Source organism: Plecotus auritus (genome assembly GCF_963455305.1).
Source record: "Plecotus auritus genome assembly, chromosome: 7".
Taxonomy (NCBI): Eukaryota; Metazoa; Chordata; class Mammalia; order Chiroptera; family Vespertilionidae; genus Plecotus; species Plecotus auritus.
The window spans coordinates 42,070,198-42,358,555 of record NC_137774.1 but is presented as its reverse complement, the minus strand read 5'-3'; the positions used below and the strand labels follow the sequence as shown (position 1 = coordinate 42,358,555).

Here is a 288,358-nt window from a genome sequence, read left to right as displayed (position 1 = left end):
TTCATGGTCTCCTTTGCTGGGCAAAAGCTTTTTATTTTGATGTAGTCCCATTTGTTTATTTTCTCTTTAGTTTCCATTGCCCTAGGAGCAGTATCAGTGAAGAAATTGCTTCGGCATATGTCAGAGATTTTGTTGCCTGTGGATTCCTCTAGTATTTTTATGGTTTCCTGTCTTATGTTTAAGTCCTTGATCCATTTTGAGTTTATTTTTGTGTATGGTGTAAGTTGGTGGTCTAGTTTCATTTTTTTGCATGTATCTGTCCAATTTTCCCAACACCATTTATTGAAGAGACTGTCTTGACTCTATTGTATGTTCATGCCTCCTTTGTCAAATATTAATTGAGCATAGTGATTTGGGTCAATTTCTGGGTTCTCTATTTTATTCCATTGATCTATATGTCTGTTCTTGTGCCAGTACCAGGCTGTTTTGAGAACAGTGGCTTTGTAATACAGCTTGAAATCTGGTATTGAGATCCCACCTACTTTGTTCTTCTTTCTTAGGATTGCTGTGGCTATTCGGGGTCTTTTTTTTTTTTTTTTTTTTATTCCCGATGAGTTTTTGGAGAGTTCTTTCTAGGTCTGTGAAATATGCCATTGGTATTTTAATGGGGAGTGCATTGAATCTATAGATTGCTTTAGGTAGTATGGACATTTTGATGATGTTGATTCTACCAATTCATGAACATGGTATGTTCTTCCATCTGTTTACATCTTCCTCTATCTCTTTTTTCAGTGTCCTGTAGTTTTCCGCGTATAGGTCTTTTATCTCCTTAGTTAAGTTTATTTCTAGGTATCTTAATTTTTTGGTGCAATGGTAAATGGGATTGCTATTTCAGTCTCTCTTTCTGTAAGTTCACTATTGGTGTATAGAAATGCCATAGATTTCTTGGTGTTAATTTTGTATCCTGCTACATTGCCAAATTTATTTATTAAGTCTATTAGTTTTTTGATGGAGTCTTTCAGGTTTTTTATGTACAATATCATGTCAGCTGCAAATAAGGACAGCTTTACTTCTTCTTTTCCAATTTGGATGCCTTTTATTTCTTCTTCTTGTCTAATTGCAATGGCTAATACTTCCAGTACTATGTCGAACAGGAGTGGTGAGAGTGAACATCCCTGTCTTGTTCCTGTTGTTACAGTTCTGAAGAGGGAGGATCACGCCATGTCAAGCCACACAGGACCACATGGGGAAGTGCCAGGGGCAGCCAGGAAGCAGAGGGAGTGAGAGGAAAATGTGGCAGGAGCCTTTATTGTTGTTTCCATGCTACATAAGACAAGACAGAATAAGCACGTTTAGGATTGGCTACTTTTACTAATTTCAGTGGACTCTCTGGTGTGGGGTCTGTCCTTTAGATCTGGTACCGGGTCCTGGAGTAATTAGTGCCGGAGAATATTAGCCCTGAGTATGAGAGCCCAATAGAGGAGGTGGTGGAGCCTATTGGCTCTGGATTGGTTAATTTGCATTTAAAAGACTTTGAGGACAAGTCCTTCACTATCTCTAGGAATTTGCTGATCTTGGGAAGGGCAGTCTATTCAGTGTCAGCAAGGCCCAGATGTCAAAGCATCAGGATAAAAGGACATACTTAATACAGTAGATGCTATTATTACCATTTTGCAGATGATGAAACTGAAGCTTAGAGACATCTTGAAACATGCCCAAGATCACACAGCTATCAGAGGCAGAGCCAGGATTGAAATTCATTGGTGGATCAGACCCCAACCCTATGTTTTTAATCAGAAAACTGTTCTATCTCTCACCCCATAAATGTCTGTGTTCTCTTTACTGTGAATATGTAAAGAAGAGTATGAGTATGATAGGCAGAATAGTAGCCCCTCAAAGATAATAGGCTCTCAAAGATGTCAATGTTCCAACCCCCCAAACCTGTGAATATGTTGTTACATGGCAAAGGAGAACTAAGGTTGCAGGTGGACTTAAGGTTGAAAATCAGCTGACTGAAGTGGGGAGTTGATCCTGGGCTATCTGGGTGGGCCCAGTGTAATTATAAAGGGTCTTATAAATCGAAGATGAAGGAAAAGAGTCAGAATCAGAGAGAGATTGAAAGATGCTATGCTGCAGCTTTGAAGAGGAGGGAAGGGGCATGAGCCAAGGAATACATGCAGCATCTAGAAGGTGGGCAAGGCCAAGGAGCAAATTCCCCTCTGGAGCCCCCTGAAGGAATGCAGCTCTGCTGGTCCCTCGAGTTTAGCCCACTAGACTCATTTTGGACTTCTGACCCCCAGAACTCTAAGAGAATAAATGTGTGTTGTTTTAAGTCACAAAGTTTGTGGTATTTGTTACAGCAGCAATAGGAAACCAATAGAGTATCTCTGAATGTGTGATTTCTGTGTAGGGGAAAAACTGGTTTCCTAAGTGCATATGTCTTTTCAAAAGTCTAAATGTCTCTGAGTGAGAGAGGCCCCTTGGGTGACCAAACAGGGGTGCAGAATCCAGACGGTATCAGGGAGGGCTGCACACGTTCATCTATCCCTTTATTGGTTGACCACAGCCCAACACAGCACTGTAATTTAACTCTACAGGAGTGACATGTCAGAGGGTCTGAAGGTAAGTATCTATGTGACTGGCTGGGTGCATGTACCCGTGCTCAGGCGCTTACATGTGCATGTGAATATTCACCTGTGCCTGTGTGGATGGACACATGTAGCATTTTTATATGTGCATGTGTGTAGACAGATATCCTTATGTTTGTGCATGTGTATGCACATGTGCAGGCATGCTATACATGTATGTGCATGCATAAGGCACATACACCTCTGTATACAGAATGCGTGTGTATGTGGGTGTGGGTGTGCATATGTGTGTGCACACAGTATTCATTTGGGGGTCTCAAGCACTTTCCTGAGCCAGGCCCTGGGCAGAGAGGTAGCACCATTAATTTGCTTTTCTCTCCCTGGGGCTGGAGTAAAATGAAGCTTGTTTTCCATTTCTACACAAGGAGAAGAAGTGCATTGATTTTTCATCTCTTCTGATTGTTCACATTAGAGGCTTGTTTCTAAGTAATTGGCACCCAGATCATTTGTTTTACTGAGCAAACATATGGGTCGCTTTCCCCTTTGAGAACATAGTCCTGGGTGGACCTGAAACAAGTCCATTTCTTAGATCTGTGCTGCCCTGGATGGAGAACATCCCTCAAAAGCAAATGTGGCTGCTCCTGGTGACCCCCTTTCAATTGTGTATTTTTTCACCCAATACTTTGTCCAAAGATTGCACTGAGTGTCCGTGATGTGCAGACAGACTCCAGGGGTGGGATGGGCTGTGATAGCGGGCACCAGCAAGTCCTTGCTGCAGAACTATCGCTCTGGGACTGACATGCCAGCCTGGAGAAAGCCTCCCAACCTCCTTAGAAAGCAGGAAAGAAATTCAGGGCTGAGGGGGAAAGAGGAGAAAGAGGGAGAGGGCATGACAGAGTCTAAGCTCCAGGCCAGCAAGGTCCCTTCTAGCCTTTGCTCACCTGTGCTGACATCTCAAAGGATGCTGTCCATCTTCCCATCCAGTCTCCCCATACTAAAAAAGTGTTGGGCTTCTCTGGGTCCACAAAGTAGAAAGATGCCTCCCTCATCTGAGCCCCATTCCTCCCCCTCTTTCCTCACATTCTCAATTGGGTTTCAACACAAATTCCTTGTGATGCAGTTGCTTTGAAGACAGTAGCCACCCCTGATTCATCATTCTCAGCTTCACTGAGATGGCTATCTAAACCTCCACTTGGACACTCAGTTCCCCTTCCCCTGTGTAAATCCCCAGAGAGCACCTGGGGTGCTGACCATCTGTCTGGACACCTAGTGCTGATCCCCTCCCAACCCCTGGTTGTTGTTATCCCACTGAGGTCTTCTTAGTCTTATTCAAGGCTAATTTCCCTTTTCAAGGTGAAGCTAAGAGTAGCAGTTTCTTCTCCCTTTCCATAGGGAGCTTAGATTCCCAAGCTTTACTAGTTGTGCCACCTTCTGTCACCCAGTGAGGAGGAAAAGGGAAGATTCAGGCCCAAAGACAGGAAAGGGCTACAGCTTTTCATCACTCCCCCTAGGAGGAGGCTTCTTCCTGGCAGCCTGTGGGCCCTGAGGAACTGGGTCTGCCTTGTGTGCTCAGAGGAAGGTGGGCGGGTCTTCTGGGCAGCCTTAGCTGGTGCAACAGTGGTGGCAGGTATTGGGAAGGATCTCCTATCAGATGGCCCCAGGAGTCAAGGAATACTAACCTCTCCAATATTCATCCTTATATTTGTTCTTCACAGCAGAACCCCAATTCTAGTCCATGTGACAATGGGCCTAAGGAAAGGCCTAAGCTTTCTTACAGCTACAGGTGCCCAATGGGTTGAAAACAGAAGTGAAATACCATGTGCACCCACATGCACACACATCCTGTGCTCTTAACATAGGGACAGATAATGGCATGCGACTCTTTCCTCTCCTGTCCCTTTCTGTCTGATGTCTGCCTGGAATGCAGACACAGTGGCTAAAGCTCTCGGAGTCGTCTTGGGTCATGAGTGGTCTTGAGCATGGAGGCCGTGACCTAAGGGTGAAGGTGCAGAAAGGTTGAAGATTCCTGCTGCTGATTACCATGGAACACTTTCTGCTGCCTGTCTTGAGCCTTGTTTTATATGAGAGAGAAAGAAAGTGTTATTTCCAGTTTCTGTTACTGGTTTCTGATTGCAACTATGGATGTATGAGGCTATATAGTCATGGCTTTTATCAAGGATAGTCGGGCATTCAGAGGCTGGTTCACTCATGCACAAGTAATCCACCAATCTTTTAAAATTCTGTTGCTAAAACATGTTCTTTCACTTCCAGCAGAGCACTGGATCTAAAGTTAGATGGGTGTGCCATTATAATGCTGCACCAGCCTTTTTTATTTATTTTTTTAGTATATATTTTTTATTTTTTTTCTGACTAGTTTTTTTTTTCTTTTTAAAAAAATTTCTTTATTGATTAAGGTATTACATATGTGTCCTCATCCCTCCATTAAACCCCCCCCCCCTCGACTCAAGCCCTCACACCCCTGGTGTTTGTGTCCATTGGTTAGGCATATATTCATGCATACAAGTCCTTTGGTTGATCTCTCCTCCTTTCCCTCACCCTCCCCTACCTTCCCTCTGAGGTTTGGCAGTCTGATCGATGTTTCTCTGTCTCTGGATCTATTTTTGTTCATCAGTTTATGTTCATTATATTCCACAAATGAGTGAGATCATGTGATATTTATCTTTCTCTGCCTAGCTTATTTCACTTAGCATAATGCTCTCTATCTCCATCCATGTTGTTGCAAATGGGTAAGAACTCCTTTTTTACTGCAGCATAGTATTCCATTGTGTGGATGTACCACAGTTTTTTTTTTAAATATATTTTATTGATTTTTTACAGAGAGGAAGAGAGAGAGATAGAGAGTTAGAAACATCGATGAGAGAGAGACATCGATCAGCTGCCTCCTGCACGCCCCCCACTGGGGATGTGCCCGCAACCCAGGTACATGCCCTTGACCGGAATCGAACCCGGGACCCTTCAGTCTGCAGGCCGACGCTCTATCCACTGAGCCAAACCGGTTAGGGCTGTACCACAGTTTTTTAATCCACTCATCTGCTGATGGGCACTTAGGCTGTTTCCAAATCTTACCTATGGTGAATTGTGCTGCTATGAACATAGGAGTGCATATATCCTTTCTGATTCGTGTTTCTAGTTTCTTGGGATATATTCCTAGAAGTGGGATCACTGGGTCAAATGGGAGTTCCATTTTTAGTTTTTTGAGGAAACTCCATACTGTTTTCCACAGGGGCTGCACCAGTCTTCATTCCCACCAGCAGTGCAAAAGAGTTCCTTTTTCTCCGCATCCTCACCAACACTTGTCATTTGTTGATTTGTTGATGATAGCCATTCTGATAGGAGTGAGATGATACCAAATTGTTGTTTTGATCTGCATCTCTCTGATGATTAGCGACTTTGAGCTTGTTTTCATATGTCTCTTGGCCTTCTTTCTGTCCTCCTGCAAAAAGTATCTATTTAGGTCCATTGCCCATTTTTTGATTGGATTGTTTATTTTTCTTTTGTTAAGTTGTATGAGTTCCCTGTAAATGTTGGAGATTAAACCCTAATCGTTGATATCATTGAGAAATATGTTCTCCTATGTGGTGGGCTTTCTTGTTGTTTTGTTGATTGTTTCTTTTGCTGTGCAAAAGCTTTTTATTTTGATGTAGTCCCATTTGTTTATTTTCTCTTTAGTTTCCATTGCCCTAGGAGCAGTATCAGTGAAGAAGTTCCTTCGGCACATGTCAGAGATTTTGCTGCCTGTGGATTCCTCTAGTATTTTTATGGTTTCCCATCTTATGTTTAAGTCCTTGATCCATTTTGAGTTTATTTTTGTGTATGGTCTAAGTTGGTGGTCTAGTTTCATTTTTTTGCATGTATCTGTCCAATTTTCCCAACACCATTTGTTGAAGAGACTGTCTTGTCTCCATCTTATGTTCATCCCTCCTTTGTCAAATATTAATTGGGCATAGTGGTTTGGGTAGATTTCTGGATTCTCTATTTTATTCCATTGATCTATATGTCTGTTCTTGTGCCAGTACCAGGCTGTTTTGAGAACAGTGGCTTTGTAATACAGCTTGAAATCTGGTATTGAGATCCCACCTACTTTGTTCTTCTTTCTCAGGATTGCTGCAGCTATTCAGGGTCTTTTTTTATTCCCGATGAATTTTTGGAAAGTTCTTTCTAGATCTGTGAAATATGCCATTGGTATTTTAATGGGGATTGCATTGAATCTCTAGATTGATTTGGGTAGTATGGACATTTTAATGATGTTGATTCTACCAACCCATGAACATGTTATGTTCTTCCATCTGTTTACGTCTTCCTCTATCTCTTTTTTCAGTGTCCTGTAGTTTTCCGCGTATAGGTCTTTTACCTCCTTAGTTAAGTTTATTCCTAGGTATCTTAATTTTTTTGGTGTGATGGTAAATGGGATTGCTTTTATAGTCTTTCTTTCTGTAAGTTCACTATTGGTGTATAGAAATACCATAGATTTCTTGGCATTAATTTTGTATCCTGATACATTGCCAAATTCTTTTATGAAGTCTAATAATTTTTTGATGAAGTCTTTAGGGTTTTCTATGTACAATATCATGTCATCTGCAAATAAGGACAGCTTTACTTCTTCTTTTCCAATTTGGATGCCATTTATTTCTTCTTCTTGTCTAATTGCAATGGCTAATACTTCCAGTACTATGTCGAACAGGAGTGGTGAGAGTGGGCATCCCTGTCTTGTACCTGTTCTTAGGGGAAATGGTTTTAGTTTTTGTCCATTGAGTGTGATGTTGGCTGTGGGTTTTTCATATATGGCTTTTAGTATGTTGAGGTATGATCCTTCTATACCCACCTTGCTGAGAGTTTTTATCAAGAGGGAGTATTGGATTTTGTCAAATGCTTTCTCTGCATCTATTGATATGATTATGTGATTTTTATCTCTCAGTTTGTTTATGTGATGTATCACGTTTATTGATTTGTGGATATTGTACCATCCTTGCATCCCTGGGATAAATCCTACTTGGTCATGGTGTATGATCTTTCTGATGTATTGCTGGACCTGATTTGCTAGAATTTTGTTGAGGATTTTGGCATCTATGTTCATGAGGGATATTGGCCTATAATTATCTTTCATTGTGTTGTCTTTATCTGGTTTTAGTATTAGGGTGATGCTGGCTTCATAGAATGAGCTTGGAAGTGTTCCTTTCTCTTGAATTTTGTGGAATAGTCTGAGGAGGATAGGTTTTAGTTCTTCCTTGAGTGTTTGGTGAAACTCCCCTATGAAGCCATCTGGCCCTGGGCTTTTGTTTGCTGGGAGCTTTTTGATGACTGCTTCAATTTCTTCCATAGTTATTGGTCTATTGAGATTTTTAGAATCTTCCTGATTGAGTTTTGGAAGGTTGTATTTTTCTAGGAATATGTCCATTTCCTCCAGGTTGTCTAGTTTGTTGGAGTAGAGTTGTTCATAGTATTTTTTAACAATCCTTTGTATTTCTGTGGGGTCTGTTGTTATTTTGCCCCACTCATTTTTGATTTTGTTTATTTCAGTCCTCTCTCTTTGCTTCTTGGTGAGCCTGGCTAGAGGTTCATCAATCTTCTTTATCCTTTCAAAGAAGCAGCCCTTGGTTTCATTCATCTTTTGTATTGTTTTTTTGGTCTCTATGTCATTTATTTCTGCTCTGATCTTTATTATCTCCTTCCTTCTGCTCACTCTGGGCTTTTCTTGTTGCTCTCTTTCTAATTCTTTGAGTTGTAGAGTTAGATGATTTACTACCATTTTTTCTTGTTTTTTGAGGTAAGCCTGTAGAGCTATAAACTTCCCTCTCAGGACTGCTTTCATTGTGTCCCATAGATTTTGGATTGTTGTGTTTTTGTTGTCATTAGTTTCCAGGATGCTTTTAATTTCTTCTTTGATCTCATTGGTAACCCAGTCATTATTTAATAGCATGCTATTCAGCTTCCAAGTGTTTGAGATTTTTGGATTGTTTTTATTGTAGTTTATTTCTAATTTTATGGCACTGTGGTCTGAGAAGAAGTTTGGTATGATTTCAATCTTCTTGAATTTGGGGAGACTTTGCTTGTGACCCAATATGTCGTCTATTTTTGAAAATGTCCCATGTGCACTTGAGAAGAACGTATATTCTGTGGCTTTGGGGTGAAATGTTCTGAAGATGTCAGTTAAGTCCATCTGATCTAGTGAGTCATTTAGAATTGCTGTGTCTTTGCTGATTTTTTGTCTAGAGGATTTATTCAGTGATGTCATTGGTGTTTTAAAGTCCCCTACTATGATAGTATTGTTGTTGATCTCTCCCTTGATATCTTCCAGTTTTTTTTATGTATTTGGGTGCTCCTACATTGGGTGCATATATGTTTATCAGGGTTATATCCTGTTGTTGTATCGATCCCTTTAGTATTATGAAGTGGCCTTCCTTATCTCTTGTTATGGCCTTCACTTTGAGGTCTATTTTGCCAGATATAAGTATTGCTACCCCAGCTTTTTTTTTTTCATTTCCATTTGCCTGAAAGATATTTTTCCATCCCTTCACTTTCAGTCTTCCTGAGTCCCTTGTTCTGAGGTGGGTCTCTTGTAGACAGCATATATATGGGTCATGTTTTTTAATCCATTCAGCCACTCGATGTCTTTTGATTGGAGCATTTAGTCTGTTTACGTTTAAAGTTATTACTGAAAGGTACTTGCTTGTAGTCATATCTATTTTTGTGTCTGTGTTCCTTCTTACATTTTTATTTCTTCTTTTTACAGTATTCCCTTTAACATTTCTTACATTGCTTGTTTGGTGGTGATAAACTCCCTTAGCGTTTTTTTGTCTGCGAAGTTCCTGATTTCCCCTTCAATTTTGATTGATAGTCTTGCTGGATAGAGTATTCTTGGATTCAGTCCTTTGCTTTGCAACACTTTTTATACCTCCTTCCATTCCCTTCTAGCTTGATGTGTTTCTGTTGAGAAATCATTTGATAGTCTGATGGGGGATCCTTTGTAGGTAACTCTTTGTCTCTCTCTTGCCACCTTTAAGATTCTCTCTTTGTCGTTAATATTTGCCATTGAAATTATGACATGTCTTGGTGTGGGTCTTTTGGGATTGATCCTGCTTGGGACTCTGTACTTGTGTAACTTTTTTTTCCCCCATATCTGGGAAGTTTTCTGTCATTATTTCTTCAAATAGATTTTCTAATCCTTGCTGCTTTCTTGTCCTTCTGGCAGTCCTATTATACGTATGTTACTTCATTTCATGTTGTCCCAAAGTTCCCTTAGGCTTTCCTCCTGCTTTTTAATTTTTTTCTCCAGTTGCTGCTCAGATTGAGCTTGTTTCTGTACCTGATCTACTAACTCACTAATTCGGTCCTCTGCTTTTCTAGTCTACTGTTGAAACTTTCCATGGTGTTTTTGATTGTAGCTATATCACTTTTCATTTCTTCCTGATTCTTGCATAGGTTGTTGATTTTCTCATCCATCCGATGTATGAATTCCATAACCATTAGTCTGAATTCTTTTTTGGTCATGTTTCATGCTTCAATTTCACTAATTTCCTTTCTTGGTGACTCCTCATTTTCTTTCCTCTGAGGATTGTGTCGTCTCCCCATTCTGACTATCACCAGAAGGTTCAAACTTCGAGTTGTATGGACCTGGGCCATGTGCAGTGGAAGCTTCGTACCACCCGAATGTCATTGAAGTGCTCCAACACTAAGACATGTGGCTGCCATGGGTTGGTGGGAACTAGGCTCACCCAGGGTCAGTGTTACCAGCGTTCAGTGTGGTGTCATGTGCGCACTTAGAATCAGGGACCCCTCCTGCATTGTGCTCTTGGCATGTGCCAAAATGAGGCCCCTAGAGTGTTCCAGGAGTCAAAGTTTCCCTGTATCTGCACCAAGATTCAAGTATCAGAGTCTCTGTTGCCTTTTGCAGCTTCTCGCTGAGAATCAGGATCCCCGTGTGTGCATGCACCAAGAATTGGAGTCACTGGCTCTTAGTGTGAATGCGCTGTCAGTCAGGGATCCCAGGAGCACATGATAAGAAACAGAGTCAAGTCAGTGGTGCTCAGTGCTGCCTCTTGTCAGGAGAATCTGGGTCCCGGTCACCATGGGGGACTGGGTTGCACAGTAGCACTGTGGCGTGCCCGTGTTGCGGAAAACAGACTTCCGTCTGATTGCTTTGTGGGGAGCAGATTCCAGTGTAGCAGCGCTGCAGCCTGTGTGCGCGCTCCCAAGCTCAAATTCCCATAAGGGCGCTGTGGCCTGAGCGAGGGGCGGGTCTATCAGTTACTATGGTGCTATCTGCGAGCCTGCGGGGAGGGGAATAGGCTCTTTGACTCACAGAAATCTGAGGCCGGGAAGTCTGGATTCTTATTGTCTGTTGGTCTGAAGCTGTGATTGCAGTTCTCTGTCCCCAGTGGCTGCAGGGTCCTGGTTTGTGTCTGAGACGCGACTGGTGGTGCTGAGGCCAGGATCCTAGTCTCAAGCAGCTCTGTTTCTCAAGATGGCGTGGTCTCTGTGCCCACACTGGCCGCCCAGAAGTGTCTGCTTTGTGTGCAGGGCTCCATGGGCTAAGACTGCCTGGTTTGGCAGCCCCTTGGAGAACCTGCAGAATCTAACTGTCCCTAGCTTATACACACACACACCACACACGTCTACACTCTCCTCTATGGCTCCCTCACTCTCTCACACTCTCTCCCTCCCTACCTTCCTGTCGGTCGCCATCTTCCAGCCCTCTAGTATATATTTTTTTATTTCAGAGAGGAGATAGAAACATCAATGATGAGAGAGAATCAATGATGGGCTGCCTCCTGCACACCCCACACTGGGGATCAAGCCTGCAATCCCAGGCATGCTCCCTGACCGAGAATTGAACCTTGACCTCCTGGTTCAGAGGTTGACACTCAACCATTGAGCCACCCCGTCTGCGCCAGCCTGCTCTTAATTTAAGGCTTATAGGCATCTCACTAAATTGGGGATAGTCAGGTGACCAAAGGGAGTACGCTTTATTATAAAGTGGCAGATGCAAGGGGAGCCTGGGCCCGCCAGGGGATTTCCCCAGAAACTCATCCAGCACAGGTATTCAGAGCAAAGTAGTAACCGACATGGGCTGGAGGTGCCAGGCAAGGCAAGCAGCCAGGCGGTGCAGTCCAGCAGAGCCCACTCCACTTCATCTAGGCTGCATCTGAAGACACGTGGGGCTGATAGTCAGCACCCATTTTCCTGGATGGGTTGCTAAGGTCAGCATTTGTTCTGAATGGTTGATGTCTGGGCCACAATAGTTAACTATTTTGAATGTCACTCTTGTGTAATACAAGGCTTCTAAACCTGACAACCTCCTCTCTCGATGATGTATTACTTTATCTCCAACCTCACTCCAGAACCATGCATCCACCTGAGTTCAAACTATATGTTCATATAAATGATTTATCCTACACTTGTGCAACTCTCCATAATACTGACAAAGGAGGACAATGACCTGAGCGTGTATATGAATGGCCACAGAAGCCCTTGCTCCAAGTGGGTAATTCTCAAATTCTTTCTGGTATTTAATTTCCTATTTGGTTGTTTTTGATCATTACAGATATGATTTGATCTGGGATTAGTTCTATTCCACTGTACAGCCAACTTTTTCTCTGTGGCAAAAATAACGAGCTCTTTACCTTCAAACATAGACCACCACCTGTTGCATAGTGTTGTGTCCCTCAAATAGCATTCTGCCTTCTGAAATAGACATGCATTCAGCATGAGGAAGAGCCAGCCCTGTGCCTTGGCCAGTCTTCTCTGTATAACCAACCTGGCCATTCTCAGCCCCACCCAAGGCATGGTAGGGCTCCTTCTACTTGTGGCTTTAATTCTTCATTCCAGTGCCCTGATGCCTGGCTTCCTGGGTGCTCAGACCATTACTTCCCCATAAGCCTTGTGGGCTGGTTACAAAGAACTCTAAATAGCCTCTAACCAGGGGAGCATTCAGAGGCCCCCTTACCTGTTTTCTAGTGTGGCTTTGGGAAGTGGTTCCTCTGTGTCCCTTTAATAGTTCCTCTTGGGCAGAAGTGGAAGTTCCTATCCCTTCCAATACTGAGTTGTGCTGCTCATCCCTTTTGCACCACCTTGATTCCTAAAGGTCCTGTTCCCCTCGTTCCAGCCCAGAGAAGGAATGGAATGCATGCTCATACAACGAGGAGGGGACCTCAGAAAGCTTCCTGAGACCATGAGACTTTAAAGATGTTCCCAGAGGACTTTCTGTTCAAGATGCTGAACCAAGTCCCCATCGTATTCCCTCTCCTGCCACTAAAATGATGATCGAAGAATATAAATACTATAATTCCATAAGAAGGAGGACAATGAGGGGAGCAGTAGCTGAGAAATTTTAACAGATTTCTGGAAGGCGGGAAGTGCATAGAGAAACACTAGATGATGAAGCAGAGTGGAGAAACTCCCGGGACAGAACACATAGAGAGGGGGTATGGGTGAGAAGTGAATGAGATGAAGCCTAAAGAAGACCTTGGTTTTGGAAATGACAGGTAGATGTTAGGCTGGCCTGAGATGTGAGAGAGTGAGGCTGAAAACAGGAGAAATAATTGAAGATCTATACAAAAACCATTGCTGCTCACAAATCTCTCTCTCTTATTCCAATTGCAGACTAGATGATAGTCTGGAATCTACCTTCAGGACAAAACAGAAATTACTTTTTTTTTTAAAATATATTTTTATTTACTTTTTACAGAGAGAAAGAGAGAGGGATAGAGAGTTAGAAACATCAGTGAGAGAGAAACATCTATCAGCTGCCTCCTGCATGCCCCCTACTGGGGATCGAGCCTGCAACCAAGGTATATGCCCTCAACTGGAATTGAACGCGGGACCTTTCAGTCCACGGCCCAATGCTTTATCCACTGAGCCATACCGGTCAGGGCCAGAAATTACTTCTGAAGAAATTGTATGCAGCATCTGGAAAGAATTAGGGCAGTGAGTATGAATTGGGGTCCCAAAGAAATGGCCTGCTAGCATTTTGAAGGGGACTTGAATAAATGTGACTCCCTGATCATTCATGTGGATGAAGCCTATGGGGTGGTGTCATCACCCTTGGCTTCTGAGCTCCTGGTCAGGCTTCTAATCACTTCATTTGTAGAAGTAAATGGTTGAACAAGGATCCCCAAGTATTTTGGGGTAATCTGAATTAATCAAATGATAGAGTGAGGGAAATAGAAAAGTTGATGTCAGAGGAAACAGAGATGATTAGGGCAGAGAAGAGAACTTACACCTCCACTCCAAGCATCTACCTACTTCCTGAACGAATCAGACTCCTTGAGTGATCCTCCTGAAGGTCTTCTCTCTTGGCTCCATGCAGGAAATCTACACTTCTTGGTTTGACATCTCATTTGAGCCAAATGAAATCTATGCTGCAAAGTGGTAGCCATTCACTCCATGTGGCTATTTACATTGATTAAAATTAAACAAAATAAGAAATTCAGTTCTTCAGTCACACTAGCTAATTTCAAGTGCTCAATAGCCACATGTGGACAGCGCAAATATAGATCATTTCCACCAGTGAAGAAAATTCCATTGGACTGTGCTGATCTATAATGCTAGGTTTTAGCCAACACTTGCATTTAATTGTTACATAGATTTATTTATTTTTATTTTTTTTTCAAATTTTTATTAAGGTATTATATGTGTACATATCTTACCATTGCCCCCCCCCCCCACCCCACTCCCATACCTGCCCTCACCCCCCAATGTTTTGCATCCGTTGGTTACTCTTATATGCATGCATACAAGTCCTTCAGTTGATCTCTTATTTCCCCCACCTCTCCCTAACCTTACCGCTGTAATTAGACACTCTGTTTGATGCTTTACTGCCTCTGTAACTATCTTTTGGTTCATCAGTTTATAATGTTTTTCATTATCCCTAAATGAGTGAGATCATGTGGTATTTTTCTTTCATTGACTGGCTTATTTCACTTAGCATAATGTTCTCTAATTCCATCCAGGTGTCTACAAATGGTAGTGATTCCTTCTTTTTTATGGCAGCATAGTATTCCATTGTGTAGATGTACCATAGTTTTCTGATCCAGTCATCTGCTGACGGGCACTTAGGCTGTTTCCAAATTTTAGCTATTGTAAATTGTGCTGCTATGAACATAGGGGTGCATATATCCTTTCTGATTGGTGTTTCTGGTTTCTTAGGATATATTCCTAGGAGTGGGATTACTGGGTCAAATGGGAGTTCCATTTTCAGTTTTTTGAGGAAACTCCATACTGTTCTCCACAGTGGCTGCACCAGTCTGCATTCCCACCAGCAGTGCACGAGGGTTCCTTTTTCTCCGCATCCTCACCAACACTTGTCGTTTGTTGATTTGTTGATGATAGCCATTCTGACAGGTGTGAGATGGTATCGCATTGTCGTTTTGATTTGCATCTCTCGGATAATAAGTGACTTTGAGCATGTTTTCATGTGTCTCTTGGCCTTCCTTCTGTCTTCTTTCGAAAAGATTCTATTTAGGTCCGTTGCCCATTTTTTTATTGGATCATTTATCTTCCTTTTATTAAGTTGTATAAGCTGCCTGTAGATGTTGGAAATTAAACCTTTATCAGTGATACCATTTGCAAATATGTTCTCCCATACAGTGGGGTTTCTTGTTGTTTTGTTGATGGTTTCTTTTGCTGTGCAAAAGCTTTTTATTTTGATGTAGTCCCATTTGTTTATTTTCTCTTTGGCTTCCATTGCCCTAGGGGCAGTATCACTGAAAAAGTTCTTTTGGCATATGTCTGAGATTTTGCTGCCTGTGGATTCCTCTAGTATTTTTATGGTTTCCCGTCTTATATTTAAGTCCTGTATCCATTTTGAGTTTATTTTTGTGTATGGTGTAAGTTGGTGATCTAGTTTCATTTTTTTGCATGTATCTGTCCAATTTTCCCAACACCATTTATTGAAGAGACTGTCTTGACTCCATTGTATGCTCATGCCTCCTTTGTTAAATATTAATTGCGCATATTGGTTTGGGTCGATATCTGGATTCTCTATTCTATTCCATTGATCTATATGTCTGTTCTTGTGCCAGTACCAGGCTGTTTTGAGGACAGTGGCTTTGTAATACAGCTTGAAATCTGGTATTGAGATCCCTCCAACTTTATTCTTCTTTCTCAGGATTGCTGTGGCTATTCGGGGTCTTTTTTTATTCCAGATGAATTTTTGGAGAGTTCTTTCTAGGTCTGTGAAATATGCTGTTGGTATTTTAATGGGGAGTGCATTGAATCTATAGATTGCTTTGGGTAGTATGGACATTTTGATGATGTTGATTCTACCAATCCATGAACATGGTATGTTCTTCCATCTGTTTACATCTTCCTCTATCTCTTTTTTCAGTGTCCTGTAGTTTTCCGCATATAGGTCTTTTACCTCCTTGGTTAGGTTTATTCTTAGGTATCTTAATTTTTTTGGTGCGATGGAAAATGGGATTGCTTTTTTAGTCTCTCTTTCTGTAAGTTCACTGTTGGTGTATAGAAATGCCATAGATTTCTTGGCGTTAATTTTGTATCCTGCTACCTTGCCGAATTCATTTATTAAGTCTGTTAGTTTTTTGGTAGAGTCTTTCGGGTTTTTTATGTACAATATCATGTCATCTGCAAATAAGGACAGCTTTACTTCTTCTTTTCCAATTTGGATGCCTTTTATTTCTTCTTCTTGTCTAATTGCAATGGCTAATACTTCCAGTACTATGTCAAACAGGAGTGGTGAGAGTGGGCATCCTTGTCTTGTTCCTGTTCTTAGGGGAAATGGTTTTAGTTTTTGCCCATTGAGTATGATGTTAGCTGTGGGTTTATCATATATAGCTTTTATTATGTTGAGGTATGATCCTTCTATTCCCACCTTGTTGAGTGTTTTTATCAAGAAAGGGTGTTGGATTTTGTCAAATGCTTTTTCTGCATCAATTGATATGACTATGTGATTTTTATCTCTCAATTTGTTTATGTGATGTATCACATTTATTGATTTTCGGATATTGAACCATCCTTGCATTCCTGGGATAAACCCTACTTGGTCATGGTGTATGATCTTTCTGATGTACTGCTGGATCCGATTTGCTAGAATTTTGTTGAGGATTTTGGCATCTACATTCATGAGGGATATTGGCCTGTAATTCTCTTTCATTGTGTTGTCTTTATCTGGTTTTGGTATTAGGGTGATGCTGGCTTCATAGAAGGAGCTTGGAAGTGTTCCTTCCTCTTGAATTTTTTGGAATAGTCTGAGGAGGATAGGTTTTAGTTCTTCCTTGAATGTTTGGTAAAACTCTCCTGTGAAGCCGTCTGGCCCCGGGCTTTTGTTTGCCGGAAGCTCTTTGATGACTGCTTCAATTTCTTCCATAGTTACTGGCATATTGAGCTGTTTAGATTCTTCCTGATTGAGTTTTGGAAGGTTATATTTTTCTAGGAATATGTCCATTTCCTCCAGGTTGTCCAGTTTGTTGGAATAGAGTTGTTCGTAGTATTTTTTAACAATCCTTTGTATTTCGGCGGGATCTGTTGTTATTTCACCTCTTTCATTTCTGATTTTGTTTATTTGGGTTCTCTCTCTTTGCTTCTTGGTGAGCCTGGCTAGAGGTTCATCAATCTTGTTTATCCTTTCAAAGAACCAGCTCTTGGTTTTGTTGATCTTTTGTATTGTTTCTTTGGTCTCTATGTCGTTTATCTGTGCTCTGATCTTTATTATTTCCTTCCTTCTGCCTACACTGGGCTTTTCTTGTTGCTCTTTTTCTAACTCTTTGAGTTGTTGGGTTAGGTAATTTATTACCCCTGTTTCTTGTTTTTTGCAGTAGGCTTGTAGAGCTATGAACTTCCCTCTCAAGACTGCTTTCGCTGTGTCCCATAGATTTTTGGATTGTAGTGTTTTCATTGTCATTTGTTGTCATGATGTTTTTTATTTCTTCTTTGATCTCTCTGGTAACCCAGTCATGGTTTAATAGCATGCTGTTTAGTCTCCATGTGTTTGATTTCTTTGGGTTGTTTTTATTGTAGTTGATTTCCAGTTTTATGCCACTGTGGTCTGAGAAGATGCTTGATATGATTTCTATCTTCTTGAATTTGAAGAGACTTTGCCTATGTCCCAACATATGGTCTATCTTTGAAAATGACCCATGTGCACTTGAGAAGAATGTATATTCTGTGGCTTTGGGGTGAAATGTTCTGAAGATGTCAATTAATTCCATCTGGTCTAGTGAGTCATTTAGGATTGATGTTTCTTTGCTGATTTTTTGTTTAGAGGATTTGTCCAATGGTGATAGTGGGGTATTAAAGTCTCCTACTATGATTGTATTGCTGTCAATCTCTCCCTTGATATCCTCCAGGAGTTTTTTTATGTATTTGGGTGCTCCTGTATTGGGTGCATATATGTTTACCAGAGTTATTTCTTCTTGTTGGATTGCTCCCTTTAGTATTATGAAGTGGCCTTCCTTATCTCTTGTTATGTCCTTCACTTTGAGATCTAATTTGTCAGATATAAGTATTGCTACCCCAGCTTTTTTTTCAGTTCCATTTGCCTGGAAAACCTTTTTCCATCCCTTCACCCTCAGTCTGTGTGCATCTTTTTTTCTGAGGTGGGTTTCTTGTAGACAGCAGATATATGGGTCATGTTTTCTTATCCAATCCATTACCCTATGTCTTTTGATTGGGGCATTTAGTCCGTTTACATTTAAAGTTATTATTGATAGGTACTTATTTGTCGCCATTCCTATTCTTTACACCTGTGTTCCTTCTTCGCTTCCTATTTCTTTTTTTTTTTTTTTTTTACAGCAGACCCTTTAGCATTTCTTGCATTGCTGGTTTTGTGGTAATAAATTTCCTTAGTCCTTTTTTGTCTGTGAAGCTCCTGATTTCACCTTCAATTTTGATTGACAGCCTTGCTGGGTACAGTATTCTTGGATTCAGACCCTTCCTTTGCATGACTTTGTATATTTCATTCCATTCCCTTCTGGCCTGAGTTTCTGTTGAGAAATCAGTTGCTAGTCTGATGGGGGTTCCTTTGTATGTAACTTTCTGTCTCTCTCTGGCCGCTTTTAAGATTCTTACTTTGTCGTTGGTGTTTGCCAATTTAATTATAATGTGCCTTGGCGTTGGTCTTTTGGGGTTCATTTTGCTTGGGACTCTGTGAGCTTCTTGGATTTGTGTGGGTTTTTTCTTCTCTATATCAGGGAAATTTTCTGTCATTATTTCTTCAAATAGGTTTTCTATTCCTTGCTCAGCTTCCTTTCCTTCTGGAACCCCTATTATGCGGATGTTGTTTTATTTCGTGTTGTCCCAAAGTTCCCTTAGGCTCTCCTCCTGCCTTTTAATTTTTTTTTCTAGAAGTTGCTCTACTTGGGTATTTTTTCCCATCTTGTCTTCTAGCTCACTGATGCGGTCCTCTGCTTCTTCTAGTCTACTCTTGATGCTTTCTATTGAGTTCTTTACAGCAGCGATGTCATTTTTCATTTCTTCTTGGTTCTTCTTCATTTCCTCTTGGTTCTTGCTCATATTGTCGAATTTGTCTTCCATTCTTTTCAGCCACCTTATGACCATTTCTCTGAATTCTTTTTCTGGAAGGTTGCTTGCTTCCATTTCGTTTACTTCCTTTTCTGGTGATGCCTGCTTTTCTTTCATATGCAGGCTGTGTCTTTGTCTCCCCATGGTCTCTCTTCTCTGGGTGTCTGGTTATGTAGTTCTCTCTCTCCTGCGTCGATTTAAAGGCACAAAATACAGCACTACCAGGTACAACACACAAGGCACTGAACAGAAATGTATTCACGATATTAATAACCTCCAATAAAGGTGACCACCAGAGAAAGGCAAATTAGGGGATAGTAGATAAAGAAGAAGAGGAAAAAGAAAGAAAGAAGAAGAAAAAAAAAAGGGGTGTCAAAATGAAATTGGGAAAAGGGAAAAAAAGAAGAAAAAAAAGTAAGAGAGACAAGAAAGAGACTAAGAGAGAAAGGGAAACAGACTATATATATTGGGGATAAAACTCCAATAGAACAATCACTTATCCCAGCAAATGCCAGCTACAAGTACCTGGGGATTAATACAAACTACAACACCAACTAATATTGAGTGAGGCAAGGGAAAACAGAAGCACTAAACAAACAAAAAAATAAACAAAAGAAGAATAAGCAAAACAATCTCACAAAAAAGCATAAAAATTCAATATAATCTACATTCAAGCGAACAACAACAAAAGGGCAGAGAGAAAAACAATTTTTTGGATAGTTAAGACAGCGAAGAGAGAGGTGTGTATGGACTTGGAGCAGGGGATTGGAGATTAGATATATAAGTAGGGTGAAATTTTAAAAGGGGGTAAACAGAAAGAATAGGGAAAATCTAAAGCAGGAAAGGGGTAAGATAAACAGGACACGGAAAAGGGAAAAGTGAGGAAGAGAGTGATGGCATAAAGGTAGATTTGAGATAGAGTAAAATGATGCTAAAGGAAAGATAAAAATAGAATGTAGAACATTAATCCCAAAACAAAATGAAGAGAAAATAAAATGACACTTAAAAAAAAAAAGATAAAATAGCAGTAGTAATAATACGGATTGAAAATAAAAATGTAATAATTAAAAAGGTAAAATCAAGTGAGGAAAAAAATTAGTTTCTTGAGTAAAAGATGCAAAAAATGAAAATAAAAAAATAAAAAATAAAAATAAAATGTGAAGTAGTGAAGGTCATTCACTTCCTCTGTTGTTCTGTTTGGCATGCCTGTTTCTCAGTCCGGACAGTATTGCAGTTCCCTGCGTTCCACTGCTCTTCAGTGATGTAAGCCAGTCCTGATTTTAAGCAGGCGGTGTGTCTTAATTCGTATTCCTTTATTTTTGATTACACAAGAGTCAATTTGTGATTCAGCCCCTGGGTGGCAGTGTTTCTGGATTGACTTCCGGGTTTATCTATGGCCTCTCTAGGGAGTGTTAGAGCCTTCTCTCCCCGTGGCACTCACTACCGGTTTGTGGGAGTGGGCTGCCTCAGAGCTGGCTCTCCGATGGTCACTCCCCGCTCCGATCCCCAGGTTCCAGAAAAACAACTTTCCCCTGCAGTCTCCCAGGGTGTCCCCAACTGGGTGAACCTATGAATTGGGCTTAGTAATCAGAAGCAAGAATTTCAAGAGGAAAAAGCCCAAGTGTGCGCACTCCGTGGCTGCGCGTAAGTCTAGCACACCCCTGAAATTCTTAGGGAGTCCCTGCACTTCAGATCAAAATGGGTTGCTTTTTAGAGAGCCCTTCCGTTAGCAGCTCTGAGGACCCCCTTCCACATTCACAGATCACGCCAGCCCCAGCAGCCACCGATTTTTCTAGGCACAGACTTCCCTGGTCCTCCAGCTCCCGCAAAACGCACGTTCCTCTCTCGCGCTGGGACCAGAGACCTCACCTTATCCTAGGCGAAATCTGACCTTTCCGTGGTGGAGTGTAGAGCTCCTCTGAACCCGTGTGTTTGCGCCAATTGGGGAGCGTTGTTCTGGGGCTCGCAGCTGTTCCGTGGGTGCCGCAGTTGTGGATTCTCAGGCTTCCGATAAGCTCCACTTTCTGGTTCCAGATGGCGGCGACTCCGCGTCCAAGCCCGCAGCTCCGGGAGGGGACCCAGCCGCAGTGGGAGCTGCCAGGTCAGGGGAACCCCGTCTAGCAGTCTCCCACCTTCTTCTGGAGTTCAGCTGTCCCCCAACTTGCCAACAAACACTCCTAGTGCGACCCTCAGCTGTTCTTTCTTTCTGCTCCGGGACAAGGCTCGGAACACGTCTGTCTATTCCGCCGCCATTTTTCTCCCCCCCAATTGTTACATAGATTTAAACACACACACAAACACACATCAACTACTTCTTTTTAAAATGATTTAATTTATTTTTTATACTTTTGAAGTCAGGCATAATTTATATATACTAAAATTCACAAATCTGAATTGTACATCCTGATGAATTTTTAATATGTGTACACCACTGTGACTACCAGTCAAATCAATATGTGGAATCTTTGTATCACTCCAGAAAGTTCCCTCCTGTCCCTCAGCAGTCAATATCCTATCTCCCTCTGCACTCCGTCACCATAGGTTAGTTTGCCTGTTTTTGAACATGAGATCATAAGTCAGATCATACATTATGTAATCTTTGGCGTTGGGTTCTTTCTCTAAACATAATATTTTTGAGATTTATTCCTGTTCTGCATGTAACAGCAGTTGGTACTATTTTGTTGCTGAGCCATGTTCCAGTGTATAAATAAATCACAATTTGTTTATCTGCTCACCTTTTGAGGGACATTTGGGCTGTTTCCAGTTTTTGCCTATAATGAACACACACACTGTGAACTTTTGTGGTCTATCTCTTCCTCTTTAAGATGATCTCTAGGGATTGTCCCTGTCATCATATGACTGCAGAGCTGACCTCAGATGGAGTTTCCTGGGGAAGAATTTGAAGCAGACCTTAGCAAAGCCTCTGTCTTCCAGGGCAAGTGAGGTGGATGGTGAGAAAAAAATTTAGCCAAGAGGAAAACAAAGAAAAACATTTGGAGCAGATTAATTGAAGGCTGAAAAATGGGTCGATGCCTTGGGTGTTGCTTTTGGCATTATTTATTAATAGGGTTTCAGTGTGAAATTGTGGGCTTTCACATAAGTCAGGCAGGGGGGAGGGGGCCTTGGGTCCCCCGAGGTCCTCAGAAATAAAACGTGTTATTGGACACCGGTGATGGAAATTGAAAAAGAAGGGTCTGCTATTTACTTATTTTGATGACCCCTGGTTCCTAATTGGCCCCCGTCTGGGTCCCAGCCAATTCACAAGACTACTCGTTTGTTTTCAGGTGGTGTCTGTCAGATCTCTCTCACTGAACTCCACTCTGGGCAACAGGGAACCGGGGAGACAATCTTCAGGCTTTGCAGAATGAGCAGCCATTCTTTCTGTGCAGGTTAACTCTGCTGCCGCCATGACCTATCTCCCTGGTGGATATCAGCTTCCCTCAAGCCAGCCTCAGTGCAGGCTCCCAGACTCTGAATTGGCCCAGACTCAGCTTCCTGCTGCTTAATCCTGGAAGCCCTGGAAATGTCAGCCACCCCATGATCCTTAGCCTTCATCTGCACTGTCTGTGCTGTAGGTCAGGCTTTGTCCCTTCTTGCCTGACCAATGCAGCAGCTTTCTTGAGGGTCTCTTTGAGTCTGGGCTGACAGCCAGAGAGCTCTTTCTAAGACACAAGTCTGGCCCTGTCACTTTCTTCACTAAAATACTTCAGTTGCTCCCTGGTGTCCACAGGACAAATATAAACTCCTTGTTACAGCACAGGAAGCCCTCTGTGATCTGGCCTATGGTTGCCTTTCCAATGCCCTTCTCTGACTCTCCCACGTCCGCCCCACATTGCAGCTCTGTGGAGGGCTCGCCTAGCTCCCTGCTATGCAACATGGGGCTGGGACTAGGACCAGGTGCATGAGCACTTGCCATAGGTGAAAAATTTAAGGGTGCCCCCAAACTCAGGAACCAAGATAAAAAATAGTTTAAAAAATCAGAATTAATGCAGAAGAATCCATGATGAACAAAATATCAGAATTTTACACAAAGACAGGCTCTGACAGTGTGGTGCTGAGTTATATTAGAGCTGAGGCAATGGAAAAATTTGCATTCTAATATGTGTGTTTATGCATTTTAAAGAGTTCATTTAAATATTGAAAAATAGAAAAGTAGGTGTATTAACACTCACAGCATTATTTTAAATTTAAATATTTTATTTTTACCCAAACCAGAATTTGTCATGCATTCACTTTTACCAGAAGCAAACATATCAGTGACATTTGCAAATTCCAGTGTGGGAAAGGTAGACTTTGCGTCAGGCTCCGCGGTGACTCTGCATAGTGCTAACATAATGATGTCCTCTTTTCCTGGAATGTCCCTGCCTCCCATCCAGGCAGCATGAGGTAGAGGTTAAGAACAAGATCTGGAGACTGGGCCACCTAGGTTCTACATCCTGGTTCTATGACTCACTAGCTATGTGATTTGGGTCAATTATTTAACGTCTCTGCACTTCAGTTTCTTTACTTCTAGAAAAGAAGTAATAATAATGGGAGTTCTCTATTAGGGCTGTTTTGAGAATTAAATGAGATATTCCACATAAGGCACTTAGAAAATTGTGAAGTCCAGAGTAAGTCCTCAAAAAAAAAAAAAAAAAAAAAAAAAAAAAAAAAAAAAAAAAAAAGAAAGAAAGAAAGAAAAAAAAGAATGAGTTATTATCATCCCCAGGTGCGCTCTTATTCATCTTGAAGATGCAGCATAAAGGGAAGGAGCCATGTCTGACTGTTCCAGGCAGAGCTTCCCCGTTCTTGGGCTTCCCGGACTCCTGCGCTTCCCTCCAGCATCTCATTGACCACACGGCACTGTCCTCACATGCTTATCTTCTGTCCCAACTACTGGCCACTGAGCAGTCCAAACACAGTAGCCACGGGGCATCTTCTGGAAAATCAAGGCTCAGCCATGTATGGTGAATTCTGGAAAACCAAGGCTCAGCCATGTATGGTGAATTCGCTCTGCCAGCGAGGTGCCCAGACACATGTGTGCTCAGCTCTGGCTGGCTCTGCTGCAAGGGAGAGAGAAGATAAGGTTTCTGCCCTAGGGAGGGCACAGTCTGCCAAAGGAGGCACAATGACCCCGAATTACAGGCCAGTCTGGAATTTAGTTTAGATGGGCAGGGTGAGGGCTCACGAAGGGTCAGGAAGGCCCGGCAGTGTCTAGGGCAAGGGCCCAGTAGCCCTGCCATACTCAAAGGCCCTTGATGCTGCTGGACACTGTGAAACGAGCCATTCTGAGGAGTTGTGGAAACTCTCAGAGTGATCCCTGAGGTCTGCACAACACCTCAGGCCATGCATGGGGCGGGGGGGGGGGGGGGGTTCCTGGGTAGGGCTAGTATTCATCTTATGGGCATTCTTATAGTAAAAAAGAGGGAGTGCCCACTGGTTCTAGTTTGTGGTTTCCCACATCCTGGGATGTGGGCACAGTTCTTCATCTGAGGAGGCTCCCACACACTGGTTCTGCTTCCAGCCTCCATTCTAGGCCCACTGGGGCTGCCTCTTCTCCTCCTTCCTTGTGTCAGTCAGATTCTAACGGTGAAACAGAAAACAGTAGGGTACATATACATTTATATGTGTATATGAATATGCATGGTGTGTGTGTGTGTGTGTGTGTGTGTGTCTTATTGCAAGGAATTGGTTTATGCAATTTGGGTGCTGGCTAGGCAGGCCAGGCCATCAGGAAGGGCAGCTGGAAGCTGAAACTTCTGTCCAGGGGTAGAATTTCTTCTTCAGAGAAGCCTCAGTTTGGCTCTTAATGCCTTTCACCTGATTAAATCAGCCCCACCAAGAGTATTGAAAATAATCTCTTCTTAACATCAACTGAATAGATATTAATCACATATACAAAATACCCTCTCAGCAATACCTAGATTACTGTTTGATTGAATAATTGGGGACTATTTTCTAGACAAGTCACGTGTAAAACTGATTATCTCATTCCTCTAATTTATTTCCTCTATCTATGGAGGAAGAAGAAAACTTTTGTATATATATTTTTTTTTTTTTATAAATTAAGTCTTTTGTGTAAACTAAGAGGCATGAGTAAAAGGAATTCCCATGGGTTGGAACCCATGTCTCTGATCAAATGGCTTATAGTCGGAGAGGTAACCACAGACTCCCCTCAATAATTCAAGCGGAAACCACACTTCCACAAAGCCAGTGTGGACATTCTCAGTCCCATAGACAGGAATAAGTACTTCCTTTATGTGATGGGAAAGGGTTTGGAAACACACATTTCCTGGCCACATTCACTGCCAGAGAGCAGATCCTGAAAGAGTCTTATTATCCCCAAAGCTCCTCTAGTAAGTATACTTCCTTCCAACAACCATATGTGGGAGCTGCCATGTCTCCTCTATCCACTCCTTCCTCTCTCCGTCCATCCACTTTCTACCCATCTACCCATATACCTATCCACCCACCTATTCAGCTATTCACCCATCTATCCACCCAACTATCCATCTATCCCTCCATCCACTCACCTATCTATCCATTTGCCCACCTATCCATCCACTCACCCACCTATCTATTTGCCCACATATCCATCCATTTACCCATATCTATCTATCTATCTATCTATCTATCTATCTATCTATCTATTATCTATCTAACTAACTATCTATCTATCTATCTATCTATCTATCTATCATCTTTCCATCCATTTATCTATCCATCCACCTATCTATTCATCCATTAATCCATCCATCCATTAACCCATCCATCCATTAATCCATCCATCCATCCATCCATCCATCCATCCATCCATCCATCCATCCACCCACCCACCCACCTATCCATCCGTCCACTCATCTGTTCATACATTCACCTATCTATCCATCTATCCATTTACCCATATATACACTCTCCATTCACCCACCTATGCACACTCATTTACTTACCTATCCATACATCCACTCACCTATCTATTTACTCATACTCCTACTCATTCATCTAATAGACATTTACTGAATGCCTACCATGATGCAGGCACCATGCTTTGTGTTGAGGATGTAATGATAAGGGAAACATAAACAGCTCCTACCCCGAGGGAGCTTACTTGTTCAGGAGACAGACATTAATTAACACAGACAAATGCCAAACTGCAATGAGACAAGAGCTGTGAAGGAGAGGTACCAGTGTTATAAAAAACTACAATGGGCGACAAACCTAGTCAGTGAGGTAAGGAGAGGTCTCAGCTTGAGCTAAAAGATGAGTCACAGTGGCTTGGTGAAAGCAGAGAAGGAAGAGACTTCCATGCTAAAGGAGGAATGCTAAGAACACAGAACAAAAGGTACTGGTACAGCTGGAGTACGGCATCCAAGGGGAAGTTAGACAGTTAGGGGCCATGCATTCAGGGCCAGTTTTAGTCTTTTTACTGAAAACACAGCATTTCAGGGAGGGAGTGAATCATCAAATTTGCTATTTGTAAAGATGGGTGGGGAAGGGGCAGAGGTGAGATGGGGAGACCATAGAGGAGGCAGTGTAGATGTTCTGTAGAGGGAATAGGTACCTGATGTCTCTGAGCTAGGGAAAGAGTGAATGAAGTGTTTAGAAGACCATACAGGTCCTGGGTCTGTTTGCTTTCAGATCTGGTCCTCTTATTTCTCTGCTCTACTCTGTGGGACCCCTGAAGGCAGCAGTTCCCAGCCTATGAGGGAGGCACTGGCAGAAAAATGGGGGGCTGGGATATTTCTTTCCACCTGCTCTGCTTTGCATAGTCTCCAGTAGCAGCTGTACTTCCTTTGTAAATCCAGCTTCTTTAAGGTGACAATAGATCCCCCTGGTCATGTGTCCTCTCTGTCCCTGTGGCCTGGGGAGGTGTGGCTTCCTGTCCTGCTCAGCTTTCCCATCACCTGTGTAGCCAAGTCTCTGCCTTCAAGTTCCTCTGCTTTTAACACTCGAGTAGGTTTTCTTTCCTGGCTGGATCCTGACTAATACAAGACTGAATTGTGGACTTGCTTCTCTGCTCAGGAGACCTTCTGGGGAACTTGCCACCTACAAACAAAGAAGAAACTCCTTTGGACACAAATGGAAGGAGGTGCCATTTGCATCTAAAAGAACATACTGCTGTTCTTCTAAGAAATAAAAGTGTAGGTAACTGTGCTGGGGAGAGGGAGTAGGATGAGGTTTGGGGGAATAAGTAATCATTATAATAATAACAACTTCCAAATATGAGACCCCTAGTACGTGCTGGTTGCCTTGCATACATTCTCACTAACCTTTCATACAAGTGATATCAATAGAATCTAAAAAACAAAATAAATGAACAAGTAGAACAGAAATAAACCCACAGATACAGAGAACAGACTAATGATTGCCAGATGGGAGTGGGGCTGGTGAAAAGGGTGAAGGGATTAAGAAGTGCAAATTGGTACTTACAGAAGAGTCATGGGGATGTAAAGTACAGCATAAGGATATGGTCAATAATATTGTAATAACTATGTATGGTGTCCAGATGGGTATGAGATTTATTAGGATGATCACTAGTGAAATATGATATCTAATCACTGGGGTGTACACCTAATACTAATATAATATTTGATGTCATCTGTAATTAAGAAATAAAAAATATTTTAAAAAAGAAATGACATTGGTCTCACTTGACAGATGAACAGAGGGACACTAGTACATGGCAGAGCTGAAATTGGGTCCCTGGTCTCACTCCCTCAAAAGCCCCTGGCCACCTGTGCAGGATGCGGAGAGAGAACCCTCACAAATAAACAGTAATATGTGCATTAGTTATATACGTCACTCTACCATCCTGTGCTCATCACTTCTTTCATTTGCTACTTCAGGTTCAACTCTGAGGAAGGCTCTTTGGGCCTGAAACTCCCTCAGGACTGAGTCATGGGTTTATACTGTCATCATAGGTTTTTTTCCATCTTTCCCTTATCTCCAAATTACCCTACACAGCCTTGCCAGATTTGTTTATAAAACATAGCTCTGACCTTATCGTTGTTGGATGAAAATTCTCCAGTGGTTCCCTATTGGCTGCAAGGAGGACTGGTTGATTTTTTTCTCCTCCTTGAAACGCTTTCCCTCCATGGTGCTCAGAACACACACTCTCCTAGGTTTCCTTCTATCTCAGCAACTGCCCTTTCTCATTCCTTTACTGGCTCCTCTCCACCTCTCAGACTCAGTCCTGGTACCACTTCTCTCTCATTAGCTACCCATGTTCACACCTGTGGTGATCTTATCCTTTCTCATGTCCTAAAACATCATCTACTTGCTAAGGATTTCTCAATTTATATTTCTAGCTCAGATCTCTTCCCTCATCCTAAACTTATGCATTCAAATTTCTTGGGTTGAAAAAAATGAGCTTGGTAAATACAGTCTGTTGTATAGATCTTTGCAAAGAGCCAAAATAGTGGATTGCATTTTCCCAGGATGGCTGTAACAATATCCCTCATGTCTTCTTACGATATGTCCTTGACAATCCTTCCATGTGGAGTCCACGTCCTTTCCCCTTGAACCTGGGCAGACCTTTGGGATTCTTGCTTGAAAGTGTGGTTGATGTGACGCTATGTGATTTCTAAGGCTCGAAGATAAATACGCCATGCACTTCTGCCCTCCTCTCTTGAGATGTGCTTGGAACCCCGCCATCATGCTGAGAGGGAGCCCAAATGAGCTCACGTGGAGAGGCCATGTGGAGAGGCCACATGGAGGTGTTCTGGCCAACAGCCCAGCGAGGTCTGGCTGAAAGCCTGCTTCCACCACCCCACATGTGAGTGAAGACACCTCTAGATTCTAGATGACTCCAGTCTCCAGCCATCATGGATCCCAGCCGATGAGTCTTCCCAGCAGAGGCCCCAGGTCATGGGAGAAGAGAAAATTGTCCCCACTGTGTGTGCCCTGACCGAATCTCTAACCCAGAGCACAATGAAATGGGTCTTTAATTCCAAGTCTTAGGGAGTGTGTTGTCCAGCAGCAGCAGCTGGAGCACCGGATCCACCTGGGTCCATGTCTGGCCTCCAGTCTCAGGCTCAGTGAGGCTGGCCCCTCCTCTGCATCTCCCCTTCCTTGGGTTTACTTCAGATATGATCTTCCTCATTGTGTCTTCCTGTAGTGACTTACCTCCTCCCCCAACCTCCTTACTTAGGCCAACCAGAAGGCCAGACCAGACCCTATGGACCCATTCTCTAGTCTCCCTGAGCCTGGACTCAAGCACTCGGTGCTACTTTATGAATAAATCTCCTTGTCTGGCTCGTCTCTCTCTACCATACCTCTTAACCTTTCAACCTGGAGAACTTCTACTCACCCATCAATGACTAATCTAACAGTTTCCTCCTTGTCAAGAAGGTTCCAGAAGGATCTAGACTCAAATGCCCATGAAGTGAAGTCAGAGCTGGGGTGTGGTGGGTGCTGGAGACCTCGGGTCAATCTCTGGGGCACTGTTACCTGGCCCTAAATAATTGTTGCCTCCTTGGATTGTGGACTCAGTGTGGCTAGACCTTCTGATTTTCATAGACAAGGCTGTGATTTTATGTGAAGTCTCCTGATTTTAAAATCTTTAAGTAGGTCAGACAAGCCAAGTTGCCTCTAGAGGCCACCAATTTGTGGTCCGAGCCCTAACCAATTAGCCACCTCCCACCAGAGCACATGTCACACAATGTTTCTAGAAAGCTTTCCAGACTATGTAGAAATAATTTAAAAATAATGACCTCAAAGCTGTGAACTCCCTGAGGGCAAGGGTGACCCTGGTGCCTGCCATCTCTGTAAACCCAGTGATGCACAGAGGGCCCGATGAGTGGCAGGATCCGGAGGCCATTTGTTCAGTCAGCACTGTGGTCTCCACAGCCCTGTTCTCTGGAACCAGGGTTCAGATGCTGACCTTCACTGTCTTCCTCATAGTGGCAGCCTGAACGGCTCCGAGCCCTGTCTCCTTTCTGATTCTGTCGCCCCTCTCATTTCCTTCTGCAGGCTGCTCTGCTCTGAAGCAGCTCTCTACACTCTGAAAGCTGCCCTCCTCCTACACCCCCTCCTCCTGCACCCCCTCCACACTCCTGCTTGGCATCTTGGAGCCTGAGACAGTCAAAAGCCCTTCTGGCTCTAGTGTGTAAATGTGCTCTGAGATGGGTGCCTCTCCAGGCCTGTTGTCGGAGCTGAAGCAGGACACTCACAGCTGATTATCTCATTCCCGCTGTGCTCATGTGCAGCTCAGATCCCCAGCGTAGACTGCCCAGCGCTGGGAAAATTAGTGCTTCAGAAGAGGCTGTCAGCCGCATTATGGATGCGCTGTCATCAGGGTGTTCCAATGTTCTCTCCAGAGGCGCTAACGTCGCTGACAACAGACATCGGACTGCCGTTCACTTCCATGCATTCAGATAAAAGGCGGCACATCCTGACGTGGGCACATCATCTGGTGATGGCAAAACATTATCTTTTCTCTATGAATAATAGAAGACACTGGGTTTGCTCATAATCTTTCAAAGACTGTAGCCATAGTAACGTGTTTTGCCCGTTAATTTGAGATTTCCCCTTCTTCAAGACAACAGCCTATTTCCTACAATGTGTTATCCCCTCACCAGTACAATATCCATTAGATATGCAACTTGGCAGAAAAGAGATAATAAAAAATTGTCCTTGCTACTTGTTGAGATTCTTGGCTATTATCCCCGTGGGGTGACACAAAAGCCAGATTCCTTTTGGCTCCAAATTGTGGCTCAAAACAAAAGAGAAAAGTGTTGATGGAAAGTATCACCAGTCATTGACACATCTTGGGAGGTGATCTGCCTATGTTTGCCATTTTCCACAGAAAAAACTCAGGTTTCAGGAGAAGTAACCAAAATGCAGGAGAGATTCCAGGTGTCTCTACACCCTAGGGTGTCCTTGCCTCTAGCATCCAGGTGGCCCTTCTGTGAGGTTGTGGGGGAAGGGAAGGGTGTTCCACAAACGTAGGGCATAGTTTCTCTTTCTGTAATTGACACACTTCACTAGGAGGATGGGGAGTGTGGAAGTTTGCCTCAGGGTCAGAATGATTGAAGGAAGTGGGGTTGATTGTCTTGGAAAGAGCAGCAGGTGGGTCTGAGGCCACGTGATGACTAATTTCTTTTCTTTTTTGGTGTGGCTTTATTGAAATATAATTGACAAATAAAATTGTAAGATTTTTAAAGTGCACATTGCGGTGATTCGATGCATGTCTACATTGTGAAATGATTCCTCCCATCTAGTTAATTAATGGTGATGGCTCATTATAAATTCCTGAGAGACTATCTTGGGGCAGAGGGATTTGAGCTGCTTTGTGTGGCCCTGGGGGAATGACTTGGTACATATGGATGAGAGGACACCACAGGGAGGCATATTTCAGTCTGAGGAAGAGCTTTCTCCTTGTTGTTGATGCCCAGACAAGGGGATGGGATGCATGAGCAGTTATGGTACCTTGGGTTAGGCTTCCTGGGACACAACTCTGAGATGTATTTATGGATGCACAAGTTTATAAGGGAGTGCCCTTGTGATCAGTACCTGGGGAAGGGTGGTGGAAGCCTGACTGGGCAGAGGGAGGAATTGAGCTGTGAGGGAGGTAACAGAGGCTTTGTCTTATCCCACAGGGAGCTGGAACAGAAATGGCCCTTTAGTGCCATCCTGAATTGAGGCAAGACAGCCAGCCCTTTGGAACCTTGCACTGCCTAGTCCGGGGGTCCTCAAACTACGGCCCGCGGGCCACATGCGGCCCGCTGAGGACATTTATCTGGCCCGCCGGGTGCCGCTGCCTGTCCTATTAACAGCCGACTTGTCCCGGGCCCACAGTGCACATAGGAATTTGTTCATAGTTGTTTTTTTAAACTATAGTCCGGTCCTCCAACGGTCTGAGGGACAGTGAACTGGCCCCCTGTTTAAAAAGTTTGAGGACCCCTGGCTAGTCACTGCATGCAGTTGTCTCCCAGGGAGGGGGATGACCTTGGATGAGGCGGATCACCTTAGTTGAGTGAAATTCCAGGAGAACAGTTCAGCTGAATCATGAGCTGCCTATAATCTGGGAAGCTGGAAGGATAAGCCTTGGGCCTTGAAGGGGGATCTGGGCAGTGCACCACGGGAACAACTAGAGATGGCAACTTGATGGGGACGTTGTGACCTCTCCATCACATGACTTCTAGTGATCTTTTCAGTTTTCACATTCTATAATAATATAAGGTCTACGGAAGATCCCATTTATTCCCCATGGGGCCTCCAGTGTGGGTCCTGGATGGAGATAAAAGTGCGTTTGCATAGCTTCTAGCTTAAAGCTTTTGGCTCCTGGACAGCATCTGCCCTGTAGTCTTTGGTTCCAGAAATAACAGTTCATTCATTCAACTTTCATTAAATAATAGTAATCAAATGCCTTCCTCTGGGTGCTAGAAACACAAGTATGAACCAAGTCTTACCCCTGAAGGGGTCATATTCTAATGGGAGAAACAGAAAGTAATAAAATAAAATAATCCTGGTCAGGAGAATGATTATGCACACTTACTCAAAGAGGGAAGTAGTGATACTGAAACTTTGAGTAGTGATACCGGAATAACCTGAATGCTATAAAGAAGTCATGTTTATGAAGATCTGGGGAACAGAGTTCCATGCAGGAGGAATAGCAATTGCAAAGGTCTTGAGGCAGAAACAACCTTGGTGTTTTCAAGAAGACTGGTTTGGCTGAGTAGGGAAAGGTGAGACTGTTTTCTGCAGGCCAGCTGCTTCATAGTTGCATTTGGGGATGTAAAAGGCATTTTCAATGTTATTAGTAAAAAACCATGCATGGCTCTCATAAGAGAAGACATCAGTTCTACTGCAGAGTACTGACGTGAGACTGTCCGTGGAAATGGACATGTTTTGTTGCCTCATCTGAAAAGTTGGGATGATTGCAATTTTCACCTTGTAGGATTGTTGTGAGGATCAAAGGCTGTGATGCATGGAAGAACTTAACTAAGAATCTGGCTCAAAGTAAGTACTCAATAAATGCTGGCTCTCATTTGTGTTGTTGATTCAGAAAGCTGAAGAGCTGGGGCTTAAACCCAAGATTTAAAATTCTATTCAAGTCTTTTCTCTAGGAGATCTCTCTCTCCCTTCTGACTTCCAATCTTAATCTTTGTCTCTCTTAGTCTTTACTTCTCTCTCTCTTTTTTCTGTGCATGTCTCTTAGTCCATCTTTATGACTCTTGTACTCTATTTCTGCTTGTCTGTCTGTCTTTATCTGTCTGTCTTTGTCCCTTACACTGCTTTTTGGTCTCTTTATGTGTCTCTGTCTCTTTGTCCTTCTCCCCCCCGCCCCCACCCTTTTGCCTCTGTTTCTCTCCTTCCTTTTTGCCAGACTGAGAGCCCAGCTGAGCTCCTGCAGGCTCAGGAGCAAGCAGCTCTTCATGGTGCTGATGAGGAGGGTAGGGTTCAGGCCTCCATCCCTCATTAGGGAAACAGAGATGGATGGCTGTGGTTTTCCTTGAGCAGCCAATCAGCAGGGACTCTCCATCTGGTGGTACAGGTAGAGGAACTCCCCTTAATGGGACCAGATTCCCTACAGCACACTAGACCGGCTTTGGTCATAAGAGCAGCTGTCTTTCTGCCTCCTTCCCAGGAACACACTTAATCATGCCTTAGTCTTGCCTTGTGTATACAGCCTCCATGGGGGTGGGGTGGGGTGGGGAGAGGCGGGTGGCTGGAGTAGCAGGTTCTTCCTGGCCTCTGAGCTGCAGTGAAGCAGATTGGAAGCACATTTATTTTTCCTGCTCTAGTGGTGCATCACAGCTCCCTGGTGAGGGAGCCAGGGCTTGCCTTCTGGAAACACAGACAGTTTCTCCATGGAAACCCCTGTCAAGGAGAATGGTGGCAAAAAGCTGTACCATTTCATCCCTCAAAGAAGCTTTCTTTAATGTTACCTAAAGTGAATGAAATGATGAGGGCCTTGGGATTTCATCACTCCTGATCCCTTTCAGCAGGGGATGGGTGGGAGAAGGGCTTAGGACTAGGGGAAGAAGGGAAATGTGATCCAGGAACTTAAAGCAGCCATGCACAGATTTCAGTTCTGGCCCATCACTAACTCTGCATGATCCTGGGCAAAGGATTGATCCATTTCCCCATCTGAAACTGGGGGCAAAAATATCTGCTTCAGCTTTCTCATTGAGTTCCTCTGAGGATCAAACAGAAAACAGGATGAGAGAATTTGGAAACTAAGAAACACCTTCAATAGCTCATAGTTTTTGAGTGCTTTCTAAGGCCAGACATGCTAAGCACTTTACATACATTATCTCATGTAATCTTTAACATTTTAATGAGGTAATTACTATATTGTCCCATTTAAGGAATGAGGAAATTGAGGCTCATGAGGAGTTGTGTCCTTCCCAAAGTCACTAAGCTACTGAGAGAGACAGAGAGAGATATAGATGGAGCTAGAGTAAGAGCGAAAGCAAGAGAGAGAGAGAGAGAGAGAGAGAGAGAGAGAGAGAGAGAGAGAGAGAGAGAGAGAATGCGTGCGAGAGAGATGGGAAATGGACTCAGGTCTGTTTGACGTTCTTGTGTCCTTCCCCATATCCCTGTCTTGGAGGATAAGCTGCACCTGAAGGTTCTGCAGCCCCTTGGTCCTGATGGACTAACCCAGGCAGATGGCAGGGTTTGAATTGGCAGATCCAATCTGAGACGTCCATTCAGCTGACCTTGGACACACAAGAGGGCACTTGGAGGAAGAGGGTGTGGAGTTCCTTACCTCAGGGAGGGCACCATCTGCTCTGTGCACTTTCAGATCAATTACCTTCAGAATCTGTGAATTTCACTGACACTTTTGGGCAGCAGAGGTTAAGGGGATCAGGTGTCTGCTGCCTTATTCATCCAGAGAGAGCAGAGATGTGCCCGAAAGAAGAGCTTCTCAGAGTCTAGGAGGCACCTCTCCTTGGCAACAAGGGCCCAGTCTGAGGATTCTGCAAATAGCCAGAGCTCTTCCTCCTTCTTCTCTCTGCAGCCTTGCCTTCCCGCTCCAAGCCACAGCCATCAACGGGTGGTACTTGTTTCTATTTTGAAGAAACCAAATATGCTTTTGAAATACCAGGTTCAAAATTTTAAGCAAGCCTTTCTGGGATAGACAAATACATGGGAACTAGAGGGGGCTAATCAGAGGGGATTCTAAGTGAGTTGAGTGTGTACAACTGGGACTGGGATGTCTAGCTTTATAAGAGTGGGTGTGAATATGGTCACATTTCATATTTTCAAATCAAAATGGATTTAGCAACCCTCCTTCACACTTGCCATATTAAAAAAAAATTCAGCAAATCTCCTGGAGCTTTTAGATGATAAAAAAAACCCCACAAAACAACCTTCAGAGTGTACTTTATCCAAAATGGTCAGTCTGGCTTCCACATGCTTGTGCTGGTAGAGCTGGGAAATCCGACCAGTCCACCAGCAGGCAGACCGAGCTTCAGCTGCCGTTGATGCCGGTGTTACCACAAGGATGGTTGTTGAAAACTGGTCCAGTACAAAGTGATGTTCTCCTGCCCATGCCAGTGATGCTTCACTTGCCCGTACAGGTCCTTGCACTGGGGTCGGTGATCCTCTTTCTTCAGTATTACCCTGGGCTCTGGGTGCTCCATGCTGGAACTCCTGAGCCAGCAGTTCCTGGGTCACCTTTGTGTCTTCAGCTACACTGCTGTCACATGGCAGCAGCCATGGGATTCTGCCACACCTGGTGCAAGACCAACTCTCACATTACCTTGGGTCGCCTCTCCTGGCTGCCATTTCCCTTAGGGAGGCTCTCAGCCCCACAGTGTCATTTCTGCTGTTGATCTCAGTCAGGAGCATTGAACTACATCAGAGATTCCAATAGGTTTGAATCTCAGAATGGAAGAGGGCAACATGGTATATTTGCTGAGAAGTTGTCCAAGGATTCAACCTCCAAGATCCTTTCTGCTTGCCAGGTGGTATTGGCAGCAGCAGCCAATACTTCGGCCAGAAAAATGCCCAGTTGCAGCCCTTCTCTAACAGACAGCAGGCACTTTCAGATCAATTACCTTCAGAATCTGTGAATTCCACTGACACCTTTGGGCAGCAGAGGTGAAGGGGGTCAGGTGTCTGCTGCCTTATTTGTCCAGATATAGAGAATTAGCTGCAACATGGAGAAGTAGCTGCAACATTTACATTTCACTCCCCAGAAATGTCTGAATTCTGCCTAACCAGGCAACCCATTGCACTTAGACGAAAGGAGGAAGAAGCTCTCACCCTTCAAGCCTCCACTTCCTGCTCTGCCAGGTTCCTGAGGCCAGGGCCTGGGTCTTCATTCAAGCCTTGGACTTGGTTTCAGCTCCAAGTTCTGGTGATCAGCTTAGTCCCTGGCCCCCTTCCTAGAAGGAAAGCCTTGCCTTATTCTGGCCTGTTTCCCATCTGATTGGCCCTGGTCTTGGTGGTGGTGGTGGGAGTGTTTCTATTTGTTTTTCCTTTTTAAAATTTGTAATCAAACTTTTATTTTGGAGAAATTCTAGGTTTACATAAAAGTTATAAAGGTAGTACAGAGAGTTCCTGTATCTCCTTCACTCAAGCCCTCTGATAATAACATGTTACATAGCTAGGTTCTTCTGTCAAAATTAAAAAATTAACATTGGCACAACACTATTGACTGAACTGTAGACTTTATTGGAATTTCAACAGTTTTTCTACTAATGCCTTTTTTTTTTCTGTTTCAGAATCCACCCCAGGGTACCACATTGTATTTAGGAAAAGCATCTGCTTTTATTACTGTGTCCCCAGAGTCCAGGCTAAGGCTTGGCACGGAACAGGCAGTGAGTGTGTGTGTGTGTGTGTGTTTGTGTGTGTGTGTGTGTGTGTGAATGAATGAGTGGGTGAATGCGTGAGAGACCAAATGCTAACCAAGAACAGCCCTTCCACCCTGATTAGTTGCTACTAAGATGTGCCTGGTGTCCCCCACACATGCTGGGAGACCCCAGTGGTTTACTAAGGTCCAACCACCTGAGGCCTGGTCACCTCTGCTGCTTGGGACAGCCCCTCAGCACTTGTCATAGGTCACCCTGTCCCTATCACTTTGGCTGCTCTGCCAGGCTGGGATAATAGTCCAAGACCTGATTCTGCATGCTTCCATCCCACGCCTGCATTCAAGTGGGTGTGTGGGTACATTTGATATAGGAGCAGCTCGGGAGATGGTACATCCTCGCAACACTGAGAAATGGTCACAGACCCCTGAAACTTGCTGCAGGGGTGGCCAGCATTCTCTTTCTCCCATGAATTCCCTTGATTTCTGCATCAGCTAGGGATCAATAAAACAAGAAGAAACATGTTGAGTTTATAGAATAAGAGATACATTATAGGAAGTAGACTAGGTGATTGCGGAAGGTGGTTAAGACCTCCGTGTAAGGGTGTTGCTTCTGTGTCTGGTGTTGGGTCTGAAGTCACTTTAATTTAGCAAGGCCAGCTGCTGAAAAGGAAAGCTGGATGTGCACTTGAGAAGAGCAAAGACGAGCTGGAAGCCATGAAGACCACAGGAACCAGTGGTGGTGGGGCTGGCTCGGATCCACCTGTGAGGGCTGATTATCAAAATTTCAGGAGTTTTGTAATCCAGTTGTTAAACACAGTCATGATTAACAATGGAATTATATAAATTTACAACGGAATAAATTACATTAAAAACAAAGGTGGTAAATACTCAAAATTCAGTACTTTCTAATTATTTTGCTGTCTTTTTATTACCTATGCTCTTGAGGTTATTTATGGCCATTATAACTGTATGGCGGAAATACTATTTAATGGCATGTTACTGCATACCTCCTATCAGCCTCATGTTCAGTGATGTGATGTTGGTAGCTCTAAATTAGCCCTAGTGGGACTATTTCTACCATAGACATTGATACATTCTACAAATTAGTCTTTGATTTATTATTTTGCTGATTGTCTAGACTTGAGAAGGTGATGGAGAAAACATTAATAAAGTAAATTAAACTTTAAAAGTACGTAATATTTGTAGCAGTGACATGGTGAAGAAAGGAAATAGTTGTTTGGTATTCAGAACTGTTTTCAATGTATCAAAGAAGTAGCTTACAACAATGATAAATAAAATTCCAACACACATCTTTCTCGTTTCACTTTTGTCTTTACGTGTTATCATAAGCAAGAACATCAGCCAACGTTCCTGTTGGAGCTGCACCCACAGAGCTCGCTGTCAAACACTTACCAGCACATTATCAACTGTGTCTGCTTCCCATGGCCTCCTTCCGATCTTGATGACACAGGTGACTTGGAGGAGACGCTGGCATCCTTGATGGCAGAGTTGAACATATACCTGGCCCAGGACTTGAGAAAAATGAAAGGAAGAGACCCATTAGGAGCTGGAGGATAAGCCAGGTGTTTCCGCACACCTGCCAGGTGAGCCCGCATTTGAGACCTTGTGGGTGAGCTGCAGCACTACCTGGCCGCTCTCAGTGATCTTCTGCGAGGAATGGCTTGTGCTTTATTTCTGCTTCTCCAACCTTGTGCACATTTCTCCTGGGGCTACCCTGAACCTGGAAGCAGGCAGGACAGGGCATCCCGAGAACATAGCTAGAGCTGAGCTAAGTTAACATAGTCCCACATCTTCCTTGCTTCCAAGGTGGGATGTGAGGTGGAGGTGTGGACATCACTGGGTGACACAGCTGGTTGTTGTTCACTTGTAGGTGGTGCATCCGCACATCTCACAGCTGGGATCAGGGCTGTGCCAGCACTCTGCCATTACTGTCTATCCAGAACTTGGGGTGGGCCATTTTGGGACCCAGGCTTCTGTAGGAACCAGTGGAACAACTCACAATTAGAGACATCTAAATATCAGGCTTTTTATGAGCACCCTGTGTTAATTGCCATGCTAGGTATGACCAAGTGTCTGAGCTAGGGCGGTATAAGGGAGAAACCACAAACTTCCTTCGTGGAGAACTGTGGGATGAGTGAGTGCTGGCGCCCTTCATGCACCAGCTGAGTTCCATCATCAGGGACGAGGCAGGGGGCTCACGGAAGTATCTGGACACTCTGGCCTTGGGAGCAGGCGCCCTGAATTCTACTCACTGGCTGGCTTTCAGACTGTTTGCCATCACCTGCCAAGGTTTCCGTGAGCCTCACCTGCTTTGCCAAGCTTTGCCTAGCCTGGCTGTCAAGGGCCAGGTCTTCATTTGCTTGGCTGTGAGCATAGTCAGATGGGCCAATGTCTGCTCTGGCATCGGAACTGGGAGCTGAGCGGAGTGGCTTCAGGCAAGCACGACGTTGGCCAGCTGGTGTTGGAGCCAGCCTAGCCAGGGGAGGGTAAGATAGTTCCTGGGGGCTGGGCCCTGGAAAAGCCTGAAAGAGGGCCAGAGTTGGGGGGGGGGGCGTTGGTTCAGCCAACCAATGTGATCATGTCCTGGATGTGCCTCACTTTCCTTCTCATTGAATGTGATCTAGAAACTCCCCCTGGTGCTCTGTGAGACCTCTGTGTCCCACAGCCAGTGGTGATGGGACTCAGGCCCTTGCCACTTGCCCCAAGGTAGGTGTTTCTTGACAGCATGGCCACGTGAGCCGGTGAAAGCAGGGGCTGCTGGAGGTGTATGCAGAGGTGCTGCCTGCTGCCTCCAAGTTCACCCCTCTTAGACCCAGTGCTCCAGCATCTGCCACCTGCCCATGACTGATGCCCCTGGATGACTTGGCTTCCAACCTGCTGTCATCCTCTTGGTTTGGGGTTCCAGCAATGATCATTCCCTAATGGGCTTTGGGCTGGGTGTCCAGAGCCTGCTACATGAACAAAACGTCAGCTCTGCACTCTAGGCCAGGCCTCCAGCACTTGGTCCTGCTTGGTTGTGTGTACTTTAAGGATGACCCTTAGAACAAAAAGACCTTTCTGAAAATCCTGGTGCTGCTGACTGACCAAGCTGGCCTTCTCATGGGGTAGACAGGGACTCATTTGTCACTTAAGGCTGGGAGAAGGTAGAGGGTGAGTGCCCTTCAGGAAGGCAAAGAACAGTCTCATTTGGGCTGAAATTCAGTCTGTTTCCTTCTTTCCTTTTCTCCTGTGATCTCTCGCCTTATCCATGATGCAAAGATATTGGAGTGCATGAGATGGTGTTATTGCTGGAGGACCCAGGAACTTCATTCACTCACATGTCTGGTGGTTGCTGCTGCCTATTAGTTGGGGGATGCATTTCCTCTTCATGCAGTCCACACGGGCTAGTGTGAGCACCTCATAGTATGACGGCTGTCTTCTCCAGAGCAAGCATTCCCCAAACAGTGTGCATTATGATAGGTGGAAGCTCTATCCTTCTTCTGACCCAGCCTCAGAAATCATGTGGCATCACCTCCACAGAACTCTATTGGTTGTAGCAACCCCAACCTGGTGAGTTTTAAGGGGGTGATGGGATAGGACATGGCATGAGGGACATGTGAGATGAGAAATATTTTCATTACTTCAAAAAATGCCATCTGCCACAGAGGCAAGATAACCCATTCTAAAGCAGCTGAGAGTTTGATACCGAAACCTCTATGCAGAATTCAAGTGAACTGGCAGTACCCTGTTGATGGCTTCTTCCTCCTAAGCTACTTAGGTCTGACTGGCCTCAGACCCAAGGCCAAGAGCGTCATGCTGCCTGCTTTATCCCTTAATGCTTAAGCCCAAATCTTAAATCCTATTGCTATGATGCAAGGAAAAGCATTTCCTCTAAGTTCAAGGTCATAAATATCCCAGGCTGTCCTCCCCCTGCCCTTCCAGGCCTGGACAGTAGCCCTTACTCATTCCTTACCTGACCACTGAGCTGGGCCACCTGCTGAGCCCTGGGCCTGGCTGCATGTGTCTTTCAGGCTTCTCTGGAGACACAGAACCTTGAGAATGTGTGTGTGTACACACACACACACACACACACACACACACACACATATATACACAAAATTATAAATAATAATTATAAGTATGTTTAATAATAATTATTGCTATAAGGAATTGGCTTATGTGTTTATGGAGGCTGACAATTTCCTTGATGTGCAGGGTGAGTCGGGAAGCTGGGGACCAGGATTGCTGATGGTTTAGCTTCAGTCTGAGTTTGAAGACCCGAGACCCAGGGGAGCTGATGTTTCAGTTGGAGTCTGAAGGCAGAAAGAAAACACCCAGTGTTAAGGCAGTCAGGCAGGAGGAATTCTCTTTCACTCCGGGAGACTCAGCCCTTTTTTCTACTCTGGACCGATCGATTGGACAAGGCTCACCCACGCTGGGGAGGGCAATCTGCTGGATTCAGTCTATTGATTTATATGCCCATCTCATCCCCAAACACCCTCAGACACACCCAGAGTAATGTTTGACCAAACATCTGGGCACCCCATGAACTTACCCATCGCACTTCTAGGCAGGAGAGAGGGTTTAAGGAGCAGAAGCAAGTTGGCTGACTTGCTTTTTTTTTTTTTCCCTAAGGATTTATTAAACATTTATACCCACTAAAATTACATGCTGCATCTACAAGGTGAAAATCAGTTATTCAACTGATTGGGGGTTAATAGTTCGCATAATTGACATTATGACATAGCAACAATACAAATAACTTGGTACCGCCCTCCTCTCTTCTAGAACTGGTCGGGGACTGGTAGATCTATCACTTTCTTTGTACTAAGAGAGACCTTTCTCAAAGACAGACTGGGAGGCTCCAAATGTCTGTGGCTCTCCTATTGGGGTCCAACATGAACATGTCACATACAGACTCCTTCAGAAGACCCCTGCTGAGACAGGAGATAATAACATTCATTGTCCAGGTGTTAACCATTCCTGAGGGTGGACCATCTTGGCATGAACTCACTCTGTTGAAAATCCTGCTCTAGAAAAATCAGTTTAATCACTGTCCTGAAATCCAATGAACAGACCAGGCCATTTCCTCCTTAGAAGAAACTTCCTTCCTCCTTGCATTCGATTCAGATCCATCCTTGTAGGGGAGACAAGGATAAGGAGGGAGGAGCTTTGGGCCTTCTGGCAGTCAGACTCATTCCTTAGCTGACCACCAAGCTGGGCCACATGCTGGGCCCTGGGGACCAGGAGATGAATCTGACCAGTCCCTGCCTTTGAGGAGCTCACAGTCTAAGGAGGAAGAGAGCTGTGATGGGAAGTAGAGAGAGATTGGCCTCCAGGATCTCCCATTTAGTCCTCCAAATGATCACCAGGTTATCTTGCCCCACTGTATTCCTCCAGAAAAGACAATGGCCCTCCCACTGCTCGTCCAGCTCCTTGGCATGGAGTCCCTCCCTTGATCCTCAGCCACTTGACTAACCAGTGTCCCTCCACTTCCCTGCCCACCTCCTCCCACCCACTCCACTCTGCTCTAAGGTCCAACAGCATAACCAGTTCCCTTGGCCTAGAATGTCCTTACTGCTCGCGCTCTGCCTCCTGAGGTCCTCTCATTTTCCCTGATCCAGCGCCAGCACCACCTCCTCTATAACCCCCGTCCCCCCATTCACAGCCAAACAATCGCCCTTTTTGTTTTCCTCCCACATGTTGTCTTGTGCCTTTTACTCAATACTGTTGATGATGTGTTTGTTGATGGCAATAGCCACCATTCGCAGGGAACCCAGTCTGTGGCAGGCACGGTGCCAAGCCCTTTATGGGAATTATCTCCATTTAATCCTTTCACAAACTCTGGAAGCAGGTGTTCTGATCCCTTTTCACAGATAAAGAAATGGAAGCTCAGACAAGTTCAGCGTGATGTCCCCAAGGTCACACAGCTAGTAAGTGGCAGAGCTGGAATCTGAACTGAGGTTGCTGTTAACTACATACTGCCTGCTATTTTTATTTATTTTTGTTAATCCTCACCCGAGGATATTTTTTCTATTGATTTTTTTTATTTTTTTTTAAGGAGAGTGGAAGGGAGGAGGAGAGACACAGAGAATGAAACATTGATGTGAGAGAGACACATCAATTAGTTGCCTCCCGCAGGAACCCCGACCAGGGCTGGGGATTGAGCCTGCAACTTAGGTATGTGACTGTGACCAGAATCGAACCCTCGACCTTTCAGTCCACAGGCTGACATTCTAACCACTGAACCAAATTGGCTAGGGCCTGCCTGATTATTTAGTATAGTAGGAGCTCCATGAATGCCAGTTCCCAGGGCTAAGACTGGAGAGGAAGTGGGACAGTTGGAGATTTGGTGGGTCTGTGTGAGTGGAGCTGTTTTTCAGAAGGTGGTAGGACTGTGGGCTGTGGCCCCCGGAGAGGACCCGTCCTTCTGGAGCATCAGTCAGCCATGAGGCGGCTCAGCTGCACAGCAAACAGGTCCAGCCCCAGCTGTTGAAGGAAACCAGCCTCCTTGCATTTGGTGTGAGAATGACTCCCAGGCACAACTCCGCCTCCCACCTCCTCAGGCTCAGACAGGAAGCCTGTCAGCCTCTTGTCTGACTGAAGACAGGAATGACATGTGTGTGGGAGGCCCCGAAGCAGGGGATCCCTTAATAGATCAGGTGCCTCTCAGCCCTGAGGCTTCATCTCTTCTTTTGGGGGAACTGCATCAATGCACATGCACAAAACTTGTCACCCTCTGCAGGGCGGGGATTAATGTGAGGAGAGTGACGCACTCACTGATTTTAAGGGGCACCAAACGCCTCAGTAATCAAGAGGAATGATGTTTTAACACAATATTTGAAAACCAAAATTAATGCAACATCTCTAGGACAGAAGGCTTTTCCTGACTTCTGAGGGCCACAGCTGTGTGATCTGATGAGCAGGTCAGCTGGTCTCCCACGGCTCTGAGTTTCCAGGGGCTTGGACGTTCTCCTGTCTGTTCCTCTCTGATCCTGTGGAACCAAACTGCATCTCATTCATTTGTTCACACAACAAGCACCTATGGAGTATTTTGCTATGCAGATAAGCATGCTATTTGAAAATAATGATACATTTATAATTATAGCTTCCTTTCTAGTTCTCTTTCTGTGTTTCTCTTTCTCCTTCTCCCTCTCACTCTCATTAGCCACACATCCAGTGCAATATTGAATAGTGTTGCCACTAGCAGGCACCCTCGTCTTTTTCCTGATTTGATTGAGAAGGGAGCTTTTGGTATGCATGCTTTATTGGCTTGTAGAAATTGCGTTCTCTTTGTATTTTGTTAAGAGTTTTCTCCCTTTAAAAAAAATCAGAATGGATGCTGAATGTTATTGAATGCTTTTTGTACATATTTTTGATAGGATTATATGATATTTTATCTTTAATCGGCTAATATATTGAATTATATGAACAGATTTCCTTATATTGAGCTGCATCTCCATTCCTGGGATAGCTCTATTGAGTCATATTATATTTTATATACTGCAGAAATGGATTTGTTGCTTTTTACTTAGTATTTTTAAAATCCACTTAACAAACAAATTTTGAAGTACAATTTTCTTTTTAACACTGTCCTTGTCCAGTTTTGGTAGCAAGATCACACCAGCCTTACAAAATGAGAAGGCCAATCCCACCATTACCCCATTCCTCAATTCTATGAAATAGTGTGTGTAAAATGGGAATTATCTGTCTCTTGAGGATTTTCTAAAACTTGCTTCTATAACTAGTTTGGTGTGTTTGGGAAGGGGAAATTTTTTGACTACCTATCGTATTTTAAAAATGTTATTGGTTTATTCAAGTTTTCTGTTTCTTCTCAGACAGTTTTTAGGATTTATGTTTTTATGGAAAATTGTCCACATAATCATCGTCTTGAAGTTGCCCATAGTTTTTCTTTTAATGATTTAAAATCTTTATTAAATCTTTTCCCCTTGCTTGAGGTTTGCATGTTTTGCTAATTTTTAGAGTCAAGTTTTGGTTTAATCTCTAATACTTCCTCCATTTTGTTAATTTCTGCTGTCATCTTTATCATTTCCTCTGATTTTCTTTCCCTAGATTCTTGAGTTAGATAGGAACTCATTTGCTTTTAATTTTTCTTGGTTTTCTTAAGTACACTGAAGGCTAATTGTTTCCTTTCGTAAAACTTTAATCACGTCCCACACATTTTACATGATGTATCGCCATTGCCATTTGCTTCTAAATATTTCTATTGTGAATTTCTTTTAATCCATGTTATTCAGGAGCATTTTTTCTTTCCCAAGTGCATTTTAAAACTACTTTCAATGTTGCATTTTGATATTATTGCATTGGTTGGAGAACATGGTCTGTGAAATGGATTCTTTCCAATTTGTCGATACTACCTTTGGGACTTGGTGCAAAATCAATTTTTATAATGTGCTTTGTGCCCCTAAAAAATTTATATTCCATGCTTACTGGGAGCAGGGTTACAGATTTGTCTGTCAGTTCAATCTTTTCATTATCTGCTTCAAATAATCTATATTCTTATTGCCTGATCTATTTGTTTCTGGTGGATGCACGAAACTCTTCTTCTGCAGTTGGGTATTTGTCAATATCTCTTAGTTCCTCTTCCAGTTTTTACTTTATATATTTTGACACAGGATATTTAGATTCACAGAAGTTCATGTGTTATCATGACATATTGTCCTCCTTTATTTCTCTGATTTTTTCCCTCCTCAAATTTTGTCTCACATTATTATTGTTTTCCTTGAATATTTACCTGGCACGGGTTTTTTGTTTTCTCTTTATTTCAGATTTTCTTTGTCACTTGTAAGCAATGAGTAGTTGGATTTTTAAAAATCCAAACTGATAGTCTGTTCTTTAACAGATGAGTTTAACCTGCTAACCTTTATTTGTTGTTATTATTGTTGTATTGTGTCTACCACCTTTTTTGTGTTTTTCTTTACTTCTGTTTTTCTACCTTTAAACTGTTAGATGGCTAGATTTTTTTTCCCATTCCTCCCTCCTCCTGTTGACTTGGAAACTATAAAGTACTAGTGTTCTTTTAGCAATGACCTTTATATTTTTAGCATTTCTATTTTGCTATTAATTTTTCTAATGAAGTGAAAGGTTATTTGCTATTTCTATTCTCTCTCAGATAGAATATCTTACAGAAACCTCAGGCCTTTTGGTCTAGAAATTATTATTTAGTAATTATATAGTAGTTAAATAGAATTATTTAGCAAACAATTAAATTTGTCCATGTGTTTTTACAATTTCTGAGTTCACCTTTGTTTCTTGCATGACACTTCCGTTGATTTTACATCTTGTTGCTTAAGTACAATACCTGCCCTTGTTTCATTTCCGTTTGCTTTGGCTCCACATTTCCTTATCGTTATGATCTATGTTATTTTCCCTTTATCCGTGTGGATCCTATCTAACCAGAACAGTTATTTGGTGGTCGCTCTATTGCTCTACCTTGGCCTGGGCGAATTGGCCTCCTGAGAACTGTCTTTCTTTCTTAGTGTTAGACTGCCTCACGTCTTTTGGAACTTGGCTTTGTAGGATTATCTTGAATGGGAATCCCATCCATTTCCCCTACACAAGCATTCACCTTTATAGTCATCTCCAACAGCCACTGAGGCCCCCATCAAAGGACCTGGTCTCATTTGGGTAGTTAAGGCTCCGGTTCTCTGAAGGGATGAAGAAGAGGCAGTTAAGAACCTGGCTGGGTTTCCCAGGTCCTGGCTGGAAGGCTGCACCTTCCTAGTCACAGAGCTTAAAGCAAACCCAACCCTGGGCCGGGGTGCATCAAAGTTTGTTCTTAACTCCTTTCTCAACCACCTGCCAGGCCCAGTGAGTTTGAATGAAAACCCCTGCTTTATGTGTGACATTTTTTTGTCCCTTGTACCTCATGGGCTAGAGCTCCCGGGCCACCTCTGCCTGCCTCTTGGCCCCAATCCCAGCACACCTGCAATTCAGCCAGCACCTCCTCTTGTTTTTGTCTTCTATATCGAATCCAGACAGATGTTTGCCTTGCTTTTGATAGTGGCTATGTCCTATTCATTCTCACAATTTATATTTTCTCTATGAGTGCCATGGGTCAGAGGGAGAGCCCAAAGCATGAACTTCAAGTGCCATCTTGGCTGGAGGCTCCTGTACTGCTTAAACCATTTTCAGTTTCTAACAATATTATTATTTGCAACCTTAAACATCCTTAACTGATAGAGGCACCTATCTGATAAGGTTGTTTAAAGATTACATGGGATTTTCCAATGTACATTATCTGAAATAAAGAAACGCTAAAAAGACAGCGATTGCTTTGATGGTTTTTATTATCTACTCCTCCCATCTTCCCCATGCTTCCACTCACTCTGGTTCAGCTCAGCAGAATCTGTAGGCGAGGCTTTCTGTTGGGCTATATCTGCCCTTTTTTCACCAAATGTACTAGTTTCTGTTGACTCTTCCTTTCTCTTTTCATGTTTGCTATTTCAGAATGAATGTTTCCTCAATTTCTAGATGATTGTTTGGAAAGAACAGTCACCCACGAGTCCTGAGCCGTTGCCTTCAGCCCCTCCCATGCTACCCATGGCAGGACCTCGGGAAGACCACCCCCTCCCACTCTCTCATTTGATTTCTGCGAGATGCTCGAGGTGAAGCGCTTGGCACACTGAAATGTTGTGCAAAGCTGAAGAAATAATTAGGTTCCCGTTTATGAAACAATGCATTATTTTAACTCTCAGACACCATACAGAACTATTTTTGTCCTTATTTTAATGAGTTAGGGTTAGAGAAGAATAGTGACTTGATGAGATGATTATACATATTTTCCATGTATTTTATGAATAAGAATTTAGGATTCCTCTTCCAAACTGTGGCAGAGAGGGTGTAAGGGAGTCTGAGTGGGACATTTGCTTGGAGTTAGGTCTGGGGACTGGTGGCTTTGAAGAGGGAACTTGTTGCTGAAGGACGTGGGGGCAGATGGCCCATGGAGCAAGGTGACTGCCGGCTGCCGTCTCTGAATTGTCCTGGTACGTGCTCTTCCTGTCTCTCCCAGAATTGCTATGGAAACCCAGTCTGAGTCATTCCCTCGGTGTCAGGCTTTTCCTGGGTGTTTTTACTCCTGACCTCAAAGCTTACAAATCATTCTTTCCTACATGGAGAGCGGGTGATTCTCCTGGGCCCTGTCTGGGAAGGTGACTGACAAGTCAATTTGGTCAGACAATTGCTTGGGCTGATTATTCTGCTGAAGGGAGTTCCTTGTTTTGGCTCTGGGTAAACTGGGTTTGAGCTAGAACCGGGAGCTGAAGGTTTGGAGATCAGAAAGGCCAGGAAGAGGACCCGAGTGGGGCCCTCTCTTTTCCAGGAGGGGCTGAGAGGGGAAGCTGAGGATCTAATATCCCCAGATGGGAAGCAGGGAGCTCGGGGCATGGAGATGGGGATGGTGGTAGTGGTGGCATTATTCCCATTTTAAAGATGACTAACAGAGGCCAGGGAGCTGAGCTACTTCCCCCAAAGCCACACGCCTGAGGCAGCTGAATGAGAACTTGAAGGCTTGGCACTGAGCACAGCACTCTTTCTGTGCCTGGGTCGAGGGAGAACTGAAAGTGACAGTTGCCTGATTTTTGGTGTCTTCCTCCTTGTGATGAGGAAGGAGAAGTAGCTAATGTTCATTAATCTGCAGCCGATGTTGCTCGAAAACCTGAGCGTGATTTTTTTTTTTCAAGAGAACTCATGACAAATCTGCATGTGAGGTGACCCAGGACTTTGGGGTGCCCTGGATGAAACCACCTGAAGGCCCCGCAAGCTCAGTGTGCCCACCTGCCGGACAGGGCGCTCACGCTGTGAAGGGGGCCGCTGAGGCCGAGAGGAGAAGACCTGCTCCTGGAGGACGGGAGAACTGGGTTTTCCTCTCACTCCTGGCCTGGCCATGGGACCCTGTGCAAGTCCCCAGGCCGCACTGGCCTCCCCAGAGTCATGTTCTCTGTCCACTCAAAACTGACCAGGAGGCCCAGCCCTGAGCTGCTGTGTTCTCACCTAGAAGTAGCTCTTACCAGCCTCGTCTAGAGAGAGAGGCCCTGCTGGGGTCCTGATCAGGGTCTCTTGGTCCTAGGCGACTTAGACCATCATTTTGCCATGGGAGTGATTGGCAGCCCCACATCAGGTTCAGTCCCAGCTCAGGCCCCAGAACCCCTCCACACCCGCCCAGGCTTAGGGAGGAGGGACTGAAGCCATTCTAGTGTCCCCAGAGAACTCAGCAACAAGGCTTTGGGTTGCTAGTCTGGTCCTGCCTTCATGTACTAAAGTTACAAATGTTAGTAATAATCATTCTAGGCTATGCCCAGCCGGCATGGCTCAGTGGTTGAGCATTGACCCAAGAGGTCATGGTTCAATTCTCAGTCAGGGCATATGCCAGGTGTAGGCTCAATCCCCAGTGTGGGTCGTGCAGGAGACAATCAATCAATTATTCTCTCTCATCGTTGATATTTCTATCTCTCCCGCTCTCTCCGTTCCTCTCTGAAATAAATAAAATATATTAAAAAAAATAATCATTCTAGGCCAAATATTGTGCTCATGTCACCTTAATTTCTCTAGCGACTATAAGAGGTAGGTTTTATTTCCATTTTATGAATGAGTAAACTGAGGAACAGAGTGGCTAAATGGCTTGCCTGAGATCCCCAAATGAGTGAGTGTTTATGGAGCCAGGAGTAGAGGCTAGTTGGTCTACATCTCGAATTTGTCCTCTGAACCACACACAGGCTACCTTATTCATTGTGCTCAGTTCACATACTCTGGCTGCAGCTCCTTGGTCAGTGTGGACCCACCTTGAGCCCCTGGTTGGGCGTGGGATGGAGTGGGCAGCACCTAAGGTTCTGTCACCATTGATGTCAATTGTCATGCTTCTGACAGTCTCATCTGCTGAGCATCCCCTGACTCTTGGTTCCCTGGAGTTAAGATACAGGCTCCTGGCGTCCATTCATCTGCTGACAGGTGGCATTGCCTGTTCTAATCCTTGGCCCTCTCTGGGCTGAATAAACTTCCAGCCCCAGTGCTCATGCTCTGATGTAGCAGAGTTCTGAGTAGCAGAGTTCTCTGGCCTAATTGAGACGGGCTACACAGAAAGCTTGCGGAAAGAGTCTTAGCACGTTAGCACACTAAGAAAGATACCTTCCCAGAAGGGAAAACACCTCTTATTTTCTTCCAGTAAATCAAGGATGGGAGGTGCATTTGTTTAATGGGCTCTGTCCACAGTTGATCCAATTTGGTAAGTGACTGGGGAGGGGGTGGGGAAAGATGCTGACCTGACACTTCAGAGAGTGGACTCAGAAAAGGGGCTTAGGCGGCGATACACATGGGAGTGTGAGCAGAAGAGGCAGAGGACCTAATTGTGGGCCAGCGTTTCCTGTCCCTCCCGCTGTGACACATACACAAACACATGCACATGCACATGGACACACACATGTGCACTTATGTGTCTGTGCTGCTTTTTCCTTCTGGCTCTTGATCTGAACTGCCACATGTCTTTCGGCCTGTCTGTCAGCCTGTTGGAATCACAGCTCACCAGGATTCAGAGGCCAGACCCACCCACCAAGGTAGGCAAATAATGAGCATGTTAGGGTGGACAGACATTCAGATTGAAGGATGAGAAGGGTGGTGGACAGAATAATGACCCCCTCCCCCCAAGATGTCTACATCCTACTCCCTGAAATGTGAATGTGTTACCTTACATAGCAAAAGATGTATTAGATGTGATTAAGTTAAGAGTCTCAAGATGAAATTATCCTGGATTATCAATGTGGATCCAAATGTAATCACAAGGGTCCCTGTAAGAGGGAGGCAGGAGGGTGAGAGCCAGAGAGAAGATGAAGTGAGGGAGGCAGAAGCTTGAGACGTGCACTTTGACGATGGTGGAAGGGGCCATGAGCCAAGGCATTGAGGCAGCTTTTGGAAGATGGGAAAGTCAAGGAAACAGATTCTCCTCCGAAAGCTTTAGCTGCTGACACCTTGATTTCAGCCCTATATATCTTTTTATTTATTTATTTATTTATTTATTTATTTATTTATTTATTTATTTATTATTTACTTATTTATTTATTTGATATGGAATCAGCTCGCATGATTATGGAGGCTGGTAAGTCCCACGAGCTGGAGACCTGGGAAGCTGGTGGTGTAATTGCAGTCCGAGTGTGAAGGCCTGAGAACCAGGGGAGCTGAAGGTATAAACCCCAGTCTGAAGGGCAAAGGAGATGAGATGAGATATCCCAGCTCAAGCAGTGAGGAAGGAAAAAGGGGGATATTCCCCCTTCCTCTGACTTTTGTTCTTTAGAGGCCCTCAGTGGATTGCATGAGGCCCACCCACACTGGGAGGACAATCTGCTTTAGTGAGTCCACCTACTCAAATGCCCATCTCATCAAAAATGCCCCCCCCCCCAAAACACCCAGGAATAAGGTTTCATCTGGGCACTCTGGGCCTGTCAAGCTGACACATAAAATTAACCACCACCGAGGGGGCTGTTAGATTGGAAGTCACGACTGGGGCAGTGGGCTTGACCCAGTCCATAGACACTACTGACATGTCACAGTTTTTTTTTTTTTAATATTTATACCAACTTTTAAATATAATTACATTTCCCATTAAGTGTGAAGTTCTGATTTATCTTAAAATGTGAGGTGAACTGCCAATACTGGACCCAAACCCCTGCCTATTTCAGACCCTCTCAGCCAATTCAGGCTGGAGGTGGAACCTTCCCCGGGGGGTGGGGGCAGGCCCTGTAGCTAAGGAGGTGCAGCCACAGTCACCCAAAAGGAGAAGTGTAAGCTTTTTAGATCTGGCCTCGAGGAGCCCCAAGAGAAGGCTCCTCACAGCACTCGGCCTCCAGATGCGGTTTGACAAGTGCCAAGTGCAGCAGAACCCTTAGCCACATTGATCCGGACACTAAACTCCTATTAATGTAGTCACAGAAGGCAATTGCTTTCTTGGCAGCCACTTGGAGCTGACAGCTGACAGCTGACACAGACCTTCCAGTCAGACAGAGGCACCAGACTGCCCCAGGGAGCTCCTGAACCTGACTTCCCTGCCTGGTGTCCAACTTCCAGCAGGCTCTGCTCTCTGACCTCGCCGACGTGGGCCTTCACCTCCGCTGCCCTTCAGTGCTGTCCTGCACTGGACCTAACCACGTGCAAGAGGGCTGCAGGATCCCGGTGCTGGGCTGAGAGTGTGCTGCCTGCCCCCGCCCCTGTGCTCACTTCCCTGATGCCCTGACCCTCTGGCTTCCTCTAGCACATCCTAGCGCCCCTGGGTGACCTCGTTGGGATGTCTTCCTGGTTCTCACTCCCCAGACTCACTCAGATGGACACGGTTCTGTTTCTGACCTCTGGCCCTAAGCAGCTTGGCTGAGGCAGAGCCAACCCTTGGCTCTTGCTACGTGGGGTCTGTCACCGGCCGGATCCCTCCTCAGCCACAGCAGCACGGCACACTCTCCTGCTGCCAAGGCGTGTCAATTTCACTTCCTGCTGTCTCTTGCATTTGTTCATTTCTCTCCATCTCCAGTCCTAACCAGCCTTCTCTCACTTGGACTGTTACCTGGCCTCCTACCTGGGTTCTCTGCCTCCAGGTGTTGCTCTGTCAACTCATTGTCCAACAGCAACCAGAGCGCTTCCTTTAAAGGCAAATCTGGCCACCGTCACCTGTTCAGAATCCTTCACTGGGTCACCACTGGCTTCAGGACAAAGCCGGGGGACCAGGCACTCCATGCCTTGGTCTCTGATCCCTCCTCCAGTCTCTTGGATCAGCAGCAGCCCCCTACCACTGCCTCATGTCCATTTCTAGCCACACTGGTCTATTTGCAGGATCCGTTGTACTGTCCGAAATGTGGACTTCTGTGCATATTATTCTCTTTGGATGGGATCTGCTCCTGTCCCACACCCTTCACCTGGATACTTAACCTTTCAGTGTGGGTGCCACTCTCTCCCCCTCCATCCCCCCAGGCTGGGATCCCCAGCCCAGTGCTCCTATGAGACCTTACCTTCTAGTCATGGCACTTGCCACCCTGAATGGCGATTGCTTCCTGAGTTGCCTGTCTTCCCCACCAGCTGTAAACACCATCAAATCAGGGACCATGTCTACTCTGCTCTCCATGGTATCCCACCACCTGGCGTAAGTCTGGACACAGCAGGTGCTTGCTGTATACATAGGACTGAAGGAAGGAAGGAGGGGTAATGAGGACAAAGCCAAGAGCAGAGAAAGCCCATGTGGGTAAATAGAGACCTTCCTGCATGTTGGTCCCAAGTCACCTTTAACTGACACCCTCTGGATGCATCCCGTGTAGGGCGTTCTCCCGGTGAGGGGTAAGGTGAGGAGCAGATTGTGGGAGTCTTACGAACTGCAACACGACCTTGTCCCCACTTCTCCGCCTTGTCCATGGAGAGAGCGTGGGAGATGTTACCAACTGCTCCGCCTGCCTTGCTGAGTCCGGGGACATTCCTGTGCACCAAGCCAGGGAGTGAGCTCGACTGGCGTAACCGTAACCAGTGTCAGGAAGAACAGACAATGCCAAGCTCAGCTGTGTTAACACTCCCCTCCTCCCTGAGAGACGGTGGGGATCCGGCTGGAGGTCACCTCCATGGGGGTGGGGGTGGGGCCCAAATAGCAAAGACCTGAACTCTAGTCTTCCATGTGGGGCTGTGTGACTTGAGGCAAATTTCCTACCCTCTCTGAGCTTCCTTTTCATGTTACCTAATTGACAGGGCCGTTCTAGGACTCATCTTTCACTACTGTGGGGCTGGAAAGGGGCAGGGCCCGGGCTTCTCTAGGTGGGGTTGCCTACTGCTCAGCATGTGGCCTAGCCCATTAATAACAGCCCTGAAAACGTGATTGTTAAGCTGAAAAGCTCTTTGCAGCACCCCCCACCCCCCCACCCCAAGATTCCGGACTTTAAAAATCCTTCATGAGTGAGGCGCTTGAGCCGGGCCCTGAAATGCACTCTGTCCTCACTAACTGGACAATTGCCGCATGTCACTGACGTGTGTTATTATTTCCTCTGCTGCAACGCGTGTCTTTTTAGAAGAAAATTAGGACTGTCAAGCACCATTATGTGATGAACCCCGTAAAGGGGCAGCCAAAGGCAGCGCATCAAGCTGACATCCCGCAGAGGTAGCCACGGGGAGCATTGTCTGGGGCCGTCATCTCTGATGTGAGGAGGACAGCTCCACGCAGAGGTTTCCCTCTTGGGGACTCCCTCTCCCCGCCCCCGGCCCCGTACCTGCAGTGGAGGGAAGAATTTGGTACAACCTCTGGCTTGAGGAGCAGGACCCACTTCTGAAAGTGCCCAGACTCTCCTGCCCGCCTCCTAAGCAGAAACCTGCGCAAATGAGAAAGACTGAAGGGCAGGCAGTCACTGTGATGGGAATGTCTCCCTCTGGACCCTCAGATGTCATGGCCCCATTGTGTAACCCTTAAGAGGTCGGTCCCTTTTGGATGTGAGCAAACAGACTTTGGAAGAGTCCAACCTGGCGCGTCTGCTCTCTCCTTACGCCCTGCTGCCTGCCTTGATGGGGAGGCCAGTGAGGGAGGGGCACGGGGGGGTCTTACCCAGGGCGGGAGGAGGCCAGCCTGGGACTCTGCGGATTGGCCAGGCACTCAGACACGGTCCTCCCTTTCTCATTGTGTTGGCTGGTTGCTGAAAGGGGCCACCCTCTCCTTGGCCTGGATAGATGGGACACAGACAATCCTGCGATGGTAGCTACGGAATGGCAGCTTCATGCTTTGTCCCACGGGCCTGCTCAGTGGCTGAGAGTCCCATAACCCCCACACTGTTCTTAGGGCTGCCCTGCCCATCCACTCCTCCTCCTCCACGTCCCTCCTCCCCTGGGACCGCACATGGAACTGGGAGAAGCGAGGGCCGGCCTCACATGTGAGGGAATAAAGGCTGAGCTGTGACAGTCCTGTCTGGCTCACAAAGAGAGGTTTTATGTAGTTTTTGGCATTTACAAATCCTTTGTGAAAAGGTCACCTGTTCTTGGAATCTTTTATTAATGCTGAAGACTGGCCCCGGAAATGTCATTCTTTTTACCATGATATTTACTCAAAAAAGTATGACTAAGCATCTGCACTTCTAGCGGCAGCTGGACCTGAACTGGGCTGGGGGATCCTCAAGGGACAAATGGATGCCGATCTCCCTGGAGCTGTTGGGGCTCCACCTCCCCACCCCGAGCCCGAGTGAGGGGAGGAGAGAGGGACAAGGGCCACACACCCTGGGCATCTGCTGCCCACTTCTCCCTGTCATCCTAGCTCTTCATCACCTCCAAGGCGAAGACCCACATGCTAGAGCTGAAAAGGATCAACGCCCTCATTTTACAGATGTGGAGACTGAGGCCCAGAGTGGAGGAGGTGCCTGCAGTGACCCCAGCAAGTAGGGGGCAGAGTGGAGACTAAGACCATGAGTCCTGGCTCCTGAGTCAGCTCCCTTTCTCCCAGGCTGTCACCTGGTCTCACTCTCACGCCGATCCTGGGAAGAGGCAAGAACTTCTCTTTAGGTCCGAGGTTCCGGGTCCTGCACCCAGGGTCCAAGGCAGTATGTGTTGGGGAAGCATGGGCATGGGCGACCCTATCCTATGCCCTCGCCTGTCCCCCCTTCCATCAATCTTCCTCCTCCGGGGCACGTAGTGCGGGAGGCCTTCCCTCAAAGTCCTCCCTGTTTCCCTTCCAGATGGTCCTGGCTGGACATAAGAGTGAAGTCAGGCTGTCATAACCAAATGCCATAGACTGGGTGGTTTAAACAACAGACATTTATTTTCTCATGCTTCTAGAGGCTGAAAGTCCAAGATGGGTGCCAAGCGTGTTGAGTCCCAGTGGGGACATTCTTCCTGGCGTGCAGCGCCCCCTGCTCACTGTGTCCTCACATGCCTCTTTGCCTCTGACTCTTTCTATAAAGGCACTAATCCCATCCTGGGGCCCCACCCTCATGATCTCATCTAACCCTAGTTATGTCCTGAGGGTCCCATCTCCAAATACCACTACTTTGAGGATTAGGGCTTCAACATATGAATTTTGGGGCAACACAAACATTCAGTCCATAGCACCTGCCCCTCCACAGGGGTTTCGGAGGGGCTTGGATTGAAGACACACCGACATCCCTGTAAAGTTAATGTGTAATCGGTAGGTTGTGTGCATCTGTACATTTTTATTGTTGTTTTACCTTCGGGAGGAAACCAGGGAGAAAGAAGAGCACGACTCAGCCCGCTCAGCTTCTCAGGGAGCCTGGTTCCATCTCGAGAGAAGAGTGAGCCTCCAGCAAGGCGACCCTGGCCAGGGGAAGCGAGAAGACATCCACCATCGATTCCCCCTTCAGATGATGAGACCAAGGTCTGAGCCAACCACCACATCCCGTTCCCCTGGCCACAGTTTTTGGTTCAGGAGTGGGAGCTTGACGCCTGGCTGTCTAATCAGGGTTTCAAGGACTTTTGCGGGGACTCATCTTTCCTGATGGTTTCGAACCAGAAAGATGGGCGACAATGCACATCTTTATGCATCTTAGTCTTCACGAGGGCAGGGGTTTTGCTCATATGCTAAGGCCACTGCCTGGAACATACATGTATTATAAGTATTTGCTAAGTAATATATTTTTGAACCCCTGTATCCAGTCACGCCTGTAGCCAGTGCTATTGTCTGAACTCTTTAGTTATATAAACTTATACATTCCTTTTTTTACTTAAACCATCTTGAGTCAGATTATTTGATCACTTGCAATTTAAAGAGTCTTTTTAAAATTTATTTTTATTTAATTTATTTTTTAAATATTTTTATTGATTTTTTAGAAAGAGAGAAAGAGAGAGGGAGAAGAGAGAGAGAGAGAAAGAGAGAGAGAGAGAGAGAGAGAGAGAGAGAGAGAGTTAGAAATATCCATCAGCTGCCTCCTGCATGCCCCCCACTGGGAACTGAGTCTACAACCTGGCCTTGTGCCCTGACCACAAATCAAACCAGTGACCTCTTGGTGCATAGGTTGATGCTCACCGTTCAACCACACTGGCCAGGCTATTTTTATTTTTTTAAATTTATCTTTATTGTTGAAAGTATTAAAGATGGCCCTCTTTTTCCCCATTGACAACCCCCGACATCTGCCCTTCCCCCAGTTCTTCTCTGTACGATTGTCTGTGTCCATGGGTTATAGGGCATGACGTGAAAGGCAAGGGCCTGGAGAGTGAGGTGGGAGTACGGGTGGAGTGTGGAGCTGCTCACGGAGCCTTGCAAAGCCCAGGGCAAGAGTCTTGGGAAGGTGTGGGCCCCGCTTCTCGGCCAGTCCTGCTGTCCATGGTGCATCCTTGGCTGTCCAAACCCAGCCTGGGATTCAGGGTGGGCTCCCTGTGCCTGAAGGCTCCTGGCCCGGCTCTGCGTGGGTCATACCCTAGGCACAAGCAGCTCTTTATGCCCTTTAAGGAAGCACGAGGCACCCAGGGTGATGGTGACTCTGCTCTGGGGGCTGCAGCAGAACCACCTGCACAGGAAATCAGCCCCTGCCATGGACAGACCCCTCGGCCATGCAGGTCCTGGGTGAGAGTGTGCTCGCTCAGCTCAGCCTGTCTCCACCACTGAGACACAGGTCAGGATGCAGGTCACGCTGTTTTAGGAGGGAGGGTTCTCTTCCTGTAACTTTCCAGTTGGGTTTCCCTCCTCTCCCGTGGCCCCGCAAATAAAAACAAAATAATAACGAGAAAATCATGTCTGCTCTTTTTATTGAGTCATGCATGGTGACTCTGAAGTAAGTATTCTTATTATTCCCATAAAACATGAGGAAAGGGGGATGCAGAGAACGCAGCATCCCGGAGTTCAGATAGGAATGGCAAGACTGGGCCCGGGACATGGGCTCATCTGAATCTGGCACCCCAGTTTCTAATTACTGTGTCAATTGCCACTTGACCCAGAGAGCACTGGGGGACGTGTGTGTGTGTGTGTGTGTGTGTGTGTGTGTGTGTGTGTGTGTGTGCGCGCGCGCGCGCGGGCGCACGCACCCCTCCAAGCTCTAGCTCTGGCACAGGCATATTGGGTAGGGTCCCTGATGGTGGCTTTGATGTTCCCCCAAGGGTGGTGTTGGCATGGCTGGGGTTTCCCCGTGGCCCTCCACCTGCTGACAAGGGCCCAGCCCCACCTGTGGCTATGGCAGCTGTGTGGGGAGGCCCTGATATGTGGGCAACTGAAAACCATGCAGGAGAGCGGTTTTGAGCAGGAATTCATGTGCTGTGTCTGCCAAAGTGGCTTGGGTGGGGCTGAAGGCCACTTCTGCCCAAGGCCCAGGGCCTGGGCTACACGTGCCACAGATTGGGAAGAGTGAGCAGAAATGAGGGGCCACGAACCTTGGCATTCTCTATGTGTGTAGATTACCCCAGGATAACTCAAGGATGCGGACAGCACCTCCCAGAGTCCCTGTGTCTGCCTTCCTAGCTGCTTCAGTGAGTGCTGATGGGGCTTGAATGCATCTCGCTTCCTTCTCCCAAGGCAGCGAGGTTGGGCCTGAGCTCCTTGTGCTGTGATTGGCTCATAGATACAGAGCATAGACTGATGGTTGCCAGAGTGGGGAGGGTGGGGCTACTGAGTGGAAAAGGTGAAGCGATTGAGAAGTACAGATTTGTCGTTACAAAACAGTCACAGGGATGTAAAGCACAGACTAGGGAGCATAGTAAATAATATTGCAATAACTATGTATGGTGCCAGTTGGATCCTGGAAATGTTGGGGGCATCACTATGTAAAGTGCATGATTGTCTAACCACTACACTGTGCCCCTGAAACTAGCATAAAATAACATTGAATGTAAACTGCAATTTAAAAATTTTAAATAAAAACAATTAGAAATATCCATCTATATCTATATCTATATCTATATCTATATCTATATCTATATCTATATCTATATCTATATATCTATATCTACATCTACATCTACATCTACATCTACATCTATCTCTATCTCTATCTCTATCTCTATCTCTATCTCTATCTCTATCTCTATCTCTATATCTATATATCTATATCTACATCTACATCTATCTATATCTATATCTATATCTATATCTATATCTATATCTATATCTATATCTATATCTATATCTATATCTATATCTATATATCTATATCTATATCTATATCTACATCTACATCTACATCTACATCTATATCTATCTATATCTGTTTGTGTTTGTGTAAGTCCGTATGTATATATAACATAAATGTGAGCTGAATGGTGTATAGAAAAAATAATTTATATATATAAAAGCCTAAGTGACCGAACTACATGTCACTATGATACACACTGACCACCAGGGGGCAGACGCTCAATGCAGGAGCTGCCCCTTGGTGGCCAGTGTGCTCCCACAGCAGGAGCATCCCTCAGCTGACTGATGGGTGCCAGACACTGGGCTCATGGCTGGCAAGTGCAGCTGCGGTGGTGCGAGCCTCTCCTGCCTCTGCGGCAGCGCTACCAGGTGGTGGTGGCAGGCACAGCTGGGCCAGGATGAGCGGGAGCAGTGCGGTGCCCTGCCTGGGCTCAGGCTCCTCGCCAGCTGCCTGCTGCTTCGTGCACTACTACATCCCTTGGGGGAAGTCGGACTGCCGGTTTTGGCGGATCCCCGCAAGCCAGTCTTGCCTATAGGCCGGGCCTGCGGGGATTGGGCCGAAACGGGCAGTCTGACATCCTCCAAGGGGTCCTGGATTGTGAGAGGTCACAGGCCAGGTTGAGGGACCCCACCAGTGCATGAATCCGTGTAACGGGCCTCTAGTAAAGAAATAAAATGAGAAGTTAATTTGGCTCTAAGAACTGAGCTGATCTGTAGTGATGGATCTGCCTTTCTGTTCCCTCAGCAACTGTGCCCTGAGCACTCACACTGGGTCCATGTGGAGAAACCACAGGCCCCGCCCTCTAGGAACTCACAGGCTGCAGGGAAGGTGGACACAACCAGGCAGACACAGTTCTGTGAGAGGGAAGAGCAGGAGCTGTGTGCAAAGGGAGCAGGTGCTGCGAGGAGGGCTGGAGGCTCCTGGGAGAGGGGCTGAAAGGCTGCACTGAGGTGGCATTTGTCTTCCCAGCAGCAGGACAAGAAGGAGCCAGCCCTGCACCAACTCAGGTGTAGTTAGCCTGGCGGAAGGCACAGCTGTGCAGACACTTGGAGGCAGAAAGTGTCTGGATAGAGAGGAGGTTAGAAAGATGGACGGGGTGGCTGGAGGGAACTGGGAGGAGATAATGGAGGGAGGGAGGGCAGGCCCAGGGCCTGGTGTGGGAGGACTGTGCTAGTGATCTATTGCTGAGAGTTCCCCCACATTAGAGACTTAACCAACACACCTTATTAGCTCACACGTGTGTGACGAGGAATCCCGCATGGCTCAGCTGGGACTACTGTGGCCTCACCTGAGGCAGGATCTGTGTCACTGAGGGTCTGAGCTGACTCGGGGGGGCGGGGGACTTTGGCATTCAGTTTGGATGGAAGTCCTGACTTCCTCTCCATCTGTTGGTCTCATTCAGTGCTAGGCCATGTAGGTCTCTCCAGGTAGCAGCTCACAGCACAGAAGCTTATTCCTCAGTGTGGCCTGAGAGAGAGAGAGAGAGAGAGAGAGAGAGAGAGAGAGAGAGAGAGAGAGAACACAGGTCAGTGTGAGCAAGTGTGCAGGTGCTGACTTTTAGAACCAAATCATGGAGGTCATGTTGGATCCCTTTGCCGTCTTCTATAGAGTCACTACTGACACCCACACTTAAGAGGAGGGCACACATTCACACCACAAGAGAAAGGTGAAGACCACAGGGAGTGCCTGAGGAGAGAACCGGTGACCTGTGAGGTCCATGCCTTGCCCAGGATCACAGACGGTCAGAATGCAGAACCTGATATAAACCCAACTGTGTGTCCTCAAAGTTGGGGTCCTAGGTGCACCCAGGTTTCCTCAGGGGCTCTGGAAAAGGCTGTACTGGTGGAATCATGTACCGAACTGGAGATGGTATGGGGAGAAGGTGAGCATTCAGTGGCCTAGACAGGCATTGGCCAGTATTTATCTGAAAAGGAGTCTAGATCTGGAACCACGGAAATGAACCTCTGTCCACAACCCACCCAGGGTGGAGAGATCTGGGCCCCCTTTCTGCTGGGCTCACATTTACACAGTCCTGAGTCACACTCTCATTGGATAGTTGGGAAACTGAGGCCCATAGACAGGCAGGGACTGTTCAGGGTACATAACATTCAGAGTCCAGAGTTCAGGAATGTTCAGACCTTCCAGGCCAAGGCTCCCACCTCCCCCACAGAGTTGGTTTGGAAATTAGAAATCCTGACATACTGGGCAGCTCCTGCCTGTTCTTCCCTATGTGGGGGCCGTTTTGTTCTGGGATCCAGAAAGGGAGTACTGAGGTGGCATTTGTCTTCCCAGCAGCAGGACCAGAAGGAGCCAGCCCTGCACCAACTCAGGTGCACACACACACAGTCTAGATCAGGGGTGGGCAAACTTTTTGACTCGAGGGCCACAATGGGTTCTTAAACTGGACCGGAGGGCCGGAACAAAAGCATGGATGAAGTGTTTGTGTGAACTAATATAAATTCAAAGTAAAGGAGCGGAGGGGAGAGCAAGAGAACCGGATAGAACAGCCGGATCCGGCCCACGGGCCGTAGTTTGCCCATGGCTGGTCTAGATGTATGTAATGACCTTGGGTGGGATTAGAAGAAAAGCAGACACAGAGGAGGTGACAACAGGAAGGTAAAAGAGGTTGGAGGCACTACCTACATGTGACAGTCCTCCTCTTACTTTACAGCTACTCCCCCACAGGATCCTGAACAGCCCTAAGAAGCACTTGCTGCATAACCCATTGTGCAGGCAGGAGAGAGACTGGCCCTGACAGGCACAATGACTTATCCAGGATCAAGAAGAGGTAAGAATGAGGGGTTGAGTCTGAGCCCAGGTCGGTTTCCTCAACTCTGGGACCGTGGCTGCACCCAGAGCTTCTAGGGAGCTAGAGGTGTGTTGGTGCCACTGTGTACAGGTAAGGTGTTTCATGGAGAAGAGGGGTCTGCAGACAGCAGCCCACAGGACTATTTGCATAGCTGTCATAAGATGAGGGGATTCAGCAAGACAATCCCAGGAACTGAGGTCACTATCCAATAGAACTTGGCACCCCCGTAACCAGGCACCCACATTAGCCTCACAGGCAGCTCACTTGCCAAGAGGCATTTGCCAGTGCAAGATGTTCTCTTGCTGTGTTCCCAGTGATTGGTGCTCTTGCTTCTGAAGACCCCGCAGTGAGAGCTTTTCCAGACGGTGCAGACATTGGTTCAACCCTCATCCCTGACGTATCTGGCTGTTTTCAAGAACATGGCCTCAGGTGACACAAGGTGGCCTGGGTCAGACCAGTCCTGGCTAGGCCACCTCTGTGAGCCATCCCTGTGCAGCCCACATACCCCGGGACAGAAAGAGGTTGCTGGGTCGCAGGTAACATAGCAGTCTTGTCATGGTCACACCCCAGGACAGGGCAGGCAGATGGAGGCAGATGGGCTTCCAGAGCGGTCTCTTATCTGTGCCAATGGGAATCATAGGCCCTCAGGTGATCACCCCATTTCCTCCCCTTAGGGGGTCTAAGCAGACCATGGTGTGTGTGTGTCTGGAGTGGAGGGAGGGTCACAAGGGGCAGAGAACCAGCAAAACAGGGCTCTGAGGCTTTTCCCCTGGTGACTGGGAACTGTCTTTATAAAGCTCCGCACAGGAGAACAGAGAGGATCTGACAGATGGGGTCCTCAACTCCATGCCCCTGCAGGAGGCACAGGTGCCCCATTCCTCCTCCAGCGTGCAGCATGGCTGCAGGGTGAGTGCAGGTGCTGAGGTAACCCAGACTCCAGGATCCCATGTAGTCAAAGGGGCCCTTGGGTTTGGGAAGGCTCCCTGCTACTCCCCTGAGATCCCTCCTGGGTTCCAGTTTCTAAAGGAATCTGGGTCCTCGTCTCCTCCCCCAACCAACTCTCACTGTTCATCCTCTTTCAGATGAGTTCAAAGTCACTGTCCACAAAGTTTTAGGAATATCAGAAGAGAGACTTTGTACCATTTTACTTCATGCTCAGTCAAGAGTATTTTTTCATTTTTCTACAGAGTTTCCCTTTTAAGACCCGTGTCCAATCCTTACACACCTCCCACTTTTACACATCATCATAATTAGTGAGGTTGCTTTTCCCAAAAGGACATGGGGCTCAAGGTACCAAGTATGTTGCTTTGCCATTTGCTGCCCTGAGGACAACATCTCCGTGGTCCCTCCCGGTCAGGAGCTGGGGCCTCTCTGGGCTGCACAACATACCAGGAGGGGGACCTGTTATCAGGGCTGGCGATCAATTTCTTCACTGCTGTGGGACCTGGATGTGATCCCCTTCTGTTGCCATGTCAACAGTGCTGCCCTGGACACCCCACTTGTCCTAATATCCAGACCCTCCCACCCCAGGAAAAGCCTCTGTGTTCCCATCTTAGAATGGGATGTTCTGTCAGAAATCCCAGGGTGACCTTGTTAACACAGGGAGGTGCTGTCCGTCCTCTGCTAAGAAATGACTAAGATACCAATGTGTTTCATCAGTCCCCACCTACAATTCTACTTTTCCTGTCAAGAACCCTTTCTCTTCTCAACGTAAGAAACATTCAAACCTGACAATTGCCAGGAAGCCAAATCTTAATGGATGGAGATAATGCTCTGGAGAATGGCAGTTTTGCACCTTATTTTAGACATTACAATCAAAAGAGGATACATATGTGGGCTCCATAAAATCCATTGGTGATAGATTAGGGAGCCAGGAGAAAGCAAAGTAGGGGAACCTCTGGGATTGGTTGAACAGTAAAATGATAGATACATACTTCTTTCACTTAGGTGTGCAGGGTAGTTAACAGTCAACAACAAACTCAATAACAATGAGGGGATGTGTGGTCTCTGTAGAGTAGTGACCATGCTTTGAGGGGTCTGACTAAAGGGAAATTCCTCTGACATCCCAAAGATATGTTATCGTAGATGCCAAAAGACAATAGACAGGCTCAGTAAAGATTGACCTTTGTCAGGGAAGATGCTGGCCTAGGATGTGACTATCCACCATAAATTGCTTTTGTTAAAAGTTTTCATTTCAGAACATCATTTGTAATAACTTTAGGTCTCTGAGTTTGCAAGAACACCATGCAGGCCTTCCCTGTGCTAGTCAGTGAGCATGTGGTCCCTTTTCGCACACACTGTCCTTGGATCACTCATGTCCCACCTCTTGCCACTAATCATAGAGTGCTTAGGGGTTCAGTGTGGGATGCCCCCAACCCACTTGGCAGTTCATGAGCTGCCTCTGATGGCATGTCCCTCCTCTGTCCCAACACAGGAAGAGAAACCATCAACCCTGAATAGTAATAAGACCTCTATGGTGCCTGCAGCTGCAGCTTTGTGGCTGCCCATGGGCCTGGCCAGCATGCCCACCACCCTATGCATGCCGGTGCCCTTGAACCTCTTCTCTACCTGGGAGGTGGACTGCTCCAGGCCCAGCTGCGTGCCCAGATTGTGTAGCCCGACTTTAAAGAAGCTGCTGATCTACAAGGAGCTGGAGAAGGAGTTCATCACTATGGTGATTTCCATGAAGATGCAGGGCTGCAGGTGCTTCCTTTGGTCCAGGGAGATTGTGCTGCCCCCAAGTGGACAAGTAGAGACCGACCTGGCACTGACCTTCTCCCTGCAGTACCCCCACTTCCTAAAGAGGGAAGGCAACAAGCTACAGATCATGCTGGAGCAGAGGAAGTGCAATAACAAGGGGACCATCCTGGTCTACAATTCACTTGCTATGGGTGCCATCGACATGGCTGAGGTGATGCAGCGACCCCTCGAGGGTGGCCAGATGCTGAGCCTCAGCAGCAGCATCAAGGGGTCCTCCACCAACATGGCTGAGGTCAGCATCTCCTCCCTGTCCAGTCATCCCATCGAACACAAGGACAGCGCCATGCAGTCTGGCTCCAAGGCCAAGTCCAGGGTTCATTACTCCAAAGGGGAACATGAGAACTTCTCTGAGCAGGAGGCCAGGGATGATGCCGTGTAAGGACAGGAGCTGGACGAGGACGACATCAATGTGGAGAAGCCCAAGAAGCAGTGGCCATCGATTATAAGAATGATGTCCATGACCAGGCATCAGTACATCAAGGAGAAAGTCGTGGCTTGGCTGAGCAGGGTCAAAGTGTCGGAGGAAGACCTGGACCCAGAGCAGGACCCTGCAGATCATGTCCCCGAGTGGAGGAGAACCTGTACCTTCTGTCTAACATGCTGGAGAACCAGCGACAGTAGCCCAGACAGGGAGGATGATGACAGCCTTCTCAGTACCACCAAGCCCAAGCTCAGGCCATACTTTGAAAGCTTTTCACACTCCAGCTCAAACAGGAGCATCACAGTGCCTGGAGCCAGGAGGAACCTCCGAGTCCGGCCTACATAACCAAGAAGATGTGGGCCTCAGACAGCAAGCAACTAAGAGATGTCTTGGACTCAGTGCCTCACAGAATGCCCACACAAGGGAGCATCCAGCACAGCCCAAGGATAGCCCAGAGGCAGAGACCTCAGCCCTGGACATGCTCACCAAGAAGCTGCTGCCCAGTGGGCGCATCACCAAGACCAAAGCTCTCATCATCCCCTCCACCAAGGCCAAGGGGAAGCATCCCAGCCACCATGGCCGGGGCAGATACCTGAAGGAGCGGCAGATGGCACAGCCACAGAACAAGCGGCCAACAGCCTGACAATGAGCGCTGTCTGGACCCAGGGAGCCAGCTGCAGATCCCCAGTAAGACCATGTACAACCAGCTGAACCACATCCTCATCTCTGATGACCAGCTGCCTGAGAACATCATCCTCGTCAACATCTCCGACTGGCAGAGCCAGTTCCCCTCGGACACCCTGCAGGGGCACACGCTGCCTTGCTGTGCACCTGCTCCATAGCTGACGTCCAGGCAGCCTTCAGCTCCATCATCTGGCGGATACAGAGATACTGTCACTATAATTCCCAGCCCCCGAAGCCGGCGAAGATCCTGGTGGCAGGGGCACAACTGCTTCAGCGCTGTGCTGCGGATCTTCCTGGAGCTGCTGTCCTACAAGATGCTGGACTGGCTGGCTACATGAGCTTCCTGGTCATCCCGCTGGGTTCCCATCCCGTGGCCAGGCACCTGGGTTCTGTGCATTACCTCTACAACAGCTTCTTCCAGGACCTGGCCTGGCGGGACCTGTTCCACAAGCTGGAGGCCCAGAGCGTTATGCAGGACACACTGGACATCGTGACGAGAATCACACAGTACATCACAGGGCCAACTGTGCCTACCAGCTGCCCATCGAGGAAGCCCTGCTCTCCGACAAGCAGAAGAGCTCCAATGAGGAGTCCTTATAGTTCATTCCCTTCGGGTGAGTGGGTGAAAGTTGGGATAGTGGAACAGTCCTCAGACACGTCAGGAGACTCAGATTATGGGCCCCCTTGGGCTGCAGCATGCTTTCGTCCTTCCCTCTGTCCACACCTCTGGTCGCCAAGGAGGCCTTGTCACCCTATTCTGCTCCCCGTCAGTGAGTGGGGCGTGTCCTCCCCCAGCCAGGGCGATGGCGCCAAGCTGATGGAGCGGCAGGTGGATTACTGGATGGCAGCCCAGCCCTCAGAGGAAGAGAGACTCAAGAAGAAAGACCTGCCTACAGCCAACAACATCCTCAAGTGCACCTTCCACTCTCTCCAGGTCAGCTGGCTGCACAGCAGGGGAGAGGCTGCAGCAACACCCACCATGTGCATGACAGGGCTCACCAAGGAGAAGAAAAAAGTGCTGTTTTTGCCAAAGAAAACCAAGGACAAAGTCATGGAGTCAAAAAGCCAGTGCCAGGAGGGCATAAGCTGCCTGGTCTGCAGGGCCAGCACCAGCAGAACATGCTGCGGGTCCTCATCAAAGGTGTGGTGTGGAATGACCTGAAGTTCTTCCAGCTGGCAGCCCAGGGTCCTCCCACATCCAGCACTTCCCCATCTGCAACTCCAGACACTCTGACTCCACCTTCCAGCCCTGCCTGTGGCCCTGCTGATGCCAAACACAGGAGGGCCCAACTGATTTTCTGTGGACGTTTCAGTTTAGTACAGAGACCGACCCTGGAAACACAAAGAGAAACCTTCTTAAGTGCGAATGTGCTCACAACCCAGAAACTAATGTGGTGCCCCCAGTGGGAGCCCCAACTGCTCTGCTTATTAACCAGAACTCTTTGGTGGTGGGAGGTCAGTGGGCAGTGCTGGGCTGGAGAATCAAGGAAGGTGAGTTTTGGCTTCAGGACCCCTAAGACCCATAGCGAGAAGGGCTCTCACCTTCTCCACCTGCCCTTCCTGGAAGCCAGGACTCTGCCCCCACAGGACTCAGAGCTGGTGGTCAGATGCCAAGGGCTGGCCTCCCAATGGGGGCATCCTGAGCAGAACACGGAGGCCAGTCAGCCCAGCCCTGGGCCCCAGCTGCCAACCAGCCCAGTGGCCCCAGCACCACCCACTCGTGGTTCCCAAAAAACTCCAGACTCACAGGGAATAAAGAAAAGGACCCACATAGTGCAGACCACCAGGCACACCAGCTGGACAAACTGAGCAGTGACCCCACTTTCATCCTCACCCTTCTGTGTTAATACAGAACATGTGCTACTAACCAACATGGGTGGGACCAACCATGTACCAGGTGAGCCCTGCCCCTCCACAGCACAGTGGTCACTCAGCCACCTGCTTGCTGTGAGTCTTCAGGTCACTGCATCTCTCTGAGTGTGTGTTCATCTGAACATGGGGAGAACCGAGGCCCAGGGTTATTGTAGGGGCCAGAGGGAGAGGTCCTCCCTGGAAAGTGCTCTCTGGGTGCCTGGACAGTGGAGAGGTCTGCTGGACTGGCTGTGGTTGAGCTAACTGGCCATTTTCTCTTTCTCTGTTGAAGCCTCTGCCTCATTTCTGACTTTCCTCAGGGCCTTGGGCTAATCTCTTTTCTCTTTAGATAAAGAGACTGGAGATTCTGTGAAGTGTCCCTGTCCTGGGTCAGTCCCTCAGAAAATCCATAACCCTACCCCTGCCTGCACCTCTATCCAGGGACCCTGCTCACTAATCTGGTAGAACCTCCTCAGTGGCAACTTGGCAGGTGTACTGTGCCCTGTGGGAGTTGAGTGTCAGGGGGAGGAGAACCACACAGGACAGCTAGTGAATTAGGCAGCATGTAGGTGCAGGAGCCAAAGCTCGAGGTGTTACGTGGGCCACGGGAAGCCAGAGCTGGAGATGAAGTTTGTTTGTTCATTGGCCACCTATTCCTGGAGCACCTACTGTGCGCCAATGCGTGCCATGAATACCATCCTCCCTGTCCTCATGGAGTTGACATTTGGGGTGGGGGTGGGGGAGAAGGTAGTGGGAGGGGACAGGGACACTGAGAGAGCATGTCAGGTTCCCCTGAAGAAGGGGGACAGGTGGTTCCCTCATTGATCCAGAGCTGTCAGTTAGGAGGGCTTTCTGGCACCCCTCCTGGGTGACCAGGCGCATCTCTGCCAGGACTGCCAGGTTGAAGGTGGACAAGGAGTAGGTCTGGCTTCTGGATGGGCAGGAGAAGCAGGCACAGGACCCCAGGCTCTCTGAGTGGTGCTCTGGGAGGGCTGTGTGGAATGAAAGGCCAGGGCCCACTGCTGTCCACCTCTCTCTCTCTCCAGGGCCATCTCCTGCACCCTGGGCATCTGGCTGGACCAGCATCCTCAAGATTTTTATCGGCCTCCAGAATTTCCCAGCCTGATCATGCTTTTGGCCTCCACAGAGCTCACCTTTCCAGTCCCAGACCTGCCAGACCAGGCCCAGTATCTCCCTCACAGCTGGAGCACCTGAGCCCACTGAGGCAGAGACACAGGAGGAGGAAGAGTCAGAGAGGGTGGTGTGGGTGAGTAGGGGTGGGAAGGGGCTGGGCCACACGGAGAAGAGCTCCCAGAGGCTGGGGTTAGGCAGGAGCTCAGAGCCACTCAGGTCAGTGCCCATGGCCTATAGTCTGGAGGACTTCCTGGGGTGGGGTCTTGAACTGGGACTTCAGTGATGGAGATGGGAGGTTCCCTTCCTTGGAAGGCGCACAAAAGTCAGTCATGGTGGTAACATGTTCTCTTCCTGGATTTACAGAAGCAGCTCCAGAGCAAGATGAAGAAACACCTAAAGAGGAAACGCCAACTCTGGTGCCCTCTCCAGAGCCAGAGCAGGCTCCAGGCACAGCTGTCACTGAACATCCAGATGTGGAATCACCTGCACCTTGTGGGCAACTCACCTCAGCTCCTGCGAGGCCTGTGGTGCCAGGTCCTGGCCTCAGTGTGTGTTAGCTGCCATGGCAGAGAGGGCTTCCCCTCTCCAATAATTGCAGTTTTTAAATGTTTGTGTTTATCTTACATATGCTTAGAATTTTAGTGTATTTTTCTTATACTATTGGGTAAAATAAAATGTACTTTAAATAAAATTTAATAAAATACTATTATAATAAATTTAATTTAAATGGTATAAAATTTAACTCTATGATCTTTCAAAGTGTCAATTCCAACATCATTAAGCACATTCACAATTTTTGACCACCGTCACATCACATTTTTATCCAGACCAACCCAGGTCCTGGTATTCCATCACTGCTCATCCTCCCTCCACAGCCCCTGACAATCCCTGATCTCCTTCTGTCTGCATGGATTTCCCTATTGTGGGTTTTAATGGAACTGAAATCATAGCATATGCAGCTTTTCAGGTCTGACCAGGTAATGGGGGAGAGGAGAAGACTGTGATTGTAAATCAGTGGTATTCATTGTTCTTGTCCAGTTTTCACTGACATGTGCAAAGTGGAAAAAATTTTTGGCTTTGTTAATCCTCACCCAAGGATATTCTTTTCCACTGATTTTTTTTAGAGTGGAAGGGAGGCGGGGCGGGGGGCGGGGAGAGAAATATCAATGTGAGACAGATATATCAATTGGTTGCCTCCCACATGTGCCCTGACCAGGCCTAGGGATCGAACCTACAACCCAGATACATGCTCTTGACCAGGAATCGAACCCGAGACCCTTTCATGCAGGGTGCTGACACTAACCACTGAGCTACAACAGCCAGGACAATTGGCACATTATTAACTGCATTTCATTGCATGTCTTCCATATATGGTAGCTTCATGGACATTTTAACGTTGAAGGTACGCATTCTTGTTCACACTTTGTAGATGAGGAAACAGGCCCACAGATGATGTTACTTGGGTCACAATTTGGTAAGTGGCAGATCCTTGTTTTTTCACTGTACCCCTCTGTTTATCATTAGGACCATGAAAATACACTTGCACAGCATCGAACAACTGTACAGGACTGTCATTATACTATCTCTCCAATTTTTAGTGATGCTTTTTCTTTTACTAGTTGAGCAAATACCTAGCCACTTGTGCATATCCACAGCAGCAGTGTTGCCTATGTGGCTCCTGCAGCCTCCTGCAGGACTGATAACAGATCCTCAGCCGCCAGTGACCACAAGCAACTGGGAGACAGAGGAAAGGGGGTTTTCCAAACTGCCTCAATTTTACTACCATTAGCCTACTGCCTGCGAAAATTCCAAACTTGTCTTTCCCCGCAACTCGAAGCCACTTTGTTGCACTGGCATAATTTCCTACAATAACATTAACATATCATCGGAGCTCATTACCTTTGGTGTAATAGTTCCCCACTGAACTGTGTCAGACTGATTATGTCAGTTCCTTTTTATTCCAGTTAGTGCTTCTCCAGAGAGTCGCAGTGCAGCACCGCTAATAATGATGAAGCTGCTGTCTGATGCCCCGCTGGACGTCCAAACCAAACGAGAAATGCCTTGCTGAAGATGGGACTCGACGCAGCCCTTGTACTTGATGCCATTTGGTGTTTTCAAAGCCATTACCTGGAGGTCATTTCCACACGACCATAGGGGTTGGTAGTGTTTCTTGGGGGCGGGGGAAAGGAAAGGCAACCCAGGCAAGGACATGGCTCTGCAAGGCGAGGCAGGGTGAGCAGGGGCAGAGGTGGCCCAGGTGCTTTCATTGCCAGTGAGCCCTCACGTTCTGATCAGAGCCAAGCTTTGCCACTCAGCCAGCGGGGGGTGGGGGGGTGAGGAGGGAGAAGGGGGTGGGGGGAAAGGGATGTCAGGGTGAGGCCAGGGTAATGAATCAGGACAAGCCAATATGAAATGCTTAGAGCTCTGTTGCCTGTGTCAGCTGAAGGAGCCCGGGGAAGATGGATGAAAATGAAGTCATTTTCACCTTCCTGCAGTCTCACACGGAGCTCTGTGCTGCAGCTGAAATCGAACATGCCTCTGTCTTTTTGCATAAAAGGGGAGGAAGGAAATCTTGCGCTTTAACAAGAACATCAACAGAAGGTTGGCGCTCCTCATCTCAGAGCACCCCTTCCTGATGATGACTGATGATCCTAATAATTGTAACCAGCATCTGCTGAGTGATTGCTTTGTGCCAGGCATTGTGTTAAGGATTTCCTATCTGCTGGCTCATTTAATTCATAAAATAACCCTATCAGGTAAGAAACCGGGATGCAGGGAGCGTAACTTGATCACCAGATCCCCCATATCTGACTCCAAAATCTGTTTGCTGAGCTGTCCTCCCCTTCGTTCAGTCAATCACTATGATTAGGGCCTGTCCATCCTCCAGCCTTGGCCTGTGACCCTCAGACATATTTTGAGCCTCATGGAGAGTCTTGGCCTTCTTGGGGCCTAGAGCTTAATGGTTCATTTCAGTTCAGGGTGATCCGTTCTATGACTGGGCAAAGGTAGAGGGCTCTGAGAACTCTTCACTCCCTCACAAGGATTTATTTGAGTGCCTCCATGTAGCAAACACTGCCCCAATCATTCATTCATATCTACTCAAGAGAAATGAAAACATACACCCTCAAAAAGGCTTATATGCAAATATTCACAGCAGTGTTATTCATTGTAGCCAAATGCCTGGAAACAACCCAAATGTCCATCAATCCATTTGTGAATGGATTCGCAAAATATGGCATATTCATACAATAGGATACCATGTGACTATAAAAAAGAATAAAGTACTGATACATGCTGCAATATGCATGAACCTGAGACACATTTTGCTAAGTGAAAGAAGCTGGACAGAAAAACCCACATATTGTATGATGCCATTTACATGAAATGTTCAGACCAGGCAAATCTACAGAGAGAGAAAGTAGATTAGTGGTCTCCTAGGGCTGGAAGGGAGGATGGGGAAGGGTAGGGGTCACTGCTAATGCACACAGCCATTTCTCTTTGGAGGGATGGAAATGTTCTAACATTAGCTTGTGGTGACGGCTGCCCAACTCTGTAAGTAAACTAATAATCAGTGAACCATATATTTAGATAGGCTAATTTGACGGTATGTAAATTATACCTCCATATCGCTTTAAAAAATAAAGGAAAAACACCTGAAACCTCTGAACAAGGTGAGCTGGGGGGTCCTTACAGTTCTCACTGAGGCTTCCCAGGGTCAGCCCCTCTCCCCCGAGTTGGTCTGTTTCTGCTTCTCATCTGATCTGAGCCAGCATTTTTGCAGAGCTTCAATCTCTGGGGGCAAAGTTCAACTACTTATTCACCATCGAAGGCATAGAATCCAGGTCAGCAGAAATGCAGCCCCCCTCCCCCGCCTAGGGAGTGAGGTCAAGGAGCAGGTGTCAGGCCAGCAAATTAGGAAGGAAGTCAGGAGGAGCAAGGCACACCATCTGCCTCTGGGCTTGGGGTAGGGGAGGCGCTCCTGTTCAGAACCGGGGAGGCTCAAGCAGGTGAGAACAAGTGAGTTGAGCTGGAAGTAGGAGCTTTTGTAAATGTGGGGCAGTGGAAGTTACTTGGTGCTGGGAGATGCCCAGGGAAGAGAAGGCAGGGTGGGAAGAGGCAGAGCAGAGGCCAGGGGGGTGGGGTGGTCAGAAGGCTAAAGAGGGGAGAGACACTGAGTTCACCTATGTTGGCTGAGAAAGTCTTTCTAGAATCAGACTGTTTTTCCCCCCAGGAGGAATTATTCTCCTTCCACCTCCCACTCCCTGAAAACTTCTAATCACACTGTTACTTACAGAAATGCACAAACTATGAGTGTATAGTAGGGTACAGCTTCATGGATTTTACAGTTCATGCAGCTGTAGTCCGCTCAGGCTGCTACAGAACACCACAGATAGGGCAGCTTCAACAACAGATACTGATTTCTCACAGTTCTGGGGACTGGAAGTCTGAGATCATGGTGCCAGCAGTCAGGTCCCAGTAGGGGCCTTCCTCTTCCTGGCTTGCAGATGGCTGCCTTTTCCCTGTGGCAGAAGAGAAACAGAGAGATAGCTCCCAGCTGCCTCTTAAAAAAAGTTATTAAGTTTATTGGGGTGCATTGGTTAATAAGATTATATAAGTTTCAAGTATAATGCATCATCTGTGATCCATTTTGAATTCATTTTTGTTTATGGTGAAAAAGAGGAGTCTTGTTTCATTCTTTTGCATGAAGCTTTCCAATTTTCCCAGCCATTTATTGAAAGCCAGCCACCACTTCTTATAAGGGCACTTAGCCCATTATTAGGGCTTCTTCTAAATCTAATCAGCTCCTAAAGTCCCCAACCCCAAATACCACTGGGGGTTAATGCTTCAACATATGAATTTGTGGGGGGACACAATTTAGTCCATGGTACACAGGTATAATCAGCCCCCAGATCAAGAAACTGAATATTCCTAGCACCCTGAAGGCCCCCTATGCTCCCTCCCTTCTAGTACCTCCCATCCTTCAGCCTTATTCCCCCATGGTCAACACTGACTGGATTCCTGACACCAGGTGCATCCATTACTTAGGATGCCTATCTGTAAACCTTATACAAATAGAATCAACTCAACATTATGTTTGTGCATTTCACCCCAGTTATTGTGTGTGGTTGTCATCCCTTCATTCTCCCTGCAGTGCGGAGCAGTCCATTGTGTGAACACACTACAAGTTACTTATCCACCCAGGTGTTGGTGGGTGGCTGGGCAGCTCCCAGTCTGGAGCTATTAAGAACAGTGCTGCATGAACACCTGGTGCCCGTCGTTGGGTGAGCAGAGGGTTACATTTCTGGTGGGGGTAGACTTGCTGGGTCATGAGGTATGTTCACGTGACCTTGAGGAGATGATGCCCAATAATGCCCCAAGGGGGTCTGACAAATCTGCACTCGCACCACCAATGTGTGTGAGAGAGAGGTCCACTCCATCTGTCCTCAGGTTATGGGCTCAATTACGACCCCGACTCCCAGATTCCTATGTTGAGACCCTAACCCCTAATTCCTCAGAATGTGACTATATTTGGAGGTAAGGTCTTTAAAGAGGTAGTTAAGTTCAACTGAGGCCATTGGGGTGGGCCCTGTTCCAATCCGGTTGGTGTCCTTGTAAGAAGAGGTGATCAGGACTTGCAGAGACACCGGGTATGCATGTGCCCAGAAGAGAGACCACATGAAGACAGTGAGAAGGTGGCCATCTGTGTGGCAATGAGAAAGGGCTCAGGAGAAACCAAACCCTGCCGGCACCTTGATCTTGGACTTCCAGCCACCAGAACTGTGAGAAAACATTTTTCTGTTGTTTAATCCACTCAGGCTGTGGTATTTTGTTACAGCAGCCTGAAGAAACTGATACAATTACTTTCTTGTGCTCAATGCACCCATTATCTCACTTAATCTCCACATCAGCCCTGTGAGGCAGAGCAAGTATAAACTGCATGTCACTGACAAGGATTGAGGCTTAGAGATTGATGACTTCCCCATGTCGTAACACAGGAGTCTGCCTGGGCCAGGACCAGAACTCAGGCCTACCCACCCAAACCTGAAGTCACACTCCATTTCTCATCCCGAGGTTATTAGAATAATGATTGCATTTCGTTTGCAGTTTGGGGTTCAGGAGGGAGAATGGGCTTGGGAAGCAGAAGGACTGGGTTTGAATTCTGGGTTCTTAGCCTTTTGCTGAGTACATGTGAGCCAGTCCCTTAGATCTGTGTCCTCCTCCACCAGGCCTCTTCATGGGCTGACTGTGCACCTCGAATGTGTGTATGGGAATATGCATTGTAAACTGTAAAGTGCTTGCAAAATGGTAACTGCTTCAGAGATCGTGTGAGTCTTGCTATGCTTTTGCTGGAGATGGAATTGTTTCTCCATCTATTCACATGTTGAAGCCCTGAACCCGAAATGAGATGGCATCTGGAGGTGCAGCCTTTGGGAAGTAAGTAGAGTTAGATGAGCTTATGAGGGGGAGCCCTGATCAGATGGGATTAGTGTCCTGATAAGAGGAGACATGGGGAACTTTCTCCTATCACACGAGGACACAGCGAGGAGACAACTGTCTGCATGCCAGGAAGAGGGCTCTCACCAGAAACCTAATCAGCTGGCACCTTGATCTTGGGCTTCCCAGCCTCCAGAACTGTGAGGATGTAAATTTCTGTTGTGGCGCTTTGTTAAAGGCAGACTGAGCAGATGAAGACAGCAGCAGGGTGACATGCTACTCTCTGTCTGTTTGCAGAACGTCATAAACACACACCACACACCCTAAAAAATGGAGATTTCTAGAAGATCAACTCTTTGGCAAGCATTCACTCACGGACTTGGCTGGGTGCAGGCCCCTGCAGTGGAAAATAGGTTGTACCAGTGTGTGTGCGCCTTGGGGCTGCTGCTTGAGAGGAGCCCAGTGTTCCTTTTTTGTTTGTTTCATGACCCAGGACTGCGGACCGCTCCTGTCCTGGACACTCAAGAGTAGAAAGGCAAGGAGAGGGCAGGGAAATAGGTGAGGGAGTGGGATGGCAGAAGCTTTTTCCATTTTATGAAGATGCTCAGAGTGGCAGGTTTTGCTATTGTCCCCATTTTACAGATGGAGAGAAGACTCAGGCTCAGGGTCTTGCCCAAAGTTGCTTAACCAGTAAGTTGTAGAACCAGGACTGATGCTGAAGGCACTGGCTTCTGGGTCTGCTGATTGCATGATGTTAGTCTGGATAGACTAGGTTAAGCTGTAGTAACAACCACAACACCCAGATCTATGGTTTATGGAAACAAAAGCTTCTTTTCTTGCTCATACTGTGGGTGAAGGGTGATGTTGCTCTTGTCCCTTCACTCTGAATCCAAGCTGACAGAGTGGCCAGAATCCTCAGCTGGGATTCCAGAGGGTCTTGGACCAACAATGAAATGCTTCAACCCAGAATAAGTGACATTTATCATTTTTGTTTTTAAAATATATTTTATTGATTTTTTACAGAAAGAAAGGGAGAGGGATAGAGAGTTAGAAACATCAATGAGAGAGAAACAGTGATCAGCTGCCTCCTGCCCACCCCCTCCTGGGGATGTGCCCGCAACCAAGGTACATGCTCTTAACCAGAATCGAACCCGGGATCCTTTAGCCTGCAGGCCGACGTTCTATCCACTGAGCCAAACCAGTCAGGGCAACATTTATCATTTTCAGCTTAATTCTGGCCCACACTCATTGGCCAGAATTTGACAGATGGCCCCAAATAAGTACAAGGGTTGCAAGGATGTTCATCCTATATGGGCCCAGAAGACAGACAGGGACATATTATTGAGTAGCATTGATGTCCATCACACGATGAGTGAATGCATGGATGATGAATTGAATCAATGAAGTGTTTGGCATCCTCCCCTGAGTTTGGAGGCTGTTGAAAAGAACCATGTAGACTTGAAACCAGCCCAGTGTCAGGGCACTTGGGTTCTTCAGGTCCTCATAATAGGTTTGAAAATGGTCACAATGTACTAGAGTTCTTTAGCTCTCCATCGTTTACAGTCCCCCATGCCTACATGTTCTCCCTTTCACCAAATCTCTTTGCCATTTACTGAGAGCTGCAGACCCACCCTACCCTCACAGGCCCCATTCTGGGGAGATTGATGATGCTGGACACACACAGATGGACACAGAAAGAAATTTCTGCTTCTTGCATGAGCCTCGGGCAGCTGTGTGGACGGTAATTTTTCACGGGAGTGTTAGCCTCAAGTCTTTCTCGGGCTTCTGAGCATAACTATGCCCAGACAGGCTCTCTGAGATGAAAAATAAAGCGTTGTTTTTATGGTGCCATGAAAAGCCGTCTTTTTCCTCCTAAAAAAGAAACTTATTTATTTCCATGTGTGTATGGCTTTGCAGTAAGTGTGGAAGGATTAAGCCTTTGAAACTGCCGATTTATATCCATGAGTAATGGGAAGTCTTTGTCCTGGAGAGGAGAGAGGCTTCCAAATCGGAAAAGAAAGTCAGGCTCCTTCTCGCATTCACTCAGTGGCTCATTCCTTACGTATTTCCATATATCCGAGTATCTGTCAGGCCGGGGTCAGGGGCTGGGTGTGCAGAGCCGTATAGGAGGACACAGTGCCTGCCTTCACTCAGTTTGCAATCCACAGCCAAGTGCTGAGTGCCAAGGGCATGGGGACACCGAGCAGCAAGTGGTGGGGAGGCCTCGCTGAGGACGTTGGAGGAAACAACCAGGTGAGGAGGGTGAAGAAGGTGATGCTGGCAGAAGGAGTGGCATTGTGAGAGGGGAGGAGGTAGATGGGTGGTGGTTTAGCAACTTTCTCAGGTCCTGGGACTTGAACCCAGGCAGTATGGCTTCCACAGTCACTGTCCTACCCATTATACTATATTCCAGGCAGGCAACCCAAGCTGGGATAGCATCGGTGTGGGGCGAAACACATGGTTGATTGCTGATTGGGATGGGAAGGGAGATCTATCCACTCTCCTCCCACCCATGGCCTGCTGTCCACTCCTGCTGGTTTCTTCACCAGCAAGGGAGCAGCCGAGCGGCCTGTGGCCTCAGTTCTCTGCCTGGGTCTCGGCGAGCTATGAAGACATGATGTGCTGAGAGGTAGGAAGCAGAAAGACAAAAGGAACACCTGCATTTGCTCTTTGTAAAAGCAATATAGCCACATCCTGAAACTATGGGAAATAGAGGAAAGGAGAAAAATTACCCATAGAGACACCATTTAACTACAAGCACGGTTAGTATTTTAGAGTATTTCCTTTTATTCTTCTTCAAAAGGAGTGGGTGTTTTCGTTGCATGTGGCAGAAAATGAAGGACTCAGAGGGTTTGGCATGTGTAGGTGATGATACGATGTTATTATGTGACAAGAAAATACAGGCTAATGCAGCTTCTATTTAACTTCTACATTCTCCAAAGTACCAGCTTTCCCAAACAATTCGGGGCAACAGATGGAGCCTGTGACAGACCACTAGGGACTGGGCTTCAGGCCGGTCTGTTCCCTCTGGGATTGTCTGCCTACCAGCCGGAGGGCCACCTAGTGGTTCTATCACCTGGTTTCTTGGTCACCAAGCATTTTGGTTGAACATCCCTCTTAGTAAAGAATATTTTAGCATCCTCTCTCAATATAGGCATAAACGTTTATAAATCATACTACTACCGATCTTCAGACTAAATATTAGTATCATACTTAAATATTAGTATGTTTAATGCAGTTTAATTTTTATTTATTTTGCTATTTTTTATCCTCACTGAGGATATTTTTATTGATTTTTAGAGCAAGAATAAGGGAGAGAGAGAGAGAGAGAGAGAGAGAGAGAGAGAGAGAGAGATACTGATGTGAAAGAAAAACATTGATCGGTTGTCTCCTATTTGTGCCCAACAGGAGAGCAAACTGGCAAGCCCCCCCCCTTTTTTTTTGGTGTATGGGACAACAATCCAACCAACTGAACCACCTGGCAAGGGTTAAATTTTTTATTTGTATATAAAAATAGAATGTTCTAATATTTTGTTCCTGCATTAGTTCTTGAGTTGCTCATATCCCATTTATTTTATCCAATTCAGAGACAGTTTCATAGACAGAAATGGTATCTTTTTGCAGGGTGAATAAATGTGTTACTTAACACCAAAATGGAACTTTGGCCTTGGAATGGGGGTTGGCACAATCAATATCATTGGGAAAACAAATCCCAGATCTTCCATTTAAAGAGACAGGTCTGTGGAGGAGGGAGGGGGTGAAGGAAGAGTGAAATTTTGAGGCCTCTGCCAGGCCCTGTGTTGGAGGATGACAACCCACAGAAGCCAGAGTGGCTCACTCTTTTGAGTTTTGGACTCGAGGGCAAGGCCTGGATCCAGACAGGGATGGGGTTGAGATGAGTTTTGCTGAGTGGAGGGTCTTGGGGGAGGAGGAGCTAACCACCAGCTGGAGCTGGCTTACTGGCCAGGGAAAACCCCAGGGGCAGGGCCCACAATGACAGTTTAAAAACTTGTGGTGGCCCTAGCTCAGTGGTCGGCAAACTGCGGCTTGTGAGCCACATGCGGCTCACGAGCCGCGGTTTGCCGCTCTGTTGACTAATGAGTTTGCCGACCACTGCCCTAGCTGGTTTGGCTCAGTGGACAGAGATTCAGCCTGCGGAATGAAGGGTTCTGGGTTCGATTCCAGTCACGATCACTCACCCTGTTTGTGGGCTCAATCCCCAGTAGAGGGTGTGCAGGAGGCAGTGGATCAATGATTCTCTCTCATCATTGATGTTTCTAGCTCTCTCTCTATCTCCCTTCCTCTCTGAAATCAATAAAAATATATTTTTAAAAAACTTTAAAAAATTGTGATAAAATAGACATAACATAAAATTGACCATTTAAGCATTTTAAAGTATACAGTTCAACAATGTTACCTACAGAAACCAAGATGGTGGCATAGGTAAACACCTAAACTGCTGCCTCGCACAACAATTTCAAAACTACAACTAAAAGACAAAACGGACATCATCCAGAACCACAGGAAGGATGACTGAGTGGAAATTCTACAACTAGAAGGAAAGAGAAAAGCACACTGAGACTCAGAGGAGCTGCAGGAGGCAGAGGTACTGAGACGTGCGTGCAGTGAGGATTGGCAACTGAGTGCGTGGCTGGCTTTCTCAAGCGGGAGGGAGACAAAAGCTCCTGACTGCACTGAACTCCAGTTCTGGGCGAGACTCTGGGGACCCAGACTCATTCGGGGAGAAACTGGACTGTCTGGCAGCGGGCGGAACTCGAGGGCGGCTTTCTTTCAGAGGTGCTTGCAGCGATTACCACAGGACACTGAGACACAGGAGCTTATTAGGGCAGGGCTCATGGGAAACCAATGCTGTCTGCTCTGCCCTGAGACTCCGCCCCATCCAAGCTGAGCACAGAGGCTCTTGCAAGTCTTGTCTCATAAGGGTGTCTCCAGCACAGAAGTTCTCCCAGCGTAGACACAGCTGATCCTCACAGCCAATTGGCCTGGAGCTCAATTCCTCCCAGTGATACCAACAACAATCAAGGCTTAATTACAACAAGACTGTGCACACAGCCCACAAAGGTGTGTACCAAGAGTGTCCACCTCAGGTAACTGGGGAGGCTGAGCCACTGGGCCCTATAGGACACCTAGCACACAAAGCCACTCTATCAACTCAGGGAAGCAGCCAAAATGCGGAGACAAAGAAACAGATCACAAATGAAAGAAATAGAGGAAAGCAAACGACTGGATATAGAGTTCAAAACCACGGTATAAGGTTTTTCAAGAATTTTCTAGAAAAGGCCAATAAATTTAGCAAGACCCTCGAGGATATGAAAAAGGACCAACTAGAAATTAAACATACACTGACTGAAATATAAAATATTATACAGAGATCTAACAGCAGACTAGAGGATCACAAGAATCAAGTCAAAGATTTGAAATACAAAGAAGCAAAAAACACTCAACCAGAAAAGCAAAAAGAAAAAAGAATCCAAAAATATGAAGGTAGTGTAAGGAGCCTCTGGGACAACTTCAAGCATACCAACATCCAAATTATGGGGGTGCCAGAAGAGAGAGAGCAAGATACTGAAAGCCTATTTGAAGAAATAATGACCGAAAACTTCCCCCACCTGGTGAAAGAAATAGACTTACAAGTCCAGGAAGCCCACAGAACCCCAAACAAAAGGAATCCAAGAGCACCACACCAAGACACATCATAATTAAAATGCCAAGAGCAAAAGACAAAGAGAGAATATTAAAAGCAGCAAGAGAAAAGCAGTTAGTTACCTACAAGGGAGCACCCATATGACTGTCAGATGATTTCTCAACAGAAACTATGCAGGCCAGACAGGAGTGGCAAGAAATATTCAAAGTGATGAATAGCAAGAACCTACAACCAAGATTACTCTACCCAGCAAAGCTATCATTCAGAATTGAAGGTCAGATAAAGAGCTTCACAGATAAGAAAATGCTAAAGGAGTTCATCACCACCAAACCAGTATTATATGAAATGCTGAAAGGTTTCTTTAAGAAGAGGAAGAAGAAGAAAAAGGTAAAGATAAAAATTATGAACAACTAATACATATCTATCAACAAGTGAATCTAAAAATCAAGTGAATAAAAAATCTGATGAACAGAATAAACTGGTGAATAGAATAGAATAAGGGCCATAGAAAGGGAGTGAACTGACAATTCTCAGGGGGAAAGGGGTGTGGGGGGTGCGGGAAGAGACTGGACAAAAATTGTACACCTATGGATGAGGACAGTGTGTGTGTGTGGCAGGGGGTAAGGGCAGAGGGTGGGGTGGGAACCGGGTGGAGGGGAGCTATGGGGGAAAAAAGAGGAACAATTGTAATAATCTGAACAATAAAGATTTATTAAATTAAAAAAAAAGAAACCAAAAAAACACACACAAAAAAACCCACAATGTTACCTACATTCACATTGTTGAGCAACCAATCTCCAGAACTCTATTCACCCTGTAAAAGTGAAACTCTGTCTCCATCTATACTAATAATAGAGGAATATGCAGATTGTCCAGGACACTGTCACAGTAATGACCGAACAGCAGGCTGCGTGGGGTGACCAGGTTAGCAGGGGGGTTAGTGAGGGATGACCAAATGACTGAACAACAGGCTGCGTGGGGTGACCAGGCCAGCAGGGGGGTTAGTGAGGGACGACCAAATGACTGAACAGCAGGCTGCGTAGGGTAACCAGGCCAGCAGGGGGGCAGTTAGGGGCGATCAGGCCATCAGGCAGAGGCAGTTAGGGGTGATCAGGCTGTCAGGGGGGGCAGCTAGGGGCAATCAGGCAGGCAGGCAGGTGAGCACTTAGGAGCTAGTGGTCCCGGATTGGAGAGGGTGCAGGCTGGGCTGAGGGGATCCCCCCATGCACGAATTTCATGCACCAGGCCTCTAGTTAAATAATAACTCCCCATCCCCCCTCCTCCCAGGCCCTGGCCACTGCCATTGTCCTTTCTGTCTCTCTGAATTTGACTGTTTTAGGAACCTCATATGAGTGGAATCATATGGTATTTGTTCTTTTGTGTCTGGCTTATTTCACATCACATAATGTCCTCAAGGTTCATTCATGTTGTAGCATGTGTCAGCATCTTCTGTTTTTAAGACCAATAACATTCCACTATATGAATGCACCACATTGTGTTTATCTGTTCATCCATTGATGGACACTTGGGTGGCTTATACTTTTGGCTATTGTGAATAATGCTGCTATAGACATGGCTGTGCAAATATCTCTCTGAGTCCCTGTTTGCAATTATTTTGGATATTATCTATACTAATAAAAGGATAATATGCTAATAGACCAGGTCAACTGGCCATCTTCTGGACATCCAACTTCCTTCTGGACAAAGTCATGGTGGTGGGGGCCGAGGCAGAGGCAGTTAGGGGTGAGATCAGGCTGGCAGGGGAGAGCAGTTAGGGGCATGATAAGGCTGGCAGGGGGTTAGGGGCAAGATCAGGCTGGCAGGAGGGCAGTTGGGGGTGACCAGGCTGGCAGGCAGGCTAGTAGTTAGGAGCCAGTGGTCCTGGATTGTGAGAGGGCAGTTGGATATCCCCCGAGGGTTCCCAGATTGGAGAGGGTGCAGGCTGGGCTGAGGGACCCCCAACCCCCGGGGAAGAATTTCATGCACTGGGCCTCTAGTGAAAAAATAAAATAATAGATATTGGTCTCTGTCCCTGAGTCCTGGCACAGGACTCCCCAGACCCTTGAAATGTCCTAAGTAAAAATTGAGTACTGGGGTCACTTTTTGTTCTAATATTTGCTCTTTGGCCCTGGTTCCTAACACAGAGTCCCTGAATCTCTTGGAATTTCCTGGGTGACACCAGTGTCCTTTGTTCTATGGAGGTGACCATGGGTGGCTCCTGCATGAGGGCTGGTCCCCAGGAAGACCAGGCCATGATTAGAAGTTTAGAATTTTCAGCCCTGCCCCCATTATCCAGAGGGGGTAGGGGCTGGAAGTAGAGTTAATAATCAGTGATTCCTACTGAGGAAGCCTCCATAAAAATCCAAATAATAGGGGTTTGAAGAGCTTCTCAAATGAACACATCTATGTGCTGGGAGGGTGATGCATCCCAACCCCACAGGGACAGAGGGTTCTGGCTCAGGACCCTTCCAGACCTCCCTCACCCTTTGTTTTTCTTCATCTGGCTGCTCATCCTTTATCTTATCTTTTATCCTATCTAATAAAAGAGTAATATGCAAATTGACCGTACCTTTGCTACACCCATAAGCCACACCCACCAGCCAATCAGGAGTGAGTATGCAAATTAACCCAACCAAGATGGCTGCAGCTGCTGTGACCGGTTTGGCTCAGTGGATAGAGCATCGGCCTGTGAACTGAAGGGTCCTGGGTTTGATTCCAGTCAAGGGCATGTACCTTGGTTGTGGAGATATCCCCAGTAGGTGGTGTGCAGGAGGCAGCTAATCAATGTTTCTTTCTCATCAATGCTTTTAACTCTCTATCCCTCTCCCTTCTTCTCTGTAAAAAATCAATAAAATATATTTAAAAAAAAAAAAAGATGGCTGCAGCCACGGAGAGAGCAGGAGGCTTGGGTTTCCCTGGCAATGGAGGAAGCCAAGTTTTCTGCCTGCCCTGGCCTGCCTTGGCCTCTGCTTAAGGCTACAAAGTTTCAATTATAGAAGATAAATAAATCCCAACAAAAATGGCTGTGGCCACGGAGCGAGCAGGAGGCTTGGCTCCGCTCAAGGCTACAAAGTTTCAATTATAGAAGATAAATAAATCCCAGATACCAGGGCCTCCGCTTGGGTCACCGGGGGAGGGGGGGTGGCCAGCCTGCAAACCACCACAGGCCCCTTGCCCAGGCCGCCCCATGCCCCAAGGGAACCCCCACCCTGATCCGGCAAACCAGCCGGCCCCTACCCGTGCACCAGGCCTCTATCCTATCTAATCCTATCTAATAAAAGAATAATATGCAAATTGACCATCACTCCAACATACAAGATGGCTGCCCCCAGGTGGTCAAAGATGACTGCCCCTATGTGGACACAAGATGGCTGCCACAAGATGGCCAGCAGGGGAGGGCAGTTGGGAGGGACCAGGTCTGCAAGGGAGGGCAGTTGGGGGTGATCAAGCCTGCAGGGGAGGGCAGTTAGGGGTGACCAGGCTGGCAGAGGAGGGAAGTTGGGGGTGACCGGGCCTGCAGGGAAGGGCAGTTGGGGGGGACCCAGGCCTGCAGGGGAGAGCAGTTGGGGGGGGACCAGGCCTGCAGGGGAGAGCAGTTAGGGGTGACGAGGCCTGCCGGGGAGGGCAGTTGGGGGTGACCAGGCCTGCAGGGGAGGGCAGTTAGGGGCAAACAGGCTGGCAGGGGGGCAGTTAGACATCAATCAGGCTGGCAGGGGAGTGGTTAGGAGGTGATCAGGCTGGCAGGCAGAAGCGGTTAAGGGCAATCAGGAAGGCAGGCAGGCGAGCAGTTGGGAGCCAGCAGTCCTGGGTTGTGAGAGGGATGTCTAACTGCCCGTTTAGGCCCGACCCTACCAGAATCGGGCCTAAACAGGCAGTCGGACATCCCTCAAGAGGTCCCAGATTGGAGAGGGTGCAGGCTGGGCTGAGGGACACTCCTTCCCCCTGTGCACGAATTTTGTGCACTGCACCTCTAGTTATGTAATAAACCAGTAAGTGTGTTTTCCTGATTTCTGTAGGTTATTCAAGCAAATCATTGAATTCAAGGGTCGTGTCGTGGGAACCTCCAATTAGTAGCCAAGTCAGAAGTTGTGGGTAACCTGGGGCCCTCCTACTTGCAATTGGCAGCTGAACTGGGGGCAACCCTTAACTTGAGGGGCCTGCGCTAACTCCGGCTCCTGTCAGAATTGAACTGAACTGTGGGACAGCCAGCTGGTGCTGAGGAGAACAGCTTGGTGTGGGAAAGGGGCCGCATGTGGTATCGGAGGTGTAAGTGGCAGTAGTGAGTGAAGGAGAAAGGCCACACATGGCATCAGACATGTAAGTGTGGCAGTAGTGTGAGAGTGAAGGGGGCCACACCAGAACAGGAGAGGAAGGTTTGTTTCTCTCCCACTCAGTGTCCACCCAGAAGCAGAATTTCTGGGTCCTTTAGTGATTCTGTGGTTAATTCTTTGAGGACCCGCCACACTGTTTCTACAGTGGCTGCTCCATTTTACATCCCGTCCAACAGTGCACGTGCCAGTGATGTGCAGAGAGGGGTTCACGCTTATGCTGCATGGTTTCAGGACATGAATGCTCTCTACCGCCAGCAAAGGTGCTCAAGTCTTGTGCTCTGAGTGCATCGTTTGGGGATCACATCTGAGTCAGGCCGGAGGAGAAGGGAGGAAGCAGGACAGAGAAGCACCAGAGGGTAGGAGCTTGGGCTCTGGGGCATAACCGCCTCAGGATGCTGGCTGTGTTCGTGGGCAAGTCATTTAACCTCTTTGTGCTCCTCATAGGGGCTTGCGAGGAGCATATGGTCTAAGATGCACAGAGTGCTCTGCAGAGCTCAGTAAATGTTAGCTGTTATTTTTGAAGCAAGCGTAGCTGGAATTGGAAGCTGCCATGTGGAGCTGAAAGTCACTGCGAGAGCTTGGCTGCTGACAGCTCAGGGATTCTGCTCTGGGCCAATGTCATCCAAGTCTGAATGGACGGGACAACCCCAGCGACCAGCTGACTCCCTGTGGTGGCTGGGAATGGGCTCCAGCTGCACAGCCCGTCTTCTTTCCTGATGTGATGAAGTAATGGGAGAGGTTTGCTCTTCTAGTTGGGAGGGAGCCAGGCCTCTCTACCCCACGCGGTTCCTCAGGGACTCTTCCAGAAAAGTGAGTATTTGTAAAGTGCTCTACAGATGACGGAGCCCCGGAATAACCATTATCTGATTTGATTATCACAACAACACTATGTCCCTTTTAGAGTGAGGAGAGAGAGAGAGAGAAAGAGAGAGAGAGAGAGAGAGAGGGGAAAAAAAGGGTAGGTAAGTAATGCGAGACAGGCTCTCTTCTTTTCTTTTTTGGTTGTTTTTGTTATTTTTTTCCTAAAAGTCTGGGTCTCTTTGGCACAGATTCTATGTGCTTCCTGCACCACCAGCTGGCAGTCAGGTGGGAGCAGTGGGCCCTCCTCAGGCTCAGGCTGGGGACAGCTGCTGACCCAGTTCCCAGCAGGGGGTGATGGACCCAGGAGCTCTGCTGCCCTGACCTTGAGCCACTTAGTGCTGAGCTCCAGCTCTGAGGCTGCTGACCCAGTTCCCAGCAGGAGACAGGTGGAACCAGGAGCACTGCGGCCCTGACCTTGAGCCACTTAGTGCTGAGCTCCAGCTCTGATGCTGGGTCTTCGCCAAGAGTAGGGCTGGGCTCCTTGGCTGGCCTCAGGCAGGCTAGCCATGATGGAAACCGCACTGTGAGCTGGCCTTGCCTTCCACACAGAGGTCATGAGTAATCACTTTATGAGGCAGATGTTAATCTCATCTCCATTTTACGGGCGAGGGAACTGAGTTTTGGGGAAATATGCACCATTGATGTCAGAGGCAGGCCTGTCTGACCTCAGAGCTTAACTCCACCCAGAGAAGAAGCTGAGGGAGGCACAGCCTACAGGAAAGGGTTATGGAACACGGCTCATTTGCCATCACGGCAGAAATAAATTAATTTTTAAACCCACCAAACTTGTCATTTGCTTGGGTTTATCCTGCTTTAAACAAGAACTGAAACAGCCTGAAAGACTATTTCCCTGCAAAGGGGAACAATATTCTGATTATTCAGGGATTCCCAAGAAGCCCAGGACTGCTGGTGGGGGAGCAGTTTTCAGACCTGAGGTGTGGGGGCAGGGGGGTGGGGAGGGAAGAGCTGAGGAGGTGAAGAGGAGGGAGGGGAGGAGCAGGAGAAGGGGCCGCCCTGGCTAAGCAGACACTGGCAGACTCTCCCCGGGGCCAAGGTCTCACTCTTATCACCGACTTGTCCCAAGATGCCCCTGGGCACAGTTAAATGCTTAAGTGGCAGCTCTGAAAAAGGCCATTTCCCGCCAAGACTATAAAGTGGAAAAATGGAGATGCCGTATTCAGGCAAAGAAGCAAATGTGCGGAGCCATCCACGGAATTTATAAATCAGTTACAGGGAGCATTAAAATGCCTTTTGCTGCACTTAATCTCCGGATCCCTTTCTTCTCTTCCTCCAACACCTAACACATCACTCTTGTTTACCGGCTCTGCTGGACTCTTCACTGAAGTCTGTTCCTGTTTCAGAATAAACATGTGTTTTCTCTTCTCTGACTCAGCTTGACTGTGAAACGAACAGTGATCCATACTCCCTTTGCTCTCTGGGTAGGTAGGAGGGTGGCATGGCTGGCCTTGGGGCTGGATCTCCCTGGGAGCAAGAAACCAGCTGAGCCGAGCACACTGCCCGTTCTCAGGAGCAGGATCCCTGGGAATGTGAGGCCAGGCAAAGTGTAGTCTAGACCCGCGGTTGCCAACCACTGGTTCGCGGACCACTGGTGGTCCGTGAGGTCCAAAAGGTTGGTACCGCTGGTCTCGACAGAATGAAGGCTGAGTCGATAACGACGGGCCTACCAAATTGTACTCCAAGGTGCGTGTAAGACACTTGTGCAGTAGTAGTCAGCGCTTCCAGAGGAGCTCCCTGGGCCAGGCACTGTGCTAAGCACATTACGTTGATTGACTCAGTTTAATCCTCACAACAACCCCAGTGCTATTGCGATCCCCTATTACAGACAAGGAAATGGAGAGAGACCTTAGCTTTCCTAATTTCATACGACCGCTAAGTGGTGGCCTACTTCAGTCTGACCTTAGCAGCAGGCTCATCACCACCCTGGCCCACGGCCCTATGAAGCAGGCAAATTTCTCCATTGACCATAGTTGTGGGAGGATGCAGGGTTGCTGGCTTTCATGAGAGGGCAGAGCTGGTGCGAGCCAGCCTCCGATTTGGTTATTCCCTTCACATCTGTTTGCTGGGCTGTTATGTGGTGGGCTGTTTCTGTAGTCTCCACACTTTAAAACACATTTGGTCAAGTATAGAGAGGTTTCCGCTGGCAGGGTTCAAGTGCCGAGAGCTGAGGCAGCTCCCTCCTCCTCCTGTCCATTACTCCTGGGGGAAAGTTGTCCTGGGAATAAGCCTGGGTCAGGAGACCCAGAGGAGAGATTTTCCCATGACGAGTTTTGAAAAGCTTGGCTCAGACAAGAGAAGGCGAGGTGGGCTCAACTTAGACCGGGTTGAGGGACATTTCTAAGTCACCAGTGACGTGAGTGGGGTGATTTGGAACCTGGGTACCGGGCTGTGGTAAACTGGTGGTGTGGCATCCCTGCCTGAATTTCAGCTCTGGCTCTTCCTCGCAAGGCTCTCTCATCTCCCGGAGGACACCTGTGTGTGCCCCTCACCTGGTCAGGATAAACCTGCTAGACTTGGGTCACTCACCCTCCAGACCAGTTCTCTCTCCTCGCGTCCTGATATGGGCCCATGTGGGGCACATGATGGCTCCCTTCTGGCCACACCCACACCCAAGCATCTGCCCAGGCTTGTGGAACACTCAGCCTCAGTTTGAGCCACGTGCTCTCGGGGCCCTTTGTCCAGAAGGGATGGAGCGTCCTGGTCTGGTACCCACAGTGGGGCTCCCTGGCCTCTCTGAGCTTAGCTGGGGTTGACACCTGTGCTCCCTCATCTTGCAAGGGGGTGGATGTGAGACCCAATGAGATTGTCAGCAGGAGATGGCAGGAATTCTGTGTGGCCGGTGAGGGGGTGAGTACCAGAGGCCCATTGGGAGACCCGAGGACCTCACTGCGGGGGGTCTCTTCCTATTCTGAAACCCCACAATTCTAAATGGGAATTCAAATGGAAATGTAGACAGAGATGATCGGTTAGTGAGTTGGATGACAACCTCCAGCTAAACAGCTGAGTTGTAAGAAAAAATGGGGGACCTGGAAGACAGCAATGCGTGACTGGAAAGAAACCATGCCGAAGACTTTTCCTGGGAGAACTGGTAGCCTATTTCAGCATGAAAACGTGTAAAATTTTATAGTTGCATGCTACTTCCCAGTTTTTAAGGCATTTTCCTTTACTATGATCTCCCCATCCCCTGGCCCTCCCCCCTCGCGCCCTATAGTTCTGGGAAAGGCAGAGAAGTATAGCATGCCCATTTCATAGATGAGGAAAGGGAGAGAGGAAATGGGATTTACTAGGTTCACACAACTAAGTTATGGAATGTGGACCCAGACTCAGCCCTTTTTTCTCTGCTCAGGATCCTTCCCACAACTCAGCATGGTGTATCTTTTTATTTTTACTGAGAGAAAGAGAGAGAGAGAGAGAGAGAGAGAGAGAGAGAGAGAGAGAGAGAAGAGAAGAGAAGAGGAGAGGAGAGGAGAGGAGAGGAGAGGAGAGGAGAGGAGAGGAGAGGAGAGGAGAGGAGAGGAGAGGAGAGGAGAGGAGAGGAGAGGAGAGGAGAGGAGAGGAGAGGAGAGGAGAGAGAGAAACATGCAGACATGGATTGCTTGACTGGGAATGGAACCTACCTTTTGGTGTATGGGACGTTGCTCTAACTAACTGAGTCACCCAGCCAGGTCTGCATGGTGTATCTTGATTTTAAAAAAACATTTGACAATTTGGGTGATCTCCTGGAGGACCAGAGAGAAGAGTTACCAATGTGAAGGGAAGTATGGTGTGTTGAACATCAATAGCCTTGGCTATTTAATGGCTGAAGGCAGGGGTCTCTGGGCATGCCTGCCATAGGCCTCTTATACAGGCACTCTCCCATGGCACAGAGCTGTGGTTATCTTTGATGCCACCATGCCACGAGGGAGGGACAATTAATACACTGAGTGGGAGGATTGAGTGCAAAACAATTGAGAATGTTTGACGTATTGGAGAGGGCAAGGGCTGTGGAGTCAGACCAGCTGTGGGAACTTAGGCAAATTACTTAATGAGAGCAGATGTTCATGAAACATCCCTTCCCTCCGCCCTTCCTCCCTCTGGTGAAGAAGAGGCAAGATTGCTGCCTTTGGATGCTTGAAGCCCCATCCTAATAAAGAGGATGCTGCCTGCACCTGCAGCCTGGTGGCTGCAGCTCAGGCCCTGGCGCCTGGCAGCCTGGGTTCACACCCCAGCCCCACTGCACACTAGCTGCAAGATGCCATCTCTCAGGGCCCTCTTGTAACATGGAGATACTAGTAGCAACAGTGCCCATCTCCCAGGATTGCTGGGTGAAAGCATTTGCGATGGCAGCCAGCACATACAGTGAGTACTTTCAATGGTTGTCACTGTTCTGTGGCCCCAAAGGTAGACTGAAGCCCAATGCTGTAAATTATAAGGAATCAAATTGTTATTCCTTGTGAGTGACAACTGTTGAACACCTTTCATTTCTGCTTTGTTACCCTCAGAAGGAAGATAGACATCCTTAATGTAGCCTTTGTAGCCCTGCTCACGTGGCCCTACCATGACAGACTCCTCTCGCATCCCTTCAGCCCCCGCTCACCGCGTTCCATCTGCACCAACCTTCTACCGGGTCTCATAGGCACCATGTCCTTGCGGCCAGCCCCAGGGCCTTTGCACATGCACTTTCCTCTGCCTCTGGAACACTTTTCTCTCCTTTTTCTGGTAAATCTCTACCAACCCTTCAGTTTTCAGCTTAGGTGTCGTTTCCTCAGGGAAACCTTTCTAGATCCTCCAAGCAATGCTAGACCTCGTGTTACGTACTCTTGTAGAACTCTATTCTCCCGTGTAATAGCATCACTGTAGTAATTATTCATATAATTATTTAGTTTAATGTCCACCTCTAATGGGAGTAGGAACAATCTCTCTTTCTGCTCACTGTCTCCGCTGCTCTTAGCACAGTGCCCGGCACATGGGAGGCAGTCAGGAAACATTTGTGGGCTGAATGAATGCACTTCCTCACTGGCAGAGTTACACCAGGCTGCCTTTGGGGGCCATTGCAGATGTGGGACCCCAGCCTGAAGTCTGGGAGGCCAGGAGCTGAAGTACTGAGGTCAGCTGAGGCTTCCTGGCTTCCTCCAGGGAGAACTCACTGCCTTGTGATGTAAATAGGCTACCAACCTTCAAGCTCTAAGGCTGCAAAAGTTGAAAGTCACCAGCTGAGATGGATGGGAGTGGCGGGGCTGACATATTTCTGCAGTGAGGGGTGTCAGCTCCTGGGGGGCAAAAAGGGGGCTGGACACACCCAAGTGGAAAGGGGACAGCAGGAAGGCCTGGCTTAACAGCTGCCTGGTGGAAAATTCCTCGGCCCGTGTCTCCACCAGCATGAAGCCCCCCTCTTCCCCCCACGATTGTTAAGTCCTCAGAACAGTAGCCTGACCCTCACAGTAAAATACAGGGGCACAAGGCAAGGAAGGACAGGAAGGCAGTGTGAGCAGAGGCAGGGCGGGGCCTCCTGGCTGAATGGGGCGGGGCAGGGAGCATCCTCATTAGGCAGCCAAGAGCAGTGGTTTGGGCACAGCTAACCTCCTGGAGATCTGCCCACATGTTACCTATCACCTCTTGCTGGGGGACTCCCGCATTATTTATTTTTGTACCACGTCGGCCTCAAGCAGGGCATGATGACGGAACAGCAGCCCTGTCGGCCGCCCCTCTCCTGCCTGGCATGCGGAGAGTCCTACATCCCAGTGATCAGCCCCGGTCAGGAATTGCACTCGGGACCCAGCGACAACTTTCTCTCTCACCCAGAGACAGGTCTCTCGGAGGAGGGCCGGTTATTTTTGACTCTTCTGCACACACTTATCCCCCATTTCCAGGAATTGCATTGGCACCGGAGGCTCTTGCAAGTAGCAATTTACTAGAACAAAATCAAATCCCTAGTCAGCTTCAGAAAGCAATGAAATAAATAGAATTGCAGGAGGGTGGAGACACACCCACTCGCAGCTCGAAAGCACCCTGTTTGCTTTGGTCCTTTTAAAGAGACACCACAGATCAATCAGCCAGCACTTTCATTTAAAGCCGGGAGCACCAGGGAAAAGACAGGCCCAAAGCTCCCTCTCTCTTTCCAGGAGTCTCTGAAGCCAGCTGTTCCATTTCTTTCATCTGCAGGCCCCCCACGCCCATCCTCCCAATCTTTCTCCTACTTCTTTTCCTTGGGAAATATTCAGCACACAGGGAACATCTGGAAATACAGGTTTCCATGGAAAAGTCAGCAGGCTGAGCTTTGTTCTCATCTCCAGCTGATGGAAACAGCCCTTGGGGTGGTGGCAGGGAGCCACTGTCGGTGTTACCTCAGTGCTAGGCTTACAGAACTCCTTCATGCAGTGGGAAGTCCAGGGGACTGGGATGAGGGGGCAACCCCAGAGGCCCCACAGAGAGCCCCATCACTGACATTCAGAGCTCTGGGAATAATGCCTCTTTTAAGCCCTTAATGCCCAGAAGAGGTCACAGAACACACCTGGGTTCGGTTTTGCAAGACAGGCTGGCCAGGACCTGAGACCAGAGGAGGAGTGGGCTGGGCTTCCATCTCCCTAACCCACCTGACCAAAGTGTTGTCTCCTGCCCCCGAGCCGCCCTCACCTGACTTCCTCTTACTGGACCTTCACCATTCAGGTTACCTCCTCCCAAAGGCCCCCCAACCCAGCTGGGATCACATGGTCCCCTGGGCCTGGCCACACTGTGTTAGTGCCCTGACGTGTAAAGCGACTAGAGTCCCTCAAGGACAAGGGCCTGGCCCATTTCACCCCATTTCCTCCCCTCCCCCCTGAAGACTGGCACAGAGTCGGCACTTGGGACACACTGCTCCCAGGAGATGAACTGGCGCCTGGAAAGCAGATCAGTATCAGCCTCTCAGCCCAGAGGGGGCCCAGCTGCTCACACCCACAGAGAGAGTGGGTGGCTCATTAAGAAGAAGCCAGATGTGGGGTGGCTCTCCACTTCCCTAACCTTCCATCCCCTCAAGAGGCTTAGGACCCAAAGCATCACAAACACAACAAAGAGAACCATGGGGGTGTGAACTGGAAGAATCCCCAAGAACACGGACCCACCCATCCTGCCCCCGGGCCCTGAGGGAGCCAGGCACAGAGAAGGAGGGGCCCCGAGGGCACAGCAAGACCGGAAATATTATGTCAGCTCTGTTCATTTATGGCTCTGGGCAGCCAGTCAGAGGACCGGACTGGGATAGCCTTTGGGACCCAGGGAAGGATGTGGGGACCTTGGAGATGGTAGGGTCTTTAGACACGAAGACCCTCAGGCCCAGAGTCACACTGCCAGTCAGACACCTGGCCTCGGCTCCAGTTCAGTGCTCTGTCCATTGCTCCGCAGAGCCCAACATTGGAATCGGCCCTTCTGAGCCATGTCCTTGGTCGGGGAAGTGGAATGAGATGTCTGGCAGAGCCGGGCTCTGTGGCAGAATGACAAATGGCTCCCTTGCATTGCTAGGAAGTGGGTTCTGGGAACAAGGGCAGCCAACTGAGCCATTTATCCACCTCCCAGGCAGTGACTGGGCCATCAGGGCGGGGGTAAGGGAGAGCAGGGGGCGGTGAAGGCTAGGGGCTCTCCCACTCAGTACTGGCAGACACTGCCACCGGGTGGACCAGCACTTCAAACGTAAGGCCTGTTTGTCCGAAAGGCTAGGTCTAGGTGAAGAGCAGCCTTTTAATTTAAACTGCATTGAAAATCAGAGCTTTTCATTTATGTTAATTGCAACTCCAAGCCTTGCAATTACTCATCTATCCATAACATTTTTAAACGGTATACTATAGGTGATGAAAGAATAATGTTCCAGAGGACATTTGGCAAGTGTCTATGAAAACCTTAGGATATTTATACTCTTTGTCTCAGGAAATCCATTTCTAGCAATAGATCCTAAGAAAACGATCAGAGATAGAGATAAAGATGTTTATAGCTGCATTAAATTAGATTCCATCTTAATACCCTGCCATTAAGGCACAATGGTAAACCATGGCATATCCATTTGGTAAATTTTTATGAGTCATTTAAAAATGATGTAAAGAAGTACAACGATGTGAGAAATGCTTATGATATAATGCGAAATGAAAAAAGTAGGGCGTGCAACTATCTACACATATATTTTAACTGTTTATATTTTTATCTCCTTTTCCATCTCTTTTTCAATCTCTACATAATCTTAGAAGAAGGGTAAGAAGGAGCTATGTCAAATGTTGACAGTGGTTTTTCTCTGAAAGGAAGGCATTTGGGGCAATTTTAAACACCTTCCCAAATGTTCCATGCTGGTCTTCTGCTGTGTTTAATGATTATGAACATGTAGCAGGGGTTGCGGCTGGGCTGGAGCTGAGAGTTGGCTATCTCTGATGGATGGAGGTAAGCGACAAGCTCTCTCAGGTATCAGTTTACCTCTCAGGATCTCCTAGAGGCTGGCAGCCTGTGTCTTTGGCCTTCAGACAGGTGTGGGTTTATCTAGTGAGCCTGGGCTGGGGCCCCAAACCCTCCTCTCCTCCTAGTCGGCAAAGGGCCCCAGGAGAAGTCTAGCAAGTGGACAATACTCAGCAAGAGAAAGGCTATTCTGAGGAGCTGTGTGGTGGCTGTTACTTGAAAGCCCACCCTTCCCCCAACCTGTTGACCCAGTCACTATGGCAACCTGTGTGGAAAGATGTGATTGTCAGAAAGTGCCGTCACCCCTAGGGGCCCAAGCAGCCCAGCTGTGGGCCCATCTGGGTGCATGAGGATCAGTGGAGGGGGTGAGTCTCAGTTACTCTGCAGTGTGGCTAAGAGCATATGGGCACTAAAGGGGGGCCTGGGCCTGGGGCAGGGGAGCAGTCTGTTCAGTGGCGCCGGCAGAGGATGGGAGTGCAGGGCAATGAGCCGGAGACCAGGTCCAGGTGCAGAGCGGCTGAGAGAGGAGGACAGAGGGAGGGGTCTTGGGGAGAGATCTGGGAGCTTGATGCTGTGAACTGTGTGTCCAGAAGAGGGAGGTCTGAGGACCTGGGTGTCACAAAGACTGCTGGTGAGAGAGCACCAGCCACCACGGCCTGTCTTTGTAATGGTTGTGACACTCTGTGTGCTGAAAGGTCCAGAATGGAAGAGGAGTCACAAAGGCAAGTTCAAAGTGCAAACATACTTCATGGGGTCAAAAAAAATGGATACCTTTAGGCAGGTCCACCAACCCCACCCCTCCTACTGTCTCATATCCTCTTCACTTAGGTACATCACCCGCCAGAGCCCTGAAGCCACGTGAGTGAGTAGCCCTAGGTGGATGCTAAGGACCTTGCCAAATGTCATAGTACAAAGCACTTTCACAGTCCTGTCTCTCTCCTACCCTCCAGCCCATCCCCTCACCCTGAGCCACAGAGAACCACTTGCCCTTTGAACATGCCTCTTCTTGCTGGCCTTTGCTGAGCTGCTTCACCTGTCCACACCCCCTCTCTATCCCAGCGACTCCCCCCTCATCTTCCAAGTCTCCACTTAGGGTGCTTCAGCGTCACGTCTTTCCCGATCCCCTCCCAATAGTCCAGGCATTCCTGTCTGTGTCCCACTTTGGCGTGGGTCTGAAATGACTTCTATTCTCTGCTCCCTCCTCTGCTGGCCTGGGAGCAGAGCTGGCCTACATTTGGCTCAGTGCTGTTGGAGCAAAGATGTTCTATCCCAGAACTGCTGAGAGATCACAGGCTCAGAGAGGTATAGGAAGTTGTCCAGGGTCACACAGCTCAGTAGAGAAGCAGAGCTGGAACCAGAAATCAGGTCTTTTTCCTTCAAATGTCCACTGGTCTTTCTTTGCATCAGTTATTACAACTGGCTGGGAAAACCAGCATGTTTTAATTACTTGAAAGGGACAGGGCAATAGATTAGTGATAGCAAATAATGGATACAGCTGATACATAATTTTTTCCCACAGGGATGAATGAGTGGGTGCTATTCATAAAACACACCTGGGTTAGTTCTTTTCCCCAAAATTTGATTTCCTCTCTGGGCATCCTCTTCTGGATTGAGAGTTCTTGTTTCCTAAGGACTCCAAAGGAGTTAGCTCAGTACAGTGCCCTTGTTCAGTGTCAGGGTCGGAGAGAGGGATGTCCAGTTTAGTCACATGGGCACAGACTGCAGCCACACTGCAAGGTTCAAATCCCGTCTCTGCTGTGTGACTTTGGACAAAAGACTGTTCTGTGTCTCAGTTTCCTTACTTGTAAAATATGCATGCCAATACTTCCTGGTCTCATAGGGCTGTTGAGAGGATTACATCAGTTTCCAGGGGTCCTCAAACTTTTTAAACAGGGGGCCAGTTCACTGTCCCTCAGACCGTTGGAGGGCCGGACTATAGTTAAAAAAAAAAACTATGAACAAATTCCTATGCGCACTGCGGGCCCAGGACGAGTCGGCTGCTAAGGAGGACAGGCAGCGGCACCCGGCGGGCCGGATAAATGTCCTCGGCGGGCTGCATGTGGCCCGTGGGCCATAGTTTGAGGACACCTGGTTTAATCCATATAAAGTGCTTAGAAATAGACTCTAGCACACAATAAGCCCTTACATGAATGCCATGCTGCTATCACCTACCTTTCGGTGCCTTCAGATTTCCCACCATCTGCTTAGCCGGACACTCTTTTAAATTCTCCACTTGTTTCTCCTTCCACAAAATAATTAGCATCCATTTGTTCCTAGAGCTCGCTTCGTGACATGAGTCATTGTAGGAGCTTTCAACGAGGCTCACAGAAATTTCCATTTGATGCAAAGTTGAAAATGGCTTAAGTGGGACTCCACGGGGCCCCCCTCGCTTTTGCTGGCTCCCCAGCATCTGGTGCCTCCACTTGCTCCCTCCCACCCGTTCCTGTGTTGCCTGCTGAGAGGTGATGACAGGAGCAGAGCACACTGTAATGAGAGGGGATACTGCCCTTTGGGGCCTGTGCAGAAGGAGACTCATGAGGGGAACCCACCCCGGTGGGATGGGGAAGGAAAGAGCTCTTAGCACTGCAGCCACCAGGGCTCTTCCAGGGACGGAGCTTTGCTAAGGGAACGATTTCTGTGCTGAGCTGTGAAGAAGCTAAGGACATAAACCCAGTCCCAGCTAGGCATCAAATCTGCTGCAGAACAATGCTGGGACATATTTGCTGTAGAAAAAGAACACGCACCCTCGCAGCGCAGCCTGCCCCCTGCCCCCTGCCCCCTTCCCCAGCGCTCAGGGCCTAGTGCTTTTCTTGTGAGCAGCTGCCCTCACTCTGAGAACTGCGCTACTGCAGTCTGTGTCAGGTTATAGATTCCCGGCTGGTCCCCTGGCTCTCCTGTGGGGAATGAGTGAATGCTGGGCAAGGGAGTCCCCAAATCATGCCACATGCTCCCTGGGGTGCAAAACCCGCTCAAGCATGGTCTGCTTTGATCCCCCAAACAGCCTGTCAGGTGGTTATTAAGGTCCCACCTGAGACACAGACAGAGAGACCTGTTCTGTGATTCTGGGCCTCTCTTCGCTCATCTGTAAAATGGCCAGATTGAACAAGATGCTCTCTGAGGGGCTGTCTACATTCATTCTCTGCCACGTGGTGTGCATGGGACGGAGGCGTTGATCCCTTTGCCTGTCCACAGGGGGGATCCTGCACGGGACAGCACTGGTGGGCACTGGACCGTGGCAAGCTGCGTGGCATGGTGGGATGATACTAGTCTGAGACATATCTGGCTTTCAGCCCTGGGCTGGCTCTTTTTCAGCTGTCTGGCCTTGGGCAAGCACTTTGCATGGCTGGATCTCAGTTCCCTTCTGATCCTCAAAGTGGGGTCATCATCCCTTTTCTGCCTGCCTCACTCTATTTAATGCAAGTCAAATAAGCCCATCAATATGAAAATAAATGTCTTGTGGATCAGACAGATGTAAAGGTTTGTTTCTTTTGTGAAAATGATATATGTAAATTGTACAAGATTCAAACATGGCAAAAGGGTGATGAGAGATAAACTTCACTCTCATCCTGACCATGGTCTCCCACTTCTGCCCACCTAGACACAACCCATCATTAATGTCATGTGTGCTTTTGCTTAGAGAGTCTCTGTATGTCAAATATATATATGAAATGTGACATATATATCATGTATATTTCTCATATATAGATGATATTTAGAGCTTTTAAGAATAGTTGTTTGGCAAATGTTTATTTCTTCCTTTGATGTTAGGCTTGGCCATGATTTTCTCAGGCTAATGGGATGTTAGTAGGTGTGAGATGAGCAAAGATTTGAAATATGCTGACTTGGTGGAGCTCTCCTCTCCTGCTTCTGCTATGACCATGAGAGGAATGTGCCCCAGGTAGATGGTTGGTCTTAGAAAAATGAGAGACATGTGGATCAGAGCTGCACAGCCTCTCTGTAGTCCGGGGAAGTAGAGCTGCCTCAACTGAGTGCACACCTTTGAGCTGGATAATAAATGCTTATTTTTGTATGTCACTGAGGTTTGGGGTTGTTTGTTATGCAGCAATAGCTGACTGATACAGTGTATTCATCCACTTAAAAAAAAACTGAAAGGAGAGAGAGAAACATCGATGTGAGAGAGACATTGATCAGTTGCTCTCTCTCTTTCTCCCTTCCTCTCTCTTAGAAATCAATAAAAACATCATTGAGTGAGGATTAAAAAAAAAGGAACTGTTAGCTTTTGTGATAGTATGGGTAGACCTGGAGGATATTATGCTAAGCAAAATAAGCCAATCAGAGAAAGACAAATACCATATGATCTCACTTATAGGTGGAATCTAATGAACAAAGTAAACTGACGAACAAAATAGAACCACAGGCATGGATACATGGATCAGGCTGACTGACAGAGGTCAGAGGGGAGCGAGTGAGGGGACTGGATAAAAGAAGGTGAAGAGCATCAGCCTACCCATGGACACAGACAACAGAGTGGTGAAGGCCCGGGAAAGGGGGTGCGGGGGCTGGATGGAGGTGGGCAAATAGGGTGAAAATGGGGGACATCTGTAATAGGGTCAACAATAAAAAAATCAACATATAAAAAAAAAAGAAACAGGAGCATACTATGTATGCTATTATGCACCTTGCTTTCTTCACATTATATAAATTATAAAAATAATACACGTTGGAAACATCTATACTGGCACATGTACCTGCCTCTCATTCTTTTTAATGGCTGTAGAATCTTTTATTGTGTAGTGTGTTTCTTATTGATGGACACTTTGGTTGGTCCTGTCATTTCCTATTACCAAAAATACTGTAATGACCCACAATTATATTTGTAGGACAAATAACCCAGGAAGGGAAATTACTAGATCAAAGTTTATGTTCAAAGAAGTTGAACCAATTTACACTCCCTCCATCCGTCTAGGACAACTGCTATTTCCCACCCCAGGAATCACACTGTGAGGGAGGCTCTGCGCTCCAGCTGTGAGCCTTCTGACTCTCGTTCTGCAGCCCATGGTCTTCCAACCTCATCATGAGGTTTCAAAAAGGCAGTGTTTTCCCCAAGTGGTGTATGATTTTAGGTGGTAGCAGAAATGAGTTTAAAAGGTGCATGGACAAGACACTAACTAATATTGAATCACGTAGAGGGAAAATTACTTCTCAAATCTCTTCCACTCCTCGACTCCATCAGGGAGGAAGTCCCAGCAGGATGCTGATATATTTCAACACTTCTCTAGCAGTTGCTAATTTCCCTTCTTAACAAAGAGGAAAGAGGTCTTGAGCTCAGAGCCTTTGTGTGGGCAGCAGTACCTAGCTGTCACAGTGTTCTTTTTTTTTTTTTTTTTAAACCAGTTAACTTTATTTTCATGGCTAATGACTTTGGTCTTTCATTTTGGGTAATGAGAGCAAGTTTCCTTTGAAAATAAAAATTTAGCCCTGTCTGATGTGGTGCAGTAGTTGGGAGTGTCTGCCCGAGTACCAAAGGGTCTCGGGTTTGATTCCCAGTCAAGGGTGTGTACCTGAGTTGCAAATTCAATCCTTGGCCCTGGTTGGGGAGCCTGTGGGATGCAACCCGTCAATGTGTCTCTTTTACATTGATGTTTCTCTGTCTCTCCCCCTCCCTTCCACTCTCTCTAGAAATTACTGGAAAAAAAATCCTCAGGTGAGGATTAACAGAAAAAACAAAAATAAAAATTTATCTCATGAAGAAAAGAGCTAATTTTGAAAAGACATAAAATATATCTTACATACAGGGGTATATGTAACTTATACCGTTTAGGAATAATACAACAAAACACATTCCTAAAACAGTATCTTGAAGTTCCCTGTGATAAAGGGACTTTTCAATCAAAAGGAACACACCCTCCCCACACCCCCTCCCACCAACTCCAGTGCAGGGACCACCTGGGAAGCATTGACCCACTTTGGGTCCCCTGTCCACTGTATCAGCCTCAGAATTTAAAAAATAACCAGGACATGACAGGCCACCTCCTCTTGTACCAAGCCCCATACTGAGTATTCTACAATGGTATCTCACTTAATTTTCACAGCAACCGTGAGGTGCTAGCAGGAAAAAAATATCAGTTAAAAACAAAAAGTATGTGGTCAGATTCCTTTCACTTATTTGTTAAGATAGTATGGGGTATTCTCACACACCCTTCCCCTAGCTTCCTCCAACGCTGACATCTTACAGAACCATAGCACCATTGTTGAAACCAGAAAATTAATGCTGATTCAATGCTATTGACTAATCTACAGATTTTATTCGAATTTTGCCACTTTTCCCACTAATACCCCTTTTCTGGTCCAGGAGCTCATGTGGCATTCAGTAGTTCTATTTAATCTCCTCCAATCTGTGACAGTTCCCCTGTCTTTATCTTTCATGATCTTGACCCTTTTGAAGAATACTGGTCAGTTTTCTTCCTCCCTTCCTCCCTTCCTCCCTTCCTCCCTTCCTCCCTTCCTCCCTCCCTCCCTCCCTCCCTCCCTCCCTCCCTTCCTTCCTTCCTTCCTTCCTTCCCTCCTTCCTCCTCGCCAGAGGATATTTTCCTATTGATTTTTAGGGAGAGTGGAAGAGAGAGGGGAAAGACAGAGAGAAACATTGATGTGAGAGAAACACAGAGATCGGTTGCCTCCTGCACAAGCCCCCAGGAGGAGCCTGCAGCCAAGGTATTTTCCCTTGACCGGAATTGAACCGGGAATCCTTCAGTCTGTAGGCCGATGCTCTATACACTGAGCCAAACCAGCTAGGGCACTGGTCAGTTATTTTATAGAAAGCCTCTCAATTTGGGTCTGTCTGATGTTTTCTCATGAATACCACAGAAGTGATGTTTTGTCCAACTCATTGTATTACACGTGTGTGCCTGAAGTTTGGGAAACTCTTCTGTAGACGCCTGTGGCTTTGGCGATGTGGATTCATGTCTGCCAACAGTTCCCCACTCCCGGCCTCTATGTGAAGGCTGAGGATCCTCTGCCAGTGTCATAACTCATGGCCCAGCGCCATGGTGGCCATTATGGAAACCAGCATCCGCATACCCACCCCCTGCTTCTCGAACATGGTCCTGAATGGTGCCTGGGATAAGGCTCTGTTTAGCTTTTATCCAGTGCTTTCTGAGACATGCTCGTGCTGGCTCAGATGGACTGTGTGAGACAGCTCTTTGCGTTTGATCTTCCCTTGGATGAAGCTTTTTAGGCTAGAAAATAAAGACATCCCAGGCAGGTGGGAGTCTTCTACCCTTGACAGAGGCATCTCTGCAGTTTTTCCTTTCAACCCCAAACGAGATTTCCCCAACTGATCTTGTTCACCATCTGTTGCCAAAGTATTGCTTTGTCTGACTTACTTTCCCTTCATGTTTAGGAAAATGCACTGTGAAATCACAACCTCTCTTCCCTCTGTGATCTGAAGAAACACTGCTTTTGGCTTCTATCCCACCCAGGCTCTCTCCCTGGAACTCAAGAAAGATGCTGGGGGCTTGGATCTGCTGCTGACTCCTGGGCAGGCAACTTTGGTTCAGGTTTGATAATGTTGTCCTGAGGAGAAAAGCCAATTACTGGAAGCTACGACTGAACTAGCTCAGAGGGTCAAATCTCAGAAGGAAATACCTGACTCGCCTTAGGGTCTGTTTAATGAGACAATGGTCCACAGGGATGCCTCAGATGATTTCAAGGCCTGAAATGGATCCCACCACTCAAATCACATGGAATCTGGCTCCCAAATGTCACCTCTGCCTAACTTCTGGCTCATACACCAACTGGTTTCATATGTTGTCAAAGCTGATGGATGAAGATGAGAAATGTTAGTTATAATTTTTTTGTCAATATGAATCATTCTCTCATTTTTCTCTCTTGCATGCAAAGTCCTGGTTTAGGAACCAGAAATGCATAGGGGACTTTGAGGAGTTTTTATCAGATAGGGGAAGTCGGGGAAGTAAACAGATGGGTATAAGAGAATATGATTGATTGCTCTAATAGAGCGATTCGTTAACTCAGCAACTATTTATTGGGTATTCACTATGTGCGAGGCACTGTGGTTGCTGCTGGGGAGACAGCAGTGAACGGACTATAGATATGATCCCTGCCTTTTTGGAGCCTGGAATTCAGAGGGAATTCAGATAACAACACTGAAGAGTGATGAAGTTTAAGATAGGGTGCTATGGGAGTGAGGAAGAGGAGACCTAACCCACTGTGGGGGTGAGGAGTAAATTTCAAATGAGGACTTGAATGTTAGGTAGGAGTTACACAGCTGGAAGAAACAGAGGTGCAGTAGATATGTTTCAGGTGGGGCAACAGGACCTGATGCTCAGAGAAGGGAATGACAAGGTGAATTTGAGGAACTGTGGGAAGGTCAAATTAGAACCCAGAGTTCAAAGAGAAGAGTAGAGAGAGGTGAGACTGGGGAGGGAGGTGGGGAGTGCCTTGTAAGCTCAGGGGTTTTGACTCTATTTCTAAGAGCAATTATTATGATGTTCATTTCAGAACAACCAACCTAGATGCATTCTGTAGTCTGGAAAAAAGAAGGCAAGAATGGGGACAGAAATTGCAGAAATCCTGGGAAGAGGTGATGGTGGCCTGGGATCAGGTGGGATGGAGAGCAGGGAATGAATGAACTGAGAACAGGTCTTTGTACCACCCCCAAGCCCAGGAATAACAGCATGGGAAATACACTGAGCCTGAGTTCTAATAGGCCATATCCTGTTTTTTATAGACAGACAGGCATTTTTTTTGTCAACCTGAGTCATAATTTATTCTTTGAGGCAAAATCATGTTGATCAGACACTGAGTTCTGGCCAATGCAGTGTGGGCAGAAATGATGTGAACCTTTCCCATGGTTGGACTCATATTTTTCTTACCTCTTCCACGACACTTCAATGGTTTCCAACTCTCTTCATTCAGGGAAGAGTGAAAGGTCACATTGCAGACACAGATGAAGAGGGAACTGTTGGGTGTCCATGGGGTGGGTAAGGAGGTAAAGAGAGTCATGCAGATTCAGAAATGTATATATACACAGATATGAAAGGCCCTATCAACCAAGATACCTACACAGGCCCAGGAAAGCACCCAGTAATAATGATAATAATACATAATGATAAATGTAATAATAACATATAATAATACAATAATAAAAATAAATAAGAAATAAAATTGAAATTCTCTGAGCTAATATTTCATGAAACCTCATAACAACCCTACCAGATAGGTGCTATCATGATTCATTTTTTTTCTTTTTTTTACAGATGAGAAAATTGAGGCCTACAGAGGGTAAGTAATTTTTGAGGTCACACTGAATTTGAGCCCAGGCACCCTGACTCAGGAGGCTGTCCTTCTTGCCACAACACAAAGAAGGGGACAGGATGACAGAGAGCTGGGGATGGGGTCATGCACGTGCCTGCATGCTCACATGCACAACAGAGACAGAGAGAGTCTGGATTGTCCTTGTCCCCAGAGTGAACACAGTTCCATTTTCAGTGGTGACAGGAACAGAGCATTCCTCTTACCAAAGACTTCCTTTAATGAAATCCTCAGCTGGCTCAGGACATTTTGTTTCTCTCTAGAACACTTCCTGATGCTATCATTTTTGCATACCAGGTTTATTTCCCCTGCTCCATCTCTCCCTGGCCCATAAAGAAGGCTCGGCTGGTTTGTTTGATGTTCTTTAGATACAAATGGTCCTTCCCTGAATGACAAATAGGATGCACCCTTCAGAGGGATTTATGATTCCCCTCTTGTTCTTCTAGTTTCTAAATGGAATATTTGCCCAGTGGTGCTTCTTCCCCAGTCAACACCAAAACTTCTTCACAAATGTGTTGTCTGCTGAGCAGGTGGGTTTAGTTTTTCAGATTTTGGGCTAGAGGTTATGGTCTCAGAAGCTCCACTCTCCAAGAGTGGAAAGGTCATTAGCCACGAGCAACCCTGTCTTGGTATATGTATGGGTGTGGGGAGCACTTCCTATGGGAAGTGACGAAACTAAGTGTTTACAGGTTGGATATGACCCTAAAGGTCTTCTCTTCCAAACACCCATCAGTTCCAGTTGCTATTGCTGCAAACTGAGTGGTGTAATGCAACCCTTTCATGATGCTTACGGATTCTTGGGTTAGGAGTTGAGACAGGACCCATCAAGGACAGAGAGTCTCTGCTCCATAGTGTTTGGGATCTCAGCTGAGCAGACTTGAAGGTGGGTGATGGAGGAGAGATTGTCATCCGATGGTTGGAGCAGAAATCATCTTGAGATGTCTTCACTCATCTCTGAGATTGATGCTGGCTGCCACCTGGGCTGTGTGCCAGAGGACCTACACTTGGCTTTCTCATGTTGTTTCTCCTTAAAGGCTGGTTTGGAATTGCACATAGCCTGGTGACTGGGTTCCTAGAGTAAGTGTCCCAAGAGAGCAAGGCAAAGACCACAGCACTTTGTGATCTAGCCTTGGAGGCCACATAATGTTACTGCCATACTCTGTTGGCTGAGGCACTTAGAGAGGGCTAGCCAGGTTCAAGGGGGAAGGGACATTGATCCTACCATTCAATGGGGAAGTGGAGAGGTTCAAGAAGAGGAGGTGGGGTATGTTAATTGATTTTAGAAAGAGAAGGGGAGAGAGAGAGAGAGAGAGAGAGAGAGAGAGAGAGAGAGAGAGAGATCAACTGGTTGTCTTTCATAAGCACCCTGACCGGGGATTGAACCTACAACCCAAGTACGTGCCCTGACTGGGAATTGTACCTAAGACCTTTTGGTTTATGAACTGATTCTCCAACCAAATGAGCCACATTGGTCAAGGATGAGCAAGTTTTTTAATTGCTTCATGCTCAGTTTCCTCAACTTGCAATGAGGACATTAATAGTCGCTACTTCTTAGGTTATGTGAAATTAAATAAGATAATGCTTACAAAGTGCTCAGCCCAAGGTCCAGCACATCGTAAATCTTCAGTCAATGTTAGCTAACAACACCTACTGCATTACTGCAACAATTACTATTATTTTTGTTGATTGCTCCTGTGTCTAGTATAGGACCAGGCACAGAGTAGATGCTCAGTAAACAGCATCAAATGAATAAATAAAGGAACAAATAAATGAATGATTTCTACTCCAATGCAGTTCCCTGAAGCAATGAAGTTTCCTGAAGCCATCTTTAGACATATACATTACTTATAACTATATCAAAACAAGAAAAATCAACCTCCAAGAATCATAGAGCACTTCAGTATTGGTTCCATTCTCCTCAGTAATTGTTTCCTTTCTCTCCAGTTCTCACTCTGAAAAATGATCCCTGGTGTTGCTCCTTGGTAGAGTCCTTCACAAATTCTGCAATGGTAAACAAAGAACTCCACTCAGAGGAGGTGAATAATATGCCAACGAGATTGCATTCCCCATCAATTTTTGTGTCACACTTGATTAATTTTATATGTAGCTTCATTACGTCTCATCCCTCATTTCAATGGTGTCCTTCAGGTGGGACACTGGAGGAAGCAGAGAAGGGAGACCGAGCAGGGGACAAACTGGTGCAAAGAATTCATAAGCAACCAAAAAAGGTAGTGACTGAGATTTAACACTCTCAGAGCCCCGCTTCCGCTCACGGAATGAGCTCATTGCTGGCACAGCGGCATTTCCCAGGCTGGAGACACGGTGCCCCAGCCACCATGAGATAGCCACTTCAACACTATTAATCAGCGGAGTGGCCAGCAAATGCTGACCCACTTAGCTGTGATACCAGGCAGGTGACGGCTACTGGAGCTGACAGAATCTGGCCCCCGGGAACATGTCTCCAGGCGGGCTGCCTGGGGCTCTGTGATCTTTGCATGGGTTACAGTGCAGCAGAAGGTGACAAAGCCAGCTCATTGGCTAAGAAGACACTTAAAATGGGTCAGGGCAAGATTGAACTCTATCCGGTGAGCCTGAGTTCTGAGCCCTTTCTCATCAGGGCTGATGATATCCTCCTTCCCGTTCCTCCCTCTCCAACCCATGTCCCACCTCACCTTGGGACTGAGAAAGTATATAGCATTTATTTAGTTCAATTCACTAATTACTGATGGAGCTATGTAGCAGACATTTCACTTGTTTGTGTCATGTCTATTCCATTGGTCCACCTCTAATTTCAGCTATAGCTGTACAGATACATGACCATAGCTGGGACTATGAATCTTGGCCCAGACTGTTCCAATCATAGTCACAGACTGAGCCTCAACTCTCATCACAGACTGAGCTCTGATCACAAGAGACTTCAACGAGAGAATGACTGAGGATGGCTCAACCCAAGTCACCCCCACTTCTGTGGCCGCAAGTGGGAGCCATGCCCTCTGGTGGGACATGAGACCTGAAAGACACAGGGTGCAGGCATCCTGTTCGTGACCTTTATGGCAGCTTCATTCTTGGGTTTCTAACTCAGAAAAAGCCACTGCCATTCCAGGCAGAGTCTAATGAGGTTTTCAGAGCAGTGTTTTGTTTCCTTTAGCTCATAGAGGTTATTGAGTTTCGCAGGAAAATTAACTGGCAATTAAATTTCTGAAAAAGTGTTAGAAACTCCTACAAGCTGTGCCTCATTGTTTTGCAAGATTGGGTACACAATGAAATAATTCCATCTGCAAATTAATTTTCTCTCACTAATGGCTTCTGCTGTAACTGCAATGTCATTCATTTAGTTATTCATTCATCCCTTTACTCAGTGCACATTTACTCTGCAACCAATGGGAACTGGGCAGCCTGAGGAAGAAAAAGGCAGGTCAGATACTGTCTCTGTCTTCCAGGCAGCTCCCGGTCTAGAAGTCAGGAAGAATCTTCTCAGAAATACAGGTCCTGGGAGGCAGACTGTGAGAGTCCCATTAGGAGGAGATGAATAGTGCTTCGGACTTCCAGATGGGGGAGAAGTAACTCCTGACTCTGTTCTGTGCACCAAGAAGAGAAAGAAGGCTGGAGGCTACAGGAACTAGCCCTTCCTGTGCACACACTCTAGGCCAGACCATGGTGGTGGGTGTTTTGAATCAGGGATCTCATTCAGTCCTAGAGCAGTCCTGCAAGGGAGGTAAGGCCATTACTCCCATTTACAGATGGGAAAACTAACGCTCAGACTGGTTGGATGATGGGCTTGAGACCCTGTAGCTGGCAGATGTCAGAGTCTATGTTGGAACTCAGAATGGTCTGATAAAAATGTTCCTCATTTAACATGCTACTTCTCTAAGGACAACTCTTTTGCCATGTGGTTTGCAGCCTTCCTGCTTCCCATCAGCAAAATGAAGGCACTGAGGAACGTCTATATGGCAGCTATTGCAAGACTGAAGTGACATCTAAGTGCTCTGCAGGAGGAAGCTGCTGGGGCCGGAGGACAGGTGGCTAATCTATCAGTGTTTGAGTATCCACTCTGTGCCTACTTGGTGCTTTCCATACATTTGTGTATTAATCCTCACTTACTCTCTATGAGGTAGGCATGATTGTCTGCAATTTTCTAAGGAAATGGAGGCTGTGAGAAATGCAATGAGGTCTAACAACTGTATAGCTTGATTCAAGATCAGGGCTGTCTGACGCTGGAGTCTGACTCTTCATCTCACTGTGCTACTGTCCTGTGGTGTGGTGTATATCCAGCCTCAGAGGGTGGTGGGCTGCCACAAAGTGCACGTGTAAATGGTTCTCAGAAGTTTCTATGTTGAGGCATAAAGAATGTGGTTAGGCATAAAGTCGTCCTGAGACTCGACCCCTAATCCTGGTTCTGTGTCCCTGTGTCTTGCTGCATCCTTAGACAGAGCCAATCATTTGCGTGAGTTCTTTATATATTTGCTGTGCAGAAGCACTTAGTTTGATGTAGTCCCACTTGTTTATTTGAGCTTTTGTTGCCTTTGCTTTTCATGTCTTTCCCAGTACATCATTGCCAAGACCAACGTGAAGGATCTTTCACCCTCCGTTTTCTTCTTTTGGATAGCATTAGAAAAAATGTAAGTTTCTAAAAACCCACTTTATTGAGGTATTATTGACATATAAAAAACTGTACATATTTAATGTATACAGCTTGATGATTTTGGGGGTAAGTATATACCTGTGAAACCATTACCACCATCAAGGCCAAAATCGTATCTATCACTTCTTATAGTTTTCTCTCACCCACTTTACTATTAGTATTATTATTTTAAAAATGTAAGTTTGAGTAGATATGATAAAAAGCTAAAATGGCCAGTGGGAGAGTAAATTAAATATGTAAATTCCAAACTTGATAGAAACATGAAACAAAGCTGGTTTGATCAATTTAACAAAGCCAGAAAGGGAAAAACAAGAACAAGAACATGTGTGCCCTAGCTGGTTTGGCTCAGTGGATAGAGTGTTGGCCTGTGGACCGGGTTTGATTCCGGTCAAGGGCACATGCCTGGGTTGCAGGTTTGATCTCCAGTAGGGGGCGTGCAGGAGGCAGCCGATCAATGATTCTCATCATTGATGTTTCTATCTCTCTCTCCCTCTCTGAAATCAATAAAAATATTAAACACACACACACACACACACACACACACACACACACACAAAAGAATAAGAACATCTGGAAAACAAGAGCACTTGGCAGGAGGGACTCGAGGTAACCATAACAACGTGTTAAATCAACTTATTAAATGACAGAGACTCCAAACCAGATATATGTTATTTACATGAGAAATATTTAAAATGACAAAGGAATATGAAAAACAAAAATGAAAAATATAAACAAATATTAGCAAGTAAATCTGGAACAGTGATATTAATATCAGGCAGAATGGAATTTAATGGAAAAAGTATGATACAGGGCAAATTGAAGCAATGTTTACAGATAAAAGAAATAATCCATCAAAGAGTGATCACCATTATGAAGCATTTTGTGCCAACAATATAGATTTGAAATATAAAGCAAATCCAGATAGAAATACAAGGAGGAGCCCTAACCGGTTTGGCTCAGTGGATAGAGCATTGGCCTGTGGACTCAAGGGTCCCAGGTTCAATTCTGGTCAAGAGCATGTACCTTGGTTGCAGGCACATGCCCAGTAGAGAGTGTGTAGGAGGCAGCTGATCGATGTTTCTCTCTCATCGATGTTTCTAACTCTCTATCCCTCTCCCTTCCTCTCTGTAAAAAAAATCAATAAAATATATTAAAAAAAAAGAAATACAAGGAGGAATGTACAAAGCCACAATTATATATAAAGCTAAAAGAGAAAAGCAAGGAAAAATGGACAAAGCCTCATACTTCACTCATACATTGACATAGCAGATGGATAAAAAGTAGGTAATAGGGAATTCAAATAGAAAATTAAAAGTTTGGTTTTGTTAGTGCTGTGCCTAACAGAGAATATAGTTGTCTTTTCAATTACATTACTTGTAGTTATGTTTTATATTAAAAAACAACCCCAGTGGGGCCACAAAGGAAATCTCAATAAATTCTCAAAGGCAGAAACAGGCCATTTTCATATAGGCCAATCTATTTTCTATGCAAAATGCAATAGAATTAGATATTAACAACAAAAATATAACCAAAGAATCTTCTATACTTAAAAGTTTTGGAAAATCACACACACATTTTGAACTCTTCTTGGGTAAAAGAAGAAATCAGAACGGAAACTAAAATATCTTTATGTATCAATAAAAAGAATATTGCAGAGCAAAATGGGTGAGTTATAGACAAAATGGTATCCTTAGGAAAATTTTTAGCCATAAGTGCTTTTATAGGAATGAAAGAGAGCTTAAATCAGATTAATCTTTCAGCCCAAGAAGCTAGATAAACTACAAATCCAAAATTAAACTTGATTCCCTATTTAAAAAAAATCCTCAAACTATATATAGTAGAAAAAATGTCATTCATTTGGTAGAGGATATTTTTAAGAGCTCTACAAAATATCATATCTATATTTCTGAGATTTCTAATAAGCCAGGAACCAGAGGCGGATGTGGTCTATTGCCTCCACTACCTAATGTATCTGAGTCTCCTGAGTGGTTCCCAGTCCAGGTTGTCTATGGGAGTCTTAAAGTAACACCAGTGCTAAGATTGTGTCCCAGTCCACCTGAATCAGAATTTCTGAGGGTTGGGTCCAGACTTTGGAATTCCTATAATCCATATCCATATCCATATCCATATCCATATCCATATCCATATCCATATCCTATATCCGTGTCCGTATCTGTATCCACCTACACACACACAGTTCTGGAAGCATAGACACCAAACTGGAAACAATAGTCCCTTTAGGGAAAGGGTTTTGAATTAGGGGGTCATAGTCAAGGGAAGGTCGCTTTACTTTATCTGTAATGATTGAAATGACAAATGATTGTTTGTACCTGAATCATTATTTTTGCTTCCTGTTATAATTAGGAAGGCAGAAGAAGAATGTAAAAAGGTAACCAGGTTCTCCTGGGAGCGGAGGCTGCAGAGTTGCCATTAGGTTAGGCTTGACCTGGCTTCTGGAGTCGGACTCGGTTGACCTGATGCCCAGCTCCACCCCTGAGCAGTCAGGTATGTTCGCTGAGACTCTTCCTTCACATCTGCAGGGTTAGATGATAATACCCATCAAAGACTTGCTGAGATCTCGTCAGACAATTCATGGACAAATGCTTTGTAAATCCTTTTGGTGCACACAAATTATGCTATATACCTATGTCTGTATCTATTATATTGTATAGTTTATTATATAATTGTATGACAATTTACCACCATGTAATTATATCATAATGTGTCACACTTTTCAGTGAAAGCAGAAATAGAGGATAAAGAAATAGTAACTAATTTAATGTAGAAGTGCCCAGTAGAGTGCTTGAGCTCACACTGAACGTAACAGAGTTGAGTTTCAAACACAGGTCACCTAAGCGCAGAACTTTTCCCAGGAGATTGCTTTTACTTAGCCCACCCCCCTTTTCAGGCTCATTATGACATCATACATCTTCCCTGAATGGTTTTCTCTTTTCTTTTCTTTTTTTTTTTTAAATTTTTTTTTATTAAGGTATTATATGTGTACATATCTTACCATTGCCCCCCCGCCCACCCCACTCCCATACATGCCTCACCCCCCAATGTTTTGCATCCGTTGGTTACTCTTATATACATGCATATAAGTCCTTCAGTTGATCTCTTATTTCCCCCACCTCTCCCTAACCTTACTGCTGTAATTTGACAGTCTGTTTGATGCTTTACTGCCTCTGTATCTATCTTTTTGTTCATCAGTTTATAATGTTTTTCATTATCCCCAAATGAGTGAGATCATGTGGTATTTTTCTTTCATTGACTGGCTTATTTCACTTAGCATAATGTTCTCTAATTCCATCCAGGTGCCTACAAATGGTAGTAATTCCTTCTTTTTTATGGCAGCATAGTATTCCATTGTGTAGATGTACCATAGTTTTCTGATCCAGTCATCTGCTGACGGGCACTTAGGCTGTTTCCAAATCTTAGCTATGGTAAATTGTGCTGCTATGAACATAGGGGTGCATATATCCTTTCTGATTGGTGTTTCTAGTTTCTTAGGATATATTCCCAGGAGTGGGATTACTGGGTCAAATGGGAGTTCCATTTTCAGTTTTTTGAGGAAACTCCATACTGTTCTCCACAGTGGCTGCACCAGTCTGCATTCCCACCAGCAGTGCACAAGGGTTCCTTTTTCTCCGCATCCTCGCCAACACTTGTCGTTTGTTGATTTGTTGATGATAGCCATTCTGACCGGTGTGAGATGGTATCGCATTGTCGTTTTGATTTGCATCTCTCGGATAATTAGTGACTTTGAGCATGTTTTCATGTGTCTCTTGGCCCTCCTTCTGTCTTCTTTCGAAAAGATTCTATTTAGGTCTGTTGCCCATTTTTTTATTGGATCATTTATCTTCCTTTTATTAAGTTGTATAAGCTGCCTGTAGATGTTGGAGATTAAACCTTTATCAGTGATAACATTTGCAAATATGTTCTCCCATACAGTGGGGTTTCTTGTTGTTTTGTTGATGGTTTCTTTTGCTGTGAAAAAGCTTTTTATTTTGATGTAGTCCCATTTGTTTATTTTCTCTTTGGCTTCCATTGCCCTAGGGGCAGTATCAGTGAAAAAGTTCTTTGGGCATATGTCTGAGATTTTGCTGCCTGTGGATTCCTCCAGTATTTTTATGGTTTCCCATCTTATATTTAAGTCCTGTACCCATTTTGAGTTTATTTTTGTGTATGGTGTAAGTTGGTGTTTCTCTTTTCTTTATTCACCCTTTGACCTATGCCCTTATTTCCACACTGGAATTTCTTAGGTTGCCAGTAAGTTGTCATTCATTTAGTACAAACACTAAGATATTGATGAGTTGAATTAGGCCTAGGACCAGCCCACCTCTCCTGAAATAGAAGTGGAGTAGTTATTTTACAGGGTTGTCATAGTGTCTAGGGAAAATATGAATGTTTACTTTAAGGTGTGTAATAAACCTTTTGTGTTGAACATAATATCAATATCTTTACTATGAAGTTGATATTTTAACTAATTATCTGGGAATAATACCCATCTGTGAGCTTCCAGGATCTATCTTGAAAAGAAGTAGGGATCAGAGTCTGTGTTTGTTGAGCAGAAACTAGTGCACATGATGAGTATGTAATTAAGGGAGCATGAGAGAGTTGAAAGTAGACTTAGTCCCCAAATATTCTAATGCATGTGCTGGCCAGTAATTAAGCCATGTGCCTGGCAGCAAAGAACATCCATGTCAAAAATTTATTAATCAATACTTACTCAACTTTAAAAATTGCTATTGTCTCACTTTAGTATTCACAACAGAACAATACAATAAATTAAATGCATCTTCAATTATTCAAAGCTGCTCCCACACAATTATTACACCTAAATATTGTGCTTTAATGAACTGTACTTAATTTCTACACAAACAAGTGCCTGTCTATGCCACATTTTCCTCCCAGGGGTCTGAGACAGTCTGTACGCCGCTGCAGGCGACACATGGCTTCAAATTCGCCCTCCAAAGCCCCTCCTGCTCTCCTCCTCCTGTCCTACTAAGCCAGGCTCAGTGATACTCTGATTTACATAGGGTCCTGGGAGGTGAGACGGAGCAGGGAGGGAGCGCTGCTCCTGCTTGCCACATTGAGAGATCTTTGTCTAGGCGAGGATGAATGCAAGTCTGGAAATGGGGAACTCCTGTCTATAGGGAAGGAACAGCAGGTTCACACCCCACCCCTCCCCAGGGATCTACACCCAGGAATGGAAAGAAAGTAAGGAGGGAAAATCAGCACAGTTCAAAGTCAGCACGTTTTCATCGCTCACCTTTCTGTCCCAGGCACTGGGCACACGCCTGTTGGACACTCTTGGCTCACGTTCCACACGGCTCGGCTGTCCCACTGGTTTCTGACTTGTTCTCATAAACCAGAGCTGGAAAACTCACTGATGGCCTGTGAAACCTCCTTCTTTTTTTTCTTGGGGTTTCACACTGGGAGGGAGGCTAGGAGAGAGGCCATGACCTTAACACAGACTTGGGGCCCCCTTAGCCCACCTTCTGTTAGGGTCTAACATACAATTGTTATCCAGGGTTACAGTTAAGATATCTCTCTCTCTTTTTTTTTAAATAACACGTCATCTTCCAATATACTATTTATTTAATTGCTTATGTTTATTGCTTGTCTCTCCTACTAGAATATGAGTGCCTTAGGACCAGCATGTTTATCATTTGTTCACTAATGAATCCCAGTAGCTGCCTCTCTAAAATCTGTTGGAAAATGGGATGAATCACTGAATTCCTCCCTATATTCACGTGTCACTGCACATGCTCACCACTCAGACATCCGTCCTCCCCCAAGCGGCTGCCTTAGGCAGGTCAGGTTAGGTCATGGTGCAGAAAAATGAACTCTGAAGTCTCAGTGGTTAATATAACAAAGGTTAATTTCTCATTCGTGTTACACATCCAACCATGGTTGGCAGGAGTGGGGTCAGATCCACATGGTCATTCAGGGACCCAAAGTGATGAAGTTCTGCCATCGGGAACCTTGCTGGTCACTGCAGCAATGGGAGAGACAGCTAGAGGGCCATACCCTGGCTCTTCTATGCATTGGCTCAGAAGGGGCACACGTCCCTGCTGCCCACAGCCAATTTGTGATGGTCCTGCCTTATTACAAAAGTGGCTGGAGGTGGGGGAGTAGATGGAATATGAGGGAGCATCACTGGCTTTATCCTCTCAAGCCCTTCCATACTCACTCATATATACTCACACCCACCCACACCCACTCACACCCATGTCTGCTCATGGACACATGAGCTGTTGTTACCCACCCATAACTTCTCCCATAACTTGCTCACCCAGGCCTAACTCCTGCATCAGCTACACCCCTCCTCTACCACCCACTGTACCCATGGTGTCTGCTCATAGCCAACCCTATCTAATTGCCCAGACTCCATTCTTTGTGTTTTTTTATGAATCAAAGTGCTCTGGGGAGAGTACTGGATACCATCTTTGGGGATACAGGGACTCCTTTGCATGTCAAAAATGTTATAGATTCCCACACGTTAGCAGCAATATTTGTAGTAATTCTTGATTAAGCAAACACTTAATGTTAAAGAAGCCGCCATAAATTCAGTGATGCTTAAGCATTTATGCCCAGTAGGAGCATCATTGCGCATTGATAGGTAAGCATACAATTTCCTGAGGTTGCAGACAATGGTTGGAGCACACAATTGTGGTAAAATATTGCCACAGCCTACAAGCTGGAAGCCACTACATGCTAATGAGCAAGTGAGCCAAGTCCAGGAGGCGTCCACTTCCTCTCCCTGGCTGACCGGTGAGGCTGACCTCAGGGCAGGAGTCCAGTGTGGGCTCCAGCAGTGACTGGACATTGTCTGTAAGCCCCTGTCCGTAGCAGCACTTCAATGTAACCGCCTTGAGTGTCCTCTCCTATGGACAAACCCCATTTGCAATATAGATCTCTGCTTACAACTAATAGAAACCAATATCTAGAACATGCAAGCCATCACTTCTCCTGTTGGGCCCACTCACCACCAGGGTTTCATTTCATGTGTGAGGGTCAGTGGGGGTGCTAATGCGATGCCACGAGTTTTCTGAAAATGAAAGACTCATTTCGGGAGCTCAGTCAGAGGCGAGAAGAGATTCCATGAGGTGTCCTGACTCCTGTGTCTGAGGCTGGTTTCTCCCAGTCCACCCTCCACCCTTTCTCCTCCCAGACCACCTGTCTCATCAGCCTCAAGGACTTCCAGTCAGAGGTGTTTCCTACAAGTTCCCAAACCCTCGGCCTGTCCAAGGTTGTTCTGTCCTTCAAGGGTGCCGTCCCTTCTCATGTGCAGTGAATTTAGCCTGTGCACTCATCTTTAGAGTCGAGATTTCCTCGTAGACTCTGTGCAGCCCACATGGGTGGGTAGGGAGTTAACTCTTTTTGGTGAATCCTGAGGATGGCTGGAAGGGTCATGCCACCAGGCCAGGTTTCTCAGTAGCTGGTCTTCTGGATAAGGTACGAGCAACTACCCTGGGCACTGCTGTCTGCACCCCACGTCCCCACATCCACTGCAGTGACAGGTGGTCTCTCCACGTCCCTGTCCCTCTCATGTTGTCGTTTTTCTTGTGTGCTCCCGTACCCCAGCAGCCTACAGTCGCCTCTTCATCTTGGAAATGAAGATCCTGTCTCCTTCTTTTCCTTCTTGGAGAAGGTCGGCTTGTTCCCAGGTCTCTAACGAATCCCTCCCTAGTTTTCAAGTGTAGCTATGTACGGAAGTGTTTCTTTTCCTCTTTTATTTTCCTTGTCTTTAACTAGAATTTATTGGCTAGAGCAGTTTTAGGTTCACAACAAAATTGAGCGGAAAACAAGGGGGTGTCCCCACACAAGCACAGCAAGTCTATTTTTATTACATAACTAATCACATCTACATAATCTCTATGAATTTGAGGGAAGGGGTGGTCTGCAGCCTGAGTACCATCTTGAGACCAGAAGTTCATCCCATGGTGGGCAGGACACCAGCATCTCTCCTGGCACATCACGGCTTCCTGGGAACAGATCCAAAGCCTCTGCCTGCGCTGAGCTCTTGATCACTCCATGGCCTTCCTGAATGTTCTGTCCCTTTTCACCCCTGAGTTGACTCTCCGGGATCACATCACCTCACTGGACATTTCCATAGTTTCTCAGAGTGCAGAGGGCAAGGCTGTGTCTGAACCACAACTTATTCCAGGGTTGGGCCAACGGTAACGGTTCCTTTGAGGGGCAGAACAGTATAAACAGAAAATCCTCATGCACAAAGTTTCTGTGTTATTCCTGGACATAAGGCACTTCCACTGCCGTTCTTGTCTCATTGGGCTCCATTGCCTTCTTTCCTTCTCTCTGGCTTCACCCCCCCCCAGCCCCTCCCCCATTTCCCCAACTAGTTCACACAGAGCCTGTTGGCCACGTCTCTGTGGTGTCCAGGGCTTCCAGACTGCACACAGAGGGCCTCCTTTTTAAAACCCAAACCCACGGAGGTGTGTTGTTGTGCCAAGACTCCGCTTTATGAGAACTCATGGTCTGCTCTGTGTCTTTCCGCCCCCTTGCCTGTGATCCTTCTGTCACAGATTCACCGAAAGTTGGGCTGAGTGGGACCTCAGAGTCCATCTAACTCCCCATTGAATGCTCAAATTCCTTCCCCAGTCACTGAGAAGTGACAGGCCCTGCTCACACCCCTGTAACCTCTAGGCCCCTGTGGTGTGAGCCTTACCTGGAATGGCCTGTGCGCCATCTTGGTGGGAAAACAGGGGGGTGATGAGGCTGGGCCAGGAGAGGTCTTTTCTAGGGATCGGTGTGACTCCATGAGTTGCCTTAGAGAGTGGACTCGGCCTGACCATGACATTGACCACAGACAAAGCTGCTGCAGCCACAGGCTGAGCCCTGACCCTGGCCCCTCTGCCTGCTGGCTCTCACCTCAGGTGGCAGCTTGTCCTCACTCAGAGCCCCTTCCCATTCCAGGGCCTGTACCCACTGCTGGCAGCATTGGCAGCAGCCCGGAAGCTGGCAGATGGCACCTGTCTGCCTCAGCAGGGTTTCCATTCTGTCTGCAGCCCCCCTGGGATACGGCCAATGTTCCCAAGAGGGGCTGTGAAATTACTAGATAATTCTCAAAGTCAGATCAATTTTAATACATTTTCATGTAGAAATAGTAAGTGCTAGACAGCAATGCGTGGGGAAAGCTGGTAGCAGAAGGAAGTCAGGACATGAAGCCAGCTACCAGGTCCCACTGGGAGAGCAGGTGAGGTCAGCAGGCACCCCGATCCAGCTGTAGGGGCCCCACCACTCATCACCACACCTGCCATGGGGGGACCTGGGCCCACATGCCTGGAAGGCAGGGCCTGTGCTTTGTCCCTGCTGGAGCGTATTGCAAGCAGGGAATCCCAGGGACCTGAGGAGATGAGCTGGCTCCTCCCTGCCTGGCCCTCCTTCCCTTTCTCCCGACACTGGGCAGTTGGGGATTATTTTCAGGATGTCACTGTCTGTCTGAGTGGATTATCTGGAGGAAGGCAATGAGCTGTTCCTGATCTGATCTGAGGACCAGTCTCAGCTCAGAGTCCCTTGTGTTACAGTCTCCTGAAATCTCTCAGGGCCTTAAGAGATGGAAGAACAGCACCTGGGTGGAAGAGATAGAAGGGACAGGGTAGGAGAGAGAGAGAGAGCTAGAGCTAGAGCTAGAGCTAGAGCTAGAGCTAGATAGATAAGGATAGAGAGAGAGAGAGAGGAAGAGAGAAAGAGAGAGAGAGAGAGAGAGAGAGAGAGAGAGAGAGTACTTAGGTATATTCTGTGTGTTTTCTCTCTCTTGAGCCTGGAGGGACCACCTTAATAATTCCGTTCACCTGTCAGAATCTTCATCAAGGCTTAGAATCAATGAGATTTTCTCTTCAAATCTTCCTTGGTTCCCCTTTCCCCTCTCTGCCCGCCCCAGCCCTAGCAGTAATTCCTCCTGCTGCTGAATCCTAGGATAGATGGCATCTCCCCTCTTATGACACATTTCCTATGTCCCCCTCTATATTTAAGTGAGTGACTCATAGTAGAGGTTCAACAATAGTTGAATTAGCAGGACCGTTGGCAGTCCTGCCTAAATCAGCCCCGCTCAGCCACCTTGGGCACAGCTTCTCATCGGCCCTGTCTTACCAATTCCTTATGCTACCAGGTGCTCACTACCTGAGTCTACCCAGTTCTACATTCCCATGGGGCTGCTCTGTCCTTCATTAGTAAGAAAAGGGGGCTCAGCCTCCATCCTATGCATGGTGGGAAATCCAATGTCATGGTCCTGGATCTCTAAGAGTTTTCCAAAGTCTTGCATTTCTCCTGTCCTGACTCTCACTCTCACTCTCACTCTCACTCTCACTCTCACTCTCACTCTCACTCTCACTCTCACTCTCACTCTCACTCTCACTCCTATTCAAGTCAGACCAAACTTGGTTCCCCCAAAGCCCAGGAGCCCAGGAACAGAGTGTCACAGCATCTTATGAAAGGTTTAGGAGGGGTGGAGGTGCATTCTTAAATTGCAAACTTGAATAGCAAATTACTTAAGTTTGAATATTAGACATTTCTGAGTTTTGTGGGGGAAGTTTATTTAAAAAATTTTAAAGCTTTTCATTTTGAAATTACAAAATACTGCAAAAGTAGTACAAATAGTTCCATGAAACATTTACCCAGATTTCCTGTGTTAACATCATACACGATCACAGAACAATGATAAAAATCAGGTAATTAGCATTAATACAGTGTTATTACTTGAACTATCAACTTTATTCAATTTTTTCCATTGTTCGTTAATGTCTTTGGTGTGGCCCAGGGTCCGATCCAGATTCATATGCTGCATTTTACTGTCATGTCTACTTGGTCTCTATTAACTAGTCTCCCTTTGTCTTTGATGAAGAGTGCTGCTGAGCTGCTTTGTACAGTGTCCCTTGATGTGAGTTTATCTGATGTCTCATGATTAGCTCAGGTTATGTATTTTGGGCAAGAATATCACAGAAGTGATATTGTGTCCTTCTCGGTGCTTCCACTCAGGAGGCTGTGACGTTGAGATGTCCAATCAGATGTCAACTTTAACCCTTGGCTCAGGAGGCATCTAGGGTTTCTCATGTGAAGTGGTGATTTTCCGTCTGGTGCTTAATAAGTACCCCTTGGGAGGATACATTGTGGCTATGTAAACATAGTGCTTCTTGCCATGTTTTTGCCCACTAATTTTAGCACCCATGAATGATTCTTGACTGAAAAATTATTATTATGGTGTTTGCCAAATGGTGATTTTCTATTTCCATCATTCCTCCTATTTTTATTGGGATTCCATTGCAAGAAAGGGCTTTCCCTTTTCATTCATTCACTCACTCATTCATTCATTCGTTTGTTCATTCATGTTTTATTCATATTAGTACTGGCTCATGGACATATTGCAATCATTATTTATGTTACTCAAACTGTCTTATATTTGACCATTGTGAGCCTCTACAAGTGAGCACTTATGTCCTATAAATGCCCCATCAGCTTTTGAGCATTCCCTTACTTTCTAGTACCACAAGATGTCCCAGGTATATCTTGTACTTCCCAGCCCAGCCTCAGAATCTGCCATTCTTTAAAAGAGCCTGGGTTTCCTAGAGGACATCATTCTAAGTGAACTAAGCCAGGTATAGAAAGGCAAATACTGTATGATCTCAAGTCAAACTCATAGAACCAGTGGTTGCTAGGGGCTTGGGGAGTGGGAAGGGAAATGGGGAGATGTTAGTCAAAGGGTACACATTTTCAGTCATAAAATGAACTAAGTTTTAGAATCTAATATACAGTATAATAACTATAGTTAATAGTAATGGCATTTTTCTAAGAGAATAAATCTTAAGTGTTCTCATTACACATATATACAAATGGTAACTATGTGAGGTGATATATACTAATTAACATGATTGTGGTAGTCATTTCACAATGGATCAGTATATAAGATCCTCATGGTGTACATCTTAAAAAAAATAAAACCTTTAGTATCTTGAAAAGAAAAAGAAGAAGAAAAGGAGCCATGGTTCATTTAATGGAGAATGGTAGTTAGAAGCCAAGATCTGGTTTCTAGATGTGCTTATCGATGCTGGGATGTCATTTCTGCGATGCCCTTTCTGCAGACAGAGCTAGGAATCATGTGTATGCTGTGAGATAATAAAAGTTTGTTGTTTTGAACTGCCACATTTTGGGACACTTTTCATGTAGCAATAGATGACTAACAAGAAGGTTTTAAAAATTTAGATGGAAAGATCTTTTAAAAATTTGATTTTAAATTCTAATTTTTACACGGATCAGAGAGTGTTGTTAATATTTCTGCTTTAAGGAACTTACTGATGCTTTCTCTCTGACCTAATAAATACTCCATTTTTGTGAATGTTCTATGTGTTCCTGAGAAGAAAGCATATTCATTCTCATCAAAGTATATATATATATATATATATATATATATATATAGAGAGAGAGAGAGAGAGAGAGAGAGAGAGAGAGAGAGAGTCTACCTTCTTGGTTATGTCAATTAATTCAACACATTTTCTGGGTACCTACTATGTGCCAAACTGTAAACTGTATACTGGGTTCCAGGGACAGAGATGAACAACTCAGTCCCTGCTCTCATAGAGCTGACAGGTTTATAGAAATAGATAATATGTGTGATAGGAGCCATCCATTCCCAAATGTCCTCTGCCTTTTGTCAAAACAGCAAAACAGCAACAAAAACACCACAGCATCCAGACCATCATTCTCTCTCTCTCTCTGCTGGACCATTCCATATCCTTATCTTAAAGGGGTCTTGCCTCTCTCTCATGGAGGGAATGACCTCCCTGGAGCTGGCTGCATATCTGAAGGCATCTGCCCATCCCTGTCCTCACTGTACCTCTCACTACACACAGCTGTACAGCTGACCCAGCTGACCCACTTAAGCAGGCTTCATGTCAGAGCCATGTTTTCCAATCTCCTGACCCCCAGGCTGACTTCAAACAGAAACTGGCCTGCTTGGTGCCTGTGGTAAACCTGGTAGTTTCCTTCCCCAGATTTCCTCTATTCTTCACCCATGAGTGAAGCGGCTATGCAATGACCCTGCTATCTTTAGAGAATCAACCTAAACCTAGTTCCAAAAGTGGATTCTGATTTCTTTTTTACCCTAATCTCATCCCCCTTGTCACAGTGTCTTGTTCAGTGAGTCCAGGCTTAAGCCAGGCAGCACAAGGCCTTCCCCTGGCCAAAGAGACTAGCTCAGGGATGGGTATGTGACCCAAACTGGGCCATTGAAGTGTGAGGAGATGCTTCCCGTGGGGATTACGACAAAGAAGGTTTATTACTGCCCTGAGAGATCTACTGAAGCCTAACACTCCTCTCTCCAGATGGTGGGATGCAGAAGGGATACCTGGAATTGCTGCAGCTATTTTGCCACCATGAGGAAAACTGACACTAAAGAAGGCAGAGAGAAGAAATGAAAAAAAGAACCAGGTCCTGATGACACTGCTTAGCTACTGTATCTAACTAACTCTGAAGTCTGCTTAACCTCAAGAACTTCCAACTTCAGAGTGGACAAATCTTTATATTTTTAGACCAGTTTGAATTGGGTTTCTACTTGCAGCATCAAGATTACTGACAGGATCAGGGTCTATAGAGCTTTCTGATGACTGGTCCCCTAGGCCTCGCTCCCTGCAAGACTCTCCTCTATCCCATCAAGGAGGTGCCAGGATTCTGCTCTGCTGACAAGGCTGTGCTGCTGGCCCAGCATCCACCTGTATGTGTAGGGGCTTTGGATTACATGCACATGAATGTTCACTTCCCATCAGTGTCCCTCACAAGCTGCGTGGCCTTGGACGAGTTATCTAACTTCTTTATGTTTTCTTCTTTGTAAAATGGGATCAAATTAAAATTAATCCCATACCTCTCAGGGCACTTGTGATGAGATGTATATAAAATGAGACACAAAGTAGGACCACAGCTAATGTTGCCTCCACTTTCTTCTGTTCCTGTCTCTTCAGCATGGAGCATGCTTGCCTGTACATTGTCTGGAAGGAGATGCTGGCCCTCGGGATGTGGGCTTCTCCAACTTAGAATCCCAGTGATTTCCTGAGAGGAAACAAATCCCCTTTGCCAGAGAAGATGAACAGCTCAGCCATTTGCTAGAACAAATATTAGTCCAGCGCTGTCCAGGGAGAGCAAGCTGCTCCAAGAACTATTTGTGTTTGCATCCTTCAAGGAGCTGATGAACGTGCCTCCAAGGACAAACATCTTGAGGGGTGGGTGCGAAGAGGGGCAGCTGCTCCAGGAGCTCCCCTCCTGGCTGCTTGTTCCCCTACAGGTGTCGTTTATCTGGCATCGGGGTATTGATTCATCTCTGTCCTCCCTGTGTTTGGGGCTGGCACTCTGGCTACCTGGACCACCCACACCTGGGGCCTGGAACTGTCTTCCCGGGCCAGACGAGTTGCAGATTCAGACAGATCCTGAGAGTTTCCAGGGGAAGTTGACCCCTACTTATGGGTGTTTGTGGCACACATGCTCACCTAGGGCCATCAACATCGGCACTGTCGACATCTCGGGCCTGGTAGCTCTTTGTTGCGAGGGGCTGCCTTGTGCATTGTAGGATACTTGACAGTATCCCTGGCCTCTACCCACTGGATGCCAGTAGCATACCTCCCCCAGTGGTGACAACCAAGAATGCCTGCTGAAGAAAGCTATCACCTTTGGTTCAGAACCACTGTTCTCACCAAAGGCAGGGAGATCTCTGGAGTTAGGTGTGGCTTGGTTCAAACCCTGGCCATCTCACCCACCAGCTGTGAAATCTGGCTAGTTAACCTAAACTCTCTGAGCATAGACTTGCACACCTGTAAAGTGGGAACCACCACAGCACCTGTTTCATAGGATGGTGTGAGAGAGTGAAGTGAGATTATTTACCAGGAGGTATCTGGCACCCAGTCCCCCTCATCCATGGTAGCCTGCTTCTAGCAGATTGTAAACTCCACCAGGGCAGGATCATGCCTCATTGCTCATCACTGTGTCTCCAGCACCCAGCGCAGGGCCTGGCACACACTCGGTGCTCAGGAAACGGATAGTGTTCCTGGGGCTGTCCTGGACCTCACTGGGCTTTCATGTTACTGCTACGTCACACTCTTGGCAAACCCCTTCGGTCCCTGTGCTCCCCAGGGGAGGAAATCTCTTCTCCCTCTGGGTTTTATATATGAATCCTAAGCTGCAGTTTCTTCCCTTGCCTTCTCCATGACTCCCTGGAGGGAGGCCCTGGAAAGCCTGCTTTTGCCCTGGCCCATTTTCACCACCCCAGAGTCAGGGTGCATGATAGCAGCCTCAGGAGCATCCCTCTCCAAATCCCCATTGCTGACTCCCACTGCATCCTCCAGATCATGGATGATTGGTGAAGCAGAGATGATTGGCATATCTTGGGTCCAAAGAATAATCGAATCCTTTCCTGCTTAACCTTACCAGGTTTCCTTGGATGACCCCTACTCATAAAGGACATGCACGGGTGGACTTTGTATCACTTCTTTCACCCAGAGGCTAGTTTAAGAAGCATAACTATGTCCCCAGAATTATGCCTATTAAAGGAAAAAAGGCGTCTCACCTCAGTCACATGAATTTCTACCTGTACCAGAATCCTATGGGGACTCCGGAGGACAAGATAGGCTTCTCTCTGAAGGACTGACAATTACATAGATGAGTCAAGACTCATAAGGTGACAAAAGACATGTAAGCTCTAAATTGATTACAAGAAGCTGTACATGGAGGTGGAGAAGCTGCTCAGAAGCTCAGTGCTGTCTTTCTAATCCCGCCTCCCCACTCGCTTCCTCTACCACCTTCATCATCTCTGACCTGGACTGTTCCGATTGGTCTCCCTGCTTCCATTTCCCTCAAATCTGCCTCCACAGAGCGGCCAGGGTGATTTTTCTCAAATGCTAATGTGATTATATCACAGCATGTCCAGAACCTGTTTGAGGTTTATCATGGTGTTATCTGTAATCATGGAACATTGGAAACAATTGGGGAACAGTTCAATAAATGCTGGTACAAATGAGGAATATTTTATAGCCATGGAAACTCATGTTTTTAAAGACTAATTAGAGATATAAAAATATACTCATAATGTTATGAGAACAAAAATATGAATTCAAAACTGCGGCACAATACAGACTTAGTAACTATATATGTATATAATTGCATGAAATTGTGAGGTTGGAATTATGTATCTGGGAAAACGTAACAACAGCTATTTCTAGTTAGTAAGATACAAAAGATTTTTTATTTTTTTCTAGATATAAGCTTTATGAGGTTAGAGATCATCTATCTTGAGTACAATTTTCATAACTGCCAAATTTTATCCAGAAACATTGTCTTTGATTGTGTTTCCCTAGAAGCAGATGCTGAGACAAAGAATGAGTACAAGTAGTTTACCTGGGAGGTGGTGTCAGCTGGGGGTGGGAGGGGAGGCAGGGCACTGAGGGAGGCAACCTGAGTGTGTTATCCGGCAAGTTACACAGCGGGCAATGGCGGCGTGGTCTTGCCAGGCAGCTCTGGGAGGCTGTGGAGAACATGCTTTTAAAGCGGGGCATCAGAGCAAGGAAGCTGTGGATTTACCCTCCAGGTCCCACCCTCCACACTGAGGGCAGCACCTGGGGGAGCTGATCCCTCAGGAAGGCGAGTGCTGAGGGATGGACAGGGCCTGACTGGTTTTACAAACAAGGTGATTGAGAACTAATAAGGAAATGTTTTTAAACGATTAACATGAGGCTAGTAATGACCTATCTGAGACTCAGTTAACTCATCTCCGAAGTGGGTGGGGTGTGTGTGTGTGTCAGACTGAATGTTTATGTCCCCCTGAAATTCACATGTTGGAGCCCTAACCCCCAATGTGACTGCATTTGGAGATGAAGCCCCTCTATCTCCCCCACTCCCCAACTTTAAACATTTTGCCTGGCCAGTGTTTCTTTCCCCCCATCTATGGCTTGGGGCTGAGAGGATCAGGACAGCCCCAGTTTCCAGGCCAAGATGAGCCAGTGTTCTCAGGAACCCATCCCAATTTGCCTGGAACTCTCCCAGTTTTACCACTAAAATCCCGTGTCCTGGGAACCCCTTAGTCCCAGGAAGGTTTGTCACTGTACTGGGAGGGCAGGATGCATGCGGTGCCCGCTCACTTCCAGGCTGGTTGCACCAAGGGAGAACGCACTAGAAACTGTGTTGACCATGCTGAGCAAAGCATCATCTTCCTGAGCATCGGGAGCATCTGTCTGTATGCCCCAGGCAATGCCCACCTCCTGGAAAGAATGAATTCCTGGAGCCATCCTGGGAAGACCCCCGTGGGAGTGGCATGGGAAGGGCCCATCATCTAAGTACCACCAATGTGATCAGATGGCTGATCTGCTAATCCAGCCGTGGGCAAACTACGGCCCGCGGGCTGGATCCGGCCCGTTCGGCTGTTCTATCCGGCCCGCGGAGCCGAAAGAGCGGAGGGTTCTCTTGCTCTCCCCTCCACTCCTTCACCAGCAGCAGTGTTAACATGGCAACGTCGGGAAACACGGCCGCAGCTCCTTCTTCTGAGTGGGCGGATTTATATCCGCCCATTCAGTAGAAGGAACAACCTCTCAATCTTCCAGAGGCTCCTTGTAATGCCCGCAGACGCGTCCCCCGACATCACCCTGGGAATGCGTAGACACGTTATCGTGGTGATGTAGGGAGACACGCCCCTGGAGAGCACAGTATCAGAGCATTAGCTAAAAAGGAGACCAACAACACTGTTCCCACTGAAGTTGATGTTTTAAAGACCAAAAACCTTTCAACCCAGTCTACATTGCCATCTACATCTATGTCCCGGGCATAATTTGGAAGTTGCACTAAAGAAAATGTTTAATTTACTGTTTACACATTTTGTTCTTTTCTATTTGTTTTAGTTTTAAATTATTTTATTATATTTAAGTTTAATTTGAAAGGCTTTTGTACCTTTCCTTTGTTAGGCAATTTTATTTTGCCTTTGCCATCTTCAATATAAGGTATGTTATTGTGCTATGATTCCTCCATTTTTTGAAGTTTCAAATTATAATAATTAGTGTTTACATTCTTCTTGTTAAAATGTTTGAAATGAATAAAACTATTGAAATAAAAAAAAAAGACCGTACCCTTTTATGTAATGATGTTTACTTTGAATTTATATTAGTTCACACAAATACTCCATCCATGCTTTTGTTCCTGCCCTCCGGTCCAGTTTAAGAACCCATTGTGGCCCTCGAGTCAAAAAGTTTGCCCACCCCTGTGCTAATCTGATCGGTGATTTGATGAAGAGCATCGGGGGGCAAGAGCCCTGTTGGAAGTCTGTGCTCAGGGCTACAGAGTCAGAGGAGGGTGTGTTCCCCATTGTGAGCGACACAACCTGCTGCTGTCATTCCCAGGTGATGACTCCAAGGAGGGTCACAGCATGCCTGAAGGACGAGTAGCTCTCATTTGGTTCAAGCCTTGGCCCCAAAGTTTCTTAAGAGGTTCTTTGTACAGTCAAAGGCTGCAAGGTCAATCTCAAACTCCTCTGCATTGCATCTGGAGTCAGAGAGAGAGAGATGCAGCAAGAGATGAGAAACGCGTAGGAGATCTGCCGGGGAGCACGGGAAGGGAGGCAGGGAGATGCAGGAAATCAGAGGGAGAAAGAGACAGAGTCTCAGCCCCTCACTGCAGGCACAGGACAACTCGGTCCTGATCCTGGACATAGACTCGCCTCTCCCTTGCCGCACACTGACCTCTAACCTTGACCACACCCCAAACACTGACTGAACTCTGTTTTTTTAAAAAAATATATTTTTATTGATTTCAGAGAGGAAGAGACAGGGAGAGAGAGCTAGAAACATCAATGAGAGAGAATCACTAATTGGCTGCCTCCTGCACATCCCACACTGGGGATCAAGCCCACAACCTGGGCATGTGCCCTGACTGGGAATTGAACCGTGACCTCTTGATTCACAGGTCAATGCTCAACCCTGAGCCATGCTGGTCGGGCCTGAGCTCTGTCGTTTAATACTGAGTCTCTGACTGTAGACTGACCCTTGATCCCTGACCTCTAGGCAGCTGCCAGGAGAGTTGTGTGAGGCTCTTGCCTGCAAATCTCTCTTGGTTAAGAGCAGACAGTGCAGCTCCGTGTTTGTGTACCAGCGGCCGTCAATGCCCCAATTACCAGCAAACTGCGAACACCCGAAGCATATGAATTCCGCCAAGTGTGCGTTCATCAGGTAGCCCGGACCCCTGAGTGCCCCCTGCTGTTATCTGCTCTGCAGAACCAGGTAATGTCTGGGCTGGATTATGGTGGGAAGTTGAAAAGCAGTGTCAGCTTCTCCTGCTCTTAATTAGGTTGGACATTTTCCAGGAAGTCACTGATTATTATCAACGAACTTGTAATTTTATGTCCCAGAATTAGAGACTGAGGATGAAAGAGAAAACTGAGGGGTTGCAGTGGAAGCCTAGCCTCCATACATCTGGGCTTTCTTTTAATCTCTAATTTATTCCACTGTGACCTTTTCCTACCGCTTTGCTGAGACTTTCTGAATTGCAGCACCCGCTTATTGTGGGGCTGTTTCCCTTGGCTGTCAGCAGTGGCCAGCTCTCCCGGCTGGTGGGGAGTGAGCTGGGGCCTGTTTGGGCCCTAAGACTTTGTTTGAAGAGGACTCCCAGGGGCTGGACTGGGAATTCTCTTCTCTCTGCCTTGATCCCTCTTGGTCCTAAGCGAGCCCAAGGTTGCATCTGAGTCCACTGCTGGGGCGGCTGTACCCAGTGGGGCCAGAGCTCATGGGGCTCCATCAGAACCACACCAGGATGCCGGAGTCTCAGCCCTACCAGGCTCCCGATGCTCAGTTAGGACCCTGAAGCCCGTGCCGTCTGTGGGGCAGAGCTGGTAGTTTTACCTGCATACCCTCCACTTTCTTCTGCCACAGCATCTTATCCTGCCCCTCAGTCCAGTGGTGAGGGTGACACATTCTCCCACATTCAGGGACAGCCTTGGGGCTCAGCCCCTGTGGGTCATGGTCTGCACTCCACTGTGACCACCACGAGTGGCCCAGGAATGGGGAGGGCATCCAAGTAAGGTTTAATGAGACTGAGTGGAAAGGAAAGGAAAGTTATCTTTCTGCTGCAGTTGCTAAGTGGGGAGAGAGTAAGCGTGCACCTGCCAGTGTGCTGTTTGATGACTGAATTGAAAGATCATGCAAGAGGTGACATGCACAGGTGAGTATTGAATGCCTACTATGTACTTAGTCTTGAGAGAATTTGGGAGACAGAGAAGGAGCTCAAATATTCCTGAGAAGAAAGAATAGACTTCATGGAGGAGCAAAAGAAGGAATATTGGTAAATCTCTACATTAGTAGATTGAATAGATCTACTATCCAGATGGAGGCTGCTGGCTTGCTCAAGCCTGGGGCAGGGTTGCAACTGGCTCGTGGCCCACAGGTAGGTTCATGTACACCCCTCCAGCCCTGCTCTCCTTCACTTCCTTCCAGTAACTGGAGTTCTGCCTGGCCTCTCCAACCACATCTATCCCCAGGAGGTGGCAGGATGCAGTGGTCAGAGCAGTGAGGTTGGAGTTGGCAGACCTGAGTCTCCACATGGTTGTGTCACTAATAACTGAATGGCTTTGGATAAGTCACGTCTTCCCTTTCCTGTGATGGCTCTGCTTCCCTCCCTGGGTGGTGGTGAGCATCCAGGGAACCATGGAAACACATACAAAGGTGACAATGGACTGATGGTCTTGTGGCCCAATTCTTCTGAGCTCAGTTCCTGCCCGTTAGATGCTCCATCAGGGAGGCTCTGATGCTTGTTACTATGTCTCCTTCCCAAATACTCGGGCAAGTTGCTGTGAACTCTGAGCACAACTTGGATCATACATAGGAACTTGGGGAATCACCCTCCCCACTTCTTCTAACCATCACATCACTTCAAAAGGAAATTTCCCTTTGGATATTGAGGTCAATAACAGATTTAGATCAGCAAGGACCTGCCTGGGTCCTCCTTGATTTTTGACTTATTGAATCTTGAGTAAACTGAGGCTGAGACCCTGAGCAAAGCTTTATGTTGACCCCGCCTTTAGTGTAAGATGAGGTCTATGGGCAGAACATATGGCAGAGCTGGTACCTGGCCAGAGGACAAAGCTCAGGGTTGTCCGCAGCTTAAGCTGGAAGGTGCCCCAAGTCTTGGGCCTCTTAGCCTAAGTCCCTGCTTCTGTCTTGTCCTGAAGCCTTGATCTCTCATCTGAGGCTCAAACCTCATTTCACCTGCAGGCTCAGCCCCTCTGAGGGTTCCAGGGTCAATCCTGGGCCCAACCACTGGAGTTTTAAAGCTTTTGTCCTCTGTTCTGGGAAGCAGGGTTAGGGTGCTCTTTGCAGTCCAGTTCTGACCTCGTGTATCACTTCCCATTAGGGTCTTCCCCACAATGGGGTGATGCAGTGACGGATACATAAAGTGATGGATGCATACAGTGGTGGATGGCAATGATGAGCTCAGCTTGCAGCCCGGGCATCCTTCTCTGTCATACTCCAATGAATTGCCCTAGCATCTCTCCACAGCCAGCCCAACCCAGGCCCCTGCCCACCTGCCTGTGCCTTTGTCTGGTGCCTCCATTCAGGTACCTAGGGTGTGCTGGTAGGTCTGACTGGTTTCTGGTCCTCAAATCTGGCCTACCCTATGACACCTCTAGCAGCTCTAGACTTGTGGTCAAAGCTGGAGACATGCCTAATCTTCTCTCCCTCAGAACCCAGAACCAGGGCTTTTGGGAGACAGTGCACAGTGTGTAATACCCTCCTCCCATGAAGCAGGCAGCTCAGGGGTCTTGTGTTCCCAAGGCTTCTGAGGGGTTTTTCTAGGTCCAAGCCCACATTCCCATGAAGCAGTCAGTGGCCATCTCTCAAATGTGCCCATTACCGCCCACCTCTTTGACTCCCCATTAAAATGCTCCCATCGGACAACAGCCTCCTGATGAGTCTTGCTGCCTCTGTTACCTTGATTAGCTCACTATTAATGGGACGAGAGGAAGGGGAGCCAGACTCTGTTAAGCATGGTCAAGTGGGGAATGTGAGCCTGTTTGCTTCACCAGGAAGCCACAGCTTCACCCCCCACCCTTGGGAACCACCAGTCTGAAACCCCCCAGATGACTGGGGGAAGGGATGGAACAAATCAGAGCAGGGGAGGGTAAGCACATGTGCCATAGAAGTAAAAATGGCACAGGGGGAGGTGCTTGACTGCAGAGGCCTGTCAGTCTAACCTGGGAAAGGGATTGCTGGCTAGGGAGTGTACCCATCAGAAACCCTCGAAAGCTTGGGAAGCTGATTAGTTATTTTGAAAAAGCTCCTGGTTAAAACCCCAGGGGAACAAAGATTTCTCTCTATCTCTCTATCTCTCTCTCCCACCCTGGTCACACACTGGCCTATTTGTTTTCACTCTCTTGCCCGGGAACATGCGACTATGTGGGCTCCAAAGAACTAAGCTTTAACATGAAACAGAAACTCTGGACCTTTGTTTTGGCCTTGCTGAAGACACGGTTGGACTTTTTCCATGGTGGGGTGGATGAGACGGGACATTGGGAACGCAGGAGGGGGACTCCTTTGATTTTGCATCACGAATAAACTTTTCCATACCACAATCTCCCAGGTGTGTGTCCATGGAATTCTTTCCTCATGATCTGTGAAGAGCTTAATATCTACTGACAACAATCTATATCATAAAAGGCCCGTGGTCGTCACACTGTAATGCCATCACGACCAAACGAGCAGCGGCTCTCGCTGCAGGCGGGGCAGAGAGCTATGAGGGCGGGGCGCGAGCTACGAGCCGCAATGGGCTGGGAGGCCAGTTGAGGCAAGCAGAATCGAGCTACTCACGCACAATTTTGTGTGTGCTGGGCCTCTAGTTTCATATAAAATGAATCATATGACATGTGACCTTTTGTGTCTGGCTTCTTTACACAGCATAATGTTTTGGAGGTTGATTCATGTTGTAGCATAAGTTAACACTTTGTTTATTTTTTGTAGTGGAATAATATTCCATCATATGTGCATACTACATTCTGTTAATTAATTCATCCATTGATGGAGACTTGGGCCCATCTTTTGGTTGTTATGAGCAGTGTTGCTAGAGCATCTGTGTATAAGGATTTGTTTGATTTTCTGTTTTTAGTTATTTTGGGGCATATACCTAGGAGTGGAATTGCTTGGTCATACACTACTTCTTTGTTTTGAGGAACCACCTTGGCTGTGGTTCTTCTTCATTTTTTTTAAATTAAAAAATATTTTATTGATTTTTTACAGAGAGGAAGGGAGAGGGATAGAGAGTTAGAAACATCAGTGAGAGAGAAACATCAATCAGCTGTCTCCTGCACATCCCCTACTGGGGATGTGCCCGCAACCAAGGTACATGCCCTTGACCAGAATTGAACCTGGGACTTTTCAGTCTGCAGGCCAATGCTCTATCCACTGAGCCAAACTGGTTAGGGCTTGGCTGTGGTTCTTGATGTTGTTTAGACCCACTGTCCCCTTTCACTTCTCTGTGCCTTCCCACAGGCCGTTCTTCTTGCACGCTAGGTTTGTTCTCCCTCCTTCAACTGACACAGGGTATTCTTTGCACATAGGGATCCTGTCTGTATCAAGTTCACTTCCCTAGTGCTGCAGGCAGGTGCTTGTAAATTTTTTTCATGAAGAATGAGTAAATGGGGGTTCATGTGTGGGGCACAGGGTTGAGATTCCTGGAGTGTTCAACACAGAGAGTCTGGGAGGCTGTGGCTGGGCTTTTGCGGACCCGGGGTGCCCTAGAGCAGCACTAACATTTATTTTCTTCCTCACAGTGTGCAGTGGCTGTCTGCCGGCTCCTTGCTGGCCTTGTCATGCTTCATTAGGATTGCTTTTGTTGCTACGTGCTGAGGTTTCCACTGTTGCTAGGTTGTCTTTTGTTTCATATATATTTCACCATTTCCCCGCCCTGGCAAATAATCAGCACCCAATTAATTCTGAATTTCTCATTGTTTGCTCCAGCTGTTGGGCTCCTTGCACGAGCAAAGAATGATTGTTCAATGTTTTCTCTGTAATGAACTGTGAGAGTCTTTTGGGTCATTCCTGGTTTTGAGGAGAAGAGCAAGTGAGAGAGACTAAGACAGACAGAGATACATGGAGAGACTGAGAGAGAGGCAAAGAGAAAAAGAAAGAGGGGGACAAACAGACACAGAGGAAGGAGGAGATACAGAGAAAAAGGCAGAGGCACAAACAAACATAGAGACAAAACGATTTGGAAACAGACATTCATACATCAAAGTCATAGTCAGAGATGGGCATACAGAGATGTACAGAGAGAAACACATTGAGAGAGAGAGAGAGAGAGAGAGAGAGAGAGAGAGAGAGAGAGAGAGAGAATCACCCAACGTACAGAGACCCAGAAAATACAAGTTACACAGAAAGAGGGGGAGACACACAGAGGCAGTGCTAGAGAGACAAAGAGCGACAGAAAGAAACAGACAGTGACTGAGTCTGTCTGGCATAACAATGACAAGAACGGACCTCACTGAGTGCCCACCACGTGCCTGATGCAGTAACAGGAGCACCTCAGGCATTGCCTCCTTTAACACTCACAGCCTCCCTGGGACACAGGCACCATGAGCATTCCCATTCTCCAGGCAGGGAACCCGAGGCTCAGAACTATTAGCTAACACCTGCCGGGCCACACAGCTGGCAAAAGGCAGAATGACGTTTTGAACTTAGGTTTCTATGCCTCCAAAGCCCAAGCTCTTAACCCCTATACTCCAATGCTCCCCAGAAGACCTGCATTCGAATATCAGTTCTGCTGCTTAACAGCTGTGCAGCCACAGGCACATCCCTTTCCCTCCTCGGCCAGACTCCTGGGAGCTGCCGTGTGGCTGGCAGATTCCAGGGTCCCAGGATCTCCCAGAAGGTGTCATTGAGATTGTGCTCCTGGGAGTACCCATGCCTCCTGCTTCCCTCTGGGGGGCTCCTGCGTATTATTAGGAAACCCACTGTCACCCCCTCTCCCATTCTTTTCCCAAGACTTCCATTATGTCAGGTTGCAGGTTGCCTTGAGCAGAGAAAGAGGTGAGAGATTCATTCCCGGAACCAGGAATTTGTTGGCCTTGGGAAGAAGAGGGCTATTTGGGGGGAAGACATGTAAGGAGGATGAGAGAGCTCCAGATGTAAGACACATGAACGAGGGCCTAACGGAGCCCACACTCGGCAGGACGCCCTGTCTGCTCCGGGGCACAGTGGGTGTCGAGGAGGAGGAGGGATGAACTCCTTTCTGCTTCTGTATCTTGGGCCCAGGTGGGTGTGGCTTTGCTTCCACCACCCAGAAATGGGTGTTTGGCACATCGCTATCTAATGTACAATCTATTTTACTTAATCATCTGCCTTGTCTGCCTCTCTCTGTAGAAGATGAACTCCATGAGGTCATGGATTTTTGTCTGGCTTTCTTTTCTACCTACGGAGTCATCGTGGTTTGGTGTATAAGAACTACTTCATAAATGCTTGTCAGATGGATGCACGAAAGGTGCACTAGTGTCAGCCCCTCTGTTCCCAGAGTTTGCTCTCCTCTGGCTGAGGCTGGGTGGGGGAGACTCTGGAGGCTGGAGGACCCACATGGTCTCATTCAAGACAAATATGACAGAAGCTGGGCTGTAGCATTTGACTTGTGTTTTAGAAAGGTTGCTCTGGCGGGTGTGCTAAGGGCTGGGCCCTGAGAACCAGGCATGGTGTCAGCCGGCACCAGAGGCTTCAGGACCTGCAAACATGCTGTCAAATGGGAAAATGCTGTGAACTTAAAAAAAAAAAAAAAAAAAAAAAGCACACAAAAAAACCAAACTGTCAAGTTCACCAACTTATCTTTTTTTTTAAGTTAAAGATCTTGCTTGCTTGACTGGTTTTTCCAAACTCCCAGAGCTCTCGGGAAAGTCAGTCAATATGGCACTATTGTCATTTGGGGAACAGTAAACCTTTGAAAGATGCCTTTTGTGTACTGGATTTATGGAAACCGCTTGAACTGTGGTGAGTTTTGAAGAGCACTTAGACACAGAGTATTTTGATTTCCTCAATAATTTCCACAGGATCATTAGAAATGGGAATTCAAGAGCCGGGATGGATTTTTCCCAGAGGCCGCATGCTCGTCGAGAAGCATGATTTATCTTGAGTTCGGTAAGGACTCACGGAGCAGACAAAGGTGTCCGCTCAGCAGTGCTCAGGCAGCTCATTCCTGGGGCTGCGGGGCTGCCCAGATCCAAACGCCAAAAGGTCTGGGCAAGAGCCTGTCTCAAAGGGGGACAGGTTGTGTTCCGCTTGCCACTGTGGGGAGGGAGGGCATGGGTCTTTCACACCTGTGGTTGGGCCACTCCCACCCCCACCCTCCACCTCTCGCCATTGCCCAGAGTCAAATCAGACCAGGTGACCTTTGAGCACCCACTAATCCTGTAATGTTTGTGGATTTGGGGTTCAACTGCCAACTCATTTAGACCTTCCTTGTCGTGCCCCAGATACTGGCTTTGAGAACCTGGAAGAAGGTGGGGTTGACCAACGTCAGGTTCTGGGATGGGATAGGCTAAGGTGGAATAGGAGGGAATGGAAAGAGAACCAACTTACTTGTTCCCCCACTTTTTTCTTCTCCAAGTAAGGCTGGGAAGGGCATCTCCAAGGGCACGATGGCATCCATGGCTTTGCTAGCAGGTGCTGATGCAAAATCGTGGATGCCTGAGGCCCTGGCTGGGGTCTTGGGCATTGCCATCCCTAGGAAGCTGGGTTGCCATCCCCTAGGAAACCGGTCCCCCCTCCACACACACTCTGTGCATGATGTGCCTTCCCCTCAAAAGCACATGGGCCAAACCTGCTCATAATTTAAGATCCAGATCAGGGGATCCTCCTCCGTGCTTCCCAGGATGTGCCCAGCAGAGCTAGTAGCTCTGCCCACCCTCTGGACAGCCCACATCACACTGTAACTTTGTGTGTGTCTGCCTTCCCAAGAAGACGTGAGGGTGTGGAAAGGTCTTATCCATTGTCATAGCTTCGGAGAACTCATGGTGGACCCTCTGGGGAAGCTCTGGTGTGGTCCCCTCCCCAGGTATTTGCACAGTGCTACAGTCCATCTTCCTCACCAGCTCTCCAAGGTCACAGACTCCCACCAGCCATAGTGAGTGGTGGTTGAATTATATTGACCAATCTGGACTTGGACACCCAGACCTGAGTTTGAATATTTCCTCTGTTATTTTCTAGTTCTCTGACCTTGGATGAGTCACCTGGAAAACCTTCTGGAATATTTCCTCACCTCTGTACCTGACCTGGTAAAGGTCAAACAGATGGGGTGTAGGAATGGGCTCTTGAAACTGAAAAAACACCACATGGATAATATTTAACACTATGCCTGATTTGCCCTGCCAGCTTGGCTCAGTGGTTGAGCATTGGCCTATGACCCAGGAGGTCATGGTTTGATTCCAGTCAGGGCACATGCCCCAGTTGTGGGCTCGATTCCCAGTGGGGCCATGCAGGAGGCAGCTGATCAATGATTCTCTTTCATCATTGATGTTTATATATCTCTCTCCCTTTCCCTTACTCTCTGAAGTCAATAAAGAAATACTAGTATTAAAAAAAAAAGACTATGCTAGATATAGCTCTAAGCATTTTCCATATATTAATTCCCTAAATTCTCACAACAATCCTATGAGCTAGGTACTACTGTTAGCATCCTCCTATCCTATAGATGAGGAAACTGAAGTTCAGATATTAAGTCCTGTGCCTAAGATCATCCAGCTAGAAAATGGCACCACTGAGGTTTGAACTCAGATAATGTGGCTCCAGAGTCCATATGCTTAACAATAATTAAGCATTCCTGAGGATATTGCTATTTATTGCACCTACTGTGTGTCAACCTCTTTATTTCAATTAATCCTCACAGAAACCCAATCAGGGTTTCAATTAATCCTCACAGAAACCCAATCATATGAGAGATGAGGAAATCCAGACTCAGAAGCCTGAAAGAGTGTAGATTATCTGATCAAAGTTAAGAAGGAAGAGTTTGGGGAAGGAGAGAGGGGAACGAAAAAAGAGTATCAGCATCTGTTAAACACCTATTATGAGCTGAAACACCTACTAGGTGCTTTTCTTAGCTCAGTCACTTAATTCCCACAACTTTCTTGCGAGTTAGGAAATACTAGCCTTGTAAAACCTTTGAAACTGAGGCCCAAACTCTACACTGTTAATTGGTTGGGGAATGATACTTAAAATTGGTCTGGATGAGTCCACAGTCGGTGTTTGCTGTTTCCCATTCATGCTGTTTTGCTCTGGATTCGAACCTATGAGCCACAGGCAACCACCAAAGTGCTCTGATCAGGGCAACATGGTCGGAAATGAGTTCTAACAAGACGTTTCTGGCCTGGGGTGCCTGATGAATGGGAAGCCGAGTATCTGGAGGCAGATTCGGTAAAAAATGATGCCTGACGGAGGGCAGAGGGGGACAGTGTGTTAGTCATATGCACATATTATGTAATTCGTTCTTGAAAACCACAGTTGGAGGTATAAATTATTGTTGCCATTTCATAGATAAGGACATTAAAGTAAGTAACTTGGCCCAAGTCATGGGACCTGGTTCACAGCAGGATCTGAACTCAGGTCCATCTGCCCCAGAGCTCTCTCCCCTGGGCCTGTCAGAGGGCAGCTGGATGCCAGGGGGAAGAGGAGGTGGAGGAGCTGCTGAGGTTTAAGCCCTGGTGGTGGAGGCGTCCCAGTGGAAACACTAAGTCGGCAGCGGGACACTCCGGACTTTGGGGTCTTGGCGCCTGGAGGCTACACGTGGGGCTGTGGGGTGAGAATCCTCAATGTCAACCTGATCTCTGAAACAAAGGGAGCGAAGAGTGAGGAAGGGAAGAGAGGAGAGAGATGCTGCGAGGACCTCAGGGAGCCTGGTCAACGGGAGGAGGAGGGAGATGTGCGGAGGAGACTGAGGGTGGAGGCCAGTGAGGTGCAGGTGCATGAGGTGGAGGAGATGTCAGGTCAGAATGAAAGAAGAAGACGATTGCAGTCAAAAGCTGCAGAGAGTGGAGGAGGGTGCGGCAGAGCGGACGCCTCCCGATTGCCCATGGCTGGCTGGGGTCTGTGACCTTGGAGAGCTGGTGAGGAAGGCGGGCTGTGGCACTGTGCAAACGCCTGGGTGGGGACTGCACTGGCGCTTCCCCGGAGGGTCCTCCATATCAGGATGCTATATAGACAACGTCTCTATGTGCGAGTTATTTTTGCCGTTCCCCACGTGGTCGTGCCTGGTAATTATAGGGTAAAAGGAATTAAGAAAGCGTAATTTCTCCCCGGCAGAGCCTGACTGTTTTACATCTCCACCTCACACTGGCAGCCAGGCTTTCTGCCTGCACAGGTGCCACTCTGATTTCAGTCACGTAGGAAAGGAATTTGAAAGACTTTCAAAGTGATTAAAGAGAGGAAGCTATTGCAAATCTGGGCTAAATGCAATAATCGCATTAACTGTTTGTGGCCAGGGGTTGCAGGAGGGGGGTCCTTGGGAAAGTTGGGCAGTGGGGCTGGGCTGGGGGTGGTCAGAGTGGAGGTGACAGATGCAGCGATGGCATTGCAGGTGCAGATGGGGTGGACTCAGCTAATCATAACATTAATAACAATAATAATTATTATTATTATTACAGCTACTGTTTATTGAGCATTTACTACTCACCAGTGTCTCCCCTTTAACCTGCATGAAAGCCCCGAGGTGAGGGAGTTATGATTCTCATAACAAGGAAACCGAGGTCCAGAGAAGTTTAGTCTCTTGTTTAAGACACACACCTGGGAGTTGGCAGTTTGGATGTGGTTCAGTCCTGTCCGATTACATAAACCGATCCTGGTGGCGCCCTGCAATGTCCCTTTTTCATGTTCAGCAACATAGCCCTGGGCTGAATGGGGAGCCCTAGCTAATTATTTCCCCAGTGCTCCGGGACAAGAGGGGTTTTGTGTGGCTCCCCCCTCCATGGGGACACAGCTCTGAAGGCTCAGGGAGGGAGATAAAGGGCCGGATCCAGAGGACAGATGGGGACAGTTTACGGAATAAAGGGCCAGGTGACTGGGTCCGGAAGGAGGGTCCGTCTTCCTCTCCGATAGAGAGACTGACCCTGCATGGCACGGTGATGGCATTCCACCCTAAGCAATGTGGAGCTCTGGCTGTGGGTCCCGGAGCCTTTCCACTACCCCATGGCCTCCCCATATTGGGATCAAATTCACACATCTTCTCCTTCATTGATGTATCCAAGTGCCACCATTTTCTGGACCGAGTGGGAGTCTTGGGTGCCTTCATGAGCAACTTCAGCTTTCCCTCTTTAAATCCACTCTGTGGGCTGGTTTCCCTGCTCCTGATGAAACCCAGGTGGCCCCACTCTTCTCTGCTCAACGTGGGTCCTAAAATAACCTCCAGTCAGTCACCTTCACCCCCAGACAGTCTCAGTTCAGGAATCAGAATGTCCCATCGGGGGAATACCCAAAACTCCAAACTGCATTTAAAGATCACAATTAGAAAAGGGACCTGGGAGAGATTTCTCTCTCTTTGCTCTCTGTATCAGTTTCAGTTGCTGCTGTAACAAATTATCGCCAACACAGTGGCTTAAAACAGCACAGCATTACCATCTCCCAGTTCAGAAGTCTAACATGGGCTGGCATGACTGCATTCCTGGTGGAGGCTCTAGGAAGGATCTAACTCCTTGCCTTCTCCAGTTCGAGGCTGCCCACATTCCTTGGATTGTGGCCCCATGTCACTCCGACCTTCCATGTCACATCCCTTTCTCGCCAGTGCAGGCTTTCCTAGCAGTGATTCCTAATTTTAGCAGCCTTTGCAATGTGAATAGACTGAGATTTTTCTAAATCATTTCTCTCAACAATTCTTTTCTCTCTCATGTTACTATGAGCAGCAAGAAGAAGGCTGTATCTTCAACAATATGCTTGGGAATCTCAGCTACACATGCAAGTTCATCGCTTACAAGCACTGCTTTGCACACAAATGGAGGACACCATCAGCTACGCTGTCAGCCACCATACGGCAAAGACCCCCTTTCTTCGTTTCCAATGGCCCGCTCCTCCTTTCTCTCTGAGCCCTCGCCACAAGCATCTTTAACTCACATTTCTGCCAAGTCTGCTTGCGGTGATTTAAGTGTCCTCCGAGACACAGGTTTTCTTACCCTACTCCTCACTTCCTTCTAGACCCTCTCTGGCAGAGTCTCTAACATCCATATTCTTCTAACAGTGTGTTCAGGACAATCTTGCCTCTTTCTTCCATGTCTCTCAGTATTCTTCCATCCTTTGCCCACTGTCCAGTTCCAGAGCTCCTGACAAGTTTTGGGGTATTTCTGACAGCAGTATCCCACTTCAAGGTACCAAAATCTGTATCAGACACAGTTCTACCAGAGAAACAGGACCAATAGTAGATCCATATTAAGAGGCCTGTGGCTCAGAATCAACGGTGGGGAGCCTTTTTTCTGCCCAGGGCCATTGGGATATTTATAACATCATTCGAGGGCCAAACAAAATTATCAACTTAAAAATTAGCCTGCTATATTTGGTCAGACATTTAGTTAACTCACCCCTAGTTCCTTGGCAGGGTCCGATCAAATGATTTCTCGGGCCTTATACATCTCTAGGACTGCTCATTCTCTACCCCTGGCTTATATGATTGTGGGGCTGGGTGGGCAAGGCCAAGATGTGTACAGCAGGCCAGAACTGGCCGGCACGAGCTCTCTGCTCTCTGGACATGGAGTTTCTTCTTTAGGGAAGTCTCAGCACTGCCCTTGAGGCTTTTGGCTGATGGACTCAGGCCCAGTCAGATTATCTAGCACAGTCTTCCTTAAAGTCTACTAATTATGGACTTGAACCATGGCAACTCCTCCATCAGTACTTGTTTAACTGGGGATTGTAGCCTAGCCAAGATGACCCCTTAACCTGACCACCACACTCTCTCACTCTCCCCTCCTTGTCCGACTAGCTAATGAGGCACCTGGGTGGGGCCAGCAAGTGTGGGCTGGGAAAAAGGAGAGGTCAGAGGGCAGGAATGGTCTTCATGACTCGGGTGGGGCTCTGGCAATTATTTCCCCCTGGGCTTGCTGCTGTTCTAGCTGCCCCTCCTGCCCCAGTGCTTTGAAGAGATTTTGGAAGGCTGGCGCCATGAAGCTTTGCTGGATAATGTGCACAACAAATGGCTCCAAAGCAATGGCTTAACCACCTGCATTTATTGTCATAGTTGGTCACAGGTCTGCAGGTAGACTGTGATCTGCTAACACAGAGAGTTCCTTGCTGGTGGGTCAGTTCCAGGGTGTGAGTGTGGTTCCTGGTGCCTCCATAGTTATCCTGGGGCCCAGGTCCAGGTTCAGTGGTCACTCAGGCCTGTTCTTTCCTCAGCGGATCACTGAAGGGCAAGGGAGGAAGTCTAGCCGAGCAAGTGCATTTGTGGTCCCTGCTTTGGTAGTACACCTTGGGCCATAGTGCGTCACTGGCCGGCTCAACGTCGAGGGAGGGGTCTGACCGTCAAGTCTGTTCACCATGAGCCCATAGCCAGGGGCTACTGTGTCATCTATTCCAAAGGAGTGAGTACTTGGGACCTACATATAATTCAATGTATCTCTCTCATGTCAGTTCTGCCGTCTCTCCTACCAGTCCCTCTCTGGTGGGCAGTTATGGCACGCCCTTGGCCTCTGATTCCGGCTAATCTTTGTTCTCACAGACTGTCATTGGGGTCCCATTGTCCCTACAGGCAGCTATCTCGGGGAAAGTCCCTTTAAGACCACTCTGAGCCATTTCACTTAGGCTCTCTGCATTGCCACCACCGGCCACTTCAGCCGACCTTTTCCCCTTTAGATTATTTAGACACGAGTCAGACACCAATCCACTGTGTCCCCAAGTTACACAGGGATGTGAAGCAGATAGTCTTGAAGCCCCTTTCATTAGCTGCCCCTCTCCCTCTCCCTAGACATTCCTTGGTCCCCAGGCCTGGCCAGGGTTCCATTTGAGCAAGAAGGATCAATAGCCAAGTTCAGGGTAACTGGGCTTTTTCCTGCAGTCACAGTTGTTTTTCTCCTTCCCAGTCAAGCGTGTCCCCCGTGCTGCCTGCTTTTGGCTGGACACTGCATTTGTGTTCAGAGATGAGACGTTTCCTGTCAGCTCCGCTGTGCACTGCTGAGCTGGGCAAGTGTGAGCTGCTCATTACGACCACCTATTATCTCCGATTTCCTTCAGTGGCTCAGGACAGTTTATTCTCCTGCAGAAGGACCACAGTCTTGGCATCCCCCCGCCTCAAGTGCAGAGGCCTGGGCCACATGGGCACCATAAGATCAGGGCGACAAGTCCTGGCTGGTGGTTGGATGTGTGGTTTACCCCACGTCCCACACAGGATTAGTTTGGGCAATGGCAGGGGTGAGTGTGAACACTGATTACATCTGTAGATACCTGCCAAAGGAAATGAAGTGTAACTGTATAATGTTAGGCAAATTTAAAGGATTGTTACTTCTACTGGGCCAGATTGCTACTTCCTAGCCTAGAAGAGTAACCTCAAAGGTCAGATCCAAATTGCCTGTTTTATGCTTCTGTGAATCCAAGTACAATACACGAACACTCTGGGCTGGAGCAGCAGGTCCCGTGCCAGCAGCTGCGCCTCCTTACCGTTCCCCACCATTAAGCCCCCTCCAGTGGTGGCCTGGTGTGGCCCCGCCGGGCAACGTTCATCTTTCATCTGGGACAGGAGGAGAGGCTGGTCCCCCACGGGATGGGAGGGGGCTCCCCACCTGCTTCTGAAGTTGGAACATTTTCCGAATGTACATGTAATAGGTGTGTACTTTTTGGACAGTGGCATGGCTCAGCAGGCTCTGTGGCCTCAGCAGGGGACAGTTTAATGGCCTCACCTTGCCCGAAGCAGCCACTCATCCTTCAGGTTTCAGGAGGAATAATCCTCACCAAAGCCTCCCCGGCCACGAGGATGCATCCTCCTCTAGGCTGCCATGGTGTTTGCTCACCTGTTGGCTGTGACACAGAGTTACTTGTGTATTTATCTGTTTCTCCTTCCAAGCTGTGAGCAGCTCCAGGCCTGGCTCCGATGTCTCTTGGGGACCCCTGACACACAGCAGAAGCTGGCTAAAGAGGCAGAGACAAGAGTAGAGGAAAGGAAACATTGCCTTTCCCTTCAGCACCCCAGGCCCAACCTGACTTGCAGGTGCGGTTGAGATGCAGCCTCGTTGCAGCGTTTTGTGGCGATGCCAGATGGCTGGGTGCTTGGCAACGGCTTCGAGGTGATTAATTGGACATTGTTCTTCCCCGTCTGGGGCGTTGCAGCCTCAGCCCATCTCATCACAGCTTCCCCAGCCTGGTGGCAAAGCAGAGGGCTGGCAGAACTGACTAGCAGCTGACTGCCTCGAGTAGGCAACATGGTCTGCTGGATGGAATATTCTGGCAGCAAAACAAAAACAAAAACCTGTCAACTCATCCAAATGATGGGCTGACTCTTTTTAAAAAATCATTTTGACTCCTTCCGGAAGTTCATCGCGGGGCCTGGGGAGAGCTGGGTGTGGCCTCAGGGAAGGAGCAAGTCACCTCGTGGTGGTTCGGGGGACGGTCAGAGAGAGGTAGGAGTTCTAGCATCAGTTCTGTGTTGCTTCATGACCGTGAGCACTTCCTTGTCCCCTCACCCCCTCGGACCTGTATCCCTGTCTGTGGAGTGCAGCGGTGAAGGGTATGGACTCTGAGGCCAAATGGCCCTGGGTCAGAGTCCAGCTGGCTGCTCTCTAGCATCAGATCTTTGGAAAGTTCCTTTTTCTGCAAAATGGGCCCAATATTAAATCTACTTCATGGGATTATAGTGAGGGTTACATGAGTTAATCTATGTAACGTGCTTAGAACGATGTGGGTACCTAGTGGAGAGCTATCTACCTGTCCACTGTAGGTGTCTACATCACCGCCGTGGTCATCCTCATCAGCAGACCAGGTCATTAGTACCAAATGGGGTTCTCAGGACTGGGGCTGCGAGGGACACTCTCACCAGCTCGTCAAAGTAAGGACCGAATGTTCATGTGATATGTGTATAATTTTTGAAAGGTTAGCTTTTCAAAAACATATAATGTCCTACTTACTCTTTTAGTGCCGCATGTCATTCTTAAATGAAATATTAATAATTGTAGATGTTAAAAATGTCCTATCTGGCCAAACAAGAAGCTGGTAGCCACATGGAGGGTCTTGGACACCACTTAGTCCAGTTTACTCATTCTCTGTGTGAAGAGGCCCTGATTAGAGGGCCAGTGACTTGGTCATGGTCATGAGACAAAGCCTTAACCCACCGAAGACTTGAGGGGTAGACGTGGTCCTTGCTTAGGTTTAAAGGGGCTGCCTCCAAAGGAAGGAAGGAAGTGACTATGAGAACCAAGTGAAATTCTCTCCCAGTCATCAGTATGATAGTAAGTGTCACCAGGAGAAATTGTAAAATTTGATCAACTCCACTGAACTTCAACTGAGCACCAGTTGAGGCCATGATGCTTTATAACAAACACTGTCTGACCCCCACTGCCAACTCCCGGTCCCTCAGTGCCAGCGTTGGTCATGCACTTATGGAGCTCCAGTCAGGGTGCTGAGTACTTCACTCGGATCATCTCACGCTCTTCTCAGAAATAGGAGGTATCGAGAGCATTTAAGATCTTGCTTCCCAACGTGTTGTAAGTTTGGCTCAAATAAAGTCAAATAAAAATTTTAAAAAAGTAGGAGGTATGCACAATTAGTCCCATTTTACAGAGGAAGAAACTGAGACTTGGAGAAGTGCACGGACATGCTCAGGGTCAGAGGCGAAGCTGAGAGAGACCCAGATTTGGCTCCAAAGTCGGGCCTTCAACCCCACCTGATGCTGTCATGACAGGCACTGGGCTTGCTCTCCGGCTGCATCCCAAGTCAGTGATTTCGTGCATTCATGTGTGTGCTGACTCCATTCATGCCTACCCCAGGAGCTCCGCGGGGGAACAGAGAGAGAGTGCCTTTTGCTCATCTCTTCTCCCCAGCACCCAGCACAGTGCCTCACATAGGGTAACTACTCACTGAATACTCATCGATTGAATGAATGAGCAAATGAATGAATGTGCTGACAATCACCTAGGGAAGATGGTTAAACATCATCAGAATCCACCTCCTACCTTACCCCACCCCAAGATTCTAACACAGGAACTTGGAAGGGGGCATACAAATCTGCCTTTTAAGCAAGTGCCCGGGCAATTCTGATGCCCATGACCCACAGACTGCCCTCTGAGAAACCCAGCGATAGGGCAGTGGACTTTTCTGACCATCGTTAGTACTTTATTCTGTGGACAATGGGGAACCACTGAAGATATTCGAGGAGCAGAAGGGAAGGCATCCAGAGCTGTGCTTTACACAAATTGCCTGATGGCTGTGCTTCTCTCCTCGTCTTGTGATGTTTCCTCTCTCCCACCCCCACCTTTTTGTGTCAACAAGACTGAATCTGGAGTGGAGGGATTCATGACAAATCCTCAGGCTGCAGCCAGAGCCGTGGTTCCCTTCCAGCCTTCTGCTGCCTCTCTGACAGCAGGCGGGCCATTAGGGGCTCCCTGCCCTTCTGAAATGGCTTGTTAGCGCATTTAAGCCCTTTGTAGGAGGCTCTCCTCTGCCGTAATTGGGCCTTCACTGGGTTGCGCTCCCTGGCCACGGAGCTCATTAGCTGTCAGGCAAGGCTGGGGATTTATGGAATGGCCGATGAGGCTCTTTTCTCACAGTCAACCACGTGAACACCCCATGAAGGGACCCCCCACAACCCAATGTGCTGGATTGTGAGGAGGAGAGAGGAATTTGGGTCCAGGAATGGGGCATGTGACAGCATGGAGGTCTCACCCCTGGGGTGTCCATGGAGCTCAGTGAGGTTCCCGCACATTTGCTGATGTCTGTGCTTCAGTGTTGGGTTTGCCGCCAACTCAGTTATCACTGGGAACAGTGACAGCTTCTTCCAGTGCCTGCCTGTGTTTTAGAAGGAGGTTCACTGAGCAGTACGTAGCATGGGGGGAATGACCCCACCAGAGGGCAGCTGGCGGCTGTGTGGATTAGCGCCCAGCTCGTCTGCTGCCCAGGGAGAAAGCCTGCGCTTCCATGCTCTGGGCTCTCTGGCAGAGCGGACATGTGGACCCTTGTGCCTATCTGGGCTCCTAGATCTCAAATTTTAGGAGAGGATTTCATGTGTTTCCTTTCTGATTCTTTGCTGACACCACTGAAGTGCCTCCAGGCCCCATAAAGTTGCCTTGGACCAATAACTTAGGCAAAAAGAATGAGAGGAATTTTTGTCAAAAGAGAATAGAAAGGAATTTGCAAGAAGGAGAGAAAGCAGGACATTCTGCATACTCAGGTTTGCCAGTGTCCCTGCAGACTTAAGCTAGGACGGATGGATAGGGATTGTGGCCCTGGGTGGGCACACAGACTCAGGGGAGGGTGAGGTGGACCAGGAGAGTAGGTATTTGCTCATGTTTTTTATTCTCTGTGCCCACCACTGCACCCAGCCCTATGCTCTAGATCCATGCTCTGCCCTTCTCTGACCTGTTCTGTGCCTCAGGAGGCTGACCCATATGGAGGACACCACCCAAGGGTTCATTGGTCAGTGAGGTGCCAATAGAAGATTGGCAAGAGAGAGAAGACAGTGTATGCCTTCCTCAGACCCTCCCTGCTTTGGGCAATATTTCTGGAAGTTGCTGGATCCTTTCATGTCCTGTCTGATGGGCCTCTTCAATGGCTCCAGCCCTCACTGGGCTCCAGTAATCTATTTTCTCCCTCCGCCAGTTTAGGCTCATGGGTGGTGATGCCTTCCACTGCTGCTAGACTTTGGTGCCTTATGTTCCCAGCCACAGCACTGGGAAGTCCCTTCGGTTGGTCCTCTTCCTTTGCATTATCTCAGCTGTTTTCTGTGACCACTGAGACCTGGCTGAGCCTTGCTCCTGTTCCCTGGGCCTCCTCATCTTGGCTATGGCTTCGTTCCTCACATGATGAACTGGGTCAGACTTGCTCTGACCTTAAGGAAATCCTTGGCACAATGAAGGGTTTGGGTGGAGGCTGTGTGGGGATAGAGAGGCTGATGGAGGAGAGCTGAAGGGAGGAGCCTTGGGCCAGTCCGCAGGGCCAGGCCCAGTGGATCTCCAGAGCACTTCTCAAGAGGAGGCTGTGTGGTGCCCTGTTTTTGGCAAGCCTGGTTGTCATAACTGAAGATCCTTTTGAAGGAGGAAGGCCCAGATCAAAGCAACCTCCTGGGAAAGGCACAATTGGTATTTACAATGTCAGGGTGACATTTCTGATAAGAAACTCAGAGACCCATTGAAGAATTTTGATGTGGGAACCATTTCTCTTGAGGCCAGAAGCACAATACAAGCAATTAAGGCTGAAATGGAGAAATGGTAGGTTTGTGAGGCCTGTAAAGTGGTTTGCCTGTGGGGTGGCATGGTTGGGAGTACAACTGGGGAGCAAACTGTCCTTCCCTGAATGAAAATTCTGGGAAGAGATTCATGTGGAGTCGAAATGAATCCAAGATCCAGAAAGTTCGTGTGCCAGAGGATGGGAGGTGTGTCACATGTGAGGTGTGACAGCACCTGCTTGAGGAAGCCAGGAATGAAGGAATCTGTCTCTCCCTCCTCCTACCCCCCCTCTTAACTAGTATGGCCAGGCACAGGGGTACTTGATCCAGCTGCAGACAATAATGCTGCAGGTTCCATGGGGAGATCCAGCCCAGAATCTGATGGGCATGACAAACTTGGCCTCCATTTTGTCAACTTGGACTGGAGTTCCTAAAAGGAGGTACTGCATTCTTTAGCATTTTTCTTATGTCTGATGAACACAATGTCAACCATATTCAAGAGGAAAATGTGTTGTCCTCCAAATACATTCCAGACTTAATTGTTAAAAAAATCTTTTATGTTACCTACTTACCAAATATTTGTTAACTGTGTGGAAGACCTAGAACTGACTGGGCTTGATGACAGCAAATTCAGATGGTTGTTGCTTTGTAGAATAAGTTCTATTTTAGCCAAGTTTGTGGCAAAACAAATTTCTGTAAAGTGAATCCTCCCCCATTATCTTCTATTATTAAGTCAGAGATGTATTATTATGAGGATTTAATGACTGTTCACTGTGTGGACACACAGAGAGGGTAACAATGTGATGAGTGTGGGGTACTGATGGATGCTCCACAGACTGTCCCTGAATTCCCGGGACTGCGGCCACCAACCAGAGAGCAAGACACTCCCTCTACCACAGGTGTGGATTCTTTTCTGGGATGTGGGGCACACTTCACCAGTGAGGACCAAAAGAGACACTTAGGGAAGGGCAATGGCAGAACCAATTATCCTGATGGATTCCAGATTTCCAGATTATGGGGCTTCTTTCTCACAAGGACCCTTGCCAAGTCCTACTTGAAAAATGCCTTCACAGCACAACTTATACAAAATCTATTAGCGTAGGAATTACCTTCAGAGTACTGTCATTAAGTCACATCACATTCCCTTTTCTCTAATAATGCAACACATTATTTTTGAGTGGCTATTATATCATATTGTACTAGGTTCTGGGGTTATAACAGAGAACAATAAAGACATCTACCCTCAGGGGATTTATATTCTGGAGACACACATGGAAATGACTGAATAGATATATAATGGCAGGTAATAAGTGCAGTGAAGAAAAGTGAAGCAAGAGTCACAGAAATTGTTGCTATTTTAGATTCAGTGGTCAGAGAAGTCTCATCTGAGGAGGTGACATTTGAGGAGGGACCATGAAGCAAGTCATGAGAATACCTGAGAGAACATTTGGGGCCAAGGAAACAGCAAGGACAAGGGGCCTGCATGGTGTGTTTGAGGAAAGACAGGAAGGCAGTGTGGTTGTAGTGGAGTGGGAGGCAACAAAGTTAGAGAGACTACATCTCTTTCCTCCCCTTTTGCCATTGAATGCTTTAAGTCCTGAATATTAACATTCCCACCCCCCCTTTCTCTAGGAACCCTTGATTCTGGAGGTTTTCTTACTTCTGGGCACATACAAGTGGACCAAAAGTAGATTTACATTTGTGAGTACACAAAACTCAGAGTTTATTTTTGTATTATTATTGATTAATTATTGTATTATTTCCCATATGAACAATTGTAAACCTACTTTTGCCCCACCCTGTATGTGGTCTAATAGAGCTGGGCTGCAATACCACCTGTCACCAGGAGTTGCCGCTAGTGCACCCAATGCTTTTAGTTCGCTCATTCCCTCCACTTCAAAGCCACAGGCATTTATTGAGTGTGCCTGAGGCCAGACACTGCATTGGTTGCTGGGCTACAACAGTAGGTTAGACACAGTCTGGTGGAGTTGAAACTCAAGGTTCCAATGAAGTGACCCTTGCGATGATTGACCTCCTGCTTTGATGGGACAGACCAGGCTGGTGCTCATTCTACTTTTGTTATGCTCTTGAGGACAATGAATATCCTGTTCCTAATCTTCCTCCTTCCTCAGCCTAAACCTCAGACCACCTCTCAGTTAAGTCACGGCCTTTCTGCAACCTCAGCTACATAGCATCACTTTCTGGGTTGAGGTCACTCTTCTGGAAAAGCTCTCTTGCATTTTTTTCTGAAGAGCAGTAGAAAAGAACAATCCTTCCCACTTTTGTATTGTACCTTCCAAACCACCCTCCCAATCCCCACCTCACAATTCTCACAACCTTGAGAAGTGGGTATTATTGTCCCCATTTTACAGTTGAGGAAGCTAAGGCTCAGAGAGGCAAAGTGATGTCTCCAAAAGTATTATATTGGTTGCTAAGCTACTGCCTTTCACCTCCTGTCCTTCTGAACTCTGCAAAGCTGTGGCTGAGACTCTGCAAACCACATTTCACTTGGCCAATTGGTTTCCTATGGGGTTTTGCCAATAGGGGGTACTAGAGGGATATCAGAAGGCAGAATTAGGGAGAAGAGACAGGAGCCTTTCTATTTTGCTTGCTGCTCCTGTAAGTGGCCTGGCCTGAGATCTCAGCCTCTTGGGACATTTGCTGCTTTTCTGGGGTAGTCACCTCTTGGCCCACCTGCCACAGGTGCTAAAGGTCCCCAAGGCTGGTTCTGCAGGCTCTGGGATCCTCTCCAAAAGATTGGGGGAGGGGCGGTTTCCTCTCCTCCCATAGCTGCCTCGAAGTGCAGCAAATCCACTTGTTCTCTTAATTTGTGAAACCTCCTCAACTTGTGTGTGAAGAGCTCCTTAGAAACACCCTTCTCATTACAATGTTAAATTAAAATTTAGTAGACGAGGCACACAGCAGAATAAACTTTCAATTAAAATATACACACTGAGATGGTGAAGGGAGACTGGAGAGAACTTGCAGGCATCTTCGCCGCGAATGTGCTCAGGATTTCATTTTCCTGTGACATCTCCTCGGAATTACACTGCTAATTGATCACATTGTGTCTGTCTGTTAGTTAAACTTTCAATAAAACGAAGATTAATGGAAGGTGTAATCCTCCCGGGCAGAACAAATATTCCCATTGCTCATGTCAGGTACAGGAATGGAAACACTCTGCTAACAGCTTTTTGCATTCAATCTGTGAGCATGAAGTTAATCATGAAAAATGCAGTGATTCTTTAATTGCTTGAGTGAATTTTTTTCTGCCTGCCCCATTTCTCACCCAAAATAGCTGCCCTTGTCTGAGACTGGAGCGCAGTGGTGGGGAGGCAGAGCTAGGCGTCAGAGGCTGGGGTTCTGGGAGAGGCTGGCCAGGGTGGCGGGTGTCTGTGTCCCAGGGCAGCAGTGTGGCCGTCACCTGGAACTGGAGCTGGGAAGGCATAAAACCCAGGTACTAAGGGCACCCCCTAGCAAATTGTGATTTTGGCAAGAATGTGTGGTGTGTTGTGGGGAAAGAGCTTGTCTGCAGGACTCCTAGGTGGGGAATAACAGATGCTGGATCCATGAAGCCACGTGGCCAGAGACCTTCCAGGCCTAGTTCACGTGGGGAGCAGGACAATGCAGGAGCTACTCGCACTCCAGTTCTACCACCTCCTAACCAGTGACCTTGGACAGTTACTTAAATTCTCTGTGCTTCAGTTACCCCGCCTACGGGTGGGAATGATAACAGTCACTGTCTCCAAGGGTTGCTGTGATAGGGATGGTGATATATGTAAAACACGCAGAACTGGGCCCAGCCCACCTTACGTGCCACTCAAGCATTGGCTGCTATTAATCTGCTCTGCGCTGAGGCTTCGATCTTGTCCGCAGCATCTCTGCCAAGTTCAGTATCATTTAAGCACATACCTTGGAGTTAGAGGGTAGGGTCTTAATTCCCAGATCTCCTGTTTAACATGATCAAACTTCAATCTCCTTCCCTGTAAATCGGAGGAGGGCAGTCCTGCCTCCCAGAGTTGCTGTAAAGATAAAATATGTGTAGAGTGTTTATTTCGGTATTCATCATGCAGAAAGCACTCAACAAGTGGTAGCTGTTATAATGATGAGAAGTGCTTCAATCCAGGCCCTGCAGAATGCACCAGCCCCCTCACTTCTAAGGCAGACACAAGTATGGGCAACCCAGACTTGGATTTAGTGGTAATGGATCTCTCAGTAGCTGCCACCTACTTGTATTCCTTGAACCAGGTCTGGACAATGGGGCCACACAACCAAAGCCTATTTATTCTGACCAATGACAGCCTTTCTGAACCTCCAAGCTGGTGTTCCTGTTCTTTATCTTCCCTTCTTCAGGAGGGCACCCTCAGCTCCTCCACATGTTTTCAAATGCAGTGGATTCTGGTCCTTGATTTGCCTTACGCCATCCTCATTTGGTCAAGTCCAGTTTATCCATGTGCCTGCGAGGGTGTGGGGACTCAGTACCTCAGATGAGTCTGGAGTATGTAAAGGAGAGTCACATAGCCACCTCCCATATTTTGGACAGCATGCTTCTATTGATGTGGCCCAGATGACATGTAATCCTTGACAGCTATATCACACTACTGATGCAATGAAATTAAAGTAACTATTTTTTGTTGTTGTTGATCCTCACCCAAGGATATTTCTCCATTGATCTTTAGAGAGAGTGGAAGGGATGGGGAGAGACAGAGAGAGAGAGTGTCAATGTGAGACAGACACATCAATTGATTGCCTCCCACACAGTCTATCCACTAAGCCAAACCAGCTAGGGCTAAAGTAACTCCCCCCCCGCCCAGGTGTTTTCTATACATGTTGATGCAAAGTCATGTTCTTTGCATCCTGTGCTAATACAGCCAGGTTTCTGAACTCAAATGTTGGCCTTACGTTGTTCTTCATGACTTCCCTTATGATTTTACCTGCTAGTATTGCTTGGGCTCCTAATTCTCACATCCCTCATGTGAACATAACGTTTTTCAAATTCTTCAAAAGCATAACATGAATGGGAAGGGAAGGGAAGTGGAGGCCACCCAGGTGGCTTCCCAGAATCATAATCAGGTGTGAGCACTGTGTTTCCGGTGTGAGGCCTTGTGGAATGACCAAGGGGAACTCCTGTGTCCTTTCTGTGTCTTCCCATCCCAGGGGAGAACCACTCTAACTGTAAAAATGCGCTCCCTTTAGTTGAGCTGTGACCCACTGAAATGGCCTATAACCAGCCTCTTTCCTGTGGGAAGCTAGGTTCTTTCCAAATGTCCCGGTTGGGGCTTTTCTGTTGTGGTAAGCAATGGAGACCCACTGAAGCTGAGCCGAGGAAAGGGGATTTCCAGAGAGGATGGCAGAGGACCCCTGTTCTCTCACTCCTGCTCTCACTCTCGCAGCCGGTGTGCTTCCCTTCGCTTCCTTTTCTTTGCAGACTTACTCTACTGTGCTCAGTCAGGGCTCCTGCCGCCCCCACTCCCCCGACCCCGGACTTCACCCTACGTGACTCTTCAGCCCAGCACTGCAGGCACTGGCAGCTGCAGCCTCCCCTCCACGTGCCAGCACTCCTCCGGGTCTGTTCCCTCAAGTTCTCGAGGTGGAATCTGATTATCAAGTGCCTAAGCCCATATTCTCCAGGAGACAGCACCGGAGACAAAAGCTTCTGTGTTCTTGGGAAGTGCAACCTCAGGAAGCAGGAGTAAGGGGAAGGGGAGTGAGTAGAACATGAGAGGAATGAGCCACAGCTCCCAACAGGCTGATCTCTCTCTTAGGACAGCAGGTGATCATCAGAGGGGGTCGTATGGAACCACAGCAAGTTATGAATAGGCTAACAATCAGCTTGTGAATTTCCTGAGAACTGAAGAATTGGCTCTTGAGAGCCAGTATGAGTTGCTGTAGTGTGCAACTACATAGTAAATCAATCAGTTAACAAAGGAAGAGCTTAGCATGCCAGGAAGAGAGCTTGAAACACTAGTAAAGTGAAACATTACAGATCTTTCCTTTCCTTCTTCAGTATGACCTTCCCTTCAATTCTAAACAGCCCCCATCCTTCTGTGCACAATACCTCAGAGAAAGGACGGATGTGGGGGGAAGGAAATAGTTGTGAGTTCCCTTCCTGGATTTCATGTTCTAAAATAATGCTATTAGAGGGAACAGAAAGTGCTTTTGGACATTGAGACCCAAATGTTTAAGCCTAGGAGGCTGAGAGAAGTAGCCGCCATCTGGTCTCGGAAACAGAATAAATTCCAAACACTGGGGGAAGAAAAAAAAACAAACCCAAAATTGGTCCGGCCAACATGGCTCATTAGTTGATCATCGACCCATGAACCAGAAAGTCGCAATTCGATTCCTGGTCAGGGCACATGCCCGGGTTGCGGGGTCGATCCCCAGTGTGGGGTGTGCAGGAGGCAGCCGATCAATGATTCTCTCTCATCATTAATGTTTTTCTCTCTCTCTCCCTCTACCTTCCTCTCTGAAGTCAATAAAAAAAAATATATATATATATATTTTTTAATATATTTTTTATTGATTTTTTTACAGAGACGAAGGAAGAGGGATAGAGAGTTAGAAACATCGATGAGAGAGAAACATCGATCAGCTGCCTCCTGCACACCTCTTACTGGGGATGTGCCCGCAACCAAGGTACGTGCCCTTGACCGGAATCGAACCTGGGACCTTTCAGTCCGCAGGCTGACACTCTATCCACTGAGCCAAACCGGTTTCGGCAATAAAAATATATTTAAACAACAACTAATCCCCCCAGCTCCCGGCACCAAATGGTGGAGAAAAGGGTAAAGGCATTAGCTGCCTGTGTGTCCCAGGTGAAACTCCTGGTCCCTACCTCCTGGGATCTAGGAGCAGAGAGCTGACCCTGTTCTCTGGGTGCCCCAGGGAAGCACAGGGAAAGAAGACCCAGCTAGGATGACATTCCTGCCCCTGAAGTGGCTGAATGGCTCCTGGATTTTCGGACACGCCACAGAGCTATGGGGGAGCTGGAAGACCTGAAAAAGTGGAATGCATGGGAGGTGGAGCTTGTGAGGAGCAGAGAGGATGGGGGGCATCTCGGGGTGTTTGTGTGGCTGGCTGACCCGGGCTCACCCGACTGCCTTGGACTGTGCAGGAACATGGCCATGACCCAGGGAGAGGTAGGGGCCCCTAACTTAGCAGAATGGTTCATGCCACTCTGGCAGAAAGAGAGCTTGAAATAAAGTAAAATGACAAAAGTTAAGTTACATATTTCTTCATACTTAAATTTGTGGACTGTGATTGAAATTCTAGCCCTTTGCTCTAGACCAGCGGTCAGTAAACTTTTTCCCTAAAGAGGGCAGAGTAAATGTTTTAGGCTTTGAGGGCCTCATAATGGTGACACATGTTTTTCTTTTTTCTCTTCCCCCCCACCCAATCAACCCTTTAAAAATGTAAAAATTTCTAGGGCTGGGTGCGAGGTGTGTGTGTGTGGGGGGGGGTGGTTAGTCAATGGGGAAAATGGGGGACATCTGTAATACTTTCAACAATAAAGATAAATTAAAAAATAAAGTAAAAATGTAACGCTTTCTTAGCTCACAGGTTTGAGGGCCCCAGGTTCCTATTCCTACGTTGCAAGCAGCAGCCTGTTTACCCTTCCCCGGAGGCTCTGCTCCTGTCCACAGGGCTACACGGAAATGCTGTCCAGCGTGATTTCCAAAAGCCGGGGAGATCGCCGTGACGGGACACGGTTAGTACAAGACGTGCTGGCTTACCAGGAGGATGGCCCTGCTTCTCTGGTCACAGGCCACAGGATGACGCTTATGCCTAGTTGCAGAATGAATGCATCCTTAGCACAGCCAAAGGCTGCTACTTGTTCTATCTTTGGTCAAAACAGGGGCACATTTTCCTCATTCCCAGGGGACCAGGCCCTCTCCCTTGTTCTGCTCATCTGCTCAGCACCCACTTTCTACTCCAGTCCTGACCAGCAGGGTGATGATTCATGACAGGGCTGGGCTCTGGCTGGATGAGGGGGTACCCCCGGTCTCTCCTAAATGGACTCCCAGGCAGCTGGTCTCAGAAGTCCTCTGTGGGAAACAAGCCAGCAAGTGACGTTTCCCCTTTTCCTTAATTCTCGTTCATTGTGAAAAGCAGCAACCCATGGGCTCAGACAGAGAGACAGACCACCCAGTGGCAATGTCTGGGCTGTCGAGTCCCTGTGATGCTGACATGGGACACTGCTATCCCATCACACACTCAGATAACCTCCCTCAGAGGAGGTCCCAGGGCAGGACACACACTGCTTCTAGGGGGAGGTGTCAGGCCAGGCCTCTCTGCTCCAGCGCCAGGCAGGGCTGTCCTGCTCATTGACCACTGAGGGGCGGGGACACAGAGGGCCTGGATCTGGAGGAGCTGGCCTGGGCCTCCTCAGTCTGCGGTGAGGTTCTGGGGCCCAGGATGCCAGGCTGTCCCAGGATGCCAGGCTGTCACAGGATGCCTGTGAGGTTTAAGTGGTTGCATCCAGCCACAGGCTGAACTCCGACCCCAGCCTTGATCTGGACTTGGACTCTGGCCGTTGAAGGGGTCCTGATTTATACCGGGACAGAGAGCTCTGAACCACACTCCCATGAGCTGCAACAAGTGTGCATGTCACGCATGGCTTTGTGTGGTCTGTGGCCCCCATCTTGAGAACAGAGACAGGTTAGGGGGGTTGTCTCTATATGTGAAAGACAAGGTATTGGGAAGAGGCTAAGAATGTTTTCTTCTCAAGATGGGAGGTGAGCAGACCTGGCATTTTGATTTTACTTTCAGGAAAGTTTCTGCAAAGGAGGAGAATGAAGGGGAAAAACAGCCCCTTTAATTTTGAAACCTTTGAACCCCAGGCAACTTGAGTAATCATCAGTCAGCAGCAGCCAGTGAGCTCGTCACACCTGTGGACTACCATCTGCGGGCTTGAGCCCACGTGCCACTCTACACGGCGCTCGGTGGCCACAAGGGGCCCTGCTTGGGAGCAGCGTCTGTGAAGGTGGGCAGTGCAGTGTGGGCATCGTTAAGAACGTCTGGAGTCAGAGGCCGGGTGCTCAGAGGGGCTGCCAGAGTGCTGGTTGAGCGGTCAGTGAAGGCTGCAGGGTGTGATCTCCGAGGTGACCTTGACCCAGATGAATAAGCACATTTGGCATTAGCGAGCGCTGTTTGTCCACAGCTTCTCTGGACACCATGGGCTTGTGGACTCTGGAGCTTGCTGGTGGAGGCATGGGAACATTTACACTGAGCAGCTGGTCCTTACCGCCCAATATTGACCCAGCTTCCTAGCTCTCCCACTGGGAACTGCCTTGCAGGGGCTCACACGCCCTTGTAAATGTATCCTGTATTGAAGAGCACAGCCCCCAGAATTCTCTGCTGATGATATTCTTCCCTCAAGTGATTTTTCTAAAATAGGTTTGAACATGTCATTTTCTGAATGAATCTCAGCTAGATTTAGAATAAATCAGATCTCTTTATCATTGCTCTCCGTGCCACCCTGTCCTCCATCCCAACATGCACACGCGCACACATACACACTCACACATATATACAAACATACACACTCACACAATACACATACAATCACACACATGCTCACACACACAGACACACACACTCACACAATACACATACAATCACACACACACATATATTCAGACATACACACTCACACAATACACTCACACACTTGCCCCCCCCCGACATTCATAATACACACTCATGCACTTAGACACATTCACACACCCACACACATATCACACATACCTACACTCATGAACTCACTCATGGACATACTCACACACACACACACACACACACACACACACGAGCTCTATGTGCTTTAACATAGGAATGCTCTTGTTTAGCTCCTCCGGTGCAGGCTCTTCCCTCTGATTGAAGCACCTGCCTCTGGTCTGCTGGTCAACCCGTCCCCCCTTTGCAGCAGTGACAGTCTTCTGAAGCTTCCAGGCCTCTGCATAGGCTGTCCCTGTCCTGGGAGTCACTGGCCTCGTTCTCTTCTCTCCCAGGCCTCCCTCTCTCCACTGGTCATCAGGTAACACCCGCTCCTCTCTCAGGCCCAGCTCATGTGCCTGGGACTTTGGGACTCTGCCTGCCATGCCGCTGCCAACCTGCCCAAGATTCTCTTTCTCCTCCACTCATACTTCCGGATGCAGCTCCAAAATAGACACGTCTTAAAAATTAAGAATTAAACTCACTGATTTTTCCCATGTTACCAGAAAAAGACACTTTTGACTCAGCATCCTCTTTTTGGTACTCTCCGATCAAGTGAAAATGCCAGTACTTCAGGATAGTAGAACAAGAACTGTTTTCCTTTGATATTTGAGGTGGCACATTCTGAGATGGCCATGAATAAGAGTGCAGAGGACTAAATTATGGCACATCCATGTAATGGAATATTATGCAGCTTTACAAAGAGTGAGTTAGAGTTCTATGAAATGGCTCTAATAGACAGTTAAGTGTAGCACTTCACTGAGTAGGGTGGGTAGTATAATAACATTTTTGTAAACAAAACAAATTAAGCAAAACATCTACCCTATCATTGTGTGTATGCATATGAGCACAGGGAAAAGTGTGCAAAGGTGCATAGCAAACTGTTAACATCAGTAACGTTGATGGAGGAGGTGCAAAATTGATGGATGGGGGAAAAGATTATAGACTTTTTTTAAAGGCAGGTCTGCATTTTTTTTGGCTTATTGCAATCAACATGTAGAGAAGTAACAAAATCTAACAAAGGGGAACATTTTGCCATCATTATAAAGACTTAAATTCTCATATAGGTATGAGTCCTCTCTGTTCTTGGGAATCCAGATACGGAAGGGCACAAATCCCCACTTGGTCTTCTCAGCAGCAGCTATTCTCCATATCCATCTCGCTATAAACTTTCTATGCAATTCGGTACATCTTACGTATTTCATTTGGTCACTGTGCTTGGATGTTGTTCTGTACCCTGTTCTTTTACATGGGTGCACAGCACTCCCCTGATTTAATCAGTCCTTTATGGCCATTCAAGTTGTGTCTGATCTTCTCCTATTATCACTGAATATTTCTGCATGAATGTCCCTGCAAAAATCTGTGAACATATCTACCAGATGAATTTCTAGAAGCAGCACTGCATGTCACATTTAAAAATTTGTTCTCATTGACTATGAACCAGGAGGTCACGGTTTGATTCCCGGTCAGGGCACATGCCTGGGTTGTGGGCTCAATCCCCAGTGTGCAGTATGCGAGAGGCAGCCCATCAATGATTCTCTCACATCATTGATGTTTCTCTCTCTCTCTCCCTCTCCCTTCCTCTCTGAAATCAATAAAAAAATTAACAAAAATTGAAAGACATCAACAACTTTCCTTCTAACGAGGTTGAGCTAACTCATGCTCACCACCAGTAGTGAATGTGAGACCATGTTTCTTTTCACTCTTGCCAAAACTTACATTATCAAAGTCTTAGAACTTTGGCAGTTTTATAGATGAAAATAATATCTTCCTTACAATTTAAAATTATGAGTGAGACAGACACATTTTTACATACTTATAGGCCATATGTATTTGTTTTTCCCTATAGACTACCTCAGTGTCGTTTGCCCAGTTTTTTATTTTCTTATTTATTTGTAAATACTTGGTTTGTTTCATCTATGCTGTCAAATTTATTTGTACACAATTGTTCATTGTATTCTCTTATTATTTTTTGATGTCTGTATGTTAATTTGTGTCTTCCCTAATTTTGTTAATGATGCTAGAGATTTGTCAATTTTGCTGAGTTTTTTGTAGAACCAGCTCTTTGTTTTATTGGTTTTCTCCCTTGTTTTTCTGTTTTCAATTCATTGATTTCTGTTTTTATATTTATTACTTCCTTCCTACTGCATGGTTTGTGTTTCTTTTACTATTCTTTTTCTTGATTCAGGATGGAGACTTAGAATATTGATTTGAGACATTCCCTCCCATTTAGTTATATAACTTTCCCTCTCAGCCCTCCTTGAACTGTGTCCCACAAAATTTGATATGTTGTATTTTCTTCTTTGTTTAGATCAGTGTATATTTTTATCCTCCCCCAGAGTTTCTTTAACCATGTGTTACTTAGAAGTGTGTTGTTTAGCTTCCTAGTGTTTAGAGATTTCCTGTTATTGTGTTATTGATTTCTAGTTTGATTTCATTATAATTAGAGAACACACTCTATGTGATTTCAATTCTTTTAAATTTGTTGAGGTTTGCTTCATGACCCAGAATATAGGCTATCTTGGTACATGTTCTGGGGGAACCCTTGAAAGATAAATTTTGTTGTTTTGAGGTGGAATGTTTTAAAAATTTTGATTAGATCTTATTGGTTGATGTTCTATAGTTCTCTTGATTTTTTTCTGTCTAGGTGTTCTATCAATTGTTGAAAGAATAGTGTTCAAATCTCCAAATACTTGTACTTGTCTATTTCTTCTTTCAGTTTAGCAGTATTTGCTTCACATGTTTTGCAGCTCTAATGTTTGGTGCTTACGTATTTGTGATTGACCTTTTCATCATTACATAATGTTCCTCTCTCTCACAATTTTCTTTGCTCTGAAGTCACTTCACATGATATTATAGAGTCACTCTTGCTTTTTATTGATTAACTAGAGGCCCAGCCCAGTGCATGAAGTTTGTGCATGGGGGTGTGTGTACCTCAGCCAAGCCTGCACCCTCTTCAATCTGGGACCCCTACCAGGATCAGGCCTAAACGGGCAGTCGGACATCCCTCTTACAATCCAGGACTGCTGGCTCCCAAATGCTCGCCTGCCTGCCTTCCTGATTGCCCCTAACCGCTTCTGCCTGCCAGCCTGATCACCCCCTACCCACTCCCCTGCCAGCCTGATTGATGCCTAACTGCTCCCCTGTCAGCCTGTTTACCTTTAACTGCCCTCCCCTACAGGCCTGGTCACCCCTAACTGCCCTCCCCTACAGGCCTGGTCACCCCTAACTGCCCTCCCGTGCAGGCCTGGTCCCCCCCAACTGCTCTCCCCTGCAGGCCTGGGTCCCCCACAACTGCCCTTCCCTGCAGTCCCAGTCACCCCCAACTTCCCTCCTCTGCTGGCCTGGTCACCCCTAACTGCCCTCCCCTGCAGGCCTGTTCCCTCCCAACTGCCCTCCCCTGCTGACCTTATCACCCACAACTGCCCTCCCTTGCAGACCTGGTCCCTCCCAACTGCCCTCCCCTGCTGGCCATCTTGTGGTGGCCATCTTGTGTCCACATGGGGGCAGGATCTTTGACCACATGGGGGCAGCCATCTTGTGTGTTGGAGTGATGGTCAATCTGCATATTACTCTTTTATTAGATAGGATAGAGGCCTAGTGCACGGGTGGGGGCCAGCTGGTTTGCCCTGAAGGGTGTCCTGGATCAGGGTGGGGCTTCCCTTGGGGTGTGGGGAAGTCTGGGCGAGGGGCCTGTGGTGGTTTGCAGGCCAGCCATGCCTCTTCCCCCACCCCCCCGCCCCCGGCAATCCAAGTGGAGGCCCTGGTATCTGGGATTTATTTATCTTCTATAATTGAAACTTTGTAGCCTTGAGTGGAGCCAAGCCTCTTTCTTGCTCTGTGGCTGCAGCCATTTTTGTTGGGATTTATTTATCTTCTATAATTGAAACTCTGTAGCCTTGAGTGGAGTCCAGGGCTGGCCCGGGTGTGCGGTAAGCTTGGCTTCCTCTATTGCTGGGGAAACCCAAGCCTCCTGCTAGTTCCATGGCCGGAGACATCTTGGTTGGGTTAATTTGCATACTCGCTCCAGATTGACTGGTGGGCATGGCTGGTGGGCGTATCAGAGGTACGGTCAATTTGCATATTACTCTTTTATTAGATAGGATGTTTACATAATATATCTTTTTTCACCCTTTCATTTCACCTGCCTATATTGTTAAGTTTGAAGTGAGTTTCTTGTAGACAGCATAGAGTTAAGTCTTGTGTTAAAGTCTACTTTGCCAATCTCTGTCTTATAATTGGTATACTTAGACTATTTACATTTGATGTAATTGATACCTTAGGGCTTAAGTCTGTTGCTTTATGTTTTCTCTGTTTTTCATTTCTCTGTTCTTCTATCTTCCCATGGGTTACCTGAACACTTTTTAGAATTCCACTTTTATTTCTCTATAGTCTATCTCTTTGTATAGTTTTATTGTGGTTCTGTAGGTATTACATTATAGATACATTATATAGGGTGTCCCCATAAATGTATACACATACTTTGAATAATTTAAAGGCAGTGTTTGTTAAAATACATTTCATTTCCAAAATTGAGATATCAGCTATTAAAGTGTATATACACTTTTGGGATGCCCTGTATATACTTCTTATTGCAGTAAATTATGTTATTGTTTTTGCTAGTGTTGAGCAATCCTTGTATTGCTCGAGTCAATCCTAACTGTACATGCTGAAGCTTTCTTTTAATACACTAACTAAATTTAATTTGCTAACATTTTATTTAGAATCACTGCATCTGCATTCATAAGTGAATTTATTCATAGATGCTTCGGGTGTGTGTGTGCAGGCAGACGTAGTATGTTTGCGTGCTGTCATTTTCCGGATTTTGCTTACCTTCTTGAATGGTTTGAGAGGCTCTCCACTTTTCTCTTATGCAACAGAACAGTTTAAATGACACACAGTGCATTCATTCCTTGACATTCCCTATATAGCCATTGACCTTGGTGCCTTTTTTTGAGGGTGGTTTTTCAACAATCTAATCAGTTTCTCCTTGGCTTCCTAATCTCAGATTCTTCAGTCACCTGAGTCGAGTTTGAAATTTTTATTTTCTAAGAAAATCATTATCTCAAATGTATTGACAACATGGTGTCTAGTACTCTCTAATCATCTTCAATGTTTTTTATATCTCTATTCACTTTTTAAAAATAATGAGTATTTGTGTTTTCTCCTTTTTATTCTCTGCAGGCTTGCCTGATGTTTGCCCATTTTATGAGAATTTAAAAATAATCAGCTTTCAGTTTGTTCAGTTCTATAAAATTTTCTTCATAATTCATTCTTTTATTTTTGCTTTAAATTGCAAAGATTAAATCTTTCATTCTGCCTTTAAAAATCCTGTGGCTTATCATCTAACTTATTAAATTGAAAGCTGGTTTGTTTCCATTTTTTTCTTGTTTCATAATAAACGTATTTTGGGTGATCTGTGTTTCTCTGAGTTGGGCTTAGGCACTCATCCCACGGGTTTTATATATAGTGGCCTTCCTGTCTTTATCATTAAATTTTCTGGAAGAAGGATTTTTATTTACCTTTGAACAGTGCTTTTGAATTTTTTGTGATTAGTTTTTAATATTTCTGTTTTGTTAAATATTTCTTTTTTCATTATATTGCAGTCAGTGAATATACCCTGCTATTGCAATAATTTTTGGAATTTACCAAACTTTCCTTTGTTGTCTAGTCCTGGTCCATATTTGTAAGTGTACAATGCTTTGTTTGTAGGGTATGAAGTCTCATACATATCTATTGAATCTTCTTTGTTAATTACAATTATAATTGGTTTCTCTGTATTTTTTTGGCATACTTTGTGATATAATTTATGAGACATATGTTACTGTACCCCATTATGCTAGAAGTTTTGTCTTGTTTTTCTGAAGGATTTTTTTTTCTTTACATAGTATGACTTTTGGTGTATGAGGTCATAACTGTTACCTTTTATCAGTGGTATTCTTCCTTATTTTCCAATGTAGCCATGCATTTATCCTTATCTTTTTCTTCTGTCATTTTAATGAGCTTGGACAGGGAGGTGAGGTACATGTGCATACTCAACTGACCAACTTAAGACTGGATCAGCTGGTTTTTAAAAAGTACAATAAATGCAAATCACAGCTTTGTCTTTCGAGTTTCTTCATGAGAAGATGGATGCTGCAGTTTGGCCATGCGCCGGCATTCAGAGAGCTTCCTGTCTATGATCACACACTGGAAGAGTGTTTGGGGTGCTCTTTGTGGGAGAAAGTAGAAGATCTGTGACCAAATGCTTCTTTGCCATTGAGATGTTGCCAAAATGATGTTGCCTGAGGTTGTTTTTTTGAGTTACAGATCTTTTTCTGCATCCACTCCCCTCCCCTACAATCCATCGTCTATCCAGGGGTGGGCAAACTTTTTGACTCGAGGGCCACAATGGGTTCTTAAACTGGACTGGAGGGCCGGAACAAAAGCATGGGTGGAGTGTTTGTGTGAACTAATATAAATTCAAAGTAAAGGAGTGGAGGGGAGAGCAAAAGAACCGGATAGAACAGCCGGATCCGGCCCGCGGGCCGTAGTTTGCCCAAGGCTGGATACTCTAAACTGATGCAGGCGGGCTCTTTCTATAAAGCCCAGATCATATTGCTTTCCAGCTCAAATGCATGTATGGCTCCCTAGTACCCACAGAACAAAGCTCCACATTCTTGGCATTCAAGGTGGAGCTGTCCTTAGCTTCATCTCTCAGTATTCCTCTTCCTTGTCCCCTTGAACTTCTTGTCCCTCTTTCTCAGACATTCTATGCTTTGAAGGTGTCATGCACTCCCTGCCTTGGCATCTGCCCTGTTCTGCTGCCCGGGAGTGCTTCCTCTCCCCCATCCCTGCCTGATTGATGTCCTACTCATCTTTCGAGGCCAGATACCATGTTAATGTTTCTCTGAAACTTGTAGACACAGGGGATTAGTGGTCCCCTTCTCTGGAGACCTTTGCTGTGCCTGTTGCATTGGCCACTGTCCCACTTCTACTGGGGACAGGAGAGCATGTGATCGGCTCTCCCATTGGCTTGTGATTACTTTAGACAGGGCTGTGCCTGATTCACCTCTATGTTCCCAGGGTCTCAAATACAGTCCACCACATGCAAAAGGCTAGAAGATATGTGGCTGAGTCCATCAGGTTCTAGGGCAGGGAAGGGAAGGAGCATCTAGTAAGAGCTAAGAATATGGGCACAGGGAGTATTAGCTCATTACACAGCAAAATTTCCAGTTCTGAGCTGGATCTAAGAGCAGCTAGCTCCTCTTTGCTTCAAACAAAAGGGTCCTGACATGGAAATCAGACCGGCCAGCTTTGCTTCCCTCCTGCCTACGTCCAGCAAGAGGAAAGGCAGGGATTCACAACCCCAGTGGTGAGTAAAGGGTCCCAAACTCTCATTTATCCTGGGAGACCCACCGGTACCTGGGAAAGGCAGGGGAGGGGGACACTGGCAGCTGCAGGTCACTGAGCAAGCATGGTTACTTTTCCAGTCAGGTGGGACAGCAACCCTGCCTGAAGGTAATGGCTAGGTCATGGCCAGGTCATGGTGCCAGCCAATCTGCCCCAGAGAGCTGGACAGGTCCTAACTCTTCCTGAGAACAGCCAGGCAGCCAGTGGTGGGGCTGTTTTGCTGTAAGGAGCCCAGCAGTCCTTTTCAGTTGCATTTATTTTATATTTCAGGCAGAGTCTTTGCTTCTAGCTTCAAGCAGCTGCATTTTAATCAAGTTACATCATCTGTTTTATATTGAAGGCTGGTACATTTCATCTAACTTGGAAGACAGTCTGCTAGCAAAGGGAAAATACCTGGTTACAGAGTAATGAATGTAGGGCACCTGGTTCCCTAAAAGAGGTGTTTTTTTTTTCTGTAGACTTTCACCAAGGGCTCCATCACTTCCTACCCATGTGATCTAAGCAACTTCATCATAAGCTGGTCCTCTCTTCTGTAAGATGAAGATAGTAGCAGTGTTGACTGAAGATGAAATGCAACAGTGTAGGTGAAGCACCTAGCACAGCGCTTGGCACATAGTAAGCACTCGATAAGTATCAGTGCTTTCTGCTAATACTTTGCTCCGTGATGAGCACGGTGGCTGTGGTCATGCGGTAGCAGCCAGGGGCCAGGACCCGTGCAGAAAGCAGCTACTTGAAATTCCTTCAGCAGCCCAGTTTGTTGATGTAGGGTTAAATTAGGGCCCAGTAATTCATTGTGAAAACAAGCTTTCAGAAAAGGGCCTAGAATTTGTAGCTTCTTCTCCTGAATTAATGCTGCATGGCATCACTTGATTTTAAGAATAATAAATGCTAACTCAACGGTGGAGAAAACCCGCTGCTGCGTTCACGGGTGGCCAAGCTGGGCGGCTGCCGGTGCCGCCTGCTCCCTGGCTGGAAGCTGCTGCCTGCTTTCCCAGCAGGGACTCAGCCCAGGGCTGTGTTCCCAGCACACACTGCGGGTATGAAGTGGGCACAACTGCATGACTGGTGGTGGAGACATGATGGCAAGAGTGGTGCCTGATTGAGCTGGGTCTATGCCATCTCAGAGAACATACACAGCAGTTTCGTGAAGGTGCTCAGGGAGGCTGTGGGGGAGGAGACCCATGCAGGGGCCAGAGCTGCCAGGGGTCTGCGGAGAGCAGGTCTGCCTCCATCTCATTGGTCCTATGCTTTATCACAAAATCTTGTAACTCAGGGGCAGTGACGTGCCAAATGGACCCAAACCAAGTGCACAGAGGGAAGGAGAATCTGATCTACTGGAGTCATTTCACAATTGACAAATAATGCTGAATGGCCTCCAAGTTCAAGAAAGGTGCCTATGGTGATTCCTAAAAAGATAACTTGGAGTCGCAGACTGTGATAGCTGAAAATGCCTTCAGAAATCCACCCAAGTTAAAAAAAAAAGTATAATTTAAGTGTTTTAAATCAAAGTTACACATAATTTAAAGAGCCCAGTGGGTGTGTTAGAAACAGCCCTCCTCTCTTGTCTTCCATCCCCATGGCTACACCTTTCAACTCTTCAGTCCATTGTTTGGTATTTATCTCATCTTCAAATAGAGAGCTTGCAGCTAATCCTTGATTTTTCCATTTCAGGCGCTATCTCCTGTTTTCCCACAGTGGAAGACAAGTGTTTAGCTTGGCCACCTTCCCCACGGCAGCCCCGTTCCCTCTCCTGCCTGTGGATGGTGTGATTTTGGTGTGAGCGCTCCACACTGTCCCACCATGAGACCTCTGTAAGGACCCGCAGCAGGATCATGACATGCTCTGTGCCTCTTTTTCCTTTCTTGCCTGACCTCTGTCTTCCACACAGTGAATAATTGTCTTAGGTTTTTCATTTCATTGGTTTTCTATGGACTTTTCACCAACCCAATGGCAAACTGTCTGCTAACTGTCTAAATCTGTCCTCGAGGTGTTTGACATATTGATACTGTGAGCTACGTGTCCTTTCAGCCTGCTGTGAAGTTGATACCTAGGCCCTGGGCCACACCACCCTGGGGATTCCCTCTGCCTCTCTCCCCTGTGGGATTCCTGCTTCTCCATCTCATGCTTCTCTCTCTCTCTGTTTTACTCCCCTTGTGGGCTGGGACACTCCTCTTGTGTTTCCATGAGAAACAGTGCCTGGGAGGTAGATTTTTTGGCATATTGTATGTCTGAAAAGGTTTTTATTTAATCTTTACACATAACTGATCACTTGGCTGGAGAAAGACTTCCAAGTTGGAAATGCTTTTCCCTCAGGATATTAATGGCATTGCTTCACTGTTCTCAAGTTTTCCAGTGTTGTTGCTAAGTGTTAAGCTATTCTGCTTCTTGATCCTGTGTTTGAAATCCAGAACCTTGTGAAATCTTCCTTTTGTTCCCAGTACTGTTCGGGGCCTTGTGTCTTAGCCATGGTGTTATTTCCATGCACTGTGCTGGGCACCTGGTGGCCCCTATCAACTTGAGCCCTACAGTTTTGAGAACTTTTGTTCCGTTTTTTCTTTCATGATTTTCTCTCCTTTGTTTTCTCAGTTCTGTATTTCTGCACCTCCAATTGTTTGTGTGTTGGACCTTCTGGACTATATCTCAAATATCATATTTTTTCTCCCTTTTTTCATCTCTTTGTCTTTTGTTCTGCGTTCTGGGAGATCTCTCTCAACTTTATCTTCTAATTGCCTGTTGATTTTTAAATTTCTGCATAATTTTAGTTTTTAAGAACTCTTTGATAATTTTGTTGTTCCATTCCTATTTGGACTACAATCCTCTCCTCCCCACTATGATTGATAGCTTTTTTCCTTTTTTAAGTTATTTTTTCCTTGTCTCTGCTTCCTCCAAGTTGCTCTCCCCATGTTTAAGTTTTTGTTTTTCACATTAATGTTTTCCTCAGTTTGAGAGGCCCGAGTTGCGCTCACATTTAGAAGCTTACTGGAAGCTGTTCTTATGGGGGTAACTGGTTGCTTGTGGGCTTCACTGTAGGTCTTTGGGGGATCCCCATATTGGTATCTCTAGGTGTTTCCCTTTGGGATTGTTGAGAAGGTGCCCCTGTCCTGGTTGGCATCTCAGAGTTGTGGGAGGGGTGAAGGCTAGGTGGTTGGACATTGAACATGCGAGCTTCACTAATCACCCCGCTCTCAGCTGTTCCTGGTGGTCTACAACCCCTACGTTTTTCGTTTCCCTGAGAATAGAGCTTTCGGAGGTTAAGCCTTCGGCCCTCTATGGAATGAGGAAGGGGACCTAGAACCTAACTACCACTTAAATAGGCTGTCAACCAATGGCATTGTTTTGGTAACAGTTTAACCCCCATTTGCAGCAGTGGTGGTGGGTGGTCTGAGAGGTAAATCAGATTGCACCTTGGCTTTCCTTACTCTTAACTGAGAATTTAGATTTCTTAGTTACAACTCCTCCAGCTGCTTTCCAGCCTCCAAAATATTGTTGCAATTATATCCTTTCACTTAAAAACAAAACAAAACACCTTAGGCATTAGCCTTTAAAAGAAATGCTATTGTTGAGAGGGATCAGAACTAAGTATCTATGTGTTTAAACCCACCATTTTAAATGGGAAGCCTCTTTTTAAAATAACAAATGATACATGTTTACTGTAGAAAAACTAGACAATATGTAGTTAAGAAAAATAAGAAGAAATTATAATTACAGTAACAATGCTCTTACCCTGGGAAAATCATTGTTAGTATTATGGAGGTAGATCTTTCCATTATTTCATACATATAAATTACATATAAATATATGATATATGTACACAACAATTGAGAACCAATCAACATATTTTAATCTGTTTCCTCACTGAATACTTTATGGTGAACATCTTTCCAAGTCACTAAATATATTTCTAAAATTGTTTTAATGGTTCATATTATTTCATGAAATACTTCATAACGTAGTATATATTTTTTGCCCACTTCTCTATTATTGGACACTTGGGTTTTGTCTACCAATTTTTTAGGATTATAATAAAAACTCTAATGAACAATCCTATTCCCAAAGAATTCTGTAATACCTGATTATTTCTTTAGAGTAAATTTCTAGAATGATTGCACCAAAAGTGTACAGCAGGTCATCAAATTACATGGTTTCATTCAATATTGTTTTCTTATAATGTTGATAAATTGCCGTAGGAACTTAATGCTTGTTTATAACAATTAGCCTATGGTAAAATGGATTTCGTTATCTGTTGCTCTGTTAACAGTTGCAGAACCTATCAATGATGTTAGTGAGGACTTACTGTACTTAAATGATAATTATTTTAATCCTCATTACCCAGATATGCCTCTGAAAGATGGCATGCACTTCATCATCAATAGCAGAGGCTGGTTTCTTTGCTTTTGCCCAGATGGGTATTTGATTTTAAGATACCTGCCATAGAGGGGCTCAATTGGTGAACTACTGGTGTCCCGGTCTGTGTTTCTTTAATTACTGCGGACACTGAGCGACGCTTCCTATGCATCGGTGAGATGTATTTCTTGTATTCTGAATAGACCTCCCATTGGGTTTAAGATTCCTGGTTACCTCAGATGTGCAGAAATGGAACTTTCTTAATTTCTATAACTAAGCTTAACTCATTCCTGAGGTCCCCCATGTTCATTCAGCAGAAACAAACTGACTTTTTATTCAAAGTAATTTCCTGTTCAGTCATTTTCAGGTGAAGACAGTTCCCTCCCATTCAATTGTGAGAAGGGTGGTTGTTTTCTTTACCACCCTTAGGCACCTTGGTCCTTGGGGAGCAGCCTCTGTGCCTACCGCTGGCATTTCCTGTGGTCCAGGCCCCGCCCCAGTTGGCACAGAAGCCGCAGAAGCACACAAAGTTTGTGTGCAATAATAGCCTTTAGATTCCAGGCTTGGGACAGGTTATGAGCCACATGGAGGTGAGAACAACTCAGAGGAGGGCTCTCTGCCTCCACCTCTATCCCACTGACATTGTCCCCCCACTGCTCCAGGTGGTTGCCCGGGTTCCAGGGGCGAAACCTATAAAAGAGCCTGCTGATCTGGGGGCGAGGGTCTCCCTCACTTGATCTCCTTTCCAATTGCTCTCTCCTAAGATAATTTAATTTCCTTTGGAGAGGAAAACTGCTCTCACCTCCTGTCCAGCATCCTTCCAACCCTATGATATTGGCCTTTCAAACTTTGATCTTCTTGTGTGTGTCATTTAAAAAGAAAAACGCCCTGACCGGTTTGGCTGAGTGGATAGAGCATTGGTCTGCGGACTGAAGGGTCCCAGGTTTGATTCCAGTCAAGGCCATGTACCTTGGTTGCAGGCACATCCCCAGTAGGGGATGTGCAGGAGGCAGCTGATCGATGTTTCTCTTTCATTGATGTTTCTAACTCTCTATCCCTCTCCCTTCCTCTCTGCAAAAAATCAATAAAATATATTTTTTTAAAAGAAAAACTGTTTCTCTTGCAAATAAAAAATGTTCTGACTATTGTTACATGGAAGGGAGTGGGGGAAGGTGTTTTTAAAAGCTGTGTTTTGAGAGTTAAGCCTGGGCAATAACTTTTTCTAAACCAATGCTTCTCACCCTTGGATGCTCCTTTGGATCACCTGGGGAGCTTTTAAAAATCCTGATGCCTCGGCAGCAGCCCGGAACCCAGATCCCTGGAAGGATGTCCCAGGCCCCTGTATATTTTTAAAACCCCTCCCCGCTCCAGGTGATTCTAATATGTAGCTAAGGCAGAGAACTACTGTCCCAGGCCCCGGCTGCCCTCCCCATCCCTGGAGCAATGGACTTAACCTCCCTGTCCTTGAAGGTAGAAGGGCTCCAGGCCCCCGGAGGACAAAGGTGTGCTCTGCCCCTGGAAGGAGGTGCTGTCAACACCTGGGACTCACACCTGCATCTCAGGGTGCCCTGGAAGCAGAGGAGACTCTTGAGGTGGGGAGTCCTCCTCTGCTGGGTTGAGAAGCCTAAGATTGTGGCTCTGCAGATGGACCCCTGCGGGGGAGGGGAGGCTGACTCTGCCCTCCAGGCAGGAGGAACAGCAGGTCCTCATTACCTAGGCCTCAGCCAGGGCATCAGGGAATGGGCTTCCTCAGTGGCTGGAGCCTGTCAAGGACCAATATGTTCTGACATATGTTTTACGGCTTCCTGGGGGTCTCTGATAAACCTCTCGAGATCCCTCTATTTGTCTTCCCCCTCACCCCCCAAGGTTATGAAGCCAACTGTTTCCTTCAGCTTACAGATGTGCTAAGGCAGGGAGCCCTTTTCCATCAAAAAGGACTTCGGAGGAGGGAGGCTCCTGGGGGAACCGAGCACTCCTGTCCCAGGACAAGGTCGTTGGCGTGGGGCAGACAGGCACTGGGACCTCTCCTAGGCCACGATGTTTGTGCATGTAAGCTCCGAACCCAGGAGAGCAGGATTTCCCTGAGCAGAGCCCCCTCAGCCTCATTTCTTTCACAGCTGTGTGCCTTTGCTTTCTATGTGCAAGGCATTTTGAAGGAGGAATTAGGCACATCCCCTGCCCTCAGGACACTGGGGAGGTAGCAGGGGAGATAACACATAATGATACCAGCTACCATTCTTTCCAGCACCTGCTGCGTGTTGGGCACCGGTGATAGAGATAATACTAGTATTAGCAAAGCCTCCCACTTATTGAGCTCCTGGTGTGGTCCAGCCCCTTAGGATAATCTCTGTATTCCTCACAGGAATCAAAATGACTGTGTCCTGCTATTGGAAGTATGGTCTAGGACCAGTAGCAATAGCATCACCTGAGACCGTGTTAGAAATACAGACTATCAGGCTCACCCAGACCCACTCAGTCTGAATCTGTGTTCTAACCAGATCCCCATGGGGCTCCTAGGGGACTATTATCACCATTTTACAGACAAGAAAACAGAGGCACCCAGCTGGCGTGGCTCAGTGATTGAGCATCGACCCATAAATCAAAGGTCACCAGTTGGATTCCCAGTCAGGGCACATGCCCGGGTTTAGGACTCGATCCCCAGTAGGGGGCATGCAGGATGCAGCTGATAGTGATGTTTCTCATTGATGTTTCTATCTCTCTATCCCTCTCCCTTCCTCTCTCTCTAAAAATGGATAAAAACATATTTTTTAAAAGAAAACAGAGGCTCAGTGGGAATTGGGCAACTTGCAGGAGACCACGGGGTAACCAGAAGTTAAATGGGAACTGAACCTACATTTTGATTCTAAGACCTGCTGGTTTCCCACCCTGCAGTGTCCTGCACAGAACTCCATGATGTTGGTAAAGGCTAGGCTGTAGCACAGCAGGAGAGCTGAGCGCTGGAGAAAGAGTGCTCCCTAGATTTCAGCTGGGGGAACACTTAGGAGGGCTTCCTGGAAGAGGGGGTTATTCAGATCAGTCCTAGAAGGGTGAGCAAGACCTGTAGAGAATGGAGCAAGCCTATCTGAAGCAGAGGAAGCAGCATGAGCACAGACCAGAAGAAGTATCATTCACCAAAACCTCCATGGATGGCTCTTAAACTAACTAAACAAAGAGGCCATTAGCCTGAAGTGGATCGAATGCCTTGGCAGCGTAGGTAAGCAAACCAGAACCTAAGCCTGTCATGCCTCAAAATGAAGGAATTGAAACTTAAGGGCAATCAATCACAAATAACTAACTAGGCTCTCCCTAATACGGCCACTGTCGAAGCTCTAGCCAATCAAAGATTTCCTTGTCTGGCTTCCGTGTCTTCTCTATAAAAAGTTTGTCCCCTGGCGCCTGGCAGTGGAGGGTTCCTAGCCATTTCTGGTTTGATGTTGCCTAATTCGAATAGATTTTTGCTCAAATAAACTCTTAAAATTTAAATATGCCTCCGTTTATCTTTTAACACGGTGGTCCTCTACATTTAGAAGCAACGTGGGATGTGAGGCAGGAGATGTTGATTCAGGAAAGCTTTGACTTCCCATTGTGCCAAGGGGCTGGACACTCAGCTTCCTCCCAGGCTGCAGGGTTCTGGAGATGGGCCTGCCTGGCCCCTGCTTTTCTGGGTCTGGTGACCCTTTCCTCCCATGATTCTCTGCTATACCACACCCTCTCAACTGTCCCTGCTCAGAGAAGGGCCCACATAACCCCTGGCCCTTGGACACAGAAACCCCACTCTGGGCCATAACCAGCGGTCCAATTAGAAGGCACGTTGTAACCTTGTCTCCAGTACCTGTTCTGACTTTGGCAGCCAGTCAGCTACCAGAAGATAGTAACTAACAGTGGTGGTGCATGTCAAAGGCAAAACCAACTTGATACAAATAGGGAGAGCTCCCCAGCTCCGATGACGAAGCTGTCAGCAGTGACTTCTCCTAAGACTCCTGCAGGGAGCGGCAGGCAGGCTGTGGGCAGGGACATTGCCGTCAGGATTGTGTCTGCAGCCGGGGCGTCTCCGTCAGGCAACTGAACAGTAAGCGTTTATCTCTGTGTCTAACTAGTGCCAGGAGGACACACACTTCGGCTAATCATGTATGAGATGAAGAATGGGGATTTGGAGGGTCTGTGTCTGACCAGTCATAGGTGAACAGGGAGATCATCTGCAAGTTTTATTGTGTCGCATGGGAAAAGGTGGGTCTTTGTAGTAAGCTCTTTGTTTTCCCAAAAATGGGGCTGGGGTTGGGGTTGGGTTCTTAACCACTCTGCTTCCCAGAGCACAGGGCTCAGGTACATGTCAGCAGCATCATGCCAACATGTCTGTGCACAGGAGGCTAAAGGGGAACAACCTGGCTGGAAGGGGTGAGGGCCAGGATATCGCCTTGAAGTCACAGTTCCTTAGAAAGCACATTGTTTTTACTTAGATTATAATTAATAAAGATCTGTAAAAATGGCAGGGTTTTCTAAGGATGCTCTTATTTACATTTTACATAAGATTACCAAAGCATGAATTTTCCACATCAAAAATTGTTATTACCATCAACACATACTATTCTGGTAATAACTGACATGTATGTTAATAGTGGAACCAGGCGTGTGGAGAGTGGGGGTGCAGTTAAGGCCTCTACAGCCGCCCTCTGGTGCCATCACATGCCGCTTAATGGTTGAGAGTTACTGCTGGGAGTGATGACATGTTGCAGTGCAAGGTTTCCCAGATCTTGGTCCATGGACTATGTGTTTTAAAACCACCTGCCATGTTTGCTGAAAATGCAGATTCTTGGCCCCCATCGACTGCTGAGCCAGAATCTGGGCATGGGGTGGAGTGGTGCAGCCTGTGCATGTAACCATCTCCCTCGTCCTGGCTCGAGTTGGGGCAGGAAAGGTTTCCCTGTGGAAGAGACGATGAAAGTGATACCTGAAGAATGAGTTAGGGAAAGCATGAGAGAAGGAGCACTCCAGAGATGGGGAACATAATGTGCAAGGGCCGTGAGGCAGGAAGGAGCCTGGGACACATGCAGATCAGATAGAAGTCCCTGTGGCTGGAGAGCAGCTGGTGAAAAAGAGTACACAGGATTTGGCTACAGGGAGATTCCTGGCCGGGCCAAGCATGTCCTTGAAGGCCCTCCTAGCACTTGGGGTTTTGTCCTAAGACATGTGGGAAGTCATCAGAGTTCAGTTGGTGGAGAGGGATGTGATGAGACCTTGGCTCACCATACTCAAAGAGTCTAAAACTAAACTCATAATCTCAAACCAAATATGGTCAAGCTGGTCCTCAACCTGATCCCCCCGCCCCCCCACCCCGTGTCCACCAGTTCAGTGAGTGTCATCACCATTCACCTAATCAGGAAGCCTAGCTGTCACCTGGACTCTGTCTTGTCCCCAACATTTTTTGAGTCCATCCACTTTTCTCCATCATCCTCCCCTGCCATTGCCCGAGACTGGACAGCCCTTTCTCTTGCCTGGACAACATCAGCCATCTGGACTTCCTGTGTCCTGCCTCACCCACTCCAGCCCCTTCTCCCACTGAATAGCTAAACTTTCCCCAAATGATGATTGCCTCCTGACCTCAGAAACTGTTCTTAACACAACGTGCCTCATGAACGGGTTCTCAGGATGGTGCTCAGCCCCCTGGTCTCACCTCTCACCGCTGCCCACTCTTACCAAGTTTGGCAGGTTCTCACCTCCAGGCCTCACTACTTGGCCTGGAACTTGCTCTTGACGTTCTTCTGACTATCTCCACCACAACCTTCTTGTCCCAGGTCAATGTCACCATCTCGGGAAGCACTCCTTGTCCTTCCCAGGCTGTGTGAGGAGCTCCTGCAGCCCCCTCCTGCCAGCTGCGTTCAGTGGTGCTCATCACATCGTATTGCAAATGTCCACTCTCAGTCTCCCCATGAGACCCTGGCCCTCCTCAGTGCCAGGGTCTGGGTCTTTCTTCACATGTCCCCAGCACCCAGTGGAGCAAGTGGCATAGGAGGTGCAGGGTGAGACATTGTCACATAAGCCAGGGTCGGTTTCTCTGCTCCCCTAGTATTCCCTGGCATGGGGAGCGGGTGGGCGCATCAATGTGGTGGCTCCATCCGGATGGCTGTTACTTTTTGGAAATTCCCCTCCCAGGGCCTCACCTCCCATCCCACCTCCCAGCCTCTTCATCATCTAGCCTTTGGCTTCAATGCTTGCGAGACCATCTAGGATAATTAAGAGAGAGAAGTTTTATGTTGTTTATGGGGCTTTGATCAGAGATTTTAATTAACCTACCTTGCTTTAAGCCTTTTAAAGTTCATTCCCCAGGGCCGACCATTTGAAAATGGAATTAATGCTCTGGGCAGAGTGGGGAAGGGCAATGCGCAACAAGGAGAGTCTAGTGATGGTCTCATTAACTCTTTCCAAGAAAGATAGATTTCAGCTCAACATGAAGGATTTGTCTCAATCTGAATGAGGTGCTTGGATGGTGGTGAGAACCCTGTCCCTGGAGGCATGCTAGCAGATCTTAGCTCCTAGGAGGGATCTCAAAGCCATGAGTCAGTCATGGCATCACTTATCAGACTAGGTCACCTTCAGGGACTTGCCAGCCTGGCACTCAACCTCTCCCTCCCCAAGCCATGCGGTGCAGGACCTCAGCTTGCCTCACAGAGACACACACCTGGGGCTCTGGTTTGAGGCCATCCTGCAATCCTGATAAGAAGGCATAGATCAAAAGCTGCAAAGCCATGGAGCCAAACCCTGCAAAATCACCCTTGCAACCAACCAGCCTCCATCGAGCTGCAGCAGAGTGAATGTTCTCTTGTACAGATACCAGGTCAGGTGCCCTAACATGACCAGTGGACACCTGCGCAGACTGCTTTGGGGAGCTTCCAACTGATTGTACCTCTAGAGGCAGTTGTCCTGCAGGTGGGATCCTCGGCAGGTATACACAAGGCACCCCTCAAAAGAGCCCTCCTGGAGCACGGGCCCTGCTATTCTCAGGTGCCAGCTTCTCATCACAGGCCCACCTGAGTTGCTTGAGTTTTTAGGAGTGTGTATATATGAACTTGACTTTAACACATATATTTAACACTTGAAACAGTGGCATTTCTTCCCCCCCTCCAGAAACCCCTTACCAGAGGGCAGAAAGCCAGATTCCAATCGTTTGCTCATGAGCCTTGGAGGGGTGACCTCAGGTACACATTTAGGTGGCCTCGACTTTGAGAGAAACCCCTCCAAAGGGGTTTCAATTATGTTCAAATGCCTTCAATTATTCAGAGAGAAAAAAGAGCAACCATTTCCCCCCACTCTTTTTTCTTTTTGAGAGCAACCTTTCTTTAGGAAGCCATTTCTGGGAGAGATGTATGCTGGGTATAAAATGCCAAGTCAGACAAGGAAACCCTTCCAGGCCTGCATGTGAGGAGAGCAAGGATGGTTGGGGTGTGGTTTATATTCCTCCCTCTCCTGCCGCTGGAAAGGCCTGTGACAAAGAGCAGGGTCTTTGAGGCAGGGAGGGCTGACAGCCATCAGAGATGTGTGAGGAAGGTGCTCAAACACCTCTTTCCATATCCAGAAACTGGCCGCAAAGACTGAATTTTCCCCACGCCTTTGAGAAATTCAGATGAAGAAAAAGCATGGGCTCTTGTTTACAAGGGTAACATATACCTAGAGTTTGATCAAGCAATAAAGAAAAAGGGATAGTACTTCTAAGTATAATGTGCATTTTAATAAGTAGCTCATTTTTAGGGAACAATGTTGTAGACTGTTTGCTGTGGCCTAGAGCGTCACGAGTAAGAGCATGCTCAGTAATAAGACTGTTTGGGCTCAGTCCTGGCTCTTCCTTTCTTTACTCATGTGGCCCTGGTCAGGTCTCTGAGTCTCTCTGGGCCTCAGTTTCCTCATCTGTGAAATGGGAACAGTGATAACACCCACCTCAAAGGCTGTTGTGGGGGATTAAATGAGCTAATACACATAGCTCGTGTATTACCAGGTGCCTGGCAGATATTCCACACTCTGTAAATGCGAGCCGCTGCCACCATTACTGCTGTTACTGTCACAGAAGACCTGCTGTTGTGGCTGGGGAAAGCGAGCCAGGAGTGCGCACAGGCAAATCTGAAGACACCACCATTCCCTATTGTTTAAGTAGGAAAAAGCCCACTTCTGAGGTTCACCTACAGTTCCATGACCTCGTGAAGGCTGCATCTGCCGAAGCTTGGAGTTCTCAGGGGGAAGGAGATGGGGATGGCATGTAGCTGCCCTAGGCCGTGAGAAATGTGGCTTTGGTGAACTGGAAGGAAAGCCTTGGCGTATCCAAAGCAGAGTCTCATCGCTCAGCGTGCATCAGAATTGCATGGGGAATCTCTGAAATGCAGCTTCCCAGGTTCAGTGGGTTATTGGGTGGGGCTGCAGCATCTGCATTTTAACCCAACATCCCTGAGTAATTCTGATGCAGTTTCTGTAGAAGGCAGTCACATGGGAGACACGGCCCAGGCAGGTTCTGAGAGGAACGCACCTGAGTTCCCGCCAGCGCTGACCTCCTCCTTGGTGAGGGAACAGAGGGGCCAGGCTTCTAATCGGGGTTCCCAGTATCCTGGCTCTGATCTCAGCTAACCCATGACAAGGAACATACACTGAGTCTTTATTCTGAATGAGCCACAGGCTGAGCTCTGATCCTTGCCCTATACTGATTGTTAATCCTTACCTCATACTGACCTCGGCCCATGACCTCAGCCTAAATCCTGACTAATGAAGTCCTGACTGTTGTGGAGCGAATGCGAGTGAACGACCACTGGAGTCCAAACCAAATTAAAATTTAGGGAGCCTTTATTAGCCGGCCGGCAACTGCTCTGCCTTTCTCCACGCAGGAAGTCCAGAGAGCAGCCCCGACCCTTTGTGCAGGACCGCTTTTAAGCACATTTACCACATCCTGTTTTTGCAGAGCAGGCAATTTAAGATAAAACAGTTCTTAATGTCAGAGTCATGTTATTGATGACCATGTTATTTACAGAGTCATCCTGTTCTTCAGAAAGCTGGCAGTGTTCTATCTTGCAAGGCTATTTTGTGAGGTGCAGCTGGGATTCAAGGCTAAGTCGACTAGGAGGAAGCATGCTCAAAAATTTCTACTCTCTAACATTCCCCATTGGTTTTATGAACATGAGTCAAATCATTGACTCTTTTGGGTCATTGTTGGTGAGGGAGTTATATTGACCCATGAGGACTATAAGCTTGATAGAATTAATTCTCTGCTGAATAAAGTCAGTGGGCCTGTTTATAAGATAAGGACCTGGAATGAGGGCCAGGACTAATCTTTAGAGGTTCCGAAGAGTCCTGGACTCTATTTTGCCTGGGCTGTCTTAAGCCAGGTGTGATGAAGCCACGTTGGGATCCTGTCGGCCTTGACTGCTGTGGAGGTGGTCCTTTCCAGGTCAGTCCTTGTGTGGCAAATTTCTTTATCCAAACAGAGTTACCAGGGTGGAAGGATGGACCAGATCAGAAGAGTACCTTGGACATGCTTCTGGACTGCTTTCTGTGTAGACTGTAAAGCCTGTAAGAACTTGATTAAACGTTGGTTATGGATTTCAGCTTTTCTAGATTGTGTTTCCATGTAAGCTGGTGAGGTGGGTAGGTCAGGGTTTGGAAGAGTCACTAGAATCTGTAGAGGCCCCACTGGTTTTAGGGCAGCCTCCCAGGCTGCTTCATCTTCAGCCTCGTTCCCTCTTGCTTCTGGGGAGTCCCCTTGTCTTACATAGGTAGAGATGGAAAGACTTAATTACATCTGGTAGTGCTAGTTGGCCCATCGTCCTTGCTCTGCTCATGTCTGTCTAACTGCCTAATATATTACCTCAAGGATCCTGGCTCTGAATTCTTTTAGGGAAAATGGACATCGGTGGGCTCTTCTAGCTACTTCCTGCTGAGGCGGGTCAGAAGTTTCTCTCAGAGCCAAGAGATCCTTGCTGTCTGTCAGAGGGACAATGAGGCCTGGGCACAGAAGGAGCTGGGCTTGTGACCTGGCGGAGACAAACTGTAACAAATGGTCTGGTGGAAGGGAAAGAAAACCTTTCAGTTTTAATACTTAAAGTTCCTTTGCTGAATATTCCACCACCGCCCAAGAAGTACCCAGTAATCCCGCCCTGCCAGGCTCGGACAATGAGATTTTCTTTATGTGTATTGGAAGGGTTAAAAAGAAGAAAACGGTGCAGAGGAAGATCCACTGTGTTTTGTAGAAAGCCTTGAGCCTATCATAGTTCAGATAAGCAAGAAACCAAGGGTGCCAGCAGAGCGGGTTGTAGCCAGCAAAATCAACAAAAACCTATCTCTTCCTGCTCTCCCCGCCGACACCCCCCCTTTTCTGCATTAACCATTTACTCTGTCCTTAGCAGGGGAAATAAGGCAAGCGGTCTGAGATCCTGTATAACCAGGCTTTTTACACTTAAGGAACAGCTGCTCTCCCTCCCAGATTTTCCTTCTTTACTCCAAGGCCCCAGAAGATTTCAACCTTCACCACTTCTGATATCTCCTACCATCCCTCTGTCCCCCAACCTAGGGCTTCTCTATCTCAGCAGGCTGAGAGTGAATTCCACCGCCTCTACCCTTTCTCACACCTGCTCCGGAGCAGTCTTCAGCTCTTTTCCTCCCCCAGAGACCCACTGTAAATCTATCAGGAAGGGCAGGTAGGTCACAGTTCTCGGGACTACATGATTCTCTGTTTGCTAGCAGGGCTGAAAAAGGCAGCCTACAAAGCAGTTAATTATGACTAATCTTAACCCAACAAGCCTTTGTTTAAACTTCTCTGGATTGGCAACCCCCACAAATTTTATACCCTTAAATTAACTGTAGAATTCCAAAATTTTAAACTAACACAGCAAAATTAAAAATCAAGGAAAAGCAATTAAAAGTTCTCTACTGTCTTCCCTCTAAAGCAGGGTTTGCACTGTCTTTCACACAGACTCTCACACTCACATTTATACACCAGACAGTCTGAGTTTTTGACAAAATTTCTGTAAATCAAAAGCGTTAACGGAGGCTCCGTAGTCATCCGCTCGCCACTTGAATTCCTGAAAATTTTTCAAAAAACAGTGCAAGGGAGTACAGACAGAACATGAAGCAGACTGACCCATTCTAATGATAGACAATTAGACCACAATAACACAGAATAACAAAGACAATGACAACCAACTGAGGATCGCCGGGCAGTGCGCCGGGATCTGGTCTCAGAAGTAGCGCTGCGTCCAGCCTTCCAGAGACCCCAGATGGGCACCCACAAAACCAGAAATAAGTTTCTTACCGGTAAGAACCAGATCCAGGCGGCTCCGATCAGAGTCAATCAGGAAATTTAGTAGGTAGGATCTCCGACCTCTACCAGTCCCGGGGCTGAGGAACGTCTCTCCCTGGGTCGGAGAGTCCGGGGACCCTGGTGGGCTCTGGTCACAGGACCAGCAAAGGCTGGTGATCTCACTGGGGGCCTCCAAATGTTGTGGAGTGAGCGCGAGTGAACGACCACTGGAGTCCAGACCAAAATAAAATTTAGGGAGCCTTTATTAGCCGGCCAGTGACTGCTCTGCCTTTCTCCACACAGGGAATCCAGAGAGCAGCCCTGACCCTTTGTGCAGGACCACTTTTAAGCACATTTACCACATCTTGTTCTTGCAGAACAAGCAATTTAAGACAAAACAGTTCTTAATGTCAGGGTCATGTTATTGATGACCATGTTATTTACAGGGTCATCCTGTTCTTCAGAAAGCTGGCAGTGTTCTATCTTGCAAGGCTATTTTGTGAGGTGCAGCTGGGATTCAAGGCTAAGCCGACTAGGAGGAAGCATGCTCAAAAATTTCTATTCTCTAACACTGACCTCAAACACAGACTGACTCTTGCCTTTGATCCTTCTCCAGCATAGCCCCAGCCAGAAGCCCAGCACGGCCAGCTGACTCTCACATCCAGGGGAATGAGGCAGGGAATGTGGTGACCCTGGGCAGGGTCCTCCCCCACCACCAGAGACCTGGATGAGAGTCACATGTCCCCTTGGTGGTCTCTGGTGGGGCCAGGGAGGGGGGTCAGGAATCAGGGGCTGTGAGTGGCTTTCCAGGCCCTGCCCCAGCCTCACACTCAAGGCTGATTACGGTGCATTGTGTTTCTCTCCTGCCCCAAGAGCCTTCTCCAGATCATTGCCTCTCTGATGAACTCCTCAGAACAAAGTGCGGCACTTATGCGGAGACTGCCTGGGCGATCCCAGAGGCCTTCCCAGGCCGCTCCCCAGGCCTTTTCTGAGTGCTTGCCTACGGAGTGTCTGAGGCATCAGGAGGCCAATTCCCAGACCTCGGCAGAAAGCAGCTAACATTATGCCTTAGGGATGATGGGTTTGCTTGTTCTTGGGAGATGGCTTCAGTGACATTTGACATACTGACTTAGAGTTACTGATGTAGCCCTGGCAGGGCGGCTCAGCTGGTTGGAGTGTTGTCACATACACCAAAAGGTTGTGGGTTTGATTCCCGGTCAGGCACATATCCAGGTTATGGGTTCAATCCCAGCTGGAGTGCTTATGGGAGACAACCAACTAATATTCATCTCTCTCTCTCTCTCTCTCTCCCCCTTCCTCTCTCTAAAATCATTAAAAATTTTTTTTTTTTTTAAAATCCTCATCTGATCTCAGGATTTAAAAAAGAAGTTACTGATGTATTGGGTTAAATCTGTCAGTAGGTAGAAGTGGTTCTCCCTTCCAAAGACAAGATAGAGGTAGAATTTATCTTACCACCACCACCACCACCACATTACATCATCATCATCACTCCCTAAGGGGAAAATCTTTACCTGAATTATTTCATTTGCTCTTTAAATACCAGGAGTAACTTTGTGTACCCGAGTGTCACTACTGACAGGAGAAGCCATGCCACTCCACTGAGTTCACAGCCAGGAAAGCATGTAGTTTCCCATGTCTGGCCTCCAAAACACATGAAATTCATATAATTTCCCTTGTTTCCTTGGCTACAAAGAAATCTATAATTTCTTTCAATTGTTATAGCTTCCCTTGGCTGGAGGTTTCTTAATATACCTTTCCTCTACCCACATGCCTTTATTTCTTAGTTCCCAATTAGTTTTTAAAAACTCTTGTTTTTCTGACATTTGAGTCTGCAGTATAAGTATGTGCATAAACGAACCAATATGTTGAATATTAGTCTAAATCCAGCCTAAAGTTGGGTTTCTTGTCCACTCTGGTGGAGTAAGCACCTGACGGACTGCCCCTCCTTCAGACAATAACCTGGAAGTCTAGATAAAATATTAAAACCCGAAGGCTATGAGGAGTGACCAAAAGCAGGCTGATTTTGTAGGGTATTTGAGACTTGAAAGCAACGGAAGCCATGATACAGCACAGCTCACAAAAGCTCTGAGAGAAAGCACCATCTTTGCAGCCTGAAGACCTAGAAGACAGAGCCAGGGCAGGGGTGGGGGGGGGGTGAGAGGTATTCTGGAAAGGAGAGAATCAGAGAGGGGAGCCGCAAATTCTGGGGATAAACTCTACCCAAGTCTCCAGCTGATCCCGCCCAAGTCTGGCATGGTTCAGACTCCAAGTGGCTTGCAGCTAAGACCAAAAACTGGAATGGAATTTGATCTGCTGTCTATTGCAGACGAGGCGTTTGTAGTTTGAATCTAACTGATATTGGACGAAATGGCAGGTCCCCTTCCTCATGCGGTGCTGCTGGGGGTGGGCTTCTTAGAATACCCCGAGAAAAAGAATCTTCTGAGACTCGCCCAGGAGGAGTGATTTTCATTTGCGTGGAATTAAATGTCTGTGTTTCTAAAGTCCCATTTTCCTTAGTCCAGTCAGAGCAGATGTGTAGCTGGCCAAACCAGTGTCCAGAGTTTCCTTTCCGTGTTGGAGCCGGGTCCAGTACAGCATCAGTCTAGTGCAGTCCATCAGTCCCTTGTGTGTGGGGGTCCGCATGGCCATGGGCCACATGGGAGAATACCAGGAAGCCAAGTGTGAGCCATGAGCTAAGCCAAGAGGAGCCAAGAGCACAAGAGACGGAGCTCCTTTGTTTAGGGAATTAAGTGTCCCAAATTTCTACGCACCCAAAGTGGCCATTCTAGTCAATGACCTTTGTTCCCAGGTGTGACTGACAGGCAAGTATCTTTCCTGTCACTCCTACTTTACTGCATGCGTCTGTCTTCCCTTTGTCCAGCCCTCTCCCCCCAAGTGTTTTGCAGGAAACATGCCTATAATGTATGGCCTTCCCTTTGCTCCCTTCCTGTTATGAATAACTAGCTAATTACAACAGTATCATAACCAAGTTAGATGCCTGTTGAGCAAAGACATGAACTCTTCAGAGTAATATAAACAATCCAGAGTCTCTGCAACATAAGCCACAATATTTAGATGCAATGCAAAGTTCTTTGACATTTGAAAAACCAGGAAAATGGGACAATCCTCAAGGGAAAAGACAATCCATGTAGCCAAATCCAGATGATCTAGGAGTTGAAATTACCGAACACAGGCATTTAAGCAGGTATTGTAATAATGGGAAACATGCTTAAAATGAATGAAAACACAACAACAGAAAATCTCAGCAGGATGCAGAAGCTATAAAAAAGAACCAAATGCAAATTCTAGATCCAAAAAGTAAATATCTAAAATTAAAACCTCACTGTGTAGACTGAACAATACAGTGGAGGTAGCAAGAGTCAGTGAAATTGAAGACTGACCAATAGAAATGACTAATTCTAAAGACTGAAGAGAACAAAGGCTGGAAAAAACAACAACAAACCCAGAGCTTCAGGGACTGATCGGGCAATCCCACAGTCTCTAACATGTGAATACTTGGAGTCCCAGAAGCTGAAGGGGAGAAAATGGAACAAATACTACTTGAATAGACAATGGCCAAACCTCCCAAAATTTGGTGTAAGGACATATATTTACAGATTCAGTCATTTCAGTACATTCAATGCAAAATAAATAAGAAAAAAAAACAAAAACCACCATGCTTAGGCATATAAAAATTTAACTGCCAAAAGTATGTGTCAACCAGAAGGGGTTTTACTATAAAGGAATATATTTTTTATTCAATGAATATTTATTGTCATTGTTTGGGGGTGGTGGTGAGCATAACCTCCCTACTGCTTGGAGCAAAGGGAGGTGTGGAGTTGGCCCAAAATTGAGTTTTGTTCAGTAAGACCAAATTTATATGAAGAATACAAGCAGAGTAAAACTAGAGTCCAGGACATAGAAATAATTCAAGAGCACCAGACAGCCTTGAACGGAGCATTTTAGGAAAAGATCAAAGACTTTTGGGGAAACAGACTGCAGTCCCATGGGGGAAAAGACTTTACCAAAGACTCAGGAGATAAGGACTAGGGGGGAATGTTCTAGTGTTAATCACAAGTAATTTTTTTCCCCTCTTAAAGGCTTGCCTTTATCTAGAGGGAAAGATGGCCCCTGGACAGGGAGGCCTCTGGGAACCTTAACACAGATCATAACTAAGAGTGGGTGTCCTAGAATTGTTGTTACCTGTTAAGATAAAGAGTGGATGTCTGGTTCTGCAGAACTGGGGAAAAGCCTGCACATGTGTGTGCGTGCATATGCAGTGTGCATGCATGTGCAGGTGTGCATGCACGTGCAGGTGTGCATGTATGTGCAGGTGTGCATTCGTGCATGCATGTGTGTGTACATGTGTACACAGGCATTGTGCTGGTGGGAATGTGAGCAGCCATTTTAGCTGCTTCATTCTTCTGCTGATTGTATTTTGAGCACTGAGGCTGTGCAGACACTGTTGACACAATGATGAACAAGACAGACAAGGCCCCAGCCCAGTCTGGTAGAAAGACATGGAAAACATACAAGGAAACATCTTTTCGGATTGTGGAAGCTTCCTAGTTTGGCCCTACAACAAGGATGTGGGTGCTGGTTGTTGCTCAAGAAGCAAACCTAGGAGGCAGGGAAACTGAGGCGGGAGGAGAAAGCCAACACGTGAGTATTACTGAAGGGGTGCACTATAGGCACCTGGGACTCAGTCCAGCGGGGACACTGAGAAACAGCGATGTTCCACTTAGAGACAGGAACTGGGTGTTCATCCACTCCCACCCATCTCCCATGGATTGGGGGCTGGTGCCAAGGGTGCTAACTTCTCCATGCCCCTGGGTTGGGTCATGCCTGGTGGCTCTGGGCACCTTCTCTGGGGCAGAGGGGCCCTTAGGTGGAGAAGCAGAGAGACCCAGGCCCTTCTAGAAGGAGTGAGCAGGAACTGTCTGTCTCAGCTGCAGATGCAACCTCAGAGTGAGCTAGATCCCACTCCCCAGCCAGCCACTGGGAGGACTTTGGAGGTTCTTCTAAGTGCAAGGGGAGTCAGGGAAGCTTTTAAGCAGAGGAGTGAAATGCGCTTAATCCTGTTGCTCAGAACATCCAATGTAATGTGCAGGAGAGGAGGGAACCCCTGGAGAAGGTGAGGAAGAATGAAGTCCAGGGCACTGGCCTCTGCGAGGAGCCGGACACGACTTCATGGAGACAGGAGTGAGGGCCCTGCTGTGGGCACCTGGCCGGTTTGGCACGTGGAAAAGGAGAAAGTTCTGTGAATGGTTTTCTTTTATTCCTCCATGAAAAATGAGGTGCCCTCGAGGGCCAGAATGAGGGTGGAGGAGGTTAAAGGGGAGAAAATGTAGAGAACAACTTTCTGCAGGGCTCCCACCTCCTTCCCTCTCCTGTTTGGATTTTGTCAGAAGCATGACTTTAAAGTGCAACCAATCAGTTCATTTAGAATAGCTTTCTCTGGCAATGTTTAGCTGCCCTGGTGCTGGTGGATAGCAGGGAGACAGATGGGTTTAGCCAGCCTGGGGTTTTGGCAGGAGAGCACAGCCCAGGGAGTGGCCAAGGTGTGGGGTCCCTGCAAGGGAGACATGATCTGCAGGCGGGTGGAATCAGGATGGTGGTGGGGACCCAAGGCAGCACGGTGTCTATGTTACAAGGTGAACTTGGCTTTGATGATGGCCCTTTCCTTTTTTGGGTTAACAACCCACAACTGAAAATTCATTTATTTCCACACCATCCTCTCCCACCTCCCTCCCTTACCTCATTAGAAGAGCAGTGAACACCACGTGGACCGGCCCAGAATACCTTTCTGAATGCAGGAGCCTATTTTTAACATCAAAATGTTTTCTGAACTTCCAGGTGAGTTGTTTAATATCCACTGACTCAGAGGATATCTAATAAGAAGCGATACTTTGGGGACACTTATTTATATAATTACATATTTCATGGGTATTATGTTAATATGTTCTCACTTTTACAAGATTTAAACATTAGAGAGCAAACCACAGTAAATTAAAGTTTCCAGACCCAAGTTAAGGCTGGTTGCTTATTAATGAGGATCAAATGCAGATGGCCAAGGGAGAGAGCCATTCCAAATGGCCTGGGAGCAGGACGCAGGCCTCTTTCTCATCTCAGGCCACCGAGCTGGGTACAGGGTGCTGTTTGATGTGGTCATTAAAGCAATCCTATTGCTCTCGGTGCTGGGTTTATCTGCTCCTGAGCTGAGCAGGACACGTGGCATGAGTAATTTGGAGCCACCATCAGACATGACTCATTAATCACAAATACCAAGTCATATTTCTGCGAAGTAGAGGATAACAAATCGATCGGGGCTATTAATTGGATGTTCTGAGCAACAGGGCTTCATCCTTGACAAGGAGCCCATTCACCCCAGGGGTGTCAGCTCTCCGAGGCTCACGGCCCCGCCCTTCCTCAAACCTCTCAGAAAGGGACTCCAGCATGCCTTCAAGATGCTGAACACACAGTTTGCTTCAGTCTTGGTTTGGGCAAAACATTGCTTTCACACATGAAAGTCACCCTTCCTTTGCTCACTACTCATCCCCCTTCCCTGCAGATAACCTATGTCAGCACCTTGATGTCCATTCTTCTAATGTCTTTCTTGTCCTTTGTGTGTGTGTGTGTGTGTGTGTGTGTGTGTGTGTGTGTGTGTGTAAACATAAATGGTATCACACTATATAAAATAGTTTTCAATTTGATTTTACTTGATGATGGGGAGGAGCCTGCAACTGAGGTACATGCCCTTGACTGGAATCAAACCCGGGACCTTCAGTCAGCAGGCTGACATTCTATCCACTGAGCCAAACTGGCTAGGGTGGGAATGCACATTTCAGTGTGGGTTGATGATGCCTGACGGCTTTCAAATGGCCTCTCAAGTTCACACTGCTTCCAGCAGGTATCTGAAAGTACCTGTTCCCCCTTATTCTTGCTAATATTTTTTACCATCAATCTTTTTTATTTTTGACACAATAATGAGTGTGAAATCACACCTCATTATTGTTTTAATTTCCATTTCCCTGGTAGTAGAAGCTGTGCATTTTCTCCCACAATTATTGGCATTTGTATTTTTCTTCTGTGAATTGCCTATTCATATAATTTGTCCAATTTTTATTGTGTTGTGTGTCTTTTTTATTGATTTGTATAAGATCTTGATGTATATTGGCTATTAATTCTTTGTGTGTTAAATGTGTTCATATAATGTCTCCTAATTTGCTGCTTGTAATTTAACTTTGTAATTGTGTCATTTTTCAACAAAGTGTTTTAAAATTTTATGAGATTAAATGTGTTAATCTTTTATTATGTGCTTCTGAGTTTTGTGCTTTGTTTTAGAAAAGTCTTTTCAACACCAAATTATAACAATTACTTTATAGTTTTATTCCAACTCTTTTATAGTTTCTTTCTTTTTTTTACATTTAGCTTTTTAATCTAACTGGAATTTATTTTTTGTATTGTACAAGTTATCCATCTAACTTAATTTTTTTTTCAAACGGATATACAATTTTCTTTAAACTATTTCTTGAATAGTTCCTTCTGTCTTAGGGATTCAAAATGCTGTCTTTATAGCAAATACTATTTTATCACTCATAATAAGTGCATGTATTAAATTATTTCAAGTAGAACACTTTGAACAGTTCCTACTTCCTATGTTATCGTTTTCATTATAGAGAAAATTGCCATGTATACACAAAACCATTTCATTCCTGTAATTTATTTGTTCATCTGTCTGTCTCAGTCAGTTTGTGATTCTAGAACAGAATACCGTAGACTGGTTAGCTTAAAAATAGAAATTCACTTCTCACAGCTCTGGAGTTGGGAAGTCTGAGATCAAGATGCCAGCATGGTTGGGTTCTAGTGCAGACCCTCTTTCTGGTTCACAGATTGGCTGTCTTCTTGCTGTGTCCTCACAAGGAGGAGAGCAGAGAGGAAGCAAGTTCTTCTTATAAGGGCACTAATCCCATTGTGAGGGTTTCACCCTCATGACCTAATTACCCCCCAAACACCCCATCTCCAAGTACCATCACACTGGGAATTAAGGTTGCAACATACGAATATTGGGGTGGGGGCACACGTTTAGACCATAGCACTATTCCTACACCTACAACACATCATTTAAATAAATATGGCTTTAATATTTTTTCTCACCTCTTTGTACAAATCTCCCCTCATTTTAGTTTTCAGAATCTTCCTAGATCTATTCATACATACATGATTTCACTTCTATTCTTCTGTTGGTTGGAAGTTATAAACTGCCCTACTAATCTTTAATAATCTCTCTGGATTACAACATGCTCCATTGATTTGTCAAAGGCAAATAGGGATTGGTACTGTTACTTCCTGCTGTACCATGAAGACCTCAGAACAGCTTTATCCATTTACTATTGTCTTGACCCTAGGATTTTTAGATGGTTCTTTTTCAAATCTGCTCTGACATGTTGTGTTATTATGCCAGTTTGTTTCCATTAGGTTCTGTCAGGTGTAAGCAATCTTGAATCACCTTAATCCAATTTCAGGGTTTGGAATATTCTGGAACACCTGGGACTTGAAACCGAGAGGCAGTCTGTGTGAGGTTGGTTTACGTCTGGGTCGCCCTTACTCTCGGGATGGAGCTCGCAGCCTTTAGTGTGGGTGGTTCACTAACGTCCCTGCCCAAGGCCTGGACTCCAGCTTCTGTCTCCTTGCCTTGTGAAGTTTTCAGATGTGCTCCTTAGCTTATCAGTCACCTCTTCTGTATTTGGAATTGAGGTGACCTCCAACACCAGTCTCATCTCTTTAGATTTCTGTCTTCTTTCAGGTCTTGGTGTGCAAATTTCTCCCTCTCTTGTTAACTCTTGGATGCATTTAGAAAGCTGCTGTCAAACATTAAGCTCAGCTTGTTTTCCACCTTTGAGGTGGGGATGGAAAGGTTGGTTTAAATAAAAATGGTTTGCCATTATTGGAAGAGGGAGTTCTCAATTTTCTCTTTTATTTGCATCTTGAAAGCAGTTTTTCAAGTTCTATCAAATTCCTATTGGAATTTTGAATGGGATTCCTTTCTATGTATAGATTCACTGGAGGAGAATAAGCATATTTACAATACTAAGTGTTTGCATTCGGGAATTTCTCTTATGCCTTAGAAAAACTTTATACTTTTGTTAATAGATAAGTTGCCTATTTATAATTAATTTTGAAATACTTTATGGATTTAATAGTTCATGAGAATGGGATGTTCTATCTACCCCATAACTTGGCAATCTTTGTCTGTAAAAGGTTAGACAGTAAATATTTTAGGCTTTATAGTGATATGGTTTCTGTTTAAATAATAAATGTTGCCTTCGTAGTGTGAAAGCAGCCACAGACAATATGTAAAAAAAATCAGCATAGCTGAGTTACAATAAAACATTATTTATAAAAACAGGTTGTGGGCTGAGTTTGGCCTGTGTGCCAACTTCTGCTCTATTCCATTACACCTAAATTATTGTTTATTTCTGTGCATTTTAAAACTATTGTTTTAAAATCTTTCATCTTATAGTTATCAAACTTAAATTCTCTAATTAGTTCTAATGCCTTCTCATTTGATAGCCTGAATTTTCCAGAGAGACGATTATATGGTTTGCAAATGCTGACAAATCCCCCTCTTCCTTCCCAATAATTCCACTTTGCATTTAATTTTTTTGTCCTTTACACTGACTAGAATCTCAAGTACAATGTGCATAATTATGGTAATAGCAATCATCTTTGAATTTTAAATTTATTTTTTGAACAAAATATTTCAGATGTTTTCATCATTGATTGTGATGTTTTCCATAGGTTATTGACAGATGGGTTTTGTAAGATTAGGCAAGTTTTCTTCCATTCTGAGCTTACTGAGGGCTTTAAGAATGTTGAATGAATGTATAGGTGAAGATGATCAAAAGGAACAAACTTTCAGTTATAAAATTAGTAAGTTCCAAGGGTGTAATGTACAGCATGGTGACTATAATTAACACTATTGTATTGTATATTTGAAAGTTGCTAAGAAAGTAGGTCTTAAAAATGATCATCACAAGATAAAAATGTAACCGTGTGGTGATGGATGTTAACTACTAGTAGACTTACTGTGGTGATAATTTCATAATATATACATACTAGAGATCCGGTGCACGGATTTGTGCACCAATGGGGTCCATTGGCCTGGCCTGTGGGGATCGGGCTGAAACCAGCTCTCTGACATCCCCCGAGGGGTCCCAGATTGTGAGAGGGCACAGGCCAGGCTGAGGGACCCCACTGTGCACGATTGGGGCCGGGGAGGGGCCATAAGAAGGGTCCAGGATGTGTCCAGCCCATCTCTCCCAGTTTCGATGGATTGGACCCCAGCAGCAAGCTAACCTACCGGTCGGAGCATCTGCCCCCTGGTGGTCAGTGCACATCATAGCAACTGGTTGAACGGTCGAACAAATGGTCAGACACAGCATATTAGGCTTTTATTATATAGGACTAGAGGCCCGGTGCACAAAATTTGTGCACGGGGGGGGGTATTCCTCAGCCCAGCCTGCACCCTCTCCAATCTGGGACCCCTCGAGGGATGTCCAACTGCCCGTTTAAGCCTGATCCCTAAACGGGCAGTCGGACATCCCTATCACAATCTAGGACTGCTGGCTCCCAACTGCTCGCCTGCCTGCCTTCCTGATTGCCCCTAACTGCTTCTGCCTGCCAGCCTGATCACCCCCTAACCACTCCCCTGCCAGCCTGATTGATGCCTAACTGCTCCCCTGCCAGCCTGTTTGCCCCTAACTGCCCTCCCCTGCAGGCCTGGTCACCCCTAACTGCTCTCCCCTGCAGGCCTGGGTCCCTTCCAACTGCCTTTCCCTGCAGGCCTGGTCGCCCCCAACTTCCCTCCTCTGCCAGCTTGGTCACCGCTAACTGCCCTCCCCTACAGGCTTGATAGCCCCCAACTGCCCTCCCTTGTAGGCCTGGTCCCTCCCAACTACCCTCCCCTGCTGGCCTGATTGCCCACAACTGCCCTCCCTTGCAGGCCTGGTCCCTCCCAACTGCCCTCCCTTGCTGGCCATCTTGTGGTGGCCATCTTGTGTCCACATGTGGGCAGGATCTTTGACCACATGGGGGCAACCATCTTGTGTGTTGGAGTGATGGTCAATCTGCATATTACTCTTTTATTAGAAAGGATAGAGGCCTGGTGCACAGGTGGGGGCCAGCTGGTTTGCCCTGAAGGGTGTCCTGAATCAGGGTGGGGGTTCCCTTGGGGCATGGGGTGGCCTTGGCAAGGGGCCTGTGGTGGTTTGCAGGCCAGCCACGCCCCCTGGCAGTCCAAGCGGAGGCACTGGTATCTGGGGTTTATTTATCTTCTACAATTGAAACTTTGTAGCCTGGAGCAGAGCCACGCTTTCTGCTTGCTCCGAGGCAGCAGCCACTTCTGTTTGGATTTATGTAACTTCTATCATTGAAACTTTGTAGCCTTAAGCAGAGGCCTGGGCCGGCCAGGGCTGCAGAAGCTCGGCTTCCTCCATCGCCATGGGCAACCCTAGCCTCCTGCTCTTTCCAGCTCCATGGTTGCCGCCATTTCTGTTTGGATTTATATATCTTCTATCATTGAAACTTTGTAGCCTTGAGTGGAGGCCTAGGCTGGCAAGGGCAGGCGGAAAGCTTGGCTTCCTCCATTTTCGGGGAAACCCAAGCCTCCCTCCTGCTCTCTGTGGCCGTAGCTATCTTGGTTGGGTTTATTTGCATATTCACTCCTGATTGGCTGGTGGGCATGGCTTGTGGGTGTGGCAGAGGTACGGTCAATTTGCATATTACTCTTTTATTAGATAGGATATTGCATCATTACTTTGCATACCTGAAACTAACATAGCATCTATGTCAATTATTTATCTCAAAAAAAGAATGTTAAATTTGACCAAATGCTTTTCTACCCTCAATTGAAATAATTTTATGCCTTTATTCATTTACTTAATTGATGTGGTGACTTACAATGACAGATTTCCTAATATTAAATTGTTCCTCCAATTCTGGGAAAAATTTCTTTTTTATGATAATGTAATCCTCTTATAATACATTGATGTATTTGATATGCTAATATATCCTTTAAAAATTTGCATTTAAACACTTAAATGAGAATGGTTTACAGAATTTTGGGGGAATTATATTTATTCAGTTTGGGTATCATGGTTATGCTAAACCTTATGAAACAAACTGGGGTGATTTCTGTTTACTCTGGTATATTTGGTATAGTTAGATATTTTTTGTTTGTTCGAGCTTTTGATGTAACTGGCTCCCAAATCCACCTGGGGAGATATCTTTTGGGGAGGTGATTGTTGACTATTATTTCAATCTCTTCCACAATTAGTTCCTTCAGAATTTCTATCTCTGCTTGAGCACATTTAGGTGATTTTCCTAGAAAATTATTTATTTTATCTAGATTTTAAAATTTATTGACTAAAGTGATTAGTGTTCTCTTATAGTTTTAAAAGTCTTTCCCAGATCTGTAACTAGTTTCTCATTTAAAATACTATTTATTTTACCCTTTCTCTTATTTCTTCATTGCAACTGGAAATTTATACATTTTATTGGTATTTTAATGACAGTTTTGATTTTACTGATTAAGTCTACAATGTTCAGTTTTGGTTTTGCTTTCATATATCATGCTATTATTATGCCCAGAAAGAAGATGTTTTAGTATATTATTTTTGAAATTTTTATTTTGATGGTCAAAATTTAAATTCAAGCCATTTAATTAATTTTAAAGAGATACTTTATTTCTATTTGAAAGCTTGTTTGGAGTACCATTGAACTCTTGAATTTGTAGAGTTTGATTTCTGCCTTTCGTAGTGTTGGTTTTCATATCTACTTGGTGAATTTTTGCTGTTTGCTTGCTTCCAGAAATACATACCGGCCTGCCCGCAGTGCTTATGAAGGAGCGGTGGGAAATTGTCAGGAGGGAGGGATTAGCTGGGAGCGTGTTTTCCTGGGTGTGTAGGTTCCCGATTTCATGGTGCTCTGGATCATCCGGGGCCTCACCGTATACTCTGGACACAGCTTTACAATCTTGGCTTCATTTCTGTCTGCCTTGGGACAGGTGCAGGGCTGACCAGTCTGGCTGCCCTGAGTGCTGCTCTCCAGATAAGCCCTCTCTGAGTGACAGGGTTCCCACTCTCTTCTGTCGAACACCTTTGAGTTTGAAGTTCCCTGGAACAGCTTCTTCCTTTAAAATGGTCTTTTTCTTCAGCAGTTTTCCTCTGATTTAGATTCTTGTCAGAGTGAATCCTATTTATTTTCTTTTAAATTTCCTCACCATTTCTGAAATACTAGGATCGCTTTCTATTGTTTTCCTGGGCTACTATAGATTTTAAAAAATCTTTAAATTCATTTTGTAGAACTGTATATAGCGATCTTCACTAGTACAGATGCAATTGTACTTTTAAATAAATTCATCTTTTATTGACCTCAAGCATCCATAAACATTTGAAAAATAGTTGTATCTCTATATAAAAGTTATTTGAGATATATCTTATTTACCACATATATGAGTTTTTCTATGCACAGAGAATATTTAGTACCTCTGTGAGTTCAAGGCTTGCCAATGGTCTGTGGTCCACAGATTGAGAGCAATGCGCCAGACAGATAGGACAAATGGTGCGGCCACAGATTGGAATGCTAAAATAGGTAAATATGGAAATGAATATAATCCATTTGTCACTGTAATGTTCTCTTCTGAGATTTATCAATTTAAAAATTAACTTTTGGATATTAGTGTCAATGATATAAATTTCTGTATGGGTGGCAGTAAAAGAGATGCTGCATATCATTTAAAATAAGGAGAAAGGCGTTTGCTGAATTTGGGTTTTGTTGTTTTTAGCCTGTTTGTGTAACGAAGGTTAAATATGATACCTCTGTTGGGGTCTACAGAATCATCTCCAGGTCTGAATTGCTAGGAAGACTCACAGGAGTCAGCAGATAGGGATACTCACAGCTGCAGTTCATCACAGCAAAAGCACACGAAGAGAAGTCAGCCAAGGAGAAGTCACATGGACAAAGCCCGGAGGAAACCAGGCTCAGGCTTCCCAAAGTCATCTCCCAGCGGGATCGTACAGAATGCCTTTCATTCCTCCCGCAATGGCTTGTGGCAACACGTGTGGAATGTCTGCGGGGAAGTTCATGAGCGATTCAGTGCCCACGGTTTTGGTTGGAAGAACCCTCAGCGTAGCAAGTATCGACATTCCAGCCTCCCAGAAGGGAAGCAGGTGCTCATCGTAAGCCATATTGTTTGTGCAAACGACTTAGGCACAGGGAGTCACTCTTGTCTTTCAGGGGACGTTTTAAAGCAGTGTAAGGAACTGTTCACCGGTCAAGTTGCCAGATGCCAGCCGAGGGCCCACTTCACAGGCTTTTCCAAAGACAGCAGTCTCAGCCCTACTACGCGATCTCTTTTCTGCACAATTCCTAACTTTCGCTTTCTAATAGAAGCGATGAAACAAATAATATGTTGCTAAATCTGAAAGATGGGTTGTTGTTTTTTCTCCCCTTCTTTTTTCTACTCACAAGACAAGGAGGTGTCCGTCAGTAGCATATGGGATTCCTGGGAAGTATTTTTGACAAACATTTATTAAGCGTGTACAATGTGCCAGGCACTCTTGCTAAATGCTGGGGCTGCAAAGACCATGAGACTCACAAACCCAAGACCAGAGCCCTTTGCTGAGATGCACCATGGCCAGCCCTGCTTGTTGTCCAGCCCCGGGAGTCGTTATTCCAGGGAGAGCTGGATTTTTAGTGGAGCCCTTTATTGACCTTGGCGATCTGAGGCTCAGAGCCATGTGATCTCAGGAAGGACACACGGTTCTGTGTGGGTGAGATTCCTCTGCCAGGAGTAGCAGGCTTATTTCCCCTGACAATTTTTCATGTTTCCTTTGGTTTTATTTCACTGTCTGGGAAAGATTCCCCCCCCCCCGATGTCTTTTGTTTATTTTATTTTATTATTTTTCTTTTTGCTGAGGTGCTGGTGGAAATACTAAGTGGCATGAAAGGAATGTGCACAGGAGCTCTGAGGAAAACCGAGGTCCTGGAAGAGCCCCTTCGTGCTGGTTTATCTCCAACACCATCATTGGAGGCCGCACATGCTGCTCTGAGGTGATAAACCTCCTCTCTGCCAATGAACTGGAGCCTGACAGCCTTGCCATCAAGAAACAAATATAGCCCTAACTGGTTTGGCTCAGTGGATAGAGTGTCGGCCTGAGGACTCAAGGGTCCCAGGTTCGATTTCAGTCAAGGGCATGTACCTTGGTTGCGGGCACATCCCCAGTAGTGGGTGTGCAGGAGGCAGCTGATCGATGTTTCTAACTCTCTCTCCCTCTCCCTTCCTCTCTGTAAAAAATCAATAAAATATATATATATTTTAAAAAAGAAACAAATATAGCCCTGGTCAGCGGGCTCAGTTGGTTGAGCTTCATCCTGTGCACCAAGAGGTCACCATTTCAGTTCCCAGTCAGGGCACATGCCCAGGATGTGGGCTCCATCCCCAGTCAGTGCATGTGGGAGGCAGCTGATCGATGTTTCTCTATCACACTGATGTTTCTTTCTCTCTCTCACTCCCTTCCTCTCTCTCTGAAATAAATAACAACATATTAAAAAAAAACACAAATCTATGAGCTGTCCTGGGTCCTGAGTTCCATATTAAGGGAATGGACTTTGGAGGGCCCTGGGTGGAGGAGAGGTCAGCCCTCGAAGTTCCCAGTGCTGTCACCGACATCTGGAAAGGGGTTTTCAGTGGGGGATGCTGATGCAGCCCAGCCACTGACTTCATGGAGGAAGGTCAAGTTGCAACTAAAGAGCAAAAGGAAGTCACTGGAGCCAGGACAAGGAAAGTTCAACGAAGAAGCAGCACAGCGCTCGGTGAGAAGGAGGAAAATAGGAAGTGCTTGCAGAACTCAATCTGTGTCCTGCTCCTGGACATTCTGTGTTAAGAGTGGGGGAGCCTCTTTGGTGATCCTGGGTGATGGGTAGGACTTAGCACCCTTGATGCCCTTTCCTGGGACAGGCTGGTGGATTTCTTTCCAAGTGCATGGTTCTGTTGTGTCCGCTTAATGCTGCTGGTGGGAAAAGTCCAGGCCTGGCCATCAGCGGAAAATGCAGGGCATGTGGGCCCTACATCAAAAGACAGATGGCCCATTCAGAGACTCTCGCTGTGGTCTTTATATGTTATAGGTTTCACTTGGGCATTTTGGTTTGTTTCTGAATTGCTTCAGCCCCATTATTGGCCACAGGAAATGATGCCCTAGGGCCGTGGTCGGCAAACTGCAGCTCGCAAGCCACATGCTGCTCTTTGGCCCCTTGAGTGTGGCTCTTCCACAAAATACCACAGCCTGGGTGAGTCTATTTTGAAGAAGTGGCGTTAGAAGAAGTTTAAGTTTAAAAAACTTGGCTCTCAAAAGAAATTTCAATTGTTATACTGTTGATATTTGGCTCTGTTGACTAATGAGTTTGCCGACCACTGCCCTAAGGGATTTAAAAATATATATTTTTATTGATTTCAGAAAGGAAGGGAGAGGGAGAGAGATAGAAACATCAATGATGAGAGAGAATCATTGATCAGCTGCCTCCTGCATGCCTCCCACTGGGGATCGAGCTCAAAACCTGGACATGTGCCCTGACAGGAATCAAACCCTGACTTCCTGGTTCATAGGTCAACGCTCAACCACTAGGCCATGCCTGTCTGGCTGCCCTAAGGGATTTTTAATGAACTTTTGGTTTGAGGAAGTCTTGGGTGAAAGAGGCAGCCTGGGGCGGGCGGGGGGTGGGTGTGTGTGTGTGTGGAATGGGGAAGGGGAGGCCTCTAGGTGCTGCTGCTGGCTTCTCTTGTGGGTGGGACTACCTCCAACTTGTCAGGATCTTGGAGGACCAAAAATTATTTTTCCATATTCTAAGAGTGATCCAAAAGTTACCAGAAAGCCCAGCAATAAAATCAGAGTTCTATCACTAGAAGGTTTCTTAGAGAAGTTCCATCCAAACTAGGAACTTCTTCTCCATCATCCCTAAGAGGTGGCCAGTGAACCTCTGCTTATACAGCCCAAGTGATGGAGAGCTCATTACCACCTAAAACAGCTCATTCCATTTCTGGACATCTCCACGACTATTAAATTATTCCATCTACAGAGATGAGATTGGTTTCCATCAGGGGCTGCCAGTTTGATCCCACAGAGTTTATAGAATGTGTCATCCATTCATCTGCATCTTCTCCTCTCGAGGTTAAATGGCCCCAGAGCGAACAACTGCTCATTTAAACACATGCCTTTCAGTTCACTCCCCATCATGAGGGTCCTTGTTGCACTCTATTCTTCAGTTACGACCTGATTCACACACAATGAGCAGTTGGAAGCTTCTGCTGGATTCTGAAATGCCTTTGGAAAGACTGTTCGCTCACAGGTATATGCCAGGGAGGGAGAGGGCGTGTTTCATTCAGTCCCTCGGGTTCTGTGTAGGAGCATCTGGATCAGGTAAGCCATTGAGAAAGGTTTGGGCTGGCTCTGAACCTCTGGGCAAGAACGAAGGCCCCATTTACTGTCATCTCCTTCCAGGGCCCTTCTTAGGGGATGTCAGAGCAAACTTAGCCCCAGAGATAATCTGCTTCAACCTTTCATTCCCTTTTACACATGGGGACAACCAAGTCCCTGGGAGGGGAACAGGCTTGGCAAACGTCGTCTAGTGGAAGGAAACATTGGAGCCCAGCTCTCATGGTTCTCAAGTTCAGGGAGACTGCATTTTATCTGAAAGACAAATGCTGACGGTCCCTATGTGTCTTTGGCCCCTGTGGTCATCAGAGTGCTTTGTCCCTGGAAATTACCTGTTCTTCCCATTGTCCGCGCTTTCCTGGATGCTCCTGTGTCTGTATCATGAGCTCATGGGGCACTGCCTCCAGCCTTGAGCTCCTTCCCACCCCCATTTCTGGAACGCATGACCTTCGTAACACATGACCCCCAGCGCTTATCTCCACGAAGACACCATGAAAAGAAAATCTGTTAATATTCAAGCAAGTTTGCTAAACAAGCAAGTCTTTCAGGGTGACTATTTATTGCTATTTATGATGACAGATTATCTTTCTGATTTCTCCCAGCACATGTGTCCAGAGGAAATTAGATACAGCACTTTCCTTAGGCAGGGCCAGGAGAGAATGTTTCTATAAATACTTAACAACTTGCCAAGGGAGATTACAAATATTGGCACGTCCTTCACAATGTCATGTTGGTTATTGAGGCTGCTGTAAGGAATCAGGACGGTTTATTTTCTTCCTGATCTAAGGGCGTGCTACATTTTCTGAGGTCAGAGGAGGTGCTTCCAAAGACAGGAGCTCAGGACCAGACCTAAGGCCAGGATCCCTGCGTCCCCCAGCACTACTCTTTCCACCGGGGCTGTTAAGAGTGTGGGCTTTGCACTGGCTGGTTTGGTTCAGTGGTTAGAACACTGGCCCGAAGACTGAAGGGTTTGATTCATGGTCAAGGACATGTACCTTTGTTGACGGTTCCATCCCTGGCCCGGGTTGGGGTGCATTAAGGAGGCAATCAACTAATGTGTCTCTCTCACATCTCTCCTCTCTCTTTCTCCCCCTCTCCTCCCTCCCTTCCACTCTCTCTAAAAATTAATGGAAAAAGTATCCTTAGGTGAAGATTAAAAAAAAAAAAGTGTGGGCTTTGGGGCCAGCAGTCTGGCTCCACTGGCTCCACTACTTCCTGGCTCGGGACCATGGACCAATCCCTTAGCCTCTCAGCTCCTCAGTTTTCACTTCTGAATGATGACGATATTATGACTCATCTCAAGGTGTTGCAAATATTTAATGAAGTGACATGTGAAAACCCCCTCACATGTGGTGAGTGATCTGAAAATACAGATTTTGTTTTCTCCTCTTCCCAGTCCCCTGAGAAGACCTCACTCATCCGCAGACGTGGACTGCACTAAGCCCCCTGTTGCTTAGGAGACATTTGACATTAACAAGTACAATACTATAAATGCAGTTAATAAAAGTAAACGTATCTCCATCTCTTACAGTGTGTCAAGAATTGTTCTGAGGGCTTCACATGGATTCAGTCATTTAATCCTCATAGCAATTTTATAAGGGAGACATTAGTAGCATCCCTCTTTCACAGAGGGGAAAACTGAGGCAGAATAATAGGCTCCAGGTCACACAGGTGGAAGGAATGGAGCTGAGATTTGGCCTTGGGCAGTCAACATCCAGCTATGTGATCTCCAAAGGAGGGCTGGCTCCCTCTCCTTTCTGGTAAATTCTCTCCTCAGTATCTTTAAGAATTTTCTCTTTGTTCTGAGTTTTACCATCAAGGATCTATGTATAGCATTGTTTATTTATCCTGCTTAACATTTGGCAGGGTTTTCAGATCTGGGGCCTCTTGGTTTATTTAAGTTCTGTGAAATTCTCCATGGTTATCTCTTCAAAGCCTTCTTCTCTGTTATCTCTGTGTATCCTCCTGGAACTCCTATCAGACCTATATTCAAGCTTTTGGAGTCTCCTTTCATGCCTCTCATATTTTTAAATCTCTTATCTCCTCTTGGCTATGTTCTGTTTGATCTTTGTGGTCTCACTTCTTCACTCTTCAGCTGCGTTCAGCATTCTGGTCTGTCTCTCGATTGAGTTTTAAAATTTCATTAACTCTCTACTTCATTTCTAAGATCTCTAATTGGTTCCTTTGCATCACTATTTCCTTTTCATTTCATCGTTTTAGTTCTTGTGTCACGGTCACAGCTCCCTTCTTGGCTTCTTTCCGTCTATTACCATGCTTGTTACAGCCCTCGTCCTTCTGGAGGGCTCTCTCTGATCTCCTTCCCCTCAAATGGAAGTGATTTCATTTGTGGAGTCTGTTAGTCCTGGATGGCGGCAATTTTCCTCAGCGCTTTGTGCCTCCTGATTTTGTGTTCACCTGCTGGGTCCTGAGTGAGGCTGGCCTCCGCCCCGTCCCGAGGTCCTGTCCTCTTGGCGACCAGATGCAGGGGTCTCGGTGCAGTCCCGGGTGGAGAGGAGGCAGGTTTCTGATCCGAGGCCTCACCTGGGAGGTGTGCTCTGGCCTGCAACCCCCGGGCAGGCGGCATGGTCTTAGCCCCACTCCCTGCCACTTTGCTCCTTACATTCTCATGTTTCTTTCAGGAGCTTGGCTTTAAAAACTACAAGGATATCTCATTCTTATTTTTGAGCCTGTATGTGAGTTTTTCTCAAGACTAGGCATTTGCAGCAGAAAGTAGGGGTTTTAGCGTTGTCTTAGTCCACCATCTTGAACCAGAAACTCTCTCTCACAATTATTTTTGTTAAAATGAAGTAATTGATATTTGTAAAGAGTATATATATAGCATTGGCTATAAAGCATAATGATCCTATATACTAAAAGGGTAATATGCAAATGGACCCTAACGGCAGAACGACCAGAATGACTGCTCAACCAGTCACTATGAGGCGCACTGGCCACCCGTCGGTCCCTTTCCCTGGCCAGCAGGCTCCCATTTCCTGATGGCGAACGGGGAACTGGAGGTGGGTGGCGGCGGAGGGCGGGGCCGGCTTCGGGCAGCTGGGGAAGTGGCCCTGATCGCAGGCCAGGCCTAGGGACCATACCTGTGGGAGAATTTCCTGCACCGGGCCTCTAGTAAATAATAAGAGTGCATACACCTGTGAGCTGGGCCCTGCTTAAGTATTAGAGCATGGCCAGTGCTGTGGAAGCTCCTTTTGCCCCTTCCTGATTCCATCTCCTTGTCTCCCCTACTCCCAGCGACGACTCCAGTACTTTCTGCTTATCTTTCTCTTGCTTCCTCCCACCATTATTTTTCACCATTTTTCTATTCAAGGAAGTGCCATAACATTGTGCTTTAAAATTGTGCTATGAAGCTACAGAAATAATGAAAACACATTAGCACATAAATAGACCAACAAATCAGTGGAACAGAGAATTTAGGGACAGACTCCAGTTGTTAGGAAATGTTCTAGACAATAAAGGAGGCGTTCTAAATCAAGGGCAAAAAGGATGAGCTAGCCAATGAATTGGTGTGGGGAAACTTGTGATGTATTCGGAACAAAATTAATGTTAGATTCCTATTTCACTCCTCACATAAAAATGAATCTCTAATGGTTAAAAAACATAAATGAAAAATACATGTCACAATAGAACTAGAATAAAATTTAGGAGGATGATTTTATAATCTTGGGGTGGAAAATGCTGTGCTAAGCCATACACAAAACCTCAAAGCTATTAAGAAAGAAATTTATACACTTAACTGTATCAACATTTAAACCTTTGATGTAGCAAATACACAAGTATAATCCAAAGACAAGCACCAGAATGAGTGAGAATATTTGCAACATATGTAATGAATTAAAAAGTTACTATTCCATGAAAAAACAGAAGACACCTGTAATGCTACCACTTAGGGCCACTATTTCCATTTTAATATATAGTGTTTCAGACTTTTCCCCTTCTTATGCTTTTTTTCTTATGCACAGAGCTTCCATTACTGGATTACGCTATACACATTATTTTTCTAATTCCTTTTACTTAATATAATGTAAATGTTTTCTCATATAGGTACATGCTCGCAAATTACATTTTCTTCTGAAAAATTATAATATATATATTATACATTGTATAAAGGTGTTAACACCTGTTGAATAATTTATTTAAGTTTTAAAAGTCAATATGCCTAATATCTGAGGGACTCCTAATAAGTAAAAACCAAACACCTTGGGGCAAAGGAAATGAATAGGCCATCCCCCCACAGAAGATGAAGAAGAAAAACTGCCATCACCAACGAACAGGAAACTCCAATCTGTCTCACTAGTCATTAAAACATGTGAATAAAATACTTTTGATCTATACCACTGAGAAAAATTTAAAAGGAAGATGCTACTAAGGCTTGGTATGGATGTAGCGGAATGGACAGGCTCAGAACCTCTTGGTAAGTGGATATAGTATTTGCCGGGCAACTTGGCAGTATCTGCACAATTTTTTAAAGTGCCTGGCTGGGCTCTGACTCAGCCCCCTGCTGAAACCATCGCCTGAGAGATGGTTGCCGCGGCGATGTAGAAGGTAGAGGAGCGGATGGTGAGGATGGTGCTGAGACAGTGGCAGAGATTTCTAATTTTGATGAAATACACTTAGAAAGTGTAATTGGGGTTATGAGTATTTTAAAATATTTGTACATTTTTATTTTTCCTAATATAATTGTTAGCATAATTAGAAAGTAAACATTTTTAAGGACATGTGTACTAATGGGCAATAATTCAGTGGGTTTTTTTTTAAAAATATATTTTATTGACTTTTTTTTACAGAGAGGAAGGGAGAGGGATAGAGAGTTAGAAACATCGATGAGAGAGAAACATCGATCAGCTGCCTCCTGCACACTCCCCAGTGGGGATGTGCCCACAACCAAGGTACATGCCCTGACTGGAATCGAACCTGAGACCCTTGAGTCTGCAGGCCGACGCTCTATCTACTGAGCCAAACCTGTTAGGGCATAATTCAGTGTTTGAAATGCTTATACGACATATGCACTCACACAGAAATATGTTCCACACAGAAACAGTAGAAAAATAAACAAACCAAGCAAAACAAAAACAAAACAACCAAACAAAAAGCCCAAACCACACACTGCACAATAGACTGACAGTGGCCACCTCATTACCCTCAGAAAACATCCCAGTTCCATAGAACGACATTCAAAACCGGGAGGGATCTGGATCTGCAGCCCTCCCTAGATTCCAGGCTCAGCCTCTCTCCCCGACACTGAACATTAAGGCAAAGCAACTCGCAGCATTCCCTGGACGTGAACTAGTCTTTATTGACTGGGCTCAATGCACCTGCTTTTCCTGCCACCGGGGGTGGGGAGGTAGAGGGGGGTGGGTAGGGGGGCCATGCTTTCCAAGCTGCCTTCCCACCAGGTCACACCCCTGGAGAGCAGACACTGGCCTGACTGACCATCAGTCCTAAGAACTCAGCACAGTTGCCCTAATAAATGTGTGTGGATGAATGAGCACATAGATGAACAAATTCGTGAAGCTGAGCCCCAGGGTTTCAGCCAGAGACAGACCGAAGACCCCGGGGGCAGGGGCAGAGGCAGGGCCCTTCCCCACATCAGGCTCCTGCAGCTCCAGAATTTTTGTGAGGAAAACCTGGTAAGAACACAGAGAGGAGAGGCCTTTGGATGCAGAAAACAGGCCCTACAAGTTCCTGGTGTCTTTCCTGCTTTGGATCCCACTTATGACTCAGAAGCCCTGCCTGCCAGCACCTGTGCTGCGGAGCACCCCTTCTCTATAAAGTCTGTCCTGCCTGGCTGGTGTGGCTCAGTGGTTGAGCGTCGACCTAGGAACCAGGAGGCCATGGTTTGATTCCTGGCCAGGGCACATGCCTGGGTTACAGGCTCAATTCGATTGTGCAGGAGGCAGCCGATCTATGATTCTCTGTCATCATTGATGTTTCTTTCTCTCGCTCCCTGTCCCTTCCTTTCTGAAATCAATAGGGATATATATATTTTTAAAAGTCTGTCCTGCTGGAGGTCCTAATTAAACACAGGACACGATGGAGTCTGCAGAATGCCTTTGAGCGGGGAGAAAGCTAGGGCAGGCCAAACCGGCCATTTATCACCGTGCACAGGTGCACTGCTCAGCGGATTTGGGGCCACGTTAATAAATCACTCTGTACGGAGAGCAGCTGCACCCGCTCAGCAGAGCCACCCGAGCCATCTCTCTGTCCAGGACTTGGCTTCCGCGGGCCCTTCCGAAGAGTCCACTTATTTTTAGCTGTAATTCAAATCACAACATACAGTGTCACAGACCCCATTTTTGCTAACTGATGTGCAAGCAGTTTTTTAATGTACTAAAGTGACTACAAAAACTTTTTAATTTGGGGGTATTTCTAGTGTTCGAGCAGAAAGCCACCCTAACACTCATGGCAGATGACAGGTAGTCAATGCGGACAGAAGAACCCCACGCTGGCTCTGTGGATCCCTCTGTGCTCGTCGCACTGAATTACAGAACTAACAGGCTCTTAAAAAAGACTGACACTGCTACTGTGAGAAAGACAATTAAGTATGGGAACCCGCTTTCTCACTGCATTTAATTGTAACGGGAGGCTCTGAGACTCAATAAACCCCTTCCTATTTCTTCTCCACTTTCCATAAGTTCTTCGGAGAAGCACCCAGACCTTTTAGGCTTCTCCCTCCTGAGCCTCTCAGTCTCCTCATAAGGTTAAGGTTATGGTTTCCTCAGGAAATTTCTTAGGAGATCAAGGAGAATTCTAAATTCCCTTATAGTTCAGTCAATTCCTGGATGGTCTTCCTGTTCTGGTCTTTACCTCTTCCAAACAATCTAGGCCAGATTCATTCATTCATTCATTCATTCATTATCCATTCATTTATTCATTATCTATTCATTCATTCATTACCTATTCATTCATTCACTCACTTGTTTATTCACTTGGCAAATACTTCTTCGATCTTGCCTTCTCTAGGCACCAAAGTGGTTTGTTGGTCTCCTGCTCCAATTCAGTCTGAGAGAGAGGGGTGGGGGGAGGAGAGGAGAAAGAAAGAGAAAGAGAGAGAGGAGTAGGTGATTATATACCTGAGTTAAGAGCCTCAGAGGTGGACATGAAAGGAGCAGGAAGACCCGGAGGAAGAGCTATTCACACCTGGCTGCCCTCCTGCCCCCCTGGGCCCATGCCCTCCTGCCCCCCGCCCCTGCGCCCACACCTCCCAGCACCGTGGCCTCTGTCTGTAGGTGCTCAGCATGTACCTGGCATGAAATAAGCACCTGCTAAATGTGTCCTGACTTGAATCAATTTGTTAACCTTTCAGATGAGTCCACCCGAAGTTATGTATCCAACTCAAATTAGGCTGCTCTCTGCCCCAGATACTCTCATGATTAATTGTGACAAAAAATCTTTTTTGAGGGAAAGAGGAGGAATTTTTTTAAAACCCACTTTTCTCCCAGCCTCAGCTGTTCCACAGTCAGGCATTTGTCATATTTTAGTCCTTTAACCACTCGTCATTCCTGACTAATACCCAGCAGGCAGACATGGGGTATGATTTCCAAGATGATAAATGCTTCCCTTCTTATCTTTTGATATCTGGAAGTAGAAAATTTCAAGGAAAAAGGGTTTTACACCAAGACGACCATAAATCTCATTGTGTTCACAACAGAAGGCTGACCAGAGGAGTTTATTAAATCCGTAAAAGATTTGATGTATATCAAACTGTTACATAAAGTCAATACTTTGGAGAGAAGCAGACAATAAATACTCAGCAAGAGGCAATATTTCTATCAGGGAGAAGGCAATCGCATAAAGATTAGGGGAGCAATTTCAATATTGCGCCTCTCTCTGCAGGAAGAAGATATGTCTTGTTTTCCAGAATGATCTCTGGGGAAGGTGCGGGGGTGGGGCAGGTGGCCTTCTGGATTTGGCTAATCTCACCATCAAGCCCAAACTAGGTGCTGTGGACTAAATGTGTGTCCCCTCCAATTAATATGTTGAAGCCCTAACACCAGTGTGACTGGATTTGGAAATGGGGTTTCTAAGGAAGCAATTCAGGCTACATGAAGTCATTGAGGTGGGACCTAGACTTGAAGGTCACAGAGGTTCTTTGCCATGTGCATAGTCACCGCCACAGGCCTCTCTGGAGGTCAGGATGGAGGCAGGAGCAGAGTCCCCGCCACAGAGGCCCTTGCAACAGGTATTCCCGGGTCCACCCAGAGCTGTCTGGACCTGGGGATCTGATGAAGGAGGTTTCCAGGTGAACTGTTGTGTCCCTTGATTAAGAGCCACTGTATGGAGACTCTGCCTGCCAGACCTACTGTCCACAGCCCCAAGGCTTGCCTCAGCCACCTGGATGCCACCTTGACCCACATCTGCTGTTGATGGTGAACCTGATCTCACCAGCTCCTCTCCTGCCCTTGACCCCAGGGGGCACTTCTTTAGGCCTCATCCTTCCTGCTGCCTGAGGTGAAAGTTCTTGGGCTCTCTCTTCTTTGGCATAAATAGTCTTCCCTGGAAGCCCACACAGAGCAGCTAGGAGACCAGGGGAGGCTGCTGGTGAGGGGGACAGGGGACCCTGGGATTGACAGCAGGACCAGCAGGTGCAGCTGCCCCGGGCTTGGCCCTGAGTGTCCTTGGGGTAGACTGACCACTGTGTGCTTGTGCCAGGCAAGACCCATCACCCAGGTGGTCTCTCCAAGGGAGGAGGAAGTGCAAGGGTCACTTATTTCCCTGAGGCAGGAGCAGAGTGGAATGGCGGGCCCACTACTGGGACACAATGTACCTTGCGGGTGTGAATCCTGAAAATCTAAGTTGGGGAGACCCTGTCCTGCCAATGAGACCTCACCAAACCCAGGGGCCAGGCTCCGTCTTGTGAGATGCCCAGCTGTGCCCCACCTGCCCCTTACTCTTCCTTTGGGCGAGGCCCTGCCATTTCCAGGCAGAGTCACAGTACCTGGCTTGGCCCCTCATCTTACAAGGACCTCAGAGAGAGGAGGCCCCTGCTCACGGTCATCCTCCCAGCAGCGGGTCCGTGCTAGAGCCCAGTGTGCTGATCCTCAGCCCTTCCTGCTCATGTGCAGTAAGGATCTGGTGGAAGCTCTCTGTGAGCCCCCAGGTGGGTCTGGCTGGACTCTCCCAAAGGCACCCCTTTTCTCCCAGACACAGGAGTTGACTGTCCATGGCGATAAGCCTAGAGAGGCCGGGGCTGGGCCCGGCTGCCCCTCTTTCCCCTCCTGACTTCCTCCCCACCACGTCAGCTAGTGCCCTCTCTCCTGAACCCTGGTTGTAATACTGACGATGGACTCTGTGGAAAGCACTAGAGGGTTGATGGGGAGAAGGATCAGCCCACACCAAGGGATGGGAGCTGAGCGTGAGTGTCCCTGATCTGAGGGGTGTGCAGGGCACCTGTCACATGATGTCCGCCCTCAGATGTGACAACACACACATACACACATACAGCTACTAGAGGCTGACTTCAAAAGCAAACTCTTTGTATCAGTGCTCTGGGCTGTAGGCCTCACTTACCTATAGCTCTATTTTTTTCAAATGGGAACATGGAGGTGCACAACTCAAAAAGGGCCAGAGTGGAGACTGTCACTCCCTCCTCCGGCTCCTGTCACCCTGAGGCAATTGTCCCCGACAGTTTCCAATGTCTACTCCCAAAGGGATCCTGTGACTTTACAACTTCGAGCCCTATTGGGCAGTTTGACCTAAAAACACTCGGTAATTTCATGAGGATTGTCCGAATACAAACATGTTCCTATAGGTTTGAATCATAATCATCCGAATCAGAGATTTTAACACTAGTGGCAGGACCAGTGGTTAGTCTTTCTGATCAGGGATCTGGTCGGGGAAACCTGTTTACCTTCACATTTATCCCCTGTCCTTCCTCTTGCCTTTCCTTTATCATGGGGTGGAGTGGGGTGCAGGGTTGATTGGCGTCTGCAAACAGTATTTTCCAGGCTCCCTAGCCAACTGGCTTCCAGTTCGATTTGGCCATTGGCCACTTCTCACCAGTGATTGGTGGGAGACAGGGTGGAAGGAGGAGAGAAGCCAGGTACCTGCCTTCACTTCGCACCTCTGAAGCATCGCTGTCAACCACGTCTCCTCTGTGGCTTGGATCCCCTGGTGGCTCCAGCTCCCACAGGGAGCCCATGTGGAAGGCTCTTTCCAGCTCCTGCTAAAAACCCTGGCTCCTGGGATGGGAGACTCTCCCTTCTAGGTCCCTGCCACCCTGGGATCACAAAGGCTCCCCATGGTTGCCCGTTGCTGGGGAAGAGGATATTTTTGCCCACAACCTTCAGCTGGTGGGGCCAACTTAGGTGACAATCTCCAAGGGGCTGAGGGCACATGGATTCGCTTAGGGCTGGCCACAAGGCCCTGGTGGGAAGGGAATGGGAGCAGGGGTAGAGCTGGCTTTTTCTGAGACACTCAGGAGGTGTGGGGGACAGTGGACACTGCCTGAAAAACGGTATCATTAACCGTGAGAAGGGAGAATTATTCTGGGAAGCCCCAAACAGCAAGTATCCAAACAGCGACTTCCCTCTTGCAGAAGTGTCAGTGCTGTGCCAAACCCAGAGACAGGGACGAGAGGAAACAGATGTGGATGCCAGAGATCAAGCCCAGCATCCTCATTTACAGACAGAAAAGAAAGGGGACAAAAGGGCCCTGATTGCACACTAGGTCTTGGCGGATCTGGGGTCACACTTGTTCCCACGAGGTCGTGGCAGCATTCCCCACCCTGACGCACAGGGAACAGAGGGAAAGGGGAAGCCGAGGAGCCGCCCGCTCCCAACAGCCCACGCAGTGGATTGTGCTCACTGTGGCATTTACCTTGTGGAGTCAGAGTGTAAAGAGCAGAGGGCAAGAGTGAAAAAAGCAAACACTCCAAGTAGAAAATGGGCTCAACTCATGAAGAGACATTTCATTGGAGGAGATAAACCCACACAAAAAATGTTCAACACCATCAGCGATTAGAGAAATGAAAACCACATGAGATATTACCACATGCCGATCAGAATGGCTAAAATGAAAAGTAGTGATAACATAGAACACTGGTGAGAACTGGATCATGCCTACATCACTGTTGGGAATGTTCACTGGCACGTGGCTTATTCTGTGTTGAGATAGAGGCTCCTTGGCCCTACAAGGGAGAGGAAGCTTTTACTAGTAATAACCCAGTATTCCCTCTTTCCTTTTATTTTATTTTTTAAATATATTTTTATTGATTTCAGAAAGGAAGGGAGAGGGAGAGAGAGATAGAAATATCAATTATAAGAGAGAATCATCGATTGGCTGCCTCCTGCACGCCCCCTACTGGGGATCAAGCCTGCAACCTGGGCATGTGCCCCTTGACCGGAACCAAACCTGGGACACTTCAGTCCACAGGCCGATGCTCTATCCACTGAGCCAAACCAACTAGGGCCCCTCTTTCCTTTTAGAAATTCTCTCCTGGTGGTCCTCCAAATTAGTCTGAAGACTGGAAGGGTTGACAGAAGTTACCAGCCCTGGGGGTTCTCTGTGGCTTTCTTATTTCATCTGTCCCAGGCTGGTGCTACCTGAGAGTAGAGGAAGGAAAAGTGCCCAGTGCAGGGCTGGGGAGTGAAAAAAACACATGGTTTGGCATTTTCTTAGGAACTGCCATACAGTTCAGCAAATTGCACTCCTAAGAGTTTCTCCTGGAGAAATGCAAACTGATGTTCACACAAAATCTGGGCATACATGTTCGTGGCGGCTTTCTTTGTCATAGTCAAACACTGGAATCATCCCAGATGTCCTTCAACAGGTGAAGGGTTTAACATCTGGCACATCCCCACCGTGGAATACTACTCAGCAACGAAAAGGAGTGAGCATGATGCACGCCACAACTCGGGTGAATCGCCAGAGAAGTATGCTGAAGGGGAAAAGCCACTCCCTGAAAGAAACCATATGGATTCCTTTACCTGACCTTTTCTAAAATGACAAAATTACAGACGTGGAGAACAGACTAGTGGTTGTTAAGGGTTAGGGGTGGGGTTGAGATGCCCAGCTGTCCCCCACCTGCCCCTTACTCTCCAGTTGGGTGAGGCCCTGCCATTTCCAGGCAGAGTCACGGGGCCTGGTTCGGTGGGTGGAAGGAGGTGAGTGTGGTTTGAAAAAGGGAATAAGAGGGAAGATGCTGGTCAGTATCTTGACTGGAGAGTTGTCTACATGGACCTGCAAGGTGATAAAATCATATGGAACATAATACACACAAGAAATGAGTCCAAGCAAGACTGAGGGAATCTGAACAGGATTGGTGGATTGCATCATGGCCATATCCTGGCTGTAATGTTAGAATATAGTTTTGCAAAATGTTATCATTGGGCAAAACTGAGCAAAGTGGACAGGGCTCTCTGCGTTATTTCTTACAACTGCATATGAGTCTACGTTTATCTAAAAAAAAAAAAACAAAACAAAAAAACACAACCATTTTTTTTTTTTTTTTTTTTGCCAACGCATTTGCTTCCAGGACTTGGAGACAGGAAACAAGCTCGTGGTCATGGTTCTCCAAGAGGCCAGAGTAGCAGCCTCCTCTGATGATTGTCCCTCAGCTTCCCGCAGCCAGAAGCTGACGATGAGCCTCTGCCGCCTTAAGACACACCTGTTGCCTGTGATAAACTCATCCTGAATGGCCCCTGGGCTGCCGCGAGGACAAAATGAACAGCAACCTCTCATTTAAAGAACCCAAACCTTTCTTGAAAGAGAATTGGGCTGGAAAGTTGTTTTATTTTCCCAGAGTCCTTGGGAAAAAGACCCTGACATAATCACTCCCGGGCCCGGGATAAATGAGCACAGAAAGCGCTTGGAGAATGAAGTGAGTCTGATGGATTTCATTGATCGGCTCTTCCCTGGGTTTCCTCGGGAAATGCTTCGGCTCCCTTGCCTCTGCGCAGCGACGGACGTGATTGTTTTCATTACAGGAGGGCATTTCCCTGGGGTGAAATATGAAGTGGGGTGCATTCCGCTCTCACCTCGGGCCAGGGTGGCGCCCAGGCTCCGGCGGACATTTCATGATTTCCAAACAAATACCACCTTCAATCAAGTATTGGTTTTCTACGAAACTAGAGCGATCATGAGTGCTTTTTTGTCACCAGAGTAAAAGAACAATGAGCAGCCCAGGAGTCATTAATTTCTTCCTGAAAAGCGATGGTGTGTGAGTGTGTGTGTGTGTGTGTGTGTGTGTGTGTGTGTGTGTGTGTGATACAAAGAGCAAGGAGAGAGAGCCAGACTAAAATAGCAATCACCTTTTTATTCTGACTCTTGATGTTGCTGCTCCCTTTCTCCAGGCAGGGTGGCAGCCCTGCGGAGTTTGTTTCATATTTGGAGGAAAACAGAAATGCCAGGTGGTGCAGGGCTGGTGGGGTCTGGGAGATGCTGTGCTGAGGAGGTGGCCTGGAGTCAGCTCTAAACAACCTGCAGTGTGCCCTGAGCACACCCAGGCCCTCTCTGCACCTCCATCTCCTCACTGGCGACAGGAGGATGCTGGTTTACCTGGCCCCTGGGGTCCCCTGGCTCACGTGTTCTATGGCATTTGGACAGCTTGTGGGATTTTTCCATATGCCCTTTCCTTCAGTGAAACCCCCAAAGCATGAGGGGTAGCCTAGGCTGCAGGAACTTTGAGAAAGGCAACTGAAGTCCCTGAGGCTCTGACCTCTTCAGTCACCCACTTATTCGGTCTCTGCCACATCTTGATTTTCTTCAACCTTCTTCCAACTTCTTTTTTATTATTAATCCTCACCCAAGGATATTTTTCCATTGATTTTTAGAGAGTGAAAGGGATGGAGGGAGACACAATGACTGGTTGCCTCCTGCATGTGCCCTGACCAGGACCAGGGACTGAGCTTGCAACCGAGGTACATGCCCTTGACCAGAATCTAACTGGGATCCTTCCATCCACTGGCCAACGCTGTATCCACAGAGCCAGACCAGCTAGGGCTCCACTTCTTTCTTGATGTCAGACAACTGCAGCTCTGACTTTGGCTTGAACACCTCTAGTGACAGGGCTCTCCCTACCTTACAGATAGCTCAGTCTATTATCAGGAGGTTTTACTCTTGGACAGTGTTTTCTTAGGTGGAACAAAGAGGTTTTTTCCCTTTACTCTTCACATTGCTCTCTGCCATCTCACGGAGTAAGGCTAACTTTCTCCCAAAGGACCTTCACTCCTTTATTCCTCACCCTATACCCCAACCCGTTTGCAAGTTTTGTGGGCTCTATCTTCAAAATAAATCCAGTTCTGGCCCACTCCTACCACCCCACTGTTACCATCCCCAGTCCAAGCCACCATCACCTCTTTCCTGGAATACTGAACGCTCTCCTAACTGGTCTCTCTGCTTCTGTCCGAGTCCTCCTTCAGTTTATTTCCCACAGAGACTGAATCTTTGAGCTAAAATCTAAGTAAGAATAAAGCTTCTATAAACATCCACGTGCAGGTTTTTGTATGGATGTAAGTTTCAAGTCCTTTGGGTAAATGCCAAGGAGCACAAAAGGTTTGCTAAGAGTATGTTTAGTTTTGTAAGAAACCACCAAACTGTCTTCCAAGGTGGCTGTACCATTTTGCATCCCCACCAGCAATGAAGGAGAGTTCCTGTTGCTTCTCATCCTCACCAGCGTTTGGTGTTGTCAGTGTTTCAGATTTTGGCCATTCCAGTAGGTGTGCAGTTCTATCTCATTGTTGCTTTAACTCGCATCCCTTTGGTGACACACGTTATGGAGTATCTTTTCACATGTTTGTTGGCCATCTGTATATCTTCATTGGTGAGGTGTCTGTTAAGGTCTTTGGCCCATTTTTCAATCAGGTTGTTTGTTTTCTTACTGTTGAATCTTAAGAGTTCTTCATATATTTTGGATAACTGTCCTTTATCAGATGTGTCCTTTGCAAGTATCTTCTCCCAGCCTGTACCTTGTCTCATTCACTTGACATTGTCTTTTTCAGTTCATTATATTTTTATATGTTATAAAATAAACCACCAAAAAATTCCAACAACACCAAAAAATAAAGCTATCTTACCTAATAACAGACAAACATGTAAATTGACCATACCTCCGCTACGCCCACAGCTAATCAGGAGTGAGTATGCAAAGTAACCCAACAAAGATGGCGGATTAATTTGCATATGCAGGCATGGAGTGGCCAGGCGGGGCCAGACGCCTGCTATGAGGAGGAGGGGGTGTGGAGGGAGCTACAGGAGCGGTGCTGCAGCTGGGAGTGGGGACTTGATGGCTCCCGGGTGGCCCGTGGAGCGGGGACTTGCAGGCTCCTGGGCGGCCGGGAGCGAAGCCAGGGGAAGGAAGGCCTATTCTTGCATGAATATCATGCAAAGGGCCTCTAGTAGAGAGAAAAAGGCAAAGAAAACATGGGGGAAAGTATGTGACAATTTTCTCATCTTTTAGAGCAGAAGTAGGCAAATGAAGGCCTCTGGGCCAGATTCAACTTGCCACCTGCTCTTTTTTTTTTTGTTAACCACCTGTTTTTGTAAATAAATTTCTATTGGAAGACAGTCATACTCCTTCATTTACATATTGTCTGTGACTGCTTTCATGCTATCACAGCAGAAGCCAGGAGTTGTGACAGAGACCATATGGCCTGCAAAGCCTAAAATATTTACTATCGGCCCCTTTGTAAGAAAAAGTTGGCGACTCCTGTTTCAGATCAAGTAAAGTAATAACAACTACTAGATGATTAGGACAGACTTTGCGTCTGTTAACAATTGGTGTGAATTTCCAATTCACAAGAAGGAAAACTCAGACTCAAATAAAACAAACAGGACAATCTTTGTGGGAAATAATGGGCATCAATGAAGGATTTAAAGCAACAAAAATGAGTGTAAAGTAAGATCAGATATACTAGTATCTATTATTCAAATAAAATAAACAGGGCAAATTGTATATAAAAGATGGATTAAAAATTAAGTGATGCAAAAATTAAGAGTTAAAAGGAGGGACTTGTGGTTAAAATGACTAGACATTACCTTATCTTCCTCCAGAGACCTACTGAAATGACAGCAAGAGAAAAAGAAAGCATAATCAACCATGGCACAGAGAGTGGGTGAAGCCAAGGCAGTGGAGAGGAGACCTCATCAAACCCCTTTAAGTAGAAAAACAGAGATGGACAGTGCAGGAGGAGGAAACCACGAGGGAGAGCTAAGGTGGAGGAGGATTCAGGTGAAGAAGACTCTCATTTTCCTTCTAGAACCCGAGAGACTTGGCATCCCGAAACCCTAGGTAACTGAGACAACAGGTTGAAAGCGGGGATCAATTCAACATCCACACAGGTAACTCCTTCTCCTCTTCCCTCCACATATCCCCTGGCCCCTTTTCTGGGGAAACAGATCAGTGTCCCCTTGTCATTACATTGAGAGGCCTCAGAGAAGGTCACTTACTTTTTCTATCATTAAGGAACTTGCCATTGTTATGGCTACCTCCCTACTTAAACATGCTGAAGCAGCACCCACCAGTGGATAAGCCCTGCCCACATATTCAGAGCTTCTGGAAACTGTAAATGTCCTCATTCTTGAGAGAAAAATTCCACACAAAGTATAACCAAACATTTGAGGGAACCCTCTGTATGAATTACCTGTTGCCAAGTAACAAATGACCCCCCAAATTAGCAGCGTAAGGCAACAATCATTGCTTTCTCCCAGTTTTTATGGGTCAGGTATTCGAGAGTGGCTTGGCTGGATGGTACTCACTCAAGATCTCTTATGAAGTGCAGGTCTGAAGGCAGGAGAACCTACTTCCAAGATGCCTGGCTCTCAGGGCTGCAGGCAAGAGACCTCAGTTCCCCTCTGGCTGTTGGCTGGAGGCCTCAGTTCTGACCACAGGAACATCTCTACAGGACATCCATTCTCATGAATATGGCAGCTGGCTTCCCTGAGTTTATTGATCCAAGAGAGAGAGCAAGGAGGAAACCTTCATTTCCAGTTTCTCCTATCATTAGAAATCAGGCACTGAGTCCAGCCCACACTCATAGGGAAGGAAATTGGGCTTCACTTCTTGAAGGAAGGAGTATCGAATAATTTGTGAGCATATTTTAAAACTACCACAGAAGAGATAAAAATAAATAGATATCTAAAAATAACTTTAGAGAAAACTGAGGTAATACGGGCAAAAAAGGGAATATAAAAGTTTAATGAGTGTCTTTTGAGGTATTTGAGAGAATATTGCATTCATGAAACAAAGTGAAATGAATGTTATAGAAAACAAAATTAAGGGAATCAGAGATTCGGGCGATTAAAGCATGATTGCTGATTTTCTTCTTTTTTTCTTCACTTGCTTTTTATAAAAATTTACTTTATATTTCAAAATTTAGGTGGCCTGGGCAGTGTGGGTCAGTGGTTAAGAGTTGACCCATGAACCAGGAGGTCACAGTTTCGATTTCCGGTGAGGGCACATATGGGGGGTTGGGGGCTCCATCCCCAGTAGGGGGCGTGCAGGCAGCCAAACAATGATTCTCTCTCATCTTTGATGTTTCTATCTCTCTCTCCCTCTTCCTTCACCTCTGAAATCAACAACAAAAAATTTTCAGTGAAATTCACATAATATAAAAGTAACCATTTTAAAGCATACAATTCAGTGGCACTTAGTACATTTAAATGTTGTACAACCACAACCTCTATCTAGTTCCAAGACATTGTCATCACCCTCAAAGGAGACCCCGTACCCATTAAGCAGCACCCCCCATCTCATCCACAGACCCTGACGACCACTGACCTGCTTTTTGTTTCTGTGAGTTTTCCTATTCCGAACAGTTCATATAAATGGGATCTTACAATATGCACCTTTCTGAGTCGGCTTCTTTCACTTAGCATGCTGTTTTCCAATTGCTGATGTCTGTTTTTCAAATGAGTAGAAGGATAAGAGGCTAAATTAAAAATAAATCTCCAAGAAAGGAGAACACAAAGACAAAGTGAGAGAAAGATGAGAGAATAGCAGTGCTAGGGGATCAATCCATGTGGTCCAGTATCTAATATAAATTCCAGATGGACAGAGAAAGGGGGGAGAAGTTTATGAAAGAAATACCATATAAGAAAATTCATCAGAAATGAGGGACAAAGGTATCTAAGGGACCAGCATAATGAATGGCAAAAGGCTGACATTAACACAGAACATTGTGACATTTCAAATCATGAGACTTAGAGAAAAGATATTCAAGGTTTCCAGAGGAAAGGAAACAAAGTACATCAAAGCAAAAATGTAGGAGAATCAGACTGTGTCATTTTTCCCCTCACACGATCCTTAAAACCTAATCCTCATATAAATTATGCCCCCATTGTCTAATTCACATTATCCATTTCACAATAAAACTTAAAATAAAGACAATAGCATCCCTCACAAATCAACCAGCTGGAAATTAAAGAAAAACTCTCTCACAGAAAACTCCTGGGTCAAAGAATAAATTAAACCTGGAATTAAAGAATATCTGGAACATAAAAATGTCTGAGAATGAAAATACTACATGTTAATGCTGAGAAATACAGTTTGGAGAAGAATTTACTTTTAAAGCACTTACATAACCAAACAAGTACAACCAGTTGTGTTGAACAAGAAGGACTCATTTACTTAGAACCTTTCTTTCACTTTCTTTCTTTCTTTCTTTCTTTCTTTCTTTCTTTCTTTCTTTCTTTCTTTCTTTCCTTTTTTTATAGTTCCTATTATCTCCTTTTTTGGGTTGGTCTTTCTTTGATACCCAATGAATACTTAAGCAGACTCATTACTTTTCCGATAACTCTCAGGTAGTTAAAATTGTATGTAATCACTTCAGAGCACAGACCCAGTCTTAAGTAATTAAAAGTGTTTCTGACACCTTCCTTCGTACCCACCTGCAGCCCAACTTGGGTTGAACGTGAGGGGAAGGAGAAGGAATTGGGTGCGAGAAAATCGTACCTGACTAGCCCTATCTGAGATGTCTTTTGCCTGGGATGCAGTGGAAGTGAACTCTATGCCTTATGAGCACTTTCCCAATTTCTTAACAGGCTCCTCTGCTGGGTCCTTCTGTTACAACTCTTGTTTCTTGGGCACAGCCTCTTTGTCCACCTCCCTGGCTCCTTCATCCTTATCTGATGGGAGTGCTGTGCTTTCTGGGTGCAGCTGTCTGCTTTGTGGCCAGACTGCTTTGCTTTCTCATGGTGGCTCTGGCTCTAGCTCTCTGTGTCAGCCAGACAACAAACCCATTGTGCAGATGGGGGTGGGGTGGGGAGGGGGGAGCTCCGAGGGCCATAGAGAAGTGAAACTGGAGCCCTGACCAGGTGCACCTGAAGCTCCTATAGTCGCTGAGCTATTTTTACGCCAGCTGATACATTCTCTTTATTACTTAAAACAATTTGAATGGGTTTTCTATGACTTGGAAATGAAAACTTTCTGACTGATTCAGACTGATATTTTCTTAACATCATTTAAGAAGTTGAACTCAAATCAAACTCGTGGTGAAAATGTGGAAGCGTTCTCATTAAACCCAGGCATACAATATGAAAACTGTAACCTGCAAAAGACAGCCTGGGAAAAATCCTGGATTTCTGGGAGTAGGAGGTCAAGGAGGGGTGGAATAGAGATGAGGTTGAGAGGGCCTGACAGCCCTGGGACTCTGAAGAGACCAGAACAGATAGATGCCTGCAAGAGATTAGCTCACAATCAGCTCCAGAGTCAGGGGATCCAGCTGCACTCCCTCAAACAAGTGCTTCTCAACTCATGATGATTTTCCTCCCAGGGGACATCTGGCAATGTTTGAAGACATATATGGTTGTCACAATTGAGGTGAAGGTCAGGGATGCTCCTAAACATCTTACAATGTACAGGGAACCCCCAGCACACAATAAGGAATGATCTAGCTCAAGAAGTCAATAATGCAGAAGTTGAGAGCCGCCCCCCCCCCCCCCCCGCCACCTTTATCCTTTCAGTCTCACTAATTTATGCCCACAATTCTGCCCAAGGCCTTGTGGGTGAACTCCAAGTGTAGTTAACATTGTTCTCATAGCACAAGTCAATGAGATCAGGCAAGAGACAAAAATACTCCTAAGAGGAGGCCAAGTGTCATTCACAAATGATGAGACTACATAGGTGCGCATTGTAAGCGCGCAGACTGGAAAACTGTTAGAAGCAATGGGAGAATTCAGTAACGTGGTGGATTCCAACATAAAGATTCAAGACCCAGGGTTTGGCTCTATGCTAAAAATAGCCCATTGGAAAACGTTATGGAAAATATAGAAAAGTGCAAAACATGGGAGTAAAATTTACCCTGAGCTGATCAGTGTCCTTTATGAAGAAGACTTCTGACCCCCATTGAGAGACACACAGAAGTCTGCTTCAAGTGAGAAGCCAGTCCTTGTGTTGGGTAGTAATATTCCTCACCATAGAGAGGAGCATGATTTCAAAGTGAATGGATAAATGAAATTCCAATGAAAATTTAGATTTTTTTTTAAAAATATATTTTATTGATTTTTTACAGAGAGGAAGAGAGAGAGAGGGATAGAGAGTTAGAAACATCGATGAGAGAGAAACATCGATCAGCTGCCTCCTGCACACCTCCTACTGGGGATGTGCCCGCAACCAAGGTACGTGCCCTTGACCGGAATCGAACCTGGGACCCTTCAGTCCGCAGGCCGATGCTCTATCCACTGAGCCAAACCGGTTTCGGCTTAGATTTTTTTTTAATCTGATGGAATAAAACCAAAGTTTATCTTGAAAAAAACAAAAACACAACTACAAAAATAAATTTTTTTTGAGAAAAAAAGACTACTGAAGTGGGGCCACCCTAATCAGACACTAAAAACATCTGAAACACAGAAATTAAAGCAGTTTGATACCAGAAAAGAAGTCGGCAGGTGGATGAAAATAATAGAGAATCTGGAAATAGGCCCAAGTACACCTGAGAATTTGGTTTATGATAAAGGTAGAATTTCGTAAGACAATTCTCTTACCATGCAGAAAAAATAAACCTTCTAAATCTTCTCTGTAATTGATGTTTCCAACAACAGATTCATTTTCAGAATATATAAACAACTCATGCAAATCAATAGGGAAATAAAAACCTTTTTTAAATGGGCATAATATTTGAACCCCTGTTTGACAAAAGAAGCTGTCCCAATGGCCAATAAACATCTGAGAAAAACCAAGCAAAAACGCTGCCTTATTAGTCAGAGAAATGCATATCAAAACCACACTGAGGCCGAAACCAGTTTGGCTCAGTGGATGGAGCATCGGCCTGCCGACTGAAGGGTCCCGGGTTCGATTCCGGTCGAGGGCATGTACCTTGGTTGCGGGCACATCCCCAGTAGGAGGTGTGCAGGAGGCAGCTGATCAATGTTTCTCTCTCATTGATGTTTCTAGCTCTCTATCTCTCTTCCTTCCTCTCTGTAAAAAAATCAATAAAATATATTAAAACAAAACAAAAAACCACACTGAGGTGCTCTTACCTACCCACCCAAAAGACTGAAAGACTAAAATTGAAGAAACTGACAATACAAAGTGTTGGTGAAGACAGAGCAACTAAAACGCTTATTCTCTGGCTGGAGTGTAAACGTGTACAGTCACTGTGGAAGGCTGCTTTCCAAACTGTTTGGAAAAGTACATTTAAACATAGTGCACATGCCATGACACAGAAATCCCACTCCTAGATGTGTAACCAGTTTAACAGCTTAAATGTCCATCAATAGTGCAAAGGACAGATTGATCTTGTGACATCCAGACAATGGAACATACAGTAATGGAAATGAATGAACTCGAACTACATGTACCAAACATAATGTTGAGGAAGAGAATGCATCCTGAATGATTATGTTTATAAACCAATAAAACACAGGCAGAACTAATCCATGATGACAGGGCTCAGGTTACCCTGGGGAAAAAGGAGAGTGGTTAAGAAGAAATATGAGGGTTTGCTGGCAATGTTCTATTTCCTGACGCGGCTGTGTTCCATTAGTGCAAATCCATCACACATGTGGGCATGTAGGAGAGGAAAAGGTCTCTTCAACCCTCTTAGAGTCTCTGGCTGGGTCTGAAAATGACACTGACAAAGACAGATTCCCAGGAGAAAAGCATGCGAATGTATTTAATATCAGTTTTATGTGACACGGGAGCCTTCATGAGGAAAGGGAGACTCAAAGAAACAGACCGGAGTGGTCTATGCTGGTGAGATGAAGAGTGGACAGCGGTGGAAGAATGTGGTAGGTTCTGGGTATGAGGTTGGTGTGATGGGGAAACTGAGTGACGCTGTTTGTTCGGATTCTTCTTGGTGACCTTTTGCAAGGATGAGGGCACACCTCTCCTCTGGGTGTAGGGAAGGCATCTCTCCTAGGAGGGTCTAAGGACCTGTTTCAGGGAAGGTCGAGGGTGAGGAGATCAGAGTGACCTTTCTGCTTCTGCCATTTGCCTGAGCTCCTTTAGCTGAAAATATGCCAAAATGACAGATTTTGGGGTGGCATGTCCTGAGCCCCATCAGGCATGTTTCTCCTTGTAGCTTGTTCATCAATAAAAAGGTTAAAAAGAGGCACAGAGACATAAAGCCTGTGGGGTACCAGCTACAGAAGCCCTTCGGCCCTGTCCTTGGAGGCCATGGCTGCAGGGCGTGAGGGAGTCTGGTCTCTCCATCAACGCCCAGGTGAGTAATGCCGACCTCAGGCGGCTTATATGAGAATTGAATGAGACAATGGGGACGGAAGTGTTTTGTAATCTGTAAACACTGTCAGATTTTTACCATTACTCTGGTTCCAACTGCCGAGAAGGGCACACACAGAATTATTAAGACCTGCGCTGTCTGGGCTTGCATGCCCTCTTGTTCAGTTATTTTATGGAGCATTCTCTCTTTATCATTTAAATCTGCCCCGGCTTTCGCTCTCCGCAGCCTCATCGGCCCACTCCCAAGATTAATTCTTCCTTACACAATGGGAGATGGATGGCCGTCCTGTTCCCCCAGCTGATTAAAATAATTTCCTCTCTGTTAAGAGTCCACTCATGTGGAAACCGTGCTCCTGAATAGCAGCCTGAGAATCTAACTCTGCACTGGAATTGCAGCCTGTGATGTCGCAACATTCCTCTTCGTTCCAGGAGGCCTTTCATGGCCCCACAGATGCCCCTCTGGGCGGGGAAGCCAGCTGATCCCCTGGGCCTCCTCGGAGGAGAGCTGGTTGGAGGCTGTGGAGGTGGCTGCTTCTGCAGGCCATGCTGACTGTGAGTGCTAATACGCAACCATCACAGCAACAAGGGCTACCATGCATCATCTCCCTGGATCCTCACAACAACCCGGGTGGAAAATACTAGTAAAGTGTGGAGGCAAGAAGTGGACAAACCAGAGATAGTATTTCAACCTAAGTTTGTTGGACTCCAGAGCCCATGCTGGTTCATCCATTCAACACGTATTTATGAAGTGCCTGCCATGTGCCAGGCACTTGGATATGTCAGTGAAAAAGCTTCCTGCTCTCATGAGCTTACCTTCTATTGGAGGAGTTAGACAACTAATAAAGCTAATCAATCAATCAATCAATCATGCAGTGTTCTGGAAGGACAGGTGCTCTGGGGAACAAAGAGAGTGGAGCAGCCTAAAGGGGATTGGGAGTGCCTAGGGGTTGGGGAGGGTGCTCTTGGCTTGCAACTGACGTATGATGGTCAGCAGAGCCTTCCTGGAGAAGTGATATTGAAACGAGGTCTTAAAGAAGGTGAAGGAATCAGCCATGTGGACACCGGGGGGAGGAGTGAGCCAGACTGAAGGAAAACCCAGGTCCGACTGTGGGAGGGCTTGCTATGCCTGGGAAACAGCAAGGAGGCCAGAGTGGCTAGTGAGGCATGAGGGAGGGGACCACGGAAGCAGGCGAGTTCTATGTGCCATGTAGGCCTGGGCTCCATAGAGGCTGTGGACCACCACGGGCTTCGGCTTTGATTCTGAGTGCAATGGAGGCCTGGGGGCTGGGGCAGGGGAGCCTCGCTGCCCCCTTGCTTCTGAGTGTGATGTTCAGTTGCCGTGTCACTCCCAAGTCTGGAAGGGGCACAGGCATCACCGGAGGCCAGGCTGACGCTGGAGCTCCCGCATTTCTGGTGACAAGGGCCAATGTCCTGGGCCCCCCTCTTGTCCTCAGCGGGCGCTCACCTAATTCTATTTCTGTCCAGCTGCCAGTCTTAGCTTCAGGACTTAACTTTGGTTCCAGTCCCTTGAGTTCCTGCATTTGGCCCCACTTGACCTCACTGTACTTGGACCAATGGGAAAGGAATTTCCTTCCACCCCCACACCCCAAGAGGACTTGAACCAGCCCAGCCAGCTCGGGGGCAGGTGTCTGGGTTGGAGAATGAGACCATGAAGGCCTAGGATTCAGTCAGCCTTGCCCTGGGATAGTGGTTAGGATGCTGAACTGGGTCAGCGGAGCTGGAGAGAGACAGAGACTTTCCCGGGCAGGGAGACAGACATGGAGTCAGCCCGCATGTGCAGAGTGGGGCGGAAGTGGGAGGCACTGGTGGAGAAGCACAGCCAGATGGCACCTCCTTGGAGTGGCCTGAAGGGTCCTCCATGGCCCCGAAGTCTCTGGGAGCATCAGGAGATATTATTTGCAAGGTGAGGAACGAGGAATGGGACTGCACCAGAGCCCGAGGCTTCTGACTTCTGGCATGGGGATGTGGGTCAAGGACTTCCAGGTTCTTAAAATGTGTATGTCTGTCCCCTCTGTCCCCATCACAAGAAATGGGCTTCACAGAATTGTCCACGTGCTCATCTAGGCCCCTTGGGCCAGAGCAGGTTTGGGGAGGCCAACGGGAAGACACAGAATTCTGTGTGCAATAAGGATCAGGGCTCATCAGTGGCCAAGGTCAGGTATCAGTCTAAGGTCAGGACTGGGAGCAGGGTCGGAGCTCTGACTGTGAAGGGCCAAGGTTGGGTCCTGGCCTGTGGCCGGGTCAGGGCTCTATCAGGATGGGGCTGTGACTTGTCAGCTTCCAGGGGACACGCAGTTCCTGTGTCAGTTCAGGGGCTCCTGGGTTCGGCCAGTCCCCTGCCTCCTTTGATCTGTGGGTTCGCCTCTGAGCAAACCAAGCACATGGGGGCTTGCGTTTGTGACCCAGCCCGCCAGACCCTGGACCAGTTGCTGGAGGAAAGCCCGTCTCCAGCCTGAAACATGCCTCTTTCTGGTCCTTTCCAGGCCCAAGTGGCTTTGCTGGCACATTCGTAGGTGAGCTCCCCAGATTCTGAGAAGAGTAGTGTGGGTGTAAGAATTATTGTCCCCATTTTATGGGTGAGGAAAACTGAGGCTCAGTTCTTCTCTGCATCAGGGTCTGTGTATTATCCCCTGTGATTTGGAGGTTGTTTTTATCCCTTTGCTTCTGGGTCCCATTTCATCAGAATTCCCCTCCCCCCTCCCGCTCCCCCCCCCCCACCCCAGCAAAGCAAACCTGGGTGATCAGGAGAAACCTCTTCTCTTGCTTGAGTGCTCCCCGGCAGGAGGCTGGGTGCAGAGGCAGGTGATCGGGCCTGACTTTGTCTCTGCTCAGCCTGGGCCAGCCTGGAAATCCTTTCCTCAAGGCGATTCATAGGCGGCTCAGGCCAGAGAGGCCTGGGGCAGAGGCTGGAGGCCAGCTTTGCTGATTTCCAGAGGGACAGGAATAATCCTTGATTAAAGCAGCAAATCAGATCGCTGCGCCAGGGGGCAGTGAGGCCAGCATCCACACAGGGCTGGCCGCTGCAGTGGGCGCTGGGAGGGTGGTTATTGAGGAGTGTGGAGGAGGGGCAGTTAAGGGGAAGCTCTGGGTCCATAGTACTCATCTTTGAAGAATGAGCAAGGGGTGTGGGGGGCATCTGCCTGCCCTTTACTCTTCCTCTTAGCTTCCCTGCCCCCACCTTGCTCTAGTGGCTGAGGGAGGGGACGTGGGCTGACTGGGTGGATGTAAAAAGGTAATGACACCCTTTAAAAAAATATGTTTTTGTTGACTTTTAGAAAGAAAAGAAGAGAGAGAGAAAGAGAGAGAGAGAGAGAGAGAGAGAGAGAGAGAGAGAGAGAGAGAGAGATCACTTGGTTGTTTCCCATACTCACTCTGACCAGGACCCAACCTGCAACCTGAGTGTGTGCCCTCACCTGGAATGGAACCTGTGAACTTTCGGTACCCATACGATACTCAGCCATCTGAGCCACACTAGCCAGGACGTCAATTGTACCCTCTGCAGCCTAAGTCAGAGTGTATGAGGGTCTGGAGGACTTCTCACTGGAGGACTTCTCCACCTAGAGCCCCCCCACCCCGCTTTGCTGAACTAACTTCTCTTGCTGGAGGTGAAGGGAGGGCATGGGTCTTCCACGTGTGTACAGAACAAAGATCCACTGGTACTCCCTCTCCACCACCAAGCGGCTCCTGTCAGGCCTGACAAATGAGCATGGCCACCTTGGGTGACAGAGATGGATGGGATCCCTGCGCATGGACCCAGCACACGCCGCCTGTCTGTGTACCCCTCCCCTTGGGATCAGGCTAATCAGATGGCCGTTTATGGAGCCATTACTCAGTCATTTAGTTGTGCCGGGGGTGGGGAGGTGGTGGGGGAGGGGGGTGTGAGGTTTCACGAGGAGACAATTAGGCCCCTTCCTCCTGGTGCCTGCCAGAGGGGCCCACAGCAGTGCCCTTAGGTGGTGGTGATGATGCCAACACACTGGCTCCAATCAGACTGGAGGCCCACCTGCTCCTCCCCAGGGCAGGGGCCCCGGGGGGTGAGAAATGAAGGCAGACCCCAGGTGTGGTCCATGTGGGCTTTCTGTGCACTGGCCACAGAGAGGGAGCACCTGGACGTTTGCTTGGTCACCGACTGCCTTGGTTCTAACCTGGAGACCCGCGTCGGGCGCAGCACTGGGTATGTGAGCAATTCCCTGGAAAGAGATTCCTCTGTGATCATGCGGTAATGTATTCTCCATCCCAAGGCCCATTATTGTACAATAAAACAAGAAGGCCGGGAATCAATACAGAAATGTAAAAAAATAAATAAATAAATAAGCTCTGAATCATTTTCATAACCAGCAAATGTGGTTTTCAGCTGAGAAAAATTTTCTTTCCTATTCTGAGATGGAGGGAGCAATTTGCAGGCCTGGGCACTGGGACTGAAGCTCTTTGTAGCAGATAGGTAAATATCACCCAGAGGACAGCCACGCCGCCCGGCTGTGGTGAGCCACACTTGGCGCGGACGATAATGGTGTATGTTATTACCCACTTGCAAGCATCCATCTTGCACCATCTCTGTGCTGCGCACTTTTATGTTGGATAGGTTCTATGTTTGAACAAATCCGTAGGGTTCATCTGCTCCAGTCCCTCAGCAGGTAGGAATTCCCTTTACACCATCCCCAATAGATGAGTCTAGAACAGCCGTGGGCAAACTACGGCCCGGATCCGGCCCATTCGGCTGTTCTACCTGGCCCGCGGAGCCGAAAGAGCGGAGGGTTCTCTTGCTCTCCCCTCCGCTCCTTTACTTTGAATTTATATTAGTTCACACAAACACTCCATCCATGCTTTTGTTCCGGCCCTCCAGTCCAGTTTAAGAACCCATTGTGGCCCTCAAGTCAAAAAGTTTGCCCAACCCTGGTCTAGAAGCTTCCCTTAAACACCTGCAGTGAGAGCAACTCACCAACTCCAAAAGCCCATTCCGGTTCTCTCATCGCTGTGAGTATAGAGAAAGGCTCTCATCCTGGCATTGGCGTGAGCAGGTGCTGGAGCCTTCCTGCCCCACTTCTCAGACACAAGCAAAAACAAATACAAGGCCATGCCGTATAAATAGAATGGGTCTTGTTTTTGATAGGACCGGTCATGTTAAAAAACTAAGTAATAATTTATATAGACTAGAAATGAAAGGAGATACTGGTGGGCAGGTGCTGGAACTCTGAGACCCTCTGTGCACTGAGACTGGATCCGACCTGAGGACCAGGAATCTGTATATATAAAAGCCTAAGCGACCGTTTTGACTGAATGACCGGAACGACCAGTCGCTATGACATGCACTGACCACCGGGGGCCAGATGCTCAATGCAGGAGCTGCCTCCTGGTGGTCAGTGCGCTCCCACAGCCAACCTCCCCCTGCTGGGCAACCTCCCACAGTCCTTCCCCTGGCCGGCCAACCTCCCATGGTCCCTCCCTTCCATCCCTACCCCCCCACCCCGGGCTGGCAGGCCCCGACTGGCCCACCGCCCACCCGCAGTGGTGGCATGGTGGTGAGAGAAGGAGGAGGGGGGAGGCAGGGAACCACACAGTGGTGGGGCACCAATGGTGGCATCAGCGTCTGGTGTCTGTTCCTTTTGGGCCTCTCCCAACCCCGCTGGGGCCTTTGGGCCCTGGGCTGGGATGGGGAACCAGGGGTGGGTGGCAGTGGATGCGGCCCCTTTCCCAGGGGGGCCGAAGGCCGACTCCCTCCTCAGGGCTGGTGGCCAACCTCCTGTGCCCTGTCCCTCCCCCCAGCTGGTAGGCTTTGATTGGCCTGCTGCCCACCCACCACTGGGAAGGAGGGCGGGGGGAGGCAAGGAACCGCATCGGCATCCATTTTTTCCATGCCTGGCCCGATGACCATTGGCCAGGCTTAGGGACCCCACCTGTGCATGAATTCGTGGACCGGGCCTCTAGTTCACTCATAAAGAAACAGCACCCTGGGACCTAGAGTCTGGAAAAAAATGCAGTTAGTAGAAACTTACCCTGCCCAGCAGCGTGGCTCAATGGTTGAGCATTAGACTATGAACCAACAAGGAGGTCACAGTTCAATTCCCGGCCAGGGCACATGCCTAGGTTTCCGGCTCAATCCCTAGTGAGGGGTGTGCAGGAGGCAGCCAATTAATGATTCTCTCTCATCATTGATGTTTCCATCTCTCTCCTTCTCCCTTCCTCTCTAAAAAAAAAAAAAAAAAAAATCAATAAAAATATATTTTAAAAAAAGAAACTTACCCTAAATAGACCAGATATTAGACTTAGCCAGCAAAATCGTTAAAGCAGCTATATAAATATCTTCAAAAGACTAAAGGAAAATATAGTCTTAATGAGTCAACAGACTGAGAATCTCAGCAGAGAAATGGAAACTAAAAAAAGACCACATGGAAATTCTAGAACTGAAAATGATAATAATTGAAATAAACAATTCACTGGATGGGCTTAATAGAAGATTAGAGGTGACAGAAAAAACAAATACGTGGATTTGAAGAGAAATCACTAGAAATGATTCAATTTGAGGGGAACAGACAGGAAAAAGATGGAAGAAAAGTAAACAGAGCCTCAGAAATGTGTGGAACAATATCAAATAATCCAACATTCCAGGAGTTGAAGTACCTGAGAAGGAGACCATAAGGAAAACAGATCAGAAATATTTGAAAAAAATACATAGTTGGAAATTCCCTAAATTTGATTTTCAAAAAGAGAAAAACATAGACTTACCATTCCAAAAAATTCAGAGAACCCCAAGAAAAATAAATTTGCACCTACCCATATCATAGTCAAACTGCTGAAAACTAAACAGAGAGTGGGGCAAAGTAGGTTTACGGGTATGAGTATGTGAAACGCAGGGTTTATTCTTGTATTATTCTTTATTAATTATCATATTACTTTTACTATGAAGAACTGCAAACTTACTTTTACCCCACCCTGTATGGAGGAAAACTTGAAAGAAGCCGGGGATGGGTGGCCGGGGTGGGGAGAGACACATGACATATAGAGAAAGGCTCTCATCCTGGCATTGGCGTGAGAGGTGCCAATGGGTAACAACAAGAAAAATTACCAGGGAAACAATGAGGGCCAAAATACAAAGGAGTGATATCTTTAAAGTGATTAAGAAAAACAAACTTGTCAGCCCAGGCAGTTTACTGTCTACATTCAGCAAAAAACACTCTTTAAAATTGAGGGTAAAATAGAAACATTTTTAGGCAAACAAAGGCTGAGGAAATGTATTGCCAGTAGACCTGCCCAACAAGACATGCTAAAGGGTGTTTTCTAGGCTGAAAAGAAATGGCAACTGAAAATTTGCATCACCAGAATAGAAAGAGCACAACTGTTCCCCTCTCATAATTTTGAAAAAAGACTGCCCTGAGCCCAAGAGAGGTGGGGGGCCAATGAGCCTGGAAGGGCACTGGCTTTAAGCGGGGCAGACAGACTCGCCTGGGACAAGTTCATTACAGGGTAGGTCAGAAGGTCCTAGTGCTCAGAGCAGTTGGCAGGGTGAGCTATCTCAATTCAGCACTACAGAGGAAGAAGCCCTGAGCATTTCGTGTGGGCTCTTTTTTTTTTTCCCCACCCAAAGATATTTTTCTATTGATTTTCAGAGAGAGGGAAAGACAGAGAGAAACATTGATGTGAGAGAAACACATCGATTGGTGGCCTCCTGCAGCTCCCTGACCAGGGCCTGGGCCAGGGAGGAGCTTGCAACCAAGATAACTGCCCTTGACCAGAATCCAGCCTGGGAACCTTTGGTCCTCAGGCCGACGCTCTGTCCGCTGAGTTAAACCAGCTAGGGCTCTGTGTGGGTTCTTTATGTGCCTCATCTCGAACCTTCTCCCCAGAATCTTGCACATTCATCCCATAAGATAGCTGTTTTCATCCCCATTGTACAGAAGGGGAAATTGGGGCTTAGGTTAAAGTCACTTGTCTTTAGTCAGCTAGAGTCCAGATTCTCATGATTCTAGTCCTGGCTGTTTCAGCCTTGTTCAAGGCCTGGCCCTTCCCATGTGTGCCAGGATCTAGAACTTCAAGTTTCTCATTCCCAGGTCAGAGGGGAGGATCCTGCAGAGGGGCAGAGTGCTGCTCAACCCCGGGCCCAAGGAAAGGTGTCCCTGGCCAAGAGGCAAGGAACATGGGGCTTGGCCCCAGTTCGACCTCAATCTGGCTGTGTGACCTTGGGAATGACATTTCTCAAGACCATGTGTACAGTGAGGGGTTTGGCATCTCTTACCCTGGACCGGGGGTTGGCAAACTTTTTCTATAAAGGGCCAATAAAAAATATTTTTGGCTTTGCAGGCCACACGGTCCTTGTTACAATTGCTCAAGTCTGCCTTTGTTGTGGGAAAGCAGCTGTAGCCAGATATAAACAAAAGGTATGGCTGTGTCCCAATAAAACTTTATTTGCAAAAGCAGGGGTAGGTGGGATTTTTACTCTGGTCCATCTCAGATTTCTGGGTGCTAGAGAGACAGAGACATGTCATCGTCTAGTAGGGAAAACGTGCATGGAAACCCAAATTTACAATGTGGTGTGAAAGGTAGGAATGGTTTAGAGGAGTACTTCAAAGGGGGTCTGAGGGACTTTGATGGTTAGGCTGAGTGTCAGCGGGTGACACCTGAGCAGATGAGGGGCAGGGCACCCCAGGCATATAGCACAGCATGTGCAAACACCTGCAGGCATGACAGGGCATGGTGTCTTGGAGAAGCTGTGGGGTTGGATGGCTGGAGCAGGAGGCTGGTATGAGATCAGGAAGATCTTAATTGCGCACAAAGGAGCAGGGACTCTCCAGCAAACCTTTCTCAGTTAGAGTAGCCCCCTTATCACAGTTTCAGTTACCTGCAGCCAACTGCCTTCCAAAGATATTAAATGGAAAATTCCTGAAATAAACAATTCATAAGTTTTAAATTGCATGCAGCTCTGAGCAGCACTATGAATTCTCATGCTGTCTCTCCATCTGGCTGGGATATGAATCATTCCTTTGTCCAGCATATCTGTGCTGTATACACTGCCCACCCGTAGTCAGTCACTGTCTCCATTATCAGATTGATTGTCATGGTATCTCGAAGCTTGTGTTCAAGTTTCCCTTATTTCACTTAGTAATGGCCCCAGAGCATAAGAGTAGTGATGTTGGCAATTCAGATATGCCAAGGAGAAGCCGTAAAGTGCTTCTTTCAGTGAAAAGGTGCAAGTTCTCAACTTAAGAAGGAAAGAAAAAAATCATATGATGAGGTTGCTAACGTCTACAATAGGAACAAATCTTCTATCTGTGAAACTGCCTAATTTACAAATTGAACTTTATCTTAGGTATGTAGGAAAAACCCCAGTCTATATAGGGTTCAGTACTATCCACAGTTTCAGACATCCACTGGGGTCTTGGAAAGTATCCCTTTGGATAAGGGAGGTGCTGTATTTTTACTCCTTTTCAATGACTAACATTTTTCTTGGAAAGAATCTACCCCGTAACTGCTAATCTCAGTAAGGGGGCAATGGTATGCAATTTCTTCTAATTGTATGGAAATACTGATTGTTTCTTCTCTGTGGGTGCTGAGACTCCCTGGGGGCAGTGATGGATGCCCAGGATGGGCCTAGGGGCTGATCTGAGAGAGCAGGCTGATTTGCAGCACAGTGAAGCCCTGGGCTGTGATTTCACACTCTGCCTCAGGCCAGAGCCATCGCCTGCCTGTGTCATCATTATGCTCATCAAGGGATGCTTTGTCTTCCCCTGATCAGCCTAATTGCTGTCCTCATTTGGACAGCCCTGGAGTCATTTAGTAATGAAAATCGCTGTGTGCTAATATGGCATCAGGAGCTCACCTGCTTGCTGGCATTCGGAGCAGCATGGAGAGGCGAAGAGGCTCCGCTTGTCATTACAGGTGCAGAGCCTCGCCGAGCTGTTCATGTGCAATTACCGTCCAACAGCCTGGAAATTACAGTTCGGTTACAGTGGCTGCTAACGAGGACTAATTGCACCACCACAGAGCTGCCCTGGACACTTAAAACAAATGGCCGCTGTGGAACTTGGCGATGGGTAGGGAAGATCCCATTTACTCTTGGAACAGAGGAAGCACTACCAAGGGTAGGGAAAGGCTTACTTGGGGGCTCCTGGGCATTAAAGATTGGTTTCTCAATCAGAGTAAGTAGAAACTAGAGTTTCCTAAAGACATTCATTTATCCATCCATTCATCATGCATTCATCTATTCTTTTATCCAATCATCACCCATCCATCTACCCATCCATTAATCCATCCTCCCATCCACCCAGTCAGCCATTTATCTATCCCACTACTCATCCATCCATTCACCTACCCATTCTTCCTTCCACCCACGCAGCCATTTAACTATCCAACTATTTATCCATCTATCATGCATTTGTCAATCTTCCCAGCTTCCAATAAACTTCTACCAAGCTCTTTTGATGCTGCAAGTCAGGGATGAGTCAGGAGTGATCCTGCACACAAGAAAACATAATAGATACACAACTATTTTTGAATGAATAAAAAAGAATGAATATCTTCTAAATGGAGGTAAGAAAATTGCAGACTCAGTTAAGTGGGAAGGTAAAGATGGGTGTGTAGTAGGTGTGAGGAGAGAGAAGATATAAAGTGTCGTCCATCACAGTCATATAAGCATGTGAGTGAAGGACACAGAAAGGTGAGAAGGGATGTGTGTGGCTCTGTTTGTGTGTGATAAGTTACTTCATTTAGCTCCTAACTCATAGGGTTTTAGGTGGATTGCATAAAACACTGCATGTAAAGTTCTTAGGACAATGTCTGGCACATAGGAAGCACCTGTTAAAGGAGTTACCGTGATTAGGAGCATCCCTTGATTCCCCGAGGGGGTCTGACCCCCTGCTATGGCTTTTCCCATTTTCCAGCACACCCTATGCTGCCTCAAAAGCGAAAAAGACTAGCCTAAGAATTGGAATCTAATGCTTGCAATACAGGGAGGTTTTGAGGTTTGGAAAATGCTAGTTTTGTTCCTGTGGTTGGGACCAGGGGCTGAGGGGCAGTGACCATAGAGCCAGTGCCACCTCAGTCCAGGAAGAGCTCATATGGTTGAGATTTGCTGTGGGGAAGATGGGAGCCATTGAAGGATTTTAAGCAAGCGATTTGCATTTTTAAATTGTTACTCTGGCTTGGGGAATTGATTGTGGTTAATTGATTATTGCTCTGTGGGGAATTGACTGGAAGACCAATGAATGAGTCACAGTGATTCAGGGGTGGAGTCTGAATGAGAATGGGTCCAGTGCTCTTTTCCTGGTGTCCCAGCTACTAGAACCCTGGCTTTGGGGCTCCCTGGCCATTGTTTTCCGGCCTGGAACTCAGGGCAAGGGAAGGAATTTTAGAGCTATGGGCTCCTCAGCCCTGTCAGGATCTGTGCAGGGATCTATAGGTCCCCATGCTCTCCCCGCCCCCACATACTTATAGAACTCTGCTGCGTGGCCTTTCCAATGCTCCTTACATACCTCCAGTGACAAGAACAGCACTCCTTCCTGAGGTGGCCTGCTTCCTCTCTGACCACCTTTGGCAAAGTCCTTGACCAGGTAAACTTCACCTGTCTCCTCTTGGATTCTGATTATTCACCCTCACCCTACTCCTGATGAGCTGGGCACAATAGATGTCAGTGGCAGCCCAAGGACATGGCTGATCGGCCAAGTCCTAGGCTCAGTCTGTGGTCAGTGGTCAGTGCGTGACCAGGTCAGTGCCTGGGATGCAGCTGAGCTCAGGGTGGGGCCTTTCCCAGGAGGGGCTGAGGTAGACTGCTGCTGCACTCTACCCTGGGCACCCTGCCTCCAGGTTTGCAGGTTCTGGTAGAGACCCCTCCCACTCTGACTCTGTGTGGCCATGTGACTTCTACCAATGGAATGTGTTGGAAGTGATGCTTCCTAGTTTGAGACTTGCTTTCATGAAGCCTGGCAACTTCTGCTCTTGCCCTCTTTGAAGCCAGCCTCTATGAACACAGAGAGACCACATGGAGGAGGTGGGAACACACCTGAAACAGTCCAGCCCCACATGAGTTCTCCTGAATGCAGCCACACGAGTGGCCTCAGTCAAACCACACGGAGCAGAAGGGCCCAGCTGAGCCCACTTGCCCTCAGAATCAGGAGAAATAACATATGGGTGTTGCTTTAAGCCACCAAGTGTAGGGATGGTCTGTATGCAGCAATAGGTAACGGATACTAGGGTCCTGGGGAAGTACTTCCTGTCCACACCCAGGCCACAGTCACGCCCCAGCTGTAGCCAGAGCCTGCACTTAAATCAGGCCTTCAGCATGGATCCCTGCTCCACCCCAGGCAGGGCACAGGGCCTCCATCTCACCATTTATAAAGTGAAGAGACTTAGACACAATGATTTCATCTCTCCTAGCTTTTCTTTGATGAGGCTGAGGGACTCTGGATGAGGCAGTGATGCCTCCATTCCTGGAGGGACCCCTTCTTTAGCTTGTGTCAGCTTAGGTGGGGTTTCTCACACCATGGCCTCACCGCCCAGGGAACAATATGCTGCCCGTCTTCCTGGCCAACCTGGGACTGTGCGCTTCTGAGTCGGTGGGGCTACATCCAGTCCCATGGTCAATGTGGCGCCTGGAACGGGCTGTCCATCGGGGCAGACAGTTTGCTAGCTGTCAAACCCCAAACTGCACAAAACTGTCCCCCCCGCCCCCCCCGCTTTCTTGTTCCTCATTAGGTTTAGCAACAAATGATTCACTTAAAAGGCGAGACGGAAATGGGCAGTGATGTCTGAAGCATTCTCCCTTGATCACTTAATTGCCCGCTCCCTGCTTTATTATGCCATTGGCAAAATAAATAAATAAATAAATAAATAAATAAATAAATAAAATGATGTTTATACAAATTATGTTTGTCTAATCATGTTTAGAAGAGTCTGTGGCTGAAGCTTTCCAGCCAGTGTCTCTAAATGTGAGCTTTGAAACTTTCCCTTGGTCATCGACAGAAGATGCTTTTAGAGACTGTGCTCCGCCAACTTCGAAGGCAGCAAGTGGGGCCGAGGGGCGTCCTCTCTGTGAGGAGAGGGACTCAACCAGAGGAGAAAGAGTGGAGGACTCAGACACCTATTTGGAAACTCACCAGGGCTCTCTCTGGATTGAGGAAGCAGATGTCACTGGGCTATGTAGATGGCCATGAGGAGGTGAAGAACTAGCAGACAAAAGCCAGCACAGTCAAGCAGACATTTTTACTTATTTTTATTATTTTGTTAATCCTCACCAGAGGGTATTTTTCCCATTGATTTTTTTTAGAGAGAGTGGAAGGGATGGGGAGAGACAGATAGAGAGAAATATCGATGCGAGAGACACATTCATTGATTGCCTCCTGCACATGCCCTGACTGGGGCCTGGGATCAAGCCTGCAACCGAGGTCCATGCCCTTGACTTGAATTGAACCCATAACCCTTCAGTCCCCGGGCCAGCACTCTACCCACTGAGCAAAACTGGTTAGGGCAAGCAGAAATATTTAAAAGTCTGAACTGTCCGGAGAGGGAGCAGGCTGCCTTAGGCTCCCCAAGAGAAGCGGACACCAAGATCCAGAGTAGAGGCATCTTCCCAAGGTCGCCCAGCCGGGCAGTTGGGAGCTGGGACTACCAGCTAGAAGTGGACACAGGTGCCCAGGCCGGGGCCGAGGCCACCCTCCCCAGCGTGGGTGTCAGGCGGGCGCAGTGGTGGGAGGGCTCCCTCTCTCTCTGACGTCTCTTCCTCAACATTGAGAAAACAGAGGTAGGGCTGGGAAGCGAAACCTTTCTTGACAGCCAAGCAAGTGGGACACATCTGATGCGCCTCTTCAATATTTATTTTCCCAAAAGACACAACAATCTGAAGAGACACAATATTGGGTTTCTTAGACATGTCCCTGAATACATACTTATCAGGGAAACCTGCATAAGCTAAGAAGGGCCTACACCTATTTATTCACGTATTCAGTCATTTCAGGGCGCAGGCGATGCTGCCATTAATGAGAAGAGACAATAAATAGGGGTGCTGGGACTGAGCTTCTGCCCCAGGGTGACGATTGGGGACCAGCTGCCAGAGCTCTGTGGTCCCCACACTCATGATGCTCGTCCTTCTAGTTTGCTCCTCTGGGGATCACTGGTTCTCGAGCCTGGCTGCACACTGGAATCATGTGAGACATTTGAGAAAATACTGATGCTCGCGTTGTACTCTGAGGTTTAATTTGTCCGGGGCCAGTCTCAGCATTGGGACTTTGACAAGCTCCCCAGGTAATCCATCGTGCCACAACATTTGAGAATCACTGATTTAGACCGTGACTAGGTTGGGGCAAGCTACCACTCATGTTCATCCTCTTTCCTTCCCTGGTTTTTGCAAAGCTGAGCTCTGCTGGTGGAAGGAGAGAGCCCAGGGCTGAGGGTTGGGGCAGGGCCGACTTCATGAACATGTGCTCTGGGGAGTGCATGGTTTAATGCTCTGTTGCAGTCAAATTGAATTTATTTTTATTTTTATTTTTACTGATTTTAGAGAGGAAGGGAGAGGGAGAGAGAGATAGAAACATCAATGATGAGAGAGAATCACTGATTGGTTGCCTCCTGTACTCTCCTACTGGGGGTTGAGCCTGCAACCTGGGCATGTGTCCTGACTGGGAATTGAACCATGACCTCCTGGTTCATAGGTCAACACTCAACCCCTGAGCCACACCAGCGGGGCCAAATTGAAATCTTAATCATTTGCAAACAAACAGTCTCATGTTGCATTTTGCACTGGGCCCTGCGCAGGGAACCTGGGTTCTGGAGGCAGCTCTGTGCTGCTTTCTGTACAACGTTGGGCACATCTTTGTTTGTCTCAGGATCCCCATTTTCCTCTCTATTCAAGGACTTCTTCAGTGATTCTCAAATTTTGTGGCACATAAATTCAGACAAAGCCACCTAAGAAATAATTGGGCTGCCTTCAGTCAAACACAGTAATGACACATAATGATGGGTTATTTCCAAAATCACTCGTTGTTTGATTGAATTCAACCAGGCCCTTCCTCCCCCACCTCCCAGCAGAACTAGGTCTCTGAATGGGGCAAAGATGACTCAGTGGGAGCTTGTCCCACTCCCTTCCCTCTAGAGCTGGAGATCCCTAGTTTGCCCACTCGGTTTCCCAGCAACCCTGCCTTGCAAGCAGAGCCCTGCCTTTGCCTGCTAGTTCCTAGGCTTTATCAAGCAGAATTGGACCAGCTAGGAGAAGCTGGGCCTTCCAGGGGAAGGTGGGGATTTGCATTGGAAAGAGGAGAGTTGTTCCCAGAAGAAAAGAATGAAGGGAACCGAGATAGAGGGTGGGAAGAGACAGTGATGGAGAGAATTTGAAATGGGAAATGAGAGTGGAGGAAAGGAAAAGGTATTTGAGGAACAGCTGCTAGATATGCAAATATTGAAAGTAACAGATGGAAGAGAAAGAATTTTGAAGGTATTTTGAGATGGGTGGAGAATTTACCCGACCTCCCCAAAACACGCACACTCTCCCCTTTGAGGCCTCTCAAGAGGGTGAGTGTAAATGGCAGTTGCTTTCAGCTATATTTTTCTGTCAGACTACAGATTCCTTAAATTGATTCTGTGAAGAGACTGGTCCATCTGGGACCCCGGCTAAGCCAGGGCTGTGTGGAAATGACAGCAGATGTGAGCTAGGAAACCCTTCAGCATGTAGTTCAGGCATTCAGAGACCCATGAGCCCTTGGAGTGGAAAGAGATCTTACAAATGGTCCAGTGAGCCCTTCCCCCATTTGAACTTGATTTTCAGAGCATCACCACTCTCTGCTGATACAATTCCCAGGCTAAGGAAGGCACTACCTCCAGGGGAAGCTTAATTCAACTGTGTGTAGATCTAGCGGTTAGAATGGCCTGTCCACATTCTCAAACAGTATTATTAGTTGTGTAAATTGTTGCAGCCTCCTTGGACAGCACTCTGGAGTGTCTTAGCACTGTTTAAAATGTTCTAATACTTTGAATGAGCAATTCAAAGGATTGGAACATCTAGGACATCTGCAGGATTCGTATGCAAAAATACGTATAGAAGGATGTTTGCATTGAAGCATTGCTGGTGACAGTGAAAATCTGAAGCAGGTTAAATGCTTACCCATGGAGGGTTGCCTGAAAACTTATGACACAGATGTGTGTACTGATGTAGAAGAATTTTAAGACATGTTAAAGAAAGAAGTAAGTTGCAGATAAGTGTGGATGAAAGGGGCCACATGCTAACCTGATAAGCTCAGGGAAGGCCTGCATGGTGGTCTTGCAAACTCAGAGACCTAAAGTAACCACAAAGGATGGTCTGAAATTCAACTTTAACTAAAAGCAGTTATGGTGGGTAGTCACCTCCTTGGCCGGTATCTTCACTGACAAAGGTCAACCTTTACCTTAACTGAGCCTATCTGTCTTTTTGCATGTATAATAACATACCCTTGAAATGTTTGGGTAACTTGTAACTTCTCTTTTTCCGGACCCCTTGGAGCACAACCTAATGTGCCTGGGTGCCAGAACAGACACCACAAATTCCTTCATTGTTATCATGTTAATTGTTCCTGCACCCACATTAAGTATGTACCTATCATTTTACTTTTTATTCATTCCCAGGGGTTTCCCCACTTTGCTTTCTCTTGCCTCTCTAGTCTATCACCAATGGATTTCATGTAACCCACCTACATCCGTCCTTAAAAATAGAGGAAACCCACCGTTTTCCAGAGCACTATCCCAATCCATTGAGATATTGCTTCCCGGAAGTTGTCAACAGTTTGGGTCAAATAAACGCACAAAAATTCTATACAGGTTTGAATGTTTTTTTATGATAACAGAAGATATCAATGAACTCATATGTATGTATGTATTTGAAAAACAACAACACTTTAACTATATGAATATGAATTAAACATATGAAAATATATGGAAGAATGATACACATAAAATTGCTAACAATTCATCATTGAAGAAATGCAAATCAAAACCACAATTAGATACCACTTCATACTCATTACAATGCTTATTTAAAAAAAGGAAAGTAACAAGCCTTGTGGAGAAATCGGGAACCCTCATTAACTGCTGGTGGGAATGGAAAATGGTGCCCCCGTTTTGGGACACAGTTGGTGGTTCCTCAGAAAGCTACACAGCAATTCCACTTGCAGGTATTGTTAAAAATCAAAATCCAACTGAGTACATTTGAAGATCTAATTGGCTCTATTAAGTGATTCAAGTACTGGACAGCACCCCATCTAGCAACTGGAAGGGTGCTCCAAGGGGTTGTACAGATGGAAGGTTTCTATAGGAAGAAGAGTGGGGCAAGAAAGGACTATTTTGGGGCTGGAAGACCTTTTTTTTTGGGGGGGGGGGAAGAGAATGGGAAGGTTTTTTATCATGCAGATTGCCTCTTCTTCCCTTTGTGGGGGACAAAGAGGCCCAGGTGACCAGAAAATTCCAGAGTGGTTCATTAGGATTATGTTTCTGGGAGAGGTTGAAACTGCAATTAGATCAGGTGTTAAATCTAGGTTTGGACTCAGTGACACTGTTTCAGACCAGTGGTTTTCTCTTTAACAGCATATACCCAAGCAAAATGAAAATACAACCACACAGAAACTTGTATATGAATGCTCATTGCAGCAACACTGACAACAGCCAACAAGTGAAAACAATCCAAATGTCCATCAGCTGATGAGCCTATGAATAAAATGTGGTACTTATGCAATATAATACTCTTTGCAATAAATAGAATTGAAGTACTGACTCATGCTACAATGTGGATGAGCTTTGAAAACATTATGCTGAGTCAAAGAAGCCAGTCACAAAGGAGCACATATTGTATGATTCCATTTATAAAAAAAGTCCAGAATAAGAAAATCGATAAAGGCAGAAATTAGATTAGGGTTGCCAAGGGCGGGGGTAGGAGGAGAGGGAGGAACGAAGAATGCCAGCTAATGGGCACGGGGTTTCATGTTAGGGTGATAAAAGTGTTCTGCAATTAGATTGTGGTGACGGTTGCATAACTCCATGAATATACTAAAAAACACTGAGACATGCTTTTTAAATAGGTGTACTGTATGGCACGTGAATTACAGCTCAATAAACTTAAGAAACAGCTAGGAGTGTTTGCATCAAGGGTGCTGGGTTAGGAGGGGGACTGAAACACTTGCCTGTCCTGGTGATTTATGTCAAGTAGCAAACAGGACGATCAACAGGCTTCAATGGAGGCGTTTAAGCAGAGGGCTGCTGGACACCCAGCCTTCTGACAAGCAGCGACATCAGTCCTGCCCCTTCTCCATCTCTGGGACCAATGTCAGTCCTCCATGGCAATCCCAGGCCCAGATGTGGCAGGATACAGGCAGGGCAAATGCCACTTCTCATGCTGGCTCCTGGTGGCCAGGCGTGGGCAGCACTCTGGGAGGGGGCCTGCCCTGATGTGGCAGATGCTCAGACTCCCCAGTGGCTCCAGGCGGAGGTGAGCTCTGTATAGCCTACCCCTTTCTGGGGCTCCCCTGTCCCAGGGGGGACAGGAAGGAAGTGGGTGGGCTCAGCAGGGGTTCAGTTGACCAAGACTAAAAAGTTGGAGAAGATGCAACGTCTGACTGCAGTGACTGAGAAAACCCAGAGAGGCCAGGATGTCTCCCCACATCCTGCAGATAGAAGCAGAGACTGGAGCCGAAGTTGGCTGGGGCAGGGCCAGTGGCCACAGGGTTCAGTGTAGCTGGGCCCCTCTGAGCAAGCAGAAGCCCATGCAAATTACCCATCCCTCCACCCACAGGAAGCTGGGCTCCCCTGGCCTCATCTCTCTGGCTCCGCAGAACCCACATTACCACACCCTGGTACACAGCACATAGAGACACACACTGGCATGCCCTCGAGACCACACTGGGAGGCATAGCACATGTTATATAGGCGGGACCACCCCACGTCAAGTGCATGTAGATGACCGATGCACACAAACAGAACAATACACACACTGAGACATGACGGGGCAAGAAACAAGTGGACAGACCCAAGCAGGAGAAGTCCCTTCTGTTTGTCCAGCTGCCATCACAGGTCGATCCAGAGCAGCCAAGGCACCCTTTCAACCTCCCCACTCCTCCTCCCCCCCCGCCCGCCCCACACACTCTACACACACATACAAGTTCTCTGGGCCTCTCTCTAGCTCATGACCCATTCCGCTGAGTTGGGACTGTCAGATTGCTTTGCTTTCCTCACTGGGTACATAATCCCTGAACGTAGGGATTGTGTCTGCCGTATCTCTGAGTCCTTGGCACTCATCTAGCATCTGGCGTCTGGCGTGTAGTGCAGGATTAATGCTTTAAATGAATGAATAAATGAGTGAAGCAATCCAAGTGTATATTTATTAGAGAAAGCATTCAACCTTCATAATGATCAAAGAAATGCAAATTAAAATGAGATTCAATTTTACACCTATTAAATTAGCACAAATTAAGAAATAGAATTGTCACACCCAGGACTGACACAGGCATAAGCCTGGCGCCCATGCATCGCTGGTGGTGGAGTGTAAACTGAGGGCAGCCCCTTTGGAAAGCAAATTGATAATATGCATCAAGAGTCATGAAAAGGCTTACACCCTTTGGTGCAGCGATCCCACTCCTGGGATTTTATCTAAAGGAAATTGCCAGAAAGAAGAAGGAGGTTTGCTGACTGTGGACATAAAGTGTTCCTTATGCTCATGAGGCCCTAGAAGTTGGGACACACACTCCAACCTGTTCCATCTGAGGGCCGGCAAGAAGCACAGAGTCAGAAATCTGGGGACAAGGGCTGGCCATGGCTGAACTGGGAACAGCAATTTTGGGGGAATGTGTACTCCCTGAGGGCAGGGACCTTGGTGCGTCTCTCACAGCTGGACCCCCAGTTCCTAGCAGGGTGCCTGGTACACAGTAGGCTAATATTGTCAGATAAAAAATAAAGTGGCTAAATAATACACAACTTATATTTAACTATTATATGTGTTATTTATTTAGTTGCCATATTTATAATACATATGTTTATATTTAACCATTACACACCTACACATATACACTGAATAGAATGTTCAGTAGCCATTAGAAGAGATTAACATGCACATGTGTTTACAACACAATGTTATAAAAAATTGATTTCTAATTCTGCGAAGAAGGACCTACAGCTAGAAGAGGAGGTCTGCTGGAGACAGGGTGCACAGGCCTAGACCAGGGACTAACACACTTGGCCCAGGTCAAACCTGGCTTCTGCCTGTTTTTGTGAATGTAGTTGTCTTGTGACATAGCCATGCCATGCATTTAAATATTGCACACGGCTGCTTTTGTGCTATGGAACAAATACGCCTGCATACCTCCGGGCTGCGGCCGGTTCAGTTCCAAAAGATGACGTCTCCTTACATTGAGTCCTAATCTTTTCGCCGGTGGAGGGTCTTGCCTTTAATTTGTAAAAAACGCACGTCTGTGAAGCGTGATAAAGCAAAGAGCAATAAGACAAGTGCCTGTAGTTGTGACAGGAGCGTTATGGCCCTCAAACCTTAAAATACTTACTTTCTGACCCTTTACGGGAAAGGTTTGCTGAGCCCTGGCTTAAATCAGAGAGAGACAGGAAGGTGTGGGCTCCCAGCCCTTCCTACACACTGAGGATTTTTTAGATAAAGGATCAGAAAAGTAACAGTCAGAGTCGCTAGCAATTATGAAGCCTTGCCCAGGTGTCAGGCAGTACTAGGGCTTACTGCATTGCTCAATCGTCCACACAGCAGTTCGCTGAAGCAGTTATTTTTGTCCTCCCTGTTCTGTGAGGGGACATGGACGGCCAGGAGCTCAGGTGACTTGCTCAGGTCACACAGTCCTAAGTGGGGAGCTGTACTCAGATCTGGGCCTGCGGGCTCCCCCGCTGTGCTCTGCCGCCTTCAGAACAACCAGAGCTATTTTACAGATGTGGCATCCTGGGCTCGGAGGCTGGTTACCTGCTCACAGCTGCACAGCATCAGTGGATAGAGCCCAGATCAAATTCAAGTCTATATGAGTGGGTGCCCTTGCCTCCAGGAAAGTGGAAGCCAGTCCACGCATGGCTCTGAATTTCTTTGTGTAGGGAGAGAGACCTGGACATGCTGACTACTGACAGTGGGAGGAGGGAGTGGCCTCCTGATTCCCTTCACTTGAATCCCTCTCTCTCTCTGTCTCTCTCAAAATATTTTTAAATATGTTTTGGGAGGACACAAATAGTCTGTAGCATCCTCATCTATATATGTATAAAAGACTAAGCGACTGTTAAAACCAAATGACCGATCGACCGATTGCTATGACACACACTCACCACCAGGGGGCAGACACTTAATGCAGGAGCTGCCCCCTGGAGGTCAGTGAGCTCCCACAGCCAACCTCCCACAGCTGGCTGGCCAACCTCCCAGCCCCAATTAGCCTGATCGGGACTGGAAGAGATGGGCCCCAATTGGCCCGATCACTGGCCAAGCTGAGGGACCCCACCCATGCACGAATTCATGCACCAGGTCTCTAGTATGTACATAAGGCACTTCCCAGCTAAAAACCATTCTTGGATCTGATTCCCTCCTCCCCTAAAAAGTAAAAAAAAAAAAAAAAAAAAGAGAGAAAAAGAACCACTCTTATGTCTGTTACCTCATTCCAGCTCACATGGTTGAGAGGTTGGTGATAACCACATTTTCGTGACTAGCTCATCCAATCTTTTCAGTTTACTGATAGAAATGGAGGCTGATGATGGGAAGAAGAGAAGAACTCATCATTTCTGGGTTTCTTCTGTGAGCACATTTGTGTTGGACACTTCTATACACTGTGCAGGTCACATTAACCCTTTACTGATTCTCCACCTTCCATAGAGGACGACATGGTGCCTTGGGAAGATCAGGAAAGCTGCCTCAGGTCATGCAGCCAGGATAGTCTGCCACAAAGTCCAGGTTCTTTCCTTCCCTTTCCCTTTCCCTTTCCTTCCCTACCTCACCAGGTAAGAGCTTTCATAAGTAACTCAGTGATTCTGCAACCTCGCTGAGACCAGTCCAAATTCCCAGGAGCTTCCCTAGAGAGCTGGGAATCGAGGAAATAATGTTTTCTTTTAATGTTTCCATCAGACCTGTGGCATAGGTGACACTATCTCTATTTCCTGGAGGACGAAGCTGAGGTTCAGGGATTTTTGGTGTCTTGTCCCAAATCGCAGCCCGTGAGGGGCAGACCTGGATTTTTAATGCACCTTGCCCCTCTGAAGCCCGATCCTTTACTCTGTGAATGTCGCTGGTTTTTCTCCCTTTGGAGAGGAGTGTGCTGCTACCTGGGCAGGAAAAGGGGCACTGAGTCCACACAACTGCTCATCTGTTTTAGAATAACGGAGGTCTCTCTGGGAGTTGCCTACCTCCACAGGTGCTGTCTTACAGGTGATTTTCATGCTCCATATACACATAATTTATATGATTTATAAAATTGCTATGATTTATAAGACCTGTTAAACATAGGAGGGAGCTGGCAGGGCTCATGGATCCCTCTGTCCTCTCTGGTTTGGTCAGTTGGTAGCTGATCCTTTCTAAAGGCTGCTCTGCAGCTGCCCTGGGCCTGGGTCTGTGGTGGTCCAGCGCTCACCTGATGACCCAGCCACAGTCCCAGGGCTCTGGGGGTGGGCCGATGAGATAAACCCCCAAATCCCCCACGGACTCACAAGGTCAGAGTGTGATTAGAGATGCCAACATTGGAGCATCTGGGAAAACTTCCTGGAAGCAGTGACACTGGAGAAGAGTCCTGAAAATGGACAGGATTTAAGAGATGAGGGGAGGAGGGCTGGAGGTGAGTGGCAGGCCCAGTGAATGCAGGCTATGTGGATGGAGTGGAGAGGGGAAGAAGAGCTGGTGTTCTGGCAGCTCGTGTTTCTCATGGAATTGAGGTCTTGGGCAGGGCTGGTCAGAAGCTCACATGTCCCTAAGATGCAGAACTTGAAGTTGGGGAGGAACCTGGAAACTTGGCCCACTGTGGCGAGCCTGGACCATGAGACGCATCCCTCATCAGCACCCAGGCTCCCATACCTGCTAGAGGGGAGGAGATGAGCAGATGGGCCTCAGATTCTCTCCAGGACCTCTGAGCATTGCATCAGGAAGAATCCTACATCTTCAAAGGGAAGAGGACGTGGGTCTAAACCAGCCGTGGGCAAACTACGGCCCGCGGGCCGGATCCGGCCCGTTCGGCTGTTCTATCCGGCCCGCGGAGCTGAAAGAGCAGAAGGTTCTCTTGCTCTCCCCTCCGCTCCTTTACTTTGAATTTATATTAGTTCACACAAACACTCCATCCATGCTTTTGTTCCGGCCCTTCGGTCCAGTTTAAGAACCCATTGTGGCCCTCGAGTCAAAAAGTTTGCCCACCCCTGGAACGAACAGTAGGAGGATTAGGGTCACAAGCAGGAGTCTTTCCAGAGGCAGAGGAAGGACCTGTCCTCTGTAAGACCCTCCAGATAAAGGGTTATGAAGCCCTTGACCAAAGAAGAGGGGGGACAGAGCAGGTACGCCGTGGCTCTCCTCGTGCTGGACAGGAACAGAGGGGCTAATTGTCATCCCGGTATGTCCTATGGGTTTTCAGGTCAGAAGTTGTTTTTTGTTTTTTTTTTTTTAATTTTCTAAAAAATGTATTTTTATTGATTTCAGAGAGGAAGGGAAAGGGAAAGAGAGAGAGAAACATCAATGATGAGAGAGAATCATTGATCAGCTGCCCCTCACAATCCTCCCCTCCTCCCATTGGGGATTGAGCCCTCAACCCAGGCAAGTGCCCTGACCTGGACTCAAACTGGGAACTCCTGGTTCATGGGTAGATGCTCAACCACTGAGCCACACAGGCCAGGGCAACTCTTCTTAATTCAGCCACCCTGTTTGGGAGCTTGAGCAGCACTGGAACCCTTGTCCTCGGTCTCCCTGAATATCCACTGTGTCCCAGACGCCCCTCCTCCATTTGCCAAAGACCCTCCGACTCAATGGGTGCACATGAGCTTGTCCCCTATACCTGAGCCCAGTCCTGCTCCCACACTCTCAGCTCAGAGGTGGCCCCAACTGGTCCTTTAGCCAGAAACACAGGAATTTTCCTAGACATTCCTTCTCCTTCTCACACCACATTTAATCACCAAACCCTGTCCTTTGGCCCCCACCAAAAACATCTCTGAGGTCCACCCTGTTCTGTCCACCCTCACTAACTCCTTCCTGGACCATTGTATAAGCAGCCTGCCCATTAGGCTAGGGTCCTCTGCTAGACCACCCTTCACACTGTCCCCCAAGCAGTCTTTCCCACTCTCATCTGACCCCAGGTTGCTTGTCTGTGCCAAACTCTCCAGCTGCTCTCAGGTCGCTACAGCATCACCTTCAAGCCCCTGGGTCCAACATTCAAGTCTTCAGACATGACCCTGCTGCTCTGACAATTCCTCTCTGTCTGTCCTCCCAATTGCTTGCTCCACACCAATCCCATGTTGTTTCACAATCCCTGACTTTTCCAAATGTAGATGTCTCTTTCTAGAAATGGCACCTCAATTTGTCTCCCTGGAGAACTCCTATTCATCCTTCAAAACCAGCTCTCTGAAGTCCTCGTCGACTTGCCTCAGACACCAGCCTTCTGCCCTCCCTACTGTGCATTTTAGCACATACTGTGCCTCACTGTGATGAACTGTTTGCACATCTGTTCCCTTCAGAGTCTGTAAGGTCCTTGAGAATAGGGGCTGTGCCCCCCCTCACTCTCTCTCTCCCCCTCTTTCTCCTTCCCTCTCTCCCTTTCCCCCTTCTTCTTCCTCTTCCTCTCCATGCCCCTCATCTTAACCTCCCATCCATCAGATCTTTCCCAAATGCTTACTGCTGTGGCAGATTCTGTTCTAGGATTTATATGTATGCACAGAGGCGATGTCCCAGACAAGCCCTCACGCCATGGAGCTCACACTTTCTGGAGAAACAGAATGTAACTGAGAGCCACACAAAGCAGGGTAGTCATGGGGAGGAACGAGCATTGTGAGAGTTGAGTTTTGGCCTAAAGAATGACTTTCATGTGGGATGGGGGCCACTGGTTGGGTGGTTGGGGAGGTCTCTCCTGAAGAGGAGGCATTTGAGCTGAGACAGGGACGACCTGAGGGATTAAGCTACACAAGGAAAACAGGGGAAAGAGCGCTCCAGGCAGAGGGAACGTCGCTCAGAGGTCCAGGTAGGAATGAGCTTGGTGCACTAAAGCATGGGCTGGCGAGGCTGGAGGAAGTGAGCGGCGCGGCTTTGGGAGGTGAGGGGCAGCTCATTCCTAATCCTTATTTATCAGGGGCCAGTGTTGGATAAAACAAAAAACGTGCAACAAGGCCGAGGCCCACTGTGAAATCTTTGGGCTGGTTGCACAACCTCACTGAGGCTCTGGTCTCTAAACTGGGTCCCTCAGGCAGCTCAAGGAAGGTCCTGGAGTCACTCACTCTGGGCAGTGTAGGGATACAGAGTGAACGGGACACCTCCCTATGCCCCAGACTCTTACAGTCCAGCAGGGTCATGGTCTCTCTGATGAGGCTGCTCTGGGCCACACACCGCCTTCCTCTGTCCTCTGGTCTCTGCAGCGGGTCCTCTGTGCTCAGGGAGTGCCCCATCCATGGTTTCCTCGGGAGCCCTGGTGTTGGCCCCCACGCTCAGCACAGGGCCTCTGGTACGCTCTGGAGATGCCTGCTCTGCTGGCAAGGGAATACGCTGATGCAAGCGCATCCCCATCCCCATCCCCATCCCCATCCCCAGGTGTGTTGCCTCCTTTGCCCCTCTGCTCCCAATGCTCTTTCTGCAGCTATTTGCATGGGTGTTCCACGTATCATGCAGGCTTTGGCTCAAATGTCACCTCCTGCAAGAGACACCCCCCCAACCCCCCTACAATTGCCCTTTCTGAAGCAGCAAACTCCTGGTGACCAGGGACTTGTCTCTTATTTGCCTCTGGTTTATCCCCGGTCCCAGAACTGTGTCTCATGCATAGCAGTACTTGGTAAACATTTGCCCAGTGAACGATGGTGGTTTGCTATTCTTTTTTTTTCTTTCTAGTGATTAATATGCGTGAATTTCTCTTCAAAGAGCAGATTGTGTCCGACTCACAGAGCGCCCAACTCTGGTGTGGCTCACAACTCATTATCTTCCAGCCGCAACGGAGAGATTCTTGGACAGAAATTTAAACAAATGCTTGGTTCCCACACTGACCTAGCTCACCTTCCAGGGAGTTCAGAGTCATAAACCATTATTGTCTCTGCAGGCGGGGAGTGCCTGGGGCACCTCTTGACACCTGGCGCTTCCACCTGAATTAGTAGCTGGGGCTCCAGGTCTGATGCTGAGCCAGGGCTGGGGGAGCTGCCTCTGCCCTCTGTGTAGCTGCTCTGGGCATCTGGGATGGTGTTCTGTGGGCACAGACACACACTCAGAATCGGCCTGCAAGAACCAGCAGGGAAAAGGACTTGCCCAGGATGATGTTGAGGGGCAGTTGGCAGAGCCCTCCCCTCCCTCCCCCCACCCAAGCCCAGTACCTGGGCCCGTGCCAGTGTTCTCCCATCGCTCGGCCCTGGCTCTGGCCACCGTGACTGTCTCCCATCCTGAGGGATTCAGTGCCCATTCCTGCCACTCGATAGCTGGGGAACCTCGTGAAACTGACTGATGAAATTCCTCCCACCCTCTTTTGTTCCAGTTGCAGCAAAATAAATACACAAAACATAAACTTCACCATCTTCACCATTTTTAAGTGTAGAGTTCAGTGGCATTAAATACACTGATATCATTGTGCAACCATCATCACCATTCATCTCCAGAACTTTCTTCATCTTGCAAAACTGCAGTTCTGGAAATTTTATTCATTCAGGTTCCTCAAACATAAATGAGAATAATGATGACAACACCTGCCTCACATGTTTGTGAGAATAAATAGGGCAACCAATGTGGAGTTCAAGGCCAGAACCTGTTCAGAGCAGGAGCTCTTTCAATGTTCGTTAACTTGAATCTGAAGAACTCAAGTGTCAATATTGCTTTGGATGCAGCTTATTAGGTAAATAAATCAAATTCCCCTATAGATGTTTCTGGAAGCTGTTTTAAAGCCTTACCCTCTGTAACAACAACATGTGGGACAGAAGCAGGGGGGAAAAGAGCAGGAATAAGGTTTGCAAGCTTCACTCATGCCTTATCATTTGTCAGTGCACCATTCCTATTGTTATTGTGGTAAAAGATACAAATCAAAATTTACCATGTTTAAGTTACAGTTCAAAGGCGTTACGTACATTCACATTGTTGTGCAACCATCACCACCATCCAACTCCAGAACTTTCTCTTCTTTCCTGTACACAGTGAACACAAACTCCCCATCCCCCCTTCCCCTGGCCCTTGGCAACCACATTCTACTTTCTGCCTCTGTGAAACTGCATTCATTTTTAGGGCTGAGTCCATTGTATGGATGTACTACATTTCATTTATCTGTTCAGCCATGGATGGACATTTGGGTTGGTCGCCCTTCTTTGGGCTACTGTAAATAGCGCTGCTATAATCAAGGGAGAATAAGTTTGTTTGATGCTACAATGTGGGTGAACCACCAAAACATTACTTATGTCAAGGAAGCCAGACACAAAAGTCCACATATTGTCTGAATCCATTTACATACAATATCCAGAATAGGTGACTCCATAGACAGAATGTAGATTAGTAGTTGCTAAAGGCGGGGAGGGGGGAGAATAGGGAGTGACTACTTATGGGTATGGGGTCTTTTTTAGGGGCATGGAAATGTTCTGGAACTAATGGAGGTGATCTTGCACAACTTTGTAAATGTACTAAATGTCATGAAACTGTACATTTAAAATAGTTACTTTTATATTATGTGAATTTTACATTAAAAAAAAAAGGCAGTAGGCAGTGCCTCAAAATATTTTCAATGTGATACCCAATGGCTGGATTGGCACAGCCAGTGAAGACCTGAGTGGCTGAGGCAGTCAGAAACTCCTGAGAACACTCCTTTAGCTTTGCCCTCGAGTGCTCAGGGGGTTTTGTGCTCTGCCTGCCCCAGTCCCTGGAGCCTGATGGGGACCACGTGCTGCTGAGCACAGAGCCCTGGCAGTCCTCGGAGAGAGTGTGAAGATGGAGGAATCGGGAAGGAGGCAAGGCTCTCCCGGGCTGGGCTGGGGCACACTGCAGAGGAGAGGCGTGAGCTCTTGAAAGCTCATGTCTGGCTCTGAGCTGCCTCTTCGCCATCTAACTGGCCATCATATTCCTGATGTGCACAGACTGGGGTGGCAGCATGGAGTTTCAGCCTGGGGCCAGGGTCATGGCTCAGCCTCAAGTGGGGGTCAGTTTCACAGGAAAGGATCTATCAACCTTAGGCTTAGCCCAGGCCAGTGCAGAACTGCCTTGGGCAAAGAAGATGAAAGCCGGAGGATGGAGACAGACGTGCTACTTCTTCTGGATGTCTTGGGGGTGCAGAGGGCAAGGATGAGAAAGGGTGAGAGGGGGCAGTCAAGGAGGCTGCTCCCGCCAGGAGGTTAGGACTCTATTTGCTGCCAAACCACTTAAGGTGCGTTAATGACTCCTCGATGTTAAGTGCCTGCTAATTAATACCCAGCTGGTAAATGTCTCTGCTGGGGGATTGGCACCTGTGCTGGGATGCTCTCAGTCCCAGGAGAGAGGGGGACCTTTGAGAGAGCCACAGGCTGATGTGGGAACCCACTGTGCAAAGAAACCTGCCCTGGTGCAGAGAGGGACATGTCCTGCATCATCAGAGTGGACCGTGGGAGGAAGTCGGACACCACCACATGGCAAGGGTTCAAATCCCATTTCCACCACCTACTTGCCATGTGACTGTGGGCAGGTGCCTTCTTTCCGAAACTCCTTCTCATCTCGGATATGAACCTGATATCTCAAGGGGCTGTGGGAGCCTTGCATGAGAGGAGGAGGGAAAGAACTCTGGCTTGTTGAACTACTCAGCACTTGGTTGAGATGTGTGTCTCAGAAGCCACGCTGGGGCAGCAAATCCGATGCTGCGGCATGCATGGCCAGTTCTGCCTCATTGTCCCTTGGTGACTGCCTTTGGGTTTCCTGGTGGCTGCACTAGAGGCCAGTCTTGCCCCAGGCTGCCTGTGTTTTGGAGGATGCTGGGCTGGAGTAAGTAGCTCTCTGACCAATAGACCCAATGTCTCTGGCATTAGGAGGCCCGCTGCATGGCTCCGTGGGAGTGGGGAGGGTGCAGGCAGAGGGAAGGAGCCATCTGAGTTGGGGAGCGAGAGGCTTTTTGGGAAAGGTGAGCTCTGAGCCTTTGTCTGATTTCCCAAGATTTATCCACAAGGCTGCTCCCACATCAGGTCATAATGAAAGGGGAGAATGCAGGTGGTAGCAAGAACAAGGCATATTCAGGAACCCTGATGCTCAACTGTTGCCTCCCCTTCCCTCAAACCAGTATTTAAGGACCCTTGTGATTGTATTGGGCCCACCCTGATAATCTTTCTTTTCTTTTAATCCTCTCCCCAGGATATGTTTATTGATTTTTAGAGAGAGGAAGGAGAAAGAGAGAGAGAGAGAGAGAGAGAGAGAGAGAGAGAGAGAGAGAGAGAGAGAGAGATCGTTGGTTGCCTTCCATAAACACCCTGAACAGGGATCGAACCCACAACCTAGGTATGTGCCCTGACCTGGAATCAAACCGACAACCTTTTGGTGTATGGAACAATGCTTCAACCAACTGAGCCACCCGGCCAGAGCAATACCATCTTAATTAAGGGGAAGTGATATATTTGGGAGCAGAATGGTTTTGATGGGTCTTAGATCGGGGGTCCAGGAAGGCCTGGATAGAGGCTATGGATGAGTTCAACACTGTGGATCAAGGCTGTCCTGGAAATCACCAATACGTATTCTGACTGCCACTAAGTGGCTATCTGGCCTCCTCAGAGGATGGTATGATACAGAACCCAGGCTCTGGAGCTCTCAGATCTGCCATTTGTGGGTCTGTTTCTCTGACCCTACATTTTTTTCTCACCCATAAAACAGGAATAATAGAGCCTACTAAGGATGAATGAGCTATTGGCTATAAAGCCCTAAGAACAGTGCCCGGCACTAGTAGATTTAGGAAGCATTAGATGCCACTATTATTACTGTCCCAGTGTTGGGAGGCAATTCTCCACGGGCCTCTCGCATTTCTGCAGGTCTTCTGAGCAGAGAGGCATGACGATTTTTGTCCTGGACAATCTCTTCAAGAATATCTGTATAGCACACACCTGATCTAGAAGATAGAGGGCTGGGCTCCAGGGCAGAGGGCAGATTTGATTGCTTTCTAGGATAATAATGGGAATGTTTCCCTCTGGGGCAGAGGTTGAGCCCATTATTAAACCTGGAGTCTTCTAAGTTTGTGTCCTTCTTGTGACACAAGCTCACTGCATGTGTAGCATCCACCTGGCCGCTCTGCATCACCCATGGAACTTGGGGTTAAGGGGAACCCATGCAAACATGAGCTGGTGCTGCCTGCTGGGCTGCAGGTGATAAAGATTTAGTGGCCATCTGATTACATCTCGGGCTACTTCCATTGTCTGACCTCCCAAGAAGGACACTGTTTTGCAGTGTGAGTTTGCTCCCTGCTCCTGCTCCACCCAGCACAGGCCTGTGAATGGCCTTTAGAGCACATGGCCTCCCGCACAGCATCACCTTCTATTAAGAAAGTCACGTTACAGCAAAAAAGAGTGAAGCAATGGACTGATGCCCGTGAGTGTCACTGGTTTTATGTTGTACCCCAATTTCAACAGCTAGGTGCCTTTACAAACATTCCAATGGTCTATGGCAGTTGTTGGCAAACTGCGGCTCGCGAGCCACATGCGGCTTGCGGGCCACATGCGGCTCGCGAGCTGCAGTTTGCCGCTCTGTTGACTAATGAGTTTGCCAACCACTGGGATAGGGGCTTAATCACAAGGAACAACAACAGCCTGTAATTATTGGAATCGAGAGTCTAGGTCAGTGGTCAGCAAACTCATTAGTCAACAGAGCGGCAAACCGCGGCTCGCGAGCCGCATGTGGCTCGCGAGCCACAGTTTGCTGACCACTGGTCTATGGAGAAGTTAGCTAGCGTCACCAGCTGCAGTGGGCAGCTAAAGAGCTCGGACACTGTCTAGCAGGATGTAGAATATATTCTGACCCAATGTCTATCTCTCTCTTCCTCTCCCTTCCTCTCTGAAATCAACAAAAAATAATACATTTTTTTATAAAATGTTGGAAAATTCCTCCTGAAATGCAGTTTTAGCCACTATGGAAAACAGTATGTTGGTCCCTCAAAAAGTTAAAAGTAGAATTGCCATATGATCCAGTAATCCCACTTTTGTACAAATACCCCAAAGAATTAATAGCTGGTATCCAAGAGATATTTGAACATCCATGTTCATAGCAGCATTATTCTCAGCAACCAAAAGGTGGAAGCAAACCAAGTATGTGTCAATAGATGCATGGATCAAGAAAATTTTATATATATATATACTGGAATACTATTCAGCCAGAAAAAGGAAATTCTGACACATGCTACAATGTGGATAAACCTTGAAGACATTATGCTAAGTGAAATGAACCAGTCACAAAAGTGTAAGTACTGCATGATTTACCTTATAGGAGGTTCCTAGAAAAGTCCAATTCATAGAGACAAAAAGCAGAGTGGTGGTTGTCAGTGTTGGGTGGGAGGAAGAAATGGGAGTTTGTGTTTAAGGGGACAGAGTTTCAGTTTTGCAAAATGAAAAGAGTTCTGGAGATGGATGAAGGTGATGGTTGCACAACAATGTGACTGTGCTTAATGCCACTGAACTATACACTTAAAAAGTAGTAAGATACTAATTTTATGTGTATTTCACCACATTTAAAGTAAAAACAATAAGAAAAGCAGCTTTGTTTTATTTAAAGATCCACAGCACTATGGATGAACAGTTTTTAAAGAGTGGAAGGACCTGTATCAAGGAATAAGTTTTCTAGAAAACTGTAATTGACACAAGATTTTAAAACTGATGATGCTGTCAGTTTCAAACACCTTCTGAGCTCTGAGAATCTGGCCTGAGATTTGATCCTGTGTGAAGAGGCAGATCTTTGCAGAGAACACTGGGACATCTGCTCTCCCCATGCCCCATCATCACCCACCCCGAACAGGGGCCTGTTAGAGTATTTCAACAAGGAGGCCATTAGACTATATGGCTCTACCTACATAAGCAAACCAAAACCTAAGCCAGTCAATGCACTCAGATCTGAGACAATGAACCTTAAGAGCAACCAATCACAAACAGCCAATAAGGCAACCGCTCAAGCTATACCCCTCAAATAATTACTTTGTTTTTGTGTCTTCTCTATAAACACTCCCCACCCACACCACTAGCTCCTTAACCACTTTTGGTTTGGTGCTGCCTGATTCCACTCATGCATGCTCAAATTAACTCTAGAGAAAAAAAAAATTATTGTGCCTCAGTTTACCTTTTAACAGACCTTTGGTGTGAGATCTGCCCTTCAGCCTACCCACAGGCCTGGGGTTCCTACACCTGTTTGAGGGGAGTCTTTATAGGAGTGATGGTGCCATTCTGTCTCACAGGGCAGCAGTCCAAGCCTTCTGCTCTCCAGGGCTCGCTGAGGGCAATGAAGACCACTTGCCCTCTGACCTGTTGGGTCCACCTGGGCACTGTTGGGAGTCCCAGGGAGCCACTCTGAGCAGCAGCAACCTCTCACCCCCAGGGTAACCTCCCCCCACCATCCCGTGGGCTATGCGGAGGGCTGGATTTGGAGGCCCAACTCTCTATTAGCTCCCTGAGTGACCATACCAAGGCCCAATCCACTGTGGCCTCATCTTTCTGCCTGTGAAATGGGCGAGCCAGGGGTGGGGGAAAGGATGCAGAGCAGGAAGCAGTGGAAGCAGAATTCCGGTGTGATGAATATGAGTCTATCTCAGCAATAAATGAAATATGGTATCTCAGTTCTACTTTAAGTTGACTGAAGTCTGACGGGTCCGAGTTGCACCAAGATGGTGAGAACCGCAGGCTCGTGTATAGATAGGCTCCTCATCCTGGTCCCAGAAATTCTCAGAGGCCGGAGGGCACCTGGAAACGGGCTGGCATCTGGTTTCTAGGTGGTTATGGGAATGCTTACAGAGTCCCTCATTTCCCAGTGCCGTTGCTCAGCAAAGCAGCCTTCCAATTCCTTGCCATTTGGGGGCATGGGTGTTTTTTGCCACAACTGGGAACTTTCAGGGTCCAGCCTGGCAGAGATGCCATGCAGCCACCCCATCCTGGAGGTCTTGCCCCTTCCAGGCAATGGGATACCACTAAGCAACTCCAGGACACCTAGCATGTCTCCTATTCCTGGTGGGAATCAGTTTCTAACCTCTGTCACCCTCCCAACCCATTTCTCCCCACTCCCACCACGCCCCCTCCATCCCCCCCCGCCCCCCCCCCCCCCCCCCCCGCAAAGCTGTCAAGCATAATCTCATTAGAGAGTTCAGGGTTTACAAAAGTCTGGAAAAGCTTTGACGTCAGGCAGTGTCTGCATTCTGCTCCTGCAAAAAATACCCCAGAGACATGGAACCAAGACAGGGGCCTGAAACTGGAAGAGGAATAGATCCAGAGACAACTACACAAATGAAGATCTCAAACAAGGGTTTCCCAATCTACATGTGCTCTCAGCAGATCATGACCAGCACTTCACAACAAAGAACAGTATAGAAAACATCAGGATAGCTCCCGTACGGCGAGGCTGTGTGTTGTCTCAGACATTTAGATATTTAGATGTATCGGGGAAAGTTTACACTATCCTGCCAGTGATGAATGGGGCCCAGGCAAATGTATTAAAAACAAAGCAGAACTCACAGGGAATTTAATGTGTAGCTAAGTGGCTGCAGGCATGGGGAACCTGTTTTTCTGCCCAGGGCCGTTTGGATATTTATAACATCATTCGAGGGCCATACAAAATTATCACCTTAAAAATTCGCTTGCTATATTTGGTCAAATATTTAATTAACTCACCCCTAATGCCTTGGCAGGGCCAGACCAAATGATTTCGCAGGCTTTATATGGCCCATGGGCCGGACGTTCCCCACCCCTGGTTTAGAGACTGATCAGAGGAGAGGGGACACCAAAATGTTGGTATATGGTATTTGCTGCCTGTCTAAAGGCATTCACCAAAAGAAGAATATCTTGGAGGGAGTGGGTGAAGCAGGTGATCAGCTGAAAGGAGTGAATATATTCCAGCGCAGTGCAAGTGAAAAGCTTCCTACTCTCGTTAACACAATGACAGCTGTGCCGGATGCTGAGCTGCGAGGAGCAATCAGAAGCTCTGGCATCAGGAAGACAGAGCTCCTGTCTTAGCTGCAGTCAGAACTGCTGAATCCAGGGATCCCGCTTCTCTACTTGGCGAGATTTTGGACATTCGAAACAGCCATGCTAGCGGTCATTTGTCCCCACCACTCACCTGGAAGCTTATCTCCACTCCCATATTGACTTCTCTGGCTCCCTGCAGTGACCCCAGTCAGCTCATCATGAAGATGGATGCTGGGTGTCAGTGCTGGGTATTCTCTGCGGATGTTTGCCAGGCAATGCCCCATGGCTGCCTGGAGGGGCTGTATCTGGTTTAGATAAGATAAAAGGTTTCCTGATTCAGCGCCCAAAGGGAAGCCACAGCAGTCTTTGCTGTGATTAAGGGGAAGAATTTGGAGACGGGGGGGGGGGGGGGGGGGGGGGGGGGGGAGGCCATTCACTTTGAAAATAAATGATGATTTCTCAAGATGGGTTTGAACTTGCTGATGCATCCAGACCTGGTGATGTGAGATTCCAGGAGTAGATGGGCTGTTCACTCTCTGCAGGAGCTCAGTTCTCAGAGAGTCTGTGAAAGTTCACCTGAAAGCAGACCAGTGTGCTAATAGTAATAGCTACATCCATTATGATCCTTCCCATTTCGAGTGACAGAAAACCCAGACTAAACTCATTAAATCAGCAAACACAGATTTATTGCCATATAACCGCACTGCCTGTGATGCTGGGTGGCACCCGGGGAGGCCTTGACTCAATACTGATACCGGGGCCCAGGTTTTTGTCACCACGCAAGAAAGAATTCCAGAGAGAGGAGGAAAGATTTAGCAAAGCACAGTAGATTTATTAAAGCGGAAGTAGAAACTCAAGAGCTGATAGTGGGCGACGTCAGAGAGCCAGATGCCCCATAGGATCTGGATGGATGATTTTTATTAAACTTTGGCAATTGGGGTGAGGAGTAGGGTGCCATCATTTGAACCCTGGATCAGCTCATGTCTGATGCTTGCTCAGATTCTTCAGTTCTATGGCCATCACTTTTCTTTTCTTTTCTTTTCTTTTTTTTGTCTTAATGAGTTTATTTTGAGTTTTCTGTCACTTGTACTAGTAAGTGAAAGCCATAGACTTGATTTGAAGCATGTTTTCTGGAAGTCATAAAAGAGATTCTTCAAAAAGCCTGAGTGTCTTGTCCTAATTTCTGTCTGGCTGTGAAGGAAGTAGGTCCCAACTGTTGCATTTGGCTAATTCCTTCCTTCTGTGCATGGGGTTTCTTGTGCCTTGTGTGGGTTTGCTGAAAGTGAAAAACAGTGCCAACCACCTGTCCCTTCAAGGAGAGATTAATTAGTTTTGACTAAAAGAGCCTCTATTACAACAGGGAAATTATACAATAAGCCATAGGCAGGGTCCCACTTGCTCAGTTGCTATCCCAGGTCACCCCCTCAGCACATGGCTGAACAAACAAAGTCCCCATTGTCGCCTCCTGGATATTCACAGTGCAGCCAGGAAGAGGCTCAGAGGATGGGAGATAACGGGGCCTCGGTCCTCGGTGTTGACCTTGGGTGGGTCTCAGTGTAGGAGGCTGATATTCAAACTGGGCCCTTGCCATTCAGCTGTCGTTCAGGCCAAAGAGTGATTCCATTGCTTTTCCAAAGTGCAGGGGGGCAGTGCCCCCAGCCGCCTGCTGGACTTGGGACGTACAAGGAAGATTGAGATTGGTGGGGGCCACCCATTGCCCCTCTGACTGGGGTCACAATGGAATAGAAATGAGAGCAATACTGGGGGGCTGAAATAACAGAGATTATTGGAGGGGACCTGGAGGAACATAACCTCCTCCTTCTCTTTTCTGAGAGACTGCCCTTTAAGCTGCTTGGGCTGAGAAGCAGTGAGGTTGCAGAAAGAATGGAAGTTGCTCTATGGGCTGGTCAGAGGCTGGGGCCAGGCTGGGGGGTGGAGTGGGCACATGGATGCTTGTGGTGTGCACTGAGAAAGCCTTTGGGGGGTGCTACTCAGCCTAATTAGAAATCACTATTCAAAACCCACTCCCTTACATCAGAGCATGTGGATTTGTATCCTTTTGGGGCTGCTAAAAACAAAGATAAAGTTGCCACTAAGACACATGGAAACACACACACACACACACACACACACACACACACACACACACTAGGAAGGACTTAGTTACAACAGAAAAGATGATAGCTCTAATCAGATCATTTCAGATGGCTAGTTGCCTGTGCTTCTAAACACTTTCTCCTTACTATTATCCAATTTGCTGTGAGTCTCCATTGGTTCATAACACAACCAAGTAGGTGTACAACCAGGTAGGTGTCTGCTGGTTATGGAAAATGCAGATCTTAGGCTCCCAAATGGATGATTCATTACCGAATCTGTGTAATGAAGATAGTAGTTTTCATCATTAACCATTGAGCTTTTATAATTCCTAATTTTGTAATTCCTAATCCCAGTAATTTCTAATTTGGGTTGCCTCAGAGTTCACCTAGAAGAGATCCAGGCCTGGTGGCTTAGCACATAGAGTTTCTTTGGTCGTATAGAGGGGGTATTAGTTTGCTAGAGCTGCATAACAAAAGACCATGACTGAGTGGCTTATACAACAGAAATCTACATTCTCACTAATTTGCAGGCCAAAGGTCCAAGGTATCCATAGGGTTGGTTTCTTCTGAGGCCTCTCTCCTCAGCTTGCAGATGGCCACCTTCTCTCCGTGTCTTCCCATGGTCTTCCCTCTGTGTGTGTCTATGTCCTAACCTCATCTTCTTCTAAGGACACCATTCATATTGGATTATGCCCCGCTCCAACCTCATTTTATCTTAATCACTTCTTTAAAGGCTCTCTCTCTAAATGCAGTCACATTAGGAGGTACTGGGGGTTAGGACTTTCACGTATGATTTTGGGGGACATGGTTCAGTTTGTAACAAAGGGAATTCCCTTCTGCATGAAGGCCGGTGGTCCTGGGAAGAGGAGATGTGATATAAGGGGAGTCTTTGTAGTGAGGAATGGAAGCTGGAGCTCCCCGCTTCCATTCTGGAAGAGAGAGATGGAGGAGGAGCAAGGAAATTAGATGCCAGGGTCCTTGTGCCTCTCCCCATGCCTTCAATCACAGGCACCCAATCCAGCAATGCTGAGGAAAGATCTATAGAGGTTCTGGGGAGCTTGAATCAGTGAAGGGCATGGACCAGTCCCCTGGGCACAGCCAGAGTGGGGCTCTAGTTCTACAGGAGACAAAACACCATGAAACAGGAGGGAAACACCACCTTGGCTGAGGTGATGCCCAACAGGTGAGTCCAGGTGGCACTCCTGGTCTCCATGACCTGTGCATGCTGTGCAGGGAGCCAGAAGTTCTGGAGATGGAGAAGACATGAGGATGCAGGTCCATAAAGTGCATATGGCTGGGACCCTGGATTCCAGGGAGGTGCCAGCATGACTCCCCCAAAGATCAGATGGTATGTTGGCCAGGATGACCCAGTGGACCCTTTTAGGCTTGAAGCCCCCTTTTCCTCTCAGCCATGAGGACACGGAAGTCCCCAAACATGCAGACACCCTCTCAGAGAGAGGCAGAGGCAGAGGGAAGGAAGCTGAGAGATGGAGATTGTATCGGAAAAGGACTGAGTTATTCAGCAAAGACCATCAAACTGTCAGAGACCAAGATCTTATTGACTGGAAAGTTAAATGTTTGTCCATTTCCCCTGCTCCCACACTTTTGTTAGCCAGAGGGATGGTGAGGAAGATTAGATCACTTGTAAAGAAAGTAATATAAGCTCTGTTTCCTTAGTACATTTGTGCAGAGCTGGGTAAATCTGTGGTCTTAATACCTTGGTTTAAAATTGTATGAAATTATTTGAAATTTATTTTAATTGCACAAGTGATACATTCATTTATTCCAGTGGTTCTCAACCTTTCTAATGCCGCAACCCTTTAATACAGTTCCTCATGTTGTGGTGACCCCCAACCATAAGATTATTTTCGTTGCTACTTCATAACTGTAATTTTGCTACTGTAATGAATTGTAATGTAAATATCTGTGTTTTCCGATGGTTTTAGGCTCTATAGCAGCGGTTCTCAACCTGTGGGTCATGACCCACAGGTTGAGAATCGCTAGCAGGATCGCCTAAGACCATCGGAAAACACAGATATTTACATTACGATTCATTACAGTAGCAAAATATCTGTGTTTTCCGATGGTTTTAGGCTCTATAGCAGCGGTTCTCAACCTGTGGGTCATGACCCACAGGTTGAGAATCGCTAGCAGGATCGCCTAAGACCATCGGAAAACACAGATATTTACATTACGATTCATTAACAGTAGCAAAATTACAGTTATGAAGTAGCAACGAAAATAATTTTATGGTTGGGGGTCACCACAACATGAGGAACTGTATTAAAGGGTCGCGGCATTAGAAAGGTTGAGAACCACTGATTTGTTTGCATGATAAAAAAATTCTAATAATACAGCTAAGTAAGGGTCCTTTTGCCCCATCCATTTTCCATGTAGTTACCTATATAAATATATATTTTGAAAATTTATATATTCTATAGCCTTTGACTTTTTCATAAATAGGATTATACTAACCTATAGTTTTATAACTTACTCTGTTTTTCTTAGGATTATGTCAGTACATATATATTCACCTCTTTAAAAAAAAATCCTGCATAGTATCCTAGACTACGAACATCAAATAGCCTATTTAACTGTTTTCTTACTGGTAGACATTTATGTCGCTTCCATTTATCGCTTTTATAAATAATACACAGTAAACCTCCTCTGTGCTTCTTTGTGCGGAGATGCGAGCCTTTCTCCTGGATATGCCTACAAAGTCATTTATTTGCTTCTTTTTATTTTATTTAGTTTACTCTCGGGTCGCAATTCTTGTAAAAATGGCTGTTATCACAGAAAATGGTTGCTTCACCCCATTCCCACCCCACTCCCACTTGCCCAGGCATGTATCAAAGTGACTTCCTCATGGTTTAGCAAGCAAGGAGGAAGCAATAAAATCTGCTGTGCATTGACCTCAGACAGGGTTGGAAATTGGGAACTTTTGTTGCCTCTCACTTTGGTAGCAGCAGAAGTAATATGACAACAGGGATATCAAAGAGACATATGCAGCAACCCACGTCTGGTATTTTATTGACTGAAGTCATTAAAGAAACCTACTTGGTGAAGGGCAATGTCTAGGTTGTACTCATAAGGAGGCTGGTGGAGGAATGTGTCTTAGTCTATTTGGGCCACTATAATAAAAACACCATAGATGGGTGGCTTTTAAACAACAGATAGTTATTTCTCACAGTTGTGGAGGTTGGGAAGTCCAAGCTCAAGGTGCTGGCATGTTAAGTGTCTGGTGCGAACCCAGTTCCTGGTTTACAGCAGCCTTTTTGTTGTGTTCTCACATGGCAAAAAGGGTAAGGGTGCTCTCTGGGGTCTTTTTTATAAGGGCACTAATCTCATTCATAAGGGCTCCCCTCATGACCTAGTAACCTCCCAAAGGCCCTGCCTCCTAACACAATTAGGTTGGAGATTAGGTTTAAACATTTGAATTGGTGTGTGTGTATGTGTGTGTGTTGTGGGGGGGCGGTGGTGAGGAGGGTGGAGAGACACATTCAGTCTATAACAAAGGTCTAGATTCTGGACTCTAGAAATATGAGGTTCCTGATGTTTATCTTTCAAATGGCTTTCTGATTCTCTGGCACATCAACCAATTTCTAAATAGTCATTCTGTTCTGTGCCCAAGTGTGGAAATACCAGGTATTGCCCTGCCCATATCAGGTGGTGGCCTAGCTGGGTGTCCTGTGGTGACCAAGCCATCCACTGGGCTACCTGCCTGGCTTTCTTATCCTCAGCGATGCTCAAGGGCAAACTTAGCCTCCCACCTCAGCCACCTGGGCAGGCTGGCGCTCACTTTGAAGATCTCAGGCTGTCCCCAGATCACATTCCTCCCTCAGCATCTGGGATCAGCCTCCGCTTACCTCCCTATCATATGGATAAAATCCTGACATTGCTCAACTTGGCATCTGCCATGTGCTCAGTGGGGGCATGTTTTAAAGGGGGATAGTCAAAGGGAATGGGGATGAATCCTGTTATGTTCCCAGCTTTGTAGATACAGTTGACAGTGCGCAGAGCTCAAGTTACCATTTAACTTATGACTTTGTGATGATTAATTCACTGCCTGCTGACATCTTCCATCCTTTTTTTTTTGGCAAATTAGATTGTATTTGTAGGATTTAAGTTATGTTAGTGCTTCTAAGTCCTTTGAGAAGGTTGGAGCCAAGATGCTAGGTGTGTTCACATCCTCGTCCCAGTACTCATGGGGAGAGGCCCCAAGAGGCCATAAGAAGAAGATAAAATCACTAGGTAAAATTTCATATCGACACTCCTCCCATCTGCTTATGGGATATGTTGTTAGGGTGGTTAACAGAGATTAAAGCAGGAGGAAACTGTGAGAGGACTGGCGTCCAAAGCTCTGTCAAGCTTTGAGCTGGTCTTAGGACATCATGTTGCCTCCTTCCATGATGGTGAGGACCGCTCTGAAGTCAACAACAGGTGCTGAGACCTTTGTTTCTATGACATGTTCCCAGGCCTCCAGAGAAACCATAGTCAGCCTGGAGGCCAGATATGGACCTCAGTAACTGCTGCACTTCTCATATCCAGTCTACTTCCAAAGCAGCGCTCCTGGTTTTCAGGTGAAGTAAGTGTCAGTGGTCACCTGCACTTGGTAATCACTTACTGTGTTCATACCTGGCCAGTGTTTTTGAACATCAGCATTACCTGGCAGGTGGTACAGGGATACTTCAACTTTATAGAGATTTCACCTCATACGATCCTCTTATCAACCATGAGATGTGTGTCACATTATCCTTATGTTACAGTTTAGGAAACTGAGGCTTAAAATCATTTGATTTGTGTATGGTATAATGAAGTTTACATTTAAACCCAGGATGTATTATTCATCCATTGCCCCAAAACTTATTAGCTTAAAACAACAAACATTTGTTATCTTAGTTTCTATGGCCAGGAATTCAGGAGTGGCTTGGTTGGGTTGTGGCTCAGGGTCAGTCATGAGGTTTTACTCAAGATGTCAGCTGGGCTGCATGGTCTGAAGACTTGACGAGGGCTGGAGGAGCCATTTCCTAGATGGTGCACTCACATGGCTGTTGGCTGGACCGTGGAGGCCTCAGCTCCTCCAATGGCTGTTAGTCGGAGAGCTCAGTTCCTTGTCGTAAGACTGTGTGAATGTCCCTATGAAATGGCAGCTGGCTTCCTCTAGCTTGAGGGATTTGAGAAACAGAGCAAGGAAGATGCCGCTTGTAACATATTTTTGAAAGTAATACTAGTATATTCTATTCATGTCCATGTAAGTATTCCATCATGTCCAATCCACACTTAAGGGGAAGGAATTTAGGCTACCTTTTGAAGGGAGAAGTATTGAAGAATTTGTGACTAGATGTATTTTAAACTTTATTTATTTATTTATTTATTTATTTATTTATTTTAATCCTCACTCAAAGAGATGTTTTTATTGATTTTAAAGAGAGAAAAAGGGAGGGAGGGGCAGGGGGAGGGAGGGAGAGAGAGAGAGAGAGAGAGAGAGAGAGAGAGAGAGAGAGAGATAGAGAGAAAGAGAGAGAGAGAAAGAGAGAGAGAGAGAGAGAAACATCAATCCATCAGTTGCCTCCTGTATGCACCCTGACCAGGGACCAAACCCACAACCTAGGTATGTCTCCTGATGTGGAATTGAACCCACCACCTTTTGCTGTATGGAATGATGCTCCAACCAACTAAACCACCCAGCCAGGGCTCATGACCATATTTTAAAACCACCTTGCATGCAGATTGACTCTAGAGCCTTTACTTTTTTCAAAGATGCTATGTTGTTCTCAGGAGAACATGCAAACTGTTTACTATCTCCCCCTACCCCTCCCACCTCGTCCCTCCCTCCCACACACATCCTGCTCCTCAAGAAGTTCTGTTTCCCTCCCTCGGGCTGTGGAGGCTCTGTGAAGACTGCACACTTACTAGTAGCCCTTTAGAACCACCCTTTCCTGCTCTGGCCTCTGACGCTATGTCCCAAAATCACAGAAGCCGTGACACCTACTTCTGCTTGTACTGTCAAACCGCTGTCAAACCCTTACCTTCAGTACCATAATGAGCTAGTGATCTGATCATTCTTTATACACCTATTGCAGAGATGGCACAAAAGTTCTCTCTCATCTCCCCGACCTTGTGATGTTCTGACTGCAAGAAGCCCCTGGAATATTTCCTGAATCCTCCCACGCAGTCTTCTACCCTTCAGTCAGCCCACTACACAGATCCCAGAGTGCTCTTTCTAAAACTCAAATATTATCAAGTCACATTTCCCCCCAAAGCTTTTCATCACTCCCCATTTCTACAAGATGATTTCTTCTCTAGCTTTGAGACCATTCACAACCGGGCTCCTATCTGCCTATCCCTCCCCTCTCCTTATCACTCTCTAGGCAAACTGGACTATTTGCTATTCTGAGAATGGGCCTTGTTCTTTTAAGCCTCTACCCTTTGCACATACTTTTCATTCTTCCCGGCACGAGCTTCTCTCCTTTGAGTTGTCAAACTCCTTCAAAGTCTGGTTCAAATACCACCTTCTCATAAAGCTTTTCCACGCCACCCTCCCCTTCCCTGCATGTCAGCCAATGAAAAGATATGCAGATGAAGGTGTCTTCCTGGCTTAACTGGGTTAACACTAATTAAAGACACAGGACAGCTAAATGTAATTTTTGACACTTGATAAATGCCAAATATCAATGGATTTTTCATTAACACACTGAATAGCAACGTCTTTAAGTCTCTGTTATGAAGACACTTTCCTAATTTCTTTGAGGTGGTTAATCTTCTGTGCAGACATCAAAAGGGATTGAATTTCCTGCCTCTATTGGCTCTTGTCATGTCGGTGGTATTAGATGACTTGAAAAGATGTAATTGCCCTGGGCAGTGATGTCTGCTTCACCTTTATCAGGAAATGCATAAATAAAATGGTGCAGGTGTCACGGGCAGGGGTGGGTCTCTGTCCCCTCCCTCATTTTCTCCTAAGCAGACCCAGAGGAAAGCCTTTGGCTTGCATGTTGGACCCTAGTCCACAATTGGATATGGGTCTCTCCTGAGTTTCAACAGTCGTACGTTGAATTTGTCAGGTCTTATTTTTGCAGCAATAACGGGTCATGTTGAATTCAACTCGGCCCCAAATGGCTCTGTATAAATGACCCAGGCTGAGAATAACATGTGAACAGAAGTCCACACGGCAATAAAAAACCAAGTGGCCTGAATGTGCAAAACCCATCCCTGATGCTGATTCCGCTTATCTGCCATCACCCCATCCTTCCTAGATCTGTGGTCTGTGCTCAGCCAGCAGATGCACATCCCATCGGATGCTTCTTCTGCAGAGGCGGGAGAAGGAAGCGGGGATACAGGGTGCACTCAGAGTGCACACACCAGGAGAAAAGCAATCAAGGCATTGGCAGCCCCGTTCAGAGCAAGCCAAGCAGGGACAGCCCGGAACTGAGGGTAGCTGGGGGTTATGTTAACAGATGGTGGAGAGAAGGCAGAACGCTTCACCTCCCATTTGGCACCTGTCACCCAGCTGAGAAGACTAATCTTCCCCGTAAAAGGATAGTGCAATCACTTTGTTCAGAGGAAATTGCAGACTGAGATGTGAGAGGAGTTTGGACAAGAGCCTAGTCTCTGGGTGTTTTGCTGAAGGAAAGGTAATTTAAAGGCTTTCAGGCAACAAAGCGTTAATCCATTTTTTTGCCCAAGGGAAGAGGGTCAGAGTACACAGTGCTTGTGGTTGTTAGCATCTTCATTCATCCATGTTACAAACTTATTTTGGAGGGGTCTGCATTATTCCCAAACTATAGGGGAGTGCTGGTCTTGCAATGAGAGGACCCCGATTCAAATCTCTGCTGCATCTATTAGTATCTGTGGGTAAGTCACACACCTCGATGTTAGAGTCAGACTCGGGCTGACTGAGGAAGAGCAATGAGTAGGGCAGGAACACAGAAGGCTCATTGGTATTGTAAACAGAGGGGATTTGATGTAGGGAACTGGTTGTCTGGATATGGGAAGAATGAAAGAGCAAACAGGAGGTAACTGAGTTGGCCCAGAGATTAGAAACTGCAGAAAGCAGTCACCTCCCCTCAGGCTGGAGAGGGGTTGACAGATGCTCTGAGGAGGGCTGCTGAGGGGCTGGTCCTTAAGACCACTGAGGGGCAGCTCCACAGGTTCTTCCAGCCCCATTGCTGGTCATCAACAGGTTTGTTCCTTTGGTCACATTTCTGGCCGGGGATAATTTCATATAGCATGAAAAATAAGAGTGACGGGATGGAGGCTATGGGGTTGGAGCAGGGTCAGGAATAGGGAGCTTCTGTGGCACAGCTTGGAGAGATGCTGAATTTGGACCACTCATGAGTTGACAGTAACCTCAAGAAGGGCAAGAGCATAGCAGGATAATGGGAGTTAGATGACCATTGCAATAATCCAGGCATTCAAGGGTTCTATTGCTGCGTGATAAGTGAGTGAGCGTCATGTAGCAGCATAAAACAACATGTGCTTATTATCTCACAGCTTCCATGGGTCAGGAGTCTGAGCATGGCTTTCCTGGGTCCTGGATTCCGGTCTCTCAAGGCTTTGATCAAGGTGTCAGCTGGGGTTGTGGGCTCCTCTGAGGCCAGGGTCCTCTTCCAAGTTCATGGAGTCGATGGCAGAATCTATGTCCTTGCATCTGTGGACCTCATGGTGCTTGCTTCTTCAAGACTAGCAAGAGTTAGCGTTTCTGACGTTTTGACCACCTTTTGAAGGGCTTCCCAAATTATGTCAGGGCCACCCCTGATAATGTCTCTTTGTGACTGCCTCAACCAACAGAGGATGGCACAGGTGATGTTTGTGACTTTTAGAGACTACGTCATAAAAATGCCATACATTCCCTTCTTGTTTTCTTAGGATTGTTCATCCTTTGCCAGCAGGAAATCCAAGAAACTCACACAAAGGCTCCCAGGGACAGCATCAGAGCCCCCAGCCTATAGCCTCAGCTGCACTCCCACTCATTAGCCTGCAACCATATGCCAGCCACAAGAGTGAGCCGTTCTGAAAGCTGATTCTCCACCCTTCATCCACATGAAGCGGAGATGAGCCGCCCCACTGAGCCCTGCCCTGACTGTAGATTCATAAGCTAAACTGTTACTGTTTTAAGCTCTTAACTTCTGAGGTAGTTTGGAAACCATTAGTAGATAACTGATGCAAATAGGTTAAAGAATTTGCCCAGGGTCACAGAGCTAGTCAGTTTAAGAGCTGGGACTCAGAGCCCTGTTTTTCTGGCCATTAACCTTGTGCCCTTATCACGATGCCCAACTCTGAAATGCTCACCTCAGTGCCTGGGTCACTGTACATGATCAGTAAAATATTTCCTTCCCTCTCTCTCTTCTCCCCCATAGGCTCATAGGAGGGCATGGTTCTGTGACCCAGTCAGTGTGGCCAGGATGGCCACATTCTATCCGAGATGCTTCCCCCTGCAAAACCCACCTGCATCTTTTTGACCGCGAGAAGCAAATAATCCCAAGTTAAGCAATGCTGTTTCTTTAACTCAGCATTATTGAATGCGGAAAACATTTGCAGTTGGTGACCTCTGAAGGGCTACCCAGGCCTCCACAGCTGCAGTTGCAGGAACATTAAATTCCAGGCCCTGCTAGTAGGTTTGGAGCAGTGAGATGCCCCCCAGGACCCTCAAATGGCTCTTTAGTCTACAAAGGAATTCCCAACAAAGAATTTTCCTCCACCTTCTCCTACAGGGTCTACTGAGCTAAGAAGACATTTATCAACAGCAGATGAGAACAGCTTGGGGTGGGATCATTGAGCTTATGAGCAGGTGTGATCCACTACGGTTGCTCAGAGCATCCTATTCTGAGCCCAGACCCTCTGGACCTCTCTTTGGTGCTTTGACTTTTTGCTTTCAAGGGTTTGGTTGGGACAGCGTGCTGAGTAGAGGCACCAGATGGGCATAGGAGGCAGACATGCGTCTCCTGCCACTTCATTTGCAGTGACTGCAAGCCAGCCCTTAACAGGTTGCCTCTCTGAACTCTGCATCTGCCTTTAGCCTGGGAAACCTGGATGCAAGGCATTAAAGTACTCACCTATTCACTGTCTGTCACACTTATCCATCTAAGTGTCCACCCACCTATCTTCTTTCCCATCTATTCATTGAAGACAGTATAGCAGCGGAGTGTAGTTATGGGCACTGAATTACCTTGCCTGGGAAATGACAGGAGCCCTCACTACCTACTACCCAGTCATCTTCACCTCTCAATGCCTCAGGTCTTCACTTGTAAAGTGGAAAAACATGGTACTCATACCTGCCTTGCAGGGTCCTTAGGAGACTCCAGTGGCCAAATATGCAATGCACTTGCCCCACACCTGGTGAGTGCTCTGCACGTGTTAGTTTTGTTGTTGGTTTCCTTGGTTGTTGCTGGCGTGTGTTGGGGGAAGCATAGCAGATGGTCTTCATCAGTTTTAGGCAAAGGTGCTAAGGAAACACGAAGTTTACTCTTGTATTCCCAGAGGGCTCAAGTTCCCCAGGAAACCAAATGCTTCCGTCACTGCTGTTTACCTGTCCATTAACGATGCACTGAGTGCCAGGTCTGTGTGCTCGTAGATGTTATATCATTTATTTAATCCCCCAAGTTCCTTGGAGGGATGCTGTGAATCTTCTCATTCCTCTCACGGAGGAAAAACCTCAGGCTCAGAGAGGGGAGTTCATTTTCCTAGTTTGCATGGCGAAAGCGGGGGTCACACTGGGATCTGCCCACATCCACGCCATCTCAGGATCCTTTCAGAAGTGACCCTAGCACTGCCTGGGAGGCCACAAAGCTGGCTCAAATCTGAGGACCTCTCACAGGGCCCTGACCAGGACTCCACCAGCTTTAAAAACTGCTGCAAAGCCACACTGAGCCACACGCTCTCCGGGAGCATTTCAAACAAGGGCCTTCTTCCTGAGACTTTACCGGCTCCACCGGTAGGACTGAAGGAAACTGCAGGCTTCATCAGCCTCCAAGAGCGCACTCTATGCCTCATCTGAACTATCAAAGGGAACTTTCACGTTTGAATAGCAACTTCAACCGTCTGCTTTATTCTGTAAGAAAGAAAAGCATTCATTTAGAAATGGGCGATTTCATCAGTACTTTGCAATTTCAAATGAGTTTTGAAAACCGGTGGCTTCTTTTGGTGGTTAGAGTATATGTGGTGTCCAGGAGCTGTCTGGGTTATGGCAGACTACCTGATAAGGGATGAGCCCTTGTTTTGGGGGGTGGGGTGTGGGGTGGGTAAGGACAGTTTTCTGCTTCCTGAGTGGCAAGCATGATGGGCAGCTTTGGGCCAGGATGGGTAGGGCCTCTGGGCACATATGAAAGAATCAGTTTTTGGACCTTCTGCCTTCATGGGTGATCTTGACAAGTTGAGAGGCTCTCAGCCTGGCCCTGGGGTTGGCAGAGTTGGCGTCTAAGCTGAATCTGGGAAACTGTCAGCACTACAAAGTGGGAGCAGGTGTCTTTGGTTTATTCAGCCACAGTGAGGTTGTCCCTAGTAGAATCAGAGAGAAAGGTCACTGACATGTCTGACTTCTCAGGGCAGAGCCAAGTTTAAGGGGTTAGCAAACCGTTCCTGTAAAGGCCCAGGGAGTCCCAGCTTTGCCGGTAAGAAAGCATCTGCTGCTGTGGCGTGAAAGTAGATGCAAATGATATGGAAATGAATGAGCGGGGCTGTGTTCCAATAAAACGTCATTGGACCCTTTACAGATGCCAACATTTAATTTTATAAAATTTTCATGTCCTGAAATTTCATTCTTCTTTCGATTTTTTCTGCCAACACTTTAACAATGTGGGAGCTATTTTCATGGTCAAAAGCAGGTGGTGTGCTGGACTTGACCCACAGGTAGTAGTTTGCAGATCCCAGATCTAAACAATGAAGGGCCTTCCCGTGCCCCGGGCTGGATGGTGCCAACAGACCATGGCCAGCGCAGCTTCCACAGGGCGCAGCAGGAAGGGGCACAGGGTGACAGTGGAGGGCAGCTTCCGGCCCAGGCCTGGGCCAGGGCCAGGGCGACCAGTTCTTGAGAGAGAGAGAGAGAGAGAGAGAGAGAGAGAGAGAGAGAGAGAGAGATGTTTGTGGTGTAGACCTACAGTGTCCCCCAAAATGTAGACACACTTTAACAGCTGATTCTAATACATTTTGAAAAAGGAAATGTATTTTAATAAACACTGCCTTTATAATTATTCAAAGTGTGTACCCATTTTTGGGGACACCCTGTATTTTCTGAAATGAGACATGTTTATGCTCAAAAAACATTTTCTGGGTCCCCTGGGTGGTAGGAAACTTCAGATGCTGGAGATGGGCCTTTGAATAAGAACAAAAGGAGCACAGTTCCTTTTCAGCCCTAAGATAAGCCAGATGTCAGGCGTCTAAATAACCCCCCAAGTCTCTATCCTTATGTGATCCTAAGACATCAAGGACTAACTTGCAGGCGTCCTGCCACATGTGGTGGAAATCCGGGGCCCCTCTCCCAACCCCAGGGGCTCCTGAAAGGCTCCCGTGTCCCCTCCTTTACGCCTGGACTCTCTTAGCGCTCACCTGCCTCCTAGTCCTCATCAGCTCACATGGGAAGCACAGCTCCACTTACCCCATGTGCCCTTTGCCCGGGGAGCTCCATGTGGCAGGGCTGGCTGAAAATTTGGGTTTAAATATCCTTTGGCCATCTTCGCCTCTAGGACTTTTTCTTGATCACTTGTCCTTTAAACAACACCTTCTCACCCAGCCCCTCCCCACCCCAAGTTTTGTTCTATAGCGCGGCAGGCAGGAACATAGCACTCAAAAATAAATGTCAGAACTGTGAGAGAGCCAACTGCGGTGGGAGCCCACAGAGACAACCACTGGTTCTATCTACTGAGTGAAGAGAGGATCGGGAAGGAGAGGGCTATGGATGTGTGAGGAGGTCTTTTTAGCAGAGACGGGAGGGGTGGGGCATTTGGGCAGAGGGGCAACTTGAGTAAGGCTGGTAAGATCAAAGGAAGGAGTCTCTCCTCAAGGTTGGATTTCATCGGTCTATGGATTAAACTCGTATTTTCTTTGCTGCCCAAAAAGAAAAGCTGTGATTAGGTTCCTAATCTTTGTTTCCTTGGGCCCTGGCAGTATCTGGAATCAATGGTTTTTAAACATTAATTTCCTGGAAGTGCCAGAAAGAATGAAAAAGGAAAATATTTTCTTTAACTAGATTTGTAAATTAATGGTAAATGTTTGTGGAATAAAACATTGGAATTGAACATTCATAATTGTTCCTGCAGCTAATACTTGCAAAACATCTCTTTAGACGTATTCCCAAAAGGAATGTCAAAGAACAGCTTGCCTGTGTGGCATTTGCGGTAACCTCCTGTCTCCCTCTTTCTAGCTGTCTTGCTTGCTGTTTGGGGGTCCGTGTGGTTCTGGAGAAACGGACTCAACCCCTAGTTCTAGTTCTGCACTTAGCAGGCCTACCATAATGAATGCACCGTGTTCCTCTGGTCACAGTTCAGGTGTGAGCACCTGAGAGGAACTGGCCCAATCAGAGGAAATCTCAGTATTCCTGCTGGGCAGGTTGGGACAATAGCATTCTCTCTTCTTCTGTATAGGACACTGCGGACAACCCCACCCCCTCCCAAGACTGCTGCAGTCCCCAGGGAAGCCAGCCTGAGGATGACATTGAGACAAGGAAGCAGAGAAAATGGTGCTCGGGCTTAATGCTGCCATGAACCACTGGATCAAGCTGTGCCTGAAGCCCACCTACCTCAGACTTCTCATTTCGATGAGAGAATAAATGTCCTTTATTGTTTAAGCCAGGTGGAATTAGCTTTTCCGTTTGAAACTGAGACAATTCTCCAGACTGAACTGGATTGATGTCCACCTTCTGTAGAGACTTGAGTACCTGACCTCAGCATCTGAGGACTCCACTGATGGTGCCCATAGTATCCCAATGTCAGTTACACCAGGAATAACCTGGTTCCATTAAAGTATATTTACTCTTTGCATGAAAAGAGAGGTTGGCAGTGCAGAGAATCAAAAGAGAATCGAAAGCAAGAGGGAAGCTTTCTCTTCTGCAGTGATGAGAATTCAGAAGAAAAGCAGCTGCAGTGTTTTTATTGGGATTTAGAATTAGAGCCAAACACACAACTTTCCTGCTGGGCGGTGCCAGGCCGAGGCTGACAGAGTGCGTGCAGCTGGCTTCATAAACCTCCGTGCCTTAATGAGGGACACAGGTTTTAGGAAACTAACTCTCTAAGGGCCTGGAGAGGACAGCCATTCTTTCTCTTCTTCTGAGTCTAAAAGCAATGTGTGTGTACTCTGGATATTTGTTTTTTAATTAGAAAATTATACACAAAAAAAGTAGCAAACATCCAAATTCCCCTACTCGGGTTTTATTATTATTTTTTTAAATTGACATTCTTTCAATCATTTGGGGTATGCATTTTATATCATAAGCATGTTGCCGCCCCCCAAATGTCTTTGTAATCAGTTTCCATGGCTGCATAGTATCTCACCAGAGGGACTTTTCTATACACAACCACCATTTTTCTTTTGTTGAACATGGGACAATTTCTCTGTTGTTGTTTTCTATTCTCAATGATGTTGTGATGAACTTCTTTAAGCCAAGTCTTTGTCCATATCTCTGATGATACTCTTAGGCTAGAGTCCCAGAAGGAAATTTGCCAGGTCAGAAGATCTGAATATTTTTGAGGTTATTAATACGTTTTGCCAAATTGCTCCCACTAGCCATGCATGAGTGCTTATAATGGCAACGATTCAAAGTGTATCAGTGCTGCGGTCAGAGGCAGGCGAACCAGTCAAAATCAATTAGAGTCAAGAGTTGAGTCATTGACTGAGCATCAGCTGTGCAGGCGCTGTGATGGGGGCCACCAGGCGGACTCACCTGGCAGGCCACATACCGAATACCTGCAGGGCAGAGGGGCTCAGTCTCAGAACAGAGGCTTAACATGGCCCAATCTCATCAAGCTTTTCCACAGCCATTCCCTAATACTCCTCCTCCTCATTCTGCCTCCCCCTCTGGTCCTTCCCTATATCCCCCGAAGTCCTTTAGATTGCCAACAGCACTTGTTTCCTTGGTGGTGAACCCCAGTAATCTCTAGGACCTTGTTCATGGCCCTGACTACTTCTGTTTGCCCAAAGTGCCTGTCCATCCCAACCCATGTATGACCCAGGATCCCTCCACCCCAGACTGCCCTTTTCCAGCTGGCCCAGCTTCCTTGGAGTGCAACAGGACAAGTCCCAGACCCACCATGAGTCTAAGGGACCCTGCCCCAAGACACTTTGAGCAGCAGCCCAGCCAACATGGTGGGCCCATGCCACCAAGGGGCACCAGTAGGAGAGAATAGGAGCCATGAAGCCGTCCTCGTCCTTCTTGCATGAAGGATCTATGGCCTGGGTCATAGCCTTGGGGTGGGGGGGCAATGACATACTCCTAAGACTGTAGTGTCCCTTTCCACCATTGTCAGTAATGGTGGTCTGAGTCTATCTGGTTTGCTCTCCCACTTCCCTTGTGATTACATTGGGTCCACTCGGATCATATAATATTCAGCTGATGATCATCCTTAATTCTCCTTTGTTATGTAACTTAACACATTCACAGGTCCTAGAGATTAGGATGTGGGCATCTTTGGGCGGGGAGGGGAGCATGATTCTGCCCAACGTGGCGGGTCACTATAGGAGGGGGGGAAGAAACATCAAGGAGTTGAGCTGATAAACTCAGTTGAAAACCATGGTCAACCAGACCAGAGAGAGGCTTTACAAAGTTTGGGAGGGCTGTGCCACAGGGAATGATGTTGTTAGGAAGAAGAATGCAGGTAAATGGGGTAACTTCAGCTGACACCCCCAGGGTTCTAGGGACCTATTTCAACTCCCTCCAACCCCGGTGAAGTCACAGTAAGTAATAGACCAGGCAAGGGCTTACCTACCTTACCTCTTCTGGAATCCTCTTGACATTGCTGCTTGGACATGAACCCTAGAATCACCAGGGGCAGGGAATGAGTGGCCAGGGGAAGGGTTGGGTGCTCCTAGTGCCCTGAGTAAAAATTCAGCAGCTTAGCACCCGGGGCTTAGCCCATTGTCCCCATCCTTGTGGTGCCCCTGGGAGGCTTGGGCAGAAGCAGAAGACTGGACAATGGCAGAAGTTATGGGGGTTGTGGGAGGGGGCTTAACACCAGAATACTCCAGCTTAGAAAAAGGTGCCCCTGGTGCTAGTCTTGGGCAGTTGTCTCCTGCCTGGTGCCAGTCTCTCTCCCATGTGATCACTTACATCCCCAGTTGTTAACTTCATGAAATCATTACAGGACGTCTCTTCCATGCCACAAAGCAGGGCATTTGACAAGGAGTAAGATGGTCTCTTGGCCTCAGTGGGGTCACGGTCTGGAGGGTTATAGGAAGTGTGACCAGTGCTGCAAAATTGGGCTCTGTTAGGGCCTGTGGGGCCCACCGTATATCGTTGGGAGTTAAATGGATCTCTTGTCTGTGTCCTCGACCAGGGTCCATCGCCTCTGATTGTGGCTTTGTTCCTCGCTGAGTGAAAGAAATCCGATGCTGCTCACTTATTTTGACACATGGCCTCTTTCCAGGAGTTGAAAGACAGATCCAGCCCCAGAGCAGGTTTTCGTAGATGGAGAGGAAGCAGAGCAGAGAAAAGTGCTCTCTATGGGCTGGGCCGGGGTCTGGCCATCCTCACCCAGGTGCCATCTGCAGGGTGGCCTCAGAGACCCAGGCAGAAATCAGAATTTCCAGGCAGAGCTCTGGCAGGAGCCCTGCTGGGATTTAGCTGGAGAACAGAACAACTTTGCATGATGGATGTAAGAGCCGTAAAGAGCAAACTGTGAAGTGCTGCGCAAATAGCTCTTCTGCTCTGGCCTCACCTCTCCAGAGTGGCTGAAGCCCTTGGTGTGAGGTGGGGTAAGCTGGCTGGTGTTAGCGGAAGCCCAGGAGCCTCTGAACTTGAACTGCTTGCTCTGTCTTCCCTGGGGACCACTCTGACACCCTCACTGGGAGGCAGAGAATTGGGGTCCAGTCAGAAAGGAGCAGTAACTGAACAGGGAAATCAGCTCTGTCCTTGTCCTCAGGGCAGCCAACTCACAAGGGTCTCCTTACTCCTGGAGACAAGTCTTCCTCCCCACCAGCCCACGAACCTTCAAAGGACTGGAAGTCAGGAAATTAGGCCTCGGCCCCACACTGGAAACGGCCCGTTTGTAGTACGCGTCCTCCACGTGGTTTAATCATTTTAGATTTCTTACCGTCTCAAGGGAAGGCTGGAGGGGTTTTGATGTTCTCCCTGTGGTTTTCCAGCATGAGTCTCTTCTCATCAATAACAGATCGGGTTTACTCACTGTGGGGAGCCAGAAGTGAAAAACAGGTGCAGCAATATCATATTTCTCTTTAATTACTATTTATGAAAAAAAAAGCACATGAGTGTGAAAATTAATTATTCCATATTGTTAGACCAGGATGAACTACTTACTAATTTTAACTGTGGCTTTTATGGAGAGTCTGTTGCTCAACATCTTATTAATGTGAGTAAATATTAACCAGCAGTTCCTACAGCTTCCCCACTACCCCTGCCTTCCCCAACCCCAGTCCCTGAGGGGCATTCTCCTGGGGAAGGTGGGAAGACCCTTCACTCCTCACCGCATGGTGTCAGGCCTGAGTGTACAAAGCTCCCTCCGCAGAAGACAAGCCTTGTGATTTTAAAGCTGTTTTCCTCCCTCCGCCATCCGTCAGACAAGGTGCCCTGGGAGTCATGTAGAAACGCAAGAAATGCTCTTCTATTATTCATGCTGATTTCCACACCCGGCACTTTGCCCTGTCAGTTGGCAGCCTCCTTCTCTCGGGTTTGCCCCAAATAAAAGGCACCTATGGGCGGCCAGTGGCCCACTTGGACCTGTTAGCATGTAGGAGATCCCCCCGCAAGGCTCCAACTAGTGCATCTTATTGGCTCAGATAATAGGTAGTCTGTGCCTGAAGACAATGGAGCCCAGCCGCCGAGGAGGAGAGAGAAGAGGGTGGGTGTGTGTCTAAGCATGTTCTCAGCAGAATCCACATGGTGGGGGTAAGCCTTACCCAATCCATTTTGAGTTATAGGGAGAAGAAGCAGGGGCCACCAAGAGCCTTTCAGCTGACAGTCTGGAGCTGTTGAAGGTCATGTTCAGGCTCTACCTATTGTTGCAGAGCAAAACATCCCAAATGTAGTGACCTAAGACAACAACTAGTTTATTGTATCTCACAATCCCATGGGTGTGGAATTAGGGCAGGGCTCAGCTGGGAGAGTCTTCGGCTCCACATGAGTCAGTCCAGTGTGTCCTAGACAGCTTCCCTTCCATGTGACTCCTTGCTGGGGATGGCCATGTCCACTGAAAAATAAAACCAATTAGGTGTCTTGTCACCAAAAAAGACTTATTCAGGAAAAAGAAAGGGTTGCAACCCCAGTGTATGCAGACATGGCAACCACGTGCACACTCTGGCCTGCTGGCCCAATGGAGGGGCATTTATGGAAGGGAAAAGGAAATTAAGGGAAGGGGAAGTTAGAATTATGGAACATAGACTTCTTCCTGCAGGGTTCTCATGATCATGAAGAGCACAGGAACTCCTCCCATAGCTCTAGCTTCTCCCAGCCTTTCAGTTTCAGTTCGTCTTTCTCAGCTGGGAGGCTGGACTCAGCGGGATCAGCCAGAGGGCCTTGATGTGGCCTCTTTTGAATGGTAGCCCAGGGCAACTGAAGAGAAGGTTCTAGAGAATTCTTCTGATCTAGCCTCATAGTCCTCGGACATCACTTCCATCTCATTCTGTTGGTCAGCAGATCACTAAGTCTAGCCAGGATTTAAGAGGAAGAGAATTAGCCCGGCCAGTGTGGCTCAGTGGTTGAGTGTTGGTCTATGAACCAGGATGTCATGGTTTGATTCCCGGTCAGGGCACATGCCCGGGTTGCAGGCTTGATCTCCAGCGGGGAACATGCAGGAGGCAGCTGATCAATGATTCTCTTTCATCATTGATGTTTCTCTCTCTCTCCCTCTCTCTTCCTCTCTGAAATCAATCAAAACATATTTTTTTTAAAAAAGAGGAAGAGAATTAAACTCCACCTTTCATGGGAGGAGCAGCAAAGACCCGGTAACCATTTTTAATCTTCCCCAGCACACGATTTGGCTCAGGGCTAGTAGAGGTAGCTAGCGGTGACAGTTTCATAGCCTGATGGCATGGGGTTCAGATGGCTATTTTAATCAGAGTTTGGTTAATTTCTGGTCTCAATCACTGATCCTCAGTTTCCTTCTCTACACACACACACACACACACACAAAATAGCTCCTACTTTTTAGGATTATTGGAGGATCAGTAGGGTCACACACCAAAAGCTCAGGCCAGGGTAGGCCATCCAGAAGGTCCACCATCTACGGATCTCTAGCCATAAAGATGATTGTGTAATGAGAACAATAATGTGTGATGAGGTTGTGTGGGCTCGGCCTCATCTGTGGGTCTTGAAAAAAAAGTCAGTGACATTATAAAAATAGAAAAGGACAAAACAGAATAAAAACACCAAGTTGCATCCTGTGTAACAGGGGCTAATATAGTTTTTCAAAACTAATTTCAGTGTTATATATTTATCTGTATGTACTATTTCATGGTGTGAAATGTATTGTTTCCTTTAAAAAAAATTTTTTTTACTGAGGTGCATGGTCAAACACCTTTGAAAGCCACTGATAAATGAATGTGAAATGTTTTGCCACCTGAAGTTCCCTGTCACTCAAAAGTACAATCCTTCCTATGTCATGTGCAGCCAGAAACTCGGGGCTGGTGCGATGAGGAGCAGCGCAGTAACTGTGCAGAGTCAACCAGGATCCTCGCCTCAGGAAGATTTGACTGTCAAAACCAACAAAGGAAAAGTGCCTGTTGGGTCCAGCATGTGTCCGATACCAGCTCTGAATGTCACATGTAGCGCTGAGATTGAGGGGCAGGAAGCAGCAGCTTAAAACCCCTCCCATCCTCTCTGCTCTCATTCCGGAATGTCTACAGGGTAATAAGCGGCCTTCTCTCTCTAGACATGAAAATAAAGACAGAGGAGGAGCTGAGTTGGATATGGATTGGGGGGAAAGGGAGGACCAAAGTAGACATGTGCTACCCTGTCAGGGAAGGGCTCTGCCTTTGCTCGGAGAACTGCTCCATCCTGATTTCAGCCATGGGGTTCCCAGGGGAGCTGCCAGATGACTCCAGGCCCAATGACACAGAAACAGTATTGGTTGAACTGCAGTGGCCAATCAGAGCTGGGGTTTTGTTTTTGTTTTCAGTTCGGGGCCAGAGAAAACTCATATCAACCCCCTCGCATGGTGGTAAAGAGGTAAAACTGGAGAGCTGTGAGTGTTCAAATTTCCCTGATGGAGGAAGCCTGTCTACAGGGAGAGGGACCAAGCTGGCATGCAGAGGGCAGCATGGGGAGTAAGCAGAGGTGCCTTGTTTGAGTTCCCGGGTACACTTGCTCATGAAGCCCGGCTGGACCCCCACTTTGCCTGGAGCCAGCTATTCAACCTCATGGTCCATGAGTCAATACACCCCCTTTGTCTATGCTCATTTGAGGTGGGTTTCTGTCCTTTGAAATCCAAGGATCTTTCCTACACAACCTTAAAAGAAATGCAAGTTGGTGGGACTGGAAGGGATCACTATGAACACAGTCATTGTTCCTGGGTCTGCAACACCCTGGGAACAGAATCTGCCCCCCACCCCGTCCTCTCCCCACCATCTCTCTTCCTGCTGAGTACACACCCCCGAACCAGGTGCAGCATCAAGGAGAGAGGTACCAGCCAACGCACACACTGGCTTGGCAGCTCACACACTGCCTCCCAACAGGAAGTCAAGGGCAGCCAGCCTTCCCCCATGTGGGTCCTCCAGCCCCCTCTGTAGTTAAGTGCCATGATCTCTACTGTGCCAGGGGCTGCCACACCAGGAGCCTTGGATTAAATGATTTGTCTCCCTCCAACACAGCTGCTCTCTGGTTCCTGCCTGACAAATGCGGTTCATTAGGGCTGACAGAGACGAATGTCCTTGTTTATGGAAGCCAGCTAAGTGCTGTTCTCGGGGAGCCAATGGGCTTGGATCTGAAGCAAGGTGTGCATCGGTTGGCTACCTAACACTCCTTCTCAGCCGCGGGCTACAGTGGGGACACCAAAGCCAAATACATGCCACTTGCCAAGGGTAGATCCCAGGACTTGCATGGTTGGGGTATAATAAAATGTGGCAGCTGGTGGCAGCTTCTGTCACCACCATCTGAGAGTCAGCTTAGTCTTTCAAGGTGGCTGCCCTATGCTGTCCTGTAGGACACTCACCAGCCAACAGACACATCTGGACCACTAATATCTATAAGCTACTCTTATAAACTGTGTAAGGTGAGGGTTGAAAACGCAAGGGCTATCTTAGCAGCTTGAGCTGCTGTAACAAAAATACCATAGACTGATGGCTTAAACAACAGACATTTCTTTTTTATAGTCTGGAGGCCGGGCAGTCCAGGATCAGGGTGCTGGCAGGTCTGGTGTCTAGTGAGGACCCACTTCCTGGTTTGCAGACGGCCTTGTGTCCTCTCATAGCAAAGAGAGCGGGAGCTCTAGTCTCTCACTCCTCCTACCACGGGGATCCACCCTCATACCCTCATCTAAACCTAATCTAATACCTTTCTATCTAGGGTTAGAATTTTAGCATATGGATTTTGGGGAACATGCAATCTAGAACAGGGGTGATAGCTGTCTGGGGAGGAAGAAGACTCAGAAAGATAATCCGAACATAGCTAGTGTACTTCAGCGGCAACTCCCACGAGAACCTGTACCAATGCTAACAACTGCCTTCCTTCCTGTCCTTCTGACCATTTATTTCAGTCAACAATGCCATTGCTCTGAGACCTCAAAAACTAAAGCCATGATTCTCAGCCTGGCTGGGCGACAGTCACCTACCGGTGTGGCTTTCCAAGTTTTGGACCATCATCCAAAGTAATACACACATTTTGCATCACAACCCAGGTGCACATGTGAGCATGTACAGGTGTGCACTGTGCACACCGCCCCCTCAACACACACCCACACTCACACAGGCATGCATGCATGCACATACAATTTCAACAAAGCTTTACCAAACAACACTGATGTTTTCTATTCTATTCAATTTTACATTTTAGAAATTGCTAGTTGTATTCTGAATAATTGATTTCCATGATTGCTAATGGTTCATAATCGTGGGTTAAACAACAACAGCATCACTGACCAATGGTGCTTGCTGAAGGTCCACCTTAACCTTGTTGGGCAAGGCCTCCTGCGGAGGGGGCAATAAGTTAAGACTTACAGGAGGAGGATTCTTAGGCAGAAGGTGTGGAAGAAACAGCATTTGGGGCTGATAAAAAAACACAGGCAAATGCCAGGAGGGGAGAGTGGAAGGGAGCACCATCTGGCACCTGAGAAGCTGTAAGTTCAGCTCATCTGGAGGACAGATGTTGGGGAAGAGGGTGAGGGAGGGGCCAAGAGTCAGGTGGGGAGTTTTATAAGGAACATAGATGAGGGCAATGAAAAGTTCTTAAGGGCTGTTAAGCAAAGGATTAAGGCCTTTTGCTGTGTGGAGAGTGGATGTGGGTACAGCAGACCAGGCAGAGGAGTGCAGATACAAGGCTGGTTGCAGGGAGCCTGGTTATCAGGGTCTTCAGAGAATGTGATATGAATGACAAGCAGGTGCCTCCTGTGGGAGGATAGAGGAGGAAAGGGAGCCTTCCCCCAGCAGGCAGGACCCCAGCCACTGTGGTGGCAGCCCTGTAGGCCTCAGGAAACAGCAGAGGTTTAGGAAGGAGGCAGCGATGATGCCAATGGAGAGAATGGCACATTCAAGAAAAATTGCCATGAGGCTGGGGGGCCTTGAGGGTTTCTTTGTCTATAAGACTCTGGGCTTCTGACCGTGCCCTGTTCACTTTCGCTCTGTCCTGGCCTCTTACTTCAACCTTGCTTGTGCTTGTCCAGGGCTGAGCTAACATGAGAGGTGGTATGGGGAGCAGGCTTAGAGATGGAGAGGTGGTGTGGGGAGCAGGCTTAGAGATGGAGAGGTGGTGTGGGGAGCAGGCTTAGAGATGGAGAGGTGGTGTGGGGAGCAGGCTTAGAGATGGAGAGGTGGTGTGGGGAGCAGGCTTAGAGCCTGAGTTAGAGAGAGGAAGACAGGTCTTCAAGGTAGAACCTGCCTCCCCTTGCTCCAAAGAAGGGAGGCAGAGGGATGGAGGAGCAAAGGGAGCCCCCTCCTCGCTTCAGGTCCTGAGAGTGCTAACCTTGACAGACTAGGGAGGGAAGGGAGAGCTCTGAATTAGTTATGAAATGCGTGTTTTAAACCAACAGAGACAGACTTTCAGATACAGAAAGCACCAGCAAGTCATGCGCTCTGTTGCGGGGAGAGGGAGAGTTAGGTAGCACAGCTGGCCAGTGTCTGGAGAGCACACCTGTCTCATGTTTGCTCCCCACACAGGTAGGGCCCTATAATAAACCCAAGATGTCAGCAGCTCTGTGCTTCATTCCGCCCAGCGCTTCCTGCCCTCTGCCTTTTTCCTCCTGTGTAGTGAGCTCATCTGGGGAACTCTGTCCCTTCTAAGTGCCTCCCCACCCCAAACAAAGAGCCCTGTCTGTCCAGAAACTATGCCTGGACCAGGGTCAATTTCATTCAGGGAGAAGAAGATAAAGTTGAGGCAGCTGACAAAGGTTAGGCAGCGGGCAAGAAGAAGAGCCAGGATGTGAAACCATGGCTGCCTGGGTCCTGGGCACAGGGACACGGAAAATAGTCAAGGGCAAGAGCGCACCAGGGGCGACTCTTCACCTTCAGTGCTGAGCTGCGAACAATCAAGCTGTTCCAGGGATTGAGGCGGTTGCTTGTGGCTCCACCAAGTTTGAGAAAGTAAATGCTTAATCAAAGGGCATGATGTGTGGTTTGCAGGAGCAGGCCCAGCCCCACTGGTTCTCACTTCCTGTGCACAAATCTCCCTCCCTCCTCTCCTGCCCTGGAGTTTTCTTTCTTCTTGCTTTATTTTTTTTCCTTCTGTTTAAAATTAATTCTGCAACACTGGATAACCTTCCCCCACAAGGTTGGAGTTAATCAGGCTGAAGTTATTAAGATCTTTACAATTAAATGAGCTCATACCAGGAAGAGGAAAGTTACCTTATTATCCCATTTTAAGAGCTTGATTAATTTTAGCCCCTAACTTACTGTTGACCCCAGTGACTTCCATTGCTGTTGCCAATGACTTTAGAGGGCACTGGACCATTCTCCGTGTTTCCCACCCCTGATGTGGGGAGAAGCGTGCTCAGACCAGTGAGTCATCGCGTAGGGAGAAGCATGACAGGGGGGTGTGGTTCAGCATGGAAGGAACCTGTCTTAGTTCCACAGGCAGATCCTGGGCTGGAGAAGGGACATTATGAAGGGGTGATTTCCTGCCAAGAGTTCATCACCTAGGGTCAGAGTTAGCCTCACTGGATCCGGTCCCCTTTTGTCCCTCTCCAGCTCTTCCCTCCTCATAGCAGGGACCTCTTGCTGCCACCTACAAGATCACACAGATCCAGATTGGTGGGGTTGTAAGTAGCTCTGAGGAAGGAACTCAGCCCAGGAATAGCCTGGTCATATCCTGACCTAGACACCCTGTGTTGTATCTGAATGTCCAATCGTGATGATCCACCCCACATGGTGGAATGCTAAGGCCTGGGATTTCCCTCCTTTGGTCTTGCCAGCCTTGCTCACCAACACCCACGACCATCAACCCACAGGGTTCAGCTTGATGATCATTGGTGAGGTTGATGCCTTTTTGAATTTTTGAATATCACTTTTTCTCAGCTGCCTCATGGATAGGCTCTATCTCCTTGTTGGAGTCACAACTCTCTGTAGTTGAGGCCTGTTATGGGTTGAATGATGTTCTCCACCCCCCTCCCCAAAGAAAAAGCGTTTAAGCCCTAATTCACAGTACCTATGGATAAGATGTTATCTATAATAATAAAAGCACAATATGCTAATTAGACCAGACGTCCTTCTGGATGTCCTTCTGGACGACCTTCTGAAAGAAGCCGGGGTTGCAAGGGAAGCCCGGGTCCTGGGTGCCTGCCAGTGGCCAGGGGAAGGAAGGCCTACTCTTGCACAAATTTCATGCATCTGGCTTCTAGTTTGGAAATAAGGTCTTTGAAGATGTAATCAAATTAAAATATGGTCATTAGGGAGGGCTTTAATCCAATATGGCCAGTGCCTTATAAGAAGAGACACAGAAAGAGAAATACCCAGGGAGAATGCTATGTAATGACAAAGAGCAGAGATTGGGGTGATGCCTCTATAAGCCAAGCATTGCAAGGATTTCCAGCAGCCCCAGAAGCTGGGAGAGAGGCATGGAACAGATTTCCCCTCCGAGCTCTCCAAAAGAAACCAACCTTGCTGACACCTTGACTTTGTTCCTCTAACCCAGTGGTCAGCAAACTGCGGCTCGCGAGCCGCAGTTTGCCGCTCTGTTGACTAATGAGTTTGCCGACCACTGCTCTAACCTCCAGAGCTGTGCAAGAATAAATGCCTGCTGTTTCAGCCACCTAGGAAACTAAAACAGGGCCAAGATGCCCACCACTGTTCCTAGTGAGCCTCTGATTTCTATTACCCCTGCTCTCCAGTCACCATGTTCTGCCACATTCCTTCCAGATGCTTCTGATGGCTCATCCTTTTCCATGCTGATTTCCAATTACCAGCCCAATCTCAGGGGGCTTCTCTGGTTCTAGGTGCTGAACCCCTACAGTTAAGCCCCAGATGGCACTGCCCTGTCTAAAATGACATACGCAGGAGGTAGACCATTAGCTTCCTATCATTGGGGGGCGGGGGCACTCATTGCCCCTGTGCACAGATGGTCTGCTAGACAGTATTTAAAGCAATCAAACCCCCTTCCAATTGTTGGCCCACAGTTTGATCCTCTCTAAGCCCCTTGAGCCATAGGCAGGACAAAAAAACACAATCTAGGCAGCTTACTCAGATAAATGTTTGGATCCCAGGCCAGCTTATGCTGAGCATCATGAAAGTTAGCTTCTGCCCTGCCCCCCTCACTGCCTCAAGGTTTCATCCAGGCAGCGAGACTGAGGAGTAGATAGAAAAGCAATATAGCTATGTAACCACATGCTGTACAACCTCCATTGGCTTCAACTAAAGTCGGGGCAGACATGATGGGTACACCCAGAAACTCATCCTTAGCTACTCAGGATCCATTAGCCGTGGTATGTAACTCACCTTTTTTTTTCTTCATAACCTCATTACTTATCTGGGGCACAACTCCACTCTCCCTGCTGCAATTACTCTCTGGATCTTTTTCCCAAATAGAGCCAACTAGACCACACTTACTGTTAGCTTCATATGTATGTTTCTTTTCTCTCTTCATTAAAATGTGACTACCCCAGGGAATGACCCCACTGACAAGATGATCAGGAAGTCTTAGAAAAACAGTGCAGTCACTTTGTGAAGTCTTAACCTTATTTATTGAAGAAGGTATTCTTTTACCATTGAATTTCCTGAACACTTTCACCAGAAATCAATGTTTATTTCTGGATTTTCTATTCTGTTTCATTGATATACATATGTTTCTCCTTGTTTACTGTACTTTGATAGTCTTGAAATCAGTTAATGTGCATTCTTCACCATTGTTTTCAAATTTATTTTGGCTATTTTAGTCCTTTTCCATATAAAATTATACATTATAAAAAACAGTTCACAGTATCTATACTAATAAAAGGGTAACATGCTAATTAGACCGGGAGACCTTCTGGGAGACCTTCTGGATGTCCTTCCAGACAAAGCCATGGTGGCGGGGCTGAGGCAGAGGCAGTTAGGGGCGATCAGGCCAGGAGGGAAGGGCAGTTGGGGGCAATCAGGCCGGGGGGGGCAGTTAGGGTGAGCAGGCCAGCAGGGGGGCAGTTGGGGATGAGCAGGCTGGTGGGGGGAGGGCAGTTGGGGGCAAGCAGGCCTGCAGGCAGAGTGGTTAGGGGCGATCAGGCAGGCAGGCAGGTGAGCAGTTAGGAGCCAGAGGTCCCGGATTGTGAGAGGGATGTCTGACTGCCGGTTTAGGATCGGGCCTAAACCGGCAGTTCGACATCCCCGGAGGGGTCCTGGATTGGAGAGGCTGCAGGCCGGGCTAAGGAACACCCCCCATTGCACGAATTTCGTGCACTGGGCCACTGGTAAATTCTATAATCTACTTGTTAATTTTTTACCAAAATGCCTCCTATTTTTTACTTTATTAAAGAAAGTTTTTTTTATTGTTCACAGTATTACAGATGTCCCCTATTCCCCTGCTTTCTCCACCTCTACCCAGCCCCTGCCCCACCCCATGCCTTCACTACATTATTGTCTGTGTCCATGGGTTATGCATATGTGCATCTATGTTCTTTGGTTCATCTCTTTCCATCCCCCACCTCTTTCCCCTCTGCCATCTGTCAGTCTGTTCCATGTATCCATGCCTCTGGACCTATTTTGTTCATCAATTTATTTTGTTCATTAGATTCCACATAAGTGTGAGATCATGTGATATTTCTATTTCTCTGACTGGCTTATTTTGCTTAGCATAATAATCTTCAGGCCCATTCATACTGTTACAAGGGTTAAGAGATCCTTCTTTTTTACAGCCACATAGTATTCCATTGTGTAAATATACCACAGCTTTTTTTTTTTAAATCCTCACCTGAGGATATGTTTTTCATGGATTCAAGAGAAAGAGAGGAAGGAGAGAGAGAGAGAGAGAGAGAGAGAGAGAGAGAGAGAGAGAGAGAGAGAGAGAGAGAGAGAGAGAGAGAGAAGCATCTCTACTGGTTGCCTCCTACATGTGCTCCAATTGGGGAATGAACCTATGACCTGGGTATGTGCCCCTGACTGGGAATTGAACCCTTGACCCTTTGGTGTACAGGAGGATGCTCTAACCAACTGAACCACACTTGCCAGGGCTGTACCACAGATTTTTTTATCCACTTATCTACTGATGGGCACTTGGGCTGTTTCCAGATCTTAGCTATTTTAAATAACACTGCTCTGAACATAAGGTTGCATATATTCTTTCTGATTGGTGTTTTGGGAATCTTAGGATATATTCCCAGAAGTGGGATCACTGGGTCAAATGGAAATTCCATTTCTAATTTTTTGAGGAAACTCCATATTCTTTTTTAATATCTTGATTTACGATTGTGATCAGTTTGTGCAATATTGACATCTTAAGAATATTGAAACTTTTATTCATGAATACGGTATATTTCTCCATTCATTTTGGTTTCTTTACTGTCTCTCAGCAATATTTTGTAGATGTTAGAGTATTCTATCACCAAGCTTGTTGAAGTTGCTTAACGTTTTGAAGATTTGTGAGATTTTTTTTTTTACTTTTTTTTTTTAATAAATCTTTATTCAGATTATTACAATTGTTTCTCCTTTTTCGCCTCATAGCTCCCCTCCACCCGGTTCCCACCCCACCTTCTGCCCTTACCTCCCCCACACTGTCCTCATCCATAGGTGTATGATTTTTGTCCAGTCTCTTCATGAACCCCCCATACCCCTTTCCCCCTGAGAATTATCAGTCCACTCCCTTTCTATGCCCCTGATTCTATTATATTCACCAGATTATTCTGTTCTTCAGGTTTTTAATTCACTTGATTTTTTAGGTTCACTTGTTGATAGATATGTATTTGTTGTTCATAATTTTTTATCTTTACTTTCTTCTTCTTTCTCTTCTTTAAGAATACCTTTCAGCATTTCATATAATACTGGTTTGGTGGTGATGAACTCCTTCAGCTTTTTCTTATCTGTGAAGCTCTTTATCTGCCCTTAAGTTCTGAATGATAGCTTTGCTGGGTAGAGTAATCTTGGTTGTAGGTTCTTGCTATTCATCACATTGAAAATTTCTTGCCACTCCCGTCTGGCCTGCATAGTTTCTGTTGAGAAATCAGCTGACAGTCGTATGGGTGCTCCCTTGTAGGTAATTAACTGTTTTTCTCTTGCTGCTTTTAAGATTCTCTCTTTGTCTTTTGCTCTTGGCATTTTAATTATGATGTGTCTTGGTGTGGTCCTCTTTGGATTCTTTTTGTTTGGGGTTCTGTGTGCTTCCTGGACTTGTAAGTCTATTTCTTTCACCAGGTGGGGGAAGTTTTCGGTCATTATTTCTTCAAATAGTTTTCAGTATCTTGCTCTCTCTCTTCTTCTGGCACCCCCATAATTCTGATGTTGGTACACTTGAAGTTGTCCCAGAGTCTTCTTACACTATCTTCAACTTTTTGGATTTTCTTTTTTGCTTTTTGCTTTTTCGGTTGAGTGTTTTTTGCTTCTTTGTATTTCAATTCTTTGACTTGATTCTTGTGTTCCTCTAGTCTGTTTTGGGGTCTCTGGATAATATTTTTTATTTCAGTCAGTGTATGTTTAATTTCTAGTTGGTCCTTTTTCATATCTTCGAGGGTCTCATTATATTTATCGGCCTTTTCTAGGATGTTCTTGAAAAGCCTTATAACCGTGGTTTTGAATTCTATATCCAGTCGTTTGTTTTCCTCCATTCTTTCGTTTGTGATCTGTTTCTTTGACTCCGCATTTTCACTGCTTCCCTGAGTTGGTAGGGTGGATTTGTGTGCTAGGTTTCCTATATGGCCCAGTGGCTCAGCCTCCCCAGTTACCTGCGGTGGATACTCTTAGTGCACCCCTTTGTGGACTGGGTGTATAGCCTTGTTGTAGTTAAGTCTTGATTGTTGTTGGTATCACTGGGAGGAATTGACCTCCAGGCCAGTTGGCTGTAAGGATCAGCTGTGTCTATGCTGGGAGAAGTTTGGTGCTGGAGACAGCCTTATAGGATTAGACTTGCCAAATTGCAATAGCCTCTGTGCTCAGCTTGGATGGGGTGGAGTCTCAGGGCGGAGCAGACAGTCTTGGCTTCCCGTCAGCCTTGCCCTTGCGCGCACATGCGCGCCTTCAGACCTCTGCCTTCCCCGGCTCCCAAGTCTCCGCCCGAGAGTCCAGGTTCCCCCCGTAAGAGCGTGGGTCCCCAGGGGCTCGCCTGGAACTGGGGTTCAGTGCAGTCAGAACTGGGGTTCAGTGCGGCCGGGGGCTTCCTTCCCCCTTCCGAAAGAGAGAGTCAGCCAGGCTCTCAGCCGCCCTTCCCTCTGCGTGCACAAAGCCCCTTTGCCGTACCTCCAATTCTCTGTGAGCTTTTCTCTTTCCTTCTAGTTGTAGAATTTTCACTCAGCCAGCTTTCCTGTGGTTCTGAATGGTGTCCGTTCTGTCTTTTAGTTGTAGTTTTGAAATTGTTGTGTGAGGTAGCAGTTTACGTGCTTTACCTATGCCGCCATCTTGGTTTCTCTGATTTTTTTTTATATAGACAAATAATCTCATCTGCTAATATGGAATTGTAGTTCTTCCTTTCTGATCTATATGTTTTTCATTTCTTTATCTTATCTTTTGCATTGATAGAACTTCCAGTATGATATTGAATAGGAGTGGTGAAGGAAGACATCCTTTCTTATTCCTAATCTTTGAGGGAAAGCATTTGGCCTTTATTATTGGGCATGATGTTAACTGTCCGTTTTTTCATAGTTGTCTTTTATTAGGTTGTGAACATTTTTCTATTCTTAAATTGAGGAGGGCATTTTAAAATATCACATATATAGATAGTGAATATTGCTAAGTGCTTTTTCAGCATTTATTGAGATAACTATATGATTTTTATTTTTCAGCCTGTTGTTATCATGTCTGACATTGGTTGGGTTTTGACTAATTCTTGAATTCCTGGGCTGATCCTCATTTTATCATGTCATATTATTCTTTTACTAGATTTTTAAAATTCAGTTTTCTACTATTTTAAAAAGATTTTTGCATCTATGTGCAGGAGGGACATTGGTCTATAGGTGTTTTTTTTCCTTGTAATTTCTTTATTTGGCTTACTTATTAGAGTAATGCTGTTATCATAAAATGAGTTGGAAAGTCTTCCCTTCCCTTCTATTTTCTGGAAGAGAGTTTAGGTTCATAATATTCTCTGATTCTCATGTTCGGGTCATTTATATCCTTACTGATTTTCTGTCTACATGCCCTATTGATTACTGAGAGAGTGGTGAGGTTTCCAATTATAATTGTGGATTTGCCTATTTCTCTGTACATTTCTATCAATTTTTGCTTTATTTATTTTGAAGTTCTGTTGGTAAGTGCATCCACATTACAAAAAATTTTTAAAATTATGTAGTGTCTCTCTTTATCCCTGGAACTGTTCCTTGTTCCTTGTTCTGTAGTCTAATTAGTTCTATATTAATATAGCCACTCCAGCTTTCTTTTGATTAGTTTTCATATGATATATATATTTTTATTCTTTTCCTTTCACTCTATGATTTTATCTTTAAACTGTGCTTTCCTGTAGATAACATAGAGGTTGATCTTGCTTTTAATTAATCAAATATGACATTTCTTTTTTAGTTGAGTTTCTTAGACCATTAATTGAATGTAATTCAATTACTGACCTAGTAATATTTAATGTCTATATGTAAATATACAATTTTGCTAGTTGTTCTCCTTTGTTCTTCTTTCACTTTTTTCGAAACACCTGATTTTATCCTAAAAACATCTTGCTTTAAAATTCTATTTCAGCTTAAAACAAACATGTGGAGCTCTGGGATGAGTAGCAGGAGGCGAGTGTGAAGGAGGAAGGAGTTTATGGAGGTCTTTGTTTCCCAGGTGATCTTTCACTTGCTAAGCAGCTAGAACAGGCCTATCTTCATATAACAAGCTTGACCCTGATCCACCCTTGATAGAATCAATAACCTTTTGTAAAGAATCTTCAGAGCTTGTAATTTTCTGTGGCTGTGACCTGGTGAATGAAGGAGAAGAATCTATTTTCCTCCACCAATGGCCTTGACACCTGCAGAAATAACCCGCAGAATGCTGGGTGCTGATGACAGGGGCCAAGACTCACTACAAGTGCTGCACTTTCACTTAAATATTACCCCAGGCTTAGGAGAAGATAAATCTGAAGGGGAAGAGTGTTCTTATTAATCTTGCTGGATGTTTGCTATTTGTTATATCTGGTTTTTGTTCACCTTGTTCTCTTTTTCTGCCTTCTTTTGGATCAGTTGGATATTTTTCGTTATTTTCTTTTATCTCCATGATTACTTAATTTATTATATCTCTTTTTCACTTTAGTGATTACTCTGGGGTTTATATTATACACTTTTAGCTTACCACAGTTTTTATATAATATATTATTTTGTATATAGTGTAAGAACCTTAGAACAGTATATTTTCCTTTCCTCACTCTCATTTTTGATGCTATAGGTTACATTTATTACTTCTATGTATGCTACTAGTATAAACCTCAAATACATTATGGCTTTCTTCTTTAGATAGTCAATTATATTTTAAAGCAGTTTAAAAATCAGTTTTGTATTTTATCCACATTTTTACACTTTTTTTAAAAAATAGACTTTTATTGATTTCAGAGAGGAAGGGAGAGGGAGAGAGAGTGAGAAACATCAATGATGAGAGAGAATCATTGATCAGCTGCCTCCCACACGCCCCCTACTGGGGATATAACCCACAACCCAGGCATCCTGACCAGGAATCGAACTGTGACCTCCTGGTTCATAGGTCAATGCTCAACGACTGAGCCACGCTGTCTGGGCTTGCATTTTTACACTTTTTGATGTACTTTATTTCTTTATGTAGATCTAAATTTCCATCTA

General features: G+C 46.7%; 1 pseudogene across 1 annotated transcript; it reads left to right on the top strand.

The window, feature by feature from the left end:
* The first annotated feature begins 64,198 nt into the window (after positions 1–64,198).
* Positions 64,199–66,792, top strand: LOC308252580 (phosphofurin acidic cluster sorting protein 2-like; annotated as a pseudogene). The gene has a single exon. The product of its transcript is annotated as a phosphofurin acidic cluster sorting protein 2-like (transcript).
* Positions 66,793–288,358: the final 221,566 nt, after the last annotated feature.